This window comes from Neltuma alba, unplaced genomic scaffold, assembly GCF_004799145.2.
Source record: "Neltuma alba isolate B1F8T4 unplaced genomic scaffold, ASM479914v2 tig00010355_pilon, whole genome shotgun sequence".
Classification (NCBI taxonomy): domain Eukaryota; kingdom Viridiplantae; phylum Streptophyta; class Magnoliopsida; order Fabales; family Fabaceae; genus Neltuma; species Neltuma alba.
In genome coordinates, this window is record NW_021635264.1 from 17217 (window position 1) to 305574 (window position 288358).

Consider the following 288358-nt stretch of genomic DNA (forward strand, 5'->3'; position numbering starts at 1 on the left):
ATGGCCTTGTTAGGGCTGGGGTACCATAATAGAGGAGCTATCTCAAGTCCCGGAGTAGATAAATAGGAACTCAGAGATAGTAAAGTCAAGATGGAGAGCCCTAGTGAAATTTTTTAAGGATCAAGAAGAAAAGAAAGAGATAGATAGCTGTGTAGGAAGCTAGCTTAAGAGGTTGGCATGTTCCCAATGATGTAACACCTTTACTCCCTAAAGGTAGTCTAGGTAAATGGTCAGGTCTTGCTAGTCCTCATCTTGCCTGATATAACTTGCCAAGAATTTGAACTTCTCTCTTAGTTGTTCCTGACAGTGGATCTCAGGCTTAGGTGTAACTGGGCTAGGTGTAACCAGTGCCGAGGTACTTGTGGCACAGTACTAGGGCCAGCTATGTCACTTAGGTAGGAGCTTGAGAATAACAGTTGACTAGGCTCTGTAAAATCACACCCTTGAGCCTTCAGTGCTTGGTTAGAACCTACGTGTGGGTGTCCTGGGCTAGCATCCCTCTTCCACTCAGTCGGGTCTGCTTTTTTATTAGGAAGTAGTCTAACCTCACTTGGTCCAGCCCCTTTATCATCTGATATTTTAATGACTTCAATCCTCTGAGGATCATTAGAAGCAACTGTGTCTATGTCAAGTGGAGGGTTACTCTCCTATAAGGTATCATAGTAGAAGTCTGCTACAAGGCTATAGTCTTTATCCTTATCAAACCATTAAGTGAAAGGTTCTCCTGGGTCTCCTCTGGTTAACTAAACCCTATGAGTCACTATTATAGCCACAACAAGCCATTCTACTTCATCTTACATTATAATAACCAAGCCATCCAATAAATGAACGGTAATATTCTCCTGCAACAATATGTCAATTTTTCTTTTAACTGACACATTATCTAAGCAGAGCGTTCTATCCTACTCCAGAACCTGGCTTTGATACCAAAATTGTTACACTTACTACTAGAATGACTTATAGTTCAATTAGAACCATTTTAGACCACATTGTCACATCTAGTAATATGGCATTTAGGAATAAGAAATATTCCTAAATAATTAAGGGTAAAAAATGACAAGGAGAAATAGAAGAATAATTATGAAAAAATATTTCCAAGCCTCAAAAAATTAAATAAAACTAAGGACAATGTTCCTTGAGAATTATATGGGATTATAAAATTGGTATTATGACCAAATTACCCTTAGAGAAATTACAAAGGAATTTAAGGGCGATTTAAGCTAGTTTAAGGCCTTTTATTTGGAAAATTCCAAATAAATAATTGGAAGGAGAATAAAATCCCAAGAAAACTCCGATGATATCCCAAGGAATTATAAGACATTATAGAATTAAAACAAGAGCCTCAAGTATCCAAGATTTTTTCCAATTCCTTTGAAAAGTGAAAAAATCACTAAAGAGAAGGAAATTAGTTTTCCTTTTTATTTAATTATTGGAAAATTAAATTTGAGACAAAGAGGAAAATTTGGAAAGATAAAAATGAGAAGGATAGTTTATGGATCTGACAGAAAATAATTACAGAGGCCAGAGCACTGTAATTATAGGAAAGAAGTTAAATCCGGAGTAAAAGTACACTGATAAAGCGAAGACTAGAGTCTTGCACTTTACTTGGCCCACAAGTTGCCACTTGTCAAGCCTCTAATAGATGGTAATTAAAGCTTTCCAAGTGTCAAGCATTAAGTGGAGAGGATCCTGACTTTGCAATTTAATTACATTATGATTTACTTAATTAAGAGAGAAATTTCAAGACTAAGTAGAAGGGTGACACTTGGCAACTCATTTGTGATGGTGGTTGGGATATTTTGGTGCCTTAATTGAGCTTTTCCTCCCCCTAAATCAGATCATTATTTCAGCCAAGGAGAGATCAAGAGAGAAAAGAGTGAGCTTGAAGGGAAATCAAGAGAAAAGCAAGCTACTTTGATCTTCCAACTAAGATTCAAGCTTGGTAAGTTGTTCTAAGATTATTCCTTGCTTGTTTACTTAAGTTGTATGGTTGAAAATCATAGTTTCTCTTCTCTTTTGATGCTGGCCAAAACATATATATTGTAGAGGAGGAAGTTTTGTTGGCAAATCTTGTTAGAACACCTTAAATGATGATGTTTTCAAGTGGTCTAAGATGTTGTTGGAAGTTTTTCATGGTGGGTTTGTTAGACGGCCTTTTAGCCACATTTAAAACTAAACCTTAGGATGTGTTTTTCAAAGTTTTGAGGCTTCCATTGTGTTCAAAATGGAAAATGGTGCAGGATAAACCTAAAGAACAAGTGGTGGAAGCCATAGAACCAAAGTTGTAATTTTTGGAAAATGAACCATAGTGGTTCGGCCAAGCTGAAACTGGAAGAGGAAGTTTTATTTTCTTAAATCTAAGTAGATATTTGAAATCTACATGAAAAATCATGTAGGAATGAGTCAAGAGGGAATTTTTAGGGTTAAGGAAATAAACTCTAAAATTTAAAGAACAGAGGTGAGAGCTTTAAGAGACAAAGGTTGTCCTTGAGTGTAACATCTAGACTTTTAGGCCTAGAAGTTCTAGAAATAGCCTAAATTAAATAGGTTACCAGACCCCTGTGAGCAGAAGTCCCAAAGATGAAAAAGGAAGGTAAAGCAGTTTCAGGGACTAAACTGCAAAGTAAAAGTTTTCAGGGGCTCGATTATAATTAAGGTTAGAGGCTCCAGTAAAGTCTCGAAGGCCCAAAAAGAGAAAAGAGGCTAGATACAGGCCAATGGGTAAGTTAGAAACCTCAAAGAGATGGTTCTATGAGGTTAGACTTAAGCAGGGGTAAAACCGTAAATTCAAAAAGTTATGACCAGCAAGGGCAAAAATGGAAGAGTGTACAGAAAATTCCAAGAAAATCCCAAAAAATGGGAAATCATATTCTAAAACTCTTCTATGAAGAGAAAAGATGAAAATACCCTTGAGGCAACTTAAATGGAATTTATGAGGTTGTGACCGATAAAAAGTATACCGTTTGAGGTAATTATTTGAAATAGCAAGAGACCTCAAAAGTGTATACAAAAATGAGGTTAAAGGGTTGAAAGGTTGTACTAATTTATAAAATTAGTCCCGCAACCAAAAGGCCAGTAGAGTGGCTTTAAGAAATTAAAGAGCCGGTTTTGCCGATAAAAGGGTGTTTTAGTAAATGAATTTTATGCAAGGCTTAAAGGAAGTGTTATGGGCTAAGAAAATTCATACTCTCTAAAATTAAAGAGAATTTATGGATCTGACAAAAAATAATTACAGAGGCCAGAGCACTGTAATTATAGAAAAGAAGTTAAACCCGGAGTAAAAGTGCACCGATAAAGTGTTAATCAGAGTCTTGCACTTTGCTTGGCCCACAAGTAGCCACTTCTCAAGCCTTTAATGGATGGTAATTAAAGTTTTCCAAGTGTCAAGCTATCAATGGAGAGGATCTTGACTTTGGAATTTAATTACATTATGATTTAAGTTAATTAAGAGAGAGGATTAAGATTAAGTTGGCTAATGACACTTGGCATAACATTAATGATGGTTGGTGGGATATTTTGTACACATTAATGAGCTCATCTCTCCCCTAAATCAGATGGGAATTTCGTGCAAGGCATGAAGAGAGGGAAAAAGAGAGAGTTTTGAGGGAAAACCAAGAGAAAGGCATCAACTTTGGTCATACAATTAAGGTTCAAGGTGAGTTCTTGGCTCTAGATGTGTTCTTGCCTTGGTTTCTTTCTCTTTTATGGTTGAAAATATGTCTTCTCTCCCTTTTGATGGCTGGTCGAAATGGTTGATGAGTGGGGAAGGGAGTTTGGTTGTTAGATCTTGCTAGAACACCTCAAAGTATGGTAGATCCAAGTGGATCTATGTGAAAATTGGAAGAATTACGTGCTGATTTGATGGCTTTTTCGAATTATTTACTGTTCATATCTGGTTCTGACATTTGGAATGCTTAAAGTAAACTCTATGAGCTTTAAATCCATGGGTATAACACTTTATTTGGATATGTATACGATTTATGGTGATTTTTCAAAGTTAAGGTTTGAAATCTGGAAATAGTGTTGAACTTTTGGGAGATTGTCGAGTTCCGTACAATTCTGGTACTGTTCTGAGTAGAATTGGTTCCTGAAACTATTTTTCCTTTAAATTTAACTTAATTAGCTTTCAGTGAGACTTGGAAGCACTCAATTTGGAGTTTTCTAGATTTAATTATGAATTTTCAAAGTTGAACAAAAATTCTGGAGATTCTGCGTGAACAGTACCCGCGAACCAAAATTTTCAGATTTGATATTCTTGAATCTAAAGCCATCTAAAGTGGTCCTAATTGATAGGAAATTGATCATAAGGATGTAAAATGATAAGATTTATATTAGAAAAGTTAGAAAGAAAACCCTAAGACTAAGAGAAAGGGGTTGAGGTTCAAGAAAGCTAGTCTTGAACTTTATGTAATCTAATGGCCCTAATGGATTGTGTCATCATTATGGTTATGTTTAGGACCTTTGAAACATCCAAGAGGATGTTTAGTGATGTTGACCGAATGCCCACATGGTTGGAAAGTCAAGGGAGTCAAAGGAAAAGTAAGAGGAAAGCTTGAGGTGCAAGGTAGTGAACTTACCCTTTATGTGCTTGACATGGTATGCTTATGTGTTGGTTTGTATTTGTTGTTTGAATGATGTTGTGACATGATGATTGTTGCTGGAAATGCTGTTTTTAATATGTTCCCATGGCCATGCATTTTTATACCAAGCATAAAGCATGATGGCATGTCACTAGTTAACTTAAATTTATGAAAAACTACATACCATACACTAGCATCCATCTTGTGCATGTATGTGGTAATGTTTGCTACTGAGATTCCCCCGAATCTCACCCCCTCCCTAACCAACCATTTAGGTCAAATCAATGATGGGCACTAATGGCATGAGAAGCAAGGAGAAGAAGTGGAGAATTATTAGTGCAAATGATTGATATGAATATTCAATGTATAATTCTCCTATATTGTAAATTATGTTATGAATGCCATCAATTCAATGTATATGCTTAGAATGTTTATGGCATGAATGAAAGTATATGAGTATGAATGAGAAAGATTAAGCCCATGTTAGGTATGCCAAAGAAATAAAAAGAATTAAAGTAAAGAGATATTAAGGGATAAAACGTAGGTCCTGAAGCAGTTAATTTCAAACTTCAGTTCGACCTATCATATGAATGAGTTAAGCTATGGAATTCGGTACACTTATAGTGCACATCCCAAGCTTCAAAATGACTGGTAAATCAGCTCATTTGGATGTGTATACAAAGAGATATGAGTTTTCAAAGTTAAGGCGAAGAATCTGGAGAGTCCAGATTTTACCAAACGAATAGTAATTTTAATCCAATAAACTGTACGTTTTCAGTGAGGATCAGTTCAGTTGAACATTTTTCCCTTAAAGAGCATTGAAAGAGCTTTCCGTAGAATTTTGGAACACCTCCATACGATATTTCTAGAATTAGTTATGATTTTTCAAAGTTGGACCTGTAATCTGAAAACTGGACAGTAAACAGTAATTTTCCGAAAATTAACGTCCAAATTAAAATTTTTAAGCTTAAGACCATCCAAAGTGGTCTGGAATGGTTCTAAATGAATGCTAAGGTATTATATAAGTAAGGTGTGACATTGAGTCATGTTATTAATTTTTATGTGGAATGGTTGATGATTCTTGTTGCCTTTTTTGTGGATTTCCATGTTAGGGTTTGCCATTTGTGGAAGCAAGAAATAAGAACAAGAAAATCAAAGAGCATTGGATTAAGGTAGTAAGATTTAGTTGACCTTAATGTTGAGTATTGTATTGATTGCTATGCAATTTCATGTGCTATTATGTGGTTGAAGTAAATGACGATGATGATGATGATTGTGTAGCTATACTCCTTTCTTTATGTGCCTTGGCTATTGCCTGTTAGAGTACTACATGTATGAGGTAAAGTAGTTCACTATTAATAGCAAAAGGTTGGAATGCTTGTAATTGATGCATATTAATGTTTTGGTTGATTAATCTTACTGCTGGGATTTCATTGAAATCTCATCCCCCATATGTAACTAATATTTTAGGGACTGAATCATCAAAAGGAAGGCTACAAATCCAAGGAAAAATATGGTGATGAACCATAAGGAACTATTTATATTTGGTTATGTATAAGCATGTATGGTTGGAGCTGTAATACCTAAGCAAGATGCCAATTTAGAGCCACTTTTTATTAAGTTACTGAACGAATTTCTGTACGAAATTTGATATGCTTAAAGTTGACGTCATGAGCTTCAAATCAATAGGCAGCACGATAAAAATGGTTAACTACATGATTTTTAATGATTTTTCAAATTTAAGATTCATAATCTGGAAAAAGGATTTTTGGCAAATAGACAGAGGTGAATTTCACAAAAACTTGATGCTTTTTCAAATGGAATTGGTTCATAAGATTATTTTTTCTTAAAAGAGAAGTTAAGGAGATTTTTATAGAATTTTGAACCACTCCATGTTGATTTTTTTAGATTATATTATGAATTTTGGAAGTTGGGCCAGAAGACTAGATTTTTACCTAATGAATAGTAAAAATCTGAAAATCAGTATTTTTCATGGATTTTTGAGCCCAAAACCATCCAAGGTGGTCTAAAATTGTTTTAATTAAACCCTAAGTGGATCCGATAGTAAGATGTGACATTTTTGGTATCAGAGCGGAGGTTTTGGTATAAGATAGAACACTTTGCTTAGTTAATGTGTCAGTTAAAAGGAAAATTGACATTGTTGCAGGACTTGAGATGGAAAACACAATGGATTGGGATGCTAGATCCGAGAAGTCGGTCAATGATTGGGATGTTAACATGATCGATCATACCAAAGCGGATCCACTAGGATGGACTATTGGGACTGCTAGCCCAGGATACTCAATAAAAGAGTCTAACAATTATCCAGAGCATGAGGCTAACCTTTTAGGGGTTACTGTTGAGGATTTAATGCACCTTGTACCCAGTAACCCAGTGGATCCCACAACTGATTTGTATGAGGAACCAACAGACCCTAGTTTTGACATTCAGTCTTGCAGACAGCTTGTTACCCCAAGTGTCCACCCAAGCGACATCTCCGGACCTAGTACCAAGCCAAGGATACCCCCGATACCCACAGTACCTATCCCTGTTCCGATTGAGCCTAAGATCCGTAGTCAGGATCAGCTGAGAGACAAGTTGGAATTCTTGGGTCGACATATTAGGAGAGATGAGGATCAGTAAGACCCAAACATTTACCTAAAATACCTTCAGAAAGGTGTTATATCAGACTCATAGATTGGGTAACCCTTATCTAGACACCAAGGACTGGATCTTTACGATGACGAACTTGCTTCCATATTTACCCTTATGGGTATATGAGTTCTGTCACCTGAATCAGATAGTGGATTTAGGTGTTAAGGATTTCATCTAGCACCTTGAAAACTTTGTTAAGATTCACTATTTTTAGATAGTCAAACCCTCTTAAACTGATGTAGGACTGGTTTTGATACAGCTAACCTGAGTTGGTTAGTCTATCATGCTTGATTGCTATGTATGTTCCTAAGATGACTATGTATGCTAAATTATATTGCTGTGATTGAGGACTGATGCTTGAATTATGTATTATGAATGTATATGTTGTTAAATGAAATCCAAGCATGTTGTTTATTTCTTGTTCATCTATTATGCTATCCGTTTAGTTAGCATATTGGTTAGAACCAATGAAACGCTTTGCTGGAGAGACCCTCAGGACATGATGTAAGGGTCTATCCCGATCCAATACGATTTAATTTAGAAAGCTTAAAACTATAATAAAAGGCTATTAAAGGGTTGAGGATAGCACAAGCTAACCAGGAACAAGAAAAAGACACCGTAATAGTATCAGCTGTAGTAGTGGCAGTGGCTAACCTCTACAGGAGGCAGCCAGAGGAAGAAAGCTCAGCAGCACAAGCAACAGAACAATTGCCTAGACAGGCAATGCCAGCAATAGACCCCAACATCATCTAGCAATGGATTACTCGCTGTTGCAAGCACAATCCACCATCCTTCGATGGAGTGATTGACATCCAAGTAGCAGAGGATTGTATTATATACTTGAAAAAGATTTTCAAAGTTCCAGACTGTCCGACTAAGCAGAAAGCCCAAATGGCTATTTACCAGCTAGAAAAGGATACCGACTGCTGGTGGAAGAACACTAAATTTCTTCTGGATGCTCGGAACACGAGAGTGACATAGGAAGTGTTCCTGGAGTAGTTTTACGAAAAGTGCTTCTGCGATTAGTCAGGGATGAAAAGGAAGCAGAATTCCTAACCCTGAAGCAAAAGGTTAACGAGTCATTTGATGAGTACTTAGCTAAGTTTAGACGTCTTTCCTACTACTTTGGTTACCTGCGTTACCGAGATGATGAAAGGTAGATGACCAAAATGATGGTTAGAGGACTGAAGTGGTCCTTAAGGGAGATGATTGCTCCCAAGGAGTTTGATCGCTTTAACATTGAGGCTTGCCAAATTATGGAGAACAACTTGAACTATTATTTGATGATTGAGCCTACTCCCAAGTTAGAGAAGGGAGATCAGCGTGGCACTTCTTATAATGCCAACAAGAAGAGGAAGAGGCTATTGGTCAACCAAAAGAGTAAGAATGGAGGTAAGCCCTCAAATGGCAAGGAATGCCCAACCTGCAGCAAGAGTCACGGTGATAGACCATGTATGGTTAGACAGAATGTCTATTACAGTTATAGTAAGCCTGGACACTTCTCGAGAGAATGTCTACAGAATACAGAGAAGGCAAGGTCACGCACCGAGGATGAGTATTTGCCATCATAGGGGAAGAGGCTGGAAGTCTCCAGAAATGATCCAAGGAACGATCAGTTTTAAGAACTTCCCAGTGATTGCAATGTTTAATTAGGGTGCTAATCATTTTCTTCTCTCATGATTGTTTTAAATGACTCAGCTTGGTTATGAATATGTTACCGTATGATATACATGTGTCCACACCAACACATAATAGGATAATTACATCTGATGTGTGCTTAAACTGTATAGTTTGTTATGAGCACTGTTGTACAGCCTTAGACTTGATATGTATGCCTTCCATAAAGTTGATGGGGTAATTGGATTGAATTGGTTGTCTTCCCATAATGGCAAGGACAAGACCCTAATCCTACCCCAAGAGAAATGGAGTAAATCTGAAAGTTAAGTTAAACTTCATAACAGAAGCCCAGACAGGCAATAGTGCGATGAATAAAGCTACATAAGACTAGTAGAGGTTAAGAGAAAAGTGTGTTTCGTCATGATAAACCAAGGGAACTAGTGGCGATGGATGGATACGGAGTGATTACCAAAAGAGGTAGTAACTTTCATGGTTGCAAACAAGGATTCTAGTCATGATGAACAAACACAATAACTCTCAGATGTTGAGGTGGTATCTCAATGAGACATAACGACTTTTAAAGGTCGCAGAGAGTAAGATAAGTAGAAATTAGGAAGAGGGCAATAGCCACTAGTTAGGAGTTACCAGATTCCCCCTCAAAAAGAAAAGTAATGATAAGGAGTTAAATAAGACAGTTAGGGGTTGAATCTTTATAGCATTACGAAGGTGTAGTGGCCACCTAAGCTGGACAAACTCTTACAGCATCGTTAGGGCTAGGGCACCATGATAGAGTAGCTATCTTAAGTCCTAGAATGGATGAATAGGAACTTTGAGATAGTAAAGTCAAGATAGAGAGCCCTTATGAAATGTCTTAAGGGTCAAGAAGAAGAGGACAAGACATATAGCTATGTAGGGAACTAGCTTAGAGGTTGGTATGTTCCCCTTAATGTTAAAGAGATACTCAGTTGCTTGGAGTTTAGGTTAAGAGGCACCTTTTTTCAGGGGATAAGGTCTTGGCTAGGAGTTTTCCTAGAGAGGGTGGGAATTGGTCCTCCAGATTAAAATTTACGTTGCTCAAGATGGAGCAAGGTATCCTATCCGAGCAGGAAAGGAAAGCAGCCGAGGCAAGGCAAGCAGAGCTGACCTTACCCAATGGAAGTATGACTAGCCAGGAATGAAGCTAAGCCTAGATGTATCTGAGCTTAGCAGAGTACTAGAGCAAGTAAAAAGAAGAAGAACCTCAAAGTTCTCTCCCTATAACTTCCAAAAGCAACTGTGAATAGAAAGAGAGGCTCCCTTTTTAGGGATGAGATGGCTGGTTGGCACGCTACAGACATAGTAACCGGTAAGAGCTTGCACTCCTTGCATTTGAAATGCCAGGCATTATGCATGATAGAGTATGCTCCTACTGGAAGGAAAGTAGAGGAAAGAGAAGTTGCAAAGTCCTCTCTCTGTAACGTTCTAAAACAGTAAGAAACAGTAAGAGCAGCTGGAGGAATAAGAGAACTCCTAAGACAGATTGGCTTAGGCACCTAAAGAGACAAATAGGTAGCCTTGGGAATTGACATGAAGTCTAAGAGAATGGTATTGGTTCTTGGAACAGTTTTGGGGAATTATTAGTTTGGTGACCAACTGAGAGAAGGTGACTATACTTAGTCCTACGGTCAAAAGTCTCCCAGAGATCTTAAGAGTATGGTACCACTTTGGTAAGATAAGGATTAGGGATCAGTTGAGGAAGTGGAAACTTTCTGCGGTTGTAAACCGATACCGAGAGAGTACCCATGACTTCCTTCCAGAAAACCTTATCATTAATTAGGTTGGATTCAATTTCCTTCCGATTAATAGAGGAAAAACAAAGTTAGAGGAGTTAGAGCCATAAGACCTAAAAAAGAGACATTCAGGCTAGTTTTAGATACAAAAAGAACCCATGCGATACAGAGATAGACTAAGTATTGACGGGCAGATCCTTAAGATGAGGCGAGAGACAAGAATGTAAGCTAAAAAGACCCGACTAAAGATAGATCAGGAAAGGGGTCTAAGACAGCAAAGTACTAGGGTTAAGCCTATCAAAATCAGTGCCTCAGTTTCCAGTCAACACTGTTTAGTTAAGTGTTTGAGGCAAGAGTAGCCTAAGGAAGGGTGACCCTGGGAAAAATGTGAGAAAGTGCAAAAGCCAGAAATGTTAGCCATTTTGACAAGAATGCACTAAGTCCAACAAAAAATGGGAGATGAAAGTTAAGGAAGCTGTTAAGCTACCAAGTGTCCTAAGCAATATTGTTTCAGACTGAGACCCGAGATTTACTTGAAGTTTTGGAGGTCCTTATGAAAGAAATGGACATTACTGTCAGATTCAATACAACCTACCATCCTAAGACGATGGGTAGACACAGAGAATGATACAGATATTAGAAGATATGCTACACACATTACTTGATTTCGGCAGTAACTAGGATATGTACTTACCATTAGCCGAATTCACTTAAGATGACATTTTCTATGCAAGTATTTGAATGGCGCCATATGAAGCAGTCTATGGGAGGAAGTGTAGATCTCCCTTGTGCTGGATAGAATTCAATGAAAGAAGTAAGTATGGTCCTAATATAGTGGATCAGACTTCCTAATAGATTAAAGTTATTCAGCAAAGACTTCTAACGGCTCAAAGTAGACAAAAGAGCTGCCCAGATATTAAAGGAGATCGTTAAAGATTGAGGTTGGTGATTAAAGTATAACCAATAACTGAAGTCGGTCGATCCCTAAAGCTTAAGAAGTTAAGTTCAAACTACGGTGGACCGTTTCAAATTTTGTCCAAGGCTAGACCAGTAGCTTATAAGTGACCTTTCCCCTGAATTTAAGTCAAATTCATGATGTCTTCTATAACTCCCAATGAAAAAAGCACCATCTAGACCCGATACCTGTCATAAGCTATGATGACATTATGCTCCCAAATAACTCGTCTTTTGAGATCAGACTAGAGCAAAGCATTGATTAGAAAGTCGAACAACTGAGAAACAGGCAGTTTCCACTAGTCAAGGTTGTCTCGAAAGGTCTTATACTGAAAGAAGCTATGAGGGAGATAGAGACTGAGATAAAGGAAAAGTATCCTAAACTTTTCAAACAAGATACGCTTTAAATTTTGAGGACGAAATTTACTTAGGGGGGAGAAATGTCACATCCAGTAATATGCCATTTAGGAATAAGAAATATTCCTAAATAATTAAGGGTTAAAAATGACAAGGAGAAATAGAAGAATAATTATGGAAAAATATTTTCAAACCTCAGAATATTAAAGAAAAATAAGGACAATGTTCCTTGAGAATTATATGGGATTATAAAATTGGTATTATGACCAAATTACCCTTAGAGAAATTACAAAGGAATTTAAGGGCGATTTAAGCTAGTTTAAGGCCTTTTATTTGGAAAATTCCAAATAAATAATTGGAAGGAGAATAAAATCCCAAGAAAACTCTGATGATATCCCAAGGAATTATAAGACATTACAGAAATAAAACAAGAGCCTCAAGTATCCAAGATTTTTCCCAATTCCTTTGAAAAGTGGAAAAATCACTAAAGAGAAGGAAATTAGTTTTCCTTTTTATTTAATTATTGGAAAATTAAATTTGAGACAAAGAGGAAAATTTGGAAAGATAAAAATAAGAAAAATAGTTTATGGATCTGACAGAAAATAATTATAAAGGCCAGAGCACTGTAATTATAGAAAAGAAGTTAAATCCGGAGTAGAAGTGCACCGATAAAGTGAAGACTAGAGTCTTGCACTTTACTTGGCCCACAAGTTGCCACTTGTCAAGCCTCTAATGGATGGTAATTAAAGCTTTCCAAGTGTCAAGCATTAAGTGGAGAGGATCTTGACTTTGGAATTTAATTACATTATGATTTACTTAATTAAGAGAGAAATTTCAAGACTAAGTAGGAGGGTGACACTTGGCAACTCATTTATGATGGTGGTTGGGATATTTTGGTGCCTTAATTGAGCTTTTCCTTCCCCTAAATCAGATCATTATTTTAGCCAAGGAGAGATCAAGAGAGAAAAGAGTGAGCTTGAAGGGAAATCAAGAGAAAAGCAAGCTACTTTGATCTTCCAACTAAGATTCAAGCTTGGTAAGTTGTTCTAAGATTATTCCTTGCTTGTTTACTTAAGCTGTATGGTTGAAAATTATAGTTTCTCTTCTCTTTTGATGCTGGCCGAAACATATATATTGTAGAGGAGGAAGTTTTGTTGGCAAATCTCGTTAGAACACCTTAAATTATGATGTTTTCAAGTGGTCTAAGATGTTGTTGGAAGTTTTTCATGGTGGGTTTGTTATCAAAACAGAACCTTAGGATGTGTTTTTCAAAGTTTTAAGGCTTCCATTATGTTCAAAATGGAAAATGGTGCAGGATAAACCTAAAGAACAAGTGGTGGAAGCCATAGAACCAAAGTTATAATTTTTGGAAAATGAACCATAGTGGTTCGGCCAAGCTGAAACTAGAAGAGGAAGTTTTATTTTCTTAAATCTAAGTAGATATTTGAAATCTACATGAAAAATCATGTAGGAATGAGTCAAGAGGGAATTTTTAGGGTTAAGGAAATAAACTCTAAAATTTAAAGAACAGAGGTGAGAGCTTTAAGAGACAAAGGTTGTCCTTGAGTCATGTTATTGATTTTTATGTGGAATGGTTGATGATTCTTGCTGCCTTTTTTATGGATTTCCATGTTAGGGTTTGCCATTTATGGAAGCAAGAAAGAAGAACAAGAAAATCAAAGAGCATTGGATTAAGGTAGTAAGATTTAATTGACCTTAATGTTGAGTATTGCATTAATTGCTATGCAATTTCATGTGCTATTATGTGGTTGAAGTAAATGACGATGATGATGATGATGATTGTGTAGCTATACTCCTTGCTTTATGTGTCTTGGCTATTGTATGTTAGAGTGCTACATGTATGAGGTAAAGTAGTTCCCTATTAATAGCAAAAGGTTGGAAAGCTTATAATTGATGCATATTAATGTTTTGGTTGATTGATCTTGCTACTGGGATTTCATTGAAATCTCATCCCCCATATGTAACTAATATTTTAAGGACTGAATCATCAAAAGGAAGGCTGTAAATCCAAGAAAAAATATGGTGATGAACTATGAGGAACTATTTATATTTGGTTATGTATAAGCATGTATGGTTGGAGCTGTAATCCCTAAGCAGGACGCCAATTTAGAGCCATATTTTATTAAGTTACTGAATGAATTTCTGTATGAAATTTGATATGCTTAAATTTGACGTCATGAGCTTCAAATTGATAGGCAGCATGATAAAAATGGCCAACTACACGATTTTTAATGATTTTTCAAAATCAAAGTTCAAAATCTAGAAAAAAGATTTTTGCCAAATGGACAGAAGTGAATTTCACAAAAACCTGACACTTTTTCAAATGGAATTGGTTCATAAGATTATTTTTTCTTGAATAAGAAGTTAAGGATATTTTTATAGAATTTTGAACCACTCCATTTTGAATTTTTTAGATTATATTATGAATTTTGGAAGTTAGGCCAGAAAACTGGATTTTTACCCGATGAACAGTAAAAATCTGAAAATCAGCGTTTTTCATGGATTTTTGAGCCCAAGACCATCCAAGGCAGTCTAAAATGGTTTTAATTAAGCCCTAAGTGGATCCGATAGTAAGGTGTAACATTGGATGGTCTTGAGCTCAAAAATCTCATTTAGCATGTTAAGGAAGCTATTTTTCGGATTTTTACGTTCACTTGGTAAAATCCATTTTCTGGTCCAAATTCAAAAAATTATAACTTAATCTAGAAAAATCAAAATTGAGTGGTTTAAAATTCTATGGAAAGCTCTTTGAAATTTCTCTCAGGAAAAAATAGTCTTATAAACCAATTATATTTGAGAAAGTATTAGGTTTTTGTGGAATTTGCTACTATCATTTTGGTAAAAATCTTTTTTTCCAGATTTTGGACTAACTTTAAAAAATCATTAAAAATCACACAGTTGTCCATTTTTAACTTGCTACCTATCATATTGAAGCTCAAGACGTGATCTCTAAGCATGCCAAATTTGACTATTAAATTTGTTCAGGAGATCAATTAAAACGTTACTTCACACTCATATCCTCAATGGTCTTTTGTTGCTGCTCACGATGATCCAGAATTAACTGTAGTGGATTGGGAGGAACCCTCACATCCTGAGTTAGGGGTCTCCCTAGTGAAAGGTTTTTTCAAGTTCTAACTATTGTGTTCAACTAATCAGATAACATAACAAAGGAACAAGTAAATATCATGCTTGGATTTCATTTAACAAAATATGCATACATTATTCAATGTTTGAGTATCAGTTATCAGCAATGCAATTCAAAACACACATACACCAAGCAATGTTAGCCTAACCTACTATGGTTAGTTGTACCAAAATACATCCTACATTAGAGATAGGAGGGTCCTAGCCAGCTAAAGAAAATGAACAATAGCAAAGCCCTCGAGGCTCCGGATCAAATCCTCCACATCATCTCCAAGTATGTAGTTTAGGCTGACAATCTCATGTGTCTAGAAAGGGGTGTTAGGTAAAACCTCTACCATCTCTTTTAGCCAATCAAAAGGTTCTAGGTAAGGGTTGCCTTCTCTGTGGGCTTGGTACAACTCTCTTATGCCCCGGAGGTAATCTAGGTGTACTCTCAGGTTTGCGTCCACATTCTTCCTAATGTGATGCCTAGAAACCTCAGTCTATCACTCAGCTAACCCACACTATGGATCTTATGACTAGGTAAAGCTCAGGCAGGTATGACTGGTGCTGCAGGTGCCTCAGGTGTTACAAGGGATGGGGGTACAACTGGTCTGGTACTGGGTCCAGGAATGTTGCTTGGACGCATATTTAGGGTAACAGGCTGTCTGATAGACTAAATGTAAAGGCCAAGGTCCAATAGTTCTTGGTATAAGCTAGTTATAGGATCTATTACGTCACTAGGTCCAGAAAGGTACAGTAACTGGTTTGTAGAAATCCCTAGTAGCTCAGCATAATGCTCGGCGTAATCGTTAGAGCTCACTGATGAATGGCCTTGAATGAAATGGCAGAACTAAAAAAGTAGATAGAGGAATTACTCAAAAAAGTTTTTATCAGACCAAGCAATTCCCCATGGGGTGCTTCAGTGTTATTCATTAAGAAGAAGGATGGTAGTCTAAGATTATGCACAAATTACAGGGAGTTGAATAAAGTCACAGTTAAGAACAAGTATTCGCTCCCTAAGATAGATGATCTTGCTACCCTTTTTGTGATTTATCATGTTAAGGTTTGACATTTGTGAAGAAGGATATTACAAAGTATGTGGCAAAGTGTCTCATTTGTTAGAAGGTGAAAATAGAACATCAAAAGCTTGCAAGAGACTGGAAATGGGACAGTATATCTATGGATTTCATAGTGGGGTTATTGATGACAGTAGCTAAACATGATACGATATGGGTCATAGTGGACCATCTGACTAAGTCCACGTACTTTCTCACTATGAATGTAAAAGATTCTCTAGAAAAGTTAGCGAGACTTTACATTAAAGAGATTGTTAGGCTGCATGGTATCCTAAACAGTATTGTTTCAAACCAAGACCCAAGATTTACTTCTAAGTTTTAGAGGTCCCTACAGAAAGAAATTGACACTGCCCTCAGATTCAGTACAGCCTACCATGCACAGATGGATGGGCAGACAAAAAGAACGATTCAGACGTTAAAAGATATACTATGTGCTTGTATGCTTGATTTTGTCAGTAATTGGGACACATACTTACCGTTAGCTAAATTCACTTATAGCAACAGTTTCCATTCAAGTGTCCAAATGGCGCTATACGAAGCACTTTGGGAGGAAGTGTAGATCTCCCTTATGTTGAACAGAGCTCAATGAAAGAAGTATTTATGGTCCAGATTTAGTGGATTAGACTTCCTAACAGATTAAAGCCATTCAACAAAGACTTCTAACAACTTAAAGTAGACAGAAGAGCTATGCAGATACTAAAAAGAGGCCGCTAGAGTTGAAGTTGGTGATCACATTTTCCTTAAAGTGTAACCAATGTAGGAGACAGTTGATCCCTAAAGACTAAGAAATTGAGTCTGAAGTACGTGAGACTATTTCAAATTTTGTCCAAGGATGGACCAATAGCTTACAAGTTGACTCTTCTCCTGAATTTGAGTCAAATTCATGATATCTTTTATCACATCTAGTAATATGACAATTAGGAATAAGGATATTCCTAAATATTCAATGGCCAGAAAGGTAAGGAGAAATAAAGGAATTATGGTGGAAAATACCAAGTCAATTATGAAGGTTTGACTAATTAAGAAAAAATTAGTTAAAAATAATTATGAAAAAATATTTTCAAGCCTCAAAAAATTAAGAAAAAATAAGGACAATGTTCCTTGAGAATTATATGAGGTTATATAACTGGTTTTATGACCAAATTGCCCTTAGGGAAATTACAAAGGAATTTAAGGGTTATTTAAGCTAGTTTAAGGCCTTTTATTTGGAAAATTTCAAATAAATATTTGGAAGGAGAATAAAATCCCAAAAAAATTCCTATGATGTTCCAAGGAATTATAAAAAATTATGGAATTAAAAAGAGACCGTCAAATATCCAAGATTTTTTCTAATTATTTAGACAAGTAGAAAAATCAATAATGAGAAGGAAAATAGTTTTCCTTTTTATTTAATTAATGAAAAATTGAGTTTGAGATAAAGAGGGCATTTTGGGAAAAAAATGAGTAGAATAATTTATGGATCTAACAGAAAATAATTATAGAGACCAGAGTACTGTAATTATAGAAACGAAATTAAACCTAGAGTGAAAGTGCAACAATAAAGTGAAGACTAGAGTCTTACACTTTATTTGGCTCACAAGTTGCCACTTGTCAAGCCACTAATAGAGAGGATTTAAAGTTGTCAAGTGTCAAGCCTTGATTAGAGAGGATCTTGACTTTTGAAAATTAATTATGTTTGGGTTTATTTAATTAAGAGAGACGTTGCTAGATTAATTAGGCAAGTGACACATGGCATCTCATTAAATGGTGGTGGTTAGGATATTTTGTGCACTTAATGAGCTCTTTCTTCCCTATTTTGCTGATTGAGCTGCGGCCAAGAGAGAACAAGAGAGGAAAAGAGTGATCTTGAAGTACAACCAAGGAGAAAACAGCCATCTTGGATAAAGTAAGCTTGGAGTTAAGGTTAGTAGTTGATATTATATTGTTCCTTGCTTGATTCTTTTGAGTTTGATGGTTAAAAGTTCTGTTTTTTCCTCTTTTAGTTGCTGGCTGAAAAGATCAATGGTTAGGGGAAGGGAGTTTTGTTGTCAAACATACTCATAACACTATGATTTAAGGTGGTTTCAAGTGGTTAGTGTTGTTTTTGAAGAGATTTCATGGTTGAACTTTAAGGGGTATGTTTTGGCCACTTCAAGAACTATGAGCTAGGATGAGTTTTTCAATGTTTTGATGCTTCCATTGTGTTCAAAATGAAAAATGGTATAGGATAAACCTAAAGAACAAGTGTTGGAAGCATTAAAAATCAGAGTTATAATTTTTGGACAATAAACCCTTTTGATTCGGCCAAGTTGAAACTAAAAGAAGGAAGTTTCTTTTCTTAAATCCAAGTAGATATTTGAAATCTACATAAAAAATCATATAGGAATGGGTCAAGAGAGAATTTTAGGGTTAAGAACACAAACTCTAAAAATTTCAAGAACAAGAAAAGAAGCTTTCAAAGGCTTTAAGAGTTCTTGAATTATGTTGTTAATTTTATATGGAATGGTTAATGATTTTTTGTTGCCTCTTTTATGGATTGTCATATTCGGGTTTGATATTTGTGGAGGAGAAGAAAAAGGTCAAAGAATCAAAGAGCATTGGATTAAGGTAGTAAGATTTAATTAACCTTAATGTTGATTGTTGTATTGATTACTATATAATTTCATATGCTATTATGTGGTTAAGCTAGATGATGATGATGATGATGATGATGATGATGATTATGTAGCTATACTTTTTGCTTTAAGTGCCTTAGCTATTGCACTTTAGAGTGCTATATGCATAAGGTAAAGTAGTTCCCTATTAATAGCAAAAGGTTGGAAGGCTTGTCATTGATGCATGTTGATGTTTTGGTTGATTGATCTTACTACTGGGATTTCATTGAAATCTCATACCCCATATGTAACCTAACATTTTAGGGGCTGAATCATCAAAAGGGAGGCTGCAAATCCAAGGATATAATGGTGATGAACCATGAGGAAACAATTATGATTTGGTTATGTATAAGTCTGTATGTTTGGTGCTGTAATCCCTAAGCTAGATGCCAACTTTGATCCACATTTTTATTAAGTTCTTGAACAAATTTCTTTACAAAATTTGGTATTCTTAAAGTTCACGTGATGAGCTTCAAATCAATAGGTTGCACATTAAAAATGGTCAACTATACAATTTTTAATGATTTTTCAAAGTTAAAGTCTAGAATCTGGAAAAAGAGTTTTTACTAAAAAGACAGAGGTGACTTTCACAAAAATTTGATATTCTTTCAAATGGAATTGGTTGACAAGGTTATTTTTCTCTGCAAAGAGCTTTTTATATAATTTTGAACCACTCCATTTCAATTTTTCTAGATTAAGTTATGATTTTTTGAAATTGGACCCGAAAATTAGATTTTTACCTGATGAATAGTAAAAATCTGAAAATCAGCATTTTTTTGGATATTTTTTAGCCCAAGACCATCCAATGTAGTCTAAAATACCTCAGAAACATCTCCTTGAGAAGTATCTCTAACTCCAAACTGTTGATTATTTACAGCCATCTTATCTAACAAATATCATGCTCCTTGAGAAGTCAAATCAATTAAAGAACCATCAGCAGCAACATCAATGGTAGACTTTTGATGATCTAGCAATCCATCATAAAAATATTGAACCAAGTGTGGTTGAGAAATCTGGTGATGTGGGTATTTTGTTACACCTTACTATTGTATCATCTTAAGGTTCAATTAAAACCATTTTAAACCAGATTGGATGGTCTTGGGCTTAAATTTGTCCCAAAAACACTAATTTTCGGATTTTCACTGTTCATCAGGTAAAAATCCAGTTTTCTGGCCTAAATTTAAAAATTCATAATTTAATCTAGAAAAATCAAAATGGAGTGGTTCAAAATTCTATAAAAAGCTCTTTGAATGCTCTTTCAAGGAAAATAATCTTGCAAACCAATTCCATTTGAAAAAGTATCAGATTTTTGTGAAAGTCACATCTGTCCATTTGACAAAAAACCTTTTTCCAAATTCTAAACCTTAACTTTGAAAAATCATTAAAAATCGTGTAGTTGGCCTTTTTTAACGTGTTACTATTAAAATGAATCTTAGAATGTGCTCTACAATCATCACAAATTTTATGATTAAAAGCTTTTGGGAACCTAATCAAAATGTCACTCAAATATGGCGGTGTCAGTATGTCACACCTTACTTATATAGTACCTTAGCAGTCATTTAGAACCATTCCAAACCACTTTGGATGGTCTTAAACTTGAAAATTTCAATTTGGACGTTAATTTTCAAAAAATTACTGTTCACTGTCTAGTTTTCAGATTACAGGTCCAACTTTGGAAAATCATAACTAATTCTAGAAAAATCGTATGGAGGTGTTCCAAAAGTTTACGGAAAGCTCTTTCAATGCTCTTTAAGGGAAAAATATTCAACTGAACTCATCCTCACTGAAAACGTACAGTTTATTGGATTAAAATTACTATTCATTTGGTAAAATCTGGACTTTCCAGATTCTGCGCCTTAACTTCAAAAATTCATATCTCATTGTATACAAATCCAAATGATGTGATTTACCACTCATTTTAAAGCTTGGGATATGTATTATAAGTGTACCAAATTCCGTAGCTTAACTCATTCATATGATATGTCAAACTGAAGCTTGAAATTAACTACTTCAAGACCTACGTTTTATCCCTTAACATCTCTTTACTTTAATTCTTTTTATTTCTTTGGCATACCTAACATGGGCTTACTTTTTCCCATTCATGCTCATACATTCCTATACACACCATAAGCTTTATAATTAAATACATGGCATTCATAACATAATTTACAGCATAGGAGAATTATACATTGAATAATAATATCAATCATTAGCATTAATAATTCTCCACTTCTTCTCCTTGCTTCTCATGCCATTAGTGCCCATCATTGATTGACCTAAATGGTTGGTTAGGGAGGGGGTAAGATTCGGGGGAATCTCAGTAGCAAACAATACCATATTAATCATGCTAAATGGATGCTCATGCACTACACGCAACTTGTTTGTTCTCTTGTTAATTAGTGACATACTAGCATGCTCAAAGCTAACTTCTTGATGCATGGCCATGGAGACATAATCTACTCATCATGAATAGCAATTACGGCAGCTAAAACATGTCACAATAACATTCAATAACATGTACACGGCAACACACAAGCATACAACATCAAGCAATAACAATAGGTAAGTTCACTACCTTGCACCTCAAGCCTTCCTCTTACTTTTCCTTTAACTCCCTTGACTTTCTAACCATGTTAGCTTTTGGTTAACATCATCAAACATCCTCTTGGATGTTCCAAAGGTCCTAAACATAGTCATAATGATCATACAATCTATTAGGACAGCTAGATTACATAAAGTTCAAAGCTAGCTCTCTTGAACCTCAACCTTTTCTCTTAGTCTTAGGGATTTCTTTCTAGCTTTTCTAACATTAATCTCATCATTTCCCATCCTTATGATCTATTTCTTGTCAATTAGGACCACTTTAGATGGCTTTAGATTCAAGAATATCAAATCTGAAAATTTTGGTTCGCGGGTACTGTTCACGCAGAATCTCCAGAATTTTTGATCAACTTTTAAAATTCATAATTAAATCTAGAAAAATCCAAATTGAGTGCTTCCGAGTCTCACTGAAAGCTAATTAAGTTAAATTTAAAGGAAAAATATTTTTAGGAACCAATTCTACGCTGAACAGCACCGGAATTGTACGGAACTCGACACTCTTCTAAAAGTTCAACACTGTTTCCAGATTTCAATCTCTAACTTTGAAAAATCACCATAAATCGTACACATATCCAAATGAAGTGTTCTATCCATAGATTTAAAGCTCACAGAGTGTACTTTAATCATACAAAATTTCAGAATCAGATACACACAGTAACTAATTGGAAATAGGTATCAAATCAGATGCTACAGCCACTACATACCTTGATCTTGAAGCTTGAACTTTGTTCCTTCTTCTTGGCCTTCACCCCTACGTTTTTCTCTCTAAATTTTGGCAGAGTTTCTCCTCTTAAACTCATGTTAGCTGAAAATATGAAGGGAAAGAGGCTCTATTTATAGCCAAAAAAGTTTGCTTGAATGGACCAAAATGCCCTTGGTGGCTAATAGAAAGGGTAAGGGCAAGTTTGGAAGTTCAAGTGGACTTTTGCATCATCTTATTACATCATGCTTACCTCAACCTTCTAGAAGATGCCAAGTGTCATGAAAGTGGTGGAGGAAATGGAAGATTAGATCCTAACCGTTGGATCAAACTTGTTTCATAAGCTTCCTCCGAATTTACTTGGCCCACGTTTCTCCGGCTTTCTTTATGGCCTTTCGGAGCTCAGAAAATTGTTCTGTCTGCTTTATAAATTTCCTTTAATTCTAAAGAATATCTATGAATTTTCTTAGGTCATAACACTTCCTTTAAACCTTGCATAAAAATTCATTTACTAAAATGCCCTTTTATCAGCAAAACCGGCTCTTTAATTTATTAAAGCCACTCCACTAGCCATTTGGTTGCGGGACTAATTTTATAAATTAGTACAACCTTTCAAACATTTAACCTCATTTTTGTATACATTTTTGAGGTCTCTTGCTATTTTAAATAATTACCTCACATGGTATACTTTTTACCGGAAATAACCTCATAAATTCTGTTGAAGCTGCCTCAGGGGTATTTTCATCTTTTCTCTTCATATAAGAGCCTTAGAATATTATTTCCCATTTTCTAGGATTTTCTTAGAATTTTCTGTACCCTCTTCCACTTTTACCCCTGTTGGTCATAACTTTCAGAATTTACAGTTTAGTCCCTGGTTGGACTTAACTTCATATAATCCTCTCTTTGAGGCTTCTAACTCAACCTTTGGCCTATATCTAGTCTCATTTCTCTCTCTGGGCCTTCGAGACTTTACTGGAGCATCTAACTTTATTACACTTTAGCCCTTTAAAACTTTTACTTTGCAGTTTAGTCCCTGAAACTACTTTGACTTCCTTTCTCATCTTTGGGACTTCTGCTAAAAAGGGGTCTGATAGCCTATCTAATTTAGGCTATTACTGGTACTTCTAGGCCTAAAACTTTGGATGTTACAATTCTCCCCATCTCAAAAAAATTTCGTCCTCGAAATTTCGGGTCAAACCTCTATTCTTACCCTTAATGAGAGGTTACCTGAGGGGAGTATCCCTACTTATACTTAACTCTGGCCTTTTCAACTTTTCATTATACTTCATTTCCATGTTTCCACCTTGGCTTCATACTTACATAACTCATCGTTCTAAACTTTTCTGTCATTCATATGAGCATGGTCTTTGCTTTTAAGCATTTGGTCACCACTACTCACATTCTTCTAATACTTCAGGCTCATTCTTTCACAATAATACCATGATAGGGTGCCTGTTTTCATGGTATTTTACAATACCTTGGCATTTCGGGTTCTCTTAATACAGCCATTATCCATTCTTTACTGTATACCCTGCTATTCCTCTTTACTTTAAGGGCATATCTCCTTTCTTTCCTTCATTGACTAGAACAGAATTGAGCCTAGTCTAATCGACAATAGACATGTCTGGAACAAGTCAAGGGTACTCTCTCTATATTAGTCCACTGCTGAAGGAGATTTCAATATTTTAAACTCATCTCTAGTCATTGTCTTCCCAAAGAGGTACTGTACTCTTACCCTTATGGCTCAGCTACTTTCTCTTAGGCTTGGTCTACTATGACCTTGAGAGCTACTGCGCTCTACCGTAAGCCTCTTTAGGATCCACTATGACCCTGGAATACTATCATCCATCTGAGCCATCTTAGGATCTCTAGGAGACTCTGGACCATAGAGTTGAGTAATAAAATAAGTCACCTCCACTCAGCTAGTAACTTGACTGATTATTCCCCAAGACTGCTCACAGATATCAGTATTGTCTTCTTAGGCATTGCTCAATCCTTTCTTTTAACTCCTGAAATTCTTAGCCTTTCCCTATTTCTTTAGCCCTTCATTTTAGCTTCCTTAAGTCACTTTCCTTTCTTTGTGCCTTTCGAATCCCTAGGCACTGGCTCATCTCTAGAGCCCATTAACTTGCTATTATATCAATGCCAGCCTACCTTGTCTTAGGACTCTGTAGTATTCGCTGTCTCTTAATAGTTTGGACAGCATCAGGAGAGGACTTATATCATCACATTCTCATTATCCTTCAGTATTCCGTAGTACCCTATTAAGCTCGAGGAGCATCTGTTTGCATATCACACTTCTGTTGTCTTAACCAGTTTCACTTTCTCTCTCTGGGGTAAGGTCCTCCTGTGCCTTATCTCAGCTACTTCTGCTTTTCCTGTGGGAGGATAGATTGCTTTAACTGGAGCATCGTCAACTCAACCACTTGCTTTCTGTTTCATTCCTTCAGAGGATAGCTTACTCTTACTAGAGCAGCGTCACTCTGATTCGGAGAACCACTTCCCAATCTTAGAGAGGTACTTCATGGTCAAGACTTTTCTCATGCAATCTCGGCCAGGGTACATTCCTTGAATACCATATCCCTCTCAAAGGGAGCCTCTCCACTAGATTACTCAATCTTATAGGCAGTGGCATCTATCTATAGGAATCTCATCTCTTAGATTCCTTAATGGCCTAACTGCCATGGTTGCACGCTCTTGCATACCTTTGGGACATAAAAGAATATTGTTTTAGTCCCTGACATTATCATATATCTAAACATCACCGAGTTCTAGATATCACAAGGAACTTGCTTATCTCTCCTTGTTCATTAGTTCCCAATGCAACTATCCACTATCATGTTCTTATTCATTTCCTTTCATCTCCATCCTCAAGAGCGATCTTGCCTCACTTTACTCTCTCTGACTTTCTTCACCTCTTGACCAATTATTTTCTGGGCCACTATTGATCACCATACCCTCGTTACATCACACAGCGAACGTTTAATCACCTTGTTGTGAGGTATCTAGGTCCTGGCACCTAGGTCATCATTGACCTTCATTCATTGTCATATAATCTCTGTCCCTCTTGGTTCACTATCCCTTAGGAATTTCTACCTCTATTCAGGGATTTGAACACGCCTCAAACATCTCAGTCTGTTACCATGCCTCTATCAAGGTCATATCGATTACTTAAGGTACAAGTTGATATTCAGTTCCCTTACTAGGGCATTGACTTATACCTCTAACTGGCTTACTGTACCCTTAACCATTCATTTCTATGGTCAAATCTAATCATAAAGTGACCATATTACACAGGAGGCATTGATCATTAAAACATCTTTGTGTGTGACCTTCCAGTCAGGCACCTTTAACTAATTACCGAGGCTTAGGTTGTCACCCTGCTTCCTATTAGGGTCTAGACTCCTATTCTTTATTGGCTTACCATACTCTTAGCCATTACCCTCAGGAGGCGTCTTACAACTTTGACTCATTCCCTGGTCAAGCTCTCTTAGCCCAACCATTCCTGTCCTGAGGGGGAGTCTCATAGCAGCGACTACCTGTCTCTTAGGTTACTCTCTGTCATTTCTTACTTCTCTTCTATATCTATTTCCCTTGAAGAAAACACCTCACTATCATAATCTCAATTGGACCAATCCTAGTCACCCGTTACTTTTCTAATTAGGTTTTCTCTCATACCAGGCTTTACTTGAACCAATACTCTGCTTATACCTTAGTCAGGACTTCTGCCTGAACTTCCCAACTGCTACCTATCATTAGGTTACTTTTGCCTAAGCACACTTAACTAAATAGTGTTGATAGGCTCAAACCCTAGTACCCTGCTATCTTAGGCCTTTCTTATTCTACCTTCAGTCAGGTCTGTTCAGCTTACATTCTTATCTCTCTCCTTATCTTAAGGATTTACCTGTCAATACTCAGTCTGTCTCTGGGTCACAAGGGTTCTTCCTGTATCTAGAGCTAGCCTGAATGTCTCTTTTTCCAGGTCTTATGGCTCTAACTCCTCTAACTTTGGCTTTCCTCTATTAATCGGAAGGAAATTGAATCCAGCTTAATTAATGATAAGGTTATCTGGAAGGAAATCATGGGTACTCTCTCAGTACTGGTTTACAACTGAAGGAGGTTTCCACATCCTCAACTCATCCTTGGTCCTCATCTTCCCAAATAGGTACAAATCTCTGGGAGACTTAGACCATAGGACTAAGTGAAGTCATCTCCACTCAGTTGGTCACCATACTAATAATTCCCCAAAAACTGTTCCAAGAACCAATACCATTTCTTAAGCCTCCTGTCAATTTCCCAGGCCACCTATTCATCTCTTTAGGTGCCTAAGCCAATCTGTCTTAGGAGTTTTCTTACTCCTCCAGCTGCTCTTACCGTCTCTTACTACTTTAGAACGGTACAGAGAGAGGACTTATACAACTTCTCTTTTCTTTACTTTACTTTTCAGTACGAGCATACTCTAACATGCATAATGTCTGACATTTTAATGCAAGGAGTGTAAGCTCTTACTGCTTGCTATGTCCGTAGCATGCCAACTAGACATCTTATCCCTACAAGAGGGAGCCTCTTTTCTGTTCGCAGCTGTTTCTGGAAGTCATAGGGAGAGGACTTTTGAGATTCTTTTTCTTTCTATTTGCCCTTCTCTGCTAAGCTCAAGGACATTGAACCCTAGCTTTATTCTTGGCTAGTCATGCTTCCATTAGGTAAGGTCAACTCCACTTGCCTTGCCTCGGCTGCTTCCCTTTCCCTGATCGGATAGGGCATTTTGCTCCATCTAGAGCAGTGTCAATTCTGACTTGGAGGACCAATTCCTATTTTCTCTAGGAAGATTCCTGGCCAAGAACTTATCCCTTGGAAAGGGTGCCTCTCAACCTAACCCCACGTGACTGAGTATCTCTTAACATCATCGGGAACATGCCAATCTCATAATGCTAGTTCCCCGCATGGCTATCTGTCTCATTCTCATCTCTTTCTCTTCTTTTTAATCCCTAAGAATCCCACTAGGATTATCTAGCTTGACTTCGCTACCTCCAAGTTCCTATTTATCTATTTAGGGACTTGAGATAGGTACTCTATCATAGTGCTCCAACTCTAACGAGGCTTTAAGAGTTTGTCCAGCTTAGGTGACCACTACACCCTCTTAGCGGTGTATAGACTCAACCCCTAACTATCTTGTTCAACTCATCATTACTCTTCCTCTTGAGGGAGAATCTGATAGCTTTTAAATAGTGGCTACTACTCTCTCTTTGAGCTCTATCAGTCATACTCTCAGGGACCTCATAGTCCATCAAGTCGTGCCAAGATACCACGTCAGCATCTGTGAGTCACTATCTCTATTCGTCATGACCAGAATTCTTATTCGCCACCATTTTCTTTGGTTCATCATGACAAAACATACCTTCTCTTACTTTTGCTAGTTTTACTTAGCTTTGTTCATCGTAACCTCAACTGCTGCCTGAAGGACTTCATGTCCTAGCCTCACTGTAATCCCCAACTAAGTCAACTACTTCCTTTCAAGCAATGAAGGAAGGGTCTGGCTCACAACTCTAGGCCATTAGCACCTTTGCTTTCCCTTATCCTCAGGGATTACTAGTGGCAGAAATTAATCTTTAGCTCTTCTGACCTTTTTATATCTATTTAGGAATCAAAGATAACTACTTTGATCATGCTGCCTTAACCTTGTATCAAGGCTACAGTAATTGTATCTAACTTAGGTTGCCACTTGACCCTTTCTCTTCTAGGGTTTAGACTCATACCTCTATCTGACTTATGAGCCATTATCCCCTTTTCTTTAGAGGGAAGTCTCTTTATCTTTACACAGTGGCTACCTTCCTCTGCGTATAACTTCTCATCATCATTTTATCTGTACCTTTCTAACAGAGGACCCCAACTTCATTTAAAGATCCTTATTACTTATTTTCCCTAGAGCATTCACCTCCAATCCATAACCTTAGTTGGACCTTAGCTAGTATTCCACTACTAGCTCTAACCTGAACTGGGCTTTTCTAAATTCTTGCAGATAGTTCTCTTCTTCCTATGCCAGAACCTCTGCTCTGATACCAAAAATGTCACACCTTACTTATATAGTACCTTAGCAGTCATTTAGAACCATTCCAAACCACTTTGGATGGTCTTAAACTTGAAAATTTCAATTTGGACGTTAATTTTCGAAAAATTACTGTTCACTGTCTAGTTTTCAGATTACAGGTCCAACTTTGGAAAATCATAACTAATTCTAGAAAAATCGTATGGAGGTGTTCCAAAATTCTACGGAAAGCTCTTTCAATGCTCTTTAAGGGAAAAATATTCAACTGAACTCATCCTCACTGAAAACGTACAGTTTATTGGATTAAAATTACTATTCATTTGGTAAAATCTGGACTTTCCAGATTCTGCGCCTTAACTTCGAAAATTCATATCTCATTGTATACACATCCAAATGATGTGATTTACCACTCATTTTAAAGCTTGGGATATGTATTATAAGTGTACCAAATTCCGTAGCTTAACTCATTCATATGATATGTCAAACTGAAGCTTGAAATTAACTGCTTCAGGACCTACGTTTTATCCCTTAACATCTCTTTACTTTAATTCTTTTTATTTCTTTGGCATACCTAACATGGGCTTACTTTTTCCCATTCATGCTCATACATTCCTATACACACCATAAGCTTTATAATTAATACATGGCATTCACAACATAAGTCATAACATAGGAGAATTATACATTGAATAATAATATCAATCATTAGCATCAATAACTCTCCACTTCTTCTCCTTGCTTCTCATGCCATTAGTGCCCACCATTGATTGACCTAAATGGTTGGTTAGGGAGGGGGTGAGATTCGGGGAATCTCAGTAGCAAACAATACCATATTAATCATGCTAAATGGATGCTCATGCACTACACGCAACTTGTTTATTCTCTTGTTAATTAGTGACATACTAGCATGCTCAAAGCTAACTTCTTGATGCATGGCCATGGAGACATAATCTACTCATCATGAATAGCAATTACAGCAGCTAAAACATGTCACAATAACATTCAATAACATGTACACGGCAACACACAAGCATACAACATCAAGCAATGACAATAGGTAAGTTCACTACCTTGCACCTCAAGCCTTCCTCTTACTTTTCCTTTGACTCCCTTGACTTTCCAACCATGTTAGCTTTTGGTCAACATCATCAAACATCCTCTTGGATGTTCCAAAGGTCCTAAACATAGTCATAATGATCATACAATCTATTAGGACCACTAGATTACATAAAGTTCAAAGCTAGCTCTCTTGAACCTCAACCCTTTCTCTTAGTCTTAGGGTTTTCTTTCTAGCTTTTCTAACATAAATCTCATCATTTCCCATCCTTATGATCTATTTCTTGTCAATTAGGACCACTTTAGATGGCTTTAGATTCAAGAATATCAAATCTGAAAATTTTGGTTCGCGGGTACTGTTCACGCAGAATCTCCAGAATTTTTGATCAACTTTCAAAATTCATAATTAAATCTAGAAAAATCCAAATTGAGTGCTTCCAAGTCTCACTGAAAGCTAATTAAGTTAAATTTAAAGGAAAAATATTTTCAGGAACCAATTCTATGCTGAACAGCACCGGAATTGTACGGAACTCGACACTCTTCTAAAAGTTCAACACTGTTTCCAGATTTCAATCTCTAACTTTGAAAAATCACCATAAATCGTACACATATCCAAATGAAGTGTTCTACCCATGGATTTAAAGCTCACAGAGTGTACTTTAAGCATACAAAATTTCAGAATCAGATACGCACAGTAACTAATTCGAAATAGGTATCAAATCAGATGCTACAGCCACCACATACCTTGATCTTGAAGCTTGAACTTTGTTCCTTCTTCTTGGCCTTCACCCCTACGTTTTTCTCTCTAAATTTTGGCAGAGTTTCCCTCTTAAACTCATGTTGGCTGAAAATATGAAGGGAAAGAGGCTCTATTTATAGCCAAAAAAGTTGGCTTGAATGGACCAAAATGCCCTTGGTGGCTAATAGAAAGGGTAAGGGCAAATTTGGAAGTTCAAGTGGACTTTTGCATCATCTTATTACATCATGCTTACCTCAACCTTCTAGAAGATGCCAAGTGTCATGAAAGTGGTGGAGGAAATGGGAGATTAGATCCTAATCGTTGGATCAAACTTGTTTCATAAGCTTCCTCCGAATTTACTTGGCCCACGTTTCTCCGGCTTTCTTTATGGCCTTTCGGAGCTCAGAAAATTGTTCTGTCTACTTTATAAATTTCCTTTAATTCTAAAGAATATCTATGAATTTTCTTAGGCCATAACACTTCCTTTAAACCTTGCATAAAAATTCATTTACCAAAATGCCCTTTTATCGGCAAAACTGGCTCTTCAATTTATTAAAGCCACTCCACTGGCCATTTGGTTGCGGGACTAATTTTATAAATTAGTACAACCTTTCAACCATTTAACCTCATTTTTGTATACATTTTTGAGGTCTCTTGCTATTTTAAATAATTACCTCACATGGTATACTTTTTACCGGTAATAACCTCATAAATTCCGTTGAAGCTGCCTCAGGGGTATTTTCATCTTTTCTCTTCATATAAGAGCCTTAGAATATTATTTCCCATTTTCTAGGATTTTCTTAGAATTTTCTGTACCCTCTTCCACTTTTACCCCTGTTGGTCATAACTTTCAGAATTTACAGTTTAGTCCCTGGTTGGACTTAACTTCATATAATCCTCTCTTTGAGGCTTCTAACTCAACCTTTGGCCTATATCTAGTCTCTTTCTCTCTCTGGGCCTTCGAGACTTTACTGGAGCATCTAACTTTATTACACTTTAGCCCTTTAAAACTTTTACTTTGCAGTTTAGTCCCTGAAACTACTTTGACTTCCTTTCTCATCTTTGGGACTTCTGCTAAAAAGGGGTCTGATAGCCTATCTAATTCAGGCTATTACTGGTACTTCTAGGCCTAAAACTTTGGATGTTACACAGTAGGTTTATAGTACTGCCCAGCTGAATATTTACATAACCAAAAGTCCACAAATTTTTATGGTGTGACACCATAATTTAACCTTCAATCTACAGCTTGCTCTTGGAAGTTTTACGCCCTAAAATGTTAGATTGTATTTAGCGGATGAGATTTTAAGAAATCTCAGTAGCAATATCAATCAAACAAAACATCAACATGCATCATTATAAAGCATTTCAACATTAGCTATCATAGGAGAACTAATTCTTCTTATAAATTGGCAACCACATACATATCAAGTCTAAGGTAGTACAACAGTGCTTATAACCAACTATACAGTTTAAGCACACAACAGATGTAATTATCCTATTACATGTTGGTGTGAACACATATATGTCATAAGCCAACGTGTTTATAACCAAGTTGAGTCTTTTAGAACAACATACGAGAGAAGAAAATGACTAGCACCCTAATTAAACATTGCAATCACTAGAAAGTTGTTAATAATGATCATTCCTTCGATCATTTCTGTAGACTTTCGGGCTTCTTCTCCTGTGACGGTAAATACTTGTCCTTGGGTGCACAGCCTTGCCTTCTCTATATTCTGCGGGCATTCTCTCAGGAAGTATTTGGGCTTGCCGCAAGTATAGCAAACATTCTACCCGGCCATACATGGTCTATCACCATGACTCTTGCCGCAGGTTGGGCATTCCTTGCCATTTGAGGGCTTGCCTCCCTTCTTACTCTTTTGGTTGTCCCATGGCCTTTTTCTCTTCCTGTTGGCATTAGAAGAGGTGCCACCCTGACCTCCCTTTTCTGACTTGGGCACAGACTTAACCATCAGATGATGGTTCAGGCTATTCTCTGTAATTCGGTAGGCCTCAAGTGCCTTGTTGAAGTGCTCAAATTGCCCAGGAGCAATTGGTCAGAGGACTACTTTAGTCCTCTGACCATTTTCTCGGTCATCCACCTCTCATCATCTCGGTAACACAGGTAATTGGAGTAGTAGGAGAGACGGATAAACTTAGCTAAATACTCGTCAAATGGCTCATTATCCTTCTGCTTTAGGGTCAGGAATTTTGCTTTCCTTTCATCCCTGACTGTCCTCAAAAAATATTTCTCATGGAATTGCTCCAGGAATACTTCTCATGTCACCCTCGTGTTTTGAGCATCCATAATAAGTTCAGTATTCTTCCACCAGCAGTCAGCATCTTTCTCTAACTTGTAAATTGCCATTTGACCTTTCCACTTTGTCGAGATAGTCTAATACTTTAAAGATCTTCTCCAAGCAGTTAATCCAGTCTTCTGCCGCTTAGACGTCAAACACTCCATTGAATGACAGTGGGTTGTGCTTACAAAAGCAAGTCATCCATTGCTGGATGCTATTGGGGTCTACCACTGGCATTACCGGTCTAGGCAATGGTTCTGTTTCTTACACTGCTGAGGGTTCTTCCTCTGGTTGCCTCCAGTTGAGGTTAGCCATTACTGCTGCCACTATTACAGCTATCACGGCATCCCTCTCTTGTTTCTAGCGAGCCTGTGCTAAAACGTTGTACCTTTAACCCCTCAGAGCATTCATTCGTAAGTGTTATGGTTCAAGCAGATCATAACACAAACCCGTGGATTTAAAATTTCAACATAACTACTCGGGTTACTATTCACTGTTAAATTTTCAGATTACAGGTCCAACTTCAAAAATTCATAACTAAATCCATAAAAATTGTATTGAGATGTTATAAAATTATAAAAAAAGCTATTTTGATGATCTTTAAGGAAAAAATATCCCATTGGACTTATCCTTGCCCAATTCGTACAGTTTAATCAATAAACATCACTGTTTATTTCATAAAATCTGGACCTTCCAGATTCTATGCCTTAACTTTGGAAATTCGTATCTCCTTGTGTACACATCCAATTGAGGTGATCTATATCTCATTTTAAAGATTGGGATGTGTACTATAAGTCTATTAAATCTCGTGACTTAACTCGTTTATTTGGTAGGTCAAACTTGAGCTATAAACTTACTGTTCTAGGACCTACGTTTTATCCCTTAACATCTCTTTACTTTAATTCTTTTTATTTCTTTGGCATACATAACATGGGCTTATTCTTTCCCATTCATGCTCATACATTTATATACATGCCATAAGTATTATAATTAAATACATGGCATCATATGTATATGTAACATAAATTACATAATAAGAGAATTACACAATGAATAATAATATCATTCATTGACATCAATAATTCTCTGCTTTCTTCTCCTTGCTGCTCATGCCATTATTGCCCATTGATGATTGACCTATATTGTTGGTTAGGGAGGGGTGAGATTCGAGGGAGTCTCAGTAGCAAACAATACCACATAATCATGCTAGATGGATGCTAATGCACTACACATAACTTGTTTATTCTCTTGTTAATTAGTGACATATTAGCATGCTCAAAGCTAACTTCTTAATGCATGGCCATGGAGACATAATCTACTCATCATGAATCACAATTATAGCAGCTAAAACATGTCACAATAACATTCAATAACATGTACACGGCAACACACAAGCATACAACATCAAGCAATGACAATAGGTAAGTTCACTACCTTGCACCTCAAGCTTTCCTCTTTTCCTTTGACTCCTTGACTTTCCAACCATGTGGGCATTCGGTCAATATCACCAAACATCCTCTTGGATGTTCCAAAGGTCCTAAACATAGTCACATTGATCATACAATCCATTAGAACCTCTAGATTACATAAAGTTCAAGACTAGCTCTCTTGAACCTCAACCCTTTCTCTTAGTCTTAGGGTTTCCTTTCTAGCTTTTCTAACCTAAATCTCATCATTTACTATCCTTAAGATCTATTTCTTTTCAATTAAGACCACTTTAGATGGATTTAGATTCAAGAATATCAAATCTGAAAATTATGCTTCGCGGGTACTGTTCACGCAGAAATTCCAGAATTTTTTCTCAACTTTGAAAATTCATAATTAATTCTAGAAAAATTGAAAATAAGTGGTTCCAAGTCTTACTGAAAGCTCCTTAAGTTAGATTTAAAGGAAAAATATTTTTAGGAACCAATTCTATGCTGAACAGTACCGGAATTGTATGGAAATCGACACTCTTCCAAAAGTTCAACACTGTTTCCAGATTTCAAACCCTAAATTTGAAAAATCACCATAAATCGTATACATATCCAAATGAATGGTTCTACCCATGGATTTAAAGCTCATAGAGTGTACTTTAAGAATACCAATTTTCAGAACCAGATACACATAGTAACTAACTCAAAATAGGCATCAAATCAGATGCTATAACCATCACATACCTTGATCTTGAAGCTTGAACTTAGGTGGACTTTCTCTCACTAGAACTAGCTCTTTCTCTCTCTAAATGCAAGAGCGGCAGAATTTCCTCTATATTTCCTTGCTTGGCCGAAATATGAAGGGAGGAAGTGCCTATTTATAGCCAAAAATTTGACTTGAATGGACTAAAATGCCATTGGTGGCTAATAGAAAGGGTAATGGCAATTTTGAAACTTCAAGTTGACTTTTACATCATCATTGCATCATCTTCTTGCATCATGCTTACCTCAACCTTCTAGAAGATGCCAAGTGTCATAAAAGTGGTGGAGGAGAAGGGAAATTAGATCATAGCCGTTGGATTAAACTTGTTTCCTAAGTTTCCTCCGAATTTACTTGGCCCACATTTCTCCGGCTATCTTTATGGCCTTCCGGAGCTTAGAAAATTATTCTGTCTACTCCATAAATTCTCTTTAATTCTCAAGAATATCTATGAATTTTCTTAGCCCATAACACTTTCTTTAAGCCTTGTATAAAAATTCATTTATTGAAATGCCCTTTTATCGGTACAATCAGCTTTTTAATTTATTAAAGCCATTCGACTAGCCCTTTGGTTGTCAGACTAATTTTATAAATTAGTACAACCTTTCAACCATTTAATCTCATTTTTACACACATTTTTTAGGTCTCTTGCTATTTCAAATAATTACCTCAAACAGTATACTTTTTAGCGGCCATAACCTCATAAATTCCATTTAAGCTGTCTCAGGGGTATTTTCATCTTTTCTCTTCACAGAAGAGCCTTAGAATATTATTTTCCAATTTCTAGGATTTTCTTGGAATTCTCTGTATACTCTTCTTTTTTTACCCCTGTTGGTCATAACTTTCTGAATTTACGATTTAGTCCCTGCTTGGACTTAGCTTCATATAATCCTCTCTTTGAGGCTTCTAGCTTAACTTTTGGCCTATATCTAGTCTCTTTTCTCTCTCTAGGCTTTCAAGATTTTACTGGAACCTCTAACTTTGATTACACTTTAGCCCCTTAAAACTTTTACTTTGCAGTTTAGTCCCTGAAACTGCTTTGCCTTCTTTTCTCATCTTTGGGACTTCTGCTCAAAAGGGGTCTAGTAGCCTATTCAATCCAGGCTATTTCTGGTACTTCTAGACCCAAAAGTTTGGATGTTACATGTGCCGCCCTCATCTCTTCGATGGTCTTTTATTATTGCTCGAGACGATCCAGAATTATGTGCAATGGGTTGAGTCCCCTTATGTCCTGATCTGAGGGTCTCTTTGGCAAAGGGTTTTGTTGAGTTCTAACCATCGTATTTAACTACTCGAATAGTATAAGAAAGGAACAAGAAGTAAATATCATGCTTGGATTTCATTTACCAAAGCATTTAGCATACAATACTTATACATCAACCAAAACAGCAAGTTTAGAACGTACATAAAAAAGCAAACAACATAATAACCAGGCATTGCCAGCCTAACCTACTATAGTTAGCTGTAACAAAACATGTCCTACGTTAGTATTACAAGGATCTAACTGTCTAAAAGTAGTGTAGCATAACAAAGTTTTCAAGGCACTGGATGTAATCCTCAATACCTAAACCCACTATCTAGTCCAGGCGACAGAACTCATTCACTGATGAGGGTAAATATGGAAGCATGTCCATCATCATGTAAACCCAGTCCTTGGTATCTAGATAAAATTTATCTGGTCCATACGTCTAATACAACACCTTCAGCCCCCGAAGTTAATCTAGGTAAATGTTCAGGTCTCGTTGATCCTCATCTTTCTTGATATGACGACCCAAGAACTTTAACTTTCCTTTTAGCTGCTCATGACTACGGATCCTAAGCTCTATTAAATCAAGGACAGGCATTGGGGGTACTGGGGATTTTACTGGCCTGGTATTTGGTCCGAGAATGTCACTTTGACGCACATCTGGGGTAACAGGCTGTCTGATGGATTGAATGTAAAGGCCAAGGTCTAATAGTTCTTAGTACAATCCAGTTACAGGATCTATTGAAACATCCTACCTTAAACCCCTCAGAGTATGCATTCGTAAGCATTATGGTTCAAGCAAGTCAAAATACAAACCCGTGGATTAAAAATTTTAACATAACTACTTGGATTACTATTCACTGTTTAAATTCAGATTTCAGGTTCAATTTTGAAAAATCATAACTAATTCTATAAAAATTGTATTGAGGTACTCTAAAATTCTATGGAAAACTCTTTGAAAGCTCTTTAAGGAAAAATATCCAATTGGACTTATCCTTACCCAATTCGCACAGTTTAATCAATAAAATTACTGTTCATTTGGTAAAATCTGGAACTTCCTGATTCTATGCCTCAACTTTGAAAATCCGTATCTCCTTATGTACACATCCAATTGAGGTGATCTACCTCTCATCTTAATGCTTGGGATGTGTACTATGAATCTACCAAATTTTGTGGCTTAACTCATTCATTTGATAGGTCAAACTGGAGCTACAAGCTCACTACTTCATGACCTACGTTTTATCCCTTAACCTCTTTTTACTTTAATTCTTTCTATTTCTTTGGCATACATAAATTAGGTTTACACTTTCCCAATCATCCTCATACATTTCTATTCATCCCATAAACATTGTAATTAAATACATGGTATCATTGGCATCCATAACATAAATTACATAATAGGAGAATTACACATTGAATAATAACATCATTCATTAACATCAATAATTCTCCACTTTTTTCTCCTTGCCTCTCATGCCATTATTGCCCACCATTGATTGACCTAAATGGTTGGTTAGGGAGGGGTGAGATTCGAGAGAATTTCAGTAGCAAACACTACCCATAAGCATACAAGATATAATGCAAATGCATGACATGATATAATGTCCCAAACATTAATATGTGAATACCATGGAAAGTAAGCTAAAGCATTTCATGCTTTCATAACATATTGCCAAGGTAAAGCATAACATAAACTTGCAAACATAACTTTGCAAACATTTCATCATAGCTTAATCACGTCATGGCAACACAACCACATCATGCAAGCATACATATTAAGCACACAATATAGGTAAGTTTACTACCTTGTAACATAGCTTTCCTCTTGCTTTTCCTTTGATTCCCTTGTCTTTCCAACCCTATGGATTTTCAGTCAGCACCATTAAACATCCTCTTGGATGTTTTAAGGTCCTAAACACATCCATACACAATGCCACATTCATCATAACCACGACACCAACCTATTTCTTACTTGGTTCTTTGTTGAACATAATTGAATTCTAACTTTTGAGTTTTAATTTCAATTATCCTAAAATTATGTCCACATACTAATTGTTACACCTTACAATCGTATTGTCTTTGTGTCACATCCGACAGTTGGGTAATTAGGAATAAGGAATATTCCTAAATAATTAAGGGTAAAAAATGACAAGGAGAGATAGAAGAATTTTTCATGGAAAATAATTATTATGATTTTCCAAGCCAATTATGGAAATTTGACTAATTAAGGAAAATTGGTCAAAAGTAATTATGGAGAAATATTTCCAAGCCTTGGAAAATTAAGGAAAAATGAGGATAATATCCTTTGAGGGTTATATGAAATTATAAAGTTGGTTTTATGACCAAATTACCCTTAGAGAAATTATAAAAGAATTTAAAGGTGATTTAGGCTAATTAAGGGATTTTATTTGGAAAATTCCAAATAAATATTTTTAAAGAGAATAAAAATTCCAAGAAAATTCCTATGAGACTCCAAGGAATTATAAGAGATTATGAAATTAAATAAAGACCCTCAAGTATCTAAGATTTTTCCAATACTTGTGAAAAGTGGAAAAATCCCTAAAAAGAAGGAAATTAATTTTTCTTTTTATTTAATTATTGGGAAATTAAATTTGGAGACAAAGAGGGCATTTTGGGAAGAGAAAAATGAGGAGAATAATTTAGGGATCTGATAGAAAATAATTATAGAGGCTAGAGCACTGTAATTATAGAAAAGAAATTAAATCCGGAGCAAAGGTGCACTGATAAAGCAAGAAGTAGAGTCTTGCACTTTACTTGGCCTACAAGTTGCCACTTGTCAAGCCACCAATGAAGAGGATTTAAAGTTGCCAAGTGTCAAGCCACCAATGGAGAGGATCTTGACTTTTGAAATTAATTTCATTTGGCATTAAGTTAATTAAAAGAGAGGATTAAGATTAAGTAAGCACTTGACACATGGCATAGCATTAAAGGATGTGTCATAGCATTAAAGGATGGTAGTTGGGATATTTTGGCTTGAAGAGAAAGCTATCCCTCCCCCTAATTCATATTCATTTCGTCCAAGAGGGAGAAGGAGAGAAAAAGAGTGATCTTCAAGTGTGAACAAGAGGAAAAGTAAGCATATTTGATCTTCCAACTAAGATTCAAGCTTGGTAAGTTATTCTAAGATGTTCCTTGCTTTATTTTCTTGAGTTGTATGGTTGGAAAATCACTTCTTATCCCTTCTTGTTGCTGGACGAAATGGATTTAGTGTATGTAAAGAGGTTTTGTTGTTAAACATAGCTAGGACACTATGAATCAAGGTGGTTTCAAGTGGTTTAGTGTTGTTTTGAAAAGTTTTTCATGGTTGAACTCCAAGAGCTATGGTTCAGCCACTTTCAAAACTGAACCTTAGGAAGAGTTTTTCAATGTTTTAGTGCTTCCATGGTGCTCAAAATGAAAAATGATGTAGGGCAAACTAAAAGGAACAAGTGTTGGAAGCATTAAAACCAAAGTTGTAATTTTTGGTTCAATCACCCCTTTTGGTTCGGTCAAGGGTAACTGAAAGGAGGGGTTTTATTTTCTTGGATCTAAGCACATATTTGGAATCTACATGAAAAACCATGTAGGAATAAGGCAAGAAGCAATTTTTAGTGTTAAAAGGAAACAAGTTCAAAAATAGTGAACAAAGATGGAAGCTTTAAGGAGCAAGAGTCATTTATGATTTGTGTTCTTGCTTTTTCTTGGTTGGTTAATGATTCTTGCTGCCCTTTTTTTTGATGGATTGTATTGCTAGGGTTTGATATTTGTGAAGGAAAAGAAGAGAAAGAAGGAAGGCTCAAGCTTTTGGAGCAAGGTAGCAAGTTGAACCTAACTACTAACATTAACTTGGCATTATTGATTATTGTATGATTACTTGCTATTATGTGGTTGAACTTTCTTGATTGTGATGTGGCTGCTCTTTACACTATCTTGCTTTGGCCTTTGCATGATTGAGTTTGCCAAATGATAAGCATGCTAGTTCACCAATAGTAGTTAATGTAGTTATGCATGTTGATGATGCTTGTTGATGATATAGTTGGTTAATTTGCTATTGGGATTTCAATGAAATCTCACTCCCCAAATGCGATCTAACATTTTAGGACCTGAAACATCCAAGGGAAATCTGTAGATTGAGGGTTAAAAGTATGGTATCATACCATAAAAATTCGTGGACATTTGGGTTATATAATATTATGCTGGGCAGTGCTGTAAATTCACTGACACCGTTACTTTTGTGTGACGTTTTGATTAGGTTTCAGAACGTGTTTCAGTACGAAATTTGGAATGTTTGTAGATCACGTTCTAAACTTCATTTTGATAGCTAACACGTTAAAAATGGATAACTATACGATTTTTAATGTTTTTTCAAAGTTAAAGGTCAGAATCTGAAAAAAGGGGTTTTTGGCAAATGAACAGTGTTATATTTCATAAAAACCTGATGCTTGTTCCTAAGGAATTAGATCACAAGATTATTTTTCCTTGAAAGAGAACTTAAAGATATTTTAATAGAATTTTGAACCACCCCGTTTTGATTTTTCTAGATTAAGTTATGAATTTTTGAAGTTGGGCCAGAAAACTGGATTTTTACCCGATGAATAGTAAAAATTTGAAATTTAGCGTTTTTTTGAGATAAATTTGAGCCCAAGACCATCCAATGTGGTCTAAAATGGTTATAATTGAACCCTAAGATGATACGTTAGTAAGGTGTGACATTTTTGGTATCAGAGCAAAGGTTTTAGCACAGGATAGAACGCTCTGCTTAAATTACTCATTGGGTAACGTGGTTGGTTAGGAGGATCCAGTGAAATGGACCATAGAGACTGCTAGCCCAGGATATTCAACAAAGGAGTCCAACATTTATCCAAAGCATTGGGCTAACCTTTTAGGGATTTCCAAAGGACAATTACTGTACCTACCTGGACTCGGTGACCTGATAGATCTCGTAAGTGGCTTGTATCAAGAACCACTGGACATTAGCCTTTGCATTCAATCCATTAGATAGCCTGTCACCCCAAATGTGCATCTAAGCAACATTTCTTGACCCAGTATTAGGCTAGTGAAACCCCTGGCACTTGCAATGCCTGACCCTACTTTAACGGAGCTTAAGGTCCATAGTCATGAGCAGTTAAAAGGAAAGTTAGAGTTTTTAGGTCATCATATCAAGAAAGATGAGGATCAATAAGATTCGAACATTTACCTAGATTATCTTTAGGGGGGTGAAGGTGTTGTATTAGACGTATGGATCAAATAAGTAGGTTATGCTGGCGATGTTTGGTTATTATGTTGTTTGCTTTTCATATGTATGTTCTAAACCTGCTGCTTTGGTTGATACATAAGCACTGTATGCCGAATGTTTTGGTAAATGAAATCTAAGCATGATGTTTACTTCTTATTCCTTTATTATATTATTTGAGTAGTTAAATATGATGGTTAGAACTCGACGAAACCCTTCGCCAGAGAGATCCCCAGATCAGGACACAAGGGTCCCTCCTGACCTACTGTAAATAATTCTGGATTGTCTCGAGCAATAGCAAAAGACCATCAAAGAGATAAGGGTGGCACAGGCTCGCCATGGACAAGAGAGGGATGCTGCGATAGCTGCAACGGTGGCAGTGGCAATGGCTAACCTCGACAGGAGGCAGCCAGAGGAAGAAACCCCAGCAACGCAAGCAACAGAACCATTGCCTAGAATGGCAATGCCAACAGTAGACCCTGACAGTATCCAGCAATGGATGGCACGTTTCTGTAAACACAACCCGTCGTCATTTGACGGAGTGTTTGACGTCCAAGCAGCAAAAGACTGGATTAACAGATTGCATGATCAAGTTGGTAGCTTTTCCCTTGATTTCTCTTTGAACTCTCTCTTTTCTCTCTTGGTTCCCTCTAGGCCGAATCAACATCTGAATATTAGGGGAAGATGGGCTTGTTTAATGAGCCAAAATATCCTAACCACCATCATAAATGAAATTCCAAGTGTCATTACCCCCTTTAATCTTACTTTCTCTTTCATAATTAACTAAATCCAAATGAAATTAATTACCGAAAGCCAAAATCCTCTCCATTTGAGGAATGACATTTGGCAAGTTCAAATCCTCTCCGTTAGGGGCTTGACACATGGCTAACTGTGAACCATGTGAATTGCAAGACTCTAGTCTTGCTTTATCGGTGCAGTTTGACTCCGGGTTTAACTTCTTGTCTATAACTACAGTATTTTGGCCTCTGTAATTATTTTCTATCAGATCCCTAATTTATTCTCCTTATTTTTATCTTCCCAAATTGCCCTCTTTGTCTCAAAATTAATTTCCCAATAATTAAATAAAAAGGAAAACTAATTTCCTTCTCTTTAGGGTTTTTCTACTTTTCAAAGGTATTGGGAAAAATCTTGGATACTTGAGGGTTTGACACGAGAGGTTCGTCACGGCAAAGGGTATGTTCGCCGCGGCAAAACATGGCAGAGAGCCTTGCTTCAACAGATGAATTTTTGCCGCGGCGAAGTCATATGTGTGCCGCGGTGAACTTAGGCAGAGGATCCTTTCTTGCTTCTTGTGCCTTGAGTTCTTCAATTTTGGTCCCAATCTTTAGTGTCCTACAATAGAAAGCAACAAATTGAAGTATCAATTGTCCTAGAAATCAATTGAGTCCAATTAATAACCAATTATGACAATTTAATCCTCAAAATGACACTAACTTAAAGTAAGGATTCTTAATCTAGATTAAGCACAGTTATCATTAAAAAGAGCCAGAAAATATCACAAAATCATGGATAATGAAATGAAAAGATAATAATATCTTGAGCTCAATCACTAAGGTTAAGGTATTGAGGTATTTTCTCCAAGGGAAATAGACATAGAAGAGAAGTAAGGAATGATAGAGAGTAACCTGAGAGATAGGTAGTCGTTGCTAAGAGACTCCCCCTCAAGAGAGGAATGGTTGAGCTAAGAGAGCTTGACCAGGTGATAAACCTTGTCGCTAGGTAATCAAAGTTTTACTAGGGAAATACAGCAAGTGAGGCACTACCTAGGTCATTCTTCTCAAGGAGCCTTAAGTTGTATTTCAATTCTTAACAATTCACTTTTAATTATCAAATTACCAAGATGAAAGCTTGAGTTTTAGAAAACAGAAATTGAAACAAGAAACAAATCTAATGAAAGGTAAAATGCAAAAGAAGATTTAGATAAGAGATAGTAGTTCCCCTAGCAATTTATCCAACCTTCCTTGTTCAATCTTATAATTTGGAGTCTCTTAATGTCAATTAAATGGATAGATTCAGCTACTGCTCAAATCTCTCTTAACACAGATCAAAAACAATTATCTTACTAGATTCATTGTCTTGGTCTGTGAGAAGGAAAATCAATTGACAAGAACACTTGAGAAGTAAGTTGCAATTCTCTAAGGATGATCACAACTGTGACTCATCAATTTATTCAACCAAAATTCAGATTTACAGAACAACAGTCCAAGTAAAAACGAATTAGATTTACAAATCAACAGAGAATCCTCTATTCAACTGAATTAAAGGACACAACTCACATCTGAATGTTCAATCAGATCTAAATTCCAAGAAACATAAATCTAATCACTCAACCTTCATTCTAATCACAATTGTTCAACTGAAACAAATGAACCTTAGAATAGAAAGTGGAAAATAGATCTGAAATGACTCCCTGTTCAGCTCTATGAACTCAGGTCAGCTTCATTGCTAGGAAAACTTAGAAATTCAGCTACTCATACTCTGGATTAGGGTAGAAACAACAAGAATTGATGAAAGATTCATGGTTGATCGGTGGAAATTGATGAATTTGGATGAAAATGGAAGAAGGAATTGAGAGAAGGTGGAGAGAACAAGAAAGTCGCGTCTGAAGATAAATGAGGAACTGAAATCTTATCTGCCGGTTGAAGCGCGTGACTCTACATTTAAATCTAGAATTTTTTGTCATCCACCGTGGCGCCTTCGTCCATCCGCCGCGGTGCCTCGCCTGTACGGTGCCGTTTTGATTAGTGATCCTGAGCTTCATGTAAATACCAATCCGTCGTGGCGCCTCTGTCCATCCGCTGCGGCGCTTTTTACTGAGAGTCCCCTTGGCAATTCGCCGTGGTGCCTTAGACAGAACTGAAACTCCCTGAAATTCACACCAAAGCAGGGATCAAAAGTACACACATATAAAATCATATAAAAACATGTAAAAACACCTGTAAAACCTCACAATTCCTCTCACTAACTCTTATGCACAATGGAAGCTAATTATGCCTAAAGTATGCAAATATAGATGGCAAAAGCATGAGTTTAGGGCTAGAAATGTATGCAAATAATGAGACTTATCAACTCCCCCACACTTAGCTTTTGCACTCCTGGGCAAATCAGGTCTAAACATATTGTGAAAGAGAAGGATGAGAGAAAGGAATAAGCATGCTCAAAAGTTCAAGTTACAACTGCAACCAACAATGATTCTTCAACCAACATCCATCCATGGAACATTCTAATGCAAAGAAATCAAGCAATGATATGTAATTTAATCTAAGTGAATAAGATATAGAAGACCACACAAGGGAATTAGTATACCACTCAACTCACAAGTGTTAAAGGTTCTTTCACTCAATTCACTTATTCAAATGCTCTACCATATGCTTGTAATAGCTCTACCTTTCGACCACTCAAATACATAAGTACTCAAGAATCAAGAGGACTTTTGTGGCTTGTAATGTAAAGGTGGGGAAGAAATGCACAAGAATGCATATGAGGATGGAGTTAATATGTGAATCAATGTGTAGAATTCAATAGCATTAGTAATGTTCAATTTAAGGTTTGATTTCTTGATCTTGAATTCCTAAGCTACAAAGGTGCTTTTATTCCCACTTTCTTTTCCTTTCTTGCTTTTTTTCATTTATTTTCAACTTTTCTATTCTTTTTCTCTTTTTTTTTCTTTTTTTTTCTTTTATATTCGTATGTTTCTTCTTTTCTTTCTTTCTTTTTTTTAAAGCTCAAGTATGCATCTCCTCATATCAATCCATCAATTGAATCCATCAAAATGCTAGTAAAATTCTGAAAAGAATGAATGAAATGAAATATGCATCCTTGTAGGAAAGAAGTTTTATAATGAGAGTGAAATGAATGGAGAAATTCAGCTAAAAGGCTTAAATGGGTAACAAGGGATAAATCGTGTAGGGTTTAGCCATTTGGTCTAAGTAGCTAATTTGAATGAATGCCTCAATCATGTTCAAGAGTACTAATGTTGCATGTGGTCTTGATTAAGAACTAAGACAAGTTCTAGAGAGCATAAGAAATAAGTGAATGTACACACCAGAAATGAATATAAAGGCTCAAAGAATCCTTCCAACTAGGTTTTGTCTTCCATATTCATTCACTTCAGCTAAAGAACACATCATGATTAATCTCTATGCATTAGAAAATTTCACTTCAAGATATTAATTTCCAAATCAAATCAGTCACAAATGTAACATTAGAATTCTTGAAGCAAGCTTAAACCTTCAAAAAGTTGTTGAAAAACTGAGGTTTTACAAAAGACACAAAACATACCAAAAACACAACATTCACTCCCCCACACTTGATCCTTGCATTGCCCTCAATGCACATTTGAACAAAAGATAGCAAGGAAAAATGGGCAAGGAAGGAATGGAAAGAAAGAACAAAATACTCAAAAACAAACTAAAAATAACCTACACTTGCTACTATTTATGTCCCCCCTCCACACTTGTTCAAAAATAGAGTTCAAGAATGGAAATAATCAAATAATCACAGACTAAGGTATGTAAGGAAGGGGACAACCTGAGATTATGGTTTCCTTATAGATTTTGAGCAGGTGGCCATTGACCTTGAAAGTCTTGCCGCTCTTCTCATCTAGCAACTCTATCATGCCAAACTTGTGCACTTTAGTGACCAAGTATGGTCCTTCCCATCTAGTGCTCAACTTACCAGGTTTAAATGTGAATCGTGCCTTGTACAGCAACACTTTATCTCCAACCCTGAAAGTCTTCCTTAGGATTTTCTTGTCATGAATCATCTTCGTCTTCTCCTTGTAGAACCTGGAATTCTCATATGCTTCAAGTCTCAACTCCTCAAGTTCCTGTAATTGCAATAATCTTTCCATGCCAGCAGAATTAAAATCAAGGTTACATGCTTTTACAACCCAAAGAGACTTATGTTCAATCTCAACCGGTAGGTGACACATCTTACCATAAACCAATCTATAAGGAGATATGCCTATTGGGGTTTTAAATGCAGTTCTATATGCCCACAAAGCATCATCTAATTTGGCACTCCAATCCTTCCTAGATGGTTTAACTATTCGTTCCAACACCTTCTTGATTTCTCTATTTGCATTTTCAGCCTGCCCATTACTTTAGGGATGATAAGGTGTGGATGTCTTATGTGTCACACCATACTTAGTGAATAACCCTTGTAGTAATTTATTACAAAAATGAGTGCCATTATCACTAACTACTGCTCTAGGAATGCCAAATCTAGAAAAGATGTTATTTTTCAAAAATTTTGAAACAGTGGCAGCATCATTCTTTTTGGTTGTTATGGCCTCTACCCATCGTGAAAGGTAATCAACTGTAAGAAGAATGTATGTAAAACCCATAGAAGGAAGAAAGGGGCCCATAAAATCAATACCCCAAACTTCAAACACCTCACAGAAAAGCATTGGGTGTTGGGGTAATTCATGTTTCTTAGTTAGGCTACCAAATCTTTGACAAATATCACAATTCTTGCAATACTCATAAGAGTCTTTAAAGAGTGATGGCCAATACAAACTAGCTTCCAATATTTTTCTTGCAGTCTTGTTAGCACTAAAATGACCTCCATAAGTTTGAGAGTGGCAAGCATGCAGGATGTCTTGAAATTCCTCATTTGGTACACATCTTCGGATGATTTGGTCGCTGCATACCTTCCAAAGGATTGGAGGGTCCCAAATATAGTGTTTAGACTCACTCTTAATCTTTTGCATCTGAAAATGAGACAACGAAGGAGGAATTAGACCAGCAACTAAAAAGTTGACAATGTGACAATACCAAGGTTCCATGAGAGACAATGCAGAACCAGAACAATCCTTAAACTCATCATAAACAAAATCTGAATCAATTACTCCCCTTATAGTTTCTGGTAAGCGACTTAGATGGTCAGCCACCACATTTTCTGCTCCAGGCTTGTCTTTGATATCAATATCAAATTCTTGGATCAACAACATCCACCTTAAGAGCCTCGGTTTGGATTGTGGCTTGCTGAAAAGATACTTAACAGTAGAATGATCAGTGAAAACAGTAACTTTAGAGTTAATTAGATAAGGTTTAAACTTGTCTAATGCGAAAACAATAGAAAAGAGCTCCTTTTCGGTAGTTGTGTAATTAGTTTGAGCCTTATCTAGTGTCTTTGAAGCATAAGCAATAACTTTGGAAACCTTACCATCCTTTTGTCCCAAAACTGTTGATTGAGCTCAAGATATTATTATCTTTTCATTTCATTATCCATGATTTTGTGATATTTTCTGGCCCTTTTTAATGATAATTGTGCTTAATTTAGATTAAGAGTCCTTACTTTAAGTTAGTGTCATTTTGAGGATTAAATTGTCATAATTGGTTATTAATTGGATTCAATTGATTTCTAGGACAATTGATACTTCAATTTGTTGCTTTCTATTGTAGGACACTAAAGATTGGGACCAGAATTGAAGAACTCAAGGCACAAGAAGCAAGAAAGGATCCTTTGCCTAAGTTCGCCGCGGCACATATCTGACTTCGCCGTAGCGAAAATTATCTGTTGAAGCAAGGCTCTCTGCAATGTTTCGCCACGGCGAACCTCTCATATCAGCAAATCTCAGACCCGACCATTTCAGGAATTTTTGACCTACCCATCCCCAGAAACCGACCCATGCACGCAATTTTCGGGTTAGAAATCCTATTTTGGGTATGATGAGGTCAGACTCTCATTTATTCAGCCTCCACCTACGTTTCTATCATCTTCTTCTCTCATCTCTCCCTCAGAAACCCTAATCCCCATTTCCATTTCTTCCATCTGCTACTGTCATGGCTAAAGAACAATCTCTAGTTAGAGCTGATTCAAGAGCTATGATGAGCTAAGCTTCTTAACTCTTGAATATGGTGGAAGAAGCATGAGCTCCAAGAGCTTCAAAAGGGGAGTTAGCTTCATCCATAAGTTCTAGTTCTTTATTTATGAATTTCTAGGTCTTAGGATTTGTAAATTTGGGCTGAACTATTTTGATTATGGTTGTAATCAATTCTGAATGATTATCTTGTGTATTGGATTAGTTAATGTTGAATTTGAGCTTCAATATATGTGGTTACATATATGTTTCTATGCAACTCTTTTGATACTCTCTTTCTTGCATGGTATTGTTTGATTGTTGAGTTAATCTAGGCTTGCATTAAACCAAGTGCATTAATTAATCTTAATACACACACTAAGTGAGCTTAATAGGATCTTATGAGATGGGTGCCATTGATTAAGATCCTAAACTTAAAGAGTTCTTTAAGGTTTTCCATTTAGAAAACTTGGTGATTTTTACTCCCAAAATTATTTTGAACTATGATTGCTTCAAAGCCATTTTCAAGAGATTACCTATCATTAATTTCCACTACATTACTACTATCTTAGAAAAATCCAAAAACATAGTAACTTAGATTTGATTTAATTGCATTTAGTTTTGGCATTTCATTAAATGTTAAAAACCCAAAAACCCCACTTTTTCATTACTCTGCATAACATTTAGTCTAACCTAGATAACTAACTAAGGCTCCCAAAAGAGAAACTGTAACATCCAGACTTTTAGGCCTAGAAGTTCCAGAAATAGCCTAAATTAAATAGGTTACCAGACCCCTATGAGCAGAAGTCCCAAAGATGAAAAAGGAAGTTAAAGCAGTTTCAGGGACTAAACTGCAAAGTAATGCCCCGTTTGGTAGCAGGGAATTGAAGGCTGAGAAGTGGAAGTGGAAGCAGAACCCATATTTTAACTTGTTTGGTGTGACGGAACCCAGTTCCAGATGGAACTCACTTCCATCAAAATTGATGGAAGTGAGTTCCCTGCCTAACCCCACGGAACCGGCTTCCACCTCCAGTTCCATGAGTCATTTTCCTTCTCTACCCTTTGCTCTTTCTCCTTCCCTCCGCTAGCAATGATGGTCCTTTACAGTGACGGTGGCGAGGACGATGACTCCAGCGAGGACAACGGTATACAGCGACGACTCCGGTGATGATGACAGCCTTCATTCCCTGCAAAATCGCATCCTCTCTTCCAATTCCAGATCTGTCGCGAGTTCTTCCAGATCCAGATTTGTCGTGAGCTTTCGTCCTTCTGAGAAGTTGTCTTCACCGAAGTCGATGTCGTAGGTAGCATTCTTCATATTCAGCATAGAAGACGCGGATGGTGATGATTTCCGCCGAGTCAATGGGGCTGACGAAAAGCTTGGAGCCTTTGACGCAACCGGAGAATGTTTGGAGGCTGTCTTGGCAGGAGGAGTCAGTGGATTTGTATTTCAAATCTGCCCTTTTTTTAATGGTTATCTCTTTTAGCCATTTGATGGAAATTTCTGGTAATGAGGATGCCATGATATGGAGAATGATGCAGAATCCAACAGAGAAGAAGGAGTATTTCGATTTTGAAGCTGGCAATTCTCCATGATTTTGTCGTTTTAATTTTGGCTATAAAAATTTTGCCATTTCGATTTGGACTTTTTGTTTCTTGCTTCCTTTTTATGGTGTCTGAGTTTTGGGTGATTAGACTATGCTATTTAGTTCTAGGAGACGGTGGCTTGAAAGCATGGTGGTGGATGGGTATTGGTCCGATAGCGAAGGGTGATGATGATGGGTGGAGTGAAGATAGCAATAAGGGTATTTTGGTCTTTTAACAGAAAAATTACATATATTCATTAAAATTTATATTCCACTTCCATCATCTTACCAAACAAACTTTTGATCTCAGTTCCACTTCCATTTCTACCTCCACTTCCACTTCTATTTCCACTTCCACTTCCATCAAAACTCTTCCATCATACCAACGAGGCATAAAAGTTTTAAGGGGCTAAAGTGTAATAAAGTTAGATGCTCCAGTAAAGTCTCGAAGGCCCAGAGAGAGAAAAGAGACTAGATATAGGCCAAAGGTTGAGTTAGAAGCCTCAAAGAGAGGATTATATGAAGTTAAGTCCAACCAGGGACTAAACTGTAAATTCTGAAAGTTATGACCAACAGGGGTAAAAGTGGAAGAGGGTACAGAAAATTCTAAGAAAATCTTAGAAAATGGGAAATAATATTCTAAGGCTCTTCTATGAAGAGAAAAGATGAAAATACCCCTGAGGCAGCTTCAACGGAATTTATGAGGTTATTACCAGTAAAAAGTATACCATGTGAGGTAATTATTTAAAATAGCAAGAGACCTCAAAAATGTATACGAAAATGAGGTTAAATGGTTGAAAGGTTGTACTAATTTATAAAATTAGTCCCGTAACCAAATGGCCAGTGGAGTGGCTTTAATAAATTAAAGAGTCGGTTTTGCCGATAAAAGGGCATTTTGGTAAATGAATTTTTATGCAAGGTTTAAAGGAAGTGTTATGGCCTAAGAAAATTCATAGATATTCTTTAGAATTAAAGAAAATTTATAAAGCAGACAGAACAATTTTCTGAACTCCGAAAGGCCATAAAGAAAGCCGGAGAAACGTGGGCCAAGTAAATTCGGAGGAAGCTTATGAAACAAGTTTGATCCAACGGTTAGGATCTAATCTCCCATTTCCTCCACCACTTTCATGACACTTGGCATCTTCTAGAAGGTTGAGGTAAGCATGATGTAATAAGATGATGCAATGATGATGCAAAAGTCCACTTGAACTTCCAAATTTGCCCTTACCCTTTCTATTAGCTACCAAGGGCATTTTGGTCCATTCAAGCCAACTTTTTTGGCTATAAATAGAGCCTCTTCCCCTTCATATTTTCAGCCAACATGAGTTTAAGAGGGGAAACTCTATCAAAATTTAGAGAGAAAAATGTAGGGGTGAAGGCCAAGAAGAAGGAACAAAGTTCAACCTTCAAGATCAAGGTATGTGGTGGCTGTAGCATCTGATTTGATACATATTTCGAATTAGTTACTGTGCGTATCTGATTCTGAAATTTTGCATGCTTAAAGTACACTCTGTGAGCTTTAAATCCATGGATAGAACACTTCATTTGGACATGTGTACGATTTATGGTGATTTTTCAAAGTTAGGGTTTGAAATCTGAAAACATTGTTAAGCTTTTGGAAGGGTGTCGAGTTCCGTACAATTCTGGTACTGTTCAGCGTAGAATTGGTTTCTGAAACTATTTTTCCTTTAAATTTAACTTAATAATATTTCAGTGAGACTTGGAAGCACTCAATTTGGATTTTTATAGATTTAATTATGAATTTTCAAAGTTGAGCAAAAATTCTGGAGATTCTGCGTGAACAGTACCCGCGAACCAAAATTTCCAGATTTGATATTCTTGAATCTAAAGCCATCTAAAGTGGTCCTAATTGATAGGAAATAGATCATAAGGATGTAAAATGATAAGATTTATATTAGAAAAGTTAGAAAGAAAACCCTAAGACTAAGAGAAAGGGTTGAGGTTCAAGAAAGCTAGTCTTGAACTTTATGTAATCTAATGGTCCTAATGGATTGTGTCATCATTATGGTTATGTTTAGGACCTTTGAAACATCCAAGAGGATGTTTAGTGATGTTGACCAAAGCTAACATGGTTGGAAAGTCAAGGGAGTCAAAGAAAAGTAAGAGGAAGGCTTGAGGTGCAAGGTAGTGAACTTACCTATTGTCATGGCTTGATGTGGTATGCTTGTGTGTTGCCGTGTACATGTTATTGAATGTTATTGTGACATGTTTTAGCTGCTGTAATTGCTATTCATGATGAGTAGATTATGTCTCCATGGCCATGCATCAAGAAGTTAGCTTTGAGCATGCTAGTATGTCACTAATTAACAAGAGAATAAACAAGTTGCGTGTAGTGCATGAGCATCCATCTAGCATGATTAATATGGTATTGTTTGCTACTGAGATTCCCCCGAATCTCACCCCTCCCTAACCAACCATTTAGGTCAATCAATGATGGGCACTAATGGCATGAGAAGCAAGGAGAAGAAGTGGAGAATTATTAATGCTAATGATTGATATTATTATTCAATGTATAATTCTCCTATGTTGTAAGTTATGTTATGAATGCCATCAATTCAATGTATGTGCTTAGGATGTTTATGGCATAATGAAAGTATATGAGCATGAATGGGAAAAAGTAAGCCCATGTTAGGTATGCCAAAGAAATAAAAAGAATTAAAGTAAAGAGATATTAAGGGATAAAACGTAGGTCCTAAGCAGTTAATTTCAAGCTTCAGTTCGACCTATCATATGAATGATTTAAGCTACGGAATTTGGTATACTTATAATTCATATCCCAAGCTTTAAAATGAGTGGTAAATCACATCATTTGGATGTGTATACAATGAGATATGAATTTTCGAAGTTAAGGCGCAGAATCTGGAAAGTCCAGATTTAACCAAATGAATAGTAATTTTAATCCAATAAACTGTACGTTTTCAGTGAGGATGAGTTCAGTTGAATATTTTTCCCTTAAAGAGCATTGAAAGAGCTTTCCGTAGAATTTTGGAACACCTCCATACGATATTTCTAGAATTAGTTATGATTTTTCAAAGTTGGACCTGTAATCTGAAAACTGGACAGTGAACAGTAATTTTCCAAAAATTAACGTCCAAATTGAAATTTTTAAGCTTAAGACCATCCAAAGTGGTCTGGAATGGTTCTAAATGAATGCTAAGGTATTATATAAGTAAGGTGTGACATTTTTGGTATCAGAGCAGAGGTTCTGGCATAGGAAGAAGAGAACTATCTGTAAGAATTTAGAAAAGCCCAGTTCAGGTTAGAGCTAGTAGTGGAATACTAGCTAAGGTCCAACTAAGGTTATGGATTGGAGGTGAATGCTCTAGGGAAAGTAAGTAATAAGGATCTTTAAATGAAGTTGGGGTCCTCTGTTAAAAAGGTACAGATAAAATAATGATAAGGAGTTATACGCAGAGGAAGGTAGCCACTGTGTAAAGATAAAGAGACTTCCCTCTAAAGAAAAGGGGATAATGGCTTACAAGTCAAATAGAGGTATGAGTCTAAACCCTAGAAGAAAAAGGGTTAAGTGGCAACCTAAGTTAGATACAATTACTATAGCCTTGATACAAGGTTAAGGCAGCACGATCAAAGTAGTTATCTTTGATTCCTAAATAATATAAAAAGGTAAGAAGAGCTAAAGATCACTTTCTGCCGCGGTAATCCCCAAGGATAATGGAAAGCAAAAGTGCTAATGGCCTAGAGTTGTGAGCCAGACCTTTCCTTCATTGCTTGAAAGGAAGTAGTTGACTTAGTTGGAGATTACAGTGAGGCTAGGACATGGAAGTCCTTCAGGCAGCAGTTGAGGTTACGATGAACAAAGCTAAGTAAAACTAGCAGAAGTAAGAGAAAGTATGTTTCGTCATGATCAACCAAAGAAAGTGGTGGTGAACAAGAATTCTGTCATGACAAATAGAGATAGTGACTCTCAGACGCTGAGGTGGTATCTTGGCACGACTTGATGGACTATGAGGTCCCTGAGAGTAAGACTGATAGAGATCAAAGAGAGAGTTGTAGCCACTATTTAAAAGCTATCAGATTTCCCCCTCAAGAGGAAGAGTAATGATGAGTTGAACAAGATAGTTAGGGGTTGAGTCTGTACACCGCTAAGAGGGTGTAGTGGTCATCTAAGCTGGACAAACTCTTAAAGCCTCGTTAGAGTTGGAGCACTATGATAGAGTACCTATCTCAAGTCCCTAAATAGATAAATAGGAACTTGGAGGTAGCGAAGTCAAGCTAGAAAACCCTAGTGGAATTCTTAGGGATTAAAAAGAAGAGAAAGAGATAAAAATGAGACAGATAGCCATGCGGGGAATAGCATTATGAGACTGGCATGTTCCCGATGATGTTAAGAGATACTCAGTCACATGGGGTTAGGTTGAGAGGCACCCTTTCCAAGGGATAAGTTCTTGGCCAGGAATCTTCCTAGAGAAAATAGGAATTGGTCCTCCAAGTTAGAATTGATGTTACTCAAGATAGAGCAAAATGCCCTATTCGAGCAGGAAAGGGAAGCAGCCGAGGCAAGGCAAGTGGAGTTGACCTTACCTAATGGAAGCACGACTAGCCAAGAATAAAGCTAGGGTTCAATGTCCCTGACCTTAGTAGAGAAGGGCAAATAGAAAGAAAAAGAACCTCAAAAGTCCTCTCCCTATGACTTCCAGAAACAGCTGCGAACAGAAAAGAGGCTCCCTCTTGTAGGGATAAGATGTCCAGTTGGCATGCTACAGACATAGCAAGCAGTAAGAGCTTACACTCCTTGCATTAAAATGTCAGACATTATGCATGTTAGAGTATGCTCGTACTGAAAAGTAAAGTAAAGAAAAGAGAAGTTGCATAAGTCCTCTCTCTGTACCGTTCTAAAGTAGTAAGAGACGGTAAGAGCAGCTAGAGGAGTAAGAGAACTCCTAAGACAGATTGGCTTAGGCACCTAAAGAGACAAATAGGTGGCCTAGGGAATTGACAGGAGGTTTAAGAAATGGTATTGGTTCTTGGAACAGTTTTTGGGGAATTATTAGTATGGTGACCAACTGAGTGGAGATGACTTCACTTAGTCCTATGGTCTAAGTCTCCCAGAGATTGGTACCTATTTGGGAAGATGAGGACCAGGGATGAGTTGAGGATGTGGAAACCTCCTTCAGTTGTAAACCAGTACTGAGAGAGTACCCATGATTTCCTTCCAGATAACCTTATCATTAATTAAGCTGGATTCAATTTCCTTCCGATTAATAGAGGAAAGCCAAAGTTAGAGGAGTTGGAGCCATAAGACCTGGAAAAGGAGACATTCAGGCTAGCTCTAGATACAGGAAGAACCCTTGTGACACAGAGACAGACTGAGTATTGACGGGTAAATCCTTAAGATGAGGCGAGAGATAAGAATGTAAGCTGAACAGACCTGACTAAAGGTAGAATAAGAAGGGCCTAAGATAGCAAGGTACTAGGGTTCGAGCCTATCAACACTATTTAGTTGAGTGTGCTTAGACAAAAGTAACCTAATGATAGGTAACCATTGGGAAGTTCTTGTAGAGGTCCTGACTAAGGTATAAGCAGAGTATTGGTTCAAGCAAAGCCCGGTATGAGAGAAAACCTAATTAGAAAAGTAACGGGTGACTAGGATTGGTCCAATTGAGATTATGATGGTGAGGTGTTCTCTTCAGGGGAAATAGATATAGAAGAGAAGTAAGAAATGACAAAGAGTAACCTGAGAGATAGGTAGTCACTACTAAGAGACTCCCCCTCAGGACAGGAATGGTTGGGCTAAGAGAGCTTGACCAGGGAATGAGTCAAAGTTGTAAGACGCCTCCTGAGGGTAATGGCTAAGAATATGGTAAGCCAATAAGGAATTGGAGTCTAGACCCTAATAGGGAAGCAGGGTGACAACCTAAGCCTCAGGTAATTAGTTAGAGGTGCCTGACTGGAAGGTCACACAACAAAGATGTTTTAATGATCAATGCCTCCTGTGTAATATGGTCACTTTATGATTAGCATTTGACCATAGAAATGAATGGTTAAGGGTACAGTAAGCCAGTTAGAGGTATAAGTCAATGCCCTAGTAAGGGAACTGAATATCAACCTGTACCTTAAGTAATCGATATGACCTCGATACAGGCATGGTAACAGAATGAGATGTTTAAAGCTTGTTCAAATCCCTGAATAGAGGTGCAAATTCCTAAGGGATAGTGAACCAAGAGGGACAGAGATTATATGACAACGAATAAAAGGTCAATGATGACCTAGGTACCTGACCTAGATACCACACAGCAAGGTGATTAAATGTTCGCTGTGATGGATGAGGGTATGGTGATTAATACCTGACCATAAGAATAATTGGTCAAGAGGTAAAGAAAGTTAGAAAGAGTAAAGTGAGGCAAGATCCCTCTTGAGGATGGAGATGAAAGGAAATGAATAAGAACATGATAGTGGATGGTTGCATTGGGAACTAATAGACAAAGAGAGATAAGTAAGTTCCTTGTGATACCTAGAGCTCGATGATGCTTAGATATATGATAATGTCAGGGACTAAAATAATATTCTTTTATGTCTCTCAGGTATCCAAGAGCATGCAACCATGGCAATTAGGCCATTAAGGAATCTAAGAAATGAGATTCCTATAGAGAGATGCCGCTGCTTATAAGATTGAGTAATCCAGTAGAGAGGCTCTCTTTGATAGAGATATGGTATTCGAGGAATGTACCCTGGCCGAGATTGCATGAGGAAAGTCTTGACCATGAAGTACCTCTCTAAGATTGGGAAGTGGTTCTCCGGATCAGAGTGACGCTGCTCTAGTAAGAGTAAGCTATCCTCTGAAGGAATGAAACAGAAAGCAAGTGGTTGAGTGACGATGCTCCAGTTAAAGCAATCTGTCCTCCCACAGGAAAAGCAGAAGTAGCCGAGATAAGGCACAGGAGGACCTTACCCCAGAGAGAGAGAGTGAAACTGGTTAAGACAACAGAAGTGTGATATGCAAACAGATGCTCCTCGAGCTTAGTAGGGTACTACGGAATACTAAAGGATAATGAGAATGTGATGATATAAGTCCTCTCCTGATGTGTCCAAACTATTAAGAGACAGCGAAGACTACAGAGTCCTAAGACAAGGTAGGCTGGCATTGATATAATAGCAAGTTAATGGGCTCTAGAGATGAGCCAGTGCCTAGGGATTCGAAAGGCACAAAGAAAGGAAAGTGACTTAAGGAACTAAAACGAAGGGCTAAAGAAATAGGGAAAGGCTAAGAATTTCAGGAGTTGACAGAAAGGATTGAGCAATGCCTAAGAAGACAATACTGATATCTGTGAGCAGTCTTGGGGAATAATCAGTCAAGTTACTAGCTGAGTGGAGGTGACTTATTTTATTACTCAACTCTATGGTCCAGAGTCTCCTAGAGATCCTAAGATGGCTCAGATGGATGATAGTATTCCAGGGTCATAGTGGATCCTAAAGAGGCTTATGGTAGAGCGCAGTAGCTCTCAAGGTCATAGTAGACCAAGCCTAAGAGAAAGTAGCTGAGCCATAAGGGTAAGAGTACAGTACCTCTTTGGGAAGACGATGACTAGAGATGAGTTTAAAATATTGAAATCTCCTTCAGCGGTGGACTAATATAGAGAGAGTACCCTTGACTTGTTCCAAACATGTCTATTGTCATTTAGACTAGGCTCAATTCTGTTCTAGTCAATGAAGGAAAGAAAGGAGATATGCCCTTAAAGTAAGAGAAATAGCAGGGTATACAGCAAAGAATGGATAAAGGCTGTATTAAGAGAACCCGAAATGCCATGGTATTGTAAAATACCATGAAGACAGGCACCCTATCATGGTATTATTGTGAAAGAATGAGCCTAAAGTATTAGAAGAAAGTGAGTAGTGGTGACCAAATGCTTAAAAACAAAGACCATGCTCATATGAATGACAGAAAAGTTTAGAACGATGAGTTATGTAAGTATGAAGACAAGGTGGAAACATGGAAATGAAGTATAATGAAAAGTTGAAAAGGCCAGAGTTAAGTATAAGTAGGGATACTCCCCTCAGGTAACCTCTCATTAAGGGTAAGAATAGAGGTTTGACCCGAAATTTCGAGGACGAAATTTTTTTGAGAGGGGGAGAATTGTAACATCCAGACTTTTAGGCCTAGAAGTTCCAGAAATAGCCTAAATTAAATAGGTTACCAGACCCCTGTGAGCAGAAGTCCCAAAGATGAAAAAGGAAGTTAAAGCAGTTTCAGGGACTAAACTGCAAAGTAAAAGTTTTAAGGGGCTAAAGTGTAATAAAGTTAGATGCTCCAGTAAAGTCTCGAAGGCCCAGAGAGAGAAAAGAGACTAGATATAGGCCAAAGGTTGAGTTAGAAGCCTCAAAGAGAGGATTATATGAAGTTAAGTCCAACCAGGGACTAAACTGTAAATTCTGAAAGTTATGACCAACAGGGGTAAAAGTGGAAGAGGGTACAGAAAATTCTAAGAAAATCTTAGAAAATGGGAAATAATATTCTAAGGCTCTTCTATGAAGAGAAAAGATGAAAATACCCCTGAGGCAGCTTCAACGGAATTTATGAGGTTATTACCAGTAAAAAGTATACCATGTGAGGTAATTATTTAAAATAGCAAGAGACCTCAAAAATGTATACAAAAATGAGGTTAAATGGTTGAAAGGTTGTACTAATTTATAAAATTAGTCCCGTAACCAAATGGCCAGTGGAGTGGCTTTAATAAATTAAAGAGCCGGTTTTGCCGATAAAAGGGCATTTTGGTAAATGAATTTTTATGCAAGGTTTAAAGGAAGTGTTATGGCCTAAGAAAATTCATAGATATTCTTAGAATTAAAGAAAATTTATAAAGCAGACAGAAAAATTTTCTGAGCTCCGAAAGGCCATAAAGAAAGCCGGAGAAACGTGGGCCAAGTAAATTCGGAGGAAGCTTATGAAACAAGTTTGATCCAACGGTTAGGATCTAATCTCCCATTCCTCCACCACTTTCATGACACTTGGCATCTTCTAGAAGGTTGAGGTAAGCATGATGTAATAAGATGATGCAATGATGATGCAAAAGTCCACTTGAACTTCCAAATTTGCCCTTACCCTTTCTATTAGCTACCAAGGGCATTTTGGTCCATTCAAGCCAACTTTTTTGGCTATAAATAGAGCCTCTTCCCCTTCATATTTTCAGCCAACATGAGTTTAAGAGGGGAAACTCTATCAAAATTTAGAGAGAAAAATGTAGGGGTGAAGGCCAAGAAGAAGGAACAAAGTTCAACCTTCAAGATCAAGGTATGTGGTGGCTGTAGCATCTGATTTGATACATATTTCGAATTAGTTACTGTGCGTATCTGATTCTGAAATTTTGCATGCTTAAAGTACACTCTGTGAGCTTTAAATCCATGGATAGAACACTTCATTTGGACATGTGTACGATTTATGGTGATTTTTCAAAGTTAGGGTTTGAAATCTGAAAACATTGTTAAGCTTTTGGAAGGGTGTCGAGTTCCGTACAATTCTGGTACTGTTCAGCGTAGAATTGGTTTCTGAAACTATTTTTCCTTTAAATTTAACTTAATAATATTTCAGTGAGACTTGGAAGCACTCAATTTGGATTTTTATAGATTTAATTATGAATTTTCAAAGTTGAGCAAAAATTCTGGAGATTCTGCGTGAACAGTACCCGCGAACCAAAATTTCCAGATTTGATATTCTTGAATCTAAAGCCATCTAAAGTGGTCCTAATTGATAGGAAATAGATCATAAGGATGTAAAATGATAAGATTTATATTAGAAAAGTTAGAAAGAAAACCCTAAGACTAAGAGAAAGGGGTTGAGGTTCAAGAAAGCTAGTCTTGAACTTTATGTAATCTAATGGTCCTAATGGATTGTGTCATCATTATGGTTATGTTTAGGACCTTTGAAACATCCAAGAGGATGTTTAGTGACGTTGACCAAAAGCTAACATGGTTGGAAAGTCAAGGGAGTCAAAGAAAAAGTAAGAGGAAGGCTTGAGGTGCAAGGTAGTGAACTTACCTATTGTCATGGCTTGATGTGGTATGCTTGTGTGTTGCCGTGTACATGTTATTGAATGTTATTGTGACATGTTTTAGCTGCTGTAATTGCTATTCATGATGAGTAGATTATGTCTCCATGGCCATGCATCAAGAAGTTAGCTTTGAGCATGCTAGTATGTCACTAATTAACAAGAGAATAAACAAGTTGCGTGTAGTGCATGAGCATCCATCTAGCATGATTAATATGGTATTGTTTGCTACTGAGATTCCCCCGAATCTCACCCCCTCCCTAACCAACCATTTAGGTCAATCAATGATGGGCACTAATGGCATGAGAAGCAAGGAGAAGAAGTGGAGAATTATTAATGCTAATGATTGATATTATTATTCAATGTATAATTCTCCTATGTTGTAAGTTATGTTATGAATGCCATCAATTCAATGTATGTGCTTAGGATGTTTATGGCATAAATGAAAGTATATGAGCATGAATGGGAAAAAGTAAGCCCATGTTAGGTATGCCAAAGAAATAAAAAGAATTAAAGTAAAGAGATATTAAGGGATAAAACGTAGGTCCTGAAGCAGTTAATTTCAAGCTTCAGTTCGACCTATCATATGAATGATTTAAGCTACGGAATTTAGTACACTTATAATTCATATCCCAAGCTTTAAAATGAGTGGTAAATCACATCATTTGGATGTGTATACAATGAGATATGAATTTTCGAAGTTAAGGCGCAGAATCTGGAAAGTCCAGATTTAACCAAATGAATAGTAATTTTAATCCAATAAACTGTACGTTTTCAGTGAGGATGAGTTCAGTTGAATATTTTTCCCTTAAAGAGGATTGAAAGAGCTTTCCGTAGAATTTTGGAACACCTCCATACGATATTTCTAGAATTAGTTATGATTTTTCAAACTTAGACCTGTAATCTGAAAACTGGACAGTGAACAGTAATTTTCCGAAAATTAACGTCCAAATTGAAAATTTTAAGCTTAAGACCATCCAAAGTGGTCTCGAATGATTCTAAATAAATGCTAAGGTATTATATAAGTAAGGTGTGACAGAAACGACCCGAGTTTGCATTACTGCATAGCTTGGATAAATTTTTGAGTGAGAACCCCTAAGCGAACGATAAGAAAGGCTCTCTTTCAAGTGGCGTCGTTGCCGGGGAGCCAAGAAATTGGTTCTCTAGGTTAGCTCGTGCTATTTGATTGTCAATTGAAGTTTTGATCTTTTTGGATAGCATTTAGGGTAGTTTAGTTGCATATTTGTTCATAGTATAGGTTTTCATCTTGCATAGCATCAAAATTTTTGGAAATACAAACAAATATACTGATTTTCTTGATTTTCAGCATCTCTCACGTTGCATCAGTGGAGTCCAGTATCTGATAAGCATTCTGTCAACTTTTGCGTGGCTAACTTGTTCAAATTACTGAGGGAATCCTCTCGGGATACTTTCGACGCGGCCAACCAGTTCTTTCGCCGCGGCCAACTCTTTGAAAAACCGAAGGATCTCTCTCAGGATACTTTCGCCGCGACCAACCTGTCACACCTTGATAATTTTATTCTAATTGATGAATGATTTGTGACTAACTAAGGCCAAATAGTATAGTAGACTGGTAGAGGATCCAGGCTATGAGGAAAAATCAGGATAGAGACATAACGGTCATTTTTGAAAAGATCAGTCAAGAAAGGGCAGTATTGGAATTAATGTCTGAAATTCCTGAAAATTCTCAGAAAATCATGAAAAATAGAAAGAAGGGTACAGAATAATTTTTGAGGCTTAGAAGATGAATATAAGATTAAAAATAATTTATCAGGGAATTAATTTTAATTATTGGAATTTTTGGTTAATTAAGGAAAATTAGCCAATTTCCATTATTTAAAATATATAGAGGCCTAAAAAATTCAAGGAAAAATAGGGATAAATTATGTGACATATTATCCTAATTTATAAAATTACTTCCCACATTTGGATGTACAAAGGTTAGCTTAAAGAATATTTATTACCAAATTATTATCGGTAGAATAGTGATTTTTGACAGAATAAAATTTAGAAAATTATATAGGGAGGTAAAACTTGAGAAAAATCATGGATTACCCTTGGAATGAAGGGAATTTAATGAGGTGTTGAAATCAAAATTTTGTGACAGTAAATTGGACATGATTGTTGGAAAATCGGACCAGAAATACACAAATAATCAATGGATTGCACTGATTATTGGATGAGTCATTTTTTTTCCAATATTAAGAGTAATATTTAGGCCAAAAATAAAGGGGGAGGACAAAGTTGGAATTTTCCAAATTGTTGAAGGGCATAAAGGGAAATAAGAGACAAAACAATAAAATAATATTTTTTCCACATGAAAATCACATGGTGATTAGGTGTCCATCCATGTGTCAACTTCTTATGGTGTGTGCCTTAAGATTTGTCCATGTGTAAAGTAGAAAAAATGGACGGCCGAGATTGCATCTTTTCCCCAAGGGCATTTTTGGAATTTTAAAATATCAAAGCCTATAAATACCCCCCCTTCCATGAAGAATTCGGCCAAAGTGGGTTGCATGAGAGGGAATGTTGTGTTCTTGAGTTCGAGGAGAGAGAAAGGAAGAAAGAAGAGAGAGAAAGGGAGAAAGCAAAGTTAGATACCTCTAATCGTCGATTAAGAGCTAACTAAGGTACGTTTACCTCCCTAAGTGTTAATTATTTTTAGTTAATTATTTATTTGAGGAAGATTAGGATTAATTACCTTGATTAATTATGGTTTAGTGATAGCTAAGATTAATCATGTTATTTGATTAAAGATTAGTAAGTAATTAAGGTTAGCTACCTTGATTAATTAATAATTAGTGATTAGTTATATTAATTGAAGGATGATTAATCATGATTAATCATGTTGATTAAGGAATGATTAAAGGTTAATCATATTGATTAGAGAATGATTAATGATTAATCATGTTGATTAAGGAATGATTAAAGGTTAATCATATTGATTAGAGAATGATTAATGATTAATCGTGTTGATTAAGGAATGATTAAAGGTTAATCATGTTGATTAGATAATGATTAATGGTTAATCCATAAGGGATTAGTGACTTAATCTTAGAAGATTATGTTGTACTAATGACTATGTGACTTGAGGACCTTAATTAAATATTGGATTAAGGATTAAGGGTTAGTAATTAAGCAAGAAAGCATGATTAATCATGGATTAAGGAAGAATTCCAAGACCTTAATTGAGGATTAAGGCTTGGTCAAACGACAGTCAAAGGATTAGGAAAGATATACAGAAATTATAAATTGAAAGGCACAATGGTAGCATTATATTGAGAAAGAACGATATACTGGATATGGAATTTACCATACCCTTACTGTATAATTGATAGGCAATTTTCTGGAAACCTAGGAGGATCTCAAGCAAGGAAACAAGGAGGAAACATTAAGCGTGGAATTGAGGTAGCGTGAACTTGCAATTATTTTGTTGATCTGCATTTGGTGTTTCTACTATGTGTGTTTATGTTCCATGAGAATGTTTATGCTCAGATGATGTGAACTCCTTGCAATGTATGCCTTGGCTCTTGCATGATTAAGTTTTGACCAGAATGATTATATGCTCCATGATATGATGACATGGATACAGAATGGTTATGGCATGGCATAAAGACTAGAAATGTTATTTTACTGCATGTAGCATGACATCTTATGCATGTTGACTTGATGGTTGTATGTTCAATGCTACTGGGATTTCTATGAAATCTCATTCCTCCTATAACATGATATCCTAGGTGCCACTACTGCCAAGGAGAAGGGAAAGGAAATAATCATGGCTTAAGGAAGTTATGAATTATGTATTGTATTATACGGTTTTGAACCTTTCTCTTTCAAGCCATGTAAGCATACTCTGATCATGAACACATGATATGATAACCTTTTTGAATGTATATTAATGGTAGAGTAGCTTTATATGTGACTATGGTATGATTATAGTGAAAAACGAAATGCTACTAGAATTAGTGAAAAAAGGGGATAAAAATGGTTTAGATTTGACCAAACTTTGACCAACAAAGACCCTGGTCAATTGGTTGACTTTTTCCCTGAACTTTAGCATGCAAATAGATCTTATTTTTCCCTTTAAAATGAGTGGTAAAGCATCACAATCGGAGCTCTGTGTAAGAAGTTATTCCTTTCCAAAGTTAGGCAAAAATCCTGGAAAATAGAAAAATGACCAAATGAACAGTACTTTTCGAAATTAAAAACGGATGCGTTTCTGATTAAAGTGGAACCTAAGGTCATTTTTCCTTGATAGATGATGTTAAGAGCTTCGAGTGAGACTTGGAACGACCATGTTTCAATTTTTCTAGAATTAGTTATGATTTTCCAAAGTTATGCCAAGTTTAAGGTTACAGTGAATAGTAATGCAGGAAAAGAAATTTTCAAATTTAGGTTTTTCAACCCGGTAACTTTAAATTGCGCTTCCGAATGTCTTATCTTGGCACAATACATTTATGGTATCAGAGCAAATGGTTATGGCACTCAGAACAAATTTTGAAATTTTGTATGCTCTGAATCTTGAGGAAAGCATGTTATAGTGCCTATTAATGAGTTTATTTGGTCATTAGGATTACAGAAAGCTCAGGTAATGGCTGTCTGTAGTGGAAGTGGAAAATCAGCAGAGACCATTAGCAAGGTCATGCCCGGTGAGCCATATCCATGGTGGTACGATGAGACATGGTGGTACGAGGATATCGAAAGGTATGGAGAGCTTAGCACCAAATCCCCAGCTACCCAGGTAGATTACTTCGGTTTCAAGGGGAAGGCTCCAGAGAGAGACATTGCCACAGTTGCCTCTAATGATATAGCCGCAGTTGTTAAGATACCTAGTAAGGATGGATCAGGTCCGAGTAAGATCCCTACACTTGAAATTAAGAAAGAGTTCCAGTGCCTTCCTCAACTAGTTCGAGAGTTCCAGTTTAGAAGCCACTTCATTAAGCTATATGAGCACCAGGAAGCTGATGTATACTTAAGGTTCTTAGAGGACATTAAGAGCCTTTATTATTGGGTGACTAGAGAGGATCGTACCTTGGGAGATGATGATTGGATCCTAGCCTTGTACCATGTAATCCCCAAGACATGGAAATGGAATGAAGGAGTCAATGAGATATGTAATCGCCTACCCAAATGTACTTTCCTGGAGATGGTCGACGCCATAGAGACCTTTGTATGGGCTACTTTTTCGTGAGCTGGTCACGACTAATGTTAGACTGATAATGTATATAGTGTAAATAGTTTTGGACTGTATATAAGTTAGGCTAACTGCTAAAAATTCTGTGTAACCCTTGTGTTGTTGTACAAATGTTTGGTATATAAATAAGAGGGGTATGTTTTTATGATAAATGATTAAGGAGTTTCTTTATTCTCCCATAGTTAACTAAAGAACAAGCGAAATGGTGAGAACACGGAGAGGAGCAAGAAACACTCCTGAGGAACCACATAAAGATCCTATCCAGCAAGTAATGAATAGGTTGGATGAGCAACAACGAGTCGTACAGCAACTACAAGAGGCGCAATTACGGTAGCAAGAAGAGAGAGACGCTGTTATAGCAGCAGCGGTAGCAGCAGCGATTGCTCAGTTACGACAACCTGAGCAAGTGCAAGCTGAAGCAACCCCACAAGTCCAACGGCAAGTACCTGAAGAGCAAGTAGGATTGGCTAAGAACCAAGGAGATATATAGCAGTGGATTACGAAATTTTGCAAGCATAATCCACCAGAATTCAAGGGTTCATTAGAACCATAAATAGCTGAGGATTGGATTACCCGACTGGAGAAGATCTTTCGGGTAATGGGATGTTCATATGAGATTAAAGCTCAGATGGCAATTTATAAGCTAGAAAAAGAAGCAGATCAGCGGTGGAACAACACTGAGTTGGTACTGCAAGCGAACAACACCCCAATAACATGGGAGGTGTTCAAAGAAAGATTCTATCAGAAGTACTTTCCCCGATCAGCGCAGGATAAAATGGAAGCTGAATTCCTAGTGTTGCAGCAGGGGAATAATGAAACTTTTGATGACTACTTAGCAAAGCATATTCGGCTGTCCCGTTATTCTGCTTACCTAAAACGTCTTAATGATGAACGGTGGAATACGAAGAAGCTGGTCAGAGGATTAAAGCTGACATTAAGGGAGGTTGTGCCGCCTCAGCAGATCGAGAGTTTTAACAAGGCAGTAGAAGTTTGCCGTATTATTGAATCAAGTCAGAATCATCGAGGAATGATGCCAATAGCTTTGAAAGCTGAGAGACCCCCATCGAGGCCGAATCAAGAAGGAACCTCTTATGTTAATAAGAAGAGGAAGAGGCCTGGCTTTAGCAGAAAGATGAGAAAAGGGAGCAGACGACTTGAAGGGTTTGATATCACACGAAGGGCCAAGGAATATGAGAAGTGTGGTAAGAATCATGGCGGCAGGCCATGTTTATTTGGCCAGAACGCGTGTTATAGATGTGGGAGACCAGGGCACTTTTCAAAGGAATGCCCACAAGGGGCAGAAGGGACAAGACAGCAGACCCAAGGCAGAGTATTTGCCCTTACACAGGAAGAGGCTCGTAAGTCACCTGACATGATCCAAGGTATGATCACTGTTAATGATTGCCTTGTGTATGCCATGTTTGACTCAGGTGCTAGCCATTCCTTTATATCGCATGACTGTGTTGGGCGATTAGGTTTGACAGTTGATACCTTGCCATACGATATTGTTGTTTCTACTCCCACTAGTCCTAAAGTTGTGACTTCTAAAGGATGCCTGAATTGTGTGGTCTGTTATCAGCATTGTTGCACTGCCATTGACTTGATATGCATGCCTTTTCATGATATTGAGGTGATAATTGGTTTGAATTGGTTATCTGCCAATAACATACTTCTAGATTGTGGTAAGAAAACATTAGTATTACCCTCTAAGGAAGAAATCCCTAGAAAAGAAGTAAGTTTAAATTTCATGACTGAAGCCGAAGCGAGTAGATGCTTACGGCGCGGATGTCAAGGATATTTCGTATTCTTCTCGATTCGAGCAGAGGTAGAAGAAGGAATCGAAGAAATACCGATAGTTAAAGACTTCCCGGAGGTATTTCCAACAGAGATCAGTGGACTTCCGCCAGAGCGAGAAGTGGAGTTCACGATTGACCTTGTACCAGGGACAAAACCAATATCCAAAGCTCTATATCGAATGGCTCCCAACGAAATGGTTGAGCTAAAGAGACAAATTGAGGAGCTGTTGGAGAAGGGTTTTATAAGACCAAGTGTATCTCCTTGCGGTGCTCCAGTACTCTTTGTGAAAAAGAAAGACGGTAGTCTAAGACTATGCATTGACTATCGAGAGCTAAACAAGGTGACGATAAAGAATAAATACCCTCTGCCGTGAATTGATGATCTGTTAGACCAACTGGCAGGAGCAACAGTGTTTTCTAAGATCGATCTACGATCGGGATATCATCAACTGTGGATAAAGACAGGAGATGTTTTGAAGACTGCATTTAGGACCCGATATGGACACTATGAGTTTTTAGTGATGCCGTTTGGATTAACGAATGCACCTGCTATTTTCATGGACTACATGAACCGGATTTTTAGACCATACTTAGATCTGTTTGTAGTAGTTTTTATTGATGACATATTAGTGCACTCCAAAACTCAAGAAGAGCATGAGCAGCACTTGAGAATTGTATGGAGTACACTGAAGGAGAAACAACTCTACGCCAAGCTCAGTAAATGTGAGTTTTGGTTAAAGGAAGTTAAATTCCTAGGCCATGTAATTAACCATGAAGGTATGGCCGTAGATCCCAGTAAAGTTGAATCAGTACTGAACTGGGAGCAGCCTAAGACAGTGACAGAGATACGAAGTTTCTTAGGGCTGGCAGGTTACTATAGGAGATTTATCCAGGACTTCTCTAGAATTGCCCAAGCGCTGACAAAGCTAACCAGGAAGAACTAGCAATTCTTGTGGGACGAGAAATGTGAGGCAAGTTTTCAAGAGCTGAAGCGAAGGCTAACCTCTACCCCAGTACTAGTTATCCCTGATCCGACACTACCATATGTAGTGTACACAGATGCTAGTAAACAGGGATTGGGATGTGTACTGATGCAGCAGGGAAGAGTTGTTGCCTACGCCTCGCGCCAATTAAAACCTCACGAAGAAAATTACCCCACTCATGACCTGGAGCTTGCAGCAAGTGTATGCCTTGAAAATATGGAGGCATTATTTATATGGTGCAACTATAGAATTGTTCTGTGATCACAAGAGTCTCAAGTACTTGCAAGACCAGAAAGAACTTAACATGAGACAGAGGAGATGGATGGAGTTGTTGAAGGATTATGACTATCAGATCAAGTATCATCCGGGAAAGGCCAATGTAGTAGCTGATGCCTTGAGCAGAAAAGTGGTGCAGGTAGCCACCCTCATGATCAAAGAGGGTGATCTGTTAGAAGATATAAGAGATTGGGGTCCTATTTATCACATGCAGTTAACGACAGGTGATATGGCTAATGAGCCATTAGTGCAGAGAACAACTGTTGATGTGATAAGACAAATTAAAGAGGCTCAAAGAAGGGATCCTTTAGCAAAGACCCTTCGAGCTAAAGTCTTAAGCAACGAGGCAAAAGATTTTGAGATCTCAACAGAGGAAGTAATAGAATTCAGAGGAAGATCGTATGTTCCTCCTGTAGATGATCTCAAGAAGCGAATTCTAGATGAGGCACATAAAAGCAAATATACGATTCATCCAGGAATGACTAAGATGTATCAAGACATCAAGTCATTGTTTTGGTGGCCTGGTATGAAACGAGATGTCACTGAGTATGTGACAAAGTGCCTTACATGCCAGAAAGTGAAGACGGAACACCAGAAACCGTCAGGATTTTTACAACCCCTTAGTATTCCTGAATGGAAGTGGGATAGTATCTCTATAGACTTCATAGTAGGACTACCTCGTACGTTGTCGGGATACGATGCAATATGGGTCATAATGGACAGACTGACGAAGTCGGCCTATTTCCTGGCTATTAAAGTTAAATATTCACCAGAGAAGTTAGCGAGGTTATACATTAAAGAGATCGTAAGATTACATGGGGTTCCAGAATACATTGTGTCAGACAGGGATCCAAGATTCATGTCGAGATTCTGGAAAGCAGTACAAGAAGCCATAGGCACAGTACTGAGTTTCAGTACAGCTTACCATCCGCAAATGGACGGACAAACAGAACGAACGATACAGACATTAGAAGATATGCTGAGGGCGTGCATTTTGGATTTCAAAGGGAACTGGGATGAATATCTGCCTTTGGCAGAATTTGTGTACAACAACAGTTACCATTCCAGTATCCAGATGGCACCATACGAGGCATTATACGGAAGAAAGTGCAGATCCCCGCTTTGTTGGACAGAACTCAGAGAGAGAAAAGTTTGGGGTCCAAATATAGTGGATCGTACCTCTGAACAGATTAAACAGATTAAACAGAGGCTACTCACAGCTCAAAGCAGACAGAAGAGTTACGCTGACAGTAGAAGAAAGCCGTTAGAGTTCGAGGTTGGGGACCATGTATTCCTGAAGGTATCTCCAACTACTGGAGTAGGACGATCCATTAAGGCGAGAAAGCTGACGCCTAAATATGTGGGACCATTCCAAATACTCTCAAGAGTAGGATCTGTAGCCTATCGACTGGCCTTACCCCCGAATTTAAGTCAGTTGCACAATGTCTTCCATGTTTCCCAGTTGAAGAAATACAATCCGGATCCAGAACATGTGCTAGAATATGATCAGATTGAGCTAAAGAACAATCTGACATTTGAAGTAAGACCAGAACGCATAGTGGACCGGAAAGTCAAGCAGCTGAGGAACAAGGGAATTCCTTTGGTCAAAGTGATTTGGAAAGATCTAAATCAAGAAGAGGCCACATGGGAAAAGGAGGACGAGATGAGGAGCAGGTATCCAGAGCTCTTCACATAAGGTGTGTTAAATTTTCGAGGACGAAATTTATTTTTAGGGGGGAGAAATGTCACACCCTGATAATTTTATTCTAATTGATGAATGATTTGTGACTGACTAAGGCCAAATAGTATAGTAGACTGGTAGAGGATCCAGGCTATGAGGAAAAATCAGGATAGGGACATAACGGTCATTTTTGAAAAGATCAGTCAAGAAAGGGCAGTATTGGAATTAATGTCTGAAATTCCTGAAAATTCTCAAAAAATCATGAAAAATAGAAAGAAGGGTACAGAATAATTTTTGAGGCTTAGAAGATGAATATAAGATTAAAAATAATTTATCAGGGAATTAATTGTAATTATTGGAATTTTTGGTTAATTAAGGAAAATTAGCCAATTTCCATTATTTAAAATATATAGAGGCCTCAAAAATTCAAGGAAAAATAGGGATAAATTATGTGACATATTATCCTAATTTATAAAATTACTTCCCACATTTGGATGTACAAAGGTTAGCTTAAAGAATATTTATTACCGAATTATTATCGGTAGAATAGTGATTTTTGACAGAATAAAATTTAGAAAATTATAGAGGGAGGTAAAACTTGAGAAAAATCATGGATTACCCTTGGAATAAAGGGAATTTAATGAGGTGTTGAAATCAAAATTTTGTGACAGTAAATTGGACAGGATTGTTGGAAAATCGGACCAGAAATACACAAATAATCAGTGGATTGCACTGATTATTGGATGAGTCATTTTTTTTCCAATATTAAGAGTAATATTTAGGCCAAAAATAAAGGGGGAGGACAAAGTTGGAATTTTCCAAATTGTTCAAGGGCATAAAGGGAAATAAGAGACAAAACAATAAAATAATATTTTATTTCCACATGAAAATCACATGGTGATTAGGTGCCCATCCATGTGTCAACTTCTTATGGTGTGTGCCCTAAGATTTGTCCATGTGTAAAGTAGAAAAAAATGGACGGCCGAGATCGCATCTTTTTCCCCAAGGGCATTTTTAGAATTTTGAAATATCAAAGCCTATAAATACCCCCTTCCATGAAGAATTCGGCCAAAGTGGGTTGCATGAGAGGGAATGTTGTGTTCTTGAGTTCGAGGAGAGAGAAAGGAAGAAAGAAGAGAGAGAAAGGGAGAAAGCAAAGTTAGACACCTCTAATCGCCGATTAAGAGCTAATTAAGGTACGTTTACCTCCCTAAGTGTTAATTATTTTTAGTTAATTATTTATTTGAGGAAGATTAGGATTAATTACCTTGATTAATTATGGTTTAGTGATAGCTAAGATTAATCGTGTTATTTGATTAAGGATTAGTAAGTAATTAAGGTTAGCTACCTTGATTAATTAATAATTAGTGATTAGTTATGCTAATTGAAGGATGATTAATCATGATTAATCATGTTGATTAAGGAATGATTAAAGGTTAATCATATTGATTAGAGAATGATTAATGATTAATCATATTGATTAAGGAATGATTAAAGGTTAATCATATTGATTAGAGAATGATTAATGATTAATCGTGTTGAGTAAGGAATGATTAAAGGTTAATCATGTTGATTAGAGAATGATTAATGGTTAATCCATAAGGGATTAGTGACTTAATTTTAGAAGATTATGTTGTACTAATGATTATGTGACTTGAGGACCTTAATTAAATATTGGATTAAGGATTAAGGGTTAGTGATTAACCAAGAAAGCATGATTAATCATGGATTAAGGAAGAATTCCAAGACCTTAATTGAGGATTAAGGCTTGGTCAAACCACAGTCAAAGGATTAGGAAAGGTATACAGAAATTATAAATTGAAAGGCACAAGGGTAGCATTATATTGAGGAAGAATGATATACTGGATGTGGAATTTACCATACCCTTACTGTATAATTGATAGGCAATTTTCTGGAAACCTAGGAGGATCTCAAGCAAGGAAACAAGGAGGAAACATTAAGCGTGGAATTGAGGTAGCGTGAACTTGCAATTATTTTGTTGATCTGCATTTAGTGTTTCTGCTATGTGTGTTTATGTGCCATGAGAATGTTTATGCCCAGATGATGTGAACTCCTTGCAATGTATGCCTTGGCTCTTGCATGATTAAGTTTTGACCAGAATGATTATATGCTCCATGATATGATGACATGGATACAGAATGGTTATGGCATGGCATAAAGACTAGAAATGTTATTTTACTGCATGTAGCATGACATCTTATGCATGTTGACTTGATGGTTGTATGTTCAATGCTACTGGGATTTCTATGAAATCTCATTCCTCCTATAACATGATATCCTAGGTGCCACTACTGCCAAGGAGAAGGGAAAGGAAATAATCATGGCTTGAGGAAGTTATGAATTATGTATTGTATTATACGGTTTTGAACCTTTCTCTTTCAAGCCATGTAAGCATACTCTGATCATGAACACATGATATGATAACCTTTTTGAATGTATATTAATGGTAGAGTAGCTTTATATGTGATTATGGTATGATTATAGTGAAAAACGAAATGCTGTTAGAATTAGTGAAAAAAGGGGATAAAAATGGTTTAGATTTGACCAAACTTTGACCAACAAAGACCCTGGCCAATTGGTTGACTTTTTCCCTGAAAGTTGTCATGCAAATAGATCTTATTTTTCCCTTTAAAATGAGTGGTAAAACGTCACAATCGGAGCTCTGTGTAAGAAGTTATGCCTTTCCAAAGTTAGGCAAAAATCCTGGAAAATAGAAAAATGACCAAATGAACAGTACTTTTCGAAATTAAAAACGGATGCGTTTCTGATTAAAGTGGAATCTGAGGTTATTTTTCCTTGATAGATGATGTTAAGAGCTTCGAGTGAGACTTGGAACGACCATGTTTCAATTTTTCTAGAATTAGTTATGATTTTCCAAAGTTATGCCAAGTTTAAGGTTACAGTGAATAGTACCGCGGGAAAAGAAATTTTCAAATTCAGGTTTTTCAACCCGGTAACCTTAAATTGCTTCCGAATGTCTTATCTTGGCACAATATAAGATCATAAATGTAAGGTGTTACACAACCTCTGTTTTCGCCACGGCCAACTCCCCAATCAGATACCTGGTCGCCTCTGCCAACTTTCGCCGCGGCAAATCGTTCTGGAAATTTTAAAACTTACACTTTGCTTCTTTATCTGTGCATACATACTCATACCCACCCATACATACTCATACTCATCCTTACACTTGCATACTTAACCATACACTTGCATTCATCACATTGCATGCTTTTAGTTGAGTCTGTGTGCTGCAAGTCAATTTTGTTTGCTCTTTCACTTGTGACTTTTATCTTGCATGCCACAGAAAACAAAACTTGTGCCCTATAACCCTGAGATTGAGAGAAGACTCAGAGAGATAAGAAGAGAGAAAAGAATTGAGGGGACAAGTGAGTTGGTGATTGAGCAAGAGAATATTTCTGTGGAATCTAGCTTATCTAGTAGTGAGAGTGAACCTACTGACCAAGAGATAATGGCTGAATTACGACAAAACCAACCTCATCCTAACTCCAATGCCAATCAAGTGAGGAATGGAGGCAATGGAGGGAATGGAGAACAAGAGAGAGTAGGAGAAAATAATGGAAACCCTAGGAGAAGAACAATTAGAGAAGCCACAAATTTTGATGTAAATTTTGATCCTTTTACTGCGGCTTGTCCAAATTTTGAAGTTAACTTTGAGATTAAAGGTTTATTGATTAACTCTCTTCCAAAATTTCATGGCTTGACAGGAGAAGACCCATACCTCCATCTGCAATCTCTTTCCATGATTTGTCAAAGTATGAAACCTGTGGGAGCATCGTTGGACCAAGTGCTATGGAAGGTTTTTCATCTATCCTTGGAAGGCAAGGCTAGGGAATGGTACATGAGCCTTCCAAGACATGTAGCTGATGCATACCACAGTTGGGGGAACTTAAGGAAGGCATTTTTGGAGAAATACTTTCCGGCTTCTCGTACTTCATCAATGAGGAAGGAGATTTATTCTGCCAAGCAAGACTACGATAAATCCCTTTATGATTACTGGAATAGATTCCAAGACCTTCTTTCAAGATGCCCGCACCATCAGATACCGGAGGAACAACTGGTGTAGTATTTTTATGATGGATTAAGAAATTAAGAGAAGGGTATGCTAGATGCTGCATCAGGAGGGTCTTTAATTGACTCGACTGCTCAAGAGGCGTGGGACTTGATTAAAAAGATGGCCTTGAATCACCAACAATATAGGCCTAGAGATGCAAGAGCTATGCAAGAACTAGGACTTTCAACTGCACATGCTAAGAGAATCAATTCTTTGGAAACTAAGGTGGATTCTTTCGAATCCAAGATCACATCTCATCTCTCTTTAATCACTGTTGAATTGAAGAATTTGAGTGTTCAAAGGACTTCTTTCACTTCTCAAGCTTTAGTTACTCCAAGCTGTGACACTTGTGGGTCTGTTATGCATGTCAACAGCTTATGCCCTAACACTCCTGAAGAGGTGTCTGCTGTCTTTCAAGGGAGACCAAACCATGATCCAAAATGGAATCCCTACTCTAACACCTACAATGAAGGATGGAAGGCTAATCCAAATTTCAGATGGAGCAATAGGGACAACAATAATAACTTCAAGGGGAGTACTTCTAGAGCCATGGTTCCTCAAGAGCAATATTCCAAAGATGATGATAAGCTTGGTCAAGTTCTCAAAGGCATTCAAGTGATGAATGATAATATCTCAAAGAATGAAGTTAGATCTGAAGCAAGATTTGCCTCTATTGAAAGTAAGATGGAGCAAATGGAAACCAGGGCCAACAACCTCAATTCTTATGTCACTCAATTATCTAATAATATAAGTGACCAACAAGCTAAGAATTCAAGAACTATGCCTTCCAACACTATCATTAATCCTAAGTCTGTGAATGCCATATGTCTACGAAGTGGAAAGAAAGTTGGACCTATTCAAGACTTGAGTGATGATGAAGAGGTAGATGAAGAGATTGAGGTTGAAAATCCACCCAAGAGGTCTGAAAGCTCTAAAGAAATGAAGCTACTCAAAAAGCAACCAGAGACAAGCACTCATGGAACCTTAAGCAATGAGGGTAAGGAGGTAAATCTCAATGAACTCCTTTTTCCTCACTCTTACTTAAAGAGCATGAAAATTGCTAATGAAAAACAAGATAATGAGTTGCTTGAGACATTTAGAAAAGTTGAAGTTAATATACCCTTGCTTGAACTGATTAAGAAGATCCCTAAATATGCTAAATTTTTGAAAGAGTTGTGCACAAATAAGAGGAAGTTTAAACCTAATGAAAGAGTTCAGTTACCCTCGAGTGTGTCTGCCTTGTTTAAACCACAACTCCCAATTAAGTGTCAAGACCCCAGTTCCTTTACTATACATTGTACTGTGGGTAGGACAACCATTCCTAAAGCTTTACTTGATTTAGGTGCTGCAATTAATGTTATGCCTAAATCAATGTATGAGTCTTTACAAATCAAAAGCCTCAAACCTACCACCATGATGCTTCAGTTAGCTGATAGGACTGTGAGGTATCCACATGGCTTCTTAGAGGATATTCTTGTGAAGGTAAAGATTTAGTTATCCCTGCCGATTTCTATGTTTTGGATATGCCTAATGAACAAGGTGGGGATGGAACTCTGATTTTAGGTAGACCCTTTCTTCGAACTTCTAATACCAATATTGACATGCAAAAGGGTTCTATCACTATGTCTGTTGGGGATAAATTTGCATATTTTAATATGTATGAACAAATGAAACAACCGCATGAAGACTATTCTATGTGTGATGTTAATGTTATTGATGGGTTGTTCATAGATAAGCTTGATAATGTTAATGAGATACATGTTTCATCCCCTATTTTTGATTATGCTTCCCCCTCCCTTTTAAATGGTAGTGACGTGGACTGTTTTGCTGTTCATCAATTAGATTACACCCTTTCCACTCTATCTGATTATGTTATTACTGATGTTGCATTTGTGGAGTCTTCTACTAACCCTCATGAGCTCGAGAAAGGCTTTGTTTTTTATGATGGTACAGGTGTTAGTAGAGCTGAAAAGACTTCCAAGGAAAAGAAATATTTCAACCTTTTTAGGGAGCTGCGTGCCCTGAATGCTGTGCATAGACCTGTTACAGTTCCAGTTGTTATCCACCCTACCATCTCTATACCCTCAACTGAAACAACCTATCAAGAGATGGTGGCTGCTCCTACTGATAGAAAGAAAGTGCATTCTGAGGAAAAGAGTAAAGAGCCTACATCTCTCAAGCTCTGTTTTAAGGAGAAGAAGAAAATTAAGATACCTTCTGCCACTTTCCCTCCTCTCTCCATTGACCACTACAAGGTCATTGATCTAGTCTATGAAGACCCTTTCCTACGAACTCCTGAGGAGGCTGTGAAGATTAAAGCTGGTACTGAGGTATGGGGTCTACTGTCCACTTATCATACTCCAAAGGCTGAGAAAAGGGCCAAATAGATTGGACCTTTTGAAGTTCAGTCAACATGCCAGCGTAGGAAGGTTGTGATAAAGGATGTTGAAGGCCGGTTCTTCCAAGTCAAAAAGGAGCGCCTTCATTTCTTTAAGGAGAGCTATCAGCCTCCATGACACCTCAGGTTGCTTCTTTCCTTTACCTATCTTGTTTACCATGTTTTGCTTTGTTTTGATTGATTTGATTGTTACATGAGTTAGTGAGTTAAGTGTTAGGGAAGGAGCTTACCAGTAGGAAAAAGTAGTCTAGTTTTAGCTTGTAGTTTTTGATTTTAATAATTTTCCCCTTTATGTTCTTGTCTTTTTCCTTTCTTCTGTTGTGCTTAAGTGTGGGGGAGGGACTTATTGTGGATTCTAGCAAATATTTCTCTTGCTTCCATGCATCTATTTGATTTTGAGGTGTTTTTGAACTTATAAAGTGGTTGAATTGTGAATATTTTGAGTTTAGTTGCTGAAGAGTTAAAATTGCATAGGATTTTTTCGTTTCTGCCACCCTTCGCCGCGGCGAAGTCCCCCTTTCTTTCACGTTAATTTTCTCTCGGGATACTTTTGCTGCGGCAACCTTAATGTTTCGCCGCGGCGATCACCCTTCTTTAAAAAAAAATATTATTCAAATAATTAATTCTTTGCAATTTCAACTAGTTTTCAGAAATTTTTCCTGGCTTAGATTCTTTATACTCCTGCATCCCTTTTAAAATTATTAGAAAAGTTCAAATTGTACTAGTACTTTTAGAAAATTTTCCATGCTCTTAAATGAGGGATGAACTTAGGCTAGTTATTCTCATGTTTTTGACAGATAGTAAATGATGATATGCTTTGAAATCATGACTATGTGGTTGTTAACCCTTGAGATTGGTTAATTGAGATTTTAACCTTGTTGGAAGGATCTTTGGGCCTAAAGTTATTAAATTGAGTGAATCTACTTATTTCATATTTCTCTAGAACTTGTTTTAATTCTTAAGCGAAGCTTAGTGAATCAATTTTTGTAAATATGATAGAGGCATTCGATTTCAAACCCTCGTTTCCCAAACACAAACCCAATCATTTCACCATTGTGAACCCCTTTGAGCCTTCATTTTGAGTACATGCATGCAATTATCTTGTAATTTATTGTTAAAAAAAAGAAAGAAAGAGAGAAGATGCTTCATTTGAAAAAAAAAAAAGAAGAAGAAGAAAGAAAGAAAGAAAAAAAAAAGAGTAAAGAAAAGAAAGGATAAAGATATAAAAATTATGGAATAAAAACTAAGTAGCTTCTTCCCTTGCTTTTATTTAGATTAATTCTGTCTTAATAATTTGTTCGCTTGTACTCATTTTCATTTTCATTCTCATCCCACTCATTTCACTTGGCCTTCATTCAAGTTCTAAACCTTAAAAGTCCTCTTGATTTACAAAGTTTGCTTCCTGTGGTGAAGAGGTAGAATTATTACAAGCCTATGGTAGAAATTGGATTTAGTAGACTTGGAGTGAAATAACCCTAAAACAAGTGAGTTAAGAGTGAAACACTTATCCGTGAGTTAGATCTTTCTTGATCAATCTTTTGACTTAATTATCCATTGTGCTCATTTTCTTAGCATATCCTTGTTTCTCTTTGTCAACCCTGTGAGAGTTTCTTTCTAATCTTTTACTTTTATCTTTAAGCAAGGTAGTGTTTCTCTTTGTGCTAGTATCAATTTAAATTATTCTTGAGCTTTGTCTAGGAGTACAAAGGTCTAAGTGTGGGAGAATTTGATTGAGCTCAAGATATTATTATCTTTTCATTTCATTATCCATGATTTTGTGATATTTTCTGGCCCTTTTTAATGATAATTGTGCTTAATTTAGATTAAGAGTCCTTACTTTAAGTTAGTGTCATTTTAAAGATTAAATTGTCATAATTGGTTATTAATTGGATTCAATTGATTTCTAGGACAATTGATACTTCAATTTGTTGCTTTCTATTATAGGACACTAAAGATTGGGACCAGAATTGAAGAATTCAAGGCACAAGAAGCAAGAAAGGATCCTCTGCCTAAGTTCGCCGCGGCACACATCTGACTTTACCGTGGCGAAAATCATCTGTTGAAGCAAGGCTCTCTGCCATGTTTCACCGCGGCGAACCTCTCGTATCAGCAAATCTCAGACCCGACCATTTCGGGAATTTTTGACCTACCCATCCCCAAAAACCGACCCATGCACGCAATTTTCGGGTTAGAAACCCTATTTTGGGTATGATGAGGTCAGACTCTCATTTATTCAGCCTCCACCTACGTTTCTATCATCTTCTTCTCTCATCTCTCCCTCAGAAACCCTAATCCCCATTTCTATTTCTTCCATCTGCTACTGTCATGGCTGAAGAACAATCTCTAGTTGGAGCTGATTCAAGAGCTATGATGAGCTAAGCTTCTCAACTCTTGAATATGGTGGAAGAAGCATGAGCTCCAAGAGCTTTAAAAGGGGAGTTAGCTTCATCCATAAGTTCTAGTTCTTTATTTATGAATTTCTAGGTCTTAGGATTTGTAAATTTGGGCTGAACTATTTTGATTATGGTTGTAATCAATTCTGGATGATTATCTTATGTATTGGATTAGTTAATGTTGAATTTGAGCTTCAATATATGTGGTTACATATATGTTTCTATGCAACTCTTTTGATACTCTCTTTCTTACATGGTATTGTTTGATTGTTGAGTTAATCTAGGCTTGCATTAAACCAAGTGCATTAATTAATCTTAATACACACATAAGTGAGCTTAATAGGATCTTATGAGATGGGTGCCATTGATTAAGATCCTAGACTTAAAGAGTTCTTTAAGGTTTTCCATTTAGAAAACTTGGTGATTTTTACTCCCAAAATTATTTTGAACTATGATTGCTTCAAAGCCATTTTCAAGAGATTACCTATCATTAATTTCTACTACATTACTACTATCTTAGAAAAATCCAAAAACATAGTAACTTAGATTTGATTTAATTGCATTTAGTTTTGGCATTTCATTAAATGTTAAAAACACAAAACCCCCCTTTTTCATTACTCTGCATAACATTTAGTCTAACCTAGATAACTAACTAAGGCTCCCAAAAGAGAAACGACCCGAGTTTGCATTACTGCATAGCTTGGATAAATTTTTGAGTGAGAACCCCTAAGCAAACGATAAGAAAGGCTCTCTTTCAACTGCACCCACTGCATTGTTAGAGGCATCACAACACAATTCAAATGGTAAATTCCAATTAGGGCAAGTAAAAATAGGTGGAGAAGTCAATCTGGATTTAATCTCATTAAAAGACATTTTACACTCATCAGTGAAATCAAAGGAAGCATCTTTTTGCAGTAATTTGGACATTGGAAAAGTCACTTTACTAAAATCTTTTATGAATCTTCTATAAAATCCAGCATGGCCTAGGGAAGATCTAAGCTCCTTAAGATTTGTTGGATAGGGTAAAGATGAAATTACTTCAACTTTTGCCTTGTCTACCTCTATTACCTTTTCAGAAATTAGGTGACTTAGAACTATTCCTTGTTGGCCATAAAGTGACATTTTTCAAAATTCAGGATAAGGTCCTTTTCAACACATTTGGATAGAGCTTTTTCCAAGTTCACTAAGCATTCATCAAAATTATTTCCATAGATGGTAAAGTCATCCATAAACACCTCAATCCCATTCTCTAGCAAATCACTAAAGATGGATAGCATACACCTTTGGAATGTGCCCGGTGCATTGCAAAGTCCAAATGGCATTCTTCTATATGCAAATATGCTAAAGGGACAAGTGAATGTAGTCTTCTCTTGATCTTGAGGTGCAATGGGAACCTGAAAATAGCCACTAAAACCATCAAGGAAACAATAGTGAGATTTACAAGCTAATCTTTCAAGCATTTGATCTATAAAAGGTAGGGGAAAATGATCTTTTCTTGTAGAATCATTAAGCTTCCTATAATCAATGCAAACATGCTAAGAATTCTGGATTCTAGTAGGGATTAATTCATTTTTCTCATTCCTAACCACAGTGATCCCACTTTTCTTAGGAACAACCTGAACTGGACTTACCCACTCACTATCTGAAATAGGGTATATGATACCAGCACTAAGCAACTTTGTTACTTCCTTTTTAACAACATCAAGTATGAGTGGATTAAGTCTTCTTTGAGGTTGCCTTATGGGCTTTGTATTGTCATTTAATAATATTCTATGAGTGCAAATTGAAGCATTAATACCAGGAATATCTACTAAAGACCACCCGATTGCACTTTTATACCTCTTCAAAACAGCAAGTAATTGAGACTCTTCAAGATCAGTCAAAGAGTTAGAGATTATCACCGGTAGTCTTTCATTTTCAGCTAAAAATGCATATTTCAGTATTGAAGGCAAGGGTTTAAGCTCCAATTCAGGAGGTTGAACTACTGAGGGTATCAATTTCTTGAGCTCCAAGGTAGTGCAATTATTTTCAGATTGCTTCAAAGCTTCAATACCAAAAATTGCAGTTGTACATTCATCCTCATGTGAGTAACGCTCCTTGATTGATCCCTGCAACAATGCATTTAAAACATTTGTAAATCCATGTGAAAACTCAAAGTTAGATGCAGAATAATCTTGAGGAATTCCAATTTCACAAGTAAAAATAGATTGCAAAAGTGCACTCCTTATGCTGCATATTTCGGCAAATTTGGTTAGTGTCATACTTAATTTCCTAGGTTTAGGAGCAGCTGTACTTCGCATGATTTCCAAGAAGTATTCCAGTTCTGCATAGTTAAAGAAATTAAGATTAAGTAACTTGTAAACAGGACTGGAATATAAAATATGATAAGAATTTAAAGACAAATCCTGTTGTTCAGAAGGTTCAGCTCCATGCTCCTTGAATGGGGGTTCGTCCATGAGAGTTGGGCTAGTCTTGCAATCATGATTCTTGTGCCTTTCACCTTCCCTTTCTTGTATAGGAGTTGATTCACTCTCTTGTGCTGTTGAGAAATCTACAAGTAATCTTCTTGCAAGTTGTTCATCACTTGACAGTGTGGAATTAACATCAATGGAAGACTTAATGGATGAAACTGAAGACAACTCACTCCAAGTGGAAAGCCAGCCATCAATTTTAGAATCAATGCTAGGCACATCATCAAGGTGTGAAGAAAAAGAAGATGAAGGAGAATATATGGAAGAGAAAGAAACGAAAGAATCTTTAGTATCATCATTGCTATTATGCTCAAAAATAGATTCACACTCATTTTCAAGTGACAAATCAATCATATTAAGCCCCAACAGAGAATAATCCTCATGTGGATGTTTCATTATCTCATACATATTAAATTGAATTTCTTGACCACCAAATTCCATTTTTATAATTCCATCTTTCATGCAAATCATGGTATTGGCAGTTCTTAGAAATGGTCTACCCAAAATTAATGTGCTTTCACTTATGGCCTCATTAGTCATATCTAGCACATAAAAATCAGCAGGAAATACAAGGTCTTTTACTTGAACCAAAATGTCTTCTAAGATTCCCTTGGGATTCCTAATAGACTTATCAGCTAGTTGCACTAAGACACTTGTAGGTTTCATGATTTCAACTCCCAAAGCATAATAAACAGAACTTGGCATCACATTAATAGCAGCACCCAAATCTAGCAAAGCTTTAGAGATATGAAACATACCAATTTGACAAGGAATGGAGAAAGCTCCTGGATCTTGGCATTTCACAAGTAATTGAGCTTTAAAAGGGCTGAAACATTAGGGCCAACTTGCACCAATTCATTAGTTTTAAACTTTCTTTTATTAGTGCAAATGTCTTTCAAGAATTTCGCATATTCAGGCACTTTCTTCAACAAATCTAGTAAAGGAATATTAATTTCTACTTTACTAAAGAAATCTAATACTTCTTTATTTTGTTTTTCTTTTGCAACTTTTTGCCCAAACATAAAAGCTCTAAGGAAAGGTAGATCTTTCAAGCTTACCTCCTTACCTTGACTTTCCGGTTTGTTGTTCATATGAGAATCTTCAACTTTATCTTGCTCCATCTTTTCTTTGTCCTGGTTAGGCTCTGAAATCCTTGAAGAAGATTGCTCCAAGTTCTCTCCTAATAGTGCTTCATGAACTCCTTTATCATCCTGAGTTGAAGGGCCTGTTTGAGTTGTGCAACCTTCAGTAGTTACACCTCTAATTCCAGCTTCTTTTCTTCCTTGCAGAAGTTGCTTCTCTCTTAAGCTCCTCTAATTCCAGCTTCTTTTCTTCCTTGCAGAAGTTGCTTCTCTCTTAAGCTCTCAGATTCCACCCTTGGTGATTTCATTTTCTGGACAAGGTTCCCTTTAGTGTAATGATCCTCCTCCAAGTCAGATTCTTCATCATTCTCATTGAATGTCACCTTTCTTCCACTTCTCAAATTTATGGCATTCAATGACTTGGGATTAATCACAGTATTGGAAGGTAAAGCTCCACTTGCTTTTGCTTGAAAACTGCTGAAATTATCTGAAATTTGGTAAACAAAGTTAGCCAAGTTTGAAGTCTTAGTCTCCTATTGTTCAACCCTATTCTCTATGGCAGCCATTCTTGCATCAGATGCAGTGGTATGCTTATCAATTCTGTCCATTTGAGATGCCATAGCACTAAGATTAGCATTCATACTGTTCATGCTTTTCAACAAGAGGGACATGTCATCATTCCTTGAATTACCAATTTCTTGAGTAGCTTGGGAAGGAACCATAGCTTGTTCTAAATGTTGACGTTGCTGGAACTTGTTCTGCATGAACCTTTCCTTGTTGTTCTCTCCTCCTCCCCATCTAAAATTGGGATGATCCTTCCATCCTTCGTTATAAGTGTTAGAGAAAGGGTTCCTTTGCTGATATTGACCGGATCTTTGTTGATACATGGCTGACACTTCTTCAAATTGAGAAGGGTAAGATTCAGTCCAATGCATCATGGAACCACAGGAGTCACAAGAGGGAGCTACCAAGGCTTGAGATGTTCCCATAGCACCACATTGTTTACTTGACAAGAGTTGCTCCATCCTAGTCATTCTCTTGTCCATCTTCTCTGACAAGGCAGCAATTTGAGAGTCAAAGTTAGTAGGATTTGACCTCAAAATTTCATTAACAGATTGGTTATCCCTTGTGCTGAATTGTTGATTGTTGTTAGCCATCTTCTCTAATAATTCCCAAGCATTGTGAGGAGTCAAATCAAACAGTGAACCATAGGCTGCAGTATCTATTGTGTTCTTGTGATGAGATAGCAAGCCCTCATAGAAATATTGGACTAGATTGGACTTGTTGATTTGATGATTTGGACATTTAGAAAGCATGGCTAGAAATCTTGTCCAATACTCATACAAGGTTTCTCTACTATCTTGTTGAACTCTATAGATAGCCTTCCTTAATTCAGAAGTCCTTGATGCAAGAAAGTACTTCTCTAAAAAGGCCTTCTTTAGTTGTTCCCATGTAAGTGTTGTGAAGTGTTGAGGTAGACTTTGCAACCATTCTTTGGCATTTCCTTCTAATGTGAAGTGGAAAGCTCTCCTTAGCACATCTTCCAATTGAGCACCATGGGGCTTCATAAAGGAACAAACCGCATGCATGTTTTGAAGGTGTCTATATGGATCATCCCCTGCGAGACCAAGGAATCTTGGTAAGGAATTAATCAAGGTACCCTTAAGTTCAAAATCAGCTTCAAAGTTATAAAAACCACATGGATCACAGTTCACACTTGAGTTATTAATTTCTCTAATGCTCCTATTCTCCTCATCTCTATTCAATTGAAGATTAGTATTATGGAGAACATTTTCAGCTTGCCTTTCATTTTGAGGTCTATTTGCAACATCACCTCTCTCAGTTTGAGCATTGTTATTATTTTGATCCATCACAAAATGATTGTCTATAAACCCTCCTAAAGTAGGTTCAGATTCTGAGGAAGAACAAGATTCAACTTGAGGAAGAGAGTCACTCACTATAGGTTGCTTACTAGACTCAGCTATTTGTTTGGTTTTCTTGATTTGCCTAAGAGTTCTATTGATTTCCCAATCAAAAGGTACAAGAGCCTTATCCTGGGACATGCAACTAAAGAACAAGAGAATAGACTAATAAAGTAAATGTGAAAAAGCAATTAGACAAAAGAAAGAAATCAGAGAAGCGACAAAAAGTTAAGAGGGGATCCTGTAAATCCGCCGTGGCACTTTCTCAGATCCGCCATGGCCTCTATTACAGAGACAAGTGCCGAGCTAAAATTGGACAGGCACTACAGCCTCTGGTGAAATCCGCCGCAGCGCTTGTTGCAGAATTGATACTGTGAAAGGCGCTGCGGCGCCTGGTGATATCCGCCGCGGCGCTTGATACTAATAAACCAGATGGACGAATTCTGTAGCGGCTTCTGACACTATTCACACCTTCACTCCTGCAAATTGAACCCTTAACACGATGGTATTAATTTTTCAACAAGAAAAAAAATCTCAAAAGCATAAAAACAATCAACCATCATTAGATTTAGTGGAAGAACAATTAAAAGGAAAAAGGTTGCTACAGCAAGGATTCAAACAATTCACAGCTGACCAAATTGTGTTAACTCCTTGACAACCTATGGAATGAATTTGGAACACAGCAATAAGGGAAACAACTCAACAACAAAGCACAAGAGTGAAAATACAAACACAACTCAAAAACACTAAAACTACTTTTTATGAAGTTTTGGGTTTTCAAATATTTTTTTTTTCTTGGCAAACCAATGAATTGCTGAAAACCTCAACAAGTAAGGAACCCCGGCAACGACGCCAATTTGATAAACCTTGTCGCTAGGTAATCAAAGTTTTACTAGGGAAATGCAGCAAGTGAGGCACTACCTAGGTCATTCTTCTCAAGGAGCCTTAAGTTGTATTTCAATTCTTAACAATTCACTTTTAATTATCAAATTACCAAGATGAAAGCTTGAGTTTTAGAAAACAAAAATTGAAACAAGAAACAAATCTAATGAAAGGTAAAATGCAAAAGAAGATTCAGATAAGAGATAGTAGTTCCCCTAGCAATTTATCCAACCTTCCTTGTTCAATCTTATAATTTGGAGTCTCTTAATGTCAATTAAATGGATAGATTCAGCTACTGCTCAAATCTCTCTTAACACAAATCTGAAACAATTATCTTACTAGATTCATTGTCTTGGTCTGTGAGAAGGAAAATCAATTGACAAGAACACTTGAGAAGTAAGTTGCAATTCTCTAAGGATGATCACAACTGTGACTCATCAATTTATTCAACCAAAATTCAGATTTACAGAACAACAGTCCAAGTAAAAACGAATTAGATTTACAAATCAACAGAGAATCCTCTATTCAACTGAATTAAAGGACACAACTCACATCTGAATGTTCAATTAGATCTAAATTCCAAGAAACATAAATCTAATCACTCAACCTTCATTCTAATCACAATTGTTCAACTGAAACAAATGAACCTTAGAGTAGAAAGTGGAAAATAGATCTGAAATGACTCCCTGTTCAGCTCTATGAACTCAGGTCAGCTTCATTGCTAGGAAAACTTGGAAATTCAGCTACTCATACTCTGGATTAGGGTAGAAACAGCAAGAATTGATGAAAGATTCATGGTTGATCGGTGGAAATTGATGAATTTGGACAAAAATGGAAGAAGGAATTGAGAGAAGGTGGAGAGAACAAGAAAGTCGCGTCTGGAGATGAATGAGGATCTGAAATCTTGTCTGTCGGTTGAAGCGCGGGACTCTGCATTTAAATCTGGAATTTTTCGTCATTTGCTGCGGTGCCTTCATCCATCCGCCGCGGTGCCTGGCCTGTACAGTGCCGTTTTGATTAGTGATCCTGAGCTTCATGTAAATACCAATCCGCCGTGGTGCCTCTATCCATCCGCCGCGGCGCTTTTTATCGAGAGTCCCCTTGGCAATCCGCCGTGGCGCCTTAGACAGAACTGAAACTCCCTGAAATTCACACCAAAGCAGGGATCAAAAGTACACACATATAAAATCATATAAAACATGTAAAAACACCTGCAAAACCTCACAATTCCTCTCACCAACTCTTATGCACAATGGAAGCTAATTATGCCCAAAGTATGCAAATATAGATGGCAAAAGCATGAGTTTAGGGCTAGAAATGTATGCAAATAATGAGACTTATTGTCACATCCAGAACTATGATATTTGGGAAATAGAAATATTCATAAATAATTAAGGGTCAAAAATGACAAGGAGTAATAGAAGAATTTTGGGTGGAAAATAATTATTATAATTTTCCAAGCCAATTATGAAAAGTTTGACTAATTAAGGAAAATTGGTCAAGAGTAAATAGGGGAAAAATAATTCCAAGTCTCAAAAAATTAAGGAAAAATAAGGACAAGGTTCCTTGAGAATTATATGGAATTATAAAATTGGTTTTATGACCAATTTGCCCTTAGAGAAATTACAAAGGAATTTAAGGGCAATTTAAGCTAATTTAAGGTCCTTATTTGGAAAATTCCAAATAAATATATTTAAGAAGGATAAAATTCCAAGAAAATTCCTATGAAATCCCAAGGAATTATAAGAGATTATGAAATTAAAAGAAGACCCTCAAGTATCCAGGATTTTTTCCAATTCTTTGGAAAAGTGGAAAAATCACTAAAGAGAAGGAAAATAGTTTTCCTTTTTATTTAATTATTGGGAAATTAAATTTGAGACAAAGAGGGCAATTTGGGAAGATAAAAATAAGGAGAATAATTTATGGATCTGAGAGAAAATAATTACAGAAGCCAGAGCACTGTAATTATAGAAAAGAAGTTAAACCCGGAGTAAAAGTGCACCGATAAAGTGTTGGTCGGAGCCTTGCACTTTACTTGGCCCATAAGCTACCACTTGTCAAGCCTTTAATGGATGATAATTAGAGCTTTCCAAGTGTCAAGCTACCAATGGAGAGGATCTTGACTTTGGAATTTAATTACAATGTGAATTAAGTTAATTAAAGAGAAAATGCAAGACTAAGTAGGCTTATGACACTTGGCTCTTCATTAATTGTGGTAGATGGGATATTTTGATAGCATTGATGAGCTCATCTCTCCCCTAAATCAGATAGAAATTTCATGCAAGGCATGAAGAGAGGGAAAAAGAGAGAGTTTTGAGGGAAAACCAAGAGAAAGGCATCAACTTTGGTCATACAATCAAGGTTCAAGGTGAGTTCTTGGCTCTAGATGTGTTCTTGCCTTTTTCTTTCTCTTTTATGGTTGAAAATATGTCTTCTCTCCCTCTTTTTATGCTGGCCAAACTGGTTGTTTAAGGGGAAAGGGAGTTTTACTCATCACACTTGTTAAAATACTACAACACAAGCTAGATCCTAGTGTTTGCAAGTGATTATAGTTGGTTTTGAAGCATTTTTCATGGTTACTTCCTTGAGTGTCATTTTCGGCCAAGACAAGATCTGAACCCTAGGATGTGTTTTTCAAAGTTTTGAGGCTTCCATTGTGTTCAAAATGAAAAATGGTGTAGGGTAAACCTAAAGAACAAGTGTTGGAAGCCATAGAAGCAAAGTTGCAATTTTTGAGTTTTAAACCCTAAGGGTTCGGTCAAGCTGAAACTGGAAGAGGAAAATTTATTTTGTTAAATCTAAGTAGATATTTAGAATCTACATGAAAAACCATGTAGGGAAGGGTCAAGAGGGAATTTTTAGGGTTTATGGAAAACAACTCTAAAAATTCAAGAAACAAAGATAGAGGCTTTAAGGGGTTTAGGAGCTTCTTGAGTTATGTAATTGATTTTTATGTGGAATGTTTAATAATACTTGCTGCCCTTTTTGGGGATTGCCATGTTAGAGTTTGGCATTTGTGGAAGCAAGAAAGAAGAACAAGAAAAATCAAAGAGCATTGGATTAAGGTAGTAAGATTTAATTAGCCTTAATGTTGAATGTTGCATTGATTGCTATGCAATTTCATGTGCTATTATGTGGTTGAACTAAATGATGATGATGATGATGATTGTGTAGCTATACTCCTTGCTTTATGTGCCTTGGCTATTGCATGTTAGAGTGCTACATGTATGAGGTAAAGTAGTTCCCTATTAATAGCAAAAGGTTGGAATGCTTGTAATTGATGCATGTTAATGTTTTGGTTGATTGATCTTGCTACTGGGATTTTCAAAAATCTCATCCCCCCAATTATAATGTAAAATTTTAGGGCCTGTAACTCTCAAGAACAAGCTACAGAATGGAGGCTAATTATGGTGTCATACCATAAAATTTTCGTGGACATTTGGTTATGTATAATTATCAATGGTTGGTGATGTAACCCTTAAGCAGGACGTTAGTTTAGAGCCATGGTTTATTTAGTTACTGAATGAATTTCAGCACGAAATTTAGTATGCTTATAGTTGACGTCCTGAACTTCAGATTGATAGGAAGCACGTTAAAAATAGCCAAGTATACGATTTTTAATGATTTTTCAAAGTTAAGGTTCAGAATCTGGAAAAAGAGTTTTTGGCAAATGGATAATGTTACTTTTCACAAAAACCTGACACTATTTCATAAGGAATTGGATAACAATATTATTTTTTCTTAAAAGAGGACTTAAATAGCTTTAAATAGAATTTTGAACCACCTCATTTCAATTTTTATGGAATAAGTTATGAATTTTTGAAGTTGGACCAGAAAACTAGATTTTTACCCGATGAACAGTAAAAATCAAAAAATCAGCGTTTTTCATGAATTTTTAAGCCCAAGACCATCCAATGTGGTCTAAAATGGTTTTTATTAAACCCTAAGTGGATCCGATAATAAGGTGTGACACTTATCACCAGGTAATGAGTCAAAGTTGAAAGACGTCTCTAGAGGGTAATAGCCAGTAAGGGATAGGAGTCCAAACCTTAATAGGAAAGCAGGGTGACAACTTAAGCCTCGGACGATTGGTTAAAGGTGCTTGACTAGAATGTCACACAGCAAAGATGTTTTAATGATCAATGCCTGCTGTGTAATATGGTCACTTTATAATTAGTATATGACCATAGAAACAAATGGTTAAAGGTACAGTAAGCCAGTCAGAGGTATAAGTTAATGCCCTAGTAAGGGAACCGAATGTCAACCTATACCTTAAGTAATCGATGTGACCTTGATAGAGGCAAGGTAACAGGATAATATGCTTGAGGTTCATTCAAATCCTTGAATAGAGATAGAAATCCCTAAGGGATAGTGAACCAGGAGAGACAGAGATTAGATGATAATGAATGAAGGGTCAATGATGACCTAGGTGCCTGACCTAGATACCACACAGCGTAGTGATTAAATGTTCACTGTGTGATGTGATGAAGGTACGATGATCAACACCTGACCATAAGAATAATTGGTGAAGAGGTAAAGAAAGTCAGAGAGAGTAAAGTCAGGTAAGATCCCTCTTGAGATAGAGATAACAGGAAATGAATAAGAACATGATAGGTGGATGGTTGCATTGGGAACTAATACACAGAGAGAGATAAGCAAGTTCCTGGTGATACCTAGAGCTCGATGATGCTTAGATACATGATAATGTCAGGGACTAAACAGTATTCTTTTATGTCCCTATGGCATCCAACAGCGTGCAACCATGTAACTCAGGCCATTAAGGAATCTAAGGAATGAGATTCCTATAGATAAATGTCACTGCCTATAAGATTGAGTAATCCAGTGGAGAGGCTCCCTTTGATAGGGATATGGTATTGGAGGAATGTACCTTGGCAGAGATTGCATATAAGGAAAGTCTTGACCGTGAAGTACCTCTCTATGATTGGGAAGTGGTTCTCCGGATCAAAGTGACGCTACTCTAGTAAGAGTCAGATATCCTCTGAAGGAATGAAACAAAAAGTAAGTGGTTGAGTTGACGACGCTCCAGTTAACGCAATCTGTCCTTCCATAGGAAAAGTAGAAGCAGCCGAGGCAAGGCATAGGATAGACCTTACCCTAGAGAGAGAGAGTAAAATTGGTTAAGAGAACAGAAGTGTGATATGCAAACAGATGCTCCTTGAGCTTAACAGGGTACTATGGAATACTGAAGGATAATGAGAATATGATGATATAAGTCCTCTCCCGATGCTGTCCAAATTGTTAAGAGACAACAAGGACTACAGAGTCCTAAGATAAGGCAGGCTAGCATTAATATAATGGTAAGTTAATGGGCTCTAAAGATGAGCCAGTGCCTAGGGATTCGAAAGGCACAAAGAAAGGAAAGTGGCCTAAGGAAGCTAAAACTAAGGGCTAAAGAAATATAGGAAGGCTAAGAATTCTAGGAGTTGACAGAAAGGATTGAGTAAGGCCTAAGAAGACAACACTGATATCTGTGATCAGTCTTGGGAAATAATCGATCAAGTTACTAGCTAAGTGGAGGTGACTTATTTTGTTACTTAACTCTATGGTCTAGAGTCTCTTAGATATCCTAAGATGGCTCAGATTGATGAAAGTATTCTAGGGTCACGATGGATCCTAAAGAGGCTTACAGTAGAGTGTAGTAGCTCCTGAGGTCATGGTAGACCAAGCCTAAGAGAAAATGCCTGAGCCATAAGGGTAAGAGTTTAGTACCTCTTTGGGACGATGATGACCAAAGATGAGTTTAAGATACTGAAATCTCCTTCAGCGGTGGACTAATATAGAGAGAGTACTCTTGACTTGTTCCAGACACCTTTATTGTCGATTAGACAGGGCTCAATTCTGTTCTAGTCAATGAAGAAAAGAAAGGAGATATGCCCTCAAAGTAAAGAGGAATGACAGGGTATACAGTAAAGAATAGATAAAGGTTGTATTAAGAGAACCCAAAATGCCATGGTATAGTAAAATACTAAGAAGACAGGCATACTGTCATGGTATTATTATGAAAGGATGAGCCTAAAGTATAGAAAGAATGTGAGCCATGGTGACAAAATGCTTAAAAGTAAAGGCCATGCCCATGTAAATGACCGAAAAGTATAAAATGACAAGTTATGTAAGTATGAAGTCCAGGGTTAAAACCCGAAAATGAGGTATAATGAAAAGTTAAAGAGGTTAGAGTTAAGTATAAGTGGGGATATTCTCCTCAGTTAACCTCTCATTAAAAGTAAGTATTGGAAAGACAAAGCCCAAGGCCCAAGCCAAATAAACTTAGTTTTACTTGTTAAGTAGTTTTAGTTTACTCATTTATTTTTTCGTCTTAGATCAGATAGGATAGATAGCAATATCTTATCGTGAGTTATCCTTGTTCGGTTATATATATGATGTATTCCTTCTCATTCAATAATACAAAAATAGACAGAATTATTCCGTTAACTTCATCGTATCAGAGCGGGTGTGATTTCGGCCCTGTTTATCGCGATCTGGAGAAGTCGCATGAAGCCGCCCTGCGACCAGAGGTACTCGACGAACTCGGTAACGTGTCGGTGACCCGAGGACGTGTACTAGCGACTTGAAACCTCCTCGTGATCAGAACTACTCGGCGAACTTGGTGACGTGAACCTATATTGACTCGCGACCAGAGGTTCTTGGCAAACTCAGTGACGTGAACTGACACTGACTCGCGACCAGAGGTTCTTGGTGAACCCGACGTGAACCTACATTGACTACTATTTCTCGACACACCTAGGAGTTACGACTTGAAGAGACTATTACGAAGACACGAGTCGGACATAAGTCTGTTCCCAGAAGCAGACGATGATGACACTAGAGGAATTTCCACCCTTGTTCGGATTAATGAGACGTTCTGGAGGAAATTCAAACTCGCCACCCTCGGCACTAACGGTAGGTATAACATCACAACAATCCACTTCCTCTTCATCTATGGGAACCGAGTCGGTAACTTCTGGTGAGACACAACAAATGATAATTGCCCATAAACTAAATGGAAGCAATTACTTACAGTGGTCTCAAAGCGTTCTCATGTATTTAATAAGAAGAAGAAAGGAAGAATATATCACGGGAGAAGCCCCACAGCCAAAACCTGGTGATAGTAATTATAATACATGGTTTGCTGAGAACAACCTTGTAATGACTTGGCTGTGTAACTCGATGACTGTAGAGATTAGTGAAGGCTACCTACTTGCTAAGACAGCAAAAGAGATATGGGACGTAGCAAGAAGAACCTATTCTGCCATAGACAACACTGCAGCACTGTTTCATATCAAGAAACTACAAAGAGAGCTAAAACAGGGTTATATGACTGTAACTCAGTATTATGCTGCCCTTACGCGCTTGTGGCAGCAACTGGACATGTTTGATGTCCATGAATGGAGTTGCAGTGGTGATGCTCAATTATATAGAAAAATAGTTGAGAAAGAAAGGACCTATGAATTTTTGCTCGGCCTGATAGATGCATTTGAAGATGTGAGAGGAAGAATTATGGGACTAAAGCCACTGCCATCGTTGTTTGAAGCATTCAACATGGTAAAATGTGAAGAGAGCAGGAAGCAACTCACTCAGAATGTATTTACACCATCAGAAAACTCTGCCTTGACAGTGCAAGGCAGTAATGTACCTGAACCAAGAGGAAGGAAGAATTCAAAAGGCTGGTGTGATCATTGCAACAAAAATGGTCATACGAGGGACATATGCTGGAAGCTGCACGGCAAACCGGCTAATCTAAAACAAAGAAGAAGACCTAAAAGCAAGAGCTATTCTGCAGTAGTTGATGAGGAGAAGAATGGAGAAACCTTAAGCCGGGAAGAATTACAAGTACTCAAACGGATCCTTGAGAGACACAATAACTCATCTGTAACTCCAAAGGCAAATCTGGTAAAGTCAGGTAATTCTATCATAGCTCTAAACGCCATAATGACCAATGATAATACTTGGATCGTTGACTCAGGAGCTACGGATCATATGACCGGTAACAAATCTTTATTCCAAACTTTAAAGTATTGTCACCACGAGAACCTAAAGGTGAAAGTTGCAAATGGAATATTTTCCAAAGTCTGTGGTGTTGGAACTGTCAAAATTCTTGAGAAATTAGAACTGCAGAATGTTTTATTTGTCCCAGAACTGGCATGTAATTTGCTTTCAATAAGCAAAGTAACCAAGAGTCATCAATGTAGAGTGATCTTTGACGATGTTGGTTGTGTTTTTCAGGATTTGACAGCGAAGAGGAGGATTGGCATTGCTAAGGAATGGGATGGACTCTATTATCTTGAAGGCACAGATAAATATGTGAGCAAGGCGTTATTTAGTTCAGATTCTTTGAATAAAGATGTATTACTTTGGCACTCTAGGCTAGGCCACCCCAATTTTGATTATATGAAACACTTGTTTCCAGACTTATTTAATAAGAATTCAGCTCCTTTTTTGTGTGAAACCTGTCAGCTTGCCAAACAAACAAGAACTTCCTATCCTAAACAATCTTATAAACCAACAGCACCATTCACCCTAATACACAGTGACATTTGGGGACCCACAAGAATTAAATCAACCTCTAATGCTAGGTGGTTTGTAACTTTTATTGATGACCACACTCGAGTGACTTGGGTATACTTGATGAAAGAAAAATCTGAAATTCTTAGAGTTTTCAAAAGTTTCCATGCATTTATAAAAACTCAATTTCAAGGGGTAATTAGAATATTAAGAAGTGACAATGGACGAGAATACCTTAGTACAGCCCTTAAGGAATTCCTTGACCAGCAAGGAATCCACCATCAAACCTCATGTACTTACACACCTCAACAAAATGGGATTGCTGAGAGTAAAAACCGACACCTCCTAGAAATAACTCGAGCCATTATGATTGCCCGAAATGTTCCAAACTCATTCTGGGGAGAAGCTATTCTCACTACAACCTACCTGATCAATAGAATGCCCTCAAGAGTCCCGAATTACCAAACCCCTATACAAAAATTGCTTGAAACCTACCCTAGTTCACCCTTAGTCTCAAACATTCCCTTAAAAGTATTTGGCTGTGTGGTATACATACACCATAATGATGGTAACAAGCTTGAGCCCCGAGCATTAAAATGTATTTTTCTTGGTTATTCCTCGTTGATAAGTCTCATTATTTGCATACATTTCTAGCCCTAAACTCATGCTTTTGCCATTATATTTGTATACTTTGGGCATAATTAGCTGCCATTGTGCATAAGAGTTGGTGAGAGGAATTGTGAGGTTTTACAGGTGTTTTCACATGTTTTTATATGATTTTATATGTGTGTACTTTTGATCCTTGCTTTGGTGTGAATTTCAGGGAGTTTCAGTTCTGTCTGAGGCGCCACGGTGGATTTGGAAAGAGCCGCGGCGGATTCCCAAAGTTACTCTCTGTTAAAGGCGCCGCGGCGGATGGACAGAGGCGCCACGGCGGACGGAAGTTTTCATAAAGCTCAGGATCATTAATCAAAATGACGCCGTACAGGACAGGCGCCGTGGCGGATGGACGGAGGCGCCGCGGCGGATGACGCATATCAGCAATTTGAACCAGAAGGATCGAACAAAGCGGGAGGAGGAAGTAGATGACCGGATCTTGGAGCTCCATCCTAAAGGGCACGGATCCTAACCATATTGAGGGCGTTAGTTACAAAATGAAGAGAAGGAGATTGAAAAGGGATCACCATTCTTCTCCCATACACTCTCTCTCCGTCTCAGCTCTCTCCATCTCATCCGCATCTCACCATCATTTTCATCTTCTTCCTGGAGTGTCTGCCATGGCTGAATCTGGATTAAAGCTTGGTGAAGCAACTCGAGACGCCATGAGCAGCTGAACTTCCACCTTCCTAAGAGGTGTGACCGAACCAGAGCCTCTATGCTGACAGGGGAGTTTATCTTCAGTTTATGTTCATGGTTGATTGTCTAGTTGTACGTTTGACTATGATTTTAGGCTGAGATTGAATTGTTTCTACAAGATATAATGTATTCAGATTACAATTTGGATTTATTGACGGTGTATTCCTTGAGTATAAGTAGGTTAGATTGGATTCTTAGGTCTAGTTTGACTGAGATTTCGATTTAGCTGAATGATATATGGTAGATATCGATTGATTCTATCTTGGGAATTTTCAATTTATCCGATTGATATTTGCATCATTATACCGACTGCAAGTAACTCTTAAGTCCATTATCTTTTTAGTCTGTGAAGGTCTGGTCACCACTCTTAGGAAGAATATCATTTCGCTTAAACCTCTGTTTCTGCCATCTACATCTTCATAAACCAGAAAATCAATATAAAAAGTAGAATAGATAGTTAAATCAATTAGATACAATCAGATCACTTCCACTGTTAATAATTTGTGAAGGCATTTAATTAACAAAACTCTTGAACAACAAGCCTCCTTGTGAATCGACCTAGGGTTGAGCCATTGCACTTCTAAGCTTAATTCTAGTATTTTTGAGAGCCCCTAACGACAAGGCTTCATCAAATGGCGTTGTTGCCGGGGAGGCACGGTTGCTCAAGGTTTTAGTTAGTTAAGTGTCAGTTAAATTTGTTTTACAGTGTTTATTGTTTTTTATTCTTGTGATTACATTTTGTGGTCTCATAGCTTTGATATGTGAGTATTCTTGTCCCAAAAATTCAGCTGGATCATGGTTAATCTTTGTATTTTAGTGTTCTTGTATTTCTGCATGTGATTCAGAGTGTTTTCTATTGGTTTTCGAGCTTTCTGTCCAAAGCGCCGCGGCACATTTCACAATCCGCCGCGGCACCTTAGGTACTCTTGCGTTTTGTAGCTCTTTGTCTCAGAGGCCGTGACGCCTGAGTCTATCTCATGTTTTCTTTATTGGTTTTGTTTGTTTTGATTGGTTTTAGTGCTTTTGTTTAATTGAGTCATGGATTACTGTTGGAAGGATGAAAGATTTAATTCCTATTATTCTAGACCTAATGATGATTTTCCATATTATGCCCCAATGTATAGGAACTCTCAAGAGGAATATGGGTGTGCACCGAGCTATTCTTATTCGTAGCATGGAAATTTGTTCCCAGCATCCGTACAAGCTAAAGTAGTAGAAAAAGTGAGGTTTCAAGCTCCTAAAGAATCTTCCCTTTCCATAGCCTCCTAACAACCTGATGAACCAATTTGTGAGCTTCACACCAGTGGAATTGAATCTCTTCTTTCAATTCAAAACCATAGTGATCGCATATATGCTTTGAGGGAAGCAAGTAATCAATTAGAGAAGAGACATGAAAGACTACTCAATGATGCTATGAAGTGTGGGAAATTAAAAGAGAAATTAGAAGAGCTGAATGAAATTGTTGAATTGTCAAACAGACTCATAATGCATATATTTTGGGAGAAGTCAAATGGTGAAGAGGGTGAACCATGGTTTAAAGCTCAATATTTGGATGATGAGCAAGAAATTCAAGCTACTGTTGAATCAGAAAGTGAGACATCCTCTCAAGAATCTGAAGGTACTTTAGGACAAGAAATGAGTAGTCCAGCACCTCAAAGTAGAGACTTTGATACTCCATCACTGCAATGCTGTGATAGCTTTTGTGAAGATTTTGGAATTGAAATACACCCAGGAAGTGATACACATGTTACATCACAAATTGATAATGGGGGTAGTCATAGTTCTTTAAGTACTACTACTAATTGTGATAAGCCTGAGACTGAAGTAGCTAAGGAAGAAATTCCTAAGCAACCAAGAAGGATCAAGCTATTTGGGTTTAAGACAAGGAAAAGAAAGCACAGACTTAAGAGGTTAAAGAAAAAGCCGCTGCATGTCATGCCAACAATCCAAGAAATTGAAGAGGAAGAGAAAACCCTATCTCTTAAGGTTGCTCCTACTTCTATTCCTTTTTCTTGTGAAACTATTGTTGATGATATTCCTTGTGTTATTGATATTAATGGAAATACTTTAGAGCCTGATGTAATTGAACCCAATCCTCTTGAGCATGAAGATGATGTCTCTCTTGTTTCTTGTCAAGCTTTGAATGAAAATGTTTCAAGTCACTTGTGTGTTGGACAGTATGACAAGCATAAACATGTTGAGAGTAGTGAACCTTCTTTGAGCCTGAATTTAGGAAATCAATGTCATGATGTTAATGAACATGTTGATTGCATGATTTCTATTTCTTCTGGTGTTAAAGTAGATGATATTGATATGTGTAGTGCTAATGAAGGTTCTGACTCCTTGATTAATGGCCTTTCACGTGCACAAGAGTCATTAAATGAATTGGAATTATTTGATAAAATTGAATTTGATGATGAATTCACCAACCTCTCTTCTTTCCACCCTCCTTCTTGTTTTTGTGCATGTAAAGGTGACGTGCCATGTCTCATTTGTAAGGAAATTGATTGCTGGCTTTCCACTTCACATGACTTTGATTCATCATTTAATTCAATTCAAGATGATATTTCTCTTGTTTCACTTGATAATGGCCTTGGGAAAGGTGTTTTGCTGGATCGTGCAGGTACTGGATCATTAAGAGCAAAGGAAGGTGAAACTGGAACCAAAATCACATTACCACAAAATGTTGAATCCATGAAGGGTGTTATCAACAATGCTGTTACCATTATTAAGCCTTCTAATTCTACATTCCCTTTTGATTTCCAGGCTATATTTACTGTAATCAATGCTAAATCTGTTTTGGATGGTACAAATTGTATTCATGATTTTTTGCATCCTACATTGTCATGTGATCTTCCACCTGATATTGAGGGTTTGGAAATTCATGGTTCTAAATTGTATGATAATGAGCATGCCATATTCAGACTTGTGCACAATATAAAATTTGAAATTGATCACCACGGGTTTGCACATATTTTTGACAGCTTGGGTACTAAGAGAGGAGTTGTGCAGAACCAAATTTTTATTGTTGTATATGCTCATTGTTTTTCACATGAAATACTCTCTTGTGATTTAACACCGGATTTAAGTATACTTGAGCATGAACATATTGAGTACTCTCCTTTTTGTGCAACCTGTTTTACTGGTACATATTTTGTGAATTTTATTGACTATTTTGATAAATCTGATCATGCTTTCTTTTTGAAGGAACCGTACATTGTGAGACCTCTTCCTATTGACCCAGAACCACCACCTAAGGTACTGGAGCTGAAAAATATCTTGGAAACTCATATGTTCATCATTAGAGATGCTACCTTCTCATTCAAGAGCTTAAAGCGCTTTAAACTATACGGTTGTCCCTTTCCTCCCTTTATCTTTTTGAGTTGTTTGTGAAATCATATCTTGGGCTGTTTGTTTAGAATAAGTGTGGGGGAGGGGGCCAACCCAGTAGAAAAAATAGTAGTTAATTGTTCAGAATAATCTCCCTCTATTTTAGTAATCCCATTTCCTGCCTCTTGCTATATATTTGATCTACATGGCTTACATCTTTAGTCTGCTTGCATTAAGGACAATGCAAGAGGTAAGTGTGGGGGAAGAATGTGGTTGCTGCTGTCCTATTTGCTAAAACTCTTTTTTTTAAAAAAAAAAAAAATTAGTGTCGTTTTTATTTCTTGTGTTATGTTAGTTTTGTCCACTCTTTCCTTTACCACCTTTCCTTGCTTATCTTTTGTTCAGATTTGCATTGAGGGTAATGCAAGGATCAAGTGTGGGGGAGTGAATGTTGTGTTTTTGTGTGTTGTGTCTTTTGTAGAACCTCATTTTTCAAAAACTTTTTGAAGGTTTAAGCTTGCTTCAGGAATTTTAATGTTGCATCTATGATTAACTTTGAATTGGAAATTAATATCTTGAAGTGAAATTTTCTAATGCATAGAGATTAAGCATGATGTGTTCTTTAGCTGAAGTGAATGAATATAGAAGACAAAGCCTAGTTGGAAGGATTCTTTGGGCCTTTATATTCATTTCTGGTGTGTGCATTCACTTATTTCTTATGTTCTCTAGAACTTGTCTTAGTTCTTAATCAAGACCACATGTAACATTAGTACTCTTGAACATGATTGAGTCATTCATTCAAATTAGCCACTTAGACCAAATGGCTAAACCCTACATGATTTATCCCTTGTTACCTATTTGAGCCTTTTTAGCTGAATTTTACCATTCATTTCACTCTCATTTATAAAACCTCTTTCCTACAAGGATGCATATTTCATTTCATTAATTCCTTCTAGAATTCACTAGCATTTTGATGGATTCAATTGATAGATTGATATGAGGAGATGCATACTTGAGTTGGGGTAGAAAAAAAAATGAAAAGAAAAAGAAAAGAAGAAACATGCGAATGAAAAAGAAAGAAAATAGAAAAGTTGAAAATAAATGAAAAAGCAAGAAAGGAAAAGAAAGTGGGAATAAAAGCACCTTTATAGCTTAAGAATTCAAGATCAAGAAATCAAACCTTAAATTGAACATCACTAATGCCATTGAATTCTACACATTGATTTGCATACTATCCTCTCTTTCATATGCATTCTTGTGCGTTTCTTTCCCACCTTTACATTACAAGCCATAAAAGTCCTCTTGATTCTTGAGTACTTATGTATTTGAGTGGTGGAGAGGTAGAGCTATTACAAGCATATGGTAGAGCATTTGAATAAGTAAATTGAGTGAAAGAACCTTTGATACTTGTGAGTTGAGTGATATACTAATTCCCTTGTGTGGTCTTCTATATCTTATTCACTTAGATTAAATTACATATCATTGCTTGATTTCTTTACATTAGAATGTTCCATGGATGGATGTTGGTTGAAGAATCATTGTTGGTTGCAGTTGTAACCTGAACTTTTGAGCTTGCTTATTCCTTTCTCTCATCCTTCTCTTTCATAATATGTTTAGACCTGATTTGCCCAGGAGTGCAAAAGCTAAGTGTGGGAGAGTTGATAAGTCTCATTATTTGCATACATTTCTAGCCCTAAACTCATGCTTTTGCCATCTATATTTGTATACTTTGGGCATAATTAGCTGCCATTGTGCATAAGAGTTGGTGAGAGGAATTGTGAGGTTTTACAGGTGTTTTTACATGTTTTTATATGATTTTTTATGTGTGTACTTTTGATCCCTGCTTTGGTGTAAATTTCAGGGAGTTTCAGTTCTGTCTGAGGCGCCACGGTGAATTTGGAAAGAGCCGCGGGGGATTCCCAAAGTTACTCTCTGTTAAAGGCGCCGCGGCGGATGGACAAAGGCGCCACGACGGACAGAAGTTTTCATGAAGCTCAGGATCATTAATCAAAATGACGCCGTACAGGACAGGCGCCGCGGCGGATGGACGGAGGCGCCGCGGCGGATGACGCATATCAGCAATTTGAACCAGAAGGATTGAACAAAGTGGGAGGAGGAAGTAGATGACCGGATCTTGGAGCTCCATCCTAAAGGGCGCGGATCCTAACCATATTGAGGGCGTTAGTTACAAAATGAAGAGAAGGAGATTGAAAAGGGATCACCATTCTTCTCCTATACACTCTCTCTCCGTCTCAGCTCTCTCCATCTCATCCGCATCTCACCATCATTTTCATCTTCTTCCTGGAGCGTCTGTCATGGCTGTATCTGGATTAAAGCTTGGTGAAGCAACTCGAGACGCCATGAGCAGCTGAACTTCCACCTTCCTAAGAGGTGTGACCGAACCAGAGCCTCTATGCTGACAGGGGAGTTTATCTTCAGTTTATGTTCATGGTTGATTGTCTAGTTGTACGTTTGACTATGATTTTAGGCTGAGATTGAATTGTTTCTACAAGATATAATGTATTCAGATTACAATTTGGATTTATTGACGGTGTATTCCTTGAGTATAAGTAGGTTAGATTGGATTCGTAGGTCTAGTTTGACTGAGATTTCGATTTAGCTGAATGATATATGGTAGATATCGATTGATTCTATCTTGGGAATTTTCAATTTATCCGATTGATATTTGCATCATTATACCGACTGCAAGTAACTCTTAAGTCCATTATCTTTTTAGTCTGTGAAGGTTTGGTCACCACTCTTAGGAAGAATATCATTTCGCTTAAACCTCTGTTTCTGCCATCTACATCTTCATAAACCAGAAAATCAATATAAAAAAGTAGAATAGATAGTTAAATCAATTAGATACAATCAGATCACTTCCACTGTTAATAATTTGTGAAGGCATTTAATTAACAAAACTCTTGAAAAACAAGCCTCCTTGTGAATCGACCTAGGGTTGAGCCACTGCACTTCTAAGCTTAATTCTAGTATTTTTTAGAGCCCCTCACGACAAGGCTTCATCACTCATCTCAAAAGGGATATCGATGTTATTGCCCGACAACAAAAAGGATCTATTTCACTAAAGATGCTGTTTTTTCTGAGGACGACGCCTATTATCCCAAAATACCCATTCAGGGAGAGAATTATGATATTAACGAATGGCTAACTCCAGATTCCACTACTAAACCAATGCAAATAGAAACTGCAACACACCTAAACACACCTACTGTCCTTGAACCTGAGCCAATAGACAACCTTGAATCAACAATCCCACAACACCAGAACTCTCAACCTAACCACACCAACTTGGGAACCAGTGCGGACCAGCAGCAAAACACTGAGTCAGATGATGCAGACGAGCAACAAGAAAGTAGAGTCCCTCCCATTCCAAGGCATAACCAGGACTCTGACCCAATGTTAAATCCTGATGATCTTGGTTGGCCTATTGCCCTCAGAAAAGGTGTAAGATCTTGTACTCAGCATCCAATTAGTAAATTTGTTTCATATGATAAATTATCACCGAGAATGCAGGCATTTACTACAAATCTCTCAAATGAGAGGATACCAAGGACATTCCATGAGGCAATTGAGAACCCAAATTGGAAGCAGGCTGTTAAAGAAGAAAATGAAGCTTTGAAGAAAAACAAAACATGGGAAATTATTGATCTGCCCCCAGGAAAGAAGACAGTAGGTTGCAGATGGGTATTTACCATAAAATACAATCCAGATGGAAGCATAAGTAAGTATAAGGCCAGGCTTGTAGCCCGGGGATATACACAGTCCTACGGAATTGACTATTAAGAAACCTTTGCCCCAGTAGCAAAACTTAACACCATTAAGGTCCTCCTATCAGTAGCAGCAAATCTAGAGTGGCCTCTTTACCAGCTAGATGTAAAAAATGCTTTTCTAAATGGGGATCTCGAAGAGGAAGTGTATATGGAGATACCAGCTGGATTACAGAATTCCAGTAATCGTTCTCCAAAGGTTTGTAAACTGTGGAAGTCGTTGTATGGGCTGAAACAATCCCCTCGGGCTTGGTTTGGGAGATTTTCTCGTACCATGAAAAAAATGGGATACTCACAAGGCCAATCAGATCATACCCTATTCATAAGGCATGCGGCCAACCGAATAACTGTCCTTATAGTATATGTGGATGATATTGTAATTACAGGAAATGATGAGGCTACCATACGAAGACTGAAAAAATCCTTGGCAACTGAGTTTGATAAAGGATCTTGGACAACTAAGATATTTTCTCGGGATGGAGATCGCTAGATCTAAAAAAGGAATTAGTGTCTCCCAGAGGAAGAATACTCTTGATTTACTATAAGAGACTGGGATGCTTGGAGCCAAACCTGCAGAAACTCCCATGGAGGCTGATTGCAACTTAGAATACAAAGTGGATGGTATACCTGTCGACACAGGAAGGTATCAAAGGCTCGTAGGAAAACTTATCTACTTAGCCCATACTCATCCAAATATAAGTTATGCTGTAGGGGTAGTAAGTCAATTCATGAATAAACCCCAAGAGCATCATATGGACGCAGTTCAGAGAATTCTGCACTACTTAAAAATAAATCCAGGAAAGGGATTGTTTTTTTCGAAAGGATGGGTCTAAAAGTATAGAAATTTATACTGATGCAGACCATGGAAGATCTTGGTTGGATAGAAGGTCCACCACAGGGTACACTACTTTCTTGTGGGGTAACCTAGTGACTTGGCGAAGTAAGAAGCAACCTGTGGTTTCAAGGAGCAGTGCTGAAGCAGAACTAAGAGCCTTGGCTCTCGGAGTCTGTGAAGGGATCTGGATAATTAGAGTTCTAAAAGAGTTGAGACTCATGCATAATGCACCAATGAAACTATGGTGTGATAGCAAGTCAGCTATAGAAATGGCCAGAAACCCTGTACATCATGACAGGACAAAACATGTTGAAATTGATAGACACTTCATCAGGGAGAAAATTAAAGAAAGCACCATTACGTTGTCCTACGTCAGAACCAAAAGTCAAGTAGCAGATTTATTTACTAAGCCATTACCGAGAAATTCGTTTGAAGGACTAAAGAGCAAGCTGGGAATGGTCAACATTTATTCTCTAGCTTGAGGGGGAGTATTGGAAAGACAAAGCCCAAGGCCCAAGCCAAATAAACTTAGTTTTACTTGTTAAGTAGTTTTAGTTTACTCATTTATTTTTCCATCTTAGATCAGATAGGGATAGATAGCAATATCTTATCTTGAGTTATCCTTGTTCGGTTATATATATGATGTATTCCTTCTCATTCAATAATACAAAAATAGACAGAATTATTCCGTTAACTTCAGTAAGAATAGAGGGTTGACTCGGAATTTCGAGGACGAAATTCTTTTGAGAGGGGATCCCAACTTTTAGACCTAGAAGTACCAGAAATAGCCTGAATTGGATAGGCTACTAGACCCCTTTCAAGCAGAAGTCCCAAAGACGAGAAAGGAAGTCAAAGCAGTTTTAGGGACTAAACTGCAAAGTGAAAGTTTTCAGGGGCTCAAGTATAATCAAGGCTAGAGGCTCCAGTAAAGTCTCAAAGGCCTAGAGAGAGAAAAGAGGCAAGATATAGGCCAAAGGTTAAGTTAGAAACCTCAAAGAGAGGATTGTATGAAGTTAAGTCCAAGTAGGGACTAAACGGTAAATTCAGAAAGTTATGATCAACAAGGGTAAAAATGGAAGAGTATACAGAGAATTCCAAGAAAATTTTAGAAAATGGGAAATAATATTCTAAGGCTCTTCTATGAAGAGAAAAGACGAAAATACCCCTGAGGTAGCTTAAATGGAATTTATGAGGTTATAGCCGGTAAAAAGTATACTGTTTGAGGTAATTATTTTAAATAGCAAGAGACCTTAAAAATGTCCACAAAAAATGAGGTTAAATGGTTGAAAGGTTGTACTAATTTATAAAAGTAGTCCCGCAACCAAAAGGCCAGTGGAATGGCTTTAATAAATTAAAGAGCCGATTATGCCGATAAAAGGGTATTTTAGTAAATGAATTTTTATGCAAGGCTTAAAGAAAGTGTTATGGCCTAAGAAAATTTATAAATACTCTCTAGAATTAAAGGGAATTTATGGAGCAGACAGAAGAATTTTCTGAGCTCCGGAAGGCCATAAAGAAAGCCAGAGAAACGTGGGCCAAGTAAATTCGAAGGAAACTTAAGGATTAAGTTTTGATCCAATGGCTAGGATTTAATCTCCCTTCTCCTCCACCACTTTTGTGACACCTAGCACCTTCTAGAAGAATGAGGTAAGGAAGATGTAAGAAGATAATGCAATGATGATGTAAAAGTCAACTTAAAGTTCCAAGATTGCCCTTACTCTTTTTATTAGCCACCAAGGGCATTTTAGTCCATTCAAGCCAAAGTTTTGGCTATAAATACCCTACCTTGGAAGAGCATTCTGGTAGCCATATGTAGAGGGAAAACTCTGTAAAAATTTAGAGAGAAAAACGTAAGGGTGAAGGCCAAGAAGAAGGAACAAGATTCAAGCTTCAAGATCAAGGTATGTGATGGTTATAGCATCTTCCTTGATGCCTATTTTGAATAAGTTAATCTTTGTATCTAATTCTAAAATTTTCCATGCTTAAATTGTACTCTGTAAGCTTTAAATCTATGGGTAGAACACTTCATTTGGATATGTGTACGATTTATGGTGATTTTTCAAAGTTAGGGTTTGAAACCTGGAAACAGTGTTTAACCTTTGGAAGAGTGTTACATTCCGTACAATTCTGGTACTGTTCAGCATAGAATTGGTTCCTAAAACTATTTTTTCCTTAAAGAGAACTTAAGGATCTTTCAGTGAGACTTGGAACCACTCAGTTTTGAGTTTTTTAGAATTAATTATGAATTTTCAAAGTTGAGCAAAAATTCTGGAATTTTTGCGTGAACAGTACCCACGAAGCAAAATTTTCATATTTGATCTTCTTGAATCTAAGGCCATCTAAAGTGGTCCTAATTGATAAGAAATGGATCTTAAGGAAGGGAAATATTGAGATTTATGTTAGAAAAGCTAGAAAGAAAACCCTAAAATGAAGAGAAAGGGTTGAGGTTCAAGAGAGCTAGTCTTGAATATTATGTAATCTAGTGGTCCTAATAGATTATGTGATCAATGTGACTATGTTTAGGATCTTTGGAACATCCAAGAGGATGTTTGGTGATGTTGACCAAATGCCCACATGGTTGGAATGTCAAGGGAGTCAAAGAAAAAGTAAGAGGAAAGTTTGAGGTGCAAGGTAGTGAACTTACCTATTGTCATTGCTTCATGTCGTGTGCTTATGTGTTGCCGTGTACATGTTATTGAATGTTATTGTGATATTTTTACCTGCTGTAATTGCTATTCATGATGAGTAGATTATGTCTCCATGGCCATGCATCAAGAAGTTAGCTTTGAGCATGCTAATATGTCACTAATTAACAAGAGAATAAACAAGTTACATGTAGTACATTAGCATCCATCTAGCATGATTAATATGGTATTGTTTGCTACTGAGATTCTCCTGAATCTCATCCCCTCCCTAACCAACCATTTAGGTCAATCAATGATGGGCAATAATGGCATGAGAAGCAAGGAGAAGAAAGTGGAGAATTATTTATGTTAATGAATGATATTATTATTCAGTGTACAATTCTCCTATTATGTAATTTATGTTATGGATGCCTATGATGTCATGTAATTAATTATAATATTTATGGCATGAATAGAAGTGTATGAGCATGAATGGGAAAGAGTAAGCCCATGTTATGTATGTCAAAGAAATAAAAGGAATTAAAGTAAAGAGATGTTAAGGGATAAAACGTAGGTTGTGGAGCAGTGAGTTTGTAGCTCTAGTTTGACCTATCAAACGAATTAGTAAAGTCACGAGATTTGGTAGACTCATAGTACACATCCCAAGCTTTAAAATGAGAGGTAGATCACCTCAATTGGATGTGTACACAAAGAGTTATGAATTTCCAAAGTTGAAGCATAGAATCTGGAAGGTGCAGATTTTATGAAATGAACAGTAATATTTATTGATTAAACTGTACAAATTGGGAAAGGATAAGTCTAATTGGATATTTTTCCCTTAAATAGCATCAAAATAGCTTTCTATAGAATTTTAGAACACCTCAATAGGATTTTTGTAGAATTAGTTATGAATTTTTTGATGTTAGACGTGTAATCCGAAAGTTAAACAGTGAATAGTAACCCGAGTAATTATGTTGAAATTTTAAATGCACGGGCTTGTGTCATGATCTGCTTAAACTATAACGCTTATGAATGTGTGCTCTGAGAGGTTAAAGGTAGGACGTTTCACCATGGTGGCATCAGTTTATTGAGAGAGCTGAGTCACTAATCTAAACGACACCGTTTTGGTAAGGCACCGTGGTGGATAAGTGAAGGAGCCGCGGCGGATGACACATATCAGCAATTTAAACTTGAAACACGTGAATGGAGCTACAGGAGGAAGTGGATGAACCAGATCTTAGAGCTCCATCCTGAAAGGCACAGATCCTAACCAGATTTAGGGCGTTAATTACAAAGGAGGATCATTCATTCATGAATTAATCGATCTTCTTCTTCTTCTCTCTGAATCCTCCATCTATATTTTCTTCATCTCACCATCATTTCATCTTCTTTCTTTAAGCTTCTGCCATGGTGATTTGGGAGCGTCTCGGTGTAGTTCTTCTTCCATCCATGAGCAGCTAGGCATTCATCCTTCCTGAGATATGGAGCTGAACTGGAACTATCGTTTTAACGGGGGAGTTCATCTATTTCTTAGATTTATGAGTCGCTTATATGGTTGTATCAGTCATTTGTAATTCTTAGAACAGATTTGATTTGCATTTAGATTGATATTAGTATTCAGGTTAGAGTTGATTGAACTGACGGTATATTCCTTATCATTGAGTAGATTTGATTGTATTATTAGGTATGGTTTGACTTGACTGTGCAATTGAATCGAATGAATATGGTAGCTATCGGTTGATGCTATTTTGGGGATTTTCAGTCCAACCATTCGTAGTTTGATGTGTGTATCGTTCTGAATGCATTTTGCTCCATTATTCTAAGGTAATGAAGGCGAAGTCACATTCTTAGGAAGATTATCATCATCATCTCACATATCATCTGTGTTCAACCTCTTCTCAACCCCTGTTTTCATTCTTTATAACAGATGAATTTATAAAAATGATTTCTACATCAAAAGCTTTCCACTCCAGATTTGTTTTCTGTCCTAAGTTGTGATTTAATTACTTAACAACACTAAGAGAAATAAAAGCTCCTTGAGATCGACCTCTAGTTAAGCATCATTAACTGCATTAATAAGAGTAATTAAATTTGGTTTTAAGCGACATAAGATCAAATTTTTTACGCCGTTACTGGGCACCTCTGTCTCCCTGGTTTTAGTGAGTAGTTTAGTTGCATTTAGGATAGAATTATATAGTTTTCATCTGATTAGGTGTGGTCTGTCATAGAATTCTGTTGCTGCATATTTTCATTTTCCTAGAAATTTTGAGCATTAACTTGTTGAGATATTCATCTTGTGATTACATTTTGTAGTCTTTTATAGCTTTGATTTATGAGTACTCCTGTCCCAAAAATTTAGTTGGATTATGTTTTAATCTTTGTATTTTAGTGTTCTTGCATTTCATAGTGTTTTTGACTGGTTTTTAAGCTTTCTGTCCAGAGCACCGCGGCACATTGCACAATCCGCCGTAGCAAATTGCCCATTCTTGATTGATTTTGTTTGTTTTGATTGGTTTTAGTGCTTTTGTTTAATTGAGTCATAGATTATAGTTGGAAGGATGAAAGATTTAATTCCTATTATTCTAGACCTAATAATGATTTCCCATATTATGCCCCAATGTATAGGAATTCTCAAGAAGAATATGGGTGTGCACCGAGCTATTCTCATTTACAACATGGAAATTTATACCCAGCATCTTAAAGACCATTGTGCTGCTATTGCAATTCACCCTAGCATAATAGATGGAATTGCTCTATTAAGAATCCTCATGGAAATCCTAATTGGATGAAGTAGCCCTACTATGAGTCAAGTCATCAAAATTCTACATGGAGGGAGGAATTCCATCAAACCCCTATTCAAGCTCATTTACAAGATATTGAGTCACCAAAGAAAGATAAATTGGCTCAAATATTTGAAAGGTTGGAAGCCATTGTTGCTAGAATAGATGCTAATACAAGAGTATTATCATCTAATTTGTCCTATGGAAATGACAATTTAACAAGATATGAAGACTACTCCCCGGTCAGTTTTGAGAATGCTCCTTCTAGGATTCAAGCCAACTTTGAGGCTGTTATATATGATGGAAACAACATGACTCCATGCTCAAAGGCTACCGCCTCCAATGCATCCACACAAGCTAAGGTAGTGGAAAAAGTGAGGTTTCAAGCTCCTAAAGAATCTTCCCTACCCATAGCCTCCCAACAACCTCATGAACCAATTTGTGAGCTTCACACCAGTGGAATTGAATCTCTTCTTTCAATTCCAAACCATGATGATCGCATACATGCTTTGAGGAAAGCAAATAATCAATTGGAGGTGAGGCATGAAAGATTACTCAATGATGCTATGAAGTATGGGGAATTAGAAGAGAAATTAGAAGAGCTAAATGAAATTACTGAATTGTCAAACAGACTCATAATGCATATATTTTGCAAGAAATCAAATGGTGAAAAGGGTGAACCATGGTTTAAAGCTCAATATTTGGATGATGAGAAAGAAATTCAAGCTACTGTTACAACCATAACTAAATCAAAAAGTGAGACATCATCTCAAGAATCTAAAGGTACTTTAAAGCATAAACTGAGTAGTCCAGTACCTCATAATAGATACTTTAATACTCCATGGCTGCAATGCTGTGATAACTTTGGTGAAGATTTTGGAATTGAAATACACCCTGGAAGTGATACACATGTTACATCACAAATTGACGATGTAGGTAGTCATAGTACTTTAAGTACTACTATTGATTGTGATAAGCTTGAAACTAAAGTTGCTAAGGAAGAAATTCCTAAGCAGCCAAGAAAGATCAAGCTAAATGGGTTTAAAACAAGGAGAAGAAGGCACAAACTAAAGAAGTTGAAGCAAAAGTCACTGCAAATCATGCCAGCAATCTAGGAAATCAAAAAGGAAGAGCCAACCCTATCTCTAAAGGTTGCTTCTATTTCTATCCCTTTTTCTTGTGAGACTTTGGTTGATGATATTCCTTGTGTCATTGATGTTAATTAGAATACCTTAGAACATAGTGTGATTGAACCTAAACCTCTTGCACAAAAAGATGATGCTTCTCTTGTTTCTTATCAAACTTTGAATGAATGTGTTTCAAGTTACTTGTGTGCTGGATTGTATGACAAGCAAGAATATATTGAAAATAGTGAATGTTCTTCAAGCCTGTATTTTGAAAATCAATGTTATGATGTTAATGAACATGTTGATTTCATGATTCCTATTTCTCCTAGTATCAAAGTGGTTGATATTGATCTGTGTGGTACTAATAGAGGTTTTGATTCCCAACTTGATGGCCTTTCATGTGCACAAGAGCCACTAGATAAATTGGAAATTTCTCATAAAATTGAATTTGATGATGAATTCACTGTACTCTCTTCTTTCCATCCTCCTTCTTGTTTTTGTGTATGTGAAGGTAATGTATCATGCCTCATTTGTAAGGAAATTGATTGCTGGCTTTCCATTTCACATGACTTTGATTCTTCATCTAATTCAATTAATGACTTTAATACACATGTTACACTTAACAAAAGCCTTGAGGAAGGTATTTTACTTGATATGGCAGGCATAGAGGATTTAGAAGGAGCTGAACCATGCATTGAAGCTATAAAGGAAGATGAAATGCAAAATGAAATTGAAACAACATTACTGCAAAATGCTGAAAATGTAGAGGAGATTGACAGCATTGTTGTCACTGCTATTGATCACTCTAATTCTACATTGTCTGATGCTTTCCATGATGATGTAGTAAGAAAGGATACTAACTCTGATTTGTCCAGGATACTTGGACATAGAGAAGTGGAAAGGAAACTTGAGAATAACCTTGATTTATCTAAATATCCTTTTACTTTCTCTACTATCTCTGATTGTCTTCATGAGCTTCAGTATGCATATATTTTGTATTGCATTACTTCTATATTTAGTAGTAGGATACCAATTCAATGGCTTTTGCATTCTACTTTGTCATGTGACCTCCCACCTGATCTTAAAAGGTTGAAAGGTCATTGTCTTAAGTCAGATAATATTGAGTATTATAGACATGATCACGATAGATGTGCACCTAACACTAAATGCCTCGTGCATAAGAAACCTTTCTATGTTTTTGTACAGAACCAAAGGTTACTTGTTGCATTTGTTCATTGCTCCTTCTATGAGATACTCCAATGTGATTTAACACCGGATTCATGTCTTTTTGGTCATGAACATATTGCAAATTCTCATCTTTATGCATCCTCTTATACTAGTACATATTTAGTGAATTTCATTGATTGTTTTGATAAGTCTAATCATGCTTCTTTGTTGAAGGAACCATATATTATGAATCCTTTGCCTATTGACCTAGAACCACCACCTAAGGTGCTGGAGCTGAAAAATATCTTGGATACTCATATGTTCATCATTAGAGATGCTACCTTCTCATTCAAGAGCTTGAAGCGCTTTAAACTACACGGTTATCCCTTTCCTTCCTTTACTATCTTGAATTACTTATTAGATCGTATGTTGGACTACTTGTTTAGAATAAATGTGGGGGAGGGGACTAACCCAGTAGGAAAAAAAATAGTAGTTGACTGTTCATAATAAGCTCCCTCTGTCTTGGTAATGCCATTTCTTGTCTCTTGCACCAATTTTGATCTACGTTATTGATATCTTTAGTCTGTTTGCATTGAGGACAATGCAATGTCAAGTATGGGGGAGTGAATGCTGTGTTTTTGAGTTTGTATGTATTTTGTAAAACCTCAGTTTTCAAAAACTTTTTGAAGGTTTAAGCTTGTTTCAAGGGTTTAATATTGTATCTGTAATTAATTTTGACTTGGAAATTAATATCATGAAGTGAAATTTTCTAATGCGTTGTGATTAAGCATGATGTATTCTTTGACCGAAGTGAATGAATATGGAAGACAAAGCCTTGTTGGAAGGATTCTTTGGGCCTTTATATTCATTTCTTTTGTGTGCATTCACTTATTTCTTATGCTCTCTAGAACTTGTCTTAGTTCTTAATCAAGACCACATGTAACATTTATATCTCTTGAACATAATTGAGGCATTCATTCAAATCAACTACTTAGACCAAATGGCCAACCCTTACATGATTTACCCTTTGCTACCCATTTGAGCCTTTAGTTAAATCTTCCATTCATTCCACTTTCAATTATATAACCTCTTTCCTACAAGGATGCATATTTCATTTCATTCATTCCTTTTAGAATTCACTAGCATTATGATGGATTTAATTGATGGCTTGATATGAAGAAATGCATACTTGAGCATAGGTGTGGAAAAAACTTGAAAAAAATATGAAAAGAAAAGAAACAAAGAAAGAAAAAAGAGAAATATATAGAGAAAAAAAAGGATTAGCAAAGTTGAAAAGAAATGAAAAGGCAAGAAAAGAAAGTAAAGAAGGAATAAAAATACACCCTTGCCCCTTTAGAGTTCAAGATCAAGAAGTTAAATCCTCAATTGAACATTGTTAATGCTATTGAATTCTACACATTGATTTGCATACTATCCTCTCTTTCATATGCATTCTTGTGCACCACCTGCTTACCCTTTACATTACAAGCCACAAAAGTCCTCTTGATTCTTGAAATGCTTATGTATTTGAGTAATGGAGCGGTAGAACCATTACAAGCATATAGTAGAGCATTTGGACAAGTGAATTGGGTGAAAAAACCTTAAACACTTGTGAGTTGAGTGATACAATATTTCCCTTGTGTGGCCTTCCATGTCTTATTCACTTGGATTAAGTTGCATATCATTGTTTAGTTTCTTTGCATTAGAATATTCCATGGATTGGTATTAGTTGAAAAGTCACTATTGGTTGCGTTACTACTTGAACATTTGAACTTGCTTACTCCTTCTCCATGATCTTTCTCTTTTGTATTATGTTTAGACTTGATTTTGCCCAGGAGTGCAAAAGCTAAGTGTGGGGGAGTTGATAAGTCTCATTATTTGCATATATTTCTAGTCCTAAACTTATGCTTTTGCCATTTATAATTGCATATTTTGGCTATAATTAGCTTTCATTGTGCTAAGAGTTGGTGAAGGGAATTTTGAGGTTTTATATGTGTTTTTGTGTGTTTTTATGTGATTTTGTATGCATGAGCAAGTCAAAATAGAAAAACTCACATTGGGTTTAGGGATAATCAGGCTCGAACTGATGACCTCTACCATGTCAAGGTGACACTCTACCACTGAGTTATATCCCTCTCCTTGCCTTGCCCCCATCGAGAAATAGAACTGACTAATCCATACTCTTGATTCCTTGTTTGGTGTGAATTTCAGGGAGCTCCATTAGCATTTTCACCATTCTGTCTGGGACACCGTGGTGGATGTTCAAATGTGCTGTGGTGGTATCAGTTTAATGAGGGAGCTGAGTCATTAATCCAAACGATATCGTTTTGGTAAGGCACCATGGCGGATAAGTGAAGGAGCCGCGGTGGATGACACATATCAACAATTTAAACCAGAAACGCGTGAATAGAGCTGGAGGAGGAAGTGGATGAGCCAGATCTTAGAGCTCTATCCCGAAAGGCGCGGATCCTAACCAGATTTAGGGCGTTAATTACAAAGGAGGATCATTTATTCATGAATTTATCGATCTTCTTCTTCTTCTCTCTGAATCCTCTGTTTATATTTTCTTCATCTCACCATCATTTTATCTTCTTCCTTCGAGCTTCTGCCATGGTGATTTGGGAGCGTCTCGGTGTAGTTCTTCTTCCATCCATGAGCAGCTAGGCATTCATCCTTCCTAAGATGTGGAGCTGAACCGAAACTATTGTTTTGACAAGGGAGTTCATCTATTTCTTAGATTCATGAGTAGCTTATATGGTTGTATCAGTTATTTGTGATTCTTAGAACATATTTGATTTGCATTTAGATTGATATTACGTATTCAGGTTAGAGTTGGTTGAACCAACGGTGTATTCCTTGTCATTGAGTAGATTTGATTGTATTATTAGGTCTGGTTTGACTTGACTGTGCAATTGAATTGAAAAGAGATATCTTCTGCTAAGCAAGAGGAAAGAGAGACTTTCTTTTAATTCTAGAGCCAATTCCAAGATATGCTTATTAATTGCCCAAACTACCAGATTACTGATGAGTACCTTATTCAGTACTTCTATAATGGTTTGTTGCCATGTGATGCTAAAGTGTTAGATGCTATAGCTAATGGATCGGTTGAGTTAATGGAGCCACAAGCTGCTTGGCCTTGACTCGTACCTTCGCCTTGAACCACCAACATGTGAACCTTGGAGATATTAGGGGGTACAGGGTGACAGAGACCCACTTGTTAAACTAGCCTAAGACATAACTAAATTGACTTCTACAGTTTAGATTATAAGGAGCAACTAATCTCATACTGAGCCTTTAGCTTTAGTCGCTGCTTCTTGTAATATATGTGACTCTTCAATGCATAAAACTAAAGATTATATCTGGCTGAAATGTATCTGCTCTGTATCAACAGAGGCTGAATCAATACCAGAAAAGAGATCCATATTCTAATACTTACAACCTTGGTTAGAAGGATCACCCTAACTTCAAGTAGGGGGAGGCAACAATCAAGGTCAAGCTAGGAATTATTAAGGGAACAACTACCAAGGTGGTTCTTCAAGTAACTATCAGAGACCTAATCCCTTTATTGTTATAGTTTCGGCTACTCCTCAACAACAACCAAGTGGTGGAAGCAGTGAGTTTCAAATTATATTGAAAGGGATTGAGAACTTGTCTAGTCAAATGTCTAAAAGTGACAGGAAGATAGCTTCCCTAGATAGTAAAATGAGCCAAGTGGAAGGGAAGATGGTAGTCATGGGAAGTCAGTTTGAGAACAATTTTGCTACTGTGTATTCAAAGATTAAATAACTTGAAACTGGGCATAAGAACCTGAATGGATTTGTCACTCAAATTTCAAACACCATGAATGATCAACAAGCTAAAGCTAGTGGTATAATGCCTTCGAATACTGTCATAAATCCTAGGTCTCTTAATGCCATTGAGCTTAGGAGTGGAAAGCAAGTTAAGTTTGCTTAAGAGAAGGGCAAGGATGCTAAAGTTAAAAGCCTACCTCTTTCACCCATGAAGCTTTCTGAAAGCTATAAAGAGAAGGCATTGCTCAAGAAATCTAAGGGTTCACAAGAATTTGGCCAAGAGGACAGTGATACCAATGAATGCCAAGAGGAACAACCCAAGAAAGTAAAGTAAAAGGAGGGAAAAGCTCATATCAATTCTCAACAAGCAAGGAACACACTCCCGAGTACTAGAGAAAGGGAGAATCAAGCAAAAAAGAAGCCTTAATGCCTAATGGTAAGCAGTTAAATCCTAAAGACCTTCCTTTTCCAAATTTATATATTATGTCTAAAAGTGTTGTAGCGTCCAAAACATTAAAAGAGGTTGTGGATTTCTTTAGCAAACTTGAAGTGAATTTACCTTTGATAGATTCGATTAAGAATTCTCCACCTTTTGCTAGATAAGAACTTTGTACTAATAAGAGAAAATTGAAACCCCATCAGTTAGTTTAGGTTAGCCTAAATGTATCAGCTCTGTTCAAACCCTAAATCCCAGTCATATGCCAAGATCCCAGTGCTTTCACTATTCCCTGCACTATAGGAAAAATTACCATAGCGGGAGCTAACTAGATTTGGGGGCAGCCATAAATGTTATTGTTAGTGGCAGTCTCACCCAAGAGGGGGTGAATTGGGTGAGCTATAAAAATTTATGAAATTAAAACTAAGAAATATCAGAAACAGAGAGTGAGTTTAGAATGATTTCACCATAGAGAGGAAGACACAAGATTTATACTGGTTCAGTCTTAACCACTTGACCTATGTCCAGTCCTCAAAACACCTCTGAGAATTTCACTATGTTCCAAGATTGATCAGGCTCTTGGCACCTCAGTACAATAATTGAAACTCTCAATCACTCCCCCTTACTTCCCGTAAGGTTACAGACCCACTCAAGAGTCCACACCCTTGAGTATCACACAAATGTGATTAATGAATAGTAAGTAAACTCTCTTACAGAGTGAATAAATGATAATCACTGACACTCGGTGTTATGGAAGAACAGAGTATTGAATGCAATAGTAAAAATCAACAGAGGTTAGCTCACGTATTCAATCTGTTCATTTAATGCTTCTTCCCGCCTTTTATAGTTGAGGTCATTTAGTAACCGTTAGACGGAAGAGCTTCTAGCCGTTGAGAATCCGGTTGTGTGTTTTTACAATTGCAACGGTTTCTGCCATTAATGCTTCTGACAAGGTAGGTTACAAGCTACTTAGACAACCGTTGGAGTGTCGTTGGGATTTCCTTCTTAATTTGCAAAAATATGTTAATTCAATAAGTTTTTCTCTGTAGAATAAGATTAAAAGTATAACCGAACAAATGATAAGATGAATATTTAGTTTATGGTTAGAATCAATCAGTTGTTAGATGCGCTAGGTAGTAATTGAACATGCTTGATCGAAGTGATGTTCGATTATTACTTGATCGATCAGGTTATCAATTACTCTGAGTGAAAGCTTTTGAACCAGATAACTAAGATTATCGATCAAGTGAGGGATCAGTGGTTTATCGATCAGGTGATCGATAAAAGGAAATAGTGACATCATACTGTGATGCATAGACAAGAAAGATCAAGGTTGCTTTTGATTTTGAAACTCTTTAAATAGTGAAATAAGACATTTATGAAGGCTGAGAAAAGCTCGAATGAAATATATGATAAATTTTGAGAAACATCGAGACTAGTTAAAGTTTAAACTGAAATCATCTCATGATCGAATAAGTGATCGAACACTTGTTGATCGATCAGGTTATCGATAAATAAAGTGTTATAGAAATAAATTTTGAATCACTAATTTTTGAACACTTTATCGATAAACAGATGATAGATAACCTTATCAATAAACAATAAGCAAAAGTGTATTTAGTGAAAACACAGGCTATGTAAGTTGATCGAATAGGTGAACGATAAAAGGTTGATCGATAATGTTATCAATAAAGAGATCTATTCTTGTAAAACCAAAGAGCTGATTTATCGATCATGTTATGTGAAAACAAGGTAAACATGAAGTGTGATTATCGATAATATTATCGATAATCTGATTATCGATAATATTATCGATAATCTGATTATCGATAATATTATCGATAATCTGATTATCGATCCGGTGATCGAAGAGCCATGATCTAGCAAAGATATGCTGATTATCAATCATGTGATCGATAATTTTCTGATCGATCAGGTAATCGATAATTTACTGAAATAAATACCTGCACGTAAAGTTATGAGGCAATGTTCGATGATATTATTGATAAATGGCTGATCGATAATGTGATCAATAAATGGCGACAAAAACAAAACATAGAATGAGTAAAGCATATTACCATTTATCTATCTTCTCATCGATAATTGGTTTATCGATCATGTGATCGATAAATACCTATCAAATTTGTATCCCGATATTCGATCATCCTGATTATCAATCAAGTGATCGATAATTTATTCCAGATTTCCATATTTGACTAAGTTAAGAATGATCGATCAACACATTATCTAACACATTATTGATCAAAGTTTCTGCTAAGTTTACTTGATTAAACAGAGATATTATTTATCAGCTTATCGATAAAACCTTGATCGATCAAACATATTGAAACAAAAATTACTCACTTTGTTATCATCAAAACCTTAATCCTAACATTCTTCCCCTTTTTGATGATGACAAAACATAGGTAAGAAATATTAATCAAGTAATATCAGAAACAGTAAAATTAAAACAGTAGACGGATCAAAGTAAAAATATACTTTACTGAAGGCATGAACTATCAAAATATATCAGTAAAAGTCGGTAAACTCAGAACACATAATAGTAAGGAGCTAAACATAAGAAAAAATAAAAACACATCAGAGAAAAAGAGACTCTAAGCATCAGAATCCTTCTGCCCTTTTTTGTCAGCATCAGATGAAGAAGGGGAAGGAGTAGACACAGTAGGAATGGACTGGGGAATAGGAAGAGGGGGAAGGTGAGAGAGTGGAGAGAGTGGTGGAATATGAAGAGAAGGAACTGGCTGGGGAACAGTGATCAGGGCCAAAGTAGGAGAAGGAGTGGGAGAGGTAGGCGGTACTGGTGATGAAGTGGAAAGAGGAGAAGTGGGTATAGTGGAGGTAGAAGGTCCAGGCGCATGATGAGGAGGAGATGGGGGATGATGGAGTAAGTCTTCAAAGCTAAAAGTAGTACTGGGGGCATAGAAGTTGTTGCAGAGAGAGGCTACCATCCCTTTGAGCTCTCGAATCTCTTTGTCAACATAATCAAATCTCTGAGAAACCTCCTTTTCCAAAACCATCATTGCTTATCGGTGAAGGTCTAGGATTTTGGAAATGCCCTCAAATTTTCTATTTGAGACTTCCCCATATTCTCGAGCAATGACATAAACTCTCTTCTCAAACTCTTGAAGTTTGGCCTGAAATATCTCCCCGAGAAATATCTCCCTGAGAGATCTCTCCATGAATGAGGATCCAGGGGCATGAAAAGGAGCTGCAGTGGATTCAGCCTCATCCTAAGTCCTAGAGGTGCTAACAGCTGGTTGCTTCCCTTTATCCTTCTGAGGTACCTTTTGTGAGGGTTTAAAAGGTAGAGGGATCCTCATCTTGTGCAGCTATGTAATCCTAAAGGCAAGAACCTTTGTCTTGGACTCTTCAAGCTCAAAAAGGGCAATGTTATTTGCCTGTAGGATGTATGTGGCCAACTGAGGATAGGGGATTGGTGTAGACTTGGATTTGTTAAGAATAAAATCCTTCATCTCATTATAGATCAAAGCCCCTATATTAATCCTTTCTCCACTGATTATCCGAGCCAGTAGCAAGTAATCATCTTGAGTTAAGTGTGAAAAGCTCCCAGATTTGTTGATTATACTTCTTGAATAGATATAGTGGATTATTCTATAATAATCACACATCTGTTTAGGTGGAAAATTTAGCTCACCGAGGTACTCATCACTTTGCATCAAAATCTCATAAGCCTTAATTTCATTCATACCTTCCCCTCTCACAGAATCTTGAGTTCCCAGCAACTCATTAATCTTAGTATTAGTAAGGTGGAAGGTTCTACCTCTAAGTTTGACCCTTAAATAGTCATTTACCAGATTGTCCTGCTCATCATATTCTTCTACTGATTCCATATTACAGTAGAACCTTTTAATCACTTCAAGACAAAATTCTCCACCAATTATCAGCCAGTTTGAATAGTATTCCAGGGGATTACTCAAGTCCAAATTAATCTGAGTATTTTTCTTTAAACTTTCTATATCCATAGAAACAACAGGGAAAAATCTTCAGTTTGCAAAATCTACCTTAAACTTAGCTGAATTCACATCTTTATCGAGGTTTCCAACTAGTAATTCAAAGAAATCAAATGGAATACCTTAAGAGGGAATTTGCTGTGCCATCCCTTCACTAGCTCTCTGCTTTTTTTTTGCCTCGGTTGCTCGGGAATAGGAATTCTCAATGCAGTCTCCACAGCTTTCCAAACTGAGGCTTTGTCATCTGACTCTGTTTCTAATTCCTTAGCGACTACCGGTAGCTTGGATTTGGATCGGGGAGATTTTCTCGAAGGAATGGGTTGCTCTTCGGTTTGACTTTCTCATATTTTTAGGACACCTCTTTTCTTGGATGATTTTTCCCTCACTTTTGGTCTATATCGCTTCCTAGTGCCTGAGGGAGTAGTGTCGCTCAATTGGACTTGTTTCTCAGAGCCTTCTTCCCTTTCCATATTCAGCTGTTTCACTCACACCATTTCAGAGGAACCGACAGATTTCAGAGAGATTAATTAGTTGTAAAAGAGAATTTCAAGTTTGGTGGTAGTCAAAAAGGTGGTAGAGATGGATTCGAGTGGATGGGTGACCGAAAATTTAATAGAATAGTGATTTTGGACCGTTGCTAGAAATAGGGGAGCGGTTTTGATCGAGTTAGGGTTCGATAACTGATAGGGGATTTTGAAATTTTAACGTTATAAAGTTCAAAATTATCGATCATGTTATCGATCAGTAGATGATCGATCACGTGTTCGATAAATATGAAGAACACATAAGAACACTGAAGACAATTATTGATCATGTTATCAAAGAATCAATTATCGAACATGTTATCGATAAAGTTGGTAGAGGAAATGTGTACCTGGTGTTTTTATCAATCATTTTATTGATAATTCGTTTATCAATAGCTTATCGATTAATGCTCACGAACATTTGAATAAAATGTCGCAAGACTTGCTGCTCCTGTTCGATGTTCTGATCAATAATCCATTTATCGATCAGCTTATCGATAATTATCATTTTGAATCTCTTCCTTTTTCTACACATGCTATATTTATCGATCAGGTGATCGATAAATTACTTCTCTGTGGCTTCATGATTATTGATCTCTTGTTCAATCATTCTATACTCTATTTACCTCTATTTTTCTTCGACAAAACAGAGCTTCCTGCAAAACAAATTTCTATCCACTCCGATGCTTAAGTTAGTCATTTAATCATCAAAACATTAAATTTAAAGATTGAAATTTGAGAGATAATGTGAGATTTCTTACAATTCATTGGGATTTACCATTCCCAATTCTCTTCGAAGGAAGTTGAACTTCTGTTGATCTAGAGGCTTCATGAAGATGTCGGCTATTTGATATTCAGTGGGGATGAATTCTACCTTTACATCTTTCTTTTGAACATGATCCCGAATGAAATGATGTCGAACATCGATATGCTTAGTTCGGGCATGATGGACTGGATTCTTGGACAGACTTATCGTACTCGTGTTATCACATAGGATTGGAATCTCTCGTAAGTTGATTCCTAGATCCTGTAGTTGTTGCTTTAGCCATAGAATCTGAGCACAACAGTTGGCAGTGGCCACATATTCTGATTCTGTTGAGGAGATTGCCACAGTATTCTGGTTTTTGCTTGACCACGAGACAATGTACCCTCCGAAGAATTGATATTGTTCACTAGTGCTTTTTTTGTTTGTCTTATATCCTCCATGATCTACATCTAAGTATCCCATTAGATATTCTATTCCCTTCTTTGGATACCAGATTCCCAAATTTTGAGTTCTGACAAGGTATCTGAGAATTCTCTTGATGGCTTCTTTATGTGACTCTTTTGGAGCTGCTTGATATCTTGTGCACATTCCCACTCTGAATTGTATATTTGGTCTACTAGCAGTGAGATATAGTAATGAACCAATCATTCCTCTATATCTGGTCAGATTCATGTCCTTGCCATTTTCATCTGCATCTAGCGAGATGGTTGAGATCATTGGAGTTTTTACACTTTTGGCATTTGCTAATCCATATTTCTTTAGTAATTCCTTCAGATACTTTGTTTGGGATATAAATATGCCATTTTTCTTCTGCTTGATTTGTAATCCCAGAAAGAAATTCAGCTCTCCCATCATTGACATTTCGAACTCTCCCTACATTAGCTTAGGAAACTCTTGATAAAGATCTTCATTAGTAGCTCTGACAATAATATCATCCACATAAATTTGAACAATCAAAAGATCTTTCCTATTTCTTTTAATGAAAAGAGTAGCATCTACTTTGCCTCTTTCAAATCCTTTTTCTATTAGAAAATTGCTAAGTCATTCATACCAAGCTCTGGGAGCTTGTTTTAAACCATATAAAGCCTTTTTCAGTTTATAAACGTGATCAGGAAAGTCTAAATCTTCAAAACCAGGAGGTTGTTCGATAAAAACTTCTTCTAAAATATATCCGTTCAAAAATGCACTTTTAATATCCATTTGATGTAGTTTGAAATCTTTAATGCAAGCAAAGGCTAAGAGTACCCGTATGGCCTCCAATCTAGCTACTGGAGCATAAGTTTCTTTATAATCAATGCCTTCTTCTTGATTGCATCCTTTAGCTACCAATCTGGCTTTATTTCTGACGATTTGTGCAGATTCATTGAGCTTATTTTTGAATACCCATTTAGTGCCTATGACCGGATGATCATTAGGTCTGGGTACCAGTTCCTAAACTTAGTTTCTCTCGAATTGGTTAAGCTCTTCCTGCATTGCGACTATCCAAAATTTGTCAGATAGGGCCTCGTCAACATTGGTAGGTTCAATGTGAGATATGAATGTAGAGAAGCACACTTCATTGAACACTTGTCTCCGGGTTTTGACCCCTTCATTGACTTTACCAATGACTTATTCCAGCGGATAGTCTCGGTTATGTCTCCAAGCCTTAGGCTGCTTTAAATTTTCTTGTGAAGAAGGTTTATTTAAATCATTTTTGTTTTCTGAATATCCTTCTGAAGGTAATTTGTTTGAAGACTTGTTTAAATCCAGTTTTTGAAAATTTTGAACAATCTTGGCATCATCATCTAGAGGTTTTGAAATCGGCTCGGTTTCAGCAAACACAACATGAATTGATTCTTCAATTGTAAAAGTATGTCTGTTGAAAACTCTATAAGCTTTACTACGATTAGAGTAACCAAGAAATAAGCCTTCATTAGCTTTAGGATCGAATTTACCCAGATTCTCTTTGTTGTTGTTGTGAATGTAGCATTTACTCCCGAAGATCCTTAAATGAGCCAGGTTAGGCTTTCTTCCTTTGTATAACTCATATGGTGTTTTCCCAAGTAGCGTTCTGATGTAGGCTCTATTGGAGATGTAGCAAGCCGTGCTCATTGCTTCTGACCAGAACGCTTGTGAAATTCCTTTCTCGTTCAACATTACCCTTGCCATTTCTGTGAGCACTCTGTTTTTCTGCTCGACAACACCGTTTTGTTGAGGAGTTCTTGGTGCTGAAAAATTATGATCAATTCCATCCTTGTCACAGTAGTCTGTGAATTAGTTGTTTTCAAATTCTCCTCTGTGATCAGACCTGATTGACACAATAGAAATACCTTTCTCATTCTTGACCCTTTTGGCAAAAACAATAAATGCATTAAACGTTTCATCTTTAGAGGAAAGAAATAAAGTCCAAGTGAATCTTGAATAGTCATCAACTATCACAAGAGTGTACAGGTTTCCACCGAAACTTTTCACTCTCGACGGACCAACCAAATCCATATGAAGCATTTGGAGTGGCCTTTCGGTTGAGACTGTCTTTTTTGATTTAAATGAAGACTTTATTTGTTTACCCTTCCGATACGTGCCACAAATAATATCATGTTCATGCTGAATTTTTGGTAAACCAACAACCAAATCCCTTTTTGTTAATTTTGAAAGTTGATTCATGTTAACATATGCAAGACGTTTATGCCAAACCCAACTTTCCTCTTTTTTACTAATAAAATAGTTTTTAGAAGATTTAGAATCAATTTGAAGTGTATAACAGTTACCGTCCCTTGGAGCTCTCAGCTTTATATTCAACTCTTCTTTCTTTAATGGCAGATCATCTTTACTTATTACTAAGCATTCTTTAGAATCAAAGATCACCCAGTTGTTTTTGTCAGTACTCTAACTGATGCTGAGTAGATTGTGGCACAGACCTTCCACATAGTATACATCTTCAACCTTAATTCCTTTATTACTTCCTATCTCTCTGATTCCAGCAATTCCTCCAGATTGATTGCCTCTGAAACTTACTTTGCCTCTATCTTTTGGTTTGAGTGATGTGAACTTCTCAGTATCACTAGTCATGTGTCTAGAGCATCCACTGTCAATGTACCATTTGTTCGTTATGGATGCTTTGAGGCATACCTGCAAAAAACACAATCATGTTTTAGGTACCCATACCTTCTTGGGTCCTTTTTGGTTAGTATGAGTTATCCTAGGCACATAAGTACCTTTGGGCACCCATTTTAATGTCCTGTAAATTCTTTTCTTCTTGTGATAACAAGAAGAGGTTGTATGACCTTTACGGTTTCAATAAGAGTAAAGTGCAAATAGATTAGAGAAATGAATAGTATTTCTAAAGAATGTAAGATTCGATTGACCACTATTCTTCTTTCCCTTCAACTTATCCTAAACAGGATCATATCCTATTTCGGTTTTATCCATCAAACACCATTGAGCTCCCAAAATCACTTTGAGCATTTCACTACCATTAGTGAATTTTTCTAAGGTTTTTGTGAGATCTTCGGCCTTCTTTTTGTTCTTTTCACATTCCATGCATCTTGGAGGCGGGACTACGCTGTCTTCAGGCTTCGTTTGCTATTCTTCCAGGAACTTTATTCTGTTCATGGAGCTTACCAACTCCTTTGCAATTCTTACTAATTCTAAATGTAATGCATTGTATTCAGACTGTAATTCATCATAAGAGGGTTCAGAAGTGATTACCTCATCAGTCTCTGATTCTTTGTCTTCCTGAGCCATGAGATAGATGTTGGCGGTTTCTTCATCATCACTTTCTTCTTCTTCTTCCGAAGAGCTATCGCCTCAGATTGATGTGACAAAGGCTTTCTTCTTTCTAAATCTCTCTTTCTTCTTTTCTGTGTCCTTCATCTTGGATAGTTAAGGACACTTTGCTTTAATGTGTCCTGGTTTCTTGCATTCGAAGCAGATGATCAATTCTTTTGACTCATTCTGAGATGTTGAGATTCTATGTTTTGATTAGGACTTCCTTCCAGCTCTGCTCTTATAGAATTTCTTGAATCTTCTGACGATATGACCCATTTCATCATCCTCCAGGTCTTCTTTGTTGTCATCTTTGCTCTCTTGAGTTTTAAGAGTGATACTTTTGCGGTTCTTCTTGTTCATCTCCTTTTTGTATCTTTGCTTGCTCTCCTATTCTGCAAGGCTTCTGAATAGCGCTGCAACAGAGCCAATTGATTCTCCCTTTGTTTCTTCAATTGCTGTTACCTTTGGCTCCCATTCTTTTGTGAGACCACTTAAAATTTTTCTCACTTTGTCCTCCTGACTATACTTCTTTCTGAGTGCCATGAGATGATTTATGAGATGCGAGAATTTGACTTTCATGTATCAGACACTCTCTCCATCCTTCATTTTGAATAGCTCAAATTCTGTGGTGAGAGTATTGATTCTACTCTGTTTTACATCGATGGTCCCTTCGTGAGCTATCTCCAGTGCTTCCCACATTTATTTCGTGGTCATAATTTCAAAGCATATCATCATTTACTATCTGTCAAAAATATGAGAATAACTAGCCCAATTTCAACCCTCATTTAAAAGCATGGAAAGTTTTCTAAAAGCACAAGTAGAGTTTGAACTTTCTATCAATTTCAAAAGGATGCAAGAGCATAAAGAATCTCAGCAGGAAAAATTTCTGAAGACCAGCTGAAATTGCAAAGAATTTATTATTTAAATAAATTTTTTTTTTAGGGGGTCGCCGCGGCGAAGAATGGAGGTCGTCGTAGTGAAGGCTCACAGAGAGCCAAGTCTGGAGGAAGGCCCTGCTTCGCTGCGGCGAAACATAAGTTGGTCGCGGCGAAGTGTGGCCGAGAGCTACATTAACGTGATAAAAGGGTGCTTCGCCGCGGCGAAGGGTGGCAGAAAGCGAAATCCTGTGCAATTTTCAACTCTTCAGCAAACCAAGTTCAAAATATTCACAATTCAACCAATTTATAAGTTCAAAAACACCTCAAAATCACATGGATGCATGAGAATTATTTGCTAAAATCCACAATAGGTCCCTCCCCCACACTTAAACACAACATTGTCCTCAATGTTTGAACCAGTATAGGCAAACCAATCACAAAGTGAGCCGGCAGTTGTGAAGTCTAATTGAAATTGAAGCACAACACATCGAATTCATAAAAAGGAGGGAGAAGGTGAGAGGTTGCATGCAAAACAAAGAGGAAAAGAAAACAATAGAAGTTGGGACTAAAGTAAGAGTAACAGCAAATTGTAAAGGCCATCAGTAGCCAAAAAGTCGAACAACATCCAATGTAACATCCAAAAAGTTTAAGAAGAAGCTAGCTACACCAACTAAACAGAAACAAAAAGAACAATAAAGAAATCAAAACACAAGCAAAAAGCTACTGCTGCGTCCCAGAATCATCTGCCCCAGACCCAGATGGCCCTGCACCAGAAGTGCTTGCTCCAGATGTCCTAGCTCTGCTCTGAGGATCTTCCTCCTTGAGAGGTAGGATGAAGTTCAACCAGTCAGCAATCAGGGCATCCACACACTGGCGGTAATGTCGGTCTCGATCATACAGAGCATCACGGTCCTTCTGCCTCTTTATCTCGCGGAGGAGGGTGACTCGCAACTGGTGGACATGGTCAGCCAGCTCATCAATATCATCAGCCAAAGTGTACAAGGTGACAGGTTCAGGAGCTTCTGGATCTGGCTGGTCTTCTTGAGCTTCAGGAGCTGGTGCACCGGCTGCATGTGCTGCGTCAACATCATACACAGGGTGGATGGGTAGAGGGGGCCTAATGACAGGCTGTTTGAGGCGGTCATATCTAAATAAGGGGGCAGGCTCAAAATAGCTGTCATTGTTGTACTCAGGGACATTGGCAGCCCTAAAAAGGTCAGTGACTAGATGGAGGAAAATGATATTGTTGGTGAGTTTGGGGGTGTTGATGGCATCGTGGAGGGCTGATTAGATGGTGTCAACTACATCGAAGAAGCAGCCAGTCATGAGAAGGTAAACATAAAGAGCTTGGTGTCACACCTTACTTATATAGTACCTTAGCAGTCATTTAGAACCATTCCAAACCACTTTGGATGGTCTTAAACTTGAAAATTTCAATTTGAACGTTAATTTTCGAAAAATTACTGTTCACTATCTAGTTTTCAGATTACAGGTCCAACGTTGGAAAATTATAACTAATTCTAGAAAAATCGTATGGAGGTGTTCTAAAATTCTACGAAAAGCTCTTTCAATGCTCTTTAAGGTAAAAATATTCAACTGAACTCATCCTCACTGAAAACATACAGTTTATTGGATTAAAATTACTATTCATTTGGTAAAATCTGGACTTTCCAGATTCTGCGCCTTAACTTCGAAAATTCATATCTCATTGTATACACATCCAAATGATGTGATTTACCACTAATTTTAAAGATTGGGATATGTATTATAAGTGTACCAAATTCTGTAGCTTAACTCATTCATATGATAGGTCAAACTGAAGCTTGAAATTAACTGCTTCAGGACTTACGTTTTATCCCTTAATATCTCTTTACTTTAATTCTTTTTATTTCTTTGGCATACCTAACATGGGCTTACTTTTTCCCATTCATGCTCATACATTCCTATACATACCATAAGCTTTATAATTAAATACATGGCATTCACAACATAAGTCATCACATAGGAGAATTATACATTGAATAATAATATCAGTCATTAGCATCAATAACTCTCCACTTCTTCTCCTTGCTTCTCATGCCATTAGTGCCCACCATTGATTGACCCAAATGGTTGGTTAGGGAGGGGGTGAGATTTGGGAGAATCTCAGTAGCAAACAATACCGTATTAATCATGCTAGATGGATGCTCGTGCACTACACACAACTTGTTTATTCTCTTGTTAATTAGTGACATACTAGTATGCTCAAAGCTAACTTCTTGATGCATGGCCATGGAGACATAATCTACTCATCATGAATAGCAATTACAGTAGCTAAAATATGTCACAACAACATGCAAACAACATGTACACGGCAACACACAAGCATACCATATCAAGCAATGACAATAGGTAAGTTCACTACCTTGCACCTCAAGCTTTCCTCTTACTTTTCCTTTAACTCCCTTGACTTTCCAACCATGTGGGCATTCGGTCAACATCACTAAACATCCTCTTGGATGTTCCAAAGGTCCTAAACATAACCATAATGATGACACAATCCATTAGGACCATTAGATTACATAAAGTTCAAGACTAGCTTTCTTGAACCTCAACCCCTTTCTCTTAGTCTTAGGGTTTTCTTTCTAACTTTTCTAATATAAATATTATCATATTTTACATCCTTATGATCTATTTCCTATCAATTAGGACCACTTTAGATGGCTTTAGATTCAAGAATATCAAATCTGGAAATTTTGGTTCACGGGTACTGTTCACGCAGAATCTCCAGAATTTTTGCTCAACTTTAAAAATTCATAATTAAATATAGAAAAATCAAAACTGAGTGGTTCCAAGTCTCACTGAAATACTCTTAAGCTAAATTTAAAGGAAAAATAGTTTCAGGAACCAATTCTATGTTGAACAGCACCGGAATTGTACGGAACCCGACACCCTTTCAAAAGTTCAACACTGTTTCCAGATTTCAAACCCTAACTTTGAAAAATCACCATAAATCGTACACATATCCAAATGGAGTGTTCTACCCATGGATTTAAAGCTCACAGAGTTTACTTTAAGCATAAAAAATTTCAGAATTAGATACATACAGTAACTAATTTGAAATAGGTATCAAATCAGATGCTACAGCCACCACATACCTTGATCTTGAAGCTTGAACTTTGTTCCTTCTTCTTGGCCTTCACCCCTACGTTTTTCTCTCTAAATTTTGGCAGAGTTTCCCCTCTTAAACTCATATTGGCTGAAAATATGAAGGGAAAGAGGCTCTATTTATAGCCAAAAAAGTTGGCTTGAATGGACCAAAATGCCCTTGGTGGCTAATAGAAAGGGTAAGGGCAAATTTGGAAGTTCAAGTGGACTTTTGCATCATCATTGCATCATCTTATTACATCATGCTTACCTTAACCTTCTAGAAGATGCCAAGTGTCATGAAAGTGGTGGAGGAGATGGGAGATTAGATCATAGCCGTTGGATCAAACTTGTTTCATAAGCTTCTTCCGAATTTACTTGGCCCACATTTCTCCGGCTTTCTTTATGGCCTTCTGGGGTTCAGAAAATTCTTCTGTCTACTCCATAAATTCTCCTTCATTCTAGAGAATATCTATGAATTTTCTCAGGCCACAACACTTCCTTTAAGCCTTGTATAAAAATTGTTTACTAAAATACCCTTTTATCAGCAAAACCGGCTCTTTAATTTATTAAAGCCACTCCACTGGTCTTTTAGTTGCGGGACTAATTTTATAAATTAGTACAACCTTTCAACCATTTAACCTCATTTTTGTATACATTTTTGAGGTCTCTTGCTATTTTAAATAATTACCTCAAATGGTATACTTTTTACCGGCCATAACCTTATAAATTCCACTTAAGCTGCCTCAGGGGTACTTTCATCATTTCTCTTCACAGAAGAGTCTTAGAATATTATTTCCCATTTTTTAGGATTTTTCTGTATACTCTTCCATTTTTATCCCTGTTGGTCATAACTTTCGGAATTTACAGTTTAGTCCCTGGTTGGACTTAACTTCATATAATCCTCTCTTTGAGGCTTCTAGCTTAACCCTTGGCCTGTTTCTACTCTCTTTTCTCTTTTTAGGCCCTCGAGACTTTACTGGAGTCTCTGACCTTGATTATACTGAAGCCCCTGAAAAACTTTTACTTTGCAGTTTAGTCCCTGAAACTGCTTGACTTTCTTTCTCATCTTTGGGACTTCTGCTCACAGGGGTCTGGTAGCCTATTTAATTTAGGCCATCTCTGGAACTTTTAGTCCCAAAAGTCTGGATGTTACACTTGGCGCTTGGGAACATTAGCTAGATGGGTGGTGAGTACGAGGTTGTTGCAGACAAAATGTAGCCAGGGGCGAGCCTCAGGTCGGAACTCGGACCGCTTAATGTATTGCTCAGAAGTACGTGGGCGATGCCAAGTGGCTCCGTTATGACATAGGGTTTGGACCACATCGTCAAATGGGTAATTGTCTCTGTAGGCCGAATAGCCCGAATGGCGACTAGGGGGAAGGTGGTAATGGAAGCGGATGTTGTCGGCGGTAAAGGAATGGCAGACAAGGACATTGCGGAAGTCGACGACTAAGGAACTATGGAAACAGGCATAAGTGTAAAAGTGGTGAACAAAAGCGTCATTACCCATGGAACGCTCTTAGACCAAACCGGTCAATTGGGAGGCACGGAGCTGGCAGACAAAAGGATGGTCAGGTGGGTCTAAGGGAAAGGGGCGCTCCTTAAGAAAGGGTCTTTGGTCAATCCTTCGGTATAGCTCCTCGAAGGTGTATTCATCCCCTGAATCAGACTCAGACACAGGTGCAGGTTTCTTAGTGCAAGGCATAGTCTGAACACAAGAAGTAACACACACACTAAACAAAAACTACACAAAGAACAACTAACACTACCTAGAAAAACCAAAATCACAACCTAGACAATAGCAAATAGTTATATAATGATTCATAGATTTTCAATTTATCAAAAACTTTCAGAATTAAGTAAAGAGATTAAAGAAAAACACAATGCACCATGAATCATTAGATAACCTAAGAGCTACGTAACCACAATCTAACAACAAAATAACCCAACCCAACAACACAATGCCAGAACAAACAAGCAAATTAACAATTAAACAAAATTAAACTAAAGGAAAGAACAAAGGAAGAGAGAAAACATACCACAAGAGAGGGGGAGAGATCACCAGCGCCGACTAAGAGCAGAGAAAGAGGGAGAGGGAACGGGAAAAATGGAAGAGATAAGGGAGAAGAGGAGAGAGGGGGAAGGCGACTGAGAGGGATAAGGAGAGGGAGGGAAGCCGATGGTTATGGAGATGGAAGGCAGAGGGAGTAAGCTGTCTGTGGTTGCTGAATGGGAGAAGACGAAGAGGGATGGTTTCTGAAGAAGAGAGGGGCCGATGGTTTTGGAAGATTGAATGGGTAATAGGGTATAATGGAGTGGGGAGGGGAAAAGACTGAAAAGGGGTTAAGATAAAAGAGTGGGTGAGTCAGAATGGGGGGCAAAAAGGACATTTCACGTGGAAAAATAGGGAAAAATGAAACCATCCAGTGCTAAAATGACAGGTTCGCCGCGGTGAACCATGCCCGAGGTAAAAACAGAAGGAGAAGAGAAGGGTTTCGCCACGATGAAGGTGAACGTTCGCCGCGGCCAAACCATCTCGAGATCAACACACAGAGACTGGCAACCTTCACTGCGACAAAAGCTAGAGTTCGCCGCGACGAAATGTCACCGAGAGTAACACATGAGAAACAGAACCACTTCGCCGCGGTGAAGTGTCACAGAGAGCATAGAATAATACATAAAACACCCAAATAACAGAGAAACACAACACCAAACAACAGATATAGCTGGATACTTCAAAAACTTTAAAGTGCATCAAAAGAGATCAGAAGGTGCCCAATAAGTCCATGATTAAGCAGTATACCACAGACAAACTTTCTCAATCAATTTGAATCATATAATTCATTACAAGCACCAAATCATCAAGCACAAAATAAGATAGGATAGTGATCAAAACTTGCAGGTGGTCTTATTAAATTCAAACAACAACTACATTACTATCCTACTGAAAAGGGTTTCTCCCCCACACTCATTCAACATACAATGCACAAAACATAGCAAGATCAATAATTAGCAAAAGCATGTAAATGAGTGAAGGAAAGAAACGACCAGGGAGTTAAGGAGGCTTTTGATTCTCATGGTAGAGCTTCAGTAGATGCCCATTAACTTTGAATCTGGCCCCGGTCTCCTCATGTAGTAGCTCCACCATACCGAAATTGTGCACTTTAGTGACTGTGTATGGCCTATCCCATCTGGTGTTGAATTTTCCTTGCTTGAAGGTAAATCGAGCCTTGTACAACAGCACTTTATCACCTTCCTTGAATTCCTTTCTCAAGATACCCCGATCATGAACAAATTTGGTCTTCTCCTTGTAGAGTCTGGAGTTCTCATAAGCTTCAAGTCTAATCTCCTCCAGCTCTTGCAATTGCAGCTTCCTTTCCATGCCAGAGGACTCTATATTCATGTTGCACTGCTTGACCGCCTAATATGCTTTGTGTTCTAGCTCCACTGGCAAGTGACATGGCTTTCCATAAACTAAGCGGTAGGGAGACATGCCAATGGGTGATTTGTATGTAGTCTGGTAAGCCCATAATGCTTCTTCTAAACGTGAGCTCCAGTCCTTCTTGGATGGCTTTACTATTTTCTCCAGAATATGCTTCACTTCCCTATTAGATATTTCAGCTTGACCATTGGTTTGGGGGTGATAGGTAGTAGAGATTTTATGAGTGACACCAAATTTGGACAATAGGCTATTGACTATCCTATTACAAAAATGTGTTCCCCGATCACTCACTATAACCCTAGGGATCCCATACCTACAGAAAATGTGTGATTTTAGAAATCTATGTACAGTTGGGGCATCATCTTTTCTGCAAGGTATAGCTTCAATCCACTTGGATACATAATCTACGGCTAATAAAATATATACAAAACCAAGGGAAGAAGGAAAGGGTCCCATAAAGTCAATTCCCCAAACCTCAAAAATCTCACAAAACAGGAGGGGCTGTTAAGGCATCTCATGTCTTTTTCCCAACCCCCCAAATCGTTGACACTTGTCACAAGATCTACAAAATGTAAAAGAATCTTTGAAGAGGGTGGGCCAATAAAATCCAGAATCTAAGACCTTCCTAGATGTCTTCCTTGCACTAAAATGACCACCACAAACCATGGAATGGCAAGCTGAAATAATAGGCTCAAAATCCTCCTCCAGTACACACTCTCTTATTACTTGGTCACTGCACATCCTCCACAGATGAGGGGCATACCAAATGTAATACTTTGACTCGATACGAAGCTTTTGTGCCTGAAATCTAGACATAAAGGGAGGAGTGAGTCCAGACATGAGATAATTGACAATATTAGCATACCAAGGCTCTATAGAAACCACAGAACATAAAGCTGAATCGGTAAAAGAATCACAAGTCAAGTCAGAAGAGTCTACTCCCCTTGTGTCCTCTGGTAGCCTACTCAAGTGATCGGCTACTTGATTCACTGCCCCGGGTCTATCCTTAATCTCAATGTCGAACTCTTGAAGCAGTAAAACCCATCTGATCAATCTTGGTTTAGACTGTGGCTTTTTAAGTAGATAGCGGACAGCTGCATGATCTGTATACACAATCACTCGAGAATTTATTAGATACTGTCTAAACTTGTCTAAAGCAAATACAATAGCAAACATTTCTTTCTCAGTGGTGGTATAGTTGACTTGAGCTGGGTCAAGTGTCTTAGAGGCATAGGCTATGACTCTAGATTGTTTCTCCTCCTTCTGGCCAAGCATAGCACCCACTACACAATTAGAAGCATCACATGAGAGTTCAAAATGTAAATTCCAGTTGGGTGCAGTCAAAATAGGAGGTGAAACAAGCATAGACTTGAGGGTATCAAAGGCATGTCTACATTTTTCATCAAAATTAAATTCAACATCCTTTTTAAGAAGAGTAGAAAGGGGCAAAGCAACTTTACTAAAATCTTTAATAAAGCTCCTATAAAACCCTGCATGCCCAAGAAAAGATCTCAAATCTTTAAGACAGGTGGGGTAAGGCAAAGATGAGATAACTTCAATTTTAGCCTTATCAACCTCTATCCCTTTACTAAAGATGAGGTGACCTAACACTATGCCACTACCCACCATGAAATGACATTTCTCAAAGTTCAAAACAAGATTTTTGGCTATGCATCTCTCTAGAGCGTGCCTTAGGCTATTCAGGCACTGATCAAAGCTCTCCCCATAAACAGTAAAATCATCCATGAAGACCTCTAAATTGTGCTCTAAAAGGTCACTAAAAATCGCCATCATGCACCTTTGAAAGGTGCCTGGAGCGTTACATAACCCAAATGGCATCCTTGGATAAGTAAAGGTACCAAAGGGGCATGTGAAAGTGGTTTTGTCCTGATCCTCAGGGGCTATGGGTACCTGAAAATAGCCAGAAAAGCCATCTAAAAAGCAGTAATGTGATTTACCAGCTAGTCTCTCCAACATTTGGTCAATGAAGGGTATAGGGAAGTGATCCTTACGTGTTGCATCATTAAGTCTCCTATAGTCTATGCACACACGCCATGAGTTTTGAACCCTTGTAGGAATTAATTCATCCCTTTCATTCCTTACTCCTGTTACCCCACTCTTTTTTGGCACAACATGCACTGGACTGACCCACTCACTATCAGAAATTGGATATATTATCCCACCACTCAACAATTTAGTAATTTCTTTCTTAACTACATCTAATATGAGAGGTTCAATTGTCTTTGGGGTTGTCTCACTGGTTTTGATTCCTCACTTAGTAAAATTCTATGTGTGCACACAACAGGACTAATTCCAGGTATATCTGCTAGTGTCCAACCTATTGCCCTTCTATGCTCCCTCAAAACAGATAAGAGTCTCTCTTCCTCACTCTCAGACAATGAGTTAGCAATTATAACAGGTAGTTGTTCATTAGACTCAAGGAAAACATATTTCAAAGTAGGAGGTAAGGGTTTCAAATCAAGTGTAGGTGGTTGCACAATAGAAGGAATCAATTTATGAATTTCAAGAGAGAACAGATTACTCCCCTTTCCTTCAACCAGTGATAATTCCTCAGCCTTATAGTTAACTTCCTCTCCAAGCGTTGAACCAACTTCTAGTTAATTTACAGCAACTGCCTTAGAGGGATTCTTCTCCATGACTTCTTCCTCCATATCTAAAACAACAACAGGAAACCTTTCCCCAAGGGAATCATCACTGATAATAGAGGAATCACAGTCTAACTTGGAGTCAAGGGAGGAAACAGAAAATGTGTGTGGGATAGAAAGCATGCAATTAACCACAGTACAATCAAGGCATGTAACATCACCACCACATGAGCAAGTAGAAGGTGTAGAGTAAAGAGATGAAAAGGAAGAAATGGATTCATTCTCATCAATAGATTCATTAGTGTAAATATCAGAATAGAAAGAGTCATTTTGCAATTCAACTTCAGAACAAGCATCCTCAACAGCAATGTCTATCATGTTAACCCCCAAAAGTGAATAGTCCTCATAAGGATGTTTGATTGCTTCATACATGTTAAAAGAAACTTTATTATCACCCACCTCCATAGTTATGGTGCCCTCTTTCATGCTAATCATGGTATTAGCAGTCCTTAAGAAAGGTCAACCAAGGATGAGTGTAGTGTCATTTACAAGTTCATAAAACATGCAAGCACATAAAAATCAGCAGGAAACACCAATCCCTTAACTTGGACTAAAATGTCTTCAGTAATGCCCTCAAGATACCTAATAGTCCTATCAGCTAATTGGAGCACAACAGTAGTGGACTTAAGAGTCTTGACTCCTAGAGAAGTGTATATGGACTTAGGCATGACATTGATGGCTGCACCTAGATCTAACAAGGCTCCCCCTATAGTAACCTTTCCTATAGTGCAAGGGATAGTGAAAGATCCAGGGTCTTGACACTTTACAGGAATTTGGGGTTTAAACAATGCAGACACATTAGAGGGTAATTGGACTCTTTTATTAGGTTTAAATCTCCTCTTTTGAGTGCATAATTCTTTTAAGACCTTAGCATACTTAGGAATCTTTTTAATCAGGTCAAGCAAGGGTATATTTACTTCTACTTTCCTAAATGTCTCAAGCAACTCATGATCTTGCCTCTCCTTACCCATTTTCACATTTTTCAAATAAGCATTAGGGAAAGGTAGTTCATTGATGTTTACCTCCTTACCTTCCTTGCTTGAGGCTCCATGATTGCTTGGCTCAGATTCTACAGCTTTACCCTTGCTATCATGTTCTTTTGAGGCTTCTTTTAACTTTAGCCTCTTCTCCTTGGAGCTTTCAGAATGCTTTACTTTTGAAGGTGCTTATGGCAGCTCATCACACAAGATTTCCTCATCTATAACTTCATCCTCCTCTTCTCTAAAATTCACTTGCTTCCCACTCCTAAGGGTAATAGCATTCAAGCCCTTAGGATTGATAACAGTGTTGGAGGGGATTGCGCCACTGCTCCTTGCTTGTTGCTCACTCATGTTGTTGGACAACTGAGTTACATAGGAGTTGATGTTCTCAGATTTAGTCTCCCATTGCTCCATCCTCTTTTCCAAAGCACTAAATCTAGCATCATTCTTGGATGAGTCTTGTTGAATTGGTGAAGCTAAGGAGTTGAACTGAGTAGCGTTAGCAGCCCTTTCTTCCTTCATTAAGGCCATCATATTTTGTAAGAGTTGATTGGTTTCATCCTTAGGTGGGACAGTTAGGGCTTGAGATTGGTTTTGGAACTGGTTTGAAGATGGACCAGCTCCTCCACTCTTCTGAAATCTGTTTGGAGGTCTACTATCATCATTCCTCCAGCCCAATTGAGGGTTTGCCTTCCATCCCTCGTTGTAAGTGTTGGAGTAGGGGCCCACTTTTGATTTGGATGGCCTTGGAAGACTGCAGACACTTCCTTATAGCAGTCTGGACAAATGGTAGAAATATGCATGACTGATCCACATGTTTCACAACTAGGCGCTGTAATGTCCATAGGAGCGGATAGGCGATGCACACTCATATTCTTCAATTCAGCAGTGATCAAAGACAATTGAGATGTCACTTTGCTTCCTAAAGAATCTACTTTTGATTCCAAAACGTCCATTCTCCTACTGTGCACCGAAGCAGCTCTCATCTCATGCACTCCTCTAGTATCTCTCATACCATGTTGTTGATGATTCAGGGCCATCTTCTTTATCAAATCCCAAGCCTCCTCAGCAGTGGAGTCTATCAAAGATCCTCCCGATATAGCATCCAACATACCCTTCTCTTGGTTCTTCAACCCATCATAGAAATACTGCACAAGTTGTTCATCCGGAATTTGATGATGTGGGCATCTTGAAAGTATGTCCTAAAATCTATTCCAGTAATCATAGAGAGATTCGTCATAGTCTTGCTTGGTAGAATAAATCTCCTTCCTCATTGATAAAGTACGAGAAGCCGGAAAGTATTTCTCCAGAAATGCCTTCGTTAAGTTCCCCCAACTGTGGTATGCATCAGCTACATGTCTTGGGAGGCTCATGTACCATTCCCTAGCTTTTCCTTCCAAGGATAGATGAAAAACCTTCCATAGTGTAATACCTCATGTTTAAATCAATTAACTTTCCTTGCGGAAGCATTTGGAATCACTTTTGAAGGCTACAATTGATGAAAAATCAAGTTTGAAAATTTTCATTTACGGGTTACTATTCATTATCACCTTTGTCACACCTTACTTATATAATACCTTAGCATTCATTTAGAACCATTGCAGACCACTTTGGATGGTCTTAAGCTTAAAAATTTCAATTTGGACGTTAATTTTCGAAAAATTACTGTTCACTGTCCAGTTTTTAGATTACAAGTCCAACTTTGAAAAATCATAACTAATTCTAGAAATATTGTATGGAGGTGTTCCAAAATTCTACGGAAAGCTCTTTCAATGCTCTTTAAGGGAAAAATATTCAACTGAACTCATCCTCACTGAAAACGTACAGTTTATTGGATTAAAATTACTATTCATTTGGTAAAATCTGGACTGTCCAGATTCTGCGCCTTAACTTCGAAAATTCATATCTCATTGTATACACATCCAAATGATGTGATTTACCACTCATTTTAAAGCTTGGGATATGCATTATAAGTGTACCAAATTTCGTAGCTTAACTCATTCATATGATAGGTCAAACTGAAGCTTGAAATTAACTGCTTCAGGACCTACGTTTTATCCCTTAATATCTCTTTATTTTAATTCTTTTTATTTCTTTGGCATACCTAACATGGCCTTAATCTTTCTCATTCATACTCATATACTTTCATTCATGCCATAAACATCCTAAGCATATACATTGAATTGATGGCATTCATAACATAACTTACAATATAGGAGAATTATACATTGAATAATAACATCAATCATTAGCATTAATAATTCTCCACTTCTTCTCCTTGCTTCTCATGCCCTTAGTGCCCATCATTGATTTGACCTAAATGGTTGGTTAGGGAGGGGGTGATATTCAGGGGAATCTCAGTAGCAAACATTACCACATACATGCACAAGATGGATGCTAGTGTATGGTATGTAGTTTTTCATAAATTTAAGTTAACTAGTGACATGCCATCATGCTTTATGCTTGGTATAAAAATGCATGGCCATGGGAACATATTAAAAACAGCATTTCCAGCAACAATCATCATGTCATAACATCATTCAAACAACAAATACAAACCAACACATGAGCATACCATGTCAAGCACATAAAGGGTAAGTTCACTACCTTGCACCTCAAGCTTTCCTCTTACTTTTCCTTTGACTCCCTTGACTTTCCAACCATGTGGGCATTCGGTCAACATCACTAAACATACTCTTGGATGTTTCAAAGGTCCTAAACATAACCATAATGATGACACAATCCATTAGGACCATTAGATTACATAAAGTTTAAGACTAGCTTTCTTGAACCTCAACCCCTTTCTCTTAGTCTTAGGATTTTCTTTCTAACTTTTCTAATATAAATCTTATCATTTTACATCCTTATCATCTATTTCCTATCAATTAGGACCACTTTAGATGGCTTTAGATTCAAGAATATCAAATCTGGAAATTTTGGTTCGCGGGTACTGTTCACGCAGAATCTCCAGAATTTTTGCTCAACTTTGAAAATTCATAATTAAATCTAGAAAACTCCAAATTGAGTGCTTCCAAGTCTCACTGAAAGATAATTAAGTTAAATTTAAAGTGAAAATAGTTTCAGGAACCAATTCTACTCAGAAAAGTACCATAATTGTACGGAACTCGACAATCTCCCAAAAGTTCAACACTGTTTCCAGATTTCAAACCCTAACTTTGAAAAATCACCATAAATCGTACACATATCCAAATAAAGTGTTCTACCCATGTATTTAAAGCTCATAGAGTGTACTTTAAGCATATCAAATTTCAGAATCAGATATGAACAGTAACTAATTCGAAAAAGCCATCAAATCAGCACGTAATTCTTCCAATTTTCACATAGATCCACTTGGATCTACCATACTTTGAGGTGTTCTAGCAAGATCTAACAACCAAAACTCCCTTCCCCACTCATCAACCATTTCGACCAGCCATCAAAAGGGAGAGAAGACATATTTTCAACCATAAAAGAGAAAGAAACCAAGGCAAGAACACATCTAGAGCCAAGAACTCACCTTGAACCTTGATTGTATGACCAAAGTTGATGCCTTTCTCTTGGTTTTCCCTCAAAACTCTCTCTTTTTCCCTCTCTTCATGCCTTGCACGAAATTGCCATCTGATTTAGAGGAGAGATGAGCTCATTAATGTGTACAAAATATCCCACCAACCATCATTAATGTTATGCCAAGTGTCATTAGCCTACTTAATCTTAATCCTCTCTCTTAATTAACTTAAATCATAATGTAATTAAATTCCAAAGTCAAGATCCTCTCCATTGATAGCTTGACACTTGGAAAGCTTTAATTACCATCCATTAAAGGCTTGACAAGTGGCGACTTGTGGCCCAAGTAAAGTGCAAGACTCTGATTAATACTTTATCGGTGCACTTTTACTCCGGGTTTAACTTCTTTTCTCTAATTACAGTGCTCTGGCCTCTGTAATTATTTTCTGTCAGATCCATAAATTCTCTTTAATTTTATAGAGTATCTATGAATTTTCTTAGCCCATAACACTTCCTTTAAGCCTTGCATAAAATTCATTTACTAAAATACCCTTTTATCGGCAAAACCGGCTCTTTACTTTCTTAAAGCCACTCTACTGGCCTTTTGGTTGCGGGACTAATTTTATAAATTAGTACAACCTTTCAACCCTTTAACCTCATTTTTGTATACACTTTTGAGGTCTCTTGCTATTTCAAATAATTACCTCAAACGGTATACTTTTTACCGGTCACAACCTCATAAATTCCATTTAAGCTGCCTCAGGGGTATTTTCATCTTTTCTCTTCATAGAAGAGTCTTAGAATATTATTTCCCACTTTCTAGGATTTTTCTTGGAATTCTCTGTGTACTCTTCCATTTTTGCCCTTGCTGGTTATAACTTTTTGAATTTACGGTTTTACCCCTGCTTAAGCCTAACCTAATAGAACCATCTCTTTGAGGTTTCTAACTTACCCATTGGCCGGTATCTAGCCTCTTTTCTCTTTTTGGGCTTCGAGACTTTACTGGAGCCTCTAACCTTAATTATACTCGAGCCCCTGAAAACTTTTTCTTTGCAGTTTAGTCCCTGAAACTGCTTTAACTTCCTTTCTCGTCTTTGGGACTTCTGCTCACAGGGCTCTGGTAACCTATTTAATTTAGGCTATTTTTGAAACTTCTAGGCCTAAAACTTTGGATGTTACAACCTTAAAATGTGACAAATTTCAAAAATTCATAACTAATTATAGAAAAATCAAAATTGAGTGATTCCAAGTTCTAAAGAAAGCTCTTTGGATAAAATTTTGAGGAAAAATAGTTTTTGAACTGATTGCCCTGAAATTCGAGCTCAATTTCCTTTGAAAAAGTTACTGTTCATTTGGTCATTTTCGGATTTTACTGTATTTTTGCCTAACTTTGGAAAGGCATAACTATCTGCTCGGTTATCGGAATCAGGTAAACTACCCCTTATTTTAAAGAGAAACATCATATCTCTTTGTTTGTAAAATCTTATGACCTAACTCACTCATTTGATAGGTCAAACTGGAGCTATAAACTCACTACTCCAGGACTTATGTTTTATCCCTTAACATGTCTTTAATTCTTTTTATTTCTTTGGCATACATAACATGGCCTTACTCTTTCATGTTCATGCTCATACACTTTCATTCATGCCATAAATATTATAATTAAATACATGGCATCATTGGCATCCATAACATAGTTCACAAAATAGTAGAATTATACATTTATCAACAGTCTCATCCATTAACAAGAATAATTCTCCGTTTACTTCTCCTTGCTTCTCATGCCATTATTCCCATTGTTGATTGACCTAAATGGTTAGTTAGGGAGGGGTGAGATTCGGGGGAATCTCAGTAGCAAACACTACCCATAAGCATGCAAGACATAATGCACATGCATGACATGTTATAACATTAACACATGAATGCCATGGAAAGTAAGCTAAAGCATTTCATGCTTCCATAACATATTGCCAAGGCAAAACATAACATAAACTTGCAAACATAACTTTACAAACATTTCATCATAGCTTAGTCACATCATGGCAACACAATCACATCATGCAAGCATACATATCAAGCACACAGTATAGGTAAGTTCACTACCTTGTAACATGGCTTTCCTCTCACTTTTCCTTGGATTCCCTTGTCTTTCCAACCATGTGGACATTCGGTCAACATCACCAAACATCCTCTTGGATGTTCCAAAGGTCCTAAACATAGTCACATTGATCATACAATCCATTAGGACCACTAGATTACATAAAGTTCAAGACTATCTCTCTTGAACCTCAACCCTTTCTCTTAGTCTTAGGGTTTTCTTTTTAGCTTTTCTAATATAAATCTCATCATTTTCCATCTTTAAGATCCATTTCCTATCAATTAGGACCACTTTACATGGCCTTAGGTTCAAGAATACCAAATCTGGAAATTTTGGTTCGCGGGTACTGTTCACGCAGAATTTCCAGAATTTTTACTCAACTTTGAAAGTTCATAATTAATTCTAGAAAAATCAAAATTGAGTAGTTCCAAGTCTCACTGAAAGCTCCTTAAGTTAAATTTAAGGGAAAAATAGTTTTAGGAACCAATTCTGCGCCGAACAGTACCGGAACTGTACGGAAATCAAAACTCTTCCAAAAGTTCAACACTGTTTCCAGATTTCAAACCCTAACTTTGAAAAATCACCATAAATCGTACACATATTCAAATGAAGTGTTCTACCTATAGATTTAAAGCTCAGAGAGTGTACTTTAAGCATGAAAAATTTAAGAATCAGATACATATAGTAACTAATCCGAAATAGGCATAAAATCAGGTGCTATAACCATCACATACCTTGTTTTAGAGTTTGATCTGGCTTGGAACCACTTGGCCTTTCTTTCTCCATCTTCTTTCTCCCTCTAGAAACCATTTTGCAAGAGCTTCCCCATGGATTCCTTATGCTTGGATGAAATGGTAGGGAGGGGAGGGGGTATTTACAGAAAGGCAGACTGAATCTGGACCGTTGATCTTAAAAATACGTGGCTCGATCTGGACCGTCCATTTTCTCTTTTGATCTTACGATGACAAGTGTCCTATGACATCATACTTACCTCATCATGATGACATCATGCTTACATCATCAAGCCACATGTCTTTAATCCGACCGCACACGTGTCTTGCATCCGACCGTACACGTGTCTTACATCTAGCCGTACACGTAATATTTTCTTTTTCCCATCTAACCATACACTTGTCACTTTCATGTCCTTTCATCATTTATGGCATTAAAATAGGGAGAAAATAAATGGAAATTCATGCAAAATATTTTCTTAATTATTTCTCAACCTATCAAGCCAATCTTACACCATATCAGATACTTTTCGAGTCTTGATTTACCCTATATCGTTGGGACAACTTCTTCTTAAAATTCTAGCCAATAAAAGGTACATATATGGCGCCATCTCAGAGGAGCATAGATGAAAATAATTAGCTCTACTGACAGGCTACTTAACCTTACTGAGTCATGCACTAGAGATTTCACTATAACGGGTAGACAAAAGACTGTCTAAAATATTCCCATACTGCGTTCTGATTTTTATGCTGTCCATAAATATCTTCTGGTGACTCAGCATGATGACTCGTAGGTGTCATGATTACGCTTGATGACTCAACATGATGACTCGTCGATGTCATGATTCCGCTTGATGACTCAGCATGCTGACTCAGCATCGTCATGATGGCGCTTAGATATTTTCTTTGGTTTTGTCTCCTATTTAGGGGACAAAATTATTTAATATTTGACTGGAGCATTTTATTCAATCTAGAGCTCCAAAAATTCATCCAAAAATATCATAAAATTCCTCATATTCTAGAGAAAATCTGTGAATTTTCTCAGGTCATAACTCAGCCTGTAGCCCTACTTAAAAATCATTCTTTAAAATGCCCCTTTTCGGCACAACTGGCTTTTAAGTATTCTTAAAGCCATTTTGCTGGTCTTTTGGGGATGAGACTAATTTTATAATTTTCTATAGTCTCTTAGATCATACATCCCCATTTTACCATAATTTTCTGAGGTTTTCTTATGACTCAAACAATTAAATCTACCTCTACATCTCAAACTGAGCCATAAACTTATAAATTCCTTTTAAGTTACCTCAGGGGTATTTTCGTCATCTCTCTTCACAAAAGAGCCTTAGAATATTATTTCCCATTTTTTGGGATTTTCTTAGAATTTTCTAAGTACTTTTCATTTTTACCCCTGATGGCCGTAACTTTCTGAATTTACGGTTTTACCCCTGCTTAGGCTCAACCTCATAAAACCATCTCTTTGAGGCTTCTAACTTAACATTTGGTCTGTATCTAGCCTTTTTACTCTTTCTGGGCCTTTGAGACTTTACTGGAGCCTCTAACTTTGATTACCCTTTAGCCCCTTAAAACCTTCACTTTGCAGTTTAGTCCCTAAAACTGCTTTAACTTCCTTTCTCATCTTTAAGACCTCTACTAAAAAAAGGTTTGGTAGCCTATCTTATTCAGGCTATTTCTGATACTTCTAGACCCAAAAATCGGGATGTTACACATAGTACTTGGTCCAATGATGCTCCCACAGGCTTCATACTCTGACAAATCATGGAAAGAGATTGTAGATGGAGGTATGGGTCTTCTCCTGTCAAGCCATGAAATTTGGGAAGAGAGTTAATCAATAAACCTTTAATCTTAAAGTTAACTTCAAAATTTGGACAAGCCGCAGTAAAAGGATCAAAATTTACATCAGAAGTTGTGGCTTCCCTAATTGTTCTTCTCCTAGGGTGTCCATTATTTTCTCCTACTCTCTCTTGTTCACCATTACCACCATTCCTCACTTGATTAGCATTTAGGTTAGGATTAGGCTGGTTTTATGGTAATTCAGCCATTATCTTTTGGTCAGTAGGCTCACTCTCACTACTAGATAGCCTAGATTCCACAGAAATATTCTCTTGCTCACTCACCAACTCACTTGTCCCCTCAATTCTTTTCTCTCTTCTTATCTCTCTGAGTCTTCTCTCAATCTCAGGGTTAAAGGGTACAAGTTTTGTTTTCAGTGGCATGCAAGATAAAAGTCACAAGACAGAGGGTAAACAAAATTGACTTGCAGCACACAAAGTCAACTAAAAGCATGCAATGTGATGAATGCAAGTGTATGGGTGAGTATGAGTATGTATGCGTAGAAAAAGAAGCAAAAAGTGTAAGTTTCAAAATTTTCCAGAAGAGTTCGCCGTGATGAAAGCAGAGGTTGGCCGCGGCGAAAGGTGACAGAGACGTCCAGATAGCTGAGTGAAGGAAGTTTACCGCGGCGAAAGCAGGAGTGTGCCACGGCGAAGGTATCCAGAGAGGAATTCTTTGGTTTTTCAGAAAGTTTGCCGCGGCGAAATGTCAGGTTGGCCGCGGTGAACTATCACAGAAAGCTTATCAGATACTGGACTCCACTGATGCAGCATGAGAAATGCTGAAAATCAAGAAAATCAGTATATTTGTTTGTATTTCTAAAAATTTTGATGCTATGCAAGATGAAAACCTATACTATGAACAAATATGCAATTAAACTACCTAAGATGCAACCCAAAAAGATCAAAACTTCAATTGACAACCAACTAACACTAGCTAACCTAGAGAACCAATTTCTTGGCTCCCCGGCAACGACGCCACATGATGAGAGCCTTTTTGTCGTTCGCTTTGGGGTTCTCAATCAAAAATAAATCCAAGCTATGCAGTAAAGTGTGCAAACTCAGGTCGTTTCACGCTTGGGAGCCTTAATTAATTACCTAAGTTAGACTAAATGCCATGCAATGTAATGAAAAGGGGTTTTTGGGTTTTTAACATTTAAACGAATGGTGCCTAAACTGAATGCAATGAAAACAAGCCTAAGATAGTATGTTTTTAGTGTTTTAAGATAATAATGATGTAATGGAAATGATTGATAGGAAATCTCTTGAAAATGGTTTTGATGGCAATCATAGTTCACTTAAAATATTAGGAGTTTCACAAATCCATTAGGTTTTCTTAATTACAACCTCAATAACTCATTGAGTCCAAAGCTTACATTAATGAACTCATTAATGAAAACTTTTTTAAGCTTCCCTAATGTGTAATTTTGGAATGACCATGCAATTGGCTCAATGTAACACACAATCAACTCAGTATCAAAACATAACCATGCAAGATAGGAGAGAATCATGAGAGTTACAAGAAGCATATATGCAACTACATATATTTAAGCACAAAATTCAACATCAATCAATCCAAATTACAAATGTTAATCATTAACCAATGATTACAGAATTAACCAAAGTGTCTAACTAAGACTTTACAACTCCTAAACCTAGGAAATAATAAACACATAGCTAGAAACTAAAGATTAAAACTAAAACTCCCCTTTGAAACTTGAAAACTCATGCTACTCCACCATCTTCAAGAGTTTGAAAAGCCTAGCTCATCATAGCCTTGGAATCAGCTCTAACCAGAGTTAAATCTTCAGCCATAACAGTGAGGAGATGAAGGAAATGAAGGTGGATGAAGAAGAAGTGCAAGAAAATGGAAGGTGAAGGAGATGGAGATGGAGGATTAGGGTTCAGTAGGAAAGATGAGAGGAGATGATGATAGAAAACGTAGGTAGTGGCTGCCTTTCCCTGTATGACCTTACCCATACCCAAAATAGGGTTTCTAACCCGAAAATGATGTGTATGGGTAGGTTCCTGGAGATGGGTAGGTCAGATTTTCTCGAAATGGTCGAGTCTGAAATGTACAGATGCGAGATGTTTGTTGCGGCGAACCATGGCAGAGATCTTTCCTATTTGATGGGCGACGTTCGTCGTGGTGAAAGAAGAAGTGTGCCGCGGCGAACTATGGCAGAGGCTCCTCTTTGCATCTTTGTGCCTCGAGTCTTCAATCTTGGCCCCGATCTCAGGTGTCCTACATTGAAAAGCAACAATTTGAAGCATCAATTATCCTAAAAATCAATTGAATACAATTAATAACTAATTATGACAATTTTACCCTTAAAAAGACACTAAATCAAAGTAAGGACTCTTAATCAAAATTAAGCACAATTATCATTAAAAGGAGCCAAAACCTATGATAAAAACCCTTAAAATGATATGAAACAACATAGAACAATTGGGTTCAATCATTGAAAAATTTGTCTTGTCCCTCTTTTGGTGGCTGGCTGAACTGGTTGTTTAAGGGGAAAGGGAGTTTTGCTCATCACACTTGTTAAAATACTACAACACAAGTTAGATCTTAGTGTTTGCAAGCGAGTTTAGGTTGTTTTAAAGCATTTTTCATGGTTGTTTTCTTAAGTGATCATTTCGGCCAAGTGAAGGACTGAACCCTAGGATGAGTTTTTCAATGTTTTAAGGCTTCTATGATGCTTAAAATGAGGAATGGTGTAGGGTAGACAAAATGGAACAAGTGTTGGAAGCTTAAAAGCAAAGTTGTGATTTTTGGTTTAAAACCTCTAGTGGTTCGGTCAGGTTGTGGCTGGAAGAAGCAATTTTATTTCTCTAAATCTAGGCTCATATTTGGAATCTACATGAAAAACCATGTAGGATTAAGTCAAGAAGTGATTTTTAGGGTTTAAAAGAACCAAGTTTAAAAATAGTGAACAAAGGAGGGAGCTTTATAGTTCAAGAATTGTTTTGATTTATATTCTTGCTTTTTCATGGTTGAATAATGATTCTTGCTGCCCTATTTGATGGATTGCATGGTTAGGATGATTGAACCCAATTGTTCTATGTTATTTCATATCATTTTAAGGGTTTTTATCATAGGTTTTGGCTCCTTTTAATGATAATTGTGCTTAATTTTGATTAAGAGTCCTTACTTTGAGTTAGTGCCTTTTTTAGGGTAAAATTGTCATAATTGGTTATTAATTGTATTCAACTAATTTCTAGGACAATTGATACCTTAAATTGTTGCTTTCCAATATAGGACACCTGATATCGCGGCCAAGATTGAAGACTCGAGGCACAAAGATGCAAAGAGGAGCCTCTACCATAGTTCGCCGCGGCACACTTCTTCCTTCACCGCGACGAACGTCACCCATCAGATAGGAAAGATCTCTGCCATAGTTCGCCACGGCGAACACCTCGTATTAGCACATTTTAGACCCGACCATTTTGAGAAAATCTGACCTACCCACCTCCAGGAACTGACCCATACACGTCATTTTCGGGTTAGAAACCCTATTTTGGGTATGGGTGAGGTCATACACAGAGAGGCAGCCACCACCTACGTTTTCTATCATTATCTCCTCTCATATTTCCCACTGAACCCTAATCCTCCATCTCCATCTCCTTCACCTTCCATTTTCCTGCACTTCTTCTTCATCCACCTTCATTTCCTTCATCTCCTCACTGTTATGGCTGAAGATTTAACTCTAGTTGGAGCTGATTCCAAGGCTATGATGAGCTAGGCTTTTCAAACTCTTGAAGATGGTGGAGTAGCATGAGTTTTCAAGTTTCAAAGGGGAGTTTTAGTTTTAATCTTTAGTTTCTAGCTATGTGTTTATGATTTCCTAGGTCTAGGAGTTGTAAAGTCTTAGTTAGACACTTTGGTTAATTCTGTAATCATTGGTTAATGATTAACATTTGTAATTTGGATTGATTGATGTTGAATTTTGTGCTTAAATATATGTAGTTGCATATATGCTTCTTGTAACTCTCATGATTCTCTCCTATCTTGCATGGTTATGTTTTGATACTGAGTTGATTATGTGTTACATTGAGCCAATTGCATGGTCATTCCAAAATTACACATTAGGGAAGCTTAACAAAGATTTCATTAATGAGTTCATTAATGTAAGCTTTGGACTCAATGAGTTATTGAGGTTGTTATTGTAACACCTCATGTTTAAATCAATTAACTTTCCTTGCGGAAGCATTTGGAATCACTTTTGAAGGCTACAATTGATGAAAAATCAAGTTTGAAAATTTTCATTTACGGGTTACTATTCATTGTCACCTTAAAATGTGACAAACTTCGAAAATTCGTAACTAATTGTAAAAAAATTGAAATTGAGTGATTCCAAGTTCTACAGAAAGCTCTTTGGATAGAATTTTGAGGAAAAATAGTTTTTGAACTGATTGCCTTGAAATTCGAGCTCAATTTCCTTTGAAAAAGTTACTGTTTATTTGGTCATTTTCGGATTTTAATGTATTTTTGCCTAACTTTGGAAAGGCATAACTTTCTGCTCGGTTATCGAAATCGAGCAAACTAACCTTCACTTTAAAGAGAAACATCAGATCTCATTGCTTGCCAAATCTTATGACCTAACTCACTCGTTTGATAGGTCAAACTGGAGCTACAAACTCACTACTCCAGGACCTACGTTTTATCCCTTAACATCTCTTTACTATAACTCTTTTTATTTCTTTGACATACATAACTTGGGATTACTCTTTCCCATTCATTCTCATACATTTTCATTCATGCCGTAAATATTACAATTAAATACATGGCATCATAGGCATCCATAACATAAATTATATAATAGGAGAATTATACATTCATAAACAGTCTCATCCATTAACAAGAATAATTCTCCGCTCATTCTCCTTGCTTCTCATGCCATTATTGCCCATCATTGATTGACCTAAATGGTTGGTTAGGGAGGGGTGAGATTCGGGGGAATCTCAGTAGCAAACACTACCTATAAGCATGCAAGACATAATGCACATGCATGACATGTTATAACATTAACACATGAATGCCATGGAAAGTAAGCTAAAGCATTTCATGCTTCCATAACATATTGCCAAGGCAAAACATAACATAAACTTGCAAACATAACTTTGCAAACATTTCATCATAGCTTAGTCACATCATGGCAACACAATCACATCATGCAAGCATACATATCAAGCACACAGTATAGGTAAGTTCACTACCTTGTAACATGGCTTTCCCCTTGCTTTTCCTTTGATTCCCTTGTCTTTCCAACCATGTGGACATTCGGTCAACATCACTAAACATCCTCTTGGATGTTCCAAAGGTCCTAAACATAGTCACATTGATCATACAATCCATTAGGACCACTAGATTACATAAAGTTCAAGACTATCTCTCTTGAACCTCAACCCTTTCTCTTAGTCTTAGGGTTTTCTTTCTAACTCTTCTACCATAAATCTCATCATTTTCCATCCTTATGATCCATTTCTTGTCAATTAGGACCACTTTAGATGACCTTAGATTCAAGAATACCAAATCTGGAAATTTTGCTTCGCGGATACTGTTCATGCAGAATTTCCAAAATTTTTGCTCAAATTTGAAAATTCATAATTAATTCTAGAAAAATCCAAATTGAGTGCTTCCAAGTCTCAGTGAAAGCTTCTTAAGTTAACTTTACACGAAAATTAGTGTCAGGAACCAATTCTATGTTGAACATCACCAGAATTGTACGGAACTCGAAACTCTTCCAAAAGTTCAACACTGTTTCCAGATTTCAAACCCTAACTTTGAAAAATCATCATAAATCGTACACATATCCAAATGAAGAGTTCTACCTATGGATTTAAAGCTCACAGAGTGTACTTTAAGCATGCAAAATTTCAGAATCAGATACATACAGTAACTAATCGGAAATAGGCATAAAATCAGGTGCTATAACCATCACATACCTTGTTTTAGAGTTTGATCTGGCTTGGAACCACTTGGCCTTTCTTTCTCCCTCTTCTTTCTCTCTCTAGAAACCATTTTGCAAGAGCTTCCCCATGGATTCCTTATGCTTGGACGAAATGGTAGGGAGGGGAGGGGGTATTTATAGAAAAACTGACTGAATCTGGACCGTTGATCTTAAAAATATGTGGCTCGATCTAGACCGTCCATTTTCTCTTTTGATCTTACGGTGACAAGTGTCCTATGACATCATGCTTACCTCATCATGATGACATCATGCTTACATCATCAAGCCACATGTCTTTAATCCGACCGCACACGTGTCTTGCATCCGACCGTACACGTGTCTTCCATCTAGCCGTACACGTAATATTTTCTTTTTCTCATCTAACCGCACACTTGTCACTTTCATGTCCTTTCATCATTTATGGCATTAAAATAGGGAGAAAATAAATGGAAAATTTGTGCAAAAATATTTCCTTAATTATTTCTCCACCTATCAAGCCAATCTTGCACCGTAACGGATATTTTTCGGGTCCTGACTTACCCTGTACCACCAGGACATGTTCTGATACTATTTTCTCATCTTAATTAAGTACATATATGGTGCCACCTTAGAGGAGCATAGATGAAAATAATTAGCTCTACTGACAGGCTACTTAACCTTACTGAGTCATGCAGTAGAGATTTCACTATAACGGGTAGACAAAAGACTGTCTAAAATATTCCCGTACTGCATTCTGATTTTTATACTGTCCATAAATATCTTCTGGTGACTCAGCATGATGACTCGTAGGTGTCATGATTACGCTTGATGACTCAGCATGATGACTCGTCGGTGTCATGATTACACTTGATGACTCAGCATGCTGACTCACCATCGTCATGATGGCTCTTAGATATTTTCTTTGGTTTTGTCTCCTATTTAGGGGATAAAATTATTTAATATTTGACTGGAGCATTTTATTCAATCCAGAGCTCCAAAAATTCATCCAAAAATATCATAAAATTCCTCATATTCTAGAGAAAATCTGTGAATTTTCTCAGGTCATAACTCAACCTGTAGCCCTACTTAAAAATCATTCTTTAAAATGCCCTTTTTTGGCACAACTGGCTTTTAAGTATTCTTAAAGCCATTTTGCTAGTCTTCTGGGGATGAGACTAATTTTATAATTTTTTATAGTCTCTTAGATCATAGATTCCCATTTTACCATAATTTTCTGAGGCTTTCTTATGACTCAAACAATTAAATCTTCCTCTACATCTCAAATTGAGCCATAAACTTATAAATTCCTTTTAAGTTACCTCTGGGGTATTTTCGTCATGTCTCTTCACAAAAGAGTCTTAAAATATTATTTCCCATTTTCTGGGATTTTCTTAGAATTTTCTAAGTACTTTCCATTTTTACCCCTGATGGCCGTAACTTTCTGAATTTATGGTTTTACCCCTGCTTAGACTCAACCTCATAAAACAATCTCTTTGAGGCTTCTAACTTAACCTTTGGTCTGTATCTAGCCTCTTTTCTCTTTCTCGGCCTTTGAGACTTTACCGGAGCCTCTAACTTTGGTTACCCTTTAGCCCCTTAAAACATTCACTTTGCAGTTTAGTCCCTAAAACTGCTTTTACTTTCTTTCTCATCTTTAAGACCTCTACTAAAAAGGGGTCTGGTAGCCGATCTCATTCAGGCTATTTCTGATACTTCTAGGCTTAAAAATTGGGATGTTACAGTTATGAAGAAAACCTAATGGATTTGTGAAACTCCCAATATTTTAAGTGAACTATGATTGCCATCAAAACCATTTTCAAGAGATTTTCTATCAATCATTTCCATTACATCATTATTATCTTAAAACACTAAAAACATAGTATCTTAGGTTTGTTTTCATTGCATTCAGTTTAGGCACTATTCGTTTAAATGTTAAAGACCCAAAAACCCCTTTTCATTACATTGCATGGCATTTAGTTTAACTTAGGTAATTAATTAAGGCTCCCAAGCGTGAAACGACCCGAGTTTGCACTATACTGCATAGCTTGGATTTATTTTTTATTGAGAACCCCAAAGCGAATGACAAAAAGGCTCTCGTCATAGGGTTTGATATTTGTAAAGGAAAAGAGGAAAAGGAAGAAAAGCTAAAGCTTTTGGAGCAAGGTAGTAAGTTAAACCTAGCTACTACCACTAACTAGCATTATTGATTATTGTATGGTTAATTACTATTATTGTGGTTGAGCTTTCTTGATTGCTATGTGGCTGCTCTTTATAGTATCTTGCTTTGGCCTTTGCATGGTTGAGTTTGCCAAATGATAAGCATGTTAGTTCACCAATAGTAGCTAATGTGATCATGCATAATAATGATGCTTGCTTGGTGCTATAGTTGGTTAATTTGCTACTGGGATTTCCATGAAATCTCATTCCACAATGAAATATAACATTTTAGGGCCTAAATCCTCTAAGGGAAAGCTGCAGATTGAAGGCTAGTTTGTGGGGCTTAGCCACAAAAATTCATGAACTCATTTTGGTTATGTATATATTATACTAACAGTGCTGGATGCACACTGACACTAACTAGTTCACGTGACTTTTTGATATTTCTCCCATGCGCGTTAAATCATGAAATTTGGTAAGATGAAAGTTAACGTCCTAAGGTTCAAATTGATAGCTAATACATTAAAAATGGCCCAGTATACCATTTATAATGATTTTTCAAAATTAAAGGTCAGAATCTGGAAAAAGGGTTTTTAGCAAATGGACAGTGTTGTATTTCTCAAAAACCTGATGCTTTTTCAGAAGGAATTGGACAATGAGATTATTTTTTCGTGAAAGAGGACTTAAATAGATTTAAGTAGAATTTTGAACCACCCCAATTGGATTTTTTTGGATTAAGTTATGAATTTTTGAAGTTGGGCCAGAAAAACTGGATTTTTACTCGATGAACAGTAAAAATCCGAAATTTAGCATTTTTGTGGTAAAAAGTGAGCCCAAGACCATCCAATGTGGTCTAAAATGATTTTGAAAGGAACCTAAGTCAATATAGTATTAAGGTGTGACAGTCCGTCTACGGTTTTCATAAGGACATAGTTACCATGCTCTATCATGTCCCATAATCCATACTCAGTCACCTTAATAAAGATTTTTATCCTCATCTTCCAGAAGGTATAGTTTTCACCATTAAAGCCTGGTGGTTTGGACGTTGAACACCCTTCTAGTAGCACGCTGTCTCCAAATCCTGTCATGGGATCTCTCTTCAGACTATTAAGTCTTTACTGAGGAGACCTGCTCTGATACCAAATGTTAGTGGCAATCTCACCCAAGAGGAGGGTGAATTGGGTGAGTTATAAAATTTTACGAAATTAAAACTAAGAAATATCATAAACAAAGAGTGTGAGTTTAGAATGATTTCACCATAGAGAGGAAGACACAAGATTTATACTGGTTCGGTCTCAACCACTTGACCTATGTCCAGTCCTCAGAACACTTCTGAGAATTTCACTATGTTCCAAGATTGATCGGGCTCTTGGCACCTCAGTATAGTAATTGAAACTCTCAATCACTCTCCCTTACTTCCCGTAAGGTTATAGACCTACTCAAGAGTCCACACCCTTGAGTATCACACAAATATGATTAATGAATAGTAAGTAAACTCTCTTACAGAGTGAATAAATGATAATCACTGAAGCTTGGTGTTATGGAAGAACAGAGTATTGAATGCAACAGTAAAAATCAACAGAGGTTAGCTCGTGTATTCAATCTGTTCATTTAATGCTTCTTCACGCCTTTTATAGTTGAGGTCGTTTAGTAATCGTTAGATGGAAGAGCTTCTAGCCGTTGAGAGTCTAGTTGCATGTTTTTGCAGTTGCAACGGTTTCTGCCATTAATGCTTTTGACAAGGTAGGTTACAAGCTACTTGGACAACCGTTCAAGTGCCGTTGGGATTTCCTTCATAATCTGTAAAAATACGTTAATTCAATAAGTTTTTCTCTATAGAATAAGATCAAAAGTAGAATTGAACAAATGATAAGATGAATATTTAGTTTATGATTAGAATCAATCAGTTGTTAGATGCGCTGGGTAGTAACTAAACATGCTTGATCGAAGTTGTCACACCCTGATAATTTTATTCTAATTGATGAATGATTTGTGACTGACTAAGGCCAAATAGTATAGTAGACTGGTAGAGGATCCAGGCTATGAGGAAAAATCAGGATAGGGACATAACGGTCATTTTTGAAAAGATCAGTTAAAAAAGGGCAGTATTGGAAATAATGTCTGAAATTCATGAAAATTCCCAGAAAATCATGAAAAATAGAAAGGAGGGGACAGAATAATGTTTGAGGCTTAGAAGATGAATATAAGATTAAAAATAATTTATCAAGGAATTATTTGCAATTATTGGAATTTTTGGTTAATTAAGGAAAATTAGCCAATTTCCATTATTTAAAATTATAGAGGCCTCAAAAATTCAAGGAAAAATATGGATAAATTATGTGACATATTATCCTAATTTATAAAATTACTTCCCACCTTTGGATGTACAGAGGTTAGCTTAAAGAATATTTATTACCGAATTATTATCAGTAGAATAGTGATTTTTGACAGAATAAAATTTAGAAAATTATAGAGGGAGGTAAAACTTGAGAAAAATTATGGATTACCCTTGGGATGAGGGGAATTTAATGAGGTGTTGAAATCAAAATTTTGTGACAGTAAATTGGACAGGATTGTTGGAAAATCGGACTGGAAATATACAAATAATCAGTGGATTGCACTGATTATTGGATGAGTCATTTTTTTTCCAATATTAAGAGTAATATTTCGGCCAAAATAAAGGGGGAGGACAAAGTTGGAATTTTCCAAATTGTTCAAGGGCATAAAGGGAAATAAGAGACAAAATAATAAAATAATATTTTATTTCCACATGAAAATCACATGGTGATTAGGTGTCCATCCATGTGTCAACTTCTTATGGTGTGTGCCCTAAGATTTGTCCATGTGTAAAGTAGAAAAAAATGGACGGCCGAGATCGCATCTTTTTCCCGAAGGGCATTTTTGGCATTTTGAAATATCAAAGCCTATAAATACCCCCCTTCCATGAACAAATTCGGCCAAAGAGGTTTTGTAGTGAGGGAATGTTGTGTTCTTGAGTTCTAGGAGAGAGAAAGGAAGAAAGAAGAGAGAGAAAGGGAGAAAGTAAGGTTAGACACCTCTAATCGCCGATTAAGAGCTAATTAAGGTATGTTTACCTCCCTAAGTGTTAATTATTTTTAGTTAATTATTTATTTGAGGAAGATTAGGATTAATTACCTTGATTAATTATGGTTTAGTGATAACTAAGATTAATCATGATATTTGATTAAAGATTAGTAAGTAATTAAGGTTAGCTACCTTGATTAATTAGTAATTAGTGATTAGTTATGCTAATTGAAGGATGATTAATTAATGGTTAATCATGTTGATTAGAGAATGATTAATGGTTAATCCATAAGGGATTAGTGATTTAATCTTAGAAGATTATGTTGTACTAATGACTATGTGACTTGAGGACCTTAATTAAATATTGGATTAAGGATTAAGGGTTAATGATTAACCAAGAAAGCATGATTAATCATGGATTAAGGAAGAATTCCAAGACCTTAATTGAGGATTAAGGTTTGGTCAAACCAAAGTCAAAGGGTTAGGAATGGTATACAGAACTTATAAATTGAAAGGCACAAGGGTAGCATTGTATAGAGAAAGAATTGTATACTGGATATGGAATTTACCATACCCTTACTGTATGTTTGATAGGCAATTTTCTAGAAACCTAGGAGGATCTCCAGCAAGGAAACAAGGAGGAAACATTAAGCGTGGAACTGAGATAGCGTGAACTGCAATTATTTTGTTGATCTGCATTTGGTGTTTCTGCTATGTGTGTTTATGTGCCATGAGAATGTTTATGTACAGATGATGTGAACTCCTTGCAATGTATGCCTTGGCTCTTGCATGATTGAGTTTTGACCAGAATGATTATATGCTCCATGATATGATGACATGGATACAGAATGATTATGGCATGGTATAAGGACTAGCAATGTTATTTTACTGCATGTAGCATGACATCTTATGCATGTTGACTTGATGATTGTATGTTCAATGCTACTGGGATTTCTATGAAATCCCATTCCTCCTATAACATGATATCCTAGGTGCCACTACTGCCAAGGAGAAGGGAAAGGAAATAATCATGGCTTGAGGAAGTTATGAATTATGTATTGTATTATACGGTTTTGAACCTTTCTCTTTCAAGCCATGTAAGCATACTCTGATCATGAACACATGATATGATAACCTTTTTGAATGTATATTAATGGTAGAGCAGCTTTATATGTGATTATGGTATGATTATAGTGAAAAACGTAATGCTGTTAGAATTAGTGAAAAAGGGGATAAAAATGGTCTAGATTTGACCAAACTTTGACCAACGAAGACCCTAGTCAAATGGTTGAATTTTTCTCTGAAATTTGGTACGCAAATAGATCTTATTTTTCCCTTTAAAATGAGTGGTAAAGCGTAACAATCGGAGCTTTGTGTGAGAAGTTATGCCTTTCCGAAGTTAGGCAAAAATCCTCGAAAATAGAAAAATGATCAAATGAACAGTACTTTTCGAAATTAAAAACGGATGAGTTTCTGATTAAATTGGAACCTGAGGTCTTTTTTTCTTGATAGATGATGTTAAGAGCTTCGAGTGAGACTTGGAACGACCTTGTTTCGATTTTTTTAGAATTAGTTATGATTTTTCAAAGTTATGCCAAGTTTAAGGTTACAATGAATAGTAATGCGGGAAAAGAATTTTTCAAATTCAGGTCTTTCAACCCGGTAACCTTAAATTGCGCTTCCGAATGTCTTAACTTGGCACAATATAAGGTCGTAAACGTAAGGTGTTACAAAAGTGATGTTTGATTATTACTTGATCGATCAGGTTATGATTATTCTGAGTGAAAGCTTTTGAAACAGATAACTAAGATTATCGATCAAGTGATGGATCAATGGTTTATCAATTAGGTGATCGATAAAAGGAAATAGTGACATCATATTGTGATGCATAGACAAGGAAGATCAAGGTTGCTTTTGATTTTGAAACTCTTTAAATAGTGAAATAAAACATTTATGAAGGCTGAGAAAAGCTCGAATGAAATATATGATAAATTTTAAGAAACATCGAGACTAGTTAAAGTTTAAACTGAAATCGTCTCATGATCGAATAAGTAATTTAAGGGCAATTTAAGCTAGTTTAAGGCCTTTTATTTGGAAAATTCCAAATAAATATTGGGAAGGAGAATAAAATCCTGAGAAAATTTCTATGATGTCTCAAGAATTTGTAAGAAATTATGGGATTAAAAGAAGACCCTCAAGTATCCAAGATTTTTCCTAATTCCTTTGAAAAGTGGAAAAATCACTAAAGAGAAGGAAATTAGTTTTCCTTTTTATTTAATTATTGGAAATTCAATTCTGAGACAAAGAAGGAAATTTGGAAAGATAAAAATAAGGAGAATAAATTATAGATCTGATAAAAAATAATTACAGAGGTCATAATACTGTAATTATAGAAAAAATTAAACTTGGAGTCAAAATGCACCAATAAAGCAAGACTAGAGTTTTGCAATTCAAATGGTTCACATTTGGCCATGTGTCAAGCCACCAATTGAGAGGATTTAAAGTTTCCAAGTGTCAAGCCACCAATAGAGAGGATCTTGACTTTTGAAATTAATTTCATTTGGCATTAAGTTAATTAAGAGAGAGGATTAAGATTAAGTAAGCATTTGACACATGGCATAGCATTAAATGTTAGTGGTTGGGATATTTTGTGCACTTAATGAGCTCCTCCTCCCCCATTTTTCTGAGTATGTTTCGGCCAAGAGAGAGCTAAAGAGGAAAAGAGTGATTTTCAAAGGGAAACCAAGGAGAAAGGCATCAACTTTAAGCATACAAGTGAGAATCAAGGTTAGTTTATGGTTCCAAATAGTTCCTTGTCTTGTTTTCTTGCTTTGTATGGTTGGAATATTTGATTTTTCCTTGTTAAGGGAGCTGGTCGAAATGTATATATGACAGGGGAAGAAGTTTTTTTGTTCAAACATGTTAGAACACTTCAAAGCATCATAGATCCTAGTGGTTACTAGTGGTTGTAGGTTGTTTTTGAAGTGTTTTTTTTTATGTTTCTCTTGAGGTTCATTTCGGTCAAAACAAGAACTAGACCCTAGGATAATTTTTTCAATGTTTTGATGCTTCCATTGTGTTCAAAATGAAAAATGGTGTAGGATAAACCTAAAGAACAAAGGTTGGAAGCATTAAAGCTAAAGTTGTAATTTTTAGAAAATGAACCATAGTGGTTCGGCCAAGCTGAAACTGGAAGAAAGAGTTCTATTTTCTTAAATCTAAGTATATATTTGAAATCTACATGAAAAACTATGTAGGAAAAGGTCAAGAGGGAATTTTTAGGATTTATGGAAACAAACTCTAAAATTTAAAGAACAAAGGTGGAAGCTTTTGGGGACAAAGGTTGTCCTTGAGTTATGTTGTTGATTTTTATATAGAATGGTTAATGATTCTTGCTTTCCTTTTTATGAATTTCCATGTTAGGGTTTGGCATTTATGGAAGCAAGAAAGAAGAACAAGAAAATCAAAGAGCATTGGATCAAGGTAGTGGGATTTAATTAGCCATTAATGTTAACTTTGCATTGTTATTTATGGCATGAATGCTTGCTATTATATGGTTGAACTATGATGTTTGTGATATGATTGCTCCTTGCATTTGTTGTCATGGCCTTGCATGTTGAGGTTGCCTATTTATAAGACGATTAGTTCTCCTATGATAGCTAATGTTGAAATGCTTTATAATGATGCATCTTGATGTTTTGGTTGATTGATCTTGCTACTGGAATTTCTTAAAATCTCATCCCCCAAATACAATCTAACATTTTAGGGCCTGAAACATCCAAGGGCAAGCTGTAGATGGAAGGTTAAATTATGGTGTCAGACCATAAAAAATTCATGGACTTTTGGTTATGTAAATATTCAGCTGGATAGTGCTGTAAACCTCCTGACACCACCAATTTTAAGTGACGTTTTGATTAAGTTCCCAAACTCTTTTAATCACGAAATTTGTCATGATTGTAGATCAAGTTTGGAGCTTCATTTTGATAGTTAACACGTTAAAAATGGCCAACTATACGATTTTTAATGATTTTTCAAAGTTAAGGTTTAGAATATGGAAAAAGAGTTTTTGCCAAATAGACAAAGGTGACTTCCACAAAAATCTGACACTTTTTCAAAAGGAATTGGCTCACAAGATTATTTTTCACTAAAAGAGAATTTAAAGATATTTTTATAGAATTTTGAAGCACTCCATTTCGATTTTTCTAAATTAAGTTATGAATTTTTGAAGTTGAGCCAGAAAACTAGATTTTTACTGGATGAATAGTGTAAATCTGAAAATCAGCGTTTTTGGGATAAAATTGAGCCCAAAACCATCTAATGTTGTGTAAAATGGTTTTAATTGAACCCTAAAATGATACGATAGTAAGATGTAACATTATGCCCTTGTCGATGTATTGAGCTTTAGGAGTTTGTGTCTTACAAACCATAACTATTACACTCCAATAGGCTGATAGAACAACCAAGAAACTTGAAAGGATTCTAGAGGATATCCTAGTCCAAGTCAAGGGTTTACTCTTTCCTGCTGATTTTTATGTGCTTGATATGGCTAATGAGTTGTCTTATGAATCTACACTCATTCTTGGTAGACCATTCCTGAGGACTTCGAATGTGATGATTCAAATGAAAGATGATGTTATAACCATGGAGGTGGGAGAGCAAGTTGTTTTTTTCAATATGTATGAGGCAATGAGGCATCCATATGAAGATTATTCTCTTTTGGGTTTAATGTTATTGATATTGCTGTTGATGATGCTGTTTCTTTTGAATTAAGTAAGGTTCTCACTGATATCTCTGAATTTTATTCATGTGAGTCCTTACTTAATGAGGACGGCTTGTAACACATTAACTTGCCTTGCAGAAGCATTTGGAATCACTTTTGAAGACTACAGGTTATGAAAAATCAAGTTTGAAAATTTTCTTTTGCGGATTACTATTCATTGTAACCCAAAAATGTGGCAAATTTCGAAAATTCATAACTAATTGTAGAAAAATCAAAATCGAGTGATTCCAAATTCTATGGAAAGCTCTTTGGATAAAATTTTGAGAGAAAATAGTTTCTAAACTGATTGCCTTAAAATTTAAGCTCAGTTTTTCTTGAAAAAGTTACTGTTCATATGGTCATTTTTTCATTTTCCACTTATTTTAGCCCAACTTTGGAAGGGCATAACTTCTTGTGTGGTTATCAGGTTCAGGTGAACCAACTCTCATCTTAAAGAGAAAAATCCCATCTATTTGCTCACCGAATCCCATGGCTATACTCACTCAATTGCTTAATTTGACTTTGGTCAAAGTTTAGGTCCATAATGTTGACTTTTATCCCCCTTGGAAGGATAAATTGTCTTACTTGACCAAGTACTTGCATACTAATTCTCCTACCATATAATCATGCATATTGGACAATACTAGCATGCTTTCACATATTAACACATAAGCTAGCATATATCCATAACTTAAAACCTTAAAACATACTCTTAATTACATTCATCCAACATAAGGTTTTTCTTCATTCTTCTTCTTCTTCTTGAAGCAAACTTAATTCTCTACTATAGCTACTTCTTTTCCTTTGATCTTGGAGGTTGAAGGCCCTAGGGTTTGTTAAGTATGGGGGTAAGATTCTTGGGGAATCTTAGTAGCACATTGCATACATTACTATGGTTACACATCACAATGTAATTCAGCTACATGCATACATACATACTTGAGTATTATGTACTTCCCATGGAAAAACATAACATCATAACATAACATATCATCTCAACCTTGCATAAACCAAGGTATACATGCATGGAGGCATCATGGCATAACATCATAACGCATAGCAATGAACATACAATGTATAGTAATTCTAACAAGTAATAGAATGCAAAAGCTACCTTGTTGGCTTTCCTTCCTCTTGAACTCTTTTCTCTTGACTATATCTTTGCCCCTTTGTTGTGTATAGCCTATTAGACAACCAATGACACAAGATTAAGCATTACTTCAACTCCATAACTTAACATAACCCCTCAAACCCCTTTTTTCTTGACTTTTAGGGTTTATTTTTCTAGCTTTGATTCTTGAACTTTCTTGGGCCTTTCCTACATAATTTTCCATGTAGAATTCATTTATCATATTAGTTTTATGAAAATCTAATCCCTCGGGATAAATAGGTTAAAATTTTCATTTCAATTTTTAATGCTTCCAACATCCCTTTCTTGGTATATACCTATACTAAATTATCATTTAAACTCATTGGAAGCATCAAATTGAATTGAAACATCTTCCCTCCTACATTTCTCAATTTGGCTGACCCATATATAATTATAGGGAAAAGGATTCTCAACAAAACTAACATGCAATCACTTAATCCTTAACCTTTAACCATGCTTAATCTTAACCATACTTCATCTAAACCATTCCCTATCATTTTGATAAAATTTGGGCAGCACTTCCCCTTAGAAAAATAACTTTCCATCATCATTAAAATAGCACAAAACCCACATATCATTATTATACTTGAAATAGGAGAGTTGGAGAAGCTTACCTTGCTTCCAAATGACTTTCTCTCACTTGAAATCTTCTCTTTCTCTCTTTAAACGAAAATTTGCAAGAGGTTTCTGTTACACCTTACTATTATATCCACTCAGGTTTCATTTAAAACCACTTTAGACCACATTGGATGGTCTTGGGCTCAATTTTCACTTAAAAATGCTAAATTTCGGATTTTTACTGTTCATCAGGTAAAAATTCAGTTTTTCTGGCCCAACTTAAAAACTTCATAACTTATTCCACAAAAATCCAATTGCGGTGGTTCAAAATTCTACTTAAAGCTCTTTAAGTCCTCTTTCAAGGAAAAATAATTTCATGATCCAATTCCTTATGAAAAAGCATCAGGTTTTTGTGAAATGCAACACTGTCCATTTGCCAAAAACCCTTTTTCCCAGATTCTGACCTTTAACTTTGAAAAATAATTAAAATTCGTATACTTGGTCATTTTTAACGTATTAGCTATCAAATTGAAGCTCAGGACGTTATCTATAATCCTACCAAATTTAGTGATTAAAAACATCCGGGAGCATAGTCAAAATGTCACGTAAACATGGCAGTGTCAGTGTGCTTACAACACTGTTAGCTTAATATATACATAACCAAAAAGGGTCCACGAATTTTGTGGCAAAACACCATACTTTAGCCTCCAATCTGTAGCTTGCTCATAGTAGTTTTAGGCCCTAAAATGTTAGATTATATTTGGAGGATGAGATTTTAAGAAATCCCAGTAGCAAGATCAATCAACCAAACATTAACATGCATCATTATAAAGCATTTCAGCATTAGCTATCATAGGAGAACTAATCTTTTATAAATAAGCAACCTCAACATGCAAGGCCATGGCAACAAATGCAAGGAGCAACCATATCAGAACATCATAGTTCAACCATATAATAGCAAGCATACATGCCATAAATAACAATGCAAAGTTAACATTAATGGCTAATTAGATCCCACTACCTTGATCCAATGCTTTTTGTTTTTCTTGTTGTTCCTTCTTGCTTCCATAAGTGCCAAACTCTAACATGGCAATCCACAAAAAGGGTATCAAGAATCATCAACCATTCCTCATAAAATCACTATCATAACTCAAGTAACTCCTAAACCCCTTAAAGCTTCCATCTTTGTTCTTGGATTTTTAGAGTTGGTTTACATAAACCCTAAAAATTTCCTCTTGACTCAACCCCACATGATTTTTCATGTAGATTCCAAATATCTACTTGGATTTAACAAAATAAATTTTCCTCTTCCAGTTTCAGCTTGGCCGAACCCTTAGGGTTTAAAACTCAAAAATTGCAACTTTGCTTCTATGGCTTCCAACATTTGTTCTTTAGGTTTACCCTACACTATTTTTCATTTTGAACACAATGAAGACCTTAAAACTTTGAAAAAAATATCTTAGGGTTCAGATCTTGCTTTGGCCAAAAATAACACTCAAGGAAATAACCATGAAAAATGCTTCAAAACCAACTATAATCACTTGCAAACACTAGGATCTAACTTGTGCTGTTGTGTCTTAGCAAGTGTGATGAACAAAACTCCATTCCCTTTTTATTATTCAGTTCATCCAACCATTAGAGAGAGAGGGGACAGATTTTTCAACCATAAAAGAGAAGGAAAACAAGGCAAGAACACATATAGAACTAAAAACTCACCTTGAATCCTTGATTGAATTACCAAAGTTGATGCTTTTCTCTTGGTTTTCCTTTGAACTCTCTCTTTTTCCCTTTCTTCATGCCTTGCACGAAATATGGATCAGATTTAGGGGGAGGAGAAGCTCATTCAATGCACACAAAATATCCCACCAACCATCATTAATGTTGTGCCAAGTGTAATTAAATTTCAAAGTCAAGATTGTAACATCCTGAGTTTTATCGGGTTTTAATAGCCTCTTTTGGTTGATTTTGAGGATAGATTAGCGATTTAATGTTGATCTTGGTGTTTGGGTTGGACTTGAGGTATGTTGGAGGAATAGGTGAACATACCCCTCTTAGGGTATGTTCGCCGCGGCGAACCAGGAGTTCCAGGGGGGATTTTCTTTCGAGTAGGTTTGGCCGCGGTGAAGTCTTAGGTACGCCGCAGTGAAGTTGTCCAGGTGAACAGGGTTTCCCTCTCGGGAAGGTTTCGCCGCGGCGAAGGTAGGGGTATGCCGTGGCGAAGGTTTTCTAGGCGAGCGAGAGTTTCCTCTCGGGAAGCTTTCGCCGCGGCGAAGATTGGAGTTCACCACAGCGAAGTCGGGTTTTCAGGCGAGTAATCCCTCTCGGGATTAGTTCACCGCAGTGAAGGAGTCCGAATCTATATAGTCGCGGGAGGGGTTCAGTTGTGCGAAAATTAGAAAAATCCGAGGTAGAGAGAGAGGCTCTGCTAGGGTTTCGGTATTTTGGCTTAGAGGGGGTATTTCTAAGGATCCATTACCTCAAGTAAGTGATTTTAACCTCTGATCTACTTTCATTCTTGGAATTTTTGAGGATTTATGGTGGAACCCTAGAGTTTTCTAGGTTGTGATGGAATTGAGGTTTTTGACTGATTGTTTTGAGTTTAATTGATTGTTTTGGGTTAGTCTAAGTATTTAATCAGTGTAGTTTTCTTGGATTTAAAGAACTTGGAGTTTTTGAAGTTAGGGTTCATGAGATTGGGAGGTTTGTGACTGAGGATGACAATGTGGAGATTGATTTTGAGTTTTGTGATTTGGGTTATGATAAGGAGGGTTAAATTAGATGTTTAATTGGTTTAGAATGTTATTAGGACTTCAATTGTTCAAATGGGGTGATTGGGTGTTGAATTCCTATAGTGGGTCCTTGAGGTTTGAATCCTAAATTGATATTTAGAGAGGAATTAAGGTTTTAATTGATTTTTATGACCTTGGAGTGTTGTTTTGATGGTTATACCCTTTGAGTTGGGTAGAGTTTTGGTTGGAGCTAGGAATTTTGTGTCCCCCTGGCTACATTATTAGTTGAAAGCTAATACATGATGGTTGTCTGTTTGTGTGCTTGTGTAGACCGGTTGTGAGCCTTGTTGGTGCACGGGGCTGTCTTATTGGTTTGTTATTCCTTGCTCAGGCAAGAGGTAACCACTTTCCAATCCTTTGTACATGCTTTCATGGTATTGTGAGTGGATTTATGTTTTGTGCTCCGGATAACAAATGTGTTCAAAGTGTATGTTGTATATTGAAAAGGAAAACCATCTTGTGGGGTTTAAATGGATAATGATTGAATTTGTAACTTGTGAAAGATAGGCCACTGAAAGAAGTAAATTGTGAAATGATTATTTACTTTTGATTATGGTTTGAGCATGATGCGTGAATTGGGAATTGGTGAGAGTTTTGATTATTACTACCACGTGGTAAGGCCTCCATTAATGCATGATGATTGGCTTTTTACGTCCCCCATAATGAGGGATAGGCCGAGTTCGGCTCTTGAAAATCCCCCAAAATGAGGGATATAGTTGATGGGATTGCATCATTGCACTTGCATATTTGTTGTGGCCATCATGTTATCATATTACTTGTGAACTGCCCCACTTGACACCTCACGAGCACCTATTTAGTAGTACCTTGAATTGGAAAGATTGGTTACTGGGATGTTTGTCTCACCCCGTGGTTTACAATGTTTTCAGGTGAAGGTTCTAGGCGAGTGCCGTCGGGAAGAGACGCAGAGGCTTGAGCTTGGTTAGCTTTAGGCCTCTAGCCTTTGTATATGTATGGCTAGTATATATATTGCCACAGTTAGGGTCCTTTGAAATATTTTGATTGCCCGGCTTTATGGTAAACTGAAGGAAGTGTATCTTCTCACTTTTAATTGGCCGGAGGCCCTTTGTGGAACTTTGATTTACGTTGTTGGAAACCATTTATATGGGCTGATTTTGATATCTTGTGTTACCCAGGTTGGAGGCTCGAAGGCCCAGTGGTTGTGAATGATTGATGTTAGTTGCATGCAACTGAGTTTGGGTTTGACCCGAGTTTGAAAGTCAATTTCTAAAATTATGCAAATTTCTTTCTACTATGGTAGTTCATTTTAACAGCTTTCCTTTTCTACCATAGTAGTGGTTTTATGACGAGATTATAATGTTTTGAGGTTAAGGGTCTTACAAAGATCCTCTCCATTGGTGGCTTGACACTTGGAAAGCTTTAATTACCATCCATTAGAGGCTTGACACATGGCTAAGTGTGAACCATTTGAATTGCAAGACTCTAGTCTTGCTTTATCGGTGCACTTTTACTCTGGGTTTAACTTCTTTTCTATAATTACAGTACTCTGGTCCCTGTAATTATTTTTTGTCAAATCCATAAATTATTCCCCTCATTTTTTATCTTTCCAAATTGCCCTCTTTGTCTCAAATTTAATTTTCCAATAATTAAATTAAAAAGGAAAACTATTTTCCTTCTCTTTATTGATTTTTCCACTTTTCAAAAGAATTGGGAAAAATCCTAGATACTTGAGGGTCTTCTTTTAATTCCATAATCTCTTATAATTCCTTGGGATATCATAGAAATTTTCTTGGGATTTTATTCTTCTTAAAAATATTTATTTGGAATTTTCCAAATAAAGACCTTAAACTAGCTTAAATTGCCCTTAAATTCCTTTGTAATTTCTCTAAGGGCAAATTAGTCATAAAACCAATTTTATAATCCCATATAATTCTCAAGGAACATTGTCTTTATTTTTCCTTAATTTTCTGAGACTCAGAATTATTTTTCCATAATTATTCTTGACTAATTTTCCTTAATTAGTCAAACTTTTCATAATTGGCCTGGAAAATTATAATAATTATTTTCCAGCAAAATTCTTCTATTTCTCCTTGTCATTTTTGACCTTTAAATATTTAGGGATATTCTTATTCCTAATTGCCATATTATTGGATGTGACAGTTTCCTACTTGAAAGGCTTCACACAAAATGAACATGTAGGAGGGGGTATTTATAGGCTTCCTTTTTCATTAATTTCACATTTTCCCTTCTTGCATAAGACTTAATCTTAGCCCTCCAATTTTTACCTCTTTCCACATGTACAAATCTTAGGCTATGTGGCTTAATATGTTGACACTTGGATGGTGAGTCATTAGGGCTTATGTCATCTTTCTTATCCATTAAGATTAATTAGGCTTTATCCAAGGTTAACTCTCTTAATTCCTTGATTAACTTGGCTAATTACCCTTCTAAAAAATTTTGACTTTTCAAAGATAGATGGTTAAATCCTGGCCATCCAATGAACCATGTTTGCACGTGTTATGATCCTACGGAAGATGACTTAACCATAATCATTTTACTTATCCCTAATTAAATTTTAATCTAACTTGATTTAGTATTTTCTTTTCCTTTTTCTTTTTATTTTCTTTTTTCCTTTCTTGGCCAATTTGGGCGTGACATGTGTCCTTGACATTCTGTCAGAAATTTTACCACCTCGGTTATCCTGACAGTCTACTGAATCGTAATATAATATTAGCTTATTTTATCTGATAGTTGAAAAATTCTAGCATCTTAGAATTCTTATATCAGATCACCATTAATTATATCTTAGTAAAGGGAACTTCCTTGATTAATTTCATAATTTTTCTCCCCATATAACTCTTTAAATTGCCGTTTCAGTAAAAATAGACAATCTATCGATATTAATTTAGTGTTAAATTCAATTAAAGCTAATCTCCTCATCATTTAGGGTTGGAAATAATTTTATAAATCTCCATAATTCCTAAATAAATTTCCTTTAATTTTTCATAATTTTCTGAGATCTCTAGGTATTTTTAATAATTGATATTGGCCAATAAAAGGCACATATATGGCGCCACCTTAAAGGAGCAGAGGGGAAAAAATAGTCAACACTATTGACCAATTAGTCAACCTTATTGAGTCACATAGTAGAAATTTTGCTCTACCGGGTAGATAGGGAACTGTCTAACACTCACCCGTATTGCATTCTAATTTTTCTACTGCCCATAAAATATCTTCTGGTGACTCATACGATGACTCATCACCCTCATAAATGAAGCACATGGGAAAGAAGAAGAGAATTCAAGTTGAACTTGTCTTCCTCAAAATATCTGAGATATTTTCTAACTTTGTCTCCTAATTAAGGGACATTAATTATTTAACATTTGACTGGAGCATTTTATCCCATCCTGAACTCCAAAAATTCATCTATTTATACCATAAAATTCATTTAATTCTGTAGAAAATTTATGAATTTTCTCATCTCATAACTCAGACCATAAGTATTTCTTTTTAAATTTCCCATAACAAACCCATAAACCGCAGTTCTGGCCTTAAAAAATGTTAAAGCCATTCTGCTGGCCTTCAAGGGTTGAGACTAATTTTATAAATTCTATAGCCTCTTAGATCATACATCCCCATTTTATCATAACTTTGTGAGGTTTCCTTATGACCCAAACAATTAAATCGACCTCTACATTTCAAATTGAGCCATAAACTTATAAATTCCTTTTAAGTCAACTCAAGGGCATTTTCTTCATTTCTCCTCATATACAGGCCTTAAAATGTCATTTTTCATTTTCTAGAATTTTCTAGAATTTTTTGGGTATTACTTCCATTTTTACCCATTCTTGGCTCGAAACTTTTCAAAATTACAGTTTTGCCCTTGGTCAAGTAAACCTCATAAATCACCCTATTATGGCCTCTATCATAACCTTGGTCTAAACTGACCTCTTTTCTCATTTCTGGGCCTCGAGACTTCACCGGAGCCTCTATCTTTTTTTACATTTTAGTCCCTAGAACTTTCTCTATTTACAGTTTAGTCCCTAAAACCCTTCAACATTCCTTTTACATTTTTGGGACTCTTGCTCATAGGGATTTAGTAGCCTACCTATCTTAGGCTAATCCGTGTATTCTTAGGCCTAAAACTTGGGGTGTGACATTTTTCCCACTCTTAAAAAAAATTTCGTCCTTGAAATTTTAGGGTGAAATATTTTCTCGACCATGTTCAAGAGGTTAATTGAGGAGAATGTCCCTTCTCATACTCAGCTTTAGCCTTTAAACTCTTCTGACCTTAACTTTCTCTTTCATCCTATTGAACTTAGTGCCTCGTTGCCAAAAATGGCTCACATTTCTAGCCTTTGCACACTTTTACCTAACTTCCCAAGGGGTCACCTATCATTAGACTATTCTTGCCTAAGCACGCTTACTGAAAGTGCTGACAAGAATCTGAGGCAGTAGTGCTGATAGGCTCAAACCTTGGTACTTTGCTGTCTTAGACCCTTCTTAGTTTACCTTTTATCGGGTCTTTTTAGCTTACATTCTCAACTTTAGCCTCATCTTAGGGTTTGTCTGTCAATACTCAATCTTTTCTTATATATAAGGGGTTCTTTCTGTATTCAGATCTAGCCTGGACATCTCTTATTCAGGACTTAAAGCCCAAATTCCTTTAAATCTTGCTGTTCTCATCTTCCTACGTTGAACTGAACAGAATCAAGGTCGGTCTAATTGACAACAAAGGATTTTGGGAACAAGTCAAGGGTACTCTCTCTGTAACAGCTAACTAAACTGAGGAGGATTTCACATCATGAACTCATTCATCTTTGGTCATCACATTCTCATGCTCTTGTAGGGGTATATATTAGGCTTGGTCCACTGTGACCTTGGGGCTACCCGATAACATACAGCCTCTTACTAGGCTGAGTCTAGTGACCTTGGAAACTACTGCGATCTATCGCTAGCCTCTTCCTAGGATCCCTTTTGATTCCAGGGTATCATATCGTTCTAAGCTGTCATCCCTACTGAGAGACTTTTAGCTAGTCACCTCTGCTCAGCTGGAATAACTGTACTGATAATTCCCCTTAGACTGTTCACAGACGCCAATATTGTCGTCTTAGGCCTTACTCTATCCCTTCCGTCATCTACTGAATCTTAATCTTTCTTTCTCTTAACTTCAGCTACCTCAGGCCACTATTCTTTCTCAGTGCCTCTTAAATCTCTTGGCACTGGCTCATTTCTAGAGCTAATTCATATGTCATCATATTATTACCTTAGTGCCTTACTTCAGGACTCTATAGACCCTACGGTCATATATTAATCCTATATAGCAATAGGAGAGGACTTTCATTATCATAGTTCCATAACCTCTCACTATACTGTGGTACCCTATTGAGTTCGAGGAACAACTGCCTCGTTTTACTCTTTTATTACCCTTGACCAGTTTTAGTCTCCTAAGAGTAAGGTCTATTCTGTACCATGTCTCGGCTGTCTCTCTCTGATCATGAGAGCATCATGGGAGCATACATTGCCCATTTCAGAACAACGGTCAACCCAATATAACAGCACCACCGATGGAGGAAACATTACTATCATCTCCTTGTGGGCCATCATTATGTAATCTCTGCCTACAGAAGATGACTTAACCATAATCATTTTACTTATCCCTAATTAAATTTTAATCTAACTTGATTTAGTATTTTCTTTTCCTTTTTCTTTTTATTTTCTTTTTCCCTTTCTTGGCCAATTTGGGCATGACATGTGTCCTTGACATTCTGTCAGAAATTTTACCGCCTCGGTTATCATGACAGTCTACTGAATCGTAATATAATATTGGTTTATTTTATCTGATAGCCGAAAAATTCTAGTATCTCAGAATTCTTATATCAGATCACCATTAATTATATCTCAGTAAAAGGAACTTCCTTGACTAATTTCATAATTTTTCTCCCCATATAACTCTTTAAATTGCCATTTCAGTAAAAACAAATAATTTACCGATATTAATTTAGCTTTAAATTCAATTAAAGCTAACCTCTTGATTAAGCTCAAATTATTCTTATCTTTTTATTATATCATCTATGGTTTTGTTGCATTTTCTGGCTCTTTTGGCTATAATTGAGCTTATTTTAGATCAAGAATCCTTGCATTGAGTTAGTGTCTTTTTGAGGGTAAAATAGTCATAATTAGTTATTAATTGTATTCAATTAATTTCTAGGACAATTGATGCCTTAAATTGTTGCTTTTCAGTGTAGGACACCTGAGATTGGAGCCAACATTGAAGACTCAAGGCACAAAGAGCAAAAAGAGGAGCCTCGGCCATGGTTCATCGCGGTACATTTTGCCTTCGCCGTGGCACACTTTGCCTTCACCGCGACGAACATCTGCCTTCAAGAATGAAACTCTCTGCTATGGTTCGCCGTGGCGAACCCCTCATATCAACACAATCAGACCCGACCATTTCGGGAAAATTTGACTTGCCCACTTCCATGAACCGACCCAAACACGTCATATTCGGGTTAGAAACCCTGTTTTCGGTATGAGTGAGGTCAGACACGAGATTGAGCCACCATCCATGTTTTTCTCTTCATCTTCTCTCATCTCTCCCACCAGAACCCTAATCCCTCATCTTCCACTGTCATCTTCCTCCATGGGCAACACTGAGTCAATTTCAATGGAGATGTTTCTGCACACCATGAGTGGCTAGGCTTCCTCCAGCTCTTGAAGATGGATGATTGGCATGAGTTCTAAGAGCTTAAAAGGGGAGTTTCAGTTTCATCTTAGTTTAGCTATGTATTTATGAATTCCTAGGTCTAGGATTTGTAAATTCTTAGTGAAAGACTTTGATTGATATGTAATCATTAGTTGATAATTCATATTTGTAGTTGGATTGATTAATGTTGGATTTCATGTTTCAATATATGTAGTTACATATATGTTCTTTATGGCTTTCTTGATTCTCTTCATCTTGTATGGTCATGTTTTGATGATAAGTTGATTTTCTGTTGCATTGAACCATTTGTGTAACACCTCATGTTTAAATCAATTAACTTTCCTTGTGGAAGCATTTGGAATCACTTTTGAAGGCTACAATTGATGAAAAATCAAGTTTGAAAATTTTCATTTACGGGTTACTATTCATTGTCACCTTAAAATGTGACAAACTTCGAAAATTCATAACTAATTGTAAAAAAATCAAAATTGAGTGATTCTAAGTTCTACAGAAAGCTCTTTGGATAAAAATTTGAGGAAAAATAGTTTCTGAACTGATTGCCTTGAAATTCGAGCTCAATTTCCTTTGAAAAAGTTACTGTTCATTTGGTCATATTCGGATTTTACTGTATTTTTGCCTAACTTTGAAAAGGCATAACTTTCTGCTCAGTTATCAGAATCGGGCAAACTACCCTCATTTTAAAGAGAAACATCAGATCTCTTTGCTTGCCAAATCTTATGACCTAACTCACTCGTTTAATAGGTCAAACTGGAGCTACAAACTCACTGCTCCAAGGCTTACGTTTTATCCCTTAACATCTCTTTAATTCTTTTTATTTCTTTGGCATACATAACATGGCCTTACTCTTTCCCATTCATTCTCATACATTTCTATTTATGCCATAAACATTATAGTTAAATACATGGCATCATTGGCATCCATAACATAGTTCACAAAATAGTAGAATTATACATTTATCAACAGTCTCATCCATTAACAAGAATAATTCTCCGCTTACTTCTTCTTGCTTCTCATGCCATTATTGCCCATCATTGATTGACCTAAATGGTTGGTTAGGGAGGGGTGAGATTCGGGGGAATCTCAGTAGCAAACACTACCCATAAGCATGCAAGACATAATGCACATGCATGACATGTTATAACATTAACACATGAATGCCATGGAAAGTAAGCTAAAGCATTTCATGCTTCCATAACATATTGCCAAGGCAAAACATAACATAAACTTGCAAACATAACTTTGCAAACATTTCATCATAGCTTAGTCACATCATGGCAACACAATCACATCATGCAAGCATACATATCAAGCACACAGTATAGGTAAGTTCACTACCTTGTAACATGGCTTTCCCCTTGCTTTTCCTTTGATTCCCTTGTCTTTCCAACCATGTGAACATTCGGTCAACATCACCAAACATCCTCTTGGATGTTCCAAAGGTCCTTAACATAGTCACATTGATCATACAATCCATTAGGACCACTAGATTATATCAAGTTCAAGACTATCTCTCTTGAACCTCAACCCTTTCTCTTAGTCTTACGGTTTTTTTTTCTAACTTTTCTACCATAAATCTCATCATTTCCCATCCTTATGATCCATTTCTTGTCAATTAGGATCACTTTAGATGGCCTTAGATTCAAGAATACCAAATCTGGAAATTTTGCTTTGCGGGTACTGTTCACGCAGAATTTCCAGAATTTTTGCTCAACTTTGAAATTCATAATTAATTCTAGAAAACTCCAAATTGAGTGCTTCCAAGTCTCACTGAAAGATCCTTAAGTTAATTTAAATGAAAAATATTTCAGGAACCAATTCTACGCCGAACAGTACCGGAACTGTACGGAACTCGAAACTCTTCCAAAAGTTCAACACTGTTTCCAGATTTCAAACCCTAACTTTGAAAAATCACCATAAATCGTACACATATCCAAATGAAGTGTTCTACCTATGGATTTAAAGCTCACAGAGTGTACTTTAAGCATGCAAAATTTCAGAATCAGATACGCACAGTAACTAATCCGAAATAGGCATAAAATCAGGTGCTATAACCACCACATACCTTGTTTTAGAGTTTGATCTGGCTTGGAACCACTTGGCCTTTCTTTCTCCCTCTTCTTTCTCTCTCTAGAAACCATTTTGCAAGAGCTTCCCCATGGATTCCTTATGCTTGGACGAAATGGTAGGGAGGGGAGGGGGTATTTATAGAAAAACAGACTGAATCTGGACCGTTGATCTTAAAAATACGTGGCTCGATCTGGACCGTCCATTTTCTCTTTTGATCTTACGGTGACAAGTGTCCTATGACATCATGCTTACCTCATCATGATGACATCATGCTTACATCATCAAGCCACATGTCTTTAATCCGACCGCACACGTGTCTTGCATCCGACCGTACACGTGTCTTCCATCTAGCCGTACACGTAATATTTTCTTTTTCTCATCTAACCGTACACTTGTCACTTTCATGTCCTTTCATCATTTATGGCATTAAAATAGGGAGAAAATAAATGGAAAATTCGTGCAAAAATATTTTCTTAATTATTTCTCCACCTATCAAGCCAATCTTGCACCGTATCGGATACTTTTCGGGTCCTGACTTACCCTGTACCACCAGGACATGTTCTGACACTATTTTCTCATCTTAACAAGTACATATATGGTGCCACCTTAGAGGAGCAGAGGGAAAAATAATTAGCTCTACTGACAGGCTACTTAACCTCACTGAGTCATGTAGTAGAGATTTCACTATAACGGGTAGACAAAAGACTGTCTAAAATATTCCCGTACTGCGTTCTGATTTTTATGTTGTCCATAAATATCTTCTGGTGACTCAGCATGATGACTCGTAGGTGTCATGATTACGCTTGATGACTCAGCACGCTGACTCAGCATCGTCATGATGGCTCTTAGATATTTTCTTTGGTTTTGTCTCCTATTTAGGGGACAAAACTATTTAATATTTGACTAGAGTATTTTATTCAATCCAGAGCTCCAAAAATTCATCCAAAAATATCATAAAATTCCTCATATTCTAGAGAAAATCTGTGAATTTTCTCAGGTCATAACTCAACCTGTAGCCCCACTTAAAAATCATTCTTTAAAATGCCCTTTTTCGGTACAACTGGCTTTTAAGTATTCTTAAAGCCATTTTGCTAGTCTTCTGGGGATGAGACTAATTTTATAATTTTCTATAGTCTCTTAGATCATACATCCCCATTTTATCATAATTTTCTAAGGTTTCCTTATGACTCAAACAATTAAATCTACCTCTACATCTCAAATTGAGCCATAAACTTATAAATTCCTTTTAAGTTACCTCAGGGGTATTTTCATCATCTCTCTTCACAAAAGAGCCTTAGAATATTATTTCCCATTTTCTGGGATTTTCTTAGAATTTTCTAAGTACTTTCCATTTTTACCCCTGATGGCCGTAACTTTCTGAATTTACGGTTTTACCCCTGCTTAGGCTCAACCTCATAAAACCATCTCTTTGAGGCTTCTAACTTAACCTTTGGTCTGTATCTAGTCTTTTCTCTTTCTGGGCCTTTGAGACTTTACTGGAGCCTCTAACCTTGATTACGCTTTAGCCCCTTAAAACTTTCTCTTTGCAGTTTAATCCCTAAAACTGCTTTAACTTCCTTTCTCATCTTTAGAACCTCTACTAAAAAGGGGTCTGGTAGCCTATCTCATTCAGGCTATTTCTAGTACTTCAGGGCCCAAAAATCGAGATGTTACAATTTGCATTAATCATTCTTAATTACACATTAGGGAAACTTAATAATGTTTTCATTAATGAGTTCATTAATATAAACATTGGACTCAATGATTATTGAGGTTGTTATCAAGAAAACCTAATGAATTGCTAAGACTCCCACATCTTAAGAGAACTATGATTGCCAAGAATCCATTTTCAAGAGGTTTTATCAATTGATTCAGCACTTGATTTCCATCCATTTCATCTTAATCTCCTAAAAATCCAAAAATACATTTACATTCTATTGCATTTTATCTTAATTACAAATCTCAATGAAAACCCCCAACCTTTTCCAGCTTAATTTGCATAACCATGGCATTTAGTTAATCTAGGATCTTAATTTCGGCTCCACAAGTGAAACGACCCGAGGTTGTGCCTATAGTACAATCCTTGGATAAATTTTGAAATTGGCCCCAAGGTGTAAACAAAGACAGTCAAGACGATTTTCAAGTAGCGCCGTTGCTAGGGAGCCAAGAAATTGGTTCTTTAGGTTAGCTTGTGTCATTGGGTTGTCAATTGAAGTTTTGATCCTTTTAGGTTGCATTTTAGTTAGTTTAGTTGCATATTTGTTCATGGTATAGGTTTTCATCTTGCATAGCATCAAAATTTTTAGAAATACAAACAAATATATTGATTTTCTACACTTTCAGCATTTTCACTTTGCATCAGTGGCGTCCAACATCTGATAAGCTTTCTGTGACAGCTCACCCCGGCCAACCTGACCTTTCGTCGCGGTAAACTTTCTGAAAAACTGAAGGATTCCTCTCGGGATACCTTCGCTGTGGCACATCCTATGTTCGCCACGGAAAACTTCCTGCACTCAGCTATCTGGTCACCTCTATCACCTTTCGCCGCGGCGAACTATTCTGAAAAGTTTTGAAACTTACTCTTTTTGCTTCTTTCTCTGTGCATACATACTCATACTAATCCATACACTTGCATCCATCACAACTCATACTTTTATCTGACTTTGTGTGCTGCAAGTCAATTTTGCTGCTCTTTCTCTTATGACTCTTTTCTTGCATGCCACGAAAAGCAAAACTTGTGCCCTATAACCCTGAGATTGAGAGAAAACTCAGAGAGATAAGAAGAGAGAAGAGAGTTGAGGGGACAAGTGAGTTAGTGGTTGAACAAGAGAACATTTCTGTGGAATCTAGCCTATCTAGTAGTGAGAGTGAGCCTACTAATCAAGAGATAATGGTTGATTTACCACCTAACCACCCTAATCCTAACCCTAATGCCAACCAAGTGAGGAATGGAGGCAATGGAGGGAATGGAGAACAAGAGAGAGTGGGAGAAAATAATGGGAACCCTAGAAGAAGAACAATTAGGGAAGCAACCACATCTGATGTCAATTTTGATCTATTTACTGCTGCTTGTCCAAATTTTGAAGTTAATTTTGAAATTAAAGGATTATTGATTAATTCCCTTCCAAAATTTCATGGCTTGACAGGAGAAGATCCATATCTTCATTTGCAATCCCTTTCTATGATCTGCCAGAGTATGAAGCCTATGGGAGCATCGTTAGATCAAGTGCTATGGAAGGTTTTTCACCTATCATTAGAGGGCAAGGCTAGAGAGTGGTACATGAGCCTTCTAAGGCACGTAGCTGATGCATATCACAGTTAGGGGAACTTAAGGAAAGCATTCTTGGAGAAATACTTTCCGGCTTCTCGTACTTCATCAATGAGGAAGGAGATCTATTCTGCCAAGCAAGACTATGATGAATCTCTCTATGATTATTAGAATAGATTTCAGCACATGCTTTCAAGATGCCCACATCATCAAATTCTGGATGAACAACTGGTGCAGTATTTCTATGATGGGTTGAAGAACCAAGAGAAGGGTATGTTGGATGCTGCATCAGGTTGCTCTTTGATAGACTCCACTGCTGAGGAGGCTTGGGATTTGATTAAGAAGATGGCCTTGAATCATCAACAATACGGTGTGAGAGATACTAGAGGAGTACATGAGTTAGGAGCTGCTTCAATTCACAATAGAAGAATGGACACTTTAGAATCAAAGATGGATTCGTTGGAAAGCACGATGACCTCTCAACTGTCTGTAATCACTGCGGAATTGAAGAATATGAATGTGAATAGACCAGCACCCCCTATGGATATTACTGCCCCTAGTTGTGAGACTTGTGGCTCGATTATGCATATTTCTAGCGTATGTCTAGGCCGTTATGAGGAGGTATCTGCAGTCTACCAAGGCCGTCCAAATCAAAAGTGGGACCCTTACTCCAACACTTATAACGAGGGATAGAAGGCAAACCCTCGATTGGGCTGGAGGAATGATGATAGTAGACCTCCAAACAGATTTCAGAAGAGTGGAGGAGCTAGTCCATCTTCAACCTAGTTCCAAAACCAATCTCAAGCCCTAACCGTCCCACCCAAGGATGATACCAACCAACTCCTACACAATATGATGGCTTTAATGAAGGAAGAAAGGGCTGCTAATGCTACTCAGTTCAACTCCTTAGCCTCACTAATTCAACAAGACTCATCCAAGAATGATGCTAGATTTAGTGCTTTGGAAAAGAGGATGGAACAGTGGGAAACTAAGTCTAGAACATCAACTCCTATGTAACTCAGTTGTCTAACAACATGAGTGAGCAACAAGCAAGGAGCAGTGGCGCTATCCCCTCCAACACTGTTATCAATCCTAAGGGCTTGAATGCCATTACCCTTAGGAGTGGGAAGCAAGTGAATTTTAGAGAAGAGGAGGATGAAGTTATAGATGAGAAAATCTTGTGTGATGAGCTGCCACAAGCATCTTCAAAGGTCAAGAATTCTGAGAGCTCTAAGGAGATGAAGCTAAAGCTGAAAGAAGCCCCAAAAGAACATGATGGCAAGGGTAAAGCTGTGGAATCTGAGCCAAGCAATCATGGAGCTCAAGCAAGGAAGGTAAGGCGGTAAACATCAATGAACTACCTTTCCCTCATGCTTATTTGAAAGGCAAGATCATGAGTTGCTTGAGACATTTAGGAAGGTAGAAGTGAATATACCCTTGCTTGACCTGATTAAAAAGATTCCTAAGTATGCTAAGGTCTTAAAAGAATTATGTACTCAAAAGAGGAGATTTGAACCTAATGAAAGAGTCCAATTACCCTCTAATGTGTCTGCTTTGTTTAAACCCCAAATTCCTGTAAAGTGTCAAGACCCTGGATCTTTTAGTATCCCTTGCACTATAGGAAAGGTTACTATAGGGGGAGCCCTGTTAGATCTAGGTGCAACCATTAATGTCATGCCTAAGTCCGTATACACCTCTCTAGGAGTCAAGACTCTTAAGTCTACTACTGTTGTGCTCCAACTAGCTGATAGGACTATTAGGTATCCTGAGGGCATTATTGAAGACATTTTAGTCCAAGTTAAAGGATTGGTGTTTCCTGCTGATTTTTATGTGCTTGACATGTCTTCTAAACTTGTAAATGACACTACACTCATCCTTGGTCGACCTTTCTTAAGGACTGCTAATACCATGATTAGCATAAAAGAGGGCACCATAACTATGGAGGTGGGTAATAATAAAGTTTCTTTTAACATGTATGAAGCAATGAAACATCCTTATGAGGATTATTCACTTTTGGGGGTTAACATGATAAACATTGCTGTTGAGGATGCTTGCTTTGAAGTTGAATTGCAAAATGACTCTTTCTATTCTGATCTTTACACTGATGATTCTATTGATGAGAATGAATCCATTTCTTCCTTTTCATCTCTTTACTCTACACCTTCTACTTGCTCATGTGGTGGTGATGTTACATGCCTTGATTGTACTGTGGTTAATTGCATGCTTTCTATCCCACATACATTTTCTGTTTCCTCCCTTGACTCCAAGTTAGACTGTGATTCCTCTATTGTCAGTGATAATTCTCTTGGGGAGAGGTTTCATGTTGTTGTTTCAGATATGGAGGAAGAAGTCATGGAGAAGAATCCCTCTAAGGCGGTTGCTGTAGATCAATTAGAAGTTGGTTCAACGCTTGGAGAGGAAGTTAACTACAAGGCTGAGGAATTATCACTGGTTGAAGGAAAGGGGAGTAATCTGTTCTCTCTTGAACTTCATAAATTGATTCCTTCTATTGTGCAACCACCTACACTTGATTTGAAACCCTTACCACCTACTTTGAAATATGCTTTCCTTGAGTCTAATGAACAACTACCTGTTATAATTGCTAACTCACTGTCTGAGAGTAAGGAAGAGAGACTCTTGTCTGTTTTGAGGGAGCATAGAAGGGCAATAGGTTGGACACTAGCAGATATACCAGGAATTAGTCCTGCTATGTGCACACATAGAATTTTACTGAGTGAGGAATCAAAACCAGTGAGACAACCTCAAAGATGATTGAACCCTCTCATATTGGATGTAGTTAAGAAAGAAATTACTAAATTGTTGAGTGCTGGGATAATATATCCAATTTTTGATAGTGAGTGGGTCAGTCCGGTGCATGTTGTGCCAAAGAAGAGTGGGGTAACAGTAGTAAAGAATGAAAGGGATGAGTTAATTCCTACAAGGGTTCAAAACTCATGGCGTGTGTGCATAGACTATAGGAGACTTAATGATGCAACACATAAGGATCACTTTCCTATACCCTTCATTGACCAAATGTTGGAGAGACTAGCTAGTAAATCACATTACTGCTTTTTAGATGGCTTTTTCGGCTATTTTTAGGTACCCATAGCCCCCGAGGATCAGGACAAAACCACTTTCACATGCCCCTTTGGTACCTTTGCTTATCGAAGGATGCTATTTGGGTTATGTAACGCTCCAGGCACCTTTCAAAGGTGCATGATGGCAATTTTTAGTGACCTTTTAGAGCACAATATGGAGGTTTTCATGGATGATTTTACGATTTATGGGAAGAGCTTTTGATTAGTGCCTGAATAGCCTAAGGCAGGCTCTAGAGAGATGCATAGCCAAAAATCTTGTTTTGAACTTTGAGAAATGTCATTTCATGGTGGGTAGTGGCATAGTGTTAGGTCACCTCATCTCTAGCAAAGGGATTGAGGTTGATAAGGCTAAAATTGAAGTTATCTCATCTTTGCCTTACCCCACCTGTCTTAAAGATTTGAGATCTTTTCTTGGGCATGTAGGGTTTTATAGGCGCTTTATTAAAGATTTTAGTAAAGTTACTTTGCCCCTTTTTACTCTTTTTAAAAAGGATGTTGAATTTAATTTTGATGAAAATGTAGACATGCCTTTGATACTCTCAAGTCTATGCTTGTTTCACCTCCTATTTTGACTACACCCAACTGGAATTTACATTTTGAACTCTCATGTGATGCTTCTAATTGTGTAGTGGGTGCTATGCTTGGCTAGAAGGAGTAGAAGCAATCTAGAGTCATAGCCTATGCCTCTAAGACACTTGACCCAGCTCAAGTCAACTATACCACCAGTGAGAAAGAAATGTTTGTCATTGTATTTGCTTTAGATAAGTTTAGATAGTATCTAATCAATTCTCGAGTGGTTGTGTATACAGATCATGCAACTGTCCGCTATCTACTTAAAAAGCCACAATCTAAACCAAGATTGATCAGATGGGCTTTACTACTTCAAGAGTTCGACATTGAGATTAAAGATAGACCCGGGGCAGTGAATCAAGTAGCTGATCACCTGAGTAGGCTACCAGAGGACACAAGGGGAGTAGATTCTTCTGACTTGACTTGTGACTCTTTTACAGATTGAGCTTTATGTTTTGTGGTTACTATAGGACCTTGGTATGCTAATATTGTCAATTATCTCATGTCTGGACTCACTCCTCCCTTTATGTCTAGATTTCAGGCACAAAAGCTTCGTAGCAAGTCAAAGTATTACATTTGGGATGCCCCTTATCTGTGGAGGATGTGCAATGACCAAGTGATACGAAAGTGTGTGCCGGAGGAGGATTTTGAACCTATTATTTCAGCTTGCCATTCCATGGTTTGTGGTGGTCATTTTAGTACATGGAGGACATCTAGGAAAGTCTTAGATTCTGGATTTTATTTGCCCACCCTCTTCAAAGATTCTTTTACATTTTGTAGATCATATGACAAGTGTCAGCAATTTGGGGGGTTGGGAAAAAGACATGAGATGCCTCAACAGCCACTTCTGTTTTGTGAGATTTTTTAGGTTTGGGGAATTGACTTTATGGGACCCTTTCCTTCTTTCTTTGGTTTTGTAAATATTTTATTAGCTGTAGATAATGCATCCAAATGGATTGAAGCTATCCCTTGTAGAAAAGATGATGCCCCAACTGTAGCCGACACCATCTACTCAGCCCTTCATGATGCCATCAACACCCCCAAACTCACCAATAGTATCATTTTTCCCTACCTAGTCACTGACCTTTTTAAGGCTGCCAATGTCCCTAAGTACAACAATGACAGCTACTTTGAGCCAGCCCCTTTGTTTAGATATGACCATCTCAAACAGCCTGTCATTGGACCCCCTCCACCCATCCACCCTGTGTATGATGTTGGTGCAGCACATACAGCTGGTGCACCAGCTCCAGAAGCTCAAGAAGAACAGCCAGATCCAGAAGCTCTTGAACCTGTCACCTTGGACACCTTGGCTGATGATATTGATGAGCTGGCCGACCATGTCCACCAGTTACGAGTCACCCTCCTCCGCGAGATGAAGAGGCAGAAGGACTGCGATGCTCTGTATGATCGAGATCGACATTATCGCCATCGTGTGGATGCTCTGATTGCTGACTGGTTGAACTTCATCCTTACTCTCGAAGAGGAAGACCTTTAGAGCGGAGCTGGCACATCTGGAATAGGCACTTCTGGTGCAGGACCATCCAGGTCTGGGGCAGATGATCCCGGGACACAGCAGTAGCTCTTTGGTTGTGTTTTGTTTTCTTTATTGTTCTTTTTGTTTCTTTTTAGTTGGTGTAGCTGGTTACTTGTTAAACTTTTTAGATGTTACATTGGATGTTGTTCAACTCTTTGGCTATTGATGGCCTTTACATTTTGATGTTACTCTTACATTGGTCCCAACTTCTATTTGTCTTTTCCTCTTTGTTTTGCATGCAACCTATCACCTTCTCCCTCCTTTTTGTGAATCCGATGTGTTGTGCTTCAATTTCAATTGGACTTCACAACTTCCGGTTCACTTTGTGATTTGTTTGCTTGTAGTACTTTAAACATTAAGGACAATGTTGTGTTGAAGTGTGGGGGAGGGACCTATTATGGTTTCTAGCAAATAATTCTCATGCATCCATGCATCTATTTGATTTTGAGGTGTTTTTGAACTAATAAATGGGTTGAATTGTGAATATTTTGAACTTAGTTTTCTGAAGAGTTGAAAATTGCATTGTTTACTGCTCTCTGTCACCTTTCACCGAGGCAAACATCTGCCTTCACCGCGACGAAACCCCTTTTATCACGTTAATGTAGCTCTCGGCCACACTTCACCGCGGCCAACTTATGTTTTGCCGCGACGAAGCAGGCCCTTTCTCCAAACTTGGCTCTCTGTGAGCCTTCGCCGAGGCGACCCAAAAAAAAAATTTATAATAAAAATAAATAATAAATTCTTTGCAATTTCAGCTGTTCTTCAGAAATTTTTCCTAGCTTAGATTCTTTATACTCCTGCATCCCTTTTAAAATTGATGGAAAGTCAATTTGTACTAGTGCTTTTAGAAAACTTTCCATGCTTTTAAATGAGGGTTGAATTTGGACTAGTTATTCTCATGTTTTTGACAGATAGTAAATGATGATATGCTTTGAAATTATGACTATGTGGTTTTTAACCCTTGAGATTGATTAATTGAGATTTTAGCCTTGTTGGAAGGATTTTTGGGCCTAAAGCTATTAAATTGAGTGAATCTGCTTATTTCATATTTCTTTAGAACTTGTTTTAATTCTTAATTGAAGCTTAGTGAATCAAATTTTTGTAAAGATGATATAGGCATTCGTTTTCAAACCCACACTTTCCAAACACAAACCCAATCATTTTACCATTGTAAACCCCTTTGGACCTTTATCTTGAGTACATGCATGCAATTATTTTGTGAAAGAAAAAAATGAGACAAGTTGCCCCAATCAAAAAAAAAAGGAAGAAAAAGAAAAAGAAAAAGAAAAAGAGAAAAAGAAAAGAAAAGAAACGATAGAGATATAAAAATTACAAAACAAAAATAAGTAGCTTCTCTCCTTACTTTTATTTAGATTAATTCTGTTTTAATAATTTGTATGCTTGTACTCATATCTGTTTTCATTCTCATTCCATTCATTTCATTTGGCCTTCATTCAAATTCTAACCCCTAAAAGTCCTCTTGATTTGCAAAGTTTGCTTCCTGTGGTAGAGAGGTAGAATTATTACAAGCCTATGGTAGAAATTGAATTGAGTAGACTTGGAGTAAAATAATCCCAAAACAAGTGAGTTAAGAGTGAAACACTTATCCGTGAGATAGATCTCTTTAGATCAATCTTTTGAGTTAATTGTCCATTATGCTCATTTTCTTAGCATATCCTTGTTTTACTGTTGTCAACTCCTGTGAGAATTTCTTACTAATCTTCTGCTTTCATCTTTAAGCATGGTAGTGTTTCTCTTTGTGCTGGTATCTCTTTGAATTATTTCTGAGCTTTGTCTAGGAGTACAAAGGTCTAAGTGTGGGGGAATTTGATTGAGCTCAAATTATTCTTATCTTTTTATTACATCATCCATGGTTTTGTTGCATTTTCTGGCTCTTTTGGCTATAATTGAGTTTATTTTAGATTAAGAGTCCTTGCATTGAGTTAGTGTCTTTTTGAGGGTAAAATCATCATAATTAGTTATTAATTGTATTCAATTAATTTCTAGGACAATTGATGCCTTAAATTATTGCTTTTCAGTGTAGGACACCTGAGATTGAGCCAAGATTGAAGACTCAAGGCACAAAGAGCAAAAAGAGGAGCCTCTGCCATGGTTCGCAGCGGCACACTCTGCCTTCGCCGTGGCAAACATCTGCCTTCAGGAATGAAACTCTCTACCATGGTTCGCCGCAACAAACCTACCCTTCACCGCGGCGAACCCCTCGTATCAGCATAATCAGACCCGACCATTTTGGGAAAATTTGACTTGTCCACTTCCATGAACCGACCCAGACACGTCATATCCAGGTTAGAAACCCTATTTTCGATATGAGTGAGGTTAGACACGAGATTGAGCCACCATCCACGTTTTTCTCTTCATCTTCTCTCATCTCTCCCACCAGAACCCTAATCCCTCATCTTCCACTGTCATCTTCATCCATGGGCAACACTGAGTCAATTTCAATGGAGATGTTTCTGCACACCATGAGTGGCTATGCTTCCTCCAGCTCTTGAAGATGGATGATTGGCATGAGTTCTAAGAGCTTAAAAGGGGAGTTTAGCTATGTATTTATGAATTCCTAGGTCTAGGATTTGTAAATTCTTAGTGAAAGACTTTGATTGATATGTAATCATTAGTTGATGATTCATATTTGTAGTTGGATTGATTAATGTTGGATTTCATGTTTCAATATATGTAGTTACATATATGTTCTTTGTGGCTTTCTTGATTCTCTTCATCTTGCATGGTCATGTTTTGATGATGAGTTGATTTTCTGTTGCATTGAACCATTTGCATTAATCATTCTTAATTACACATTAGAGAAGCTTAACAATGTTTTCATTAATGAGTTCATTAATGTAAGCATTGGACTCAATGAGTTATTGAGGTTGTTATCAAGAAAACCTAATGAATTTCTAAGACTCCCACATCTTAAGAGAACTATGATTGCCAAGAATCCATTTTCAAGAGGTTTTATCAATTGATTCAATACTTGATTTCCATCCATTTCATTTTAATCTCCTAAAAAATCCAAAAATACATTTACATTCTATTACATTTTAACTTAATTACAAATCTCAATGAAAAGCCCCAACCTTTTCCAGCTTAATTTGCATAACCATGGCATTTAGTTAATCTAGGATCTTAATTTTGGCTCCACAAGTGAAACGACCCGAGATTGTGCCTATAGTACAATCCTTGGATAAATTTTGAAATTGGCCCCAAGGTGTAAACAAAGACAGTCAAGGCGATTTTCACCTCCTCATCATTTAGGGTTGGAAATAATTTTATAAATCTCTATAATTCCTAAATGAATTTCCTTTAATTTTTCATAATTTTCTGAGATCTCTAGGTATTTTTAATAATTGATATTGGCCAATAAAAGGCACATATATGGCACCACCTTAAAGGGACAGAGAGGAAAAAAATAGTCAACACTATTGACCAATTAGTCAACCTTATTGAGTCACATAGTAGAAATTTTGCTCTACCGGGTAGATAGGGAATTGTCTAACACTTACCCGTATTGCATTCTAATTTTTCTACTACCCATAAAATATCTTCTAGTGACTCATATGATGACTCATCACCCTCATAAATGAAGAACATGGGAAAGAAGAAGAGAATTCAAGTTGAACTTCTTTTCCTCAAAATATCTGAGATATTTTCTAACTTTGTCTCCTGGGACATTAATTATTTAACATTTGAATGGAGCATTTTATCCCATCCTGAACTCCAAAAATTCATCTATTTATACCATAAAATTCATTTAATTCTGTAGAAAATTTATGAATTTTCTCATATCATAACTCAGACCATAAGTATTTCTTTCTAAATTTCCCATAACAAACCCATAAACTGCAGTTCTGGCCTTAAAAAATGTTAAAGCCATTCTGCTGGCCTTCAAGGGTTTAGACTAATTTTATAAATTCTATAGGCTCTTAGATCACACATGCCCATTTTATCATAACTTTCTGAGGTTTCCTTATGACCCAAACAATTAAATCTACCTCTACATCTCAAACTGAGCCATAAACTTATAAATTCCTTTTAAGTCAAGTCAAGGGCATTTTTGTCATTTCTCCTCATATATAGGCCTTAAAATGTCATTTTATATTTTCTGGAATTTTCTAGAATTTTTTGGGTATTACTTTCATTTTTACCCATTCCTGGTCCGAAACTTTCCAAAATTACAGTTTTGCCCTTGGTCAAGTAAACCTCATAAATCACCCTATTGTGGCCTCTATCATAACCTTGGTCTAAACTGACCTCTTTTCTCATTTCTGGGCCTTGAGAATTCAGCGGAGCCTCTATCTTTCTTTACATTTTAGTCCCTAGAACTTTCTCTGTTTACAATTTAGTCCCTAAAACCCTTCAACATTCCTTTTACATTTCTGGGACTCCTGCTCACAGGGATTTAGTAGCCTACCTATCTTAGGCTAATCCGTGTATTCTTAGGCCCAAAACTTGGGGTGTGACACAGCTCCCCTACTTTATTTTCTTCTCTTTATTCTTTTCCTTCTGTATTCTCATGTGGTGGTAATTAGTGGTGTCTTAACTGTGCATAGTTAATTGTACACGACTGGCCCCACATCTGCTTTTATTGTCATCTGGTGAGTCTGAATCCTGTATTAGCACTATACCTCTAATTATCAGTGACGATTCTCTTATAGAGGGGTTTTCTGTTACTGTTGCAAGAGATTTAAATCTGGAGGAGAAGCAGAGCATTGCAAATTCTGAAGATGAAGTTTACTGTCTGTCTTCGCTACGACAAGAGGGATGTTTAGCTACGATGAACAGTTCTATCCTGAGAGGTGTAAGCTCTCTTCCTTCAACTCATGGTGATGAAATGTATTGGTCACTGCAACAAACATCTCATAGTACTACAAGTCCAGAGTGCTCATCTACTATTGCTGTTCCACTTTCTCACTTGCTTCATAAAAGGAGCCTTGGTTTAAGGGCTATAGATATTCCCACTTCAACTTATGAAGTAATTTCTTACACCATTTCTTGTCATACTTTGAAGTATTTGTTTGATAGGACCCTAACTTCTTGTTTAAGTGATGCAGTTATAGTATCTAAGGCTGTTACTAATAATGGTCAATTGTTAGTTGACTTAACCCTTGGGGAAATAGAGGTACCAGGGGTAGACTCAATCAATCTCAAGATCCAATCAACAGTTGAGAAGGGAAAGGGGAGTAGTATTGCACTTTCTTCTATTGATATTTCTCAATTAATCCTTTCTTTGGTCCAACCCCCTACTCTTGAGCTTAAACCCTTACCACCCAACCTTAAGTATGCCTTCTTAGAGTCTAATGAGCAACTCCTCGTCATTATTGCTAACTACCTATCTTTAGAAGAAGATGATATGTTGCTCAATGTTTTGGAAAAATATAAGAAAGCCAGAGGATGGACTCTAGCAGACATACCTGGTATTTGCTCAACCGTATGCACCCATAGAATCCTTTTAGAGGAAGGAGCGAAACCAGTGAAACAAAACAAAAGAAGAGTCAATCCGTTGATTAAGGAGGTGGTTAAGAAGGAGATTTCAAAACTCCTTAGTTCTGGGATATTTATGCTATATCGGATAGCAAATGGCTTAACACCATTCAAGTAGTACCCAAAAAGAGTGGGTTGACTGTGCTAAAAAATGAAAAGAATGAACTTATACCCATTAGTGTCCAGAATACATGGCGTGTGTGTATTGATTATAGAAAGTTTAATGATGCTACACATAAGGACTACTTTCCTATTCCTTTTGTTGACCAAATGCTAGAGAGATTAGCAGGCACATCCCATTATTGTTTTCTTGATTGTTTCTCTGGTTATTTTTAGGTGCCAATTGCACTAGAGAACCAGGAGAAGACAACATTTACATGTGATTTTGGGACTTACGCTTATAGAAGTATGCTATTTGGACTTTGTAACGCTCCAGGGACCTTCCAAAGATGCATGATATTGATCTTTAATGACTTTTTGGGAGATTGCATGGGGGTATTGATGGATGATTTTAGTGTGTATGGTAATTCTTTTGATGCTTGCTTGTCTAGCTTAAAAAATGTTTTATAAAGATGTATTGAAAAGAAGCTAGTTCTGAATTTTGAAAAGTATCACTTTATGGTCAATGAGGGTATAGTGTTGGGTCACTTGATTTCTTGTAAGGGTATAGAAGTAGATAAGGCCAAGATTGAAATTATCTCCTCTCTCCTATATCCCACTAATCTTAAAGAAATTAGATCTTTCTTGGGGCATGCGGGGTTTTATAAGAGATTTATTAAAGATTTTAACAAAATTGCCTTGCCACTTTCTAATCTTTTGAAAAAGGATGTAGAGTTTGAATTCAATGAAGCTTGCAAAATTGCTTTTGATACTTTGAAAGCCAAGTTGATTTTTCCACCTATTCTAGTTGCTCCAAATTAGGATTTAAATTTTGAAATTTCTTGCGATGCATCTAATTATGTTTTTGGAACGATGCTAGGGCAAAAAGAGGATAAATTTTCAAGAATGATTGCCTATACCTCAAAGACATTGGATGCTGCACAAGTCAACTATACAACTATTGAGAAGAAGCTGTTTGCTGTAATTTTTGCTCTAAACAAGTTTAGGCCTTACTTGATTAATTCCAAGGTTATTGAATTTATTGACCATGAAGTAGTGTGGTATCTTTTTAAGAAACCCCATTCAAAGCCTCATTTGCTCTATTGTGCTCTCTTATTATAAGAGTTTGATTCTGAGATAAAGGACTGAGATGGAGCTAAAAATCATGTTGCCAATCACTTAAGCCAGTTGCCTTTGGATACATGGGGAGTTGACAATTCTGATTTTGTCTTTGACTCTTTTCCTGATAAAATATTATGTTCTATAGCTCTTAGGGAGCCTTGGTACGCTCATATAGTGAATTATCTCATGACTGGACTAACACCACCTTCGTTATCCACTTATTAGGAGCAAAAACTCCAATCTAAATCCAAGTGTTATGTTTGGGATGAGCCATTTCTATGGAGACTGTGTAGGGACCAAATCATAAGAAGGTATGTGCCTTAAGAAGAGCAACAACGGATTATCACCGCTTGCTATACATTGTCCTATAGGGGGTATTTTAGTTCAAAGAGAACAGCGAGGAAAATTTTAGAAAGTGGGTTTTACTGGCCTTCCTTATTTAAAGACTGTTATGAATTTTGTAAATCTTGTGAAACATGTCAAAAATTTGGGTGGTTGAGTTGGAGGCATGAAATGCCTCAAAAGCCTATGTTGTTCTGTGAGGTATTTGATGTTTAGGATATTGACTTTATGGGTCCTTTTCCACCTTCCAATGGTTTCACTTATATCCTTCTAGCAGTTGATTACCTTTCTAAATGGATAGAAGCTATATCCACCTGGAAGGATGATGATAAAACTGTGTGCGAGTTTTTCAAGTCTAATATTTTTAGTCAATTTGGGATTCTTAAGGCCTTAGTGAGCGACCAAGGAACCATTTCTGCAATAGGCTTCTTAGTAGCCTACTTATTAAATATGGGGTCACACATAAAGCATCTACTACCTATCACCCTCAGACTAATGGTGAAGCAGAGGTCTCTAACAAAGAAATCAAGCGGATTTTGGAGAAAATGGTAAAACCTTCAAGAAGGGATTGGAGGTCTCTAAATCCAAGTGTTATGTTTGGGATGAGCCATTTCTATGGAGACTGTGTAGGGACCAAATCATAAGAAGGTATGTGCCTTAAGAAGAGCAACAACGGATTATCACCGCTTGCTATACATTGTCTTATAGGGGGCATTTTAGTTCAAAGAGAACAGCGAGGAAAATTTTAGAAAGTGGGTTTTACTGGCCTTCCTTATTTAAAGACTGTTATGAATTTTGTAAATCTTGTGAAACATGTCAAAAATTTGGGTGGTTGAGTTGGAGGCATGAAATGCCTCAAAAGCCTATGTTGTTCTGTGAGGTATTTGATGTTTAGGATATTGACTTTATGGGTCCTTTTCCACCTTCCAATGGTTTCACTTATATCCTTCTAGCAGTTGATTACCTTTCTAAATGGATAGAAGCTGTATCCACCTGGAAGGATGACGATAAAACTGTGTGCGAGTTTTTCAAGTCTATATTTGTAGTCAATTTGGGATTCTTAAGGCCTTAGTGAGCGACCAAGGAACCATTTCTGCAATAGGCTTCTTAGTAGCCTACTTATTAAATATGGGGTCACACATAAAGCATCTACTACCTATCACCCTCAGACTAATGGTGAAGCGGAGGTCTCTAACAAAGAAATCAAGCGGATTTTGGAGAAAATGGTAAAACCTTCAAGAAGGGATTGGAGGTCTCTAAATCCAAGTGTTATGTTTGGGATGAGCCATTTCTATGGAGACTGTGTAGGGACCAAATCATAAGAAGGTATGTGCCTTAAGAAGAGCAACAACGGATTATCACCGCTTGCTATACATTGTCTTATAGGGGGCATTTTAGTTCAAAGAGAACAGCGAGGAAAATTTTAGAAAGTGGGTTTTACTGGCCTTCCTTATTTAAAGACTGTTATGAATTTTGTAAATCTTGTGAAACATGTCAAAAATTTGGGTGGTTGAGTTGGAGGCATGAAATGCCTCAAAAGCCTATGTTGTTCTGTGAGGTATTTGATGTTTAGGATATCGACTTTATGGGTCCTTTTCCACCTTCCAATGGTTTCACTTATATCCTTCTAGCAGTTGATTACCTTTCTAAATGGATAGAAGCTATATCCACCTGGAAGGATGATGATAAAACTGTGTGCGAGTTTTTCAAGTCTATTATTTGTAGTCAATTTGGGATTCTTAAGGCCTTAGTGAGCGACCAAGGAACCATTTCTGCAATAGGCTTCTTAGTAGCCTACTTATTAAATATGGGGTCACACATAAAGCATCTACTACCTATCACCCTCAGACTAATGGTGAAGCGGAGGTCTCTAACAAAGAAATCAAGCAGATTTTGGAGAAAATGGTAAAACCTTCAAGAAGGGATTGGAGCTTGAAGCTAAATGATACACTTTGGGCATATTGGACAGCATTCAAGAACCCCATAGGGATGTCTCCATACTACTTTGTTTATGGGAAATCATGCCACTTACCAGTGGAATTTGAGCACAAAGCTTACTGGGCTGTTTCGACTTGTAATAAAGAGATGGACAAAACAGGTGTAGAAAGGTTGTTTCAGCTACAAGAAATAGAAGAGATAAGACATGAGGCCTATAATAACTCAAGGATGTACAAGGAAAAGTGCAAGGCTATTCATGATAGCAGTATTCCGAGAAAGAAGTTTGAGCTTGGTGACAAGGTTCTTAAATTCAAAGCCCGATTCAAATTTGGAGACGGGAAGTTGAAAGAAAGATGGATAGACCTTACACTATCACCAAGGTCCTTAGCTTTGGGGCCTTTGAACTTATGGATGAAAAAGATGGCACAAAACATCTAGCCAATAGACATCTACTCAAACATTTCTATGAAAGCCCTATCAAATCGTAGCCTCAGATTGTTTCTTTCCTCTCCTTATCCTTTATCATTTTGACATTGCTCGTGATATCTTTTGCCACTGAAATTGTTGGATTTACGTGAGGGAGGGAACCCTCTACTAGCTATAGATGTTGGTTAATTTTATTGGTGTGTTTCATGTGTTTTAGTTTGTTCTCCCTAAGTTTTGTTGTAAGCTCTGACTTGTGATTGCTTTCTTGTGCTATTTGGGAATAGTTTTGGGTTTAATTTAGAGATTTTTACTGTTGAAGCCTATTTTGCTAGGAGTGTTATGTAAATGGATTGGTTAGGGGCATAGGATTCATTGTTTTTGGGGTTAAAAGGTTTGTTATGGTTCTCCTGAAAGTTGCTCTCGGCCTAGAATTTAGTTTCAACTAACTATTAGTTTTGTCGCGACAAACTGTGGCTTTCCTTGAGTCCCGAGTGCTTTTGGAAGACATCTCGTCACAACTAAATGTTGTGTTGGTCGCGATGAAAATTCCTTTTTTCCAGGATATTCATATATGTGTTTTCTCTGTTTTGCCGTTATAAACTTTATAGATTCCCTCTTTTGCCCTTCAAATATTCTCCCAAAACTGTCCAGATTCACTTTGGCTCTCAAAATGTCACATCCCGAATATTTGGCCTAAAAATACCAAAATTAGCCTGAAATGGGAAGTCTACCAAACCCCTTTTTAGCAGAGGTCCTAGAGGTTCCCTAGAGGGACAGAGGGATTCCTAGGGACTAAATCACAAAGGAAAAGTTTTCTAGGACTGAGAAAAGAGGAAGATAGAGGCTCCAGTAAAGTCTCGAGGCCTAGGAAGAGAAATGGAGATAAATACAGGCCAAATGTTACATTAGAGGCTTCAATGAGGTGAATAATGGGTTAAGTCAAACTAGGGGCAAAATCATAATTTTGTGAAGTCTTGGGCTGGTAAGGGTAAAAATAGAAATAGTGCCCGAAAATCCCAGAAAAATCTCAGAAAATAGGAAATGGCATGTTAAGGCTTGTATAGAAAGTTCAGGGGTCTAGTATAAGGATTTGAGGTGATTAAGGGCCAAAGGTTGTACTAAAAACCTTAGTAAGAGGATTCCTGAGATTAGACCCAAGCAGGGACCTAAAATGCAAATTTGGAAAGATTCAGGTCGAAAATGGGTAGTGATGGAAAGAAGGCCTGAATACCTCAGAAAAATTTCAGAAAAATAGGAATAACATCTAGAGGCTCATATAAGGCTAAAAATGATGAAAATACCCCTAGAAGGAATTTGTGGAATTCCCAGGGTTTCGGCTAATTATGAATATTACCTAAAATTGAATTATTTAAAATACATGGAGGCCTCAGATAATTGGAAGAAAATGGGAGAAAATACTTGAGGAATTATCACAAGTTTTAAAAATAGTTTCATCCCCAAAAAGCGAAGAGGTTGACTTTAATGGAATCTAAAGCCTATTTATACACTATCCAGGGAAAGTCAAAGTAAACTATCTAGAGGTTGACTTTTGACTTAAGGAAAATTAGGAAAATTCCCTGTGATGAATAAATAGTATTCGTACCCGAAGATAGATTCTTAGAGTCATGTTTACTCTGAAATAAATATTAATAATTATTTTAATGGAAGAACAAGGAAATAGCATTACTTACTCTTTAGACATGTTATACAATGCCATGCGGACTTATTTAAGGTGAGAAAATGGTGCCATAACATGTCCTAGTGGTCTCGGGTAAGTCAGGACCCAAAAAGTACCTTACATGGTGCATAATCGCAAGATAGGTGGAGGAATACCTAAAGGTTGTATTTTGTACAAATTTTATATTAATTTTCTCCTTATCTTAATGCCAAAATGATAAAGGGACATGGAAGAGACAAATGCATGATTAGATGAAAGACAAGTGTATAGTTGGATGAAAAATACTTGTGCAGTTGAATACAAAACACATGTTGTTACACCTTACTATCATATCGTCTTAGGGTTCAATTAAAACTATTTCAGACCACATTGGATGGTCTTGGGCTCAATTTTATCTCAACAACGATGATTTTCAGATTTTCACTGTTCATCGGCTAAAAATCCAGTTTTCTGGCCCAACTTCAAAAATTCATACCTTAATCTAGAAAAATCAAAATGGAGTGGTTCAAAATTCTATAAAAATATATTTGAATTCTCTTTCAGGAAACAATAATATTGTGAACCAATTCCAATGGAAAAAGCATCAGGGTTTTGTGAAATTCACCTCTGTCTATTAGGCAAAAACCCTTTTCCCAGATTCTAAACCTTAATTTTGAAAAATCATTAAAAATCATGTAGTTAGCCATTTTTAATGTATTAGCTATCCAAATGAAGCTCAGAACATGATCTACAGTCATACCAAATTTCGTGATTAAACACATTTGGGAACTTAATCAAAATGTCACTTAAAGATGGCGGTGTTAGTAAATTTACAGCACTGCCCAGCATAATATTTACATAACCCAAAAGTCCACGAATTTTTATGGTATGATACCATAATTTAACCTTCAATCTGCAGCTTGCCCTTAGATGTTTCAAGCCCTAAAATATTTGATTGCATTTGGGGAATGAGATTTCATTGAAATCCCAATAGCAAATTAACCAACTATATCATCAACAAGCATCATCATTATGCATAATTACATTAACTACTATTGGTGAACTAGCATGCTTATCATTTGGCAAACTCAATCATGCAAAGGCCAAAGCAAGAAAGTGTAAAGAGCAGCCACATCACAATCAAGAAAGTTCATCCACATAATAGCAATTAATCATGCAATAATCAATAATGCCAAGTTAATGTTAGTAGTTAGGTTCAACTTGCTACCTTGCTTCAAAAGCTTGAGCTTTCTTTTTTTCTCTTCTTTTTCTTCACAAATATCAAACCCTAGCATGGCAATCCACCAAAAAGGGTAGCAAGAATCATTAACCAAACCAAGTAAAAGCAAGAACACAACTTAAACATAACTCTTGCTCCTTAAAGCTTCCACCTTTGTTCTTTTATTTTTGAACTTTGTTTTCCATAAACCCTAAAATTGCTTCTTGACTTATTTCTACATGATTTTTCATGTAGATTCCAAATATGTGCTTAGATTTAAGAAAATAAAATTCCTCCTTTCAGTTTTCTCTTGACCGAATCAAAGGGGTTCTTTAACCAGAAATTACAACTTTGATTTTTAATGCTTCCAATACTTGTTCTTTAGGTTTATGCTACACCATTTTTCATTTTGAGCACAATAGAAACATTAAAACATTGAAAAACTCATCCTAGGGTCCATTTGCTACCTTGGATGAAATGAACCTAAAGAGAAACAACCAAGAAAATACTTCAAAAACAACCTATAACCACTTGCAACCACTAGGAACTAACATGTTTTGAAGTGTTCTAGCAAGTGTGATCAACAAAACTTCTTCCCCTACATGACAATCAGATCAGCCAGCACCCAAAAAAGAGAAGAAACAGAATTTTCAACCATACAAAGAAAGAAAACAAGACAAGGATCTATTTAGAACCAAGAACTAACCTTGAATCCTTGGTTGTATGATCAAAGTTAGTAGCTTTTCCCTTGTTTCTCCTTGAACTCTCTCTTTTCTCTCTTGGTTCCCTCTTGGCTGAACTTCACATCTGAAATTAGGGGGAGTTGTGCTTGTTTAATGAGCCAAAATATCCCAACCACCATTATAAATGAAATTCCAAGTGTCATTACCCCCTTTAATCTTACTTTCTCTTTCATAATTAACTAAATCCAAATGAAATTAATTACCAAAAGTCAAAATCCTCTCCATTTGAGGAATGACACTTGGCAAGTTCAAATCCTCTCTATTAGGGGATTGACACATGGCTAATTGTGAACCATTTGAATTGTAAGACTCTAGTCTTGCTTTATCGGTGCACTTTAACTCTGGGTTTAACTTCTTTTCTATAATTACAGTATTTTGGCCTCTGTAATTATTTTCTATCAGATCCCTAATTTATTCCTCTTATTTTTATCTTCCCAAATTGCTCTCTTTGTCTCAAAATTAATTTCCCAATAATTAAATAAAAAGGAAAACTAATTTCCTTCTCTTTAGGGGTTTTTCCACTTTTCAAAGGTATTGAGAAAAATCTTGGATACTTGAGAGTCTTCATTTAATTTCATAATCTCTTATAATTCCTTGGGATATCATAAAAATTTTCTTAGAATTTTATTCTCCTTAAAAATATTTATTTAGAATTTTCCAAATAAAATCCCTCAAATTAGCCTAAATCAACCTTAAATTCTTTTGTAATTTCTCTAAGGGTAATTTGGTCATAAAAACAATTTTATAATCTCATATAATTCTCAAAGGATATTATCCTTATTTTTTCTTAATTTTCTAAGGCTTGAAAATGTTACTCCAAAATTATATTTGACCAATTTTTCTTAATTAGTCAAATTTCCATAATTGGCTTGGAAAATCATAATAATTATTTTTCACCAAAATTCTTCTATTTCTCCTTATCATTTTTGGCCCTTAATTATTTAGGAATATTCCTTATTCCTAATTACCATAGTACTGGATGTGACACGTGTACTGTCGGATGCAAGACATGTGTACGGTTGGATTAAAGGCATGTGGCTTGATGATGTAAGCATGATGTCATAAGGACACTATCTTGACCGTCCCCTCCCCTCATTTCATCCTAAGCTCATGAAACTATGGGGAAACTCTTGCACAATAAATTCTAGAGAGAGAAAAAAGGAGAGAGAAAGACCAAGTAATCCTATGAAACATCCTACCTTTAACCCCTCAGAGTATGTATTTGTAAGTGTTATTGTTCAAGTAAATCATCACACAAACCCGTGGATTTAAAATTTCAACATAATTACACGGGTTACTATTTACTGTTTAATTTCTAGATTACAGGCTCACCTTCAAAAATTCATAACTAATTCCATAAAAATCGTATTGGGGTGTTCTAAAATTCTACAGAAAACTCTTTCAATGCTCTTTAGTGGAAAATATCCAATTGGACTTATCTTTACCCAATTCATACAATTTAATCAATAAATATTACAGTTCATTTTGTAAAATCTAGAACTTCCAAATTCTGTCCTCAACTTTGGAAATTCGTATCTCCTTGTGTACACATCCAATTGAGGTGATCTATCTCTTATTTTAAAGACTGGGATGTGTACTATAAGTCTACCAAATCTTGTGACTTAACTCATTCATTTGGTAGGTCAAACTGAAGCTACAAAATCACTGCTCCAGGACCTACGTTTTATCTCTTAACATCTCTTTACTTTAATTCTTTTTATTTCTTTGGCATACATAACATGGGCTTAATCTTTCCCATTCATGCTCATAAATTTCATTCATACCATAAATATTATAATTAATTACATGGCATCATAGGCATCCATAACATAAATTACATAATAGGAGAATTACACATTGAATAATAATATCATTCATTAACATGAACAATTCTCCACTTTCTTCTCCTTGCTTCTCATGCCATTATTGCCCATTGATGATTGACCTAAATGGTTGGTTAGGGAGGGGTGAGATTTAGGGGAATCTCAGTAGCAAACAATACCATATTAATCATGCTAGATGGATGCTAATGCACTACACGCAACTTGTTTATTTTCTTGTTAATTAGTGACATATTAGCATGCTCAAAGCTAACTTCTTGATGCATGGCCATGGAGACATAATCTACTCATCATGAATAGCAATTACAGTAGCTAAAATATGTCACAATAACATTCAAATAACATGTACACAGCAACACACAAGCATACAACATCAAGCAATGACAATAGGTAAGTTTACTACTTTGCACCTCAAGCTTTCCTCTTACTTTTTCTTTGATTCCCTTGACTTTCCAACCATGTGGACATTTGTTTAACATCACCAAACATCCTCTTGGATGTTCCAAGGTCCTAAACATAGTCATAATGATCACAAAACCACTAGATTACATAATATTCAAGACTAGCTCTCTTGAACCTCAACCCTTTCTCTTGGTTTTAGGGTTTTCTTTTTAGCTTTTCTAACATAAATATCATCATTTCCATCCTTAAGATTCATTTCTTGTCAATTAGGACCACTTTAGATGGCCTTAGATTCAAGAAGATCAAATCTGAAAATTTTGCTTCGCGGATACTGTTCACACAGAAATTCCAGAATTTTTGCTCAACTTTGAAAATTCATAATTAATTATAGAAAAATCAAAACTGAGTGTTTCCAAGTCTCACTAGAAGCCCCTTAAGTTATCTTTAAATGAAAAATAGTTTCAAGAACCAATTCTATGCTGAACAGTACCAAAATTGTATGGAACTTGACACTCTTCCAAAGGTTAAACACTGTTTTCAGATTTCAAACCCTAATTTTGAAAAATCACCATAAATCGTACACATATCCAAATGAAGTGTTCTATCCATAGATTTAAAGCCCACAGAGTTTACTTTAATCATGCCAAATTTCAGAATTAGATACAAAGAGTAACTTATTCGAAATAGGCATCAAATCAGATGCTACAACCATCACATACCCTGATCTTGAAGCTTGAATCTTGTTTCTTTTTCTTGGCCTTCACCCCTACGTTTTTCTCTCTAAATTTTGGCACAGTTTTCCCTCTACAAATGGCTGCCAAAATGCTCTTCCAATGTGGGGTATTTATAGCCAAAACTTTGGCTTGAATGGACCAAAATGCCCTTGGTGGCTAATAGAAAGGGTAAAGGCAATCATGGAACTTCAAGTTGACTTTTACATCATCATTGCATCATCTTCTTGCATCATCCTTACCTCATTCTTCTAGAAGATGCCAAGTGTCACAAATGTAGTGGAGGAGAAGGGAGATTAGATCCTAGCCATTAGATCAAAACTTAATCCTTAAGTTTCCTCTGAATTTACTTGGCCCACGTTTCTCTGGCTTTCTTTATGGCATTTCGGAGCTCAAAAAATTCTTCTGTCTGCTCCATAAATTCTCTCTAATTCTAGAGAGTATCTATGAATTTTCTTAGGCCATAACACTTTCTTTAAGCCTTGCATAAAAATTCATTTACTAAAATACCCTTTTATCAGCATAATTAGCTTTTTAATTTATTAAAGCCACTCTACTGGCCTTTTGGTTACGGGACTAATTTTATAAATTAGTACGACCTTTTAGCCATTTAACCTCATTTTTGTGTACATTTTTTAGGTCTCTTGCTATTTTAAATAATTACCTCAAACGGTATACGTTTTACCGGCCATCACCTCATAAATTCCATTTAAGCTACCTCAGGGGTATTTTCGTCTTTTCTCTTCACAAAAGAGCCTTAGAATATTATTTCCCATTTTCTGATATTTTCTTGGAATTCTCTGTATACTCTTCCATTTTTACCCCTGTTGGTCATAACTTTCTGAATTTACGGTTTAGTCCCTGCTTGGACTTAACTTCATACAATTCTCTCTTTGAGGTTTCTAACTTAACCCTTGGCCTATTTCTACTCTCTTTTCTCTTTTTAGGCCGTTAAGACTTTACTGGAGCCTCTAGCCTTGATTATACTTGAGCTCCTGAAAACTTTTACTTTGCAGTTTAATCCCTAAAACTGCTTTGACTTCCTTTCTCATCTTTGGGACTTTTTCTCAAAAGGGGTCTAGTAGCCTATCCAATTTAGGCTATTTCTAGTACTTCTAGGCCCAAAAGCTGGGATGTTACATCCTATGCAAGATTAAGCTCTAAAACAAGGTATATTCATGGTTTTTGATGTAGTTTTCATTACTCTTGTTGTTCTTGAGCTTGATTATAGATTTTAATGGTTTTTAGGAGCTTGAAACCCTAAGAGGACATGCTGCATGAAATTGTTAAGTGTGAGGGGAAATGAAATTGATGTTAGAATAATGTTTAAAGGCTGGAAAGGAGCAAGAATCAAGTGGTTCTAGCTTTGTATTAATTAAATTCCATGACTTTGGAACCAAAGAGGATGCGACAGCCTGACTGGTTCTTGTGCTTGGCATATGATTTTGTTGATTCTAAGGCTTCTAATGGATTTAGAATGGAAAACTGTGCAGGAACAAGATGAAAGAATGAAGTTGGAAGCATTGGAATCAAAACTAAAATTTAAGTGGCAAATTTTAGTTTTGGCCTAGAATAGGGGAAGAAGTTGAATTTTGATAAATCTAAGCTCATATTTGGATTCTTTAGATAAAATTGTGTAGGATTGGCCTAACAGAACAATTTTTACAAAGCTAGAACACTAGATTATAGATTAAGGAACAGAGATTAAGTTTAAGGACACAAGTCTTTCACGTTGTGTAATTCTTGGTCCTAGTGAGTAATGTGATCCTTGTGGCTATGATTTGGACCTTGAGACATCCAAGAAAAGTTTTGGGTGTGGTTGATCAAAAGCTAGATGGTTGGGAAGCTTAGAAAGCAAGTTGAAGAACAAGAGAAAACTGATAGTGTAAGGTAGTGAACTTACCTTTCTTGTGTGCTTGATGTGTATACTTGTTTGTTTATGTGCATTATGTTGTTTGATGATGATATGAGATGCTAATGCTAGTATGATGCTCTGTTTTATTGATGTTTTCCATGGCCATGCATGTTTATGTTAAACTTTGAGCATGAGAAAATATTACGAGGAAGCATGAACTAAATTGAGTAAGCATGTCACACACTTGCATCCATCTTGCATGCATAGATGGTAATGTTTGCTATTGAGATTCTCTCGAATCTCACTCTCCCTTAACCAACCATAATAGGTGATAATGATCAAGCAAAAGATGCATGAGGTGGAAGCAAGGAAAGAGGAAAAGAATTGAAGAAAGTTATCACATTAAATTGCATAGTTTGTATGCTCATATATGATATCAATATGCCATTAATGTTATGTGATGTTAAATCATGGTGATGGCATGTATAATTGACTATGATTCTATATGGAAATGGCTAATGCATGAATAGAAAGGTATTATGCAAGGAAAGAATTAATTATTAATTATTAATGCAAGTTAGGGGGATAGAGCATCCCTAAAGGTATTGTTGGTTTTTCGGATACTCTGTTTCAACTTTGGTTTTTGTGAAAATCTGTCATAGTTTGTTACGGCGAGTGCTTGTTATAACATTCTAACTTTTGGGCCTAGAAATACTAGAAGTAGCTTAAATTGGATAGGCTACGAAACCCTTTTTAGTAGAAGTCCTAAAAATGAGAAGGAAAGTCAAAGGAGTTTTAGGGTGTAACACCTTACATTTATACTAATTAACTGGCCTTACGGAAGCATTTGGAATCACTTTTGAAGACTACAAGTTATGAAAAATCAAGTTTGGAAATTTATATGACCCTTAAGTATGAGAAAAGGCTTAAAAATTTGAAACTTTTTCATTTTCCCAATTCAGGTCATGACTTAGTGCTTCTAGTCGTGACTTGAGGTCACAGAGGCCATTTTTGCCTTCAGGTCATGACCTTAACTTCTCAGGTTGTGACCTCAAGTCACAGAATGCTTCTGCGCACTATTCACATTTCACTGAAATCTTTGTCAATTTTAAAAATTCATAACTAATTGTAGAAAAATTGAAATTGAGTGATTCCAAGTTCTATCCAAAGCTCTTTGGATAAACTTTTGAGGAAAAATAGTTTTTGGACTGATTGCCCTAAAATTCGAGCCCAGTTTTTCTTGAAAAAGTTACTGTTCATATGGTCATTTTTCCATTTTCCACTTATTTTAGCCCAACTTTGAAAGGGCATAACTTCTTCTGTGGTTATCAAATTCAGGTGAAGCAACTCTCATTTTAGAGAGAAAAATCCCATCTATTTGCTCACCAAATCTCATAGTGTAACTCACTTGATTGCTTAACTTGACTTTGGTCAAAGTTTAGGTCCATAATGTTGACTTTTATCCCCCTTGGAAGGATAACTTGTCTTTCTTGACCAATTACTTGCATACTATTTCTCCTACCATATAATCATGCATATTGGACAACAATAGAATGCTTTCACATATTAACACATAAGCTAGCATATATCCATAACTTAAAACCTTAAAGTATACTCTTTAATTACATTCATCTAACATAAGGTTCTTTTTCATTCTTCTTCTTTTTCTTGAGGCAAACTTAACACTCTAGTATAGCCACTTCTTTTCCTTTGCTCTTAGAGGTTGAAGGTCCTAGGGTTTGTTTAAATATTGGGGTAAAATTCTTGGGGAATCATAGTAGCACATTGCATACATTACTATGGTTACACACCACAATGTAATTCAAGCTACATGCATACATACATACTTGAGTATTATGTACCTGCCATGAAAAAACATAACATCATAACATAACATATCATCTCAACCTTACATAAACCAAGGTATACATGCATGGAGGCATTATGGCATAACATCATAACACATAGCAATGAACACACAATGTATAGTAACTCTAACAAGTAATGGAATGCATAAGCTACCTTATTGGCTTTCCTTCCTTGAATTTCTCATCTTGACTAGATCTTTGCCCTTTTGTTGTGTATAGCCTATTAGGCAACTAATGACACAACATTAAGCATTACTTCAACTCCATAACTTAACATAACCCCTTAAACCCCTTTTTCTAAGGATTTATTTTTTCTAGCTTTGATTCTTAAACTTTCTTGGAACTTTCCTATATAATTTTTCATGTAGGATCCATTTATCATATTAGTTTTATGAAAATCTAATCCCTTCTTATTGAACTTGACTTGCCCGAACACTATACATAATCATAGGGAAAAGGATTTTCAACAAAACTAACATGTAATCACTTAATCCTTAACCTTTAACCATGTCTAAACTTAATCATACATAACCTAAACCCTTTTGATGAAATTTGGGTAACACTTCCCCCTAGGGAAATGACTTTCCATCATCTTCAAAATAGCATAAAACCAACATATAACCATTATAACTTGAAATAGAAGAGTTGTAGAAGCTTACCTTGCTTCTAAGTGACTTCCTCTCACTAGAACTCTTCTCTTTCTCTCTCTAAATGACATTTTGCATGAGTTTTCCTACTTGAATGGCCTTGCATGAAATGAACATGTAGGGGGTATTTATAGGCTTCATATTTCATTAATTCCACATATGCCCTTCTTGCATAAGACTTGATCTTGGCCTTCTAATTTTTTTTTTACCTCTTTTCAAATGTACAAATCTTAAGCTATATGGCCTAATATGTTGACACTTGGATGGTGAGTCATTAGGGCTTATGTCATCTCTTCTTAACCATTACGATTAATTAGGCTTTAATCAAGGTTAACTCTCTTAATTCCTTGATTAACTTGGCTAATTACCTTTCTAGAAGCTTTTGACTTTTCAAAGATAGATGGTTGAATCCTAGCCATCCAATGAACTATGTTTGCCATGTGTCAAGATCTTGTGGAAGATGACTTAACCATAATCTTGTTGCCCTTTTTATGGATTGTGTCACACCTTGATAATTTTATCCTAATTGATGAATGATTTGAGACTGACTAAGGTCAAATAGTATAGTAGACTGGTAGATGATCCAGGCTATGAGGAAAAATCAGGATAGGGACATAACAGTCATGTTTGAAAAGATCAGTCAAGAAAGGGCAGTATTGGAAATAATGTCCGAAATTCCTGAAAATTCCCAGAAAATCATGAAAAATAGAAAGGAGGGTATAGAATAATGTTTGAGGCTTAGAAGGTGAATATAGGATAAAAAATAATTTATCAGGGAATTATTTGTAACTATTGGAATTTTTGGTTAATTAAGGAAAATTAGCCAATTTCCATTATTTAAAATATATGGAAGCCTCAAAAATTCAAGGAAAAATAGGGATAAATTATGTGACATATTATCCTAATTTATAAAATTACTTCCCACCTTTAGATGTATAGAGGTTAGCTTAAAGAATGTTTATTACCGAATTATTATTGGTAGAATATTGATTTTTGACGGAATAAAATTTAGAAAATTATAGAGGGAGGTAAAACTTGAGAAAAATCATGGAATACCCTTGGAATGAGGGGAATTTAAGGAGGTGTTGAAATCAAAATTTTGTGACAATAAATTGGACAGGATTTTTGGAAAATCGGACCGGAAATACACAAATAATCAATGGATTGCACTGAATATTGGATGAGTCATTTTTCTCCCAATATTTAGAGTAATATTTCGGCCAAAAATAAGGGGGAGGACAAAGTTGGAATTTTTCAAATTGTTCAAGGGCATAAAGGGAAATAAGAGACAAAACATTAAAATAATATTTTATCACCCACATGAAAATCACATGGTGAATAGGTGTCCATCCATGTGTCAACTTCTTGTGGTGTGTGCTCTAGGATTTGTCCATGTGTAAAGTGAAAAAAAATGGACGGCCGAGATCGCATCTTTTTCCCGAAGGGCATTCTTGGAATTTTGAAAAATCAAAGCCTATAAATACCCCCCCTCTCATGAACATTTCGGCCAAGATGGTTGCTTGGTGAGGGAATGTTGTGTTCTTGAGTTCTAGGAGAGAGAAAGGAAGAAAGAAGAGAGAGAAAGGGAGAAAGCAAAGTTAGACACCTCTAATCGCCGATTAAGGGCTAATTAAGGTGTGTTTACCTCCCTAAGTGTTAATTATTTTTAGTTAATTATTTATTTGAGGAAGATTAGGATTAACTACCTTGATTAATTATGGTTTAGTGATAGCTAAGATTAATCATGTTATTTGATTAAAGATTAGTAAGTAATTAAGGTTAGCTACCCTGATTAATTAGTAATTAGTGATTAGTTATGCTAATTGAAGGATGATTAATTATGATTAATCATGTTGATTAAGGAATGATTAAAGGTTAATCATGTTGATTAGAGAATAATTAATGGTTAATCCATAAGGGATTAGTGACTTAATCTTAGAGGATTATGTTGTACTAATGACTATGTGACTTAAGGATCTTAATTAAATATGGGATTAAGGATTAAGGGTTAGTGATTAACCAAGAAAGCATGATTAATCATGGATTAAGGAAGAATTCTAAGACCTTAACTGAGGATTAAGGCTTGGTCAAACCAAAGTCAAAGGATTAGGAAAGGTATACAGAAGTTATAAATTGAAAGGCACAAGGGTAGTATTATATTGAGAAAGAATTGTATACTGGATATGAAATTTACAATACCCTTACTGTATGGTTGATAGGCAATTTCTGGAAACCTAGGAGGACCTCAAGCAAGGAAAACAAGGAGGAAACATTAAGCGTGGAACCGAGGTAGCGTGAACTTGCAATTATTTTGTTGACCTGCATTTGGTGTTTCTGCTATGTGTGTTTATGTGCCATGAGAATGTTTATGTACAGATAATGTGAACTCCTTGCAATGTATGCCTTGGCTCTTGCATGATTGAGTTTTGACTAGAATGATTATATGCTCCATGATATGATGACATGGATACAGAATGGTTATGGCATGGCATAAAGACTAGCAATGTTATTTTACTGCATATAGCATGACATCTTATGCATGTTGACCTGATGGTTGTATGTTCGATGCTACTGGGATTTTTATGAAATCTCATTCCTCCTATAACATGATATCCTAGGTGCCACTACTCCCAAGGAGAAGGGAAAAGAAGTAATCATGGCTTGAAAAAATTATGATCCATATATTGTATTATATGGTTTTAAACCTTTCTCTTCCAAGCCATGTAAGCATATTTTGATCATGAACACATAACATGATATCCTTTTTGGATTTATATTAATGGTAGAATACCTTTATATGTGAGTATGGTATGCTTATAGTGAAAAACAAATTGGTGCTAGAATTAGTGAAAAAGGGGGAAAATGGTCTAAATTTGACCAAACTTTGACCAATTAAGACCCTGGTCAAATGGTTGACTTTTTCCCTAAAATTTGGCATGCAAATAGATCTTATTTTTCCCTTTAAAATTAGTGGTAAATCGTCACAATCAGAGCTCTGTGTAAGAAGTTATGCCTCTCCGAAGTTAGGCAAAAATCCTGGAAAATAGAAAAATGACCAAATGAACAGTACTTTTTGAAATTAAAATCGGATGCATTCTGATTAAAGAGGAACCTGAGGTCATTTTTCCTTGATAGATGATGTTAAGAGCTTCGAGTGAGACTTGGAACAACCTTGTTTTGATTTTTCTAGAATTAGTTATGATTTTCCAAAGTTATATCAAGTTTAAGGTTTCAATGAATAGTAATGCGGGAAAAGAAATTTTTAAACTCAAATTTTTCAACCCGGTAACCTGAGATTGCGCTTCCGAATATCTTAACTTGGCATAATATAAGTTCACAAACGTAAGGTGTTACAGATTGTGATGTTAGGGCTTGGTATTTGTGGAGGAGAGGAAGAAGATCAGAGAATCAAATAGCTTTTGGATCAAGGTAGTAAGACTTAATTAACTACTAAGGTTAACTTTGCATTGCTTATTATGGCATGAATGCTTGCTATGATGTGGTTGAACTATGGTGATTGTGATGTGGTTACTCCTTGTATTTGTTGCCATAGCCTTGTATGTTGAGGTTGCCTATTTATAAGAAGATTAGTTCTCCTATGGCAGCTAAGGTTTGTAATGCTTTAATGATAATGCATGTTGATGTTGTGGTTGATTATTCTTGCTACTAGGATTTCATTAAAATCCCACCCCCCAAAATAATCCAATATTTTAGGGCCTGAATCATCAAGGGGAAGCTGCAAATTCAAGGGTGATTATGGTGTTAAACCATAAAAATCATTTGACTTTTGGTTGTGTATGTTTATGAATGTTGTGATGCTGTAACGCTAAGTAGGCCATCGATTCATAAAGATCACATCCTGAGCTTCAATTTGATAGGTAGCATGTTAAAAATGGACAACTACGTGATTTGTGGTGAATTTTAAAAATAAAGGTTTAAAATCTAAAAAAAGGATTTTTACCAAAATGACAGTGTTCACTTTCCTAAAAGCCTAACACTTTTTCATAAGGAACTGGTCCAAAAGATTTTTTTTTATGAAAGGGCTTTCAAGGAGCTTTCCATAGAATTTTGAACCATTTTATTTCAATTTTTCTAGATTAAGTTATGATTTTTGGAAGTTGGATTATAAATTTGGAATTTACCAAATAAACAGTGAATTTCCAAAAAGTAACGTCCTAAATGAGATTTTTGACCTCAAGACCATCCAATGTGGTCTAAAATAGTTCTAATTAAACTCTAAGTCATCCTAGTAGTGAGGTGTAACATTTTTGGTATCAAAGGAAAAGTTCTGGCATAGGATAAAATGCTTTGCTAGTCAAACCTATTTATAATATGTCAGTTGAAGGAAATTTTTTTACTATTCATTCATTGGATAGTTTTGGTCATTATGATGTAGGAAAGGAGTAGAATGGCTTGTTGTGGCTACAATAGTGACTCAGAGGGTTTAGTTAACCAGAGGACCAGGAGAACCTTTCCCTCAATGGTTTGATGAGGATAAGGATTAAAACCTTGTAGCGGACTTCTACTATGATACCTTATGGGAGAGTAACCCTCCGCTTGACATAGCCACAATTGCTTCTAATGACCCTTAGAGGATTAAAGTCATTGAAATATCTGATGATGATGGAGCTGGACCCAGTAAGGTCAAACTATTTCCAATCATGAAAGAATTCCACACCATAGAGGACTTAGCCAAGGATTTTAGGGAGAGAGGCTGGTACATTAAGCTCGATGAGAATTAGTATGCCCATGTGTACCTGAGATATCTGGAGGATATCCAAAAGGTCTACTATTATGTGACTAGAGAAGATGATACCCTAAAGGTTACAGACTGAGCATTAGCATTGCTTAGAGTACTCCTTAGGACCTGGCTTTGAAAAAATGGTTTGAGAAACATTTATAATCGCATGGATAGTGTTAGCTTCAATGATCTCTTAAATGCCCTCGAGATCTTTGTGAGGGATATATTTCCTTGAGTTAGATGTGGAAGACTGGATCCTTATGAAGACGAGCATGATCCCATTCACACTTTTATGGCAGAATGAGTTCTGTCGCTTTGTTAGATATTGGGATCCAATGTTGAGGAGTGGACCCAAAGCCTTGAGGGCTTCGTTATTTCCCACTTTAGGTAGTCAGTTGAACCTTCATAGTACTAACGTAGGACTTATTTTGGTGTAGCTAACCATAGTAGGTTAGTCTGACTATGCTTGGTTGTTTTGTATGTTTCTAAAACAGCATGTATGTTTTGAACTTTGTTGCTGCTGATTGATATATGAATGTTGTATGATATATGCATATCCTTAAGTGAAATCTGAGCATGTTGTTTACTTCTTGTTCTGCTGTTATGCTATCTGTTTAGTTAGCATAATGGTTAGAACCTGAAGAAATGCTTCGTCAGAGAGGCCCTCAAGATATGACACAAGGGTCCCTCCCGATCTGTTACAGTTAATTTTGGATTGCTTATAACGGTAATAAAAGACTATTGAATATATGAGGATAGCACAAGCTTACCAGGAACAAGAAAGAGACACCACAATAGTTGAAGCGGTAGTAGCGACAGTAGTGGCAGTGGCTAACCTTGATAGGACACAACCAAAAGAAGAAACCTCTACTACTCGAGCATCAGAAGAGCATCTTAGATCAGCAATGCCAGTAATAGACCTTGATAGCATCTAGCAGTGGATGACGTGTTTTTGCAAGCACAATCCGCCATCCTTTGATGGAGTGTTTAACGTCTAAGTGGTAGAGGACTGAATTAACCACTTGCAGAAGATTTTTAAGGTTTTAGACTGTTTGATTAAGTGGAAAGCCCAAATAGCAATCCACAAGCTAGAAACGGACCCAAGCGTTGGTAGAAGAACACCGAACTCATTTTTGATGCTCAGAACATGAGAGTGACATGGGAAGTGTTCCTATAATATTTTTATTCCTGGAATATTTCTAGAAGAAGTATTTCCCACGGTTAGTCAAGGATGAAAGGGAAGCGGAATTCCTAACCCTAAAGTAGAAGGATAATGAGCTATTTGACGAGTACTTGTCTAAGTTCATCTGTCTCTCTCACTACTCCAGCTATCTCTATTACCGAGATGATGAGAGGTAGATGACCAAAAAATAGTCAAAGGACTGAAGTAGTCCTTAAGGGAGATGATTTCTCCCAGGCAGTTTGAGCACTTCAACAAGACAATTAAAGCCTGCTGAATTATAGAGAACAGCTTGAACCATCATCTGATGGTTAAATCTACTCCCAAGTCAAACAAGGGAGATCAGAGTAGCACCTCTTCTAATGCTAGCAGGAAGAGGAAGAGGAAGAGGCCATGGGACAATTGAAAAAAATAAGAAGGGAGGCAAGCCCCCAAATGGCAAGGAATGCCCAACTTGCAGTAAAAGTCATGGTGACAGGCTATGCATGGTAGGACAGAATATCTGTTACACTTGCAGCAAGCCCATACACTTCTCAAGAGAATGCCTACAAAACATGGAAAAGTTAAGACCACGCACCTAAGGATGAGTGTTTGCCCTCACCAGGGAAGAAGCTTGGAAGTCAACAAAAATGATCCAAGGTATGATCATTATTAACAACTCTCTAGTATTACAATCTTTGATTCAGGTACTAGTCATTCTTTTATCTCGTATGTCTAGATTAAAAGGCTTGGCTTGGTTATGAATACTGTTGTACTACCTTAGATTTGATATGTATGCTTTCCATGAAATTGATGTGGTAATTGGATTGAATTGGTTGCTGTCCCATAACATCTTACTGGACTGCAAGGACAAAACCCTGATCCTACCCCTAAGAGAAATAGAGATGAATCTGGAAGTTCGGTTGAACTTTACAACGGAAGCCCAAGTAGGCAATGCTACGATGAACGAAGCCAGGTAAGACTAGCAAAGGTTGAGAGAAAAGTATGTTTCGTTATGATAAGCCAAGGGAATTGGTGGTGATAAATGAATACAGAAGTGTTTACCAAAGGAGGTGGCAACTTTTATCGCTGCAAACAAAGATTCTAGTAATGAAGAACAAACACAATAACTCTCAGATGTTGAGGTGGTATCTCAATGAGACACATTGACTCTAGGTCACCAAAAGTAAGATTAGTAAAGGTCAGAAAGAGAGAGGTAGCCACTATTTAGAGTTATCAAATTCCCCATTAAGAGGAAAAGTAATGATAAGGAGTTAAACAAGATAGTTAGGGGTTGAGTCTATATACCACTAAGAAGCTGTAGTGGCCATATAAACTGGACAAACTCTTACAGCCTTGTTAAGACTAGGACCCTATGATAGAGTAGCTATTTCAAGTTCTAGAGTGAATAAATAGGGACTTGGAGATGGTGTAGTGAAGATGGAGAGCCCTAGTGAAATTTTTTAAGGATCAAGAAGAAGAGAATGAGACAGATAGCTGTGTAGGGAACTAGCTTAATGAGGTTGGCATGTTCCCGATAATGTTAAGAGATACTCAGTTACTTGGGGTTAGGTCAAGAGGCACCCTTTTTTAGGGGATAAGGTCTTGGTTAGGAGTTTTCCTAGAGAAAGAGGGAATTAGTCCTCCAAGTTAGAATTGACACTGCTCTAGATGGAGCAAGATACCCTATCTGAGCAGGAAAGGGAAACAGCCGAGGCAAGGCAAGCAGAGTTGACTTTACCCAATGGAAGCATGACTAGCCAAGAACAAAGCCAGGCTTGGATGTACCTAAGCTTATCAGAGTATTAGAGTAAGTAGAAAGAAGAAGAACCTCATAAGTCCTCTCCCTATGACTTTCAGAAACAGTTACGGACAGAAAGAGAGGCTCCCTGTTGTAGGGATAGGATGTCTGGATGGCACGCTATAGAGATAGCAACTAGTTAGAGCTTGCACTCTTTATATTAAAATACCAGGCATTATGCATATTAGAGTATGCTTATACTAAAAAGTAAAGTAGAAGAAAGAGAATTTGCATAAGTCCTCTCTCTGTATTGTTCTAAAATAGTAAGAGACGAAAAGAGCAACTGGAGGAGTAAGAGAACTCCTAAGATAGATTGGTTCAGGTGCCTAAAGAGACAAACAGATGGCCTGGGAAATTGACATGAGGCCTAAGAGAATGATATTGGTTCTTGGAATAGTTTTAGGGAATTATCAGTTAGGTGACCAACCAAGTGGAGGTGACTTTACTTAGTCCTATGGTCTAGAGTCTCCTAGAGATCTTAATATAACTCAGACTAACAACAATATTCCAGGGTTATAGTAGATTCTAAAGAGGCTTATGGTAGAGCACAGTAGCTCTCGAGGTAGCAGTAGATCGAGCCTAAAAGAAGTGACTAAGCCATAAAAGTAAACGTATAATACCTCTTTGGGAAGATGAGGACCAGGGATGAGTTGGAGATATGGAAACCTCCTTCAGTTAAAAACCTATACCAAGAGAGTACCCATGACTTCTTTCCAGATAACCTTATCATTGATTAGGCTGGACTCAATTTCCTTCTAATTAACAATGGAAAGCCATAGTTAAAAGAATTAGAGCCATAAGACCTGAAAAAGTGACATTCAGGCTAGCTCTAGATGCAAGAAGAACCCCTTGTGATATAAAGACAAACTAAGTATTCACAGGCAGATCCTTAAAATGAGGCTAGAGTAAAAAATATAAGCTAAACAAACTCGACCAAAGATAGAACAAGAAGGGTCTAAGACAGCAAAGTACCACGGTTGAGCCTATTAGTAGCAGTGCCTCAGATTCCCATCAGCACTGATCAGTTAAGCGTGCACGGGTAAGAGTGGCTCGGTGATAGATGACCCCTGAGAAGTAATTAAAGAATGTGCAAAAGCCAAAAATATTAGCCATTTTTGGCAAGGATGCGCTAAGTCCAACAAAAATGGAAGATAAAGTTATGAAAATTGTTAGACTACTTAGTGTCCCAAGCAATGTTGTTTTGGACCGAGACTGAGATTTACTTCAAAGTTTGGAGTTTTTTACAGAAAAAAATAGATACTACTCTCAAATTCAGTACAGCCTACCATCCACAGATGGATAGGAAGACAGAGAGAACAATTCAGATGTTAGAAGATATGCTATAGGCATGTGTGCTTAATTTCAGCAATAATTGGAATACATACTTACTGTTAGCCGAATTCGCCTACAACAATAGTTTCCATTCAAGTATATGAATAGCACCATATAAAGCACTCTATGGGAGAAAGTGTAGATCTCCCTTATACTGGACAGAGCCTAGTGAAAGAAGTATGTATGGTCCTGATACAGTGGATCAGACCTCCCAACAGATTAAAACCATTCAGTAAAGACTCCTAATGGCTTTAAGTAGAATACAAATACTAGAAGGAGATCGTTAGAGTTTGAAGTTGGTTATCATCTTTTCCTCAAAGTGTCGCCAATGATAGGAGTTAGTCGATTCCTAAAGGCTAAGAAATTGGGTTTGAAGTACATTGGACCGTTTCAAATTTTGTCTAAGGCTAGACCAGTAGCTTAGAAGTTGGCCCTTCCCCTGAATTTGAGTCAAATTCATGATGTCTTTCATGTCTCCCAAATTGAAGAAGTACCATCCAGACCCGACACATGTCATAAGCTATGATGACATTGTGCTCCGAGACAACCTGCCTTTCGAGGTCAAACCAAATCGAATCAGTAATCAAAAGGTCAAACAACTAAGGAACAAGCAAGTTTCACTAGTCAAAGTAGTCCAGAAAGGTCTTTAATCTAAAAAAGCTACATGGGAGATAGAGACTGAGATAAGGGAAAAGTATCATGAGCTTTTCCATTAAGTTACACTTTAAATTTTGAGGACGAAATTTATTTGGAAGGGAGAAATATCACATCCAGTAATCTGGTATTTAGGAATAAGTATATTCTTAAACATCTAAAGGCCAAAAATGATAAGGAGAAATAGAAGAATTATGGTGAAAAATAATTAGCGTGATTTTCCAAATTAATTATGAAATGTTTGACTAATTAAGAAAAATTGGTTAAGAATAATTATGAAAAAATATTTCCAAGTCTCAGAAAATTAAGAAAAAATAAGAATAATATTCCTTAAGAATTATATGAGGTAATTGGTTTTATGACCAAATCACCCTTGGAAAAGTTATAAAGGAATTTAAGGGTGGTTTAGGCTAATTTGAGGCCTTTTATGTGAAAAATTCCAAATAAATATTTAAAAGGAGAATAAAATCCTGAAAAAATTTCTATAATGTCCCAAAGAATTATAAGAGATTATGAAATTAGAAAGAGAGCCTCAAATATCCAATATTTTTCTTAATTCTCTGGACAAGTGAAAAAATCATTAAGGAGAAGGAAATTAGTTTTCCTTTTTATTTAATTAATAAAATTTGAGAATTCACATTTTGGAAAGAGAAAATTGAGGAGAATAATTTATGGATCTGACAGAAAATAATTACAGAGGCTAGAGTACTGTAATTATAGAAAAGAAATTAAATCCAGAGCAAAAGTGCTTCGATAAAGCAAGAAGTAGAGTCTTACATTTTGGTTGGCCCACAATTTGCCACTTGTCAAGCCACAAATGGAGAGGATTTAAAGTTACGAAGTGTCAAACCACTAATGGAGAGGATTTTGACTCTTGGAAATAAGTTACTTTTGGATTAAGTTAATTAAGGGAGAGATTTAAGATTAATTAAGGAGGTGACACATGTCTTAGCATTAATGTTGGTAGTTGAGATATTTTGGCCTTAAGTCAACACCTCCTCCCCCATTTTTTAGATTGCATTTTCAGCCAAATTTGAAAGGAGATAGAGAAAGAGTGATCAAGGAAAAGCAAGCAAATTTGATCTTCCAACTAAGATTCAAGCCTGCTAAGTTGTTCTAAGATGATTCCTTGCTTGTTTACTTGAGTTGTATGGTTGGAAAATTTTGTTTATCCTCTTCTTGATTGCTAGCTGAAATGATCTTCATGTAGGGGAGGAAGTTTTTTTGTTCAAACTTGTTAAAACACTTCAAATCTTGGTTATTCCAAGTGGTTTAAGGTGGTTGTAGGTTCTTTTCGAAGAGATTTCTTTATTGTTTCTCAAGAGACACTGTTTAGCCAAGAAGGAAAATGAACCTTAGGATGAGTTTTTCAATATTTTGATGCTTCCATCGTGCTCAAAATAGAAAATGGTGTAGGATAAACCTAAAGAACAAGTACTAGAAGCCTTAGAATCAAAGTTGTAATATTTGGAACCTAAACCTAAGTGTTCGACCAACTTGAATCTGGAGCAAGGAGTTTTCTTTTCCTAAATCCAAGTGCATATTTGGAATCTACATAAAAAATCATATAGGAATGAATCAAGAAAGGATTTTTAGGGTTAAGGAAACAAAGCTCTAAATTTAAAGAACAAAGATTGAAGCTTTAAAGTTTAAGGAATTACTTGAGTTTTGTTATTGATTTTATTATGGTTTGGTTGGTAATCTTACTACCCCGTTTATGGATTGTGATGTTGGGGTTTGATATTTGTGGAGGAGAGGAAGAATATCAAAGAATCAAAGAGCTTTTGGATCAAGGTAGTAAGACTTAATTAATTACTAATGTTAACTTTACATTGCTTATTGTGGCATGAATGCTTGCTATCATGTGGTTGAACTATGATGATTGTGATGTGGTTACTCCTTGCATTTGTTGCCATGGCCTTGCATGTTGAGGTTGTCTATTTATAAGAAGATCAGTTCTCCTATGGTAGCTAAGGTTTGTAATGCTTTAATGATGATGCATGCTGATGTTGTGGTTGATTATTCTTGCTACTGGGATTTCATTGAAATCTCACCCTCCCAAAATAATCCAACATTTTAGGGCCTGAATCATCCAAAGGGAAGCTATAGATTCAAGGGTGATTATGGTGTTAAACCATAAAAATCATTTGACTTTTGGTTGTGTATATTTATGAATGTTGTGATACTGTAACCTTAAGTAGGCTGTTGACTTGGAGCAGTGTTTTGATTAAGTTCTTGAATGAATTTTATTGCTAAATTTGGTTTCTTTACCTGAGCTTCAATTTTATAGGTAGCACGTTAAAAATGGACAGCTGTGTGATTTTTGGTGAATTTTCAAAGTTAAGGTTCAAAATCTGGAAAAAGGGTTTTTACCAAAATGAGAGTGGTCATTTTCCTAACTTGACACCTTTTCATGAGGAACTGGTCCGAAAGATTATTTTTCCTTGAAAAGGATTTCAAAGAGCTTTTCATAGAATTTTGAACCACTCCATTTTGATTTTTCTAGATTAAGTTATGATTTTTGGAAGTTGGGCTAGAAATCTGGAATTTACCAAATGAATAGTGAATTTCCAAAAAGTAACATCCTAAATGAGATTTTTGAGCTCAAGATCATCCAATGTGGTCTAAAATGGTTCTAATTAGACTCTAAGTCATCGTAGTAGTAAGGTGTAACAACTACAAAATGAGTATCCCCAGTCTCTCTAGGGAGTGAGTAATAGTAATGTCCTAATAGGGGAGTAGGATCATTAGGACCTCCTACTATAGGGCAGTACCATTCTAGGTATGGTTCTCTAAGCATCCTCTGGTTAACAACCTCTCAGTAGTACAACAAATCAAGCCAACAATATGATTCAAGCAATACAATGCCAACACAATTCAAAATAACACAGGGCAATACCATGCCATACAGTACCACAGTGCACTACTAGCAGAACATTTATCAAACATACCCAAAACCTTTAATCTATAACAAACACATCACATAATCAAAGCATATTATAGAAAGCCAGAACCTTTACTCTGATACCAAAAAGTGTCACAATTCCTTTATTACCCCATTATATAATAATTGGAACCATTCAGAACTATTATATAAGTCTTAAGTGTGAGAAAATTTCAAAATTTCAACTTTGGTTTTGAGTTACTATTTACTATTCACAGCATTTTTTGCCAACTTTGAAAATTCACAACTAATTGTAGAAAAATCAAAACGAAGTGGTTTCAAGTTCTATGAAAAGCTCTTGATATGCTTTTTAAAGAACAAATAATCATTGGTATCCAGATCTCATGTATCAACCCCAGATTTGTTCAAAGTGGTACTATTCATTTGGTCATTTTTTAATTTTTCAGAATTCATGCCCAATTTTGGAAGGGCATAACTTTCTCTACAAAAATCCAAATTTAATGAATTACCATGTGTTTTAAAGCTAAAAATGATATCTATAAGTATGTCAAAATTTCATATCCAAATTCATCCAATTACTCAAAATCACATTGGTCAAACTTTACTCCCAAAAAGTCAACTTTTATCCCTTTTTTATATCATTCTTGCCTTTTCTTTTTCTTTTCCTTTCATCTAGTTTTTCCCAACCATATGGCATGTACTCATACATAATCTTTGGTTAATTACTCATATGTACTTATCCTTAAACATTGACATAATGATTCAATATGGTTTACAACCATACATGACAACATATAATTACAAAACATTGTTTCAATAACATAAACTCCCTCATCCTCCAAGTGAATCCCTTTCCTTTCTCCTTGCCTATTACACCTTACTATTGTATCGATTTAGGGTTCAATTAAAACTATTTTTGACCACATTAGATGGTCTTGGGCTAAATTTTATCACAAAAACACTTATTTTCGGATTTTCACTGTTCATCTTGTAAAATCTAGTTTTTCTAGCCCAACTTTGAAAATTCATAACTTAACCTAAAAAAATCAAAATGGAGTGGTTCAAAATTCTATAAAAAGCTCTTTGAATGCTCTTTCAAGAAAAAATAATCTTTTGAACCAATTCCATTTGAAGAAGTGTCAGATTTTTGTAAAAGTCACCTCTGTCTTTTTGGTAAAAATCCCTTTTCTAGATTTTGGACCTTAACTTTGAAAAACATTAAAAATTGTGTAGTTGGCCATTTTTAACGTGTTAGCTATTAAAACGTAATAAACTATCATGCCAAATTTCATGATTAAAAGCATTCAGGAACTTCGTTGTAATATCCCAAATTTTGGCTCATAGATACAAGTAATAGCATAAGGAAAGAATGATTACTAAGTCTAATACAACAAAAGTCCCGAAGATCCCTCAAAGGAAAAAGAGATTTTCCAAGGGTAAATGTGTAAAACAATAGTATTTGGGGACTAAAGAATGATGAACTGGAAACAACTAAGGGCCAGAGGTTATGCTAGAAACTTGTAAGAGATGGTTCCGAAGGTAGGGCCTAAAGAGGGACCAAATTGCAAAGAAAAGATTCCTAGGCCAAGTAGGGACCTAGTTGTAAATAATAAAAGTTCAGGTCGGCTAATGCTCAGAGTTAGCGAAAAGGGCCCAAATGACTTAGAAAAATTCCAGAAAAATGGGAATAGGATCTCGGAGCTGATGTAAGGCTAGAAATGACGGAAATGCCCTGAAGTCATTCTAGGGTTTTGAGCAGTTTGAGATAATAACTTAAATTGAATTATTTAAGCTATGAGATGGCCTCAAATAATTAGGAAAAACTGGAGAATAGTATTTGAAGAATTTACACATATTGTAAAATTAATTTCATCCCCAGAAATTGACAAGGTTTAGCTTTAATTAAATTTAAAGCCTATTTATACCCTATCTGGGGAAAGTCAAAATAGCTGTCTACAATTTGACTTTTGACCTGAGGATTTTCTCGTGATGAAAGAGAAAGAATGAAGCCTAGAGATAGATCGACGGAGTTATGAGCCAGTAGAAAAGAATTCGGCAAAATCGACTCTGATTAAATATTATTCAATTAATTAAGTCATTGAGGAGAGAGGGATGGGATATTCCTTTCTCTATAAGTATACCTTGAGAAAATTAAGTTAAGAGTCAATAGAAGATACATTGGTAATGCTCAGAAACCCAGAAGGGAGCCGGACCGACAATGTCGGGTCCCTTAAGGGTTAAAATGGGAAATTTATGAAAAATTCTCAAAAATTCCCTAAAAATGGAAAAAGGATAAATTAGGGGTTTTGAGTTATATATGATGTTTTGGGAGTGAAAATAACCCAAAATAAATTATTACGACATTTCTCAAAAATAGTGATTTTTGAAGAAAATAATGAAAATTGAGGAAATATAATTATTTTAATTATATAAAGGCCTCAATAATTCAAGGAAAAATATGGGTAAGTACCTTGGGAATATATGTGAATTTATAAAAAAATTTTCCAAGCACTGGAAGTGAAGGAAATAATTTATGGGGAATTTACTTCTGAAATTCTATTGGTAAAAGCCTGATTTCGGAGAAAATGTGAAATAAATAGTTAGAGGTTATGAAAAATCCCCAAACTTTCCAGATCATACTTTTATATTAAATGTGAATTTTTCATGGAAAGAAATAAATTTTTAGAGGCCCCGAGCTATTTTTTTTCTAATAAAGGCCTAAAAGGAGAAAATCGGGTAAAGGATTACGGTTAGGATTGAACTAGATTAATCCCATTGCTTCCTAACCAGAATTGGGGCACTTAGTTAGCCCAAAGAACCAGAGGATTTTGTGCTCCCTAAGCCCATGCACATGGTCAAGTCGGTTGGATAAGGTTTAATCATGACTTTGTAAAATATCTCAAGTAAGCTTGTGAAATAAGCTTGCATATGTGGCTGATTGTTTCCCTTCCACTTGGTCTGAAATTTTAAAGATATTTTAGGCAGGAAAATGCTGATTAATAGGAGAGAGGGAAGGCAAAACATGTGGCAAATTTCTTGGAGAAGAAACAAAGATCAATGGCTAGGATTAAATTGGAACCGACGGCCAGATTTGTTCTAGCTTTCTATAAATACCCCTCCCCACCCCTCCATTTCGTCCAAAACACCTTGAACCCATGGGAAATCTCTTGCAAAATGGTGTCTAAAGAGAGAAAGAAGAGGGAGAAAGAAAGGCCAAGTGATCCCAAGCCAGACCAAGCTCTAAAACAAGGTACGAGTGCCGTTTTTGATGTAATTTCTACCTCCCTTGTTATTTTTAAGCCTGGTGGTTGGTTTGATTGGATTTTTGATGATTGAAATCCTATGGGGAGGTGCTGCATGAAATTTATTGGAATAGGAGAAGATGATATGGATGTTAAAAGCATGTTTAAAGGCTTGGAAATAACAAGAATCAAGTGGTTCTGTGTTGATTTTGCAAGAAATCCAATTTTCCCTTAGTTTGTGATTCTAATCGGCCTTGACTGTTCTGAATGGTTAGGATTAGATTTTGATCATTTTGAGCTTGGAAATGGATTCTACATATAAAATTATGTGGGGATAGTATGTGGAAATAATTTTAGGAAAGTTAGAATTGAAACTCAAAAGTTAGAGTTCAAGTATGCTCAAGAAAGAATTAAGTAGAGATAAGTTGATGACTTGATTCTAATAATTGTTTTGCATCATGTATTGATGTGTTTAGGACCTTAAAACATCTAAGAGGATGTGTAATGGTGTTGACTGAAAATCTATGGGGTTGGAAAGACAAGGGAATCAAAGGAAAAGCAAGAGGAAAGCTATGTTACAAGGTAGTAAACTTACCTATATTGTGTGCTTGATATGTATGCTTGCATGATGTGGTTGTGTTGCCATGATGTAACTAAGCTATGATGAAATATTTACAAAGTTATGTTTGCAAGTTTATGTTATGTTTTGCCTTGGCAATATGTTATGAAAGCATGAAATGCTTTAGCTTACTTTCCGTGGCATTCATGTGTTAATGTTATAACATGTCATGCATGTGTATTATGTCTTGTATGCTTATGGGTAGTGTTTGCTACTGATATTCTCCCGAATCTCACCCCTCCCTAACCAACTATTTAGGTCAATCAATGGTGGGCAATAATGGGATGAGAGACAAGGAGAAGGAAGTGGAGAATTATTGATGTTAATGAATGATGTTATTATTCAATGTATAATTCTCCTATTTTGTAATCTATGTTATGGATGCCAATAATACCATGTATTTAATTACAATGTTTATGGGATGAATAGAAATGTATGAGGATGTTTCATTAGTCAAAACGATGCTTAAAGTTGGCGATGTAGTTAGGTTTACAGCATTGTCCGAGCTGAATATTTACATAACCAAAAGTCCATGAATTTTTATGGTTTGGCACCATAATTTAACCTTCACTTTGCAGCTTTCCCTTGGAAGTTTCAAGACCTAAAATGTTAGATTGTATTTGAGGGATGAGATTTCAATGAAATCCCAATAGCAAATTAACCAACTATATCATCAACCAGTATCATTATTATGCATAACCATATTAGCTACTATTGGTGAATTAGCATACTTATCATTTGGCAAAATCAATCATACAAAGGCCAAAGCAAGAAAGTGCAAAGAGCAGCCACATCACAATCAAGAAAGTTCATCCACATAATAGCAATTAATCATGCAATAATCAGTAATGCAAAATTAATGTTAGTAGTTAGGTTGAACTTGCTACCTTGCTCCAAAGACTTGTGCTTTCTTTGTTTTTCTTCCTTTCCTTCACAAATGTCAAACCCTAACATAATAAACCACAAAAGGGTAGCAAGATCATCAACCAATCTGCATAAAAATCAACAATATAACTCAAGAACTCTTAAACCCTTTAGAGTTTCCACCTTTGTTCTTAAATTTTTAGAGTTTTGTCTTTTAAAGCCTAAAAACTCCTTCTCGAATTATTCCTGCATGGTTTTGCATGTAGATTCCAAATTTGTGCTTGGATTTCAAAAAATAAAACTCCCTCTTCTAGTTTTAGCTTGGCTAACCATTAGGGTTTGTTTTCTAAAAATTACAACTTTAGCTTTAATGCTTCCAACTATTGTTCTCTAGGTTTATCCTATACCATTTTTCATTTTGAACACAACAGATGCATCAAAACATTGAAAAATTCATCCAAGGTTTCAATTATGGTCTTGGCCAAAATGGTCCTCATGAAACACGGCAAAGAAAACACTTTAAAAACAACATACAATCACTTGTAAGCACTAGGATCTATCATGCTTTGAAATGTTCTAACAAGTTGGAGAAATAAAACTTCTTCCCCAACCATATATATATTTCAGCCAGCACCATCAATAAGGGAAAATCAAATATTCTAACCATACAAAGCAAGAAAACAAGACAAGGAACTATTTGGAACCAAAAACTCATCTTGAATTCCACTTATATAATCAAAGTTGGTGCCTTTCTCCTTGATTCCACTTGAAACTCTCTCTTTTCCCTTTTCTTTGCTTCTTGGCAAAATAATAATATGAAAATAGGGGGAGGAGTTCTCCTTTAATGAACTAAAATATCCCAACCACCATCATAAATGAAGATCCAGGTGTCATTGCCCCCTTTAATCTTACATTCTCTTTCTTAATTAACTAATTCAAAAAGAAATTAATTACCAAAAGTCAAAATTCTCTCTATTTGAGGTGTGACACTTAGCAAATTCAAATCTTCTCCATTAGGGGCTTGACACATGGCCAAATATGATCCATTTGAATTGCAAAATTCTAGTCTTTGCTTTATCAGTACACTTTGACTCCGAGTTTAATTTCTTTTCTATAATTACAGTACTCTGGCCTCTGTAATTATTTTCTGTCAGATCCATAATTTATTTTCCTCATTTTTATATTTCCAAAATGCCCTTTTTGTTTGAAAATTAAATTTTTAATAATTAAATAAAAAGGAAAACTAATTTCTTTTTCTTTATTGATTTTTCCACTTTTCAAAGGAATTAGGAAAAATCTTGGATGCTTGAGGGTCTTCTTTTAATTCTATAATCTATTATAATTCCTTGAGGTATCATAGGAATTTTCCAAATAAAATCCCTTAAATTGGCCTAAATTACCCCTAAATTCCTTTATAATTTCTTTAAGGGTAATTTGTTCATAAAACCAATTATATAATCTCATATAATTCTCAAAGGATATTATCCTTATTTTTTTATTAATTTTCCAAGGCTTGGAAATATTTTTCCATAATTATTTTTTGACAATTTTCCTTAATTAGTCAAATTTTCATAATTGACGTGGAAAATCATAATAATTATTTTCCACCAAAATTCTTCCATTTCTCCTTATTATTTTTGGCCCTTAATTATTTAAGAATATTCCTTATTCTTAATTACCCTATTGCCGGATGTTACATTTTTGCTCCTAAATAAATTTCATCCTCGGGATACTTTTCCCTCATCTCAGTCTCCATCTCCCATATTGCTTTCTCAGAGGAAAGGCCTCTCCAGACTACTTTGACTAGCGAAATCTACTTGTTTCTCAACTACTTGGCCTTATGATCAATTATTCGCTCTAGTCTAACCTCAAAAGACAAATTCTCTTAGAGCACAATGTCACCATAGCTTATGACATGTGTTAGGTCTAGATGATACTTCTTCAGTTGGGAGACATAGAAGACATCATGAATTTGACTCAAGTTTAGGGGAAGGGCCAACTTGTAACACCTCATGTTTAAATCAATTAACTTTCCTTGCGGAAGCATTTGGAATCACTTTTGAAGGCTACAATTGATGAAAAATCAAGTTTGAAAATTTTCATTTACGGGTTACTATTCATTGTCACCTTAAAATGTGACAAACTTCAAAAATTCATAACTAATTGTAGAAAAATTGAAATTGAGTGATTCCAAGTTTTACAGAAAGCTCTTTGGATAAAATTTTGAGGAAAAATAGTTTTTGAACTGATTGCCTTGAAATTCGAGCTCAATTTCCTTTGAAAAAGTTACTGTTCATTTGGTCATTTTCAGATTTTTACTGTATTTTTGCCTAACTTTGGAAAGGCATAACTTTCTGCTCGGTTATCGGAATCAGGCAAACTACCCCTCACTCATTTGATAGGTCAAACTGGAGCTACAAACTCATTGCTCCAGGACTTATGTTTTATCCCTTAACATCTCTTTAATTCTTTTTATTTCTTTGGCATACATAACATGGCCTTACTCTTTCCCGTTCATGCTCATACACTTTCGTTCATGCCATAAATATTATAATAAAATACATGGCATCATTGGCATCCACAACATAGTTCACAAAATAGTAGAATTATACATTTATCAACAGTCTCATCCATTAACAAGAATAATTCTCTGCTTACTTCTCCTTGCTTCTCATGCCATTATTCCCATTGTTGATTGACCTAAATGGTCGGTTAGGGAGGGGTGAGATTTGGGAGAATCTCAGTAGCAAACACTACCCATAAGCATGCAAGACATAATGCACATGCATGACATGTTATAACATTAACACATGAATGCCATGGAAAGTAAGCTAAAGCATTTCATGCTTCCATAACATATTGCCAAGGCAAAACATAACATAAACTTGCAAACATAACTTTGCAAACATTTTATCATAGCTTAGTCACATCATGGCAACACAATCACATCATGCAAGCATACATATCAAGCACACAATATAGGTAAGTTCACTACTTTGTAACATAGCTTTCCCCTTGCTTTTCCTTTGGTTCCCTTGTATTTCCAATCATGTGGACATTCGGTCAACATCACCAAACATCCTCTTGGATGTTTTAAAGGTCCTAAACATAGTCACATTGATCATACAATCCATTGGGACCACTAGATTACATAAAGTTCAAGACTAGCTTTATTGAACCTCAACTCTTTCTCTTAGTCTTAGGGTTTTCTTTCCAACTTTTCTAACATAAATCTTATCATTTTCCATCCTTAAGATACATTTCTTGTCAATTAGGATCACTTTAGATGGCCTTAGATTCAAGAATACCAAATCTGGAAATTTTGCTTCGCGGGTACTGTTCACGCAGAATTTCCAGAATTTTTGCTCAACTTTGAAAATTCATAATTAATTCTAGAAAAATCCAAATTGAGTGCTTCCAAGTCTCAATAAAATCTCATTAAGTTAAATTTAAAATAAAAATAGTTTCAGGAACCAATTCTATGCCGAACAGCACCAGAATTGTACGGAACTCGAAACTCTTCCAAAAGTTCAACACTGTTTCCAGATTTCAAATCCTAACTTTAAAAAATCACCATAAATCGTACACATATCCAAATGAAGTGTTGTACCTATGGATTTAAAGCTCACAGAGTGTACTTTAAACATACAAAATTTCATAATCAGATACACACAGTAACTAATCCGAAATAGGCATAAAATCAGGTACTATAACCATCACATATCTTGTTTTAGAGTTTGATCTGGCTTGGAACCACTTGGCCTTTCTTTCTCCCTCTTCTTTCTCTCTCTAGAAACCATTTTTCAAGAGCTTCCCCATGGATTCCTTATGCTTGGACGAAATGGTAGGGAGGGGAGGGGGTATTTATAGAAAAGCAGACTGAATCTGGACCATTGATCTTAAAAATACGTGGCTCGATCTGGACCGTCCATTTTCTCTTTTGATCTTACGGTGACAAGTGTCCTATGACATCATGCTTACCTCATTATGATGATATCATGCTTACATCATCAAGCCACATGTCTTTAATCCGACCGCACATGTGTCTTGCATCCGACCGTACACGTGTCTTACATCTAGCCGTACACGTAATATTTTCCTTTTCCCATCTAACCATACAGTTGTCACTTTCATGTCCTTTCATCATTTATGGCATTAAAATAGAGAGAAAATAAATGGAAAATTCGTTCAAAAATATTTCCTTAATTATTTCTCCACTTATCAAGACAATCTTGCACCATAACGGATATTTTTCGAGTCTGACTTACCCTGTACCGTTGGGACAAATTCTTCTTAAAATTCTGGCCAATAAAAGGTACACATATGGCGCCATCTCAGAGGAGCATAGATGAAAATAATTAGCTCTACTTACAGGCTACTTAACCTTACTAAGTCATGCAGTAGAGATTTCACTATATCGGGTAGACAAAAGATTGTCTAAAATATTCCCATACTGCGTTCTGATTTTTATGCTGTCCATAAATATCTTCTAGTGACTCAGCATGATGACTCGTAGGTGTCATGATTACACTTGATGACTCAGCATGATGACTCGTCGGTGTCATGATTACGCTTGATGACTCAGCACGCTGACTCAGCATCGTCATGATGGCTGTTAGATATTTTCTTTGGTTTTGTCTCCTATTTAGGGGACAAAATTATTTAATATTTGACTGGAGCATTTTTTTCAATCCAAAGCTCCAAAAATTCATCCAAAAATATCATAAAATTTCTCATATTCTAGAGAAAATCTTTGAATTTTCTCATGTCATAACTCAGCCTGTAGCCCCACTTAAAAATCATTCTTTAAAATGCCTTTTTTCAGCACAACTGGCTTTTAAGTATTCTTAAACCCATTTTGCTAGTCTTCTGGGGATGAGACTAATTTTATAATTTTCTATAGTCTCTTAGATCATACATTCCCATTTTATCATAATTTTCTGAGGTTTCCTTATGACTCAAACAATTAAATCTACCTCTACATCTCAAACTGAGCTATAAACTTATAAATTCCTTTTAAGTTATCTCAGGGGTATTTTCGTCATCTCTCTTCACAAAAGAGCCTTAGAATATTATTTCCCATTTTCTGGGATTTTCTTAGAATTTTCTAAGTACTTTCCATTTTTACCCCTGATGGTCGTAACTTTCTGAATTTACGGTTTTACCCCCGCTTAGGCTCAACCTCATAAAACCATCTCTTTGAGGCTTCTAACTTAACCTTTGGTCTATATCTAGCCTCTTTTCTCTTTTTGGGCCTTTGAGACTTTACTGGAGCCTTTAACTTTGATTACACTTTAGCCCCTTAAAACCTTCACTTTGCAGTTTAGTCCCTAAAACTGCTTTAACTTCCTTTCTCATCTTTAAGACCTCTACTAAAAGGGGTCTGGTAGCCTATCTCATTCAGGCTATTTCTGATACTTCTAGGCCCAAAAATTGGGATGTTACACAACTTGTACGTTACTGGTCTGACTTTGGACAAAATTTGAAACGGTCTAACATACTCTGGACTTAGCTTCTTGGTCTTCAGGGATTGACCGACTCCCGTTGTTTGTGACACTTTGAGGAAAACGTGATCACTAACCTTGAACTCTAACAGTCTCCTTTTTGTATCTACATAGCTCTATCTATTCTAAGCTGTTAGAAGTCTTTGCTGAATAGCTTTAATTTGTCAAGAAGTCTGATCCACTATATCTGGACCAAGGATGCTTCTTTCGCTAAGCTTTGTCCAACATAAGGGAGATCTACATTTCCTCCCATAGAGTGCCTTGTATGATGCCATCCAAATGCTTGAATGGAAACTATTACTGTATGCGAATTCAACTAACGATAAGTATGTATCCCAATTACCGCTAAAGTCCAATACGCAAGCACGTAACATATCCTCCAGCGTCTGAATTGTTTGTTCTGTCTGCCTATTTGTCTGGGGATGGTAGGCTATACTGAATCTGAGGGTAGTGTCCATTTCTTTTTATAGGGACCTCTAAAACTTAGAAGTAAATCTTGGATCCCTATCTAAAACAATACTGCTTAGGACACCATGCAGCCTAACAATTTCCTTGATATAAAGTCTCGCTAACTTTTCTGGAGAATCTTTAACATTCATAGTGAGAAAGTGTGCGGACTTAGTCAGACGGTCCACTATAACCCAGATCGCATCATGTTTAGCTACTATAATTGGTAACCCCACTTGAAATCTATGGATATACCGTCCCATTTCTACTCAAGGATATCTAGGGGTTGTAACTCTCCAGCAGGCTTCTGATGTTCTATCTTCACTTTTTAGAAAGTGAGACACTTTGCCACATACTCCCTAATATCTTTCTTCATTCCAGGCCACCAGAAAAGCTCTCTAACATCATGATACGTCTTTGTCATTCCTAGATGAAGAGTATACTTGCTCTTATGGGCTTTTGCCGATATCTTTTCCCTGAGGTCAGCTACTTGGGGCATGTAAGTTCTTTCTTTAAACTTCAATAACCCCTCCTCAGAAATTTCAAAGTTCTTAGTCTCACCTCTAGACAACTTTCCTTTGAAAATTTCTACCAACCAATCATGTGACCGTTCTTCCCTGATTTAATCATCGAGCAGAGCTATAAACTGGGTTCTACCTCCGCTTCCTTCTACTAGTTGTATCTGATATAGAGGACCCCAATCTCTGAAATCCTCTATTAGCTTTTGCTCATTAATCATTAATGATGTTACCTATACTGCCTTTCTACTCAAGGCATCCACAACCACGTTCGCTTTGCCAGGATAGTACTTGATCTGGAAATCATAATCCTTAAGCAAATCCATCTATCTTCGCTGCCTCATATTCAACTCTTTCTGATCATGGAGGTACTTGAGGCTCTTGTGGTCATAAAACAATTCTATTGTTACTCCATACAGGTAATGTCTCCATATCTTTAACACATAAACTATTGCTGCCAATTCTAGGTTGTGGTTCAGGTAATTCTCCTCATGAGATTTTAGCTGGTATGAGGCATAGGCTACTACGGGCCCTTGCTACATAAGCACACATCCTAGTCCTTGCTTGCTAGCATCTGTATAAACCATATAGGGTTGTGAAGGATCAGGGAGTACAAGTACAGGAGTAGAGGTAACCTTCCTCTTCAGCTCCTGAAAACTAGCCTCACTCTTCTCGTCCCACAAGAATGGCTGGTTCTTCCTAGTTAATTTGGTTAGCAAAAGAGCAATCCAAGAAAAGTCCTTGATGAATCTTCTGTAATACCCTGCTAGTCCGAGGAAACTTCTGATCTCGGTCATCGTCTTGGGTCTCTCCCAGTTGAGTACTGCCTCAATCTTATTGGGGTCGATAGCCACTCCCTCTCAAGAAATCACATGGCCAAGAAATCAAACTTCTTGTAGCCAAAACTCACACTTACTAAGTTTGGCCATAAGCTGCTTGTCTTTCAGGGTATTTAGGACAATTCTCAAGTACGTCTCATGCTCTTCAGGAGACTTAGAGTACACCAAAATGTCATCAATGAACACTACCACGAATTGATCTAAGTAAGGGTGAAAGATTCATGTAGTCATAAACATCGCAGGTGTATTCGTCAATCCAAACGGTATCACTAAGAACTCATAGTGCCCATAACGAGTTCTAAACGCACTCTTAGGGACATCATTAGGCATAATCTTGAGTTGGTGGTAGCCAAATCTTAAATCAATCTTAGAGAACACACTGGCACCAACTAACTAGTCTAATAAATCATCTATCCTAGGGAGTAGATACTTGTTCTTAACTGTAACCTTATTCAACTCCATGTAGTCTATGCATAATCTTAGATTACTATCTTTCTTCTTAGCGAATAACACTGAGCACCCCATAGCGAAACGCTTGGTCTAATAAAACCTTTCTCAAGTAATTCCTCTATCTGCTTCTTAAGTTCTGCCATTTTATTTGGAGCTATTCTGTAAGGGGCCTTAGAAATTGGTCCTGCTCCAAGTACTATATCAATCGTGAATTCTACTTCTCTGTCCAGAGGTAGTCTTATGACCTCTGTTAGAAACACTTCTGAAAACTCTTTAACAACTGGGATGTCTCCATCCCTTCCTCAAGCTCTACTTACATCAAGAAGAAAACAAGAAATCCTTGCAACCTTTTCGTAGGCATCTGCCTGCTTGGGCTTCCATTATGAAATTTAAGCTAACTTCTGGATTCAACTCTAATTCCCTCAGAGGTAAAATCAGTGTTTTATTCTTACAGTCCATTAGGATATTGTGGGATGACAACCGAATTAGTCTAATCACCACATCAATTTCATGAAAGGGTATACATATTGAGTCAATGGCAGCACAATAGTGCTCATAACAAACTACACAGTTTAAGCACACATCAGATGTAATTACCCTATTATGTGTTGGTGTGGACACATATATATCATACAGCAACGTATTCATAATCAAGCCAAGTCTTTTAACACAAGCATACGAGATAAAAGAATGACTAGCACCCAAATTAAACATTACAATCACTGGGGAATTGTTAATCACGATCATATCTTGGATCATCTCCGGAGATTTCTAGGCTTTTTCCTCTATTAGGGCAAACACTTGACCTTAGGTATGTGGTCGTGCCTTTTCAGTGTTCTGTAGGTATTCTCTTGAGAAATGTCTTGGTTTGCTGCATGTGTAGCAAACATTCTGTCTAGCCATGCACGGTCTGTCACCATGATTCTCGGCACACTTTGCACATTCCTGGCCCTTCAGTGGCTGACCACCTTTCTTGTTCTTGCGGTTGTCCCATAGTCACTTCCTTTTCTTGTTTGTAGTAGATGAGGTGCCACCCTGACCTCCCTGACCTCCCCTCTCTACTCTGGGAGTAGTCTTGACCATCAGGTGATGGTTTAGGCTATTTTTTGTGGTTTGACAGGCTTCAACTGCCTTGTTAAATTATTTAAACTGTCTGGGAGCGATCATCTCCCTCAAAGACTACTTTAGTCCTTGAACCATTTTTTTCGTTGTCCACCTCTCATCGTCTCGGTAACAGAGATAGCTTGATCAATTAGAGAGACAGATGAACTTAGTTAGGTACTCATTGAATGGCTCGTCATCTCTATACTTCAGAGTCAGGAATTCTACTTCCCTCTCATCTTGGACTGATCCCAGAAAATACTTCTCATAGAACTGCTCCAAGAACACTTCCCAAGTCACCCTCGTGTTCCAAGCATATAGAAGAATCTAAGTATTCTTCCACCAACGATCAGCATCTTTCTCTAGCTTATATATTGTCGTCTGGGCTTTTCCCTCTGTTAGGTAGTCTAGTACTTTGAAGATCTTCTCTAGGTAGTTAATCTAGTCTTTCGTCACTTGGACATCAAACGTTCCTTTGAATAACAGCAGGTTGTGTTTGCAGAAATGTACCATCCATTGCTAGATGCTATCGAGGTCTGCTGCTGGCATTACCAGTCTAGGCAATTGTTCTGTTGCTTGTGCTGCTGAGGTTTCTTCCTCTAGCTGCCTCTTGTCGAGGTTAGCTATTGCCGCTGCTACTACTGCAGCTATCACGACATCCCTTTCTTGTTCCTGGTGAGCTTGTGCTGCCCTTATCTCTTCGATGGTCTTTTACTATTGCTCGAGACTATCCAAAACTAATTGCAGTGGATTAGGAGGGACCCTTGCGTCCTGAATTATGGGTCTCTCCAGTGAAGGGTTTCATCGAGTTCTAACCATCGTGTTTAACTACTAGGATAGCATAATAGAGGAACAAGAAGTAAACATCATGCTTGGATTTCATTTAACAAAATATTCAGCATACAATACTTATGTATCAATCAAAGCAGCAAATTCAGAACATACATACAAAAAGCAAACAACACAATAACCAAGCATTACCAGCGTAACCTACTATGGTTAGCCATAACAAAACATATCCTACGTTAGTATTACAAGGATCTAATTGTCTAAAAGTAGTGTAGCATAACAAATTTTTCAAGGTACTAGATGTAATCCTTAACACCTAAACCCACTATTTGATCCAGGCAATAGAATTCATTCACCCATGAGCGTAAATATGGAAGCATGTCCGTCACCGTATAAACCTAGTCCTCGATATCTAGATAAAGGTTATCCAGTCAATAAGTCTGATATAACACCTTCACCCCTTGAAGGTAATCTAGGTAAATGTTCAGGTCTTGTTGACATCTTTCTGGATATGACGACCCAAGAACTCTAACTACTCTTTTAGCTACTCATGACTATGGATCCTAAGCTCCGTTAGAGCAAGGTCAGGCATTGCAGGTGCCAGGGGTATCACTAGCCTAGTACTGGGTCTGAGAATGTTGCTTGGATGCATATTTGGGGTAATAGGTTGTCTGATGGATTGAATGTAAAGGCCAAGGTCCAATGGTTCTTGGTACAAGCCAATTACGGGGTCTATCAGGTCACCCGGTCCAAGAAGGTACAATAGCTGTTCTACATAAATCCCTAAAAGGTTAGCCTAATGCCCTGGATAATTGTTGGACCCCTTTATTGAATATCCTGGGCTAGCAATTCCTATAGTCCATTCCACTGGATCCTCCTCTTTGCTAAGATTGATTATGTTAGTATCCTAATCATTGACTGACACCTCTAATTTAGCATCCCAATCCATTGTGTTTTCCATCTCAATTCCTGTAAAAACTTGTCAGTTCCTCCTTAACCAACCCTGATATCTAAAGATAAACTTAAGTAGAGTGTTCTATCCTATGCCAGAACCTCTGCTCTGATACCAAAAATATCACACCTTACTATTGTACTGACTTAGGGTTCAATTAAAACCTTTGTGACCATATTGGATGGTCTTGGGCTCAATTTTATCACAAAAACACTTATTTTTGGGTTTTCATTGTTCATCAGGTAAAATCCAATTTTTCTGGCCCAAATTTGAAAATTCATAACTTAATATAGAAATATCAAAATAGAATGGTTCAAAATATATAAAAATATTTTTGAATGCTCTTTCAAGAAAAAATAATCTTGTGAACCAATTCCATTTGAAAAAGTGTTAGGCTTTTGTGAAAGTCACCTTTGTCCTTTTGGTAAAAATCCTTTTTTCTGATTCTGGATCTTAATTTTGAAAAATCATTAAAAATTCTGTAGTTGGTCATTTTTAACGTGTTAGGTATCAAAATGAAGCTCAGAACGTGATCTACAATCATGCCAAATTTTGTGATTAAAAACATTCAGGAACTTAGTCAAAACGATGCTCAAAATTGGCAGTGTAGTTAGGTTTACAGCATTGTCTAAGCTGAATATTCACATAACCAAAAGTCCATGAATTTTTATGGTTTGGCACCATAATTTAACCTTAACTCTGCAAATTGCCCTTGGAAGTTTCAAGACCTAAAATGTAAGATTTCATTTGGGAGATGAGATTTCAATGAAATCCCAATAACAAATTAACCAACTATATCATCAACAAGCATCATTATTATGCATAACCACATTAGCTACTATTGGTGAACTAGCATGCTTATCATTTGGAAAACTCAATCATACAAAGGCCAAAGCAAGAAAGTACAAAGAGCAGCCATATCACAATTAAGAAAGCTTATCCATATAATAGCAATTAATCATACAATAATCAACAATGCAAAGTTAATGTTAGTAGTTAGGTTGAACTTGCTATCTTACTCCAAATACTTGTGCTTTCTTTGTTTTTCTTCCTTTCCTTCACAAATGTCAAACCCTAACATAATAAACCATAAAATGGTAGCAAGACCATCAACCAATCTACATAAAAATTAACAATATAACTCAAGAACTCTTAAACCCTTTTTAAAGTTTCCACCTTTGTTCTTGAACTTTTAAAGTTTTGTCTCTTAAACCCTAAAAATTCCTTCTTGACTTATTCCTACATGGTTTTTCATGTAGATTCCAAATTTGCACTTGGATTTAAGGAAATAAAACTCCCTTTTTCAGTTTTAGCTTGGCCGAACCATTAGGGTTCATTTTCTAAAAATTACAACTTTGGCTTTAATGCTTCCAACATTTGTTCTCTAGGTTTATCCTATATCATTTTCTATTTTGAACACAACAAAAGCATCAAAATAGTGAAAAATTCATCCTAGGGTTTAGATATGGTCTTGGATGAAATGGTCCTCATGAAACACGACAAAGAAAATACTTCAAAAACAACCTACAACCACTTGTAACCACTAGGATCTATCATGCTTTGAAGTGTTCTAACAAGTTCAAGCAACAAAACTTCTTCCCCTACCATATATATATTTTTCCCAGCACCATCAACATGGAAAAATCAAAAATTCCAACCATACGAAACAAGAAAACAAGACAAGGTACCATTTGGAACCAAAAACTCACATTGAATCATCAAAGTTGATGCCTTCCTCCTTGATTCCACTTGAAACTCTCTCTTTTCCCTCTTCTTTCCTCCTTGGCCAAAATAATGATATGAAAATAGGGGGAGAAGTGCTCCTTTAATGAACCAAAATATCCCAATGACCATCATAAATGAAGATCTAGGTGTCATTACTCCCTTTAATCTTACATTCTCTTTCTTAATTAACTAATTCCAAAAGAAATTAATGACCAAAAGTCAAAATTCTCTCCATTTGAGGTGTGACACTTGGCAAATTCAAATCCTCTCCATTAGGGGCTTGACACATGGCCAAATGTGAGCCATTTGAATTGTAAGACTTTAGTCTTTACTTTATTGGTGCACTTTGACTCCGGGTTTAATTTCTTTTCTATAATTACAGTACTCTGGCTTCTATAATTATTTTGTGTTAGATTCATAATTTATTTTCCTCATTTTTATCTTCCCAAAATTCCCTCTTTGTCTCAAAATTAAATTCCCAATAATTAAATAAAAAGAAAAACTAATTCCTTCTCTTTATTGATTTTTTCACTTTTCAAAGGAATTAGGAAAAATTTTGGATACTTGAGGGTCTTCTTTTAATTCCATAATCTATTATAATTTCTTGGGGTATCATAGGAATTTTCTTGGAATTTTAGTCCCCTTAAAAATATTTATTTGGAATTTTCCAAATAAAATCCTTTAAATTGGCCTAAATTACCTCTAAATTCCTTTGTAATTTCTCTAAGGGTAATGTGGTCATAAAACTAATTATATAATCTCATATAATTCTCAAATGGTATTATCTTTTTTTTTTAATTTTCCAAGGTCTGGAAATATTTTTTCATAATTATTTTTAACCAATTTTTCTTAATTAGTCAAATTTTCATAATTGACTTGGAAAATCATAATAATTATTTTCCACCAAAATTCTTCCATTTCTCCTTATCATTTCTGGTCCTTAATTATTTAGAAATATTCTTTATTCCTAATTACCCTATTGCCATATGTGACATTGCCCTTAGTGGCACCACCTAGGATTCCTATTACTGTTTATATATTGAGGGGGAGTGAGATTTCAAAGAAATCTCAATAGCAATGAATTACAATCATCATGTAAGTCAAGCAAGTATAATGTGACGTGTTATAAAACTTCAAAACATCCTCAAGTCACAAAATCATATTTTGCATTATACCAAAAGAGGAACATCAACATTTTTACATTAGCATATTTCCATGCATTTGGCCAAAGTATAATCCAATGTCATCAAATCCACAATAATAACAACACAAGTTCCTTAATAAAAAACAATCAACATAATCACATTAAACAGGTGAAATAAACATTTAAATTATAATTCAATGCTAAAACGTCCTACCTTTAACCCATCAGAGCATTCATTCGTAAGTATTATGGTTCAAGCAGGTCATGACACAAGCCCGTGGATTTAAAGATTCTAACATAATTACTCAGGTTATTATTTACTGTTTAAGTTCCAGATTACAGGCCCAACTTCAAAAATTCATAACTAATCCAATAAAAATCGTATTGAGGTGTTCTAAAATTTTACGGAAAGATATTTCGATCCTCTTTAAGGAAAAAATATCCAATTGGACTTATCCTTGTCCAATTCATACAGTTTAATTTATAAATATTACTATTCATTTCATAAAATCTGGAACTTCCAAATTCTATGCCTCAACTTTAGAAATTTGTATCTCCTTGTGTACACATCCAATTGAGGTGATCTAGCTTCCATTTTAAAGCTTAGGATGTATACTATGAGTCTACCAAATCTTGTAACTTAACTCTTTCATTTGATAGGTCAAACTGGAGCTACAATCTCACTGCTCCAGGGCTTACGTTTTATCCCTTAACATTTCTTTACTTTAATTCTTTTTATTTATTTGGCATACATAACATGGGCTTACTCATTCCCGTTCATGCTCATACGTTTCATTCATGCCATAAGCATTATAATTAAATACATGGCATCATTGGCATCCATAAGATAAATTACATAATCAGAGAATTACACATTGAATAATAATATGATTCATTAATCTGAATAATTCTCTACTTTCTTCTCCTTGCTTCTCATGCCATTATTGCCCATTGATGATTGACCTAAATGGTTGGTTAGGGAGGGGGTGAGATTCGGGGGAATCTCAGTAGCAAACTGTCACATCCAGTAATATGGCATTTAGGGAATAGGAATATTCCTAAATAATTAAGGGTCAAAAATGACAAGGAGAAATAGAAGAATTTTGGTGGAAAATAATTATTATAATTTTTCAAGCCAATTATAGAAAGTTTGACTAATTAAGGAAATTTGGTCAAGAATAGTTATGGAAAAATAATTTCGAGTCTCAGAAAATTAAGGAAAAATAAGGACAATGTTCCTTGAGAATTATATGGGATTATAAAATTGGTTTTATGACCAATTTGCCCTTAGAGAAATTACAAAGGAATTTAAGGGCAATTTAAGCCAATTTAAGGTCTTTATTTGGAAAATTCCAAATAAATATTTTTAAGAAGAATAAAATCCCAAGAAAATTCCTATGATATCCTAAGGAATTATAAGAGATCATGAAATTAAAAGAAGACCCTCAAGTATCTAGGATTTTTCCCAATTCTTTTGAAAAGTGGAAAATCAATAAAGAGAAGGAAAATAGTTTTCCTTTTTATTTAATTATTGGGAAATTAAATTTGAGACAAAGAGGACAATTTGAGAAGATAAAAATGAGGAGAATAATTTATGAATCTGATAGAAAATAATTACAGAGGCCAGAGCACTGTAATTATAGAAAAGAAGTTAAACCCGAAGTAAAAGTACACCGATAAAGTGTTAATCGGAGTCTTGCACTTTACTTGGCCTACAAGTTGCCACTTGTCAAGCCTTTTATGGGTGGTAATTAGAGCTTTCCAAGTGTCAAGCTACCAATGGAGAGGATCTTGACTTTTGAAATTAATTTCAATTGTCATTAAGTTAATTAAAGGGAAAACGCAAGACTAAGTAGGCACTTGACACTTGGCTCCTCATTAAATGTGGTGGATGAGATATTTTTGGTTCATTAATGAGCTCTTCCTCCCCCCTTAAATCTGATTATGTTTCACCCAAGCAAGAAGAAAAAGGGAAAAGAGAGAGTTCAAGGGAGAACCAAGGAGAAAGGCATCAACTTCAAGCATACAAGTGAGATCCAAGGTAAGTTTTTGGTTCTAAGTTGTTCCTTGCCTTGTTTGCTTGAATTTTATTGTTGAAAAATCTATCCCCTCTCTCTCTAATGGTTGGCCAAATTGAATAATAAAAGGGGAAGGAAGTTTGGCTGTTAGATCTGTAGGGAATTGAAAGACAACGCGCAGCGGAAATCAACTTAAAATTTAAAACTTTCAACCCCTTGCCCGGATCTACCGATCGCATTTAAGTTAGGTAGTAAGAAGCATTACCTTCGGTGTTCGATTTCCAGGTGGCTCGGTTATTCCACCGTTCAGGATGCCTCTACTCGCCTCCTTTGTCGTTCGAAGTCGACAACTCCGGTCGGCTTCCTCTACCGGTATCCACACGAGTAGCCCTCAATCTCGAACAACGTGCTAGCGTCTATGTCCGTCTAGGGTTTTCAAATATCCGTCCTCTCTTCTCACTTTTAGCCGTCCCTTATCAGCTTAGTGCTTTCGCTCTCCCTCTTAAAACCCTAGCTCCTCATATCAAATATATAGGATGCTATAGGTTTAATGAATGATTTTTAATTTCAAAATTAATCCTAAATTAATTCCGAAATTAATACAATATCAAATATTGCCTAATCAGATAAGAGAATAATTAAATAAATATGGTTTATATTAAATCCGTCTCACAGATTTAATTCACCTATTTATTTAATTCAAAAATAAAGATATGACGGAATTAATTTACATAGATCTAATTTATCCTTATAAATTAAATCTAACAATTAATATCTCTTATATTTATATAATATATATATACGAATATATATATATACATGTCCACCCTATATTATTCATTGAATTTGGACATATCTTAGATTCAATGAATCTGGACATCATAACTCGCGTTGGGCTATTTTGTGTGCGACCTTGTAGGCCCATATGAAGTTGGCAGTGGGCCATTAACTATAATGACTCACAAGTCATAAGCGGTCTCTAGCAAGACATCACGACTACCCAAATCATATGAGGATCGTTGAACGATGTAACCTTTCATACAACCATATCGCGTCCCTTTTGTCACACGACATTTTGGTCATGGATGAGGCATGGAGAACGCCATCCTCCTATTCATGACCGTTACTTTCTCGATCCCTGAGTAGTCTGAGTATAGAAACGGAACTACCTTTCCATTATAGTATGGCCATACATTTCTCAGACTCACTCATCGAGGGGCCCAGTAATATCTCTCTACGAATGTGAGGGACAAATTCCATCTTGACCATACACATTCCTCCGCATGAAAAACCACTAAGCCTAAACATAGTCTTTATGATCACTTGGTCAAAAGTGACTTTTGACTAGGTCAAAGCTAAGCGTTTCTCATGTAGGAATCCATGATGATCTCAGGTCAAAGGGTACAGTGACATGGTTTGTATATGAGAGAAGCTTATGACTTAACCCATGCAGCTCTCTCATAGCGGGTCGGTCCAACACCTTGTACTCTTACATGTGCCTATGACTTTAATTTATATCTCTATATATCTTTAAAGTCATACTGGTCTTATTTCATCTCTGCTCCCATATAGATGACCGACCAGGGACATTTAGGATAAACCATGAGTTATCCAAGGATAGTCATCACAGTAAACATGCAAATAATATGATAACGTAATTAACAAATTTATAAATTAACAATGTTCAAAACATAATGATTGGCCCCTAGGGCACAATTTCCAACAAGATCTTGCTAGAACACTTCAAACTATGGTAGATCCTAGTGGTTACAAGTGGTTGTAGGTTGATTTTGAAGTGTTTCCTTGGTTGTGTTGCTTGAGTTTCATTTTGGCCAAAGCTAAATCTGGACCTTAGGATGTGTTTTTCAAAGTTTTAAGGCTTCCATTGTGTTCAAAATGAAAAATGGTGTAGGGTAAACTTAAAGAACAAGTGTTGAAAGCCATAGAATCAAAGTTGTAATTTTTGGAAAGTGAACCATAGTGGTTCGGCCAAACTGAAACTGAAGGAAGGAAATTTATTTTGTTAAATCCAAGTAGATATTTGAAATTTACATAAAAAATCATGTAGAAAAAGGTTAAGAGGGGATTTTTAGGGTTTATGGAAACCAACTCAAAATTCAAAAACAAAGATAGAAGCTTTAAGGGGGTTTAGGAGTTTTTTGAATTATGTTATTGATTTTATAAGGAATGGTTGATGATTCTTGCTTCCATTTTTGTGGATTTTCATGTTAGGGTTTGGCATTTGTGGAAGCAAGAAAGAAGAACAAGAAAATCAAAGAGCATTGGATTAAGGTAGTGAGATTTAATTAGCCTTAATGTTGAATGTTGCATTGATTGCTCTGCAATTTCATGTACTATTATGTGGTTAAACTAAATGATGAGGATGATGATGATTATGTAGCTATACTCCTTGCTTTATGTGCCTTGGCTATTGCATGTTAGAGTGCTACATGTATGAGGTAAAGTAGTTCCCTATTAATAGCAAAAGGTTGAAATGTTTGTAATTGATGCATGTTAATGTTTTGGTTGATTGATTTGTTACTGGGATTTTCAAAAATCTCATCCCCAAAATATAATATAACATTTTAAGGCCTGTAACTCTTAAGAGCAAGCTGCAGATTGGAGGCTAAATTATGGTGATACACCATAAAAATTCGTGGACATTTGGTTATGTATAATTATCAATGGTTGGTGCTGTAATCCCTAAGCAGGATGTTAGTTTTGAGCCATGTTTTATTTATTTACCGAATGAATTTCTGTATGAAATTTGGTATGGTTATAGTTGACGTCCTGAGCTTCAGATTGATTGGCAGCACGTTAAAAATGAATAAGTATACGATTTTTAATGATTTTTCAAAATTCAGATTCAGGATCTGGAAAAAGGATTTTGGCCAAATAGACAAAGGTGAATTTCACAAAAACCTGACACTTTTTCCTAAGAAATTGGATCATAAGATTAATTTTTCTTGAAAGAGGACTTAAAGAGCTTTAAATATAATTTTGAACCACCCCATTTGGATTTTTTTGGAATAAGTTATGAATTTTTAAAGTTGGGCCAGAAAACTAGACTTTTACCTGATGAACAGTAAAAATCCGAAAATTAGCGTTTTTCATGAATTTTTGAGCCCAAGACCATCCAATGTGGTCTAAAATGGTTTTGATTAAACCCTAATTGGATTCGATAGTAAGGTGTGACACAAACAATACCATATTAATCATGCTAGATGGATGCTAATGCACTACACATAATGTGTTTATTCTCTTGTTAATTAGTGACATATTAGCATGCTCAAAGCTAACTTCTTGATGCATGGCCATGGAGACATAATCTACTCATCATGAATAGCAATTATAGTAGCTAAAATATATCATGATAACATTCAATAACATGTACACAGCAACACACAAGCATACAACATCAAGCAATCATAATAGGTAAGTTCACTACCTTGCACCTCAAGCTTTCCTCTTACTTTTCCTTTGACTCCCTTGACTTTCCAACCATGTGGGCATTCGGACAACATCACCAAACATCTTCTTGGATGTTTCAAGGTCCTAAACATAGTCACATTGATCACACAATCTATTAGGACCAAGAGGTTGCATAATGTTCAAAACTAGCTCTCTTGAACCTCAACCCTTTCTCTTGGTTTTAGGGTTTTCTTTCTAGCTTTTATAACATAAATCTCATCATTTCCCATCCTCAAGATCCATTTCTTGTCAATTAGGATCACTTTAGATGGCCTTAGATTCAAGAAGATCAAATCTGAAAATTTTGCTTCGCGGGTACTGTTCACACAGAAATTCCAGAATTTTTGCTCAAATTTGAAAATTCATAATTAATTCTAGAAAAATCCAAATTGAGTAGTTCTAAGTCTCACTGAAAGCTCCTTAAGTTAAATTTAAATGAAAAATAGTTTTAGGAACCAATTATATGCTGAACAGTACCGGAATTGTACGGAATTTGATACTATTCCAAAGGTTAAATACTGTTTCTAGATTTCAAACCCTAACTTTGAAAAATCACCATAAATCGTACACATATCCAAATAAAGTGTTCTACCCATGGATTTGAAGCTTACAGAGTGTAATTTAATCATACCAAATTTCAAAATCACATACAAATAGTAACTTATTTGAAATGGGTATCAAATTAGATGCTACAACCATCACATATCTTGATCTTGAAGCTTGAAGCTTGTTCCTTCTTCTTGGCCTTCATCCCTACATTTTTATCTCTAAATTTTGGTAGAGTTTTCTCTCTACAAATGGCTTCCAAAATGCTCTTCCAAGGTGGGGTATTTATAGCCAAAACTTTGGCTTGAATGGACCAAAATGTCCTTGATGGCTAATAGAAAGGGTAAGGGCAATTTTGGAACTCTAAGTTGACTTTTACATCATCATTGCATCATCTTCTTGCATCATCCTTTCCTCATTCTTCTAGAGGTGCTAGGTGTCACAAAAGTGGTGGAGAAGAAGGGAGATTAGATCCTAGCCGTGGGATCAAAACTTAATCCTTAAGTTTCTTCCGAATTTACTTGGCCCACGTTTCTTTGGCTTTCTTTATGGCCTTCTGGAGCTCAAAAAATTCTTCTATTTGCTTCATAAATTCTGTTTAATTCTTGAGAATATCTATGAACTTTCTCAGGCCATACCACTTCCTTTAAGCCTTACATAAAAATTCATTTACTAAAATACCCTTTTATCAGCATAATCGGCTTTTTAATTTATTAAAGCCACTCCACTGGCCTTTTGGTTACGGGACTAATTTTATAACTTAGTACAACCTTTCAACCATTTAACCTCATTTTTGCATCCATTTTTTGAGGTCTCTTGCTATTTTAAATAATTACGTCAAATGGTATACTTTTTACCAGCCATAACCTCATAAATTCCATTTAAGCTGCCTCAGGAGTACTTTCATCTTTTCTCTTCACAGAAGAGCCTTAGAATATTATTTCCCAATTTCTAAGATTTTCTTGGAATTCTCTGTATACTCTTCCATTTTTACCCCTGTTGGTCATAACTTTTTGAATTTACGGTTTAGTCCCTGCTTGGACTTAACTTCATATAATCCTCTCTTTGAGGTTTCTAACTTAACCCTTGGTCTCTTTCTACTCTCTTTTCTCTTTCTAGGTCTTGAGACTTTACTGGAGCCTCTAACTTGATTACACTTTAGCCCCTGGGAACTTTTACTTTGTAGTTTAGTCCCTAAAACTGCTTTGACTTCCTTTCTCATCTTTGGGACTTCTGCTAAAAAGAGGTCTGGTAGCCTATCCAATTCAGGCTATTTCTAATACTTCTAGACCCAAAAGTTTGGATGTTACAAATGCTACCTCTTAATCCTTGATGCAATTCAGCCTCTTTAAGGGAATTATGCTCTCCTTGAATTTTCTCCACAAAACCTATCAATTCAAGTGTAAACACATTCTAGTTCACCAAAAATTCAAGCATAAAAACTAATGCCTGACATTAAGCTTAATTAAACCTCCTTTTTTCTTGATTTTTGACATAATTATTCCCTCTTTGTTTTCATCAATCTCTTGGTCTATTCCTAGACAATTTTTTATGTAGAATCTAAATATCTAATCAGATTTATAAAAATCACACTCCTTCCCTTTCGTTTAAGCTTGGTCGAATAGGAGTCCATATTTTTCAAAAATTCTATTTTTGATTCCAATGATTTTTCCCTTTAATATATTCCTACACAAAAACATATTTTAAACTCATTGGAATCATCAAAACAAGTCAAAACAAACTCCTACCCCAAGATAGCATAGTGGTCGAATTGATGTGTCTTGAAGCATAGGTTGATTTTCTTCCAAAAATCAATCTATACACCACTTAAACATGCTTATTCCACATCATATTTAAAGTTTCTATCCTTCCCTAAAGCATAAGCATGTTAGCCGAATTTATGGCAGCAAAACGCCTCCAAAATAATTCAATTTTCTAATCAAAACAAGCCTTAGCCTTAATGAAACCAAAGCTCAAACATACCTCGATGAATCCTTGATTAAAGCTTGATGGTTCTTCTCCAAAAACACTTATCAAATTCAGTCTTCGGCTCTAAAAACGAAATGGGCAGCATCTCCTCTTATTTTACCAATTTTCTACCTATTTTTGGGTATTTCAAGGGGGTATTTATAGAGAAATAAATATGGCCTCTCCCCTTGATCAATGGCCAAAATTTACCTCGTAAAAGTGGCCATTTGGCTGCCTTTCAAGCCTCAAATTCTTAGATCGTGCCAAGTTTCCTGTCTCCAAAACTTTCGTACTGATATTTATGCAAAAATTAAATTTTATTAATATTTAATGAAGGGCCCAGATTATTCACAAACTAGGCTTAATTCAGGCCCAACGTGAGGCCCACAAATGGTTTGGCCTGGCCCAAAAAGATAGCTCACAAGCCAAATCACAATCCCAAACCATTTCAAAACTTTTTCAGTTACTATTCACTTGTAACATTTCGTAATTTTTCTAGGTCTCTAAAAATTCATTTCTCTCCATAATAATTTATCTTTTAATATAAGAACATGATCTGAAAATTTTTAGAATTTTTTGCCACCTCTAGGCATTTATTTTGAATTTTTCCTGATTAAGTCTCTATCGATATAACTGTAGGAAAATAAATTCCCTAAAATTAATTATAGGGCTTTCAAGGCCTAAAACCAATTTTATAAATTCAAAAAAAATATTTAGATGATTTTTTCATATTTTTTCCCAAATTATTGAGTCCTTTAGCTATTTAAAATAATTATTTTTCTTCAATTGAGGCCTATATCGAGGTTGCGAAACCTCTAATTTACCAATTTTTTATTTTTAGGTAATTTTCTAGAATTTTTCTCAAAAATTTTTGTTTTGCCCTTCTTAGGCTGATGATTACAAAAATACTAGCCTAGACCTTATCGAGGTTTCTCATTAAAAATTGTTTTATCTCCCCGTCTAGTTTCTACATTGGCTCTTATTCTAATTTTCAATTTCCTATGTCCAGGTGAAATTTCTCAGGATGTGACAATGCACATCAATACACAAGCACACAAGAAAGGTAAGTTCACTACCTTTTATCCTTAAGCTTTCCTTCTTGCTCCTTTTATTTTCCAACCACCAAGTCTAACACCTCCTTTATTACCCCATTATACATCAATTAGAACCATTATAACACATTTCCCAATGTTTCAGAGTGAAAATTTTCAATTTCAAAACTTTGTATATAAGTCTATCCAGACACTATTCATCTGATTTTTGATCAACTTTGAAAATTCATAACTAAATGTAAAAAAAAATTAAAACAAGGTGGTTCCAAATTCTATTTAAAGCTTGCTATGTCCTCTATCAAGGAAAAATACTCATTAGACATATATTCATCTGAAACAGAGCCAGAAAATTTGACAAGGTACACTGTTCATATGGTCAATTTTCAAATTTTTAGTATTTTAGCCCAACTTTGGAAGGGCATAACTCTTAGCACACAACTCCAAATTTAATTGTTTACTACTTGTTTTAAAGCCAAATATGAGATCTATAAGCTTACAAAATCTTAGATCCAGACTCCTCCATTTGCTCATTATTTTACGTGGTACAATTGTGACCTTATTTAGGGTATTTTTATCCCCTATTCGCCATGTCCTTGAATTTTGTTTTCCCTTTTCTTTTTTATACCATTAGGCATTCCACCATTCCATATTCCAGCATCAGGGCATGTCATAGAAATATAATTTACATCACATCATCATCCAAACTCATTATAAACTTAATATAGGATTCACTAAAACATCACATAACATTCCAAAATAGCATAATGCTCATAAAGCTCTTTTATCCCAATATCAATTCCTTGCCTTACTCCATGGCATCCATACACATAATTTATAAAATAAGAGAATTACACATTCATCAACAATCTTATTTATTAACATGAATAATTCTTCACTTTCTTCCCCTTGCTTCTCATCCTATTATTGCCCAATGATGATTGACCTAAATGGTTGGTAAGGGAGGGGTGAGATTTGGCGCAATCTCAGTAGCAAATGTTACCACATATATGCACAAGATAGATGCTAACGTATGGTATGTAGTTTTCCATAAACTTAAGTTAACTAGTGACATGCCATCATGCTTTATGCTTGGTATAAAAATGCATGGCCATGGAAACATATTAAAAGCAGCATTTCCAGCAACAATCATCATGTCACAACATCATTCAAACATCAACAAATACAAACCAACACATAAGTATACCACATCAAGCACATAAAGGGTAAGTTCACTACCTTGGACTTTAAGCTTTCCTCTTACTTTTCCTTTGACTCCCTTGAATTTCCAACCACAAGGGCTTTCAGTCAACATCAATCAAACATCCTCTTAGATTTCCAAGGTCCTAAACATAGCCATATTGATCATTCAATCTATTAGGACCAAGAGATTACATAATGTTCAAGACTAGCTCTCTTGAACCTCAACCTATTCTCTTGGTTTTAGGGTTTTCTTTTAGCTTTTCTAACATAAATCTAACCATTTTCCATCCTTAAGGTCCATTTCTTGTCAATTAGGACCACTTTAGATGGTCTTAGATTCAAGAAGATCAAATTTGAAAATTTTGATTCATGGGTACTGTTTACACAGAAATTCCAGAATTTTTGCTCAAATTTGAAAATTCATAATTAATTCTAGAAGAATCAAAACTGAGTCGTTCCAAGTCTCACTAAAGGCTCCTTAAGTTCTCTTTAAAGGAAAAAAAGTTTCAAGAACAATTCTATACAAAAAGGTACCAAAATTGTATGGAATTCGCTACTCTTCCAAAGGTTAAACACTACTTCTAGATTTCAAACCTAACTTTGAAAAATCACCATAAATCGTACACATATCCAAATGAAGTAAGTTATTTGAAATAGACATCAAGGAAAATGCTATAATCATCACATACCTTGATCTTGAAGCTTGAATCTTATTCCTTCTTCTTGGCCTTCAACCCCACGTTTTTCCCTCTAATTTTTGCTAGATTTTTGAAATGTCCTTCTCTAATCCCTCAGAGTACACATTTGTAAGTGTTATGATTCAAGTAGATCATGACACAAGCCCGTGGATTTAAAAATTCCAACATAATTACTCGGGTTACTATTTACTGTTTAAATTCCAGATTACAGGTCCAACTTCAAAAATTCATAACTAATTCCATAAAAATTGTATTGAGATCTTCTACAATTCTACAGAAAGATCTTTGAAATCTCTTTAAGGCAAAAATATCCAATTGGACTTACCCTTGCCCAATTCGTACAATTTAGGCAATAAATATTATTGTTCATTTGGTAAAATCTGGAACTTTCAGATTCTATGCCTCAAATTTGGAAAATCATATCTCCTTGTGTACACATCTAATTAAAATGATCTACCTCTCATTTTAAAGCTTGAGATGTGTACTATAAGTATACCAAATCTAATGGCTTACCTCATTCATTTGGTAGGTCAAACTAGAGCTACAAACTCACTACCTTAGGACCTACGTTTTATCCCTTAAGCACTCTTTACTTTAATGCTTTTTCTTTCTTTGGCATACATAACTTGGGATTACTCTTTCCCATTCATTCTCATACATTTCTATACATGACATAAGTATTATAATTAAATACATGGCATCCTTGGCATCCATACACATAATTTACAAAATAAGAGAGTTACACATTCATCAACAATCTCATTTATTAACATGAATAATTCTCTAGTTTCTTCTCCTTGCTTCTCATGCCATTATTGCCCATTGATGTTTGACCTAAATGGTTGGTTAGGGAGGGGTGAGATTCAAGGCAATCTCAGTAGCAAACATTACCACAGACAAGCACAAGATAGATGCTAATGTATGGTATGTAGTTTTCCATAAACTTAAGTTAACTAGTGACATACTATCATGCTTTATGCTTGGTATAAAAATGCATGTGAACTTTGCTTATACCTTGGGGCCAAATTCAAAATTAATCCAAGGATTGTACTATAGGCATAACCTCGGGTCGTTTTACTTGTGGAGCCGGAATTAAGATCCTAGATTAACTAAATGCCATGGTTATGCAAATTGAGCTGAAAAGATTGGGGGTTTTCATTGAGATTTGTAATTAAGATAAAATGCAATAGAATGTAAATGTATTTTTGGATTTTTGGGAGATTAAGATGAAATGGATGGGAATCAAGTACTGAATCAATTGATAAAACCTCTTGAAAATGGAAATTTGGCAATCATAGTTCTCTTAAGATGTGGGAGTTTTAGAAATTCATTAGGTTTTCTTGATAACAACCTCAATAACTCATTGAGTCCAATGCTTACATTAATAAACTCATTAATGAAAACATTGTTAAGCTTCCCTAATGTGTAATTAAGAATGATTAATGCAAATGGTTCAATGCAACAGAAAACCAACTCATCATCAAAACATGACCATACAAGATGAAGAGAATCAATAAAGCTACAAAGAACATATATGTAACTACATATATTGAAGCATGAAATCCAACATTAACCAATCCAACTACAAAAGTGAATCATTAACTAATGATTACAGAACAATCAAAGTCTTTTACTAAGAATTTACAAACCCTAGACCTAGGAATTCATAAATACATAGCTAGAAACTAAGATGAAACTGAAACTCCCCTTTTAAGCTCTTAGAACTCATGCCAATCATCCATCTTCAAGAGCTAGAGGAAGCCTAGCTGCTCATGGTGTGCAGAAACATCTCCATTGAAGTTGACTCAGTGTTGCCCATGGATGAAGGTGATAGTGGAAGGTGAGGGATTAGGGTTCTGGTGGGAGAGATGAGAGAAGATGATGAGAAAAACGTGGATGGAGGCTCAATATTCATGTATGACTTCATTCATACCGAAAATAGGGTTTCTAACCTGAATATGATGTGTCTGGGTCAGTTCATGGAAGTGGGCAAGTCAAATTTTCCCGAAATGGTCGAGTCTGATTGTGCTGATACGAGGGGTTCATCGCGACGAACCATGGCAGAGAGTTTCATTCTTGAAGATAGACGTTCGCTACGGTGAAGGCAGAAGTGTGCCGCGGTGAACCATGGTAGAGGCTCCTCTTTTTGCTCTTTGTGCCTTGAGTCTTCAATCTTGGCTCCAATCTCAGGTGTCCTACATTGAAAAGCAACAATTTAAGGCATCAATTGTCCTAGAAATTAATTGAATACAATTAACAACTAATTATGATGATTTTACCCTAAAAAAGACACTAACTCAATGCAAGGACTCTTGATCTAAAATAAGCTCAATTATAGCCAAAAGAGCTAGAAAATGCAACAAAACCATGGATGATGTAATAAAAAGATAAGAATAATTTGAGCTCAATCAAATTCCTCCACAATTAGACCTTTGTACTCCTGGACAAAGCTCAAAAATAATTCAAAGAGATACTAGCACAAAGAGAAGCACTACCATGCTTAAAGATGAAAGCAGAAGATTAGTAAGAAATTCTCACAGGAGTTGACAACAGTAAAACAAGGATATGCTAAGAAAATGAGCACAATGGACAATTAACTCAAAAGATTGATCAAAAGAGATCTATCTTACTGATAAGTGTTTCACTCTTAACTCACTTGTTTTGCGATTTTTTCACTCCAAGTCTACTCAATCCAATTTCTACCGTAGGCTTGTAATAATTCTACCTCTCCACCACAGGAAGCAAACTTTGCAAATCAAGAGGACTTTTAGGGGTTAGAATTTGAATGAAGGCTAAATGAAATGAATGGAATGAGAATGAAAACGGAAATGAGTACAAGCATACAAATTATTAAAACAGAATTAATCTAAATAAAAGTAAAGAGAGAAGCTACTTATTTTTTTGTTTTGTAATTTTTATATCTCTATCCTTTCTTTTCTTTGCTTTTTCCTTTTTTTTATCTTTCTTTTTCTTTATCTTCCTTTTTTTTTATTGGAGCAACTTCTCTCTTCTTTTTTTTAAATCACAAAAATAATTGCATGCATGTACTCAAGATGAAGGTCCAAAAGGGTTTACAATGATAAAATGATTGGGTTTGTGTTTGGGAAATGTGGGTTTGAAAATGAATGCCTCTATCATCTTTACAAAAATTTGATTCACTAAGCTTCGATTAAGAATTAAAACAAGTTCTAGAGAAATATGAAATAAACAGATTCACTCAATTTAATAACTTTAGGCCCAAAAATCCTTCCAACAAGGCTAAAATCTCAATTAATCAATCTCAAGGGTTAAAAACCACATAATCCAAATTTCAAAGCATATCATCATTTACTATCTGTCAAAAACATAATAATAACTAGTCCAAGTTCAAACCTCATTTAAAAGCATGGAAAGTTTTCTAAAATCACAAGTACAATTTGAACTTTCCATAAATTTCAAAAGGGATGCAGGAGCATAAAGAATCTAAGTCAGGAAAAATTTCTGAAGATCAGCTGAAATTGCAAAGAATTTATTATTTATTATTATTATAAAATATATTTTTTTCGTTTTTAGGGTCGCCGCGACGAACAATGGGGGTCGCCGGGGCGAAGGCTCACAGAGAGCCAAGTCTGGAGAAAGGGCCTGCTTCGCCGCAGCGAAACATAAGTTGGCCGCGGCAAAGTATGGCCGAGAGTTATATTAATGCTGACAAAAGGGCTTCGTCGTGGCAAAATCAAATGTTTGCCATGGCGAAAGGTGGCAGAGTGCAATATTCAGTGCAATTTTCAACTCTTCAGACAACTAAATTCAAAATATTCACACTTCAACCAATTTATCAGTTCAAAAACATCTCAAAATCAAATAGATGCATGGATGCATGAGAATTATTTGCTAGAATCCACCATAGGTCCCGTCCCCACACGTAAACACAACATTGTCCTCAATGTTTGAACCAGTATAGGCAAACCAATCACAAAGTGAACCGGAAGTTGTGAAGTCCAATTGAAATTGAAGCACAACACATCAAATCCACAAAAAGGAGGGAGAAGGTGATAGGTTGCATGAAAAACAAAAGGGAAAAGGCAAATAGAAGTTGGGACCAATGTAAGAGTAACAGCAAAATGTAAAGGCCATCAGTAGCCAAAGAGTCGAACAACATCTGTCACATCCAATAATATGGCAACTAGGAATAAGGATATTCCTAAATATTTAAAGGCCAAAAATAACGAGGAGAAATAGAAGAATTTTGGTGGAAAATAATTATTATAGTTTTCCAAGCCAATTATGAAAAGTTTGACTAATTAAGGAAAATTGGTCAAGAATAATTATGGGAAAAATATTCCAAGTCATAGAAATTGAGGGAAAAATAAGGATAATATCCTTTGAGAATCATATGAGATTATAAAATTAGTTTTAAGGTCAAATTACCCTTAGAGAAATTACAAAGAAATTTAAGGGTGATTTAGCCTAATTTAAGGGCTTTTATTTGGAAAATTCCAAATAAATATTTTAAGGAGAATAAAGGTTCAATAAAATTCCTATGATATCTCAAGGAATTATAAGAAATTATGAAATTAAAAGAAAACCCTCAAGTACCCAAGATTTTCTCTAATTTCTTTGAAAAGTGGAAAAATCCATAAGAAAAGGAAATTAATTTTTCCTTTTATGTTAATTATGGGGAAATTAATTTCGAGACAAAAGAGGGCAATTTAGAAAGATAAAAATGAGGAGAATAAAATAGAGCTCTGATAGAAAATAATTACAGATGTTAGAATACTGTAATTATAGAAAAGGATTCAAACCCGGAGTCAAAGTGCACCGATAAAGAGCTTTGCATTTTGAATGATCCTCATTGAGCCAAGTGTCAAGCCCTTAATGGAGAGGATTTGAAATTGCCAAGTGTCATTTTCTAAATGGAGAGGATTTTGACTTTTGGTAATTAATTTCATTTGGATTTAGTTAATTAAGAAAGAGAAAGAAGGAACCAAGGGGGTAGTGACACTTGGATTAGCATTAATGGTGGTGGTTGAGATATTTTGAAGCATTAAATGAGCACTTTCTCCCCTAAAATCAGACCTCCATTTCATGTAAGCCATAGCCAAGAGAGAAAAGAGAGTGTTTCAAGTGGAACCAAGGAAGAACTAAGGAGAAAGATAGCATCTTGGAGCACACAAGTGAGATTCAAGGTTAGTTTTTGGTTCTAAGTCGTTCCTTGCCTTGTTTTCTTGCTTTGTATGGTTGGAAATCTTGTTTCTCCTATTCTTTGGGTGCTAGAAGAAATGATGATGGTGTAGGGGAAGGAGTTATATTGCTCAAATATGGTAAAACACTTCAAAACATAAAAGATCCAAGTGGTTACAAGTGATTTTAGGGTGTTTTAGAAGTGTGTTCTTTATTGTGTATTGTAAGAAGCATTTGGGTTTTGACACTAAATGGCCCCTAGGATGAGATTTTCAATGTTTTGATGGTTCCATGGTGTTTAAAATGGAAAAACATGTGGGGATAAGGCAAGAAAGGATTTTTAAACCCTATGGAAAACAAGTTCAAAAGCAAAGAGCAAAGATGGAACCTTTATGAAGCAAGAGTATTTTTGAGTTATGTTCTTGCTTTTGGTTGAAATGGATAATGATTCTTGTTGTCCTTTTTCTGGATTATCATGCTAGGGTTTGACCTTTGTGAAGAAAAAGAAGAGGATCAAAGAAAGCATAAATCTTTGGATCAAGGTAGCAAGTTAAACCTAGCTACTACCACTAACTAGCATTGTTGATTATTGTATGGTTAATTACTATTATTGTGGTTGAGCTCTCTTGATTGTTATGTGGCTACTCTTTATAGTATCTTTCTTTGGCCTCTGCATGATTGAGTTTGCCAAATGATAAGCATGTTAGTTCATCAATAGTAGCTAATGTGATCATGCATAATAATGATGCTTGCTTGGTGCTATAGTTGGTTAATTTGCTACTGAGATTTTCAAAAATCTCATCCCCCAAAAATAATGCAATATTTTAGGGCCTAAATCCTCTAAAGGAAAGCTGCAGATTGAAGGCTAATTTGTGGGGTTTAGCCACAAAAATTCGTGAGCTCATTTTGGTTATGTAAATATTAAACTAACAGTGCTGGAAGCACACTGGCACTGACTGGTTCACGTGACTTTTTGATTATGTTCCTGAACGTGTTTAGTCATGAAATTTGGGATGGTGAAAGATAACGTCCTGAGATTCAAATTGATAGCTAATAAGTTAAAAATGGCCCAGTATAAGATTTATAATGATTTTTCAAAGTTAATGGTCAAAATCTGGGAATAAGGGTTTTTGGCAAATGGATAGTGTTTCTTTTCTCAAAAACCCTGACGCTTTTTCATAAGGAATTGGACAATGAGATTATTTTTCCTTGAAATAGGACTTAAAGATCTTTAAGTAGAATTTTAAACCACCCCAATTGGAATTTTGTAGAATAAGTTATGAATTTTTGAAGTTGGGCCAGAAAAACTGGATTTTTACCCGATAAACAGTAAAAATCCGAAATTTAGCGTTTTTGTGGTCAAAAGTGGTTTTAAATGAAACCAAAGTGGATCCGATAGTAAGGTGTGTTAACATCCAATGTAACATCCAAAAATTTTAACAAGTAACCAGCTACACCAACTAAAAAAACCCAAACAACAAAGAAACACAACACACAAACAACATATGTAGCTGGATACTTCAAAAACTTTAAAGTGCATTAAAAGAGATCAAAGGGTGCTCAATAAGTCCATGATTAAGCAGTATACTACAAATAAGCTCTCTCAAACAATCTGATTCATAAAATTCATTACAAGCACCACATTATCAGCAAGCACAAAATGAAGTAGGGTAGAGATCAAAACTTGCAGGGGGTCTTATTGAATTTAAACAACAACTACTTTACTATACTATTGAAATGGTTTCTCCCCCATACTCATTCAACATACAATGTTCAAGACATAGCAAGATCAATAATTAAGCAAAAGCATGTAAATGAGTGAAGGAAAGAAACGACTAGGGAGTTAAGGAGGCTTTTGATTCTCATGGTAGAGCTTCAATAGATGGCCATTAACTTTGAATCTGGCCCCAGTCTCCTCATGTAGTAGCTCCACCATACCGAAATTGTGCACTTTAGTGACTGTGTATGGCCCATCCCATCTGGTGTTGAATTTTCCTTGTTTGAAAGTAAATCGAGCCTTGTACAACAGCACTTTATCGCCTTCTTTAAAGTTCTTTCTCAAGATACCCCGATCATGCACAAATTTGGTCTTCTCCTTGTAGAGTCTGGAGTTCTCATAAGCTTCAAGTCTAATCTCTTCCAACTCTTGCAATTGCAGCTTCCTTTCCATGCCAGAGGACTCTATATTCATGTTGCACTGCTTGACCACCCAATATGCTTTGTGTTCCAGCTCCACTGGCAAGTGACATGGCTTTCCATAAACTAAGCGGTAGGGAGACATACCAATGGGCGATTTGTATGTAGTCCAGTAAGCCCATAATGCTTCTTCTAAATGTGAGCTCCGGTCCTTCTTGGATGGTTTAACCATTTTCTCCAAAATATGCTTCACTTCCCTATTAGATATTTCAGCTTGACCATTGGTTTGGGGGTGATAGGCAGTAGAGATTTTATGAGTGACACCAAATTTGGACAACAGGCTGTTGACTATCCTATTACAAAAGTGTGTTCCCTGATCACTTACTACAGCCCTAGGAATCCCATACCTATAGAAAATATGTGATTTTAGAAATCTATGAACAATTGGGGCATCTTCTTTTCTGCAAGGTATAGCTTCAATCCATTTGGATACATAATCTACAGCTAATAAAATATATACAAAACCAAAGGAAGAAGGAAAGGGTCCCATAAAGTCAATTCCCCAAATCTCAAAAATCTGACAAAACAGAAGTGGTTGTTGATGAAGGGAATTGATAAACGCGCAACGGAAAATAAATTTAAAATTTTCAATCCCTTGCCCGGATCTACCGATTGTGTTTAAGTCAAGTAGTAAGAAGTATTACCTTCGATGTTCGATTTCTTGGTGACTCGAGGATTCCGCCGTTCAGGATGCCTCTGCTCGCCTCCTTTATCGTTCAAAGTCGACAACTCAGATCGACTTCCTCTACCGGTATCCACATGAACAGCGTTCCAATCACGAACGACGTGCTAGCGCCTTTTGTCCTTTTAGGGTTTATTTTCGAAGAATCCGTCCTCCCTTCTCTATTTTTGGCCGTCTCTTATTTGCAAGTTTTCACTCTCACACTGAAAACCCTAGCTCCTAATATCAAATATATAGGATGCTATAGGTATTATGAATGATATTTAATTTCAAAATTAATCCTAAATTAATTCTGAAATTAATACAATATCAAATATTGCCTAATCAGATAAGGGAACAATTAAATAAATGTGGTTTATATTAAATACGTCTCACAGATTTAATTCACCTATTTATTTAATTCAAAATAAAGATATGACGGAATTATATTTGATTTATTCTCATAAATCAAATTTGAGATATTATATTATATCTTACCAATTTAAAATTGATATAGATCTAATTTATCCTTATAAATTAAATCTAATAATTAATATCTCTTATATTTACATAATATGTATATATATTCAAATTTATATATATATATATATATACGTCCACCCTATATTATTCATTCAATCTGGACATATCTTAGATTCAATAAATCTGGACATCATAGCTCGTATTGGGCTATTTTGTGTATGACCCTGTAGGCCCATATGAAGTTGGCAGTGGGCCATTAACTACAATGACTCACAAGTCGTAAGCGGTCTCTAGCAAGATATCACGACTACCCAAATCATATGAGGATCGTTGAACGATGTAACCTTTCATACAACCATATCACGTTCCTTTTGTCACACGACATTTTGGTCATGGATGAGGCATAGAGAACGTCATCCTCCTATTCATGACCGTTACTTTCTTGATCCCTGAGTAGTCTGAGTATAGAAATGGAACTACCTTTTCATTATAGTATGGCCATACATTTCTCAGACTCACTCATCGAGGGGACCAGTAATATCTCTATACGAATGTGAGGGACAAATTCCAAATTGACCATTCACATTCCTCCGCATGAAAAACCACTAAGCTTGAACATAGTCTTTATGATCACTCGGTCAAAAGTGACTTTTGACTAGGTCAAAGCTGAGCGTTTCTCATGTAGGAATCCATGATGATCTCAGGTCAAAGGGCACAGTGACATGGTTTGTATATGAGAGAAGCTTATGACTTAACCCATGCAGCTCTCTCATAGCGGGTCGGTCCAACACCTTGTACTCTTACGTGTGCTTATGACTTTGATTTATATCTCTATATATCTTCAAAGTCATACTGGTCTTATTTCATCTCTGCTCCCACATAGATGATCAACCAGGGACATTTAGGATAAATCATGAGTTATCCAAGGATAGTTGATTTAGCCCAATTATTCTATGTTATTTCATATCATTTTAAGGGTATTTATCATAGATTTTGGCTCCTTTTGATGATAATTGTGCTTAATTTAGATTAAGAGTCCTTGCTTTGAGTTAGTGTCTTTTTGAGGTTAAGATTGTCATAATTGGTTATTAATTGTATTCAGTTGATTTCTAGGACAATTGATGCTTCAAATTGTTGCTTTTTATTGTAGGACAATTGAGAATTGGAGCCAAGATCAAAGACCAAAGGATGACACAACACAAGATCAGAGTATCAGCACTAATAGAGTTCACCGCGGCGAAGAGAATCTTCGCCGCGGTGCCAAATTGAAATCTCACCAGTAATCTCTCGGGCAGAGTTTACCGCGGCCAACTTACAGCTTCACCGCGGTGAAACCACAAGATTAGGCGGAGCTCCTCTCGGGCATGCTTCGCCGCGGCGAAGGATTTCCTTCGCCGCGACGAACTCTTCGTATCAGCAACGCCAGATCCGGATCAGAACGCGAAAATGGAGCTTCTAATCATAGTAAACATGCAAATAATATGATAACATAATTAAGAAATTCATAAATCAACAATGTTCATAACACAATGATTGGCCCCTAGGGCATAATTTCCAACAGTTGAGGCATCTCATGTCTTTTTCCCAACCCCCCAAATCACTGACACTTGTCACAAGATCTATAAAATGTAAAAGAATCTTTGAAGAGGGTGGGCCAATAAAATCTAGAATCTAAGACCTTTCTAGATGTCCTTCTTACACTAAAATGACCACCACAAACCATGGAATGTCAAGCTGAAATAATAGGTTCAAAATCCTCCTCCGACACACACTTCCATATTACTTGGTTATTGCACATCCTCCACATATGAGGGGTGTCACATCCAGAAATATGGCATTTAGGAAATAGGAATATTCCTAAATAATTAAGGGTCAAAATGACAAGGAGAAATAGAAGAATTTTGGTGGAAAATAATTATTATAATTTTCCAAGCCAATTATAGAAAGTTTGACTAATTAAGGAAAATTGGTCAAAAATAATTATGGAAAAATATTTCCAAGCCTTCAAAAATTAAGGAAAAATAAGGACAATATTCCTTGAGAATTATATGGGATTATAAAATTGGTTTTATGACCAATTTGCCCTTAGAGAAATTACAAAGGAATTTAAGGGCGATTTAAGCTAGTTTAAGGTCCTTTATTTGGAAAATTCCAAATAAATATTTTTAAGGAGGATAAAATCCCAAGAAAATTTCTATGATATCCCAAGAAATTATAAGAGATTATGAAATTAAAAGAAAACCCTCAAGTATCCAAGACTTTCCCCAATTCCTTTGGAAAGAGAAAAAATCACTAAAGAGAAGGAAAATAGTTTTCCTTTTTATTTAATTATTGGGAAATTAAATGTGAGACAAAGAGGGAAATTTGGGAAGATAAAAATGAGGAGAATAATTCATGGATCTGATAGAAAATAATTACAGAGGCCAGAGCACTGTAATTATAGAAAAGGAGTTAAACCCAGAGTAAAAGTGCACCGATAAAGTGTTAATCGGAGTCTTGCACTTTACTTGGCCTACAAGTTTCCACTTGTCAAGCCTTTAATGGGTGGTAATTAGAGCTTTCCAAGTGTCAAGCCACCATTGGAGAAGATCTTGACTTTTGAAATTAATTTCAATTGTCATTAAGTTAATTAAGAGGGAAAATTAAGAAGGAATAGGCACTTGACACTTGGCTCTTCATTAATTGTGGTAGATGGGATATTTTGAGAGCATTAATGAGCTCATCTCTCCTGCTAAATAAGATCTAAGGTTTGGCCAAAGGAGAAAGGTGGGAGAAAAGAGAGAACTTCATGGAGGAATCATGAGAAAGGGAGCAACTTTGATCATCTAAGTGAGATTTAAGGTTAGTTGTTGGTTTCAAGTTGTTCCTTGTCTTGTTTTCATGCTTTTTATGGTTGAAAAATCTGTCTCCTCCTTCTCTTGTTACTGGCTGAAATACTTTTTTCGTGGGGAGGGAGTTTGGTTGTTAGATCTTGCTAAGACACAACAACACAAGTTAGATCCTAGTGTTTGCAAGTGATTATAGTTGGTTTTGAAGCATTTTTCATGGTTATTTCCATGAGTGTTATTTTCGGCCAAAGCTAGATCTAGACCCTAGAATGAGTTTTTCAAAGTTTTGAGGCTTCCATTGTGTTTAAAATGGAAAATAGTGCAGGGTAAATCTAAAGAACAAGTGTTGGAAGCCATATAATCAAAGTTGTAATTTTGGAAAATGAACCATAGTGGTTCAGCCAAGCTGAAACTAAAAGGGGGAAATTTATTTTGTTAAATCTAAGTAGATATTTGGAATCTACATGAAAAACTATGTAGGAAAAGGTCAAGAGGGAATTTTTAGGGTTTATGGAAAGTAACTCTAAAAATTCAAGAACAAAGATGGAAGCTTTAAGGGGTTAGAGGTTACTTGATTTATGTTGTTAATTTTTCATGAGGAATGGTTGATGATTCTTGCTACCATTTTTGTGGATTGCCATGTTAGGGTTTGGCATTTGTGGAAGCAAGAAAGAAGAACAAGAAAATCAAAGAGCATTGGATTAAGGTAGTAAGATTTAATTAGCCTTAATGTTGATTGTTGCATTGATTGCTATGCAATTTCATGTGCTATTATGTGGTTGATTGAGCTCAAGATATTATTATCTTTTCATTTCATTATCCATGATTTTGTGATATTTTCTGGCCCTTTTTAATGATAATTGTGCTTAATTTAGATTAAGAGTCCTTACTTTAAGTTAGTGTCATTTTGAGGATTAAATTGTCATAATTGGTTATTAATTGGACTCAATTGATTTCTAGGACAATTGATACTTCAATTTGTTGCTTTCTATTGTAGGACACTAAAGATTGGGACCAGAATTGAAGAACTCAAGGCACAAGAAGCAAGAAAGGATCCTCTGCCTAAGTTCACCGCGGCACACATCTGACTTCGCCGCGGCGAAAATCATCTGTTGAAGCAAGGCTCTCTGCCATGTTTCGCCGCGGCGAACCTATGCTTCGCCGTGGCAAACCTCTCATATCAGCAAATAGACCCGACTATTTTGAGAAATTTTGACCTACCCATCCCCAGAAACCGACCCATGCACGTAATTTTCGGGTTAGAAACCCTATTTTGGGTATGATGAGGTCAGACTCTCATTATTCAGCCACCACCTACGTTTCTATCATCTTCTTCTCTCATCTCACCCTTAGAAACCCTAATCCTCCATATCCATCCTCTTCACCTTCATTTCCTTACACCCTTTTCTTCATCCATTTCCATTTCTTCCATCTGCTACTGTCATGGCTGAAGAACAATCTCTAGTTGGAGCTGATTCAAGAGCTATGATGAGCTAAGCTTCTCAACTCTTGAATATGGTGGAAGAAGCATGAGTTCCAAGAGCTTCAAAGGGGAGTTAGCTTCATCCATAAGTTCTAGTTCTTTATTTATGAATTTCTAGGTCTTAGGATTTGTAAATTTGGGCTGAACTATTTTGATTATGGTTGTAATCAATTCTGGATGATTATCTTGTTTATTGGATTAGTTAATGTTGAATTTGAGCTTCAATATATGTGGTTACATATATGTTTCTATGCAACTCTTTTGATACTCTCTTTCTTGCATGGTATTGTTTGATTGTTGAGTTAATCTAGGCTTGCATTAAACCAAGTGCATTAATTGATCTTAATACACACACTAAGTGAGCTTAATAGGATCTTATGAGATGGGTGCCATTGATTAAGATCCTAGACTTAAAGAGTTCTTTAAGGTTTTCCATTTAGAAAACTTGGTGATTTTTACTCCCAAAATTATTTTGAACTATGATTGCTTCAAAGCCATTTTCAAGAGATTACCTATCATTAATTTCCACTACATTACTACTATCTTAGAAAAATCCAAAAACATAGTAACTTAGATTTGATTTAATTGCATTTAGTTTTGGCATTTCATTAAATGTTAAAAAACCCAAAACCCCCCTTTTTTCATTACTCTGCATAACATTTAGTCTAACCTAGATAACTAACTAAGGCTCCCAAAAGAGAAACGACCCGAGTTTGCATTACTGCATAGCTTGGATAAATTTTTGAGTGAGAACCCCTAAGCGAACGATAAGAAAGGCTCTCTTTCAGTGGTTGAAGTAAATGATGAGGATGATGATGATTGTGTAGCTATACTCCTTGCTTTATGTGGCTTGGCTATTGCATGTTAGAGTGCTACATGTATGAGGTAAAGTAGTTCCCTATTAATAGCAAAAGGTTGGAATGCTTGTAATTGATGCATGTTAATGTTTTGGTTGATTGATCTTGCTATTGGGATTTTCAAAAATCTCATCCCCCAAATATAATGTAACATTTTAGGGCCTGAAACTATCAAGAGCAAGCTACAGATTGGAGGCTAAATTATGGTGATACACCATAAAAATTCGTGGACATTTGGTTATGTATAATTATCAATGGTTGGTGCTGTAACCCCTAAGCAGGACGTTAGATTAGAGCCACGATTTATTTAGTTACTGAACGAATTTCTGCACGAGATTTGGCATGGTTAGATTTGATGTCCTGAGTTTCAAATTGATAGGCAGCACGTTAAAAATGGCTAAGTATACAATTTTTAATGATTTTTCAAAGTTAAGGTTCAGAATCTGAAAAAAGAAGCCAATAGACAGAGGTAAATTTCACAAAAACCTGATGCTTTTTCCAATGGAATTGGATCATGAGATTATTTTTCCTTGAAAGAGGACTTAAATAGCTTTAAATATAATTTTGAACCACCCCATTTGGATTCTTTTCAGAATAAGTTATGAATTTTTAAAGTTGGGCCAGAAAATTAGATTTTTACCCAATAAACAGTAAAAATCCAAAATCAACATTTTTCAAGAATTTTTGAGCCCAAGACCATCCAATGTGGTCTAAAGTGGTTTTAATTAAACCCTAAGTGGATCCAATAGTAAGGTGTGACAAGGGGCATCCCAAATGTAATACTTTGACTCGTTACGAAGCTTTTGTGCCTGAAATCTAGACATAAAGGGAGGAGTGAGTCCAGACATGAGATAATTGACAATATTAGCATACCAAGGCTCTATAGTAGCCACAGAACATAAAGCTGAATCAGTAAAAGAATCACAAGTCAAGTCAGAAGAATATACTCCCCTTGTGTCCTCCGGTAGCCTACTCAGGTGATCGACTACTTGATTCATTGTCCCAGGTCTATCCTTAATCTCAATGTCGAACTCCTGAAGCAATAAAGCCCATCTGATCAATCTTGGTTTAGATTGTGGCTTTTTAAGTAGATAGCGGACAGCTGCATGATCTGTATACACAACCACTTAAGAATTGATTAGATACTGTCTAAACTTATCTAAAGCAAATACAATAGCAAACATTTCTTTCTCAGTGGTGGTATAGTTGACTTGAGCTAGGTCGAGTGTCTTAGAGGCATAGGCTATGACTCTAGATTGTTTCTCCTCCTTCTGGTCAAGCATAGCACCCATTACACAATTAGAAGCATCACATGAGAGTTCAAAATGTAAATTCCAGTTGGGTGCAGTCAAAATAGGAGGTGAAACAAGCATAGACTTGAGAGTATCAAAGGCATGTCTACATTTTTCATCAAAATTAAATTCAACATCCTTTTCAAAAAGAGTAAAAAGGGGCAAAGTAACTTTACTAAAATCTTTAATAAAGCGCCTATAAAACCCTATATGCCCAAGAAAAGATCTCAAATTTTTAAGACAGGTGGGGTAAGGCAAAGATGAGATAACTTCAATTTTAGCCTTATCAACCTCAATCCCTTTGCTAGAGATGAGGTGACCTAACACTATGCCACTACCCACCATGAAATGACATTTCTCAAAGTTCAAAACAAGATTTTTGGCTATGCATCTCTTTAGAGCTTGCCTTAGGCTATTCAGGCACTGATCAAAAGCTCTCCCCATAAACCGTAAAATCATCCATGAAAACCTCCATATTGTGCTCTAAAAGGTCACTAAAAATCGCCATCATGCACCTTTGAAAGGTGCCTGGAGCGTTACATAACCCAAATAGCATCCTTTGATAAGCAAAGGTACCAAAGGGGCATGTGAAAGTGGTTTTGTCCTGATCCTCGAGGGCTATGGGTACGTGAAAATAACTGGAAAAGCCATCTAAAAAGCAGTAATGTGATTTACAGCTAGTCTCTCCAACATTTGGTCAATGAAGGGTATAGGAAAGTGATCCTTACGTGTTGCATCATTAAGTCTCCTATAGTTTATGCACACACGCCATGAGTTTTGAACCCTTGTAGGAATTAACTCATCCCTTTCATTCCTTACTACTGTTACCCCACTCTTCTTTGGCACAACATGCACCGGACTAACCCACTCATTATCAGAAGTTGGATATATTATCCCTGCACTCAACAATTTAGTAATTTCTTTCTTAACTACATCCAATATGAGAAGGTTCAATCGTCTTTGGGGTTGTCTCACTGGTTTTGATTCCTCACTCAGTAAAATTCTATGTGTGCACACAGCAGGACTAATTCCTGGTATATCTGCTAGTGTCTAACCTATTGCCTTTCTATGCTCTCTCAAAATAGACAAGAGTCTCTCTTCCTCACTCTGAGACAGTGAGTTAGCAATTATAACAAGTAGTTGTTCATTAGACTCAAGGAAAGCATATTTCAAAGTAGGTAGTAAGGGTTTTAAATCAAGTGTAGGTGGTTGCACAATAGAGGGAATCAATTTATGAAGTTCAAGAGAGAACAGATTACTCTCCTTTCCTTCAACCAATGATAGTTCCTTAGCCTTGTAGTTAACTTCCTCTCCAAGCGTTGAACCAACTTCTAGTTGATCTACAGCAACCGCCTTAAAGGGGTTCTTCTCCATGACTTCTTCCTCCATATCTGAGACAACAACAGGAAACCTTTCCCCAGGAGAATCATCACTGACAATAGAGGCATCACAGTCTAACTTGGAGTCAAGGGAGGAAACAGAAAATGTATGTGGGATAGAAAGCATGCAATTAACCACAGTACAATCAAGGCATGTAACATCACCACCACATGAGCAAGTAGAAGGTGTAGAGTAAAGAGATTAAAAGGAAGAAATGGATTCATTCTCATCAATAGAATCATCAGTGTAAAGATCAGAATAGAAAGAGTCATTTTGCAATTCAACTTCAGAGCAAGCATCCTCAACAGCAATGTCTATCATGTTAACTCCCAAAAGTGAATAGTCCTCAAAAGGATGTTTGATTGCTTCATACATGTTAAAAGAAACTTTATTATCACCCACCTCCATAGTTATGGTGCCCTCTTTCATGCTAATCATGGTATTAGCAGTCCTTAAGAAAGGTCGACCAAGGATAAGTGTAGTGTCATTTACAAGTTCAGAAGACATGTCAAGCACATAAAAATTAGGAGGAAAAACCAATCCCTTAACTTGGACTAAAATGTCTTCAATAATGGCCTCAGGCTACCTAATAGTCCTATCAGCTAGTTGGAGCACAACAGTAGTAGACTTAAGAGTCTTGACTCCTAGAGAGGTGTACACGGACTTAGGCATGACATTAATGGCTACACCTAGATCTAACAGGGCTCCCCCTATAGTAACCTTTCCTATAGTGCAAGGGATAGTGAAAGATCCAGGGTCTTGACACTTTACAGGAATTTGGGGTTTAAACAAAGCAGACACATTAGAGGGTAATTAGACTCTTTCATTAGGTTTAAATCTCCTCTTTTGAGTACATAATTCTTTTAAGACCTTAGCATACTTAGGAATCTTTTTAATCAGGTCAAGCAAGGGTATATTTACTTCTACTTTCCTAAATGTCTCAAGCAACTCATGATCTTGCCTATCCTTACCCATTTTAACATTTTTCAAATAAGCATTTGGGAAAGGTAGTTCATTGATGTTTACCTCCTTACCTTCCTTGCTTGAGGCTCCATGATTGCTTGGCTCAGATTCCACAGCTTTACCCTTGCCATCATGTTCTTTTGGGGCTTCTTTCATCTTTAGCCTCATTTCCTTGGAGCTTTCAGAATTCTTGGCATTTGAAGATACTTGTGGCAGCTCATCACATAAGATTTCCTCATCTATAACTTCATCCTCCTCTTCTCTAAAATTCACTTGCTTCCCGCTCCTAAGGGTAATGGCATTCAAGCCCTTAGGATTGATAACAGTGTTGGAGGGGATAACGCCACTGCTCCTTGCTTGTTGCTCACTCATGTTGTTGGACAACTGAGTTACATAGGAGTTGATGTTCTCAGATTTAGTTTCCCACTATTCCATCCTCTTTTCCAAAGCACTAAATCTAGCATCATTCTTGGATGAATCTTGTTGAATTAGTGAAGCTAAGGAGTTGAACTGAGTAGCGTTAGCAGCCCTTTCTTCCTTCATTAAGGCCATCATATTGTGCAGGAGTTGGTTGGTATCATCCTTGGGTGGGACGGTTAGGGCTTGAGATTGGTTTTGGAACTGGGTTGAAGATGGACCAGCTCCTCCACTCTTCTGAAATCTGTTTGGAGGTCTACTATCATCATTCCTCCAGCCCAATCGAGGGTTTGCCTTCCATCCCTCGTTATAAGTGTTGGAGTAAGGGTCCCACTTTTGATTTGGACGGCCTTGGTAGACTGCAGATACCTCTTCATAACGGTCTGGACAAACACTAGAAATATGTATAACCGAGCCACATGTTTCACAACTGGGCGCTGTAATGTCCATTAGAGTGGGTGGGCGATGTATACTCATGTTCTTCAATTCAGTAGTGATTAGAGACAGTTGAGAGGTCACTTTGCTTTCCAAATAATCTACTTTTAATTCCAAAGCGTCCATTCTCTTACTGTGCACCGAAGCAGCTCCCACCTCATGCACTCCTCTAGTATCTCTCACACCGTATTTTTGATGATTCATGGCCATCTTTTTAATCAAATCCCAAGCTTCCTCAGCAGTGGAGTCTATCAAAGATCCTCCTGATGCAGTATCCAACATACCCTTCTCTTGGTTCTTCAATCCATCATAGAAATACTGCACCAGTTGTTCATCCGGAATTTGATGATGTGGGCATCTTGAAAGCATATCCTGAAATCTATTGCAATAATCATAGAGAGATTCGTCATAGTCTTGCTTGGCAGAATAGATCTCCTTCCTCATTGATGAAGTACAAGAAGTCAAAAAGTATTTCTCTAAGAATGCTTTCCTTAAGTTCCCCCAACTGTGATATGCATCAGCTACGTGCCTTGGAAGGCTCATGTACCACTCTCTAGCCTTGCCCTCCAATGATAGGTGGAAAACCTTCCATAGCACTTGATCTAACGATGCTCCCACAGGCTTCATACTCTGGCAGATCATAGAAAGGGATTGCAAATGAAGATATGGATCTTCTCCTATCAAGCCATGAAATTTTGGAAGGGAGTTAATCAATAATCCTTTAATTTCAAAATTAACTTTAAAATTTGGACAAGCAGCACTAAATGTGTAACACCTTACGTTTACGACCTTATATTGTGCCAAGTTAAGACATTCGAAAGCGCAATTTAAGGTTACCGGGTTGAAAAACCTGAATTTAAAAATTTCTTTTCCCGCATTACTATTCACTGTAACCTTAAACTTGGCATAACTTTGGAAAATCATAACTAATTCTAGAAAAATCGAAACAAGGTCATTCCAAGTCTCACTCGAAGCTCTTAACATCATCTATCAAGGAAAAATGACCTCAGGTTCCACTTTAATCAGAAACGCATCCGTTTTCAATTTCGAAAAGTACTGTTCATTTGGTCATTTTTCTATTTTCCAGGATTTTTGCCTAACTTCGGAAAGGCATAACTTCTCACACAGAGCTTCGATTGTGACGCTTTACCACTCATTTTAAAGGGAAAAATAAGATCTATTTTCATGCCAAATTTCAAGGAAAAAGTCAACCATTTGACCAGGGTCTTCGTTGGTCAAAGTTTGGTCAAATCTAGACCATTTTTATCCCCTTTTTCACTGATTCTAACAGCATTTCGTTTTTCACTATAATCATACCATAATCACATATAAAGCTACTCTATCATTAATATACATTCAAAAAGGTTACCATATCATGTGTTCATGATCAGAGTATGCTTACATGGCTTGAAAGAGAAAGGTTCAAAACCGTATAATACAATACATAATTCATAACTTCCTCAAGCCATGATTATTTCCTTTCCCTTCTCCTTGGCAGTAGTGGCACCTAGGATATCATGTTATAGGAGGAATGAGATTTCATAGAAATCCCAGTAGCATTGAACATACAACCATCAAGTCAACATGCATAAGATGTCATGCTACATGCAGTAAAATAACATTTCTAGTCTTTATGCCATGCCATAACCATTCTGTATCCATGTCATCATATCATGGAGCATATAATCATTCTGGTCAAAACTCAATCATGCAAGAGCCAAGGCATACATTGCAAGGAGTTCACATCATCTGTACATAAACATTCTCATGGCACATAAACACACATAGCAGAAACACCAAATGCATATCAACAAAATAATTGCAGTTCACGCTACCTCAGTTCCACGCTTAATGTTTCCTCCCTGTTTCCTTGCTGGAGATCCTCCTAGGTTTCCAGAAAATTGCCTATCAACCATACAGTAAGGGTATGGTAAATTCCATATCCAGTATACAATTCTTTCTCTATATAATGCTACCCTTGTGCCTTTCAATTTATAATTTCTGTATACCTTCCCTAAACCTTTGACTTTGGTTTGACCAAGCCTTAATCCTCAATTAAGGTCTTGGAATTCTTCCTTAATCCATGATTAATCATGTTTTCTTGGTTAATCACTAACCCTTAATCCTTAATCCAATATTTAATTAAGGTCCTCAAGTCACATAGTCATAATCCTCTAAGATTAAGTCACTAATCCCTTATGGATTAACCATTAATCATTCTCTAATCAACATGATTAACCCTTAATCATTCCTTAATCAACATGATTAATCATAGTTAATCATCCTTCAATTAGCATAACTAATCACTAATTACTGATTAATCAGGGTAGCTAACCTTAATTACTTACTAATCTTTAATCAAATAACATGATTAATCTTAGCTATCACTAAACCATAATTAATCAAGGTAATTAATCCTAATCTTCCTCAAATAAATAATCAACTAAAAATAATTAACACTTAGGGAGGTAAACATACCTTAATTAGCTCTTAACCGGCGATTAGAGGTGTCTAACCTTGCTTTCTCCCTTTCTCTCTCTTCTTTCTTCCTTTCTCTCTCCTAGAACTCAAGAACACAAAATTCCCTCTCAACAAAACCTCTTGGCCGAATTTGTTCATGGAAGGGGGGTATTTATAGGCTTTGATATTTCAAAATGCCAAAAATGCCCTTCGGGAAAAAGATGCGATCTCGGCCGTCCATTTTTTTCTACTTTACACATGGACAAATCTTAGGGCACACACCATAAGAAGTTGACACATGGATGGACACCTAATCACCATGTGATTTTCATGTGGAAATAAAATATTATTTTATTGTTTTGTCTCTTATTTCCCTTTATGCCCTTGAACAATTTGGAAAATTCCAACTTTGTCCTCCCCTTCTAATTTTGGCCGAAATATTGCTCTCAATATTGGAAAAAAAATGACTCATCCAATAATCAGTACAATCCACTGATTATTTGTGTATTTTCGGTCCGATTTTCCAACAATCCTGTCCAATTTACTGTCACAAAATTTTGATTTCAACACCTCATTAAATTCCCCTCATTCCAAGGGTAATCCTTGATTTTTCTCAAGTTTTACCTCCCTCTATAATTTTCTAAATTTTATCCTGTCAAAAATCACTATTCTACCGATAATAATTCGATAATAAATATTCTTTAAGCTAACCTTTGTACGTCCAAAGGTGAAAAGTAATTTTATAAATTAGGATAATATGTCACATAATTTATCCATATTTTTCCTTGAATTTTTGAGGCCTCTATATATTTTAAATAATGGAAATTGGCTAATTTTCCTTAATTAACCAAAAATTCCAATAATTACAAATAATTCCCTGATAAATTATTTTTAATCTTATATTCATCTTCTAAGCCTCAAACATTATTCTGTACCCTCCTTTCTATTTTTCATGATTTTCTGGGAATTTTCAGGAATTTTGGACATTATTTCCAATACTGCCCTTTCTTAACCGATCTTTTCAAAAATGACCGTTATGTCCCTATCCTGATTTTTCCTCATAGCCTGGATCCTCTGCCAGTCTACTATACTATTTGGCCTTAGTTAGTCACAAATCAGTCATCAATTAGAATAAAATTATCAGGGTGTGACATTTCTTCCCCCCTAAAAATAAATTTCGTCCTCAAAATTTTAACACATACCTTACGTGAAGAGCTCTGGATACTTGCTCCTCATCTCGTCCTCCTTTTCCCACGTGGCCTCTTCTTGATTTAGATCTTTCCAAATCACTTTGACCAAAGGGATTCCTTTGTTCCTCAGCTGCTTGACTTTCCGGTCCACTATGCGTTCTGGTCTTACTTCAAATGTCAGATTGTTCTTTAGCTCAATCTGATCATATTCTAGCACATGTTCTAGATCCGGATTATACTTCTTCAACTGGGAAACATGGAAGACATTGTGCAATTGACTTAAATTCGGGGGTAAGGCCAGTCGATAGGCTACAGGTCCTACCTTTGAGAGTATTTGGAATGGTCCCACATATTTAGGCGTAAGCTTTCTCGCCTTAATAGATCGTCCTACTCCAGTAGTTGGAGATACCTTCAGGAATACATGGTCTCCAACCTCGAACTCTAACGGCTTTCTTCTACTGTCAGCGTAGCTCTTCTGTCTGCTTTGAGCCGTGAGTAACCTCTGTTTGATCTGTTTAATCTGTTCAGAGGTACGATCTACTATATCTGGACCCCAAACTTTTCTCTCTCCGAGTTCTGTCCAACAAAGCGGGGATCTGCACTTTCTTCCGTATAATGCCTCGTATGGTGCCATCTGGATGCTCGAATGGTAACTGTTGTTGTACGCGAATTCTGCCAAAGGCAGATATTCATCCCAGTTCCCTTTGAAATCCAAAACGCACGCCCTCAGCATATCTTCTAGTGTCTGTATCGTTCGTTCTGTTTGTCCGTCCGTTTGTGGATGGTAAGCTGTACTGAAACTCAGTACCGTGCCCATGGCTTCTTGCACTGCTTTCCAGAATCTCGACATGAATCTTGGATCCCTATCTGTCACAATGTATTCTGGAACTCCATGTAATCTTACGATCTCTTTAATGTATAACCTCGCTAACTTCTCTGGCGAATATTTAATGTTAATTGCCAGGAAATGGGCCGACTTTGTCAGTCTATCAACTATGACCCATATTGCATCGTATCCTGACGACGTACGAGGTAGTCCTACTATGAAGTCCATAGAGATACTGTCCCACTTCCATTCAGGGATACTAAGGGGTTGTAAAAATCCTGACGGCTTCTGGTGTTCTGTCTTCACTTTCTGGCATGTAAGGCACTTTGTCACATACTCAGTGACATCTCGTTTCATACCAGGCCACCAAAACAATGACTTGATGTCTTGATACATCTTGGTCATTCCTGGATGAATCGTATATTTGCTTTTATGTGCCTCATCTAGAATTCGCTTCTTGAGATCATCTACAGGAGGAACATACGATCTTCCTCTGAATTCTATTACTCCCTCTGTTGAGATCTCAAAATCTTTTGCCTCATTGCTCAAGACTTTAGCTCGAAGGGTCTTTGCTAAAGGATCCCCTCTTTGAGCTTCTTTAATTTGTCTTATCACATCAACAGTTGTTCTCTGCACTAATGGCTCATTAGCCACATCATCTGTCGTTAACTGCATGTGATAAATAGGACCCCAATCTCTTATATCTTCTAACAGATCACCCTCTTTGATCATGAGGGTGGCTACCTGCACCACTTTTCTGCTCAAGGCATCAGCCACTACATTGGCCTTTCCCGGATGATACTTGATCTGATAGTCATAATCCTTCAACAACTCCATCCATCTCCTTTGTCTCATGTTAAGTTCTTTTTGGTCTTGCAGGTACTTGAGACTCTTGTGATCACAGAACAATTCTATAGTTGCCCCATATAAATAATGCCTCCATATTTTCAAGGCATACACTATCGCTGCAAGCTCCAGGTCATGAGTGGGGTAATTTTCTTCGTGAGGTTTTAATTGGCGCGAGGCGTAGGCAACAACTCTTCCCTGCTACATCAGTACACATCCCAATCCCTGTTTGCTAGCATCTGTATACACTACATATGGTAGTGTCGGATCGGGGATAACTAGTACTGGGGTAGAGGTTAGCCTTCGCTTCAGCTCTTGAAAACTTGCCTCACATTTCTCGTCCCACAAGAACTGCTGGTTCTTCCTAGTTAGCTTTGTCAGCGCTTGGGCAATTCTAGAGAAGTCCTGGATAAATCTCCTATAGTAACCTGCCAGCCCTAAGAAACTTCGTATCTCTGTTACTGTCTTAGGCTGCTCCCAGTTCAGTACTGATTCAACCTTACTGGGATCTACGGCCACACCTTCATGGTTAATCACATGGCCTAGGAATTTAACTTCCTTTAACCAAAACTCACATTTACTGAGCTTGGCGTAGAGTTGTTTCTCCTTCAGTGTACTCAGCACAATTCTCAAGTGCTGCTCATGCTCTTCTTGAGTTTTGGAGTACACTAATATGTCATCAATAAAAACTACTACAAACAGATCTAAGTATGGTCTAAAAATCCGATTCATGTAGTCCATGAAAATAGCAGGTGCATTCGTCAATCCAAATGGCATCACTAGGAATTCATAGTGTCCGTATCGGGTCCTAAATGCAGTCTTCGAAACATCTCCTGTCCTTATCCTTAGCTGATGATATCCCGATCGTAGATCGATCTTGGAAAACACCGTTGCTCCTGCCAGTTGGTCTAACAGATCATCAATTCGCGGCAGAGGGTATTTATTCTTTATCGTCACCTTGTTTAGCTCTCGATAGTCAATGCATAGTCTTAGACTACCGTCTTTCTTTTTCACAAAGAGTACTGGAGCACCCCAGGGAGATACACTTGGTCTTATAAAACCCTTCTCCAACAGCTCCTCAATTTGTCTCTTTAGCTCAACCATTTCGTTGGGAGCCATTCGATATGGAGCTTTGGATATTGGTTTTGTCCCTGGTACAAGGTCAATCGTGAACTCCACTTCTCGCTCTGGCGGAAGTCCACTGATCTCTGTTGGAAATACCTCTGGAAAGTCTTTCACTATCGGTATCTCTTCGATTCCTTCTTCTACCTCTGCTCGAATCGAGAAGAATACGAAATATCCTTGACATCCGTGCCGTAAGCATCTACTCGCTTCGGCTTCAGTCATGAAATTTAAACTTACTTCTTTTCTAGGGATTTCTTCCTTAGAGGGTAATACTAATGTTTTCTTACCACAATCTAGAAGTATGTTATTGGCAGATAACCAATTCAAACCAATTATCACCTCAATATCACGAAAAGGCATGCATATCAAGTCAATGGCAGTGCAACAATGCTGATAACAAACCACACAATTCAGGCATGCTTTAGAAGTTACAACTTTAGGACTAGTGGGAGTAGAAACAACAATATCATATGGCAAGGTATCAACAGTCAAACCCAATCGCCCAACACAATCATGTGATATAAAGGAATGGCTAGCACCTGAGTCAAACATGGCATACACAAGGCAATCATTAACAGTGATCATACCTTGGATCATATCAGGTGACTTACGGGCCTCTTCCTGTGTAAGGGCAAATACTCTGCCTTGGGTTTGCTGTCTCGTCCCTTCTGCCCCTTGTAGGCATTCCTTTGAAAAGTGCCCTGGTCTCCCACATCTATAACACACGTTCTGGCCAAATAAACATGGCCTGTCGCCATGATTCTTGCCACACTTCTCACATTCCTTGGCCCTTCGTGTGATATCAAACCCTTCAGGTCGTCTGCTCCCTCTTCTCATTTTTCTGCCAAAGCCAGGCCTCTTCCTCTTCTTATTAACATAAGAAGTTCCTTCTTGATTCGGCCTCGATGGGGGTCTCTCAGCTTTCAAAGCTATTGGCATCATTCCTCGATGATTCTGACTTGCTTCAGTAATACGGCAGACTTCTACTGCCTTGTTAAAACTCTCGATCTGTTGAGGCGCCACGACCTCCCTTAGCGTCGGCTTTAATCCTCTGACCAGCTTCTCCGTATTCCACCGTTCATCATTGAGACGTTTTAGATAAGCAGAATAACGGGACAGCCGAATGTGCTTTGCTAAGTAATCATCAAAAGTTTCATTATTCCCCTGCTGCAACACTAGGAATTCAGCTTCCATTTTATCTTGCGCTGATCGGGGAAAGTACTTCTGATAGAATCTTTCTTTGAACACCTCCCATGTTATTGGGGTGTTGTTGGCTTGCAGTACCAACTCAGTGTTGTTCCACCACTGATCTGCTTCTTTTTCTAACTTATAAATTGCCATCTAAGCTTTAATCTCAGATGAACATCCCATTACCCGAAAGATCTTCTCCAGTCGGGTAATCCAATCTTCAGCTATTTGTGGTTCTAATGAACCCTTGAACTCTGGTGGATTATGCTTGCAAAATTTCGTAATCCACTGCTGAATATCTCCTTGGTTCTCAGCCAATCCTGCTTGCTCATCAGGTACTTGCCGTTGGACTTGTGGGGTTGCTTCAGCTTGCACTTGCTCAGGTTGTCGTAACTGAGCAATCGCTGCTGCTACCGCTGCTACTATAACAGCGTCTCTCTCTTCCTGCTGCCGTAACTGTGCCTCTTGTAGTTGCTGTACGACTCGTTGTTGTTCATCCAGCCTATTCATTACTTGCTGGATAGGATCTCTATATGGTTCCTCAGGAGTGTTTCTTGCTCCTCTCCGTGTTCTCACCATTTCGCTTGTTCTTTAGTTAACTATGGGAGAATAAAGGAACTCCTTAATCATTTATCATAAAAACATACCCTTCTTATTTATATAACAAACATTTGTACAGCAACACAAGGGTTACACAGAGTTTTTAGTAGTTAGCCTAACTTATATACAGTCCAAAACTATTTACACTATATACATCATTAGTCTAGCATTAGCCATGACCAGCTCATGGAAAAGTAGCCCATACAAAGGTCTCTATGGCCTCGACCATCTCCAGGAAAGTACATCTGGGTAGGCGATTGTCTATCTCATTAATTCCTTCATTCCATTTCCATGTCTTGGGGATTACACGATACAGGGCTAGGATCCAATCATCGTCTCCTAAGGTACGGTCCTCTCTAGTCACCCAATAATAAAGGCTCTTAATGTCATCTAAGAACCTTAAGTATACCTCAGCTTCCTGGTGCTCATACGGCTTAATGAAACGGCTTCTAAACTGGAACTCTCGAACTAGCTGAGGAAGGCACTGGAACTCTTTCTTAATTTCAAGTGTAGGGATCTTACTCGGACCTGCTTCATCCTTAGTAGGTATCTTAACAACTGGAGCTATATCATTAGAGGCAACGGTGGCAATGTCTTTCTCTAGAGCCTTCCCCTTGAAACCGAAGTAATCTACCTGGGTAGCTGGGGATTTAGTGCTAAGCTCTCCATACCTCTCAATATCCTCGTACCACCATGGATATCGCTCACCGGGCATGACCTTGCTAATGGCCTCTCTGGATTTTCCACTTCCACTACAGACAGCCATTTCCTGAGCTTTCTGTAATCCTAATGACCAAACAAACTTATTAATAGGCACTATAACATGCTTTCCTCAAGATTCAGAGCATACAAATTCTAAAAATTTGTTCTGAGTGCCAGAACCATTTGCTCTGATACCATAAATGTAACACCTTACGTTTACGACCTTATATTGTGCCAAGTTAAGACATTCGGAAGCGCAATTTAAGGTTACCGGGTTGAAAAACCTGAATTTGAAAATTTCTTTTCCCGCATTACTATTCACTGTAACCTTAAACTTGGCATAACTTTGGAAAATCATAACTAATTCTAGAAAAATCAAAACAAGGTCGTTCCAAGTCTCACTCGAAGCTCTTAACATCATCTATCAAGTAAAAATGACCTCAGGTTCCACTTTAATCAGAAACGCATCCGTTTTCAATTTCGAAAAGTACTGTTCATTTGGTCATTTTTCTATTTTCCAGGATTTTTGCCTAACTTCGGAAAGGCATAACTTCTCACACAGAGCTCTGATTGTGACGTTTTACCACTCATTTTAAAGGGAAAAATAAGATCTATTTTCATGCCAAATTTCAGGGAAAAAGTCAACCATTTGACCAGGGTCTTCGTTGGTCAAAGTTTGGTCAAATCTAGACCATTTTTATCCCCTTTTTCACTAATTCTAACAGCATTTCGTTTTTCACTATAATCATACCATAATCACATATAAAGCTACTCTATCATTAATATACATTCAAAAAGGTTACCATATCATGTGTTCATGATCAGAGTATGCTTACATGGCTTGAAAGAGAAAGGTTCAAAACCGTATAATACAATACATAATTCATAACTTCCTCAAGCCATGATTATTTCCTTTCCCTTCTCCTTGGCAGTAGTGGCACCTAGGATATCATGTTATAGGAGGAATGAGATTTCATAGAAATCCCAGTAGCATTGAACATACAACCATCAAGTCAACATGCATAAGATGTCATGCTACATGCAGTAAAATAACATTTCTAGTCTTTATGCCATGCCATAACCATTCTGTATCCATGTCATCATATCATGGAGCATATAATCATTCTGGTCAAAACTCAATCATGCAAGAGCCAAGGCATACATTGCAAGGAGTTCACATCATCTGTACATAAACATTCTCATGGCACATAAACACACATAGCAGAAACACCAAATGCAGATCAACAAAATAATTGCAGTTCACGCTACCTCAGTTCCACGCTTAATGTTTCCTCCTTGTTTCCTTGCTGGAGATCCTCCTAGGTTTCCAGAAAATTGCCTATCAACCATACAGTAAGGGTATGGTAAATTCCATATCCAGTATACAATTCTTTCTCTATATAATGCTACCCTTGTGCCTTTCAATTTATAATTTCTGTATACCTTCCCTAAACCTTTGACTTTGGTTTGACCAAGCCTTAATCCTCAATTAAGGTCTTGGAATTCTTCCTTAATCCATGATTAATCATGTTTTCTTGGTTAATCACTAACCCTTAATCCTTAATCCAATATTTAATTAAGGTCCTCAAGTCACATAGTCATAATCCTCTAAGATTAAGTCACTAATCCCTTATGGATTAACCATTAATCATTCTCTAATCAACATGATTAACCCTTAATCATTCCTTAATCAACATGATTAATCATAGTTAATCATCCTTCAATTAGCATAACTAATCACTAATTACTGATTAATCAGGGTAGCTAACCTTAATTACTTACTAATCTTTAATCAAATAACATGATTAATCTTAGCTATCACTAAACCATAATTAATCAAGGTAATTAATCCTAATCTTCCTCAAATAAATAATCAACTAAAAATAATTAACACTTAGGGAGGTAAACATACCTTAATTAGCTCTTAACGGCGATTAGAGGTGTCTAACCTTGCTTTCTCCCTTTCTCTCTCTTCTTTCTTCCTTTCTCTCTCCTAGAACTCAAGAACACAAAATTCCCTCTCAACAAAACCTCTTGGCCGAATTTGTTCATGGAAGGGGGGTATTTATAGGCTTTGATATTTCAAAATGCCAAAAATGCCCTTCGGGAAAAAGATGCGATCTCGGCCGTCCATTTTTTTCTACTTTACACATGGACAAATCTTAGGGCACACACCATAAGAAGTTGACACATGGATGGACACCTAATCACCATGTGATTTTCATGTGGAAATAAAATATTATTTTATTGTTTTGTCTCTTATTTCCCTTTATGCCCTTGAACAATTTGGAAAATTCCAACTTTGTCCTCCCCTTCTAATTTTGGCCGAAATATTGCTCTCAATATTGGAAAAAAAATGACTCATCCAATAATCAGTACAATCCACTGATTATTTGTGTATTTCGGTCCGATTTTCCAACAATCCTGTCCAATTTACTGTCACAAAATTTTGATTTCAACACCTCATTAAATTCCCCTCATTCCAAGGGTAATCCTTGATTTTTCTCAAGTTTTACCTCCCTCTATAATTTTCTAAATTTTATCCTGTCAAAAATCACTATTCTACCGATAATAATTCGGTAATAAATATTCTTTAAGCTAACCTTTGTACGTCCAAAGGTGGGAAGTAATTTTATAAATTAGGATAATATGTCACATAATTTATCCATATTTTTCCTTGAATTTTTGAGGCCTCTATATATTTTAAATAATGGAAATTGGCTAATTTTCCTTAATTAACCAAAAATTCCAATAATTACAAATAATTCCCTGATAAATTATTTTTAATCTTATATTCATCTTCTAAACCTCAAACATTATTCTGTACCCTCCTTTCTATTTTTCATGATTTTCTGGGAATTTTCAGGAATTTTGGACATTATTTCCAATACTGCCCTTTCTTAACCGATCTTTTCAAAAATGACCGTTATGTCCCTATCCTGATTTTTCCTCATAGCCTGGATCCTCTACCAGTCTACTATACTATTTGGCCTTAGTTAGTCACAAATCATTCATCAATTAGAATAAAATTATCAGGGTGTGACAAAATGGGTTAAAATTTACATCAGATACGATTGCTTCCCTAATTGTTCTTCTTCTAGGGTTCCCATTATTTTCTCCCACTCTCTCTTGTTCTCCATTCCCTCCATTGCCTCCATTCCTCACTTAGTTGGCATTGGGGTTAGGATTAAGGTGGTTAGGTGGTAAATCAGCCATTATCTCTTGATCAGTAGGCTTATTCTCACTACTAGATAGGCTAGATTCCACATAAATGTTCTCTTGTTCAACCACTAACTCACTTGTCCCCTCAACTCTTTTCTCTCTTCTTATCTCTTTAAGTTTTCTCTCAATCTCAGGGTTAAAGGGTACAAGTTTTGCTTTCTGTGTCATGCAAGATAAGAGTCACAAGAGAAAGAGCAAACAAAATTGACTTGCAGCACACAAAGTCAGATAAAAGTATGAGTTGTGATGGATGCAAGTGTATGGATTAGTATGAGTATGTATGCACAGAGAAAGAAGCAAAAAGTGTAAGTTTCAAAACTTTTCAGAATAGTTCACCGCGGCGAGAAAGGTGACAAAGGCGACCAGACAGCTGAGCGCAGGAAGTTTGCCGCGACGAAATCAAGAGTGTGCCGCGGCGTAGGTGTCCCGAGAGGAATCCTTCACTTTTTCAGAAAGTTTACCGTGACGAAGGTACAGGTTAGCCGTGGCGAACTGTCACAGAAAGCTTATCAGATACTGGACGCCACTGATGCAAAGTGAAAAATGCTAAATGTGAAGAAAATTAGTATATTTGTTTGTATTTCCAAAAATTTTGATGCTATGCAAGATGAAAACCTATACTATGAACAAATATGCAACTAAACTAACTAAAATGCAACCTAAAAGGATCAAAACTTCAATTGACAACCCAATGACACAAGCTAACCTAGAGAACCAATTTCTTGGCTCTCCGGTAACGGCGCCACTTGAAAATCGCCTTGACTTGTCTTTGCTTACACCTTGGGGCCAAATTCAAAATTAATCCAAGGATTGTACTATAGGCACAACCTCAGGTCGTTTCACTTGTGGAGCCGAAATTAAGATCCTAGATTAACTAAATGCCATGGTTATGCAAATTGAGCTGAAAAGATTGGGGGTTTTCATTGAGATTTGTAATTAAGATAAAATGCAATAGAATGTAAATGTATTTTTGGATTTTTAGGTGATTAAGATGAAATGGATGGAAATCAAGTACTGAATCAATTGATAAAACCTCTTGAAAATGGATTCTTGGCAATCATAGTTCTCTTAAGATGTGGAAGTTTTAGAAATTCATTAGGTTTTCATGATAACAACCTCAACAACTCATTGAGTCCAATGCTTACATTAATGAACTCATTAATGAAAACATTGTTAAGCTTCCCTAATGTGTAATTAAGAATGATTAATGCAAATGGTTCAATGTAACAGAAAACCAACTCATCATCAAAACATGACCATACAAGATGAAGAGAATCAATAAAGCTACAAAGAACATATATGTAACTACATATATTGAAGCATGAAATCCAACATTAACCAATCCAACTACAAAAGTGAATCATTAACTAATGATTACAGAACAATCAAAGTCTTTTATAAGAATTTACAAACCCTAGACCTAGGAATTCATAAATACATAGCTAGAAACTAAGATGAAACTGAAACTCCCCTTTTAAGCTCTTAGAACTCATGCCAATCATCCATCTTCAAGAGCTGGAGGAAGCCTAGCCACTCATGGTGTGCATAAACATCTCCATTGAAGTTGACTCAGTGTTGCCCATGGATGAAGGTGACAGTGAAAGGTGAGGGATTAGGGTTCTGGTGGGAGAGATGAGAGAAGATGATGAGAAAAATGTGGATGGAGGCTCAATATTCGTGTCTGACCTCATTCATACCGAAAATAGGGTTTCTAACCCGAATATGACGTGTCTGGGTCGGTTCATGGAAGTGGGCAAGTCAAATTTTCCCCAAATGGTCAGGTCTGATTGTGCTGATAGGAGGGGTTCACCACAGCGAAGGGTAGGTTCACCGCGGTGAACCATGGCAGAGAGTTTCATTCTTGAAGGCAGACGTTCACCGCAGTGAACCATGGCAGAGGCTCCTCTTTTTGCTCTTTGTGCCTTGAGTCTTCAATCTTGGCTCCAATCTCAGGTGTCCTACACTGAAAAGCAACAATTTAAGGTATCAATTGTCCTAGAAATTAATTGAATACAATTAATAACTAATTATGATGATTTTACCCTCAAAAAGACACTAACTCAATGCAAGGACTCTTGATCTAGAATAAGCTCAATTATAGCCAAAAGAGCTAGAAAATGCAACAAAACCATGGATGATGTAATAAAAAGATAAGAATAATTTGAGCTCAATCAGCATGGCCATGGAAACATAGTAAAAACAGCATTTCTAGTAGCAATCATCATGTCACAACATCATTTAAAAATCAACAAATACAAACCAACACATAAGCATACCACATCAAGCACACAAAGGGTACATTCACTACCTTGGACTTTAAGCTTTCCTCTTACTTTTCCTTTGACTCCCTTGACTTTCCAACCACAAGGGCTTTTAGTCAACATCAATCAAACATCCTCTTAGATGTTCCAAGGTCCTAAACATAGCCATATTGATCATTCAATCTATTAGGACAAGAGATTACATAATGTTCAAGACTAGCTCCCTTGAACCTCAACCCTTTCTCTTGGTTTTAGGATTTTCTTTCTAGCTTTTCTAACAAAAATCTCATCATTTTCCATCCTTAAGATCTATTTCTTGTCAATTAGGACAACTTTAGATGGTCTTAGATTGAAGAAGATCAAATCTGAAAATTTTGCTTCACGGGTACTGTTTACACAGAAATTCCAAAATTTTTACTCAACTTTGAAAATACGTAATTAATTCTAGAAGAATCAAAACTGAATGGCTCCAAGTCTTACTGAAGGCTCCTTAAGTTCTCTTTAAAAGAAAAATAGTTTTAGGAAAAATTCTATACGAAATAGTACCAAAATTGCACAGAATTTGCTACTCTTCCAAAGGTTAAACATTGTTTCCAAATTTCAAACCCTAACTTTGAAAAATCACCGTAAATCGTACACAGATCCAAATGAAGTGTTCTACCCATGGATTTAAAGCTTACAGAGTGTACTTTAAGCATGCTAAATTTTAGAGTCAGATACTATAATCATCACATACCTTGATCTTGAAGCTTGAATCTTGTTCCTTCTTCTTGGCCTTGAACCCCACGTTTTTCTCTCTAATTTTTAGCAGAGTTTTGAAATGTCCTTCCTTTAACCCCTCAGTGTACACATTTGTAAGTATTATGGTTCAAGCAGATCATGGCACAAGGCCATGGATTTAAAAATTCCAACATAATTACTCAGGTTACTATTTACTGTTTAAATTCTTTTTCTTGGTTGGTTAATGATTCTTGCTGCCCTTTTTTTTTTGGATTGTATTGCTAGGGTTTGATATTTTTGAAGGAAAAGAAGAGAAAGAAGGAAGGCTCAAGCTTTTGGAGCAAGGTAGCAAGTTGAACCTAACTACTAACATTAACTTGGCATTATTGATTATTGTATGATTACTTGCTATTATGTGGTTGAACTTTCTTGATTGTAATGTGGCTGCTCTTTGCACTATCTTACTTTGGCCTTTGCATGATTGAGTTTGTCAAATGATAAGCATGCTAGTTCACCAATAGTAGTTAATGTAGTTATGCATGTTGATGATGCATGTTGATGATATAGTTGGTTAATTTGCTATTAAGATTTCAATGAAATGTCATTCCCCAAATGTGATCTAACATTTTAGGACCTAAAACATCCAAGAGCAAGCTGCAGATTGAGGGTTAAAAGTATGGTATCATACCATAAAATTTTGTGGACATTTGGGTTATGTAATATTATGTTGGGCAGTGCTGTAAATTCATTGACACCATTACTTTTGTGTGACGTTTTGATTAAGTTCCTGAATGTGTTTCAGTACGAAATTTGGTATGTTTGTAGATCACATTCTAAGCTTCATTTTGATAGCTAACACGTTAAAAATGGCAAACTATACGATTTTTAATGATTTTTCAAAGTTAAAGGTTAGAATCTGGAAAAAGGGGTTTTTGGCAAATGGACAATGTTACATTTCATAAAAACCTGATGCTTTTTCCTTTTTCCTTGAAAGAGCACTTAAAGAGCTTTAAATAGAATTATGAACCACCCCATTTCAATTTTTCTAGATTAAGTTATGAATTTTTGAAGTTGGGCCAGAAAACTGGATTTTTACCCGATGAACAGTAAAAATCCGAAATTTAGCGTTTTTTTTAGATGAATTTGAGCCCAAGACCATCCAATGTGGTCTAAAATGGTTATAATTGAACCCTAAGATGATACATTAGTAAGGTGTAACACATCCTTGGGAGACTTTAGATCACAGGACCGAGTAATAAAATAAGTCCCCTCCACTCAACTGGTAACTTGTCTGATTATTCCCTAAGACTGATCACAGATATCAGTATTGTCTTCTTAGGCCTTACTCAATTCTTTCCATCAACTCCTTGAATTCTTAGCCTTTTCATATTTCTTTAGCCCTTGGTTTTAGCTTCCATAGGCCACTTTCCTTTCCTTGTGCCTTTCGAATCCCTAGGCACTGGCTTATCTCTAGAGCCCATTAACTTACTATTATATTAATGCTAGCCTACCTTGTCTTAGGACTTTATAGTCCTTGCTATCTCTTAACAATTTAGATAGCATTAGGAGAGGACTTATATCATCATATTCTTATTATCTTTCAATATTCCATAGTACCCTGTTAAGCTTGAGGAGCATCTGTTTCTGTATGACGCTTTTGTTTCCTTAACCAGTTTCACTCTCTCTGGGGTAAGGTCTATGTTGTGCCTTGCCTTGACTGCTTCTACTTTTTTTGTGGGAGGACAGATTGCTCTGACTAGAGCATCATCAACTCAACCACTTACTTTCCCTTTCATTGCTTCAGAGGATAGCTCACTCTTACTAGAGCAGCGTCGCTCTGATCTAGAAAACCACTTCCCAATCTTAGAGAGGTACTTTATGGTCAAGACTTTCCTTATATGTAATCTCTGCCAGGGTACATTCCTTAAATGCCATATCTCTATTAAAGGGAGCCTCTCCACTAGATTACTCAATCTTATAGGTAGTGGCATCTATCTATAGGAATCTCATCTCTTAGATTCCTTAATGGCTTGTGTACTACGTTAGAATTACGGTTTTGATGATAACAAATTAAGGAATCTGTGTTGAGCGATCACCTAATCGATCAAGGGATTATCGATAACTTGATAGATAATATTTGTGTACAAACAAGTAACTAAGCAGAAACATTGATCGATAACTTGATAGATAATGTGTTGATTGATCATTTGATCAATCATTGTTAACTCAGTTATGTATAAAAGTCTGTAGAAAATTATCGATCAATTGATCGATAACCTAATGATTGAATAACTGTCAGATAATAGGACAAGTATGGTAAATATTTATTGATCACATGATCGATAATTAAGTTATCGATGAAAAGACAGATAAATGGTAAAGTCCTCTACTCACTTTATGTTTTGTCTTAAGCACCATTTATCGATCACATTATCGATCAATGGTTTTTTGATAACTTGTTCTGTCTTTGCTTCATAATTTACCTGTTTATTGCTTTATTCAAGATTGCTATCAAAGCCTTTTATCAATCACTTGATCGATCAGTACTTTATCGATCAAATGATCGATCATCATTATCCTACTGTTTTACTGTGATAAGTTATTTTTTGATCACTTGATTGATTATCTAATTATATATCGATAAAATGAACGATCATCCAATCTTCTGAAAGCTTCTTTTTCACATAACATGATCGATCAAGTTCTTTCTTGGTTTTTATGAACTAAATCTTTTACATATTGTTTTATCGATCACCTGATCGATCAATTCTTAATCGATCATCTATTCAATAAATTATACAGTCTGATTTTTTCTCTTAGAATATTTTTTTTGATCTTTTATCGATCAATTTATCCATCATCTATTTATTGATAAAGTATTCAATCATTACTCCTTGGAAATCTATTTCTACCACTCAGCTTTATCGATAACATGATCGATCAAATATTTATCGATCACTTGATCGATCATTAACTTATTTCAACTAGTTACAGTAACTATCAAAATACATTGATTATTTCTCTTCGAGCTTTTCTCAGCCTTCTTGATTATCTTAATTCTCTATTTTAAGGATCTCAAAATAGAAAGTGATCTTGAGATTGTTCTTTACATGTTTTTCTGAAGTCATTCTTTTCACTTTCTGATCACTTGATCGATCAATGATTAATCCATCTCTTAATCGATAAATGTAGTTACCGATTTTAAAAGTTCTCACTTTGAATGATCGATAACTTGATCGATCAATCAATCATCGATCATGACTTTAATCAAGGATGTTCATTTTGTGTTCAATACTGTCAACTACTGATTGATTCCATTTTTCAATAAATTAATATTCATTTGTTCAGTTGTGTTCTTGAGTCTTACTCTGCAAGGAAAACTTATTTAATTAAAGTATTGTTACAGATTACAGAGAAAATTTCAACGGTTATCCAATGTTTGCTTAGTAGCCTGTAACCTACCATGTCAGAAGCATTAATGGCGAGAACCGTTGTAACTGGGAAAACACGCAACTGAACTCTCAATGGCTAGAAGCTCTTCCACATAACAGTTACTAAACTTCCTCAACTATAAAAGGCGCGAAGAAGCATTGAATGCAAGAATTGAATATGCGAGCTACCTTCTGCTAATAATTTACTGTTGTATTCAATACTCTGTTCTTGATAATACTGAGTTTTAGTGATTCTCATTTATTTACTCCGTGAGAGAGCTTTATCTATCATCTTCAATTACTTTCTGAGTGAAACTCAAGAGTGTAGACTCTTGAGTGGGTTTGTAATCTTACAGATAGTAAGGGGGAGTGATTGAATGAATCAATTGCTATACCGCGGCACCAAGAGCCCGATTAATCTTGGAGTGTAGTGAAATACTCAGAGGTGTTCTGAGGACTAGACGTAGGTCAATTGGTTGAGACTGAACCAGTATAAATTCTGTGTCCACTCTCTATGATGAAATCACTCTAACTCACGCTCTCTGTTTCTATTTAACTTACTGTTTTAATACGCAAGATTTTTATAACTCACCCAATTTACCCCCTCTTGGGTGAGACTGGCACTAACATACTATGATTGCATGCTCTTGGATACCTTAGGGACATAAAAGAATACTATTTAGTCCCTGACATTATCGTGTATCTAAGCATTATTGAGCTCTAGGTATCATCAGGAACTTGCTTATCTTTCTCTATGTATCAGTTCTAAGTGCAACCATCCACCTATCATGTTCTATTTATTTCCTTTCATCTCTATCCTTAAGAGGGATCTTGCCTGACTTTACTCTTTCTAACTTTCTTTACCTCTTGACCAATTATTCTTATCATCAGGTATTGATCACCATACCCTCATCACATCACATATTGAACATTTAATCACCTTGCTGTATGGTATCTAGGTTAGGCACCTATGTCATCATTGACCTTTCATTCATTATCATCTAATCTCTGTCTCTCTTGGTTCACTATCCCTTAGGGATTTCTACCTCTATTTAGAGATCTGAAAAAACCTCAAACATCTCATCCTATCATCTTGCCTCTATCGAGGTCACATTGATTACTCAAGGTATAGATTGACATTTGGTTCCCTTGCTAGGGCATTGACTTATGCCTCTGACTGGCTCACTATACTCTTAACCATTCATTTCTATGGTCATATACTAACTATAGAGTAACCATATTACACAGCAGGCATTGATCATTAAAACATCTCTACTGTGTGGCATTCCAATCAGGCACCTTTAGTTAATCACCTGAGGCTTAAGTTGTCACCCCGCTTCCCTATTAGGGTCTGGACTCCTACCCCTTACTGGCCTACCATACTCTTAGCCCTTACACTCTGAAGATGTCTTTCAACTTTGACTCATTCCCTGGTCAAACTCTCTCAGCTCAACCATTCCTCTCCTGAGGAGGAGTCTTTTAGCAATGACTACCTATCTCTCAAGTTACTCTCTGTCATTCCTTACTTCTCATCTATGTCTATTTCCCTTGGAGAAAACATCTCAAAATCTGAACCTTAGTTGGACCAATCCTAATAACCAGTTACTTTTCTAATTTAGGTTTTCTCTCATACCAGGCTTTGCTTAAACCAATACTCTACTTATACCTCGGTCAGAACCTTTATCAAACTTCCCTGAAAGTTAACTTCAATGACTTCAAAAATGCCACCATTAATCAGTTCTAAAACACCTAAGGGATCAAAATAGATGCATAATGAAGCACTTGTTGAAATCAAAAATAGAGATCCCTCCCCCATACTTAAACACAACATTGTCCTCAATGTTTAAACCGGTACATGTAAACCAATCAACGAGTGAACCAGAAGTTGTGAAGTCCAATTTTAAATCGAAGCACAACACATCAAATTCACAAAGAGGAGGAAGAAGGGTGACAGGTTGTAGGCAAATAAAAAAGGATAAGTGAAAATAGTAAAGGGGAGCAATGCAGGCATAAAGATAATAGCAAAAATAAAGAGGCCATCAGTAGCCAAACAATTAAACCAAAATCCAATCTATCCCAATAATGAAGTAGTAAAGGGGAGCAATGCAGGCATAAAAATAATAGCAAAAATAAAGAGGCCATCAGTAGCCAAACAATTAAACTAGAATCCAATCTATCACAATAATGAAAATACCAAAAAGCTTAACAAGTATCCAGCAAAGCCGACGCAAAACAGACATAAAGAACAAGAAACAAAACACACAAAGAAAGAACTACTGTTGCATCCTAATATCATCTGCCCCAGACCCAAATGGTCCTACATCAAAAGTGCCTGCTCCAGATGTCCCGACTCCACTCTAAGGGTCATCCTCTTCGAGAGGTAGGAGGAAGTTCAATCGTTTAGCAATCAAAGCATCCACACGATGGCGGTAGCACTGATCTCTATCATATAGAGCGTCGCGGTCCTTCTGCCTCTTCATCTCTCGAAGGAGTATGATATGTAACTAGTGGACAAGCTCTACCAGCTCATCGATATCATCAGCCAGGGTGTCCAAGGTGACAGTTTTAGGAGCTTCTGGATCTTCCTGGACTTGTTGGCCTTCTTGGGCTTCTGGGGCTTGTGCACCAGCTGCATAGGCTGCTCCAACATCATAAACAGGTTGGATGGGTGGAGGTAGTCCAATGACAGGCTGCTTAAGGAGGTCATATCGAAACAAGGGGGCTAGCTTAAAGTAGCTGTCATTGTTGTATTCAGGGACATTGGCAGTGCGGAAAAGGTCAGTGACTAGGTGAGGGAAGATGATGCTGTTAGTGAGTTTGGGGGTGTTGATGGCATCATGGAGAGCTGAGTAAATGGTATCGGCTACATCAAATGAGCGGCCTATCATGAGAAGATAAATGTATAGGGCTTGGCGCTTAGGAACGTTGGCTAGTAGGGACTAAGTTGTTGCAGACAAAATACAGCTAAGGACGAGCCTCAGGTCGGAACTCGAATCACTTAAGGTATTACTCTATAGTGCGGGGGCGATGCTAAGTGGCACCCTCATGACATAAGGTTTGGAGAACATCATTAAAAGGGTAGTTATCTTTGTATGCATAATAACTACAATGGTGACAAGGAGGCAGGCGGTAATGGAAGCGGATGTTGTCAGCAGTAAAGAACAGTGGACACGACATTACGAAAATCAATGATCATAGAACCATGGAATCGGGCATGGGTGTAAAAATGTCGAACAAAAGCGTCATTGCCCATAGAACGCTCCTGGACCAAACCAGTCAATTGGGATACACGGAGTTGGCGGATAAAAAGGTGATCTGGGGGGTCTAAGGGAAAAGGTTGCTCCTTGATGAGAGGTCTCTGATCAATTTTGTCATATAACTCCTCAAAAGTATACTCATCCCCAGAATCAGATTCAGACACAGGCACAGCGTTCTTAGTACGAGGCATACTCTGAACATAACAAATAAAACAACTAAACAACGACCAACCAACAAGAACTAAACTACCCCAGAATAACCAAAATTAACAACTCAGGGAATAGCAATTGGCTATGTACTGATTCATAGGTTTTTTTTTAATTTACCAAAAACTTTCAAAATTGAGTAAGGAAATAACTAAAAAACAAAATGCGCCATGAATCATTAGATAGCCTAAAAGCTACGCAATTGAAAATGGACAGCAAAAATAACCCAACTGAACACCCAACCAAAGGAACTAAACAAACAAGAATTAACTGAAAAAGAAAGAAAGAAGAAAAACTGAAAGAGGAAAAGGAAAAGAACTTACGTAGAAGGGGAGTAGGAACCGAAAATGAGGAGCACCACAGGGATGAAAGATTACCGAGAAGAGGACGTAGGCAGCGGGGCAGACAGAGGAGGACAGGGAACTGAACACAGGAGAGGAAGGAAAAGAAGGTAGGTGAGGAGAGGGAAGGGTGAGAGCTGCCGGTTAGAGGAAGCTGAAAGAGAGGGGGGCGGTTTCTGCTAATGAACACCGAAAGGTAAGGAATTGAGGACGAAGGGGGGTTAAAGGTTGAGGGGAGTTGAAAAGACTAAAATGGAGTTAAGAGAATTAAATGGGCAGGTAGTTACAAAGGGAAAAGAGGTAAATTGACATTGAAAAATCGGATCTAAATAAAATGTTCCGCGTAAAAACCGAGATTTCGTCGCGGTGAAGGTATGGTTTGCTGCAGCGAAACCTTCTTGAAGTGATGAAAAATTCGAGAAAAGGGGCTTCGTCGTGGCAAAACCAACTCTAAAAATTCAAGAACAAAGATGGAAGCTTTAAGGGGTTTAGGAGTTACTTGAGTTATGTTATTGATTCTTATGTGGAATGGTTGATGATTCTTGTTGCCTTTTTTGTGGATTGCCATGTTAGGGTTTGGCATTTATGGAAGCAAGAAAGAAGAACAAGAAAATCAAAGAGCATTGGATTAAGGTAGTGACGAGAGCCTTTTTATCGTTCGCTTTGGGGTTCTCAATCAAAAATAAATCCAAGCTATATAGTGTAGTGCAAACTCGGGTCGTTTCACACTTGGGAGCCTTAATTAATTACCTAAGTTAGACTAAATGCCATGCAATGTAATGAAAAGGGGTTTTTGGGTTTTTAACAATTAAACGAATGGTGCCTAAATTGAATGCAAAGAAAACAAACCTAAGATACTATGTTTTTAGAGTTTTAAGATAATAATGATGTAATGGAAATGATTGATAGGAAGTCTCTTGAAAATGGTTTTGATGGCAATCATAGTTCACTTAAAATAGTAGGAGTTTCACAAATCCATTAGGTTTTCTTAAAAAGAACCTCAATAACTCATTAAGTCCAAAGCTTACATTAATGAACTCATTAATGAAAACTTTGTTTAGCTTCCCTAATGTGTAGTTTTGGAATGATCATGCAATTGGCTCAATGTAACACACATCAACTCAGTACCGAAACATAACCATGCAAGATAGGAGAGAATCATGAAAGTTACAATAAGCATATATGCAACTACATATATTTAAGCACAAGGTTCAACATCAATCAATCCAAATTACAAAAGTTAATCACTAACCAATGATTACAGAATTAATCAAAGTGTCCAACTAAGACTTTACAACTCCTAACCTAGGAAATTATAAACACATAGCTAGAAACTAAAGATTAAAACTAAAACTCCCCTTTAAAGCTTGGAAACTCATGCTACTCCACCATTTTCAAGAGTTGAAAAGCCTAGCTCATCATAGCCTTGGAATCAGCTCCAACCAGAGTTAAATCATCAGCCATAACAGTCAGGAGATGAAGGAAATGAAAGTGGATGAAGAAGAAGTGCAGGAAAATGGAAGGTGAAGGAGATGGAGATGGAGATGGAGGATTAGGGTTCTCTGGGAGAGATGAGAGGAAATGATGATAGAAAATGTAAGTGGTGGCTGCCTCTTTGTGTTGACCTCACCCATACCTAAAATAGGGTTTCTAACTCAAAAATAACGTGTATGGGTCGGTTCCTGGAGGTGGGTAGGTCAGATTTTCTCGAAATTGTCGGGTCTGAAATGTGCTGATACGAGGGGTTCGCCGCAATGAAACCATAGCCGAGAGCTTTCCTTCTTGATGGATGATGTTCGTCGCAGCGAAAGTAGAAGTGTGCCGCGGCGAACTGAGGCAGAGGCTCCTCTCTTGCTTCTTGTGCCTTGAGTTCTTCAATTCTGGCCCCAATCTCTAGTGTCCTACAATAAAAAGAAACAAACTGAAGTATCAATTGTCCGAGAAATTAATTGAATACAATTAATAACCAATTATGACAATTTTATCCTCAAAAAGATACTAACTTAAATTAAGGACTCTTAATCTAAATTAAGCACAATTATCATTAAAAAGGGCCAGAAAATACCACAAAATCATGGATAATGTAATGAAAAGATAATAATAACTTGGGCTCAATCATCGAGCCTTGTACAACAGCACTCTATCACCTTCCTTGAATTCCTTTCTCAAGATACCCCGGTCATGCACAAATTTGGTCTTCTCCTTGTAGAGTCTGGAGTTCTCATAAGCTTCAAGTCTAATCTCCTCTAGCTCTTGCAATTGTAGCTTCCTTTCCATGCCAGAGGACTCTATATTCATGTTGCACTGCTTGACCGCCCAATATGCTTTGTGTTCCAACTCCACTGGCAAGTGACATGGCTTTTCATATACTAAGCGGTAGGGAGATGATTGAGCTCAAGATATTATTATCTTTTCATCTCATTATCCATGATTTTGTGATACTTTCTGGCCCTTTTTAATGATAATTGTGCTTAATTTAGATTTAGAGTCCTTACTTTAAGTTAGTGTCATTTTGAGGATTAAATTGTCATAATTGATTGTTAATTGGATTCAATTGATTTCTAGGACAATTGATACTTCAATTTGTTGCTTTTTTATTGTAGGACACTAAAGATTGGGGCTAGAATTGAAGAACTCAAGGCAAAAGAAGCAGGAAAGGACCCTCTGCCTAAGTTCGCCGCGGCAAACATCTTACTTCGCCGCGGCAAAACTCATCTGTTGAAGCAAGGCTCTCTGCCATGTTTCGCCGCGGCGAACCTCTCGAATCAGCAAATCTCATACCCAACCATTTCGGGAAATTTTGACCTACCCAACCCCAAGAACCGACCCATGCACGCAAGTTTCGAGTTAGAAACCCTATTTTGGGTATGATGAGATCAGACTATCACTATTCAGCCTCCACCCACGTTTCTCTCATCCTCTTCTCTCATCTCCACCTCAGAAACCCTAATCTCCATTTTCCATTTCTTCCATCTGCTACTGTCATGGCTGGAGAAAAATCTCTAGTTGGAGCTGATTCGAGAGCTATGAGGAGCTAAACCTCTCAACTCTTGATTATGGTGGAAGAAGCATGAGTTCCAAGAACTTCAAAGGGGAGTTAGATTCATCCATAGTTCTAGTTCTTTATTTATGAATTTCTAGGTCTTAGGATTTGTAAATTTGGGCTGAACTATTTTGATTATGGTTGTAATCAATTCTGGATGCTTATCTTGTGTATTGGATTAGTTAATGTTGAATTTGAGCTTCAATATATGTGGTTACATGTATGTTATATGCAACTCTTTTGATACTCTCTTTCTTGCATGGTATTGTGTGATTGTTGAGTTAATCTAGGCTTGCATTTAACCAAGTGCATTAATTAATCTTAATACACACACTAAGTGAGCTTAATAGGATCTTATGAAATGGGTTCATTTGATTACGATCCTAGACTTAAAGAGTTCTTTAAGGTGTTTTCATTTAGAAAAGTTGGTGATTTTTACTCCTAAAATTATTTTGAACTATGATTGCTTCAAAGCCATATTCAAGAGATTACATATCATTAACTTCACTACATTACCACTATCTTAGAAAAATCCAAAAACATAGTAATTTAGATTTAAATTAATTGCATTTAGTTTAGGCATTTCATTAATTGTTAAAAACCCAAAAACCCCCTTTTTCATTACTCTGCATAGCATTAGTCTAATCTAGATAACTAACTAAGGCTCCCAAAAGAGAACGACCCGAGTTTGCATTACTGCATAGCTTGTATAAATTTTTGAGCGAGAACCTCTAAGCGAACAATAAGAAAAAGGCTCTCTTTCAGGAGACATGCCAATGGGCGATTTGTATGCAGTTCGGTAAGCCCATAATGCTTCTTCTAAACGGGAGCTCCAATCCTTCTTGGATGGCTTTACCATTTTCTCCAGAATATACTTCACTTCCCTATTAGATATTTCAGCTTGGCCATTGGTTTGGGGGTGATAGGCAGTAGAGATTTTATGAGTGACACCAAATTTGGACAATAGGCTGTTGACTATCCTATTACAAAAATGTGTTCCCCGATCACTCACTATAGCCCTAGGGATCCCATACCTATAGAAAATGTGTGATTTTAGAAATCTATGTATAATTGGGGCATCATCTTTTCTGCAAGGTATAGCTTCAATCCACTTGGATACATAATCTACGGCTAATAAAATATATACAAAACCAAGGGAAGAAGGAAAGGGTCCCATAAAGTCAATTCCCCAAACCTCAAAAATCTTACAAAACAGGAGGGGCTGTTAAGGCATCTCATGTCTTTTTCCTAACCCCCCAAATCATTGACATTTGTCACAAGATCTACAAAATGTAAAAGAGTCTTTGAAGAGGGTGGGCCAATAAAATCCTGAATCTAAGACCTTTCTAGATGTCCTCCTTGCACTAAAATGACCACCACAAAACCATGGAATGGCAAGCTGAAATAATAGGTTCAAAATCCTCCTCCGGCACACACTTCTGTATTACTTGGTCACTGTAATACTTTGACTCGCTATGAAGCTTTTGTGCCTGAAATCTAAACATAAAGGGAGGAGTGAGTCCAGACATGAGATAATTGACAATATTAGCATACCAAGGCTCTATAGTAACCACAGAACATAAAGCTGAATCAATAAAAGAGTCACAAGTCAAGGCAGAAGAATCTACTCCCCTTGTGTCCTTTGGTAGCCTACTCAAGTGATCGGCTACTTGATTCACTGCCCCGGGTCTATCCTTAATCTCAATGTCAAACTCCTGAAGCAATAAAGCCCATCTAATCAATCTTGGTTTAGATTGTGGCTTTTGAGCAAATAGCGGATAGCTGCATGATCTGTATACACAACCACTCGAGAATTGATTAGATATTGTCTAAACTTGTCTAGAGCAAATACAATGGCAAACATTTCTTTCTCAGTGGTGGTATAGTTGACTTGAGCTGGGTCAAGTGTTTTAGAGGCATAGGCTATAACTCTAGATTGTTTCTCCTCCTTCTGGCCAAGCATAGCACCCACTGCACAATTAGAAGCATCACATGAGAGTTCAAAATGTAAATTCCAGTTGGGTGCAGTTAAAATAGGAGGTGAAACAAGCATAGACTTGAGAGTATCAAAGGCATGTCTACATTTTTCATCAAAATTAAATTCAACATCCTTTTTAAGTAGAGTAGAAAGGGGCAAGGCAACTTTACTAAAATCTTTAGTAAAGCTCCTATAAAACCCTGCATGCCCAAGAAAAGATCTCAAGTCTTTAAGACAAGTGGGGTAAGGCAAAGATGATATAACTTCAATTTTAGCCTTATCAACCTCAATCCCCTTACTAGAGATGAGGTGACCTAACACTATGCCACTGCCCACCATGAAATGACATTTCACAAAGTTCAAAACAAGATTTTTGGTTATGCATCTCTCTAGAGCTTGCCTTAGGCTATTTAGGCACTGATCAAAGCTCTCCCCATAAACCGTAAAATCATCCATGAAGACCTCCATATTGTGCTC

General features: G+C 36.7%; 1 protein-coding gene across 1 annotated transcript; it reads right to left on the reverse strand.

Moving 5' to 3' along the window:
- Nucleotides 1-116876: 116876 nt before the first annotated feature.
- LOC114755948 (extensin-like) lies at nucleotides 116877-117230 on the reverse strand. Its single transcript, XM_028944843.1, has one exon. It carries the CDS (start codon nucleotides 117228-117230, stop codon nucleotides 116877-116879), a length of 354 nt encoding a protein of 117 aa, XP_028800676.1.
- Nucleotides 117231-288358: the final 171128 nt, after the last annotated feature.

Excerpts from the sequence above, each read along its gene's own strand:
- LOC114755948 (XM_028944843.1), bottom strand. The coding sequence starts at position 117,230 with ATGGTAGCCTCTCTCTGCAACAACTTCTATGCCCCCAGTACTACTTTT.